Below are 288,358 nucleotides of genomic sequence, written 5' to 3'. Positions count from 1 at the left end.
TTGGAACATAGAGAGCAACAGATGTTTATATGGTTTTTATGTAGGGTAACACTTGGATTTAAATTACCTTCACTATTTGTACATTGAGTTTTCAGTTTACACTTAATCCTAAAAATTCCAAATAAATATTTTTCTGTACAAGTGTTATTTATTTTCACATAAGATTTATCAAGTCTTCTGTGATAATGACAGAGAATTTTTCTGCTATTTGGAAATTTTTAAGGAACATGATTTAAAATACATAGGTTAGTAATTGTATTTTAACCCTTAGTTAACATTTTGGATGTATGAAATCCCCTGATGTGTTGTTCATGAAAACAGGCAAAGCATCTACCTCGTCCTACCACTGCCTGTACCCTGTGACCTAAAACATTTTCTGAAAAAGATACAGTGAAAAAAAAAAAAAGCAGAAATAAACAAAATAGTTGGCATTGACAAAGGCTGGGTTTTGCTTTTCTCCAAAGACTGCAAATCTCTTTACAAATAGCGCTGAAAATCTTGACCTCAAAGCATCTCTCCTTCAGAAGCCAAGCAGAGGTGTTTTTCCATTTGGAAAACATTGGATGTATCTGTCAAATTACTGGAAAAAGTGAACAGATTGTGTTAATTGATGTTGATTCATGTTTGCCTCCACAGACTTTCCAGATCTCTAGGACAAAAGCTACTGGGCAAGTCTGAAGTCTCATCCTTCTTTTTGAAGACCTTCAATGGTCTGATCCCAGTTGTATTCAAGACCAAAACCATCTGTCATTTTGAGACCTGAGATAAAGACTGGCGTTGGTGATTCTGCTCCTCCTGTAGAATTGTCTTTTTAATTTTTGTAATAAGGTTCTTTCTGCTCACTCTAGACACCTCAAGTGTCAGAAAAATGACCATCTTCACCAAGGAAAAATTCTTGTCTCTGGCACTGTTTAAGCAAAAGCTGTTGCTTAAGGGACTAGTGAGAGTATAGTAACCTCCTTGGAGCTTTGTCAGTCCCCTGAACAAATGTGGGATCAATACCCTGCTAAATTATAAATGGCCAAACGGGATTGGTTGCACTTTCTTAAAATATCCCATCAAGTTCATTTCAAACAGTGGTTGAAGTAAATTTGAAGTGTATATGTGGACTTGCTTCAAGTCGTAAGGGACTAACAAAGGAAGGGGATGCTGCCAAAGTCGTCTCATGAGAACAACTTCACATGGGACTCAGCTGGAGGTGGGTGTCTGGCTAAAATTAAGCCAATTCCAAGGGTTAGGTTTAGGATTAAGGATGGCAGAGAAACAAAGCCTAGCATTCCAGTTGGGGTGGGACTGCAGTAAATCTGCCAAAGGAAAGAACAGTCTGCAGAAAGGCTTCTCCCTGCAGAAATTCATCATGTGAGGCAGAGATGGGGACCTTAGGCTTGTACCTTGACCCCTTAAATCAAGGATTATGTTTAGGACTGGGGATGCCAGAGAGACTAAATTCTGGGATCATTTGGATTGAGGATGCCAAAAATATTGTCTGCCAAGGAATTCATGCAGAACTAGACCTAACTTCATGTGGCTCAACCTAAAGTTTAGTCTATGCTAATGCCTAGGAATAGGGTGGTGAACTGAGGAGAGAGAAGGCTTAGGGCTGCAGGTCAGCTCAGTCTGGCTGTAAATGGGTTGATAAAGAAGGGGACAAACTGCCAAAAAAAGTTATCCTCTGGGAACTCCTTCATGCAGGACTTTGCTGTGGGACTTGGGCTAAAGCTCAGCACCCGCACAGGCCTAAGGCTGGGGTTGGGTGAGAGAGTGTAGAGCTGTAGGAGAAGTGGGGATGGAAAGGTGCTGCCAAAGAAATAGGCAGTCCACAAGCAGACTTTTCCCTTTGGAAATTTTGCTTATGGAGAAGGGCTGTGGGGCTTTCCTGGTGGCTCAGCCAATGCCTAGGGTTGCATTTGGGGTTGGTACAGAGGCAGAGCCTAGAGCTGCAGTGGATTGGGACTGCAAAGGGGCTGTCAAAGGAAGGAGCATTCTGGAGAAGGATTACTCCTACAAGAACTTCATATGAGACTTCATGTGGGTTTAACATCTAGAGTTCCGTTGCAACCTATATGATTCTGTGATTATGTATTTACTCTGGGAAACAATGCAAAATGAAAACCAAAAAATCTCTGTGGCTTCAAGTTTCAACACCAGAAAATTCAGGATTATTCTCCCATGGTCTTCTCAACATGAAAGAGTCAGATGCAGCGCTGCATTGGCTGCTCTCCAGTCTAGTTGGGAGGTAAATTGTAATCCTCCTCCTGGAATCCAGCCCTCACCGCCAATGCCCCCGACCCCTCTTCTCCTGAGAGCTGAAGTCAGCCAAGGGGAACCACAAACCCTGCAAGAAACTGTCATTCACAAACCAGCTCTCCCACTTCTATACCTCAACATTTCCCTTGTTTGCTGAATTTCCTTCTCAGCCCAGACAACTCCAGGCTAGACAAGTCTTTGCTGTGGCCAACCCTTGAACCCCTTTGGGTGCAGAGAAGACAAAGAGTATTTCCTGGCTCCAGCTTGCAAACAGCTGAGACTTCATCACACCAAAAATTCAGCTGTTGATGCTGACCATGTGATGCTTCCAGTACATGTGGGAGAGACTGCCTGGGAACTGGGAATGCCATGTCTTGAATGGCTGAGCCACCCCTCCTTGGGAAGGCCCTTTGGGAGTCAGCTGACAGGTAGTTTTGTGGGGCCATTCAAGAAGTCAGTCTGGCAGGTCAGGCCAGTAAAACATTGATTTGTCAGCCAAATGTACTGCTCTCTTTCTGCAAGAATGCTGTGTTAGCCCTTAGAAAACATCTTCTCTCATCAGTTTGCAGCTCTCTGTATAAATCAAGGACTTTGTAGAGATAAGGTCCAGACCAAAGAATAAAATATTTCATTAAGTACTAAAATATTGCATTGAGTACTAAGTGCTACATTTTTAAGTGTTGACCATTTCAAGGGCCAATTTAAACAAGACAGGATTAAGCTGAGCTGTTTACCTTCCTAACATTGCTCACTATAGCATAATAAATGATGGGGATGTAAGCCAAGGAAGGCGACTACAAGAATGTTTTGTTTAGACTACTACAATAGCCAATTCAACATCATGAGAGGAATGCAGGATGTTAGGAGTGATCTGAACTAGCAGAGCTACCATAAAAGTGATGAGTTACTGAAATGTCTGAAGACATTGAAGTTGTGCTCCAGATTTGCCCAGAATCTCTATATTATATAAAAGTTTTAGGACTGGGGAAGAGATTATCTTCATCTCTCTTTTACTCTAGTTTTTACAACATTTGTTTTACATGGCTATTTACTTCACTGTTTCCAGTTTTACCAGTGGCTAAGTGCTTTCTGAGAAGCTTCATTCTCCATACCACTGTTTTTCTTTCTGTAAAACAGCAACAGAGCTTCCTTCTTTGTCCCTGGAGCTCCCAGCTCTCTAATGTCTCTAGAGAGCGTTCATTATATTCTTGTTTTATTGGCAGCAGGACCAGCAACTTCAGAAGCACAGAGAACAAAGCAAATTTAGCTTATGAAGACACTCCTATCCAATACAGTGAGAAAAATTCTCCAAGATTCATTTTGCTGCAGGCCTAAGGAGGCTGCTTGTGACTGGGAAGGTGGGATGAGAAAAGGAGAGGCACCCTTTTGCTGCACAAAGAAGTGCACCCTTTTACCAGAACCTGCCTACCTCCTTCATCGTGTCAGATCACTTTCATACTATGTTCAAGCTCTTTCTTACTCTTTGATATGATAAATAATTGACAAAACAGAATTTTCTTCCTATTTCTGATTTTTTCCCCTATTTTTAACTACTACTCTGAAAGCAGGAATGGGGCAGGGGGAGTGGCGGGGGGGTGAAAATTAGAACTATACCACTTAACAGAGGTTTGATATAACTCTGTGTATTAAAAATTGAGAGTGTTTGGTCATAGTTGGTAAAAAAATATCAATGCTAGTTCAAATAACCTATGTCCAAAAGAAGGAGAAGAAATTTGAAATACTTGCATTTGAAATACTGAGGCAATTTGTAGATGAGGATTTACCAAGACAAAGTATTAGAAAACACTTTATTCTGATTACTATTAAGTATAAACTTCTCCCAGGTTATGTCTTTATACTGTATGCATTCTTCACTGTCTGCACTAATTCTGGCTAAAAAATGATGATGGCTTGGCTAAAATGAGTATGAAAAGATTGCTTATTTACACAGAACAGTTTTGAAGACCAAAGTAGTTTAGGTGTAATCCTTGAAAATCTATTATTTCTTTAGAATATCACTGAGCATTTCAGCTAAATATACTGCAATATCTTTTGGGGGGAGAGAGGAGAAATACCAGAGGCACTGAAGACTTTCAATGAGACTGAGATTCTGAAGAAAATAAAGGCCAGGTCTTTAAAAATATTTGGTACTTTCCATTAATTTCTCTAATAACGTGGGTTAGAAGAATTTTTGAAATTGAGATACAAGGATAATCAAAAATTTTATACATGACATCAAAATCTTCCTTGGAACTCTTTTTGAGGGGTCAAAGCAGTCACAGAAGAGAAAACCAGTGAATTCACAAATCTCTGGTTGCATATTCTTATTGGTAATACTGCAGGAGAGACCTGCACAGTGGTAATTTTCCTCTTTGCTTCATTTAGGATTTCTTGTAAAGCTTGTTTTCAATCATGCCTGCAAATGGAAAATAAAATAGTTATTGTGGTTAAAGATTTATTTAGAGGTTAAAAAGTTGGTTTAATGGTATTTCAGGATTTTGGTAACCTTTTCTCATGTTTCACTTTTTCACCACAGATGTAACCAATTTATCCCTTTTCTACTTCTCAGACTAAAACCCAACCACCAACAAAAAAAAAGTTTAAAAAATCATGTTTATTGTGCTGAACAACCTTTTAAAAGTGTCACTGATTACTTACCACTTCTTAAGTAAAATAAAATTAGAATAACTTTTCTTATGGTATGATTGTTTTTTATGTCCATGGAAACTATGGAACCATGAGGAGTTTCACCCTTGGCTGAGAGCTTGATCTTTACAAAGAGCCATTTTCTGCTTTTGTGGGGATGTGTGTGTTGATAAATCTCTGAGAAGGTCATACAAGAAACATATTGGATATGCATTTTTATGCTGCCTTAAATGATTAAAAAATCAGACAAATTTGCATAATGTTTGGAAGTATTGTTTTAAAGTCTCCTGTGATCTCTTTGTCGTGACTAAATTCTAAGTGTTCTGATTTGAGTTTAGAAGGCTTTCTGTATGGCATTAATTATCATTCAACTTCATAAAATGTTCCAGGGTTTATCTTCTGCACTGATGACAGAAATCTGACATGTCATACAAAGCTGGGCTAATAACAGCTTTTGAATTTATTAGACAAGCAGTACCACTGCAAGTACTGGACAATTTGAAATGGTGACTCAAATCAGCTTGCTCTGAGCCCTTTGAAATGAACAAGCAGAGTGTTTCATCAGGACTCCTAAGGAGTTCTCTGTCCTTATCATAAATATTCATCTGTTCTAAGAGGCATTTTTGAAGTGCTTTTAAACCATGTTTAGTATTCTAATAAAGGATACTCAGATAAGGTTCACACTGTGTTGTGCTGCTGCTCCAGGAACCCATTGGAAGAGTGGGAGTCAATTCAAAGAAGAGTTCACAGTTTAAATAGGCTAGAATAAAACAAGAAGATAAAAAGTGGGTACATGGGGACATTAATTTGGTTGATCTCCATCAGACATAGCTGGGAATACAATTCAGGCCAGGACTTGCTCTGAAACAAGACCATGTGTTTGTGAACCTTAAGAATCTGAAATTAAGAAGGAACAACACAGTTCTGTGAGACATATCTTGACTTATTCCATTAGTTTGAGTGAATATAAATGGCAACTTATATTCAGGCTATTCCTCTTTGTTTAAAGACTGTGTAGCATTACACCATTTTTGTTTTCTTCAACAGTGTAATGGCAGAAAACTGTGTGCAAAAGAGTTTTTTTCATTCCTTTCATGTTTGAAAGGTAAAAGGTTCAGTTAGTGAAGGTTAGTGCTTTCTCCAAGCCTGAGGTCTCAGTAACATTTTTCTATCCTAAAATTATTGTCCTAGTCTTTTAATCATTTTGGTATCTGTTAAGAATACTTGGCTAGCACCATTTGTTTGTGGAAGTAGTGAAGAGCCTGCTCCCATAGACTGGTTTAATGTCTTTGCTACTTTGAGGGGCCTTCAAGAAACTTAAATTTAGTTACATATGTAGTACTTGTATATAATGCAGAGAAAATATTACAGTCTTATTTTTCTCAGCCTGGTGGATTAATATCACTTAGGAATACTTCATCCTACAATAGCCTTCTCCCTCTGGGCTGCAGCTGAGCTGAAATTACTGGGACTGATTCAGCCTGAAATGGTGACTTTGCCCACTGAAGAATTTAACACACATGAGAAGAGCTGCAGCATTTAACTGAGCAACAGTCTGGGCCAGAGAATGCAGGAAGTTTTGATACCATGAAGGTCTCTAAATTTGTACATGTCCATAGGTAATGTTCATTCCTGTCCTGTAAGCTGGCATACTCTCCACTCCCCTGGTGTGGACTCAGGGGAGATCAGGTATGTAGCAATTCCAGTCTTTCTTGACAACAGTGGAAGTATTTTAACTCCAAAAGAAAGTTCAGGTGTTGTGCAGGATCTTACACAAGTTTGCAGCCTAAGATAGGAGCCCAGTGCAAATAATATATCCATCCTGCTGTTGGTTCATACTCTGTTACAAGTCAGACACAAATATGGATTTTATTTCAGAATCAAGAAAATGGAACAGGGAAGACATTGTTCGGAAAATAATTACAAACAAAAGGAGGCCTGGCTTTTGCAGAAGAAAAACACATTTGTGTTTGAATTAATGATTTCTTGAGTTAAGAGTGTATTTCTTACAGCCAAGATATAGAAGACTTGGATTTTTTTCTATTTAAGTGCCAATTCCTGAGGATGGCTGTAAGCTGCTGTAACTTGCACAGATAACTTTTAGTAAATGACGTCTTTGCCCTCATAAAACAGTTTTTTATCTCTTGTAAATCTTATTCTCTCTCTCTCTTCCTTATCTTGTGGTTTTCTCATTTACCACCCATGACTTTTGCAATTCAACAGTTTTTAGTGTGTCAGATTAATATAAAAATGCAGAGTTTTTAGTGGATTTCTAATTCTACTCCAGCTGCATCTGGTTTTATGCTGTGCTTACATACTTTGTTACCTGAGTACTAGTGCATGTCTATCCCAATCAATGATCTTGCAAAAGTGTTAAGACCTTTACCTCTCCTCATTAAAGTCTAGAGTTTACCTTTTTTCCATTTGTCTTCTGTTTTCAAACTTCAGTTTGCTGAAGAGGACTTCCATTTCAAATGAAAGAGGATGCTCCTGGGTATACATTTGACTGCAAGAGCTGTGGTGTTTGTGGGAGGAATTTTATAAATCTGGATGGAAACATGAGATTTGGCAGCACTGATCACAGGCAAAAACGATCCCTAAAGTAAAGAACTAAATGCTGGTTAGCTGTGTCTCCACTCCCTCTACTTTTCTTTTGCTTTTCTGAAACTGTCTAGACACTTACTGGAAGAAACTCTCATGGGGCAAATAAACTGTAAGTTCAGTGAACTATGGTGGGAAATTAATTTGGAATTCATCAGTAGAAATGCTGGTGTATTTCCATGAGAAACCTGGCTGTAAGAGTTAGTAATTTAATAAGTAAATCATCACATTACCATGTGGTTTGCATCAACCTAACCGACGTAGCACAAATTTGAAAGCCTCTAGTTTAGTTGTTGATAAATTATAAATCAATTGTTGGTAGGCATCGTTGTGAAAGTAATTGTTACAGAATTAAGAAAATCAATAATGGTTTATGCTACTCACAGGATAAAAGGCTGCCTTTGTGGAATCAATTACTCTATGGCATTTGCTATTCTCATGTATGGAAGTATTTTAAAATACAGATGTTTAATAGAACAAGAACCTCTATGTCCAGTTGCCATATTTACTTCATGAAAGAGAAGAGAGCTGAAAAATTGCATAAGCTAGAGCTGGTTTCTGTATTCCTGGGGATACTTTAATTGATGCCAAATATTGATTGGATAATAGAAAGCAGAATTCTTCCTGCAGCCCTAAAGGATCCTTGGGACTTCTCTTTGTTTCATTTTAGGCTTGTTTCCTTTCACATCAGCCATGAACATGGACATTGAACCTTTTATTGCCTTCTTTTCCTTGCATCCTACCTGATGGTCCAGAAGTGGTTGGCTGCTTTTCTACCATCCACTCACACTGCTCTTTGCCTATAGTGATTTTATGCTTTTAGATATCAACTAGAAATGGATCCATTATTGATTTCAAGTAACTGTCCTTTTACAGCATCATGTGCACCTTGACACAGGAGAAAGAAGAATGTACTGCAGGAAAAAAGGTGTTTTCTGGAACAAATCACAAGGTATTTCTAGGATAGGATAAAAATCCTGAATACTTTAATTCCTCATGAATATGTAATCTCATGAAGCAAATGAAATTACACCAAACATTGACAATTGTGAGAACACAGTAAATGTGGGGTTTTTTGTTTGTCCTCATGTAAGAATGATTTGATATTGCTTTGATGAAAAAAGGGAGAAACAGAAAAACATGGTGTAACGTGACTCCTTCCAGGTGCCGGAGTCATGGGGTAGCAAATTTTGTTTCTGTATGATACTGTGTGATTTATACCTTTGAAATTTCCATTATAATGGATTATCCGTTGGCCATGAACACTGTAGTCTTTCTAACTTATTCCTACTGAGTGATAAATCTACTCATAAATTTCTGAGAGAGATTTTTGCTTGACTCTTTCTATGCCTGACAGCAGCTACAATGTCCAGTCTTCAGAAACCTTAGGCAAATAACATTCAGCTGTTTTGAAGGCAAAAATTTGAGGCAAAGTTAGAGTTTTCATGTACTCCCAGTGACACTTCTGTGCTTTTGTAACTCGCACAGCTGCTGTTATAAATTTTGAAGTAGGATTGTTTCATCGTTCTCAAACTGGAGTGAAAAACAAACTGAAATTCAGAAATGTGGGTTCATTATTTCAAAAGCTGACATTTGCAAATGCACAATAGAATGTCCTTTCTCTTCTTTCTGTCTGGTTAAAAGAATAATTTAAGGTCTTACATCAACAAATAGTGTAGTAATTAAGACCATCTGAGGTATACAGGCAGATTCAAGTAGTGTTTCCTCAAGACTTTAATTCAGCATTCTCAAAGTATGTGCTATAACTTGGGGTATGTTGATTGAAAATGTGTCATTCAAAGGACAGTTTATTTTTAAATTGACATGCTTCATTTTTACTTTTTTTAAGCCAAGTATCTTTTTTCAGTGCTAGAACTCAAGAAAACCAAATGCAGTTATAGGGATTAATGCTGTGACACTGAAGTACAGCATACATATTCAGAAATAAAGTACATGTATTCAGTTTATCTTAGTTCCCTTCCACAATTAATTATGATAAACACATATGTTCTGGCTGTTTAAAGTCATTCTACAAATCTATTTCAGAAGTTTATTGAGATTATTTTCCAGAGTGTATATATACAAATATATCTTAATTTGAAAAGAGCTAGATAAATATATGAAGCAATTAACCTCTTTTCAATTAACCTACTTTCATTGTTTTGTCTATGTGGAAACATGAAGTTTAATTGGTGTATCTGCTTCTTTGTTTAATCTCATTGCTTTTCTTGGTAATGTGTATCTTGCCAGTATCAGCAGAAGAAAATTTTTCTAAAACTACAAAAATCAGAAAAGAGCCCAAGCATATACTTTACCAAAACAAAAAAAAGTTGCCTCATCTTTCATAATAGATAAAATTTACATTGCTTATGTGTCCTTAGGTTTTATTTCTCAAATAGCTCAGAAGCATGAAAATACTTTGTGTGGATCTTGTGTTTTTCTTAAAAGTTAGAGAACATAGCTTTTAAAACTACCTTTTTTACAAGATGCAGCCAACATCTGAACACTCTGGAATCAGGTCTGTCTATCAGAAAAGTTTTCTGCCATCCACTACTATATAGATTTTTATATATCCATTTTCACTAATAAATCTCAGCCTTAGCTGTTTTTAGGTACTTATAAAAATAGCATGGAGTTTGGTAATACTAACTTTTCGCTTCTCCATGTAGAATGGAGTCATTATAATATTTGGAATCCCCTCTGACTGCATGGTTTGACACTGCTTGACATTAATGTTTTGTTTCAGCACAGTAACATTATAAAACTGAAGCCAAGACCAGTAATACCATTTCTCCAGACCTCTTTTAAAATCAACCGTATTTGGGATTATTTTTCTGTCATAAAAATGTTTTACATTAATTTTGCTTTCCTGTCTTCCGTGCCACTCTGTATGGATGCCCTCGATATGTGCCAGTCTTCTGCTGTGAAAAAAATTAAAATCTAAGATAGATCAGGTGGTGTATAAGAAGGGACTTTTTCATTTTAGGTTTACCACTATCACCAGGAAAGACAATATCGTTATGGAGACAGCTGAAGGGCAAGCTGACAACAGGATAGCAGTGATCACTCTCTAAGGTTTGGGAATGCTGTGGGTAAGAATATATTGTCACCCACAGCCAGCCTTGATTCAAAGCACTCCAGCTAAATATCAGTTCTTGTAAGAGCATTACTTATCTGTCCTTGTAAGGACATTGTAACAGCCTCACCTGTGGTGTTTATTCCTCCTTTGGTAGTTCCATTTAGGATCATGGTGCTTTTATGCTAAATGTGGTTGGTGTACACATGAAAGCTGAACTAACCAGTGCTAGTAGCCCACCCTTCACTGGTGAGACAGGGCCTGAACAAGACTGATCCTTTATCCAAACCTATTGCTCTCCTGCTTAGAATTTCCTTGAAAAGTTGGATGCAAAATTCATTCATTTAAGAAAAAAAAATGGGGTGCATAAAATACATCCAGCTCAGAACAGGGCCCCTGCTGAGCAGTGGCATTAAAGTGTAGTGTTTGCTTCATTTTACATTGATAATTTTATTTGAAATGTTTTTGTCAATTTTATTTTTTACTGTATTGCAGGGGTAATTTATGGGTCTTCAGAATTTTCTTTATTTTTCTTGTGTTACCACCAATTGTTTCTTTACTTTTGGGGATCTCACTCAAAATCTGTGTTAATAGACACATGCTAATCACTTCTAGCCCTCACTGAAAGAAATTGCAAATAACACATGCTCAATACCTGCCTGATACCTATCTCAGTTTGAACAAGGAAGAGGGGAACAACTGCTGGTGGCCAGGAATTAAAACTCTCCCAAGGAAAATAATAGCTTGGTTGCTGGTTTTACAGGGCATAAACTTTTTCTCATACTTCCTTTCATCTTCCTCTTGCAGACTGCGTTGTGTGTATGTCAAATGCTGCTCTTGGCCTCATGTCTGAGAAATCTGCTGCTTCTGACGTGTTTTCCCCAGGGAATTGCAAATGTTTGTGCTTGTCCTTTGGCAGCCCATGATCAGAATATCTTAATTGCCTCCTAACAGCTTTAAAATGGGACTGACTAGAGATGTCCCTTGCCTTTGCTTGGCTTCCTTCTCCTGGAAGACAGTCTGAGTATTTTTGAGGTGCATTGGAAGTGACTTCCCCAGTCCTGCAGAGTTCTATGTTTTGCTCATTGCTAAGGGCTATCCAAAGATTAATTCAAGTATAGAAGTTCCCCATTGGAGATCTTATTGAGAATTAAAAAAAAACCAATAATAATTATTCTCTTCTTTAATAATGCTGTATTAGTTTGAGTCTGGGCAGGGAGTCTTGGCAGATAAGCCAAGGTGTCAGAATAAGCAACCCTGTCAGAATTCCCTGCCTGGATGTTTGTATGCAGTGATTATACAAATTAGGCTACTACCACCATTCAGAGACTGGAAATTATTACTCAATGGGAGAAAAACAAGAATGCTATTTAGAATGACTGTGACAATTCTCCTCCTTGCCTAATAAACCTTAATTTGAAAGACAGCATCAACATTGCCATTACCTGCTCTGGGTGCATGTCAAGCAATTCTGACAGGAGAACTCATTGTAACTGGCAGTCAGTTGATTAGTTCAGAGTTTTCTTGGAGTTTAGTTTTTTTATTTAATAGGGCTGATATGATAAAGTTCTGTGGTTGAGAAGGCTGTTTTGTCATCCAGGAAAGATTTCAATAGTTACAGGCTGCACCAGGGGTGGAAAGGTCTTTATTAAACTGCTTCTGTCTAGCCAAACTTGAAAATGAGACATGTTTGCTCACAGACTGAAGTTTATCAGACAGAAAGAGTAATTAAATTTGAACTGTGTCAGCCAGCTACCTCGAAATGAAGAGAAGTCAATGTGTGTTGCTCCAAGGAGAAAGCAGGAAATGATTAGTTAACATTATACTCGGTGTCCAAGAGAATTGCTTCACACTGCTTGCTTGAATTTGTTGCTACGGGAGGAAAAAGATCTAAACAAAGGATCTCTCATCCTTCTCTTAATGTTTAAAACTTCTTGAGTTCAAGATTCCCTTTGGGAAATAGAAGAAACCAGATACTACTGAACCATAATATTTTAAGGATTGACAGAAGGACTGTTAGGTGGATGAGGAATTGGTGGGATTGTTGCATCCAGAGGGACAACTGCTCACAGTCCTGATCAGGGACATCAGTGAGAAGTGCTGTCCCTCAGGGGTCCTTAATGGGGCCAGTGCTATTTAATGTCCTCATTAAAGACATAGACAGAGGGATTGAGTGCAATCTCATCAAATTTCCTATGAAGACAGGCTCAGAGAAATGGGATTGTCAGCCTGGAGAAAGGAAGGCTCCAGAGAGACCTTGTAGTGGCCTTCCAGTACTTAAAGGGGCCTTATAAGAAAGATGGGGAGACCCACTTGGGCCTCAAAGAGTAGGGTCTGTTGCAGTAGGACAAAGGGGAAATTATTGTAAAATAAAGATTTAGACTAGACAAAAGGAAGACATTTTTTACAATGAATATGGTGAAATACTCGCACATGTTGCCTAGAGGGGTGGCAGATGCTCCATCCCTGGAAACATTCAAGGTCAGGCTGGATGGGGTTCTGAACAAACCATATCTGATTGAAGATGTCCCTGCTCATTGCAGGGGTTTGTACAACACAAACTTTTAAGGTCCCTTTCAATCCAAACCACTCTGTGATTCTATGGGCTTTCAGTAACTGAGTGCAACCAATGAGACTCAGTTAAAATACACTTACAAAAAAAACCTGCTGATTTTATTTTAATTTAGAAACTGTTTAACAAGAGGAGATCACAAAAGATTTGCATTTAAATCTTGGCTTGCAGTTTAATCTGGAAGTCCCTGCATGAATCATTTGTGGAATGTCACACAGCACAAAGTACGTGGTCCTTTGATGAGAAAACAAATGACATAATACTTTACTGTTAAAATTTGGTTTAGGTGAAGCCGGCAAAGGTGGCTGTCATTGAAGTTATAAAATACATTCCTTTATGAGACCTTTTCTATGCTAGTGTATAATTTGAAAAGCATAGACCTGATTTCTCCATGGCTATCATCAGTCTTAAGCTGATTTTCTGGGGAAAGTTTCAGTAGACAATGAACAAATTCGAGGCAAAACACAGTCTACACAATTTTTTTTTTTTTTTTTAATCTTATAACCATCTGATAAAGGTAGTTAAAGAAGCTGGAGAGCCTGGAGTCAGGAATCTGTGTAAATCTGACTGTATCACCATCCACTCTGAAAATTTCCTATGTAGTCTCTATGAGAGTTTGGCAGCAACAGTCCCTGAAGATTCCATCTGTGCTGCCCATACTCTCGAGCCCAGGGGATCTGGGCTGAATAGGGGTTTTCTTTATGTTTGACATCCAAATCTCCCTGTGGCTCCTGTGGTTTATCTGTTCTTCCTTCCCAGCATCTTTGTGGCTCTATTTTATTTGTACTGGACCACGGTCACTCATGTTAAGAAAGGCAGATGAGAAGGATTTGCATCAGTGAAGGTGGATATTCATGGCACTTTGGATATCAGGTTTTACTTACAGTGATACAAGGGTAGAAGTCTGGAGTTTTTTGGAGGTAAAACCAGCAGGATTTGGAAATGATCCAAATGTGGGATTTCGAGGAAAGAAGAAATAAAAAGAAAAAAGCAACCACAAAGCTTAAAGAAAAAAGTGAATTTTTGAGTGATAAGAGTAAAGAGGATGGGCTGGATTCATTTTTCGTTGTGTTTGAAGGTGTGGTGTCACAACAGAGCAAAAGGATGGAAGAGCCCAACTGAGAGGGGACAATTAGAGCTTGAAAGAAGGAGAAAATTCTTAAGTCATTGAAGGTAAAAACACTCTTTTCAGTTTGCTGGCCTTCCAGCCCCAGAGACAAGGTACTGCACGGAGCCCCACTTTAAAGAGATTGCTGTGCTTTGTACAAATGCTTGGCTAGATAAAGCAAGCAGCTTGCAGACCCGTGGGATTCGTTGTCAAAAACTGTACGCCTTTTATTTCCACAATATGGATTTTAAAGGGAAACTGAACAGGTAGTTGGAAGAGATACCTATGGGGGTAACTGAGAAGGAAAGCCACAGGAAGCTTGGAAAATGCCCTAAAAGGCTTCTGCTTGGAGGTTGAGAGGTTATACTGGGTGAGGTGGACTCTTGGCCTGCCATTCATATACTCTTAGGATGACATTTTTTTTTTTGGAGCCCATGTTTTGTCCTTGCACAGTGTTATGGTTCAGGAGCTTTAGGGAGGAAGGGAGAAGGTGATTTTAAAGAGCAGGAAGAGCTCAGCTGAGATATTTAACAGGATTGAAAGGGCTTCCAGGGAGCTGCTTGCTGACCCCTGGGTTACCTTCCTGTACTGTCTGGCACCTCTCTGTTGCACTTATATTTGCTGAGTGCAACTGGTTGGATTGCTTATTTATTCACCTCTATAACTTTCCATGTAGCATAGAAATCACCCTACATCATATTATCTTACAAGTCATGCCCCCAAAGTATACATTAACTCTTTAATTTTAGAAGATAAGTTTTCTCTCTGAAAATTAAAGTGTTTTTCCAGCTATTTCACTGACTCAGAACAAAAAATTCTGTGTATTGTTTAGATGTAATTAGCTGCAATAAATTACTGAAAAACAGCACAGTTTGTGGATTTGTTTTGTAAAAAGACTGTTATAATTTGATGTTAGATGACAATACTAATAATTTGGAAAATAATTTTGTTTATTCTCTCTTTTTGTAACAGTATCTCACTTTAAAATCATTTTATATTTATAATTTTTTTATTATGTTTTTACTTCTTGACAATGTGGTAAGAGGTAGAAAGAGGCCAACTGCAGGACAAGAATAGGTTGTTCCTCCAGCTCCCTTTTTCCTTGCAAAGAAAAAGGCAGGAGACAGGTAAAGAAGTGACCTGGTGCTACATATTGTAAGTGATGGCACAGAGAAGAAGCTGTTGCTGTAGTTAACCCAGCAAAACACAGATGAAGTTCAGCCAAAAGCAGATTGCTAGTGGTCCTAAAATCAATAAAGCTTTTGTTTTCACTATTTTTGGTCACCCCAAGTTAAATCACTGATATAAAATCTGCTTTCCTAATAGTTAGCATCACTCTGGCCAAAAATCAATTAGACTTATCACAGGTATGGTGAAACATTTCTCTCACAACTACAACAGGTGTTCTGTATATTAGTTGTCTCCAAAAATTAGGCCTCCAAAAATTTTGCCCAGGATAAATAATAATTTAACCAGACTAATGGTATCTCTTAATTAAAATGTATGTGACATATTTAAGAATGGAATACCTGAAAGTAAATATGGTAAGGAATTTTATTTAGGTCTTCTTAATTACTGCATCTGAAAAGAAAAAAAAATCACTAATGTTCATTTCTCTCTTTTAATTATATGTAATTTGTAAATTTAATTTTTTTACACTTTTAATTTAAATCTCAACTATTTACTTACATACCTGTAATTCAGAATGCTATTTTAAGTGTTATGACTGATTTTCAAATTGTTATGAAGAGAGAAATTAAAAGGGATGTGCTCAATTGAACTTCCATTTATTTTTCTTAGATGAAATTTGAAACAGGAGATAGTCCCAGAAAACATTTTACCCTGGATTCCTTTTGGCTGTGAACTACAGATGAATCAGAATTCATGGTGACTGGTGGAACAAAACATTCACAAGTAGTTTAGTTATCTTCTCCACTTTCACTTGTTTAGATTATGTCTGAGAAATTAATTCCTCAGAGATGACAGTCCATGTGATTTTATTCAAAATATGCAAAGTAATGCAGTTTCCAGGCCAGCAGAGTGAGCACAGTAAGTATTTTACAGCTTTCAGTTTAAAGGCTATTGAGGTATATACAAGTGTTTCAAAGAGAATCCATTTGGCAAAAATTAAACTCTCCAAGCAAAGGTGTTCCTAGATGGCCATTTCTTAATGTCCCCTCAACCCCTTTTTATTTTTCCCCACTGAGAACCATTTGATTTAGTATCAGATTCTTCCTCATGCTCCTGCCTTCCCCAGCTCAGCTGAAGGCACTGCCTGGGAGGTAACTGCTGTCACCTGGGCTCAGGATGCACCCTGGGAAAAGCACGAAATTTCCCTTCCCTCCCCTCCTGCAAGGACAGAAGCAACAAGGTGCAACCTTTCTTAAGCTATCTGATTTTTCTCCATGGTATGTAATATTTATAATTTGTTTTGTTATTTTTGGGTTGTTTTATTGTTGTTTTTTTTTTTGTATGTTTCTGAAAATCTGGGTTTAATTCTTCAATTTTTTGGCCTTTTCTGCCTGTTCTTGTTTTGGTGGGCAATGTATTGAAAGGGAATAGAAGTGTATGAAAATGGTCTGCTCAAGTCCCATCATGTTGTTGGCCTCCAGGAGAAACAAAATCTCTTTGCACTTTTTGCAACTTGGTTGATTTTACTGCTGGTGTGTTTAAAAGTGTCCTTGACATTAGACACAGGACAGCTTTCTGGAGGACAGAAAGTAAAGGGATAATGTCCAGTTCTCTGAACAATGTCCATCTTCTGCTAGAACCTGAGAATTTAGAACAGAGGATTAGAAGGAATCTCATTTTCAGTGGTGTTGCCAATTGGGGTAAGAAACTCACCATTTTTAATTAGAAAGGAGAGAAAAGAGGCTATGTAGCTAAAGAGAGAAAGGAGTAGCATTAGAAAAATAAATTTAGAGTGAATTTTCTTTCAAGCCTTTCTAAATAAAGTGAGCTTTCCTGTACATGCAAATAGAGAAATGTATTTGTGTTGGATGATGATGGAAGGGTTTATAACAGTACTGTTTCTGCAATTGATTTTCCATCAGAAACATGGAGGTGTGTTGAGTTAATTAGTAGTTTAGTGTTTTGAGGGCAAAAAAATAATTAGCTGCTGAAGTGCTGGTTTTCATGTATACTGAGTATGGATTTGCTCCATGTAAATAGACACACTCATGTGTTTTTCATATGTGAGCTCTGGCCTTCATCATCTTAGAAATATGTCTGAAAATATTGCTGAATTTCGTGCAATTGGAAAGAACAAAGCAGTAGGGACAATAATTTCATGCTTTGTACAGAATAAACAAAAAAACCCAGAACTTTCCAGGCAAGGGGCGGGGGAGTGTGTCAAATTAATCTATAAAAGTCAGACAAAAGGACTTTGCTTGGAAAAGAAATGCAGAATGGTTTTAATTAACATTTTGCTTCAGGTCATGCCATGTTCTTTCAATTAGGACTTTGGTGTAAGAAGGACTGTCTCGTCCTGAACTGTCTTTACTTCTTTCAAGAGAAAGATTTGGTCATTTTCCAGAGATGGGGGAATGGGATACTTCCAGTTATCTTTAGTTTGGGACGAGTATGGATTGTGATTATTTTTCAGTTTTGAATATAATTGAGAAGAGTTGAGATCAAGCATGTTTAAGTGTCATTCTAAACTCTTCATTTTTTCTTTCAGTTCAGCTCTCTTTCTTCAGGACATTTTTCCATTGCAAAACTGACAGACTTCATGCTGTAGTCACTGTTCTTCTCTAATGCTCTATATATCTATTTAATATTTTGTCTGCAGCATTTAGCTACAATGGGAATAGGTTTCTGTGTGTTGCCTTTCAGTGTTATGTGTAAAAGCATCTGTATGTTAGAGTTTTAGGGTTTGTAACGATGTCACTCCTTTTTCATTGTAACAAGTCCTTTTTTTTTAACAATCATGTGTTTCCTCTGTCTGTGCATGTGCCCTGCAGTGGGCCCCTTTTGTTTGCAACCTCCTAGTTCTGCCTAGAAAGAAGTACTGAGGTAAACAGGATGGCTTGCTGAGGGAAGAGTTTTGTGCTAATTTCCCATTTCCTCCAAGGTAAATCCCACTTCCAGCTGATACGCACAGAATGAGCACCGCAGTTCCCAACATGCCTGATGAAACCAAAGCTATACAAGCAAGAAGGATAAAATAATATGTTTCAGACTCTAAAGCAGACTGACAGAAGAACTGTGGTAATCTTATTCGTGAATATTTCCCATGTCAAACACTCTTAACAAAAGATGCTCCACGCTGCCAACCATTGGGAATTGCCATCCATTGTTTAAAGTAGTAAGACCCATTTTTGAGGAAAAGAGCATCTACATCAGGATAATGCTGCATGAGTTTGGTCATTAGGTCATATAAATATCAACCTAGGTCTTTCATTATGTGAGGTACAATTCATAGTCATGCCTTCCTTTGCATGGAATTTTGCACTAATGGAATAGCACAGATGTTACTACAATTATACTCTAAACTGTAGATCAGCAGCAGTGGGGAATATTTTTTTTCTTAGTACTTGATTTGCAAACCAAAAGTTCAGAAGTTCCAAATTCAGACTTGCCCTTGCTATATTATTGGGCAACTCTACACAGTCCTACTCTCCCTATGAAAAAACATATTGCAAAGAAAATTTATGCATATGCATAGGTCCTCTAATCAGAAAGGATCATAGCATCTTGATATAATGACATATAGGTAATTGTAAATCTGTATTTCCCAGTGTCTGGTTTAACCCAGGCAGTGAAAATTACTTTTAATAGTTCTCTTAGAGCTGCTTTTATTTTAGAATAGGGGAAAGAGGAAAAAAAAAGGAAAAAGAAAATTTCTTTGGCATTCTTGAGTGCAGCATGCTGCAGCTGCTGCCCCAGAAGTGGTGTGAGTCAAACGCCTTCCCATTGTAAGGGCCATTTTTTCTTTTGAGATATTGCCAGTATTTTTCTGGGGAATGGATGTGGCAGGGGAAAGTTTTTTGGACACATCACTCACTTCCAAAAAGAGGGACTTCTGTGTATCCTTTGCAGAAAATTTCAAGTATTTAATTAAAATAATGTTGGACATTCTCAGGCAAAGGTCAGAGGAAGTTTTAAGACTGAAAAATCTAGCTTAAATATAGGACTGTGCTATGAGATCCCAAAATAAGTGAAAAAACCCCAATTAGTAGTGTTATACAATAGAATGTACTTTTGAATGCACTGGTTTGGGGTTTGGTGCTGGCCAAAAGCTTGCTAAATACTTTAACTTATTAACAATAGAAAGTGAAGAAAGTTTGGGTTTGGTGGAAAGGGTATTATATACAAAAATATAAACAATATTAGCTCTTGCAGCCAATCAGCATCAGCTCTTGGGGTCTGACATAATCTCACAGGCATGTCATAACACTTCACACTGTTACATTTACAGATCAACATACTGAGGGCAAAAGAGTTCAGGTTTTTTGGAAACAGATGTCCCTGTTATTCACAATATTGAACAGGAATGGTCAGAGCCTACTCAATAGTCGTGTTGCTGTGTTCCCTTAAACTGTGGTTATTTCATTTAAATAGTAATGGACACAATTACTATGTTGTTCTTTGGGTACTTGGCCATTTACAGGCATTTGCACTTCTAAGCTGGATCCTGTTTCTTTTTTACCATTCAGCTATAGATTACTTAATTGTAAATGAGACTCAGAGATGAAATCAATTTGTTGAAAATATTTTGTATTTTCTAGCTGTTAGGAAGTGCAGTATATTTTTGGTTTATATTTTTGGTCATGTTTTAGCTCATAGGCTGAGACAAGTGTATTGAATTCATTCCAAAAATGAGGATTGTCAATTGCAGTGTCATGGCTTCAAATCTGTATGGATTTGCTTCCAGCTTGCAGATGCCTTGCAACCCATTGCATGCCTGAGTTTTTCAGTGCTGAAGGAGCTATCATTAGGTGCACAAAGCTTTGAGTATTATGTGTGCTTTTCTAAACAGGCCAGGTGCATGTGAGTCCCTGTGTCTCTAGGGGGGAACTTGTTAGAATCCCTTTAACCCTTCTGTTAAGACTGGGAGATGGCAATTGCATGTAGATCTCTGGCATTATTGTGGCTGGAAAAGGAGAAGGTAGAAGACAAGTGTGTGCTTAACTGCAGACCCAAACACAGGCAGTGGAGAGGGTGAGGAGAGCTGCCAAGGGGATGCTTTCCTGGTGCCCTGCAGGAGCCTCAAGATCCAGCCCAAAGAGTGCGAGGCAGCGGAGTTGAAATTGCTGGAAAGAGGTTGGATCAGGCCCCTCTCTGAGAACCAGCTCTCTTCAGAGAGCTGAGGGGAGAGATGGCAAGCAGAGCTTGACCCAAACAAATCCCAGTCCCAGCTTTGGGACAGCTTGGCCCCTGCTGATCAGGGAGGCTGATCCCTGGAGATGCTGGCACTGCATAAGAACACTTTGAACTGAACTCAGCACAGAGAATCTGCACAGCTCTAATTGAAACAGCCTTTTGTTGTGATGAAAAGAAAACTGCAGAAGGGATGGTAAATGATGAATCCTTTCCTTTTATTTGGAGCCCACAATTGGTCTGCTAGTATTATACAGAGAACGTTCTGCACTCCAACTCCATTTGAAATTTAGTCAAGCATCACAGTAAATGATGTAACTCACTGCTGGGAGCTTCTCCAGACTTCTACAGTTTTACTTGCTTGTTAGTAAGGCATGTTTCACAGTGCAAACACTTTTATTCCATTTTTAATATTTCTTTCTTTTATTTTTTTAATTTACATATTCTACATTTGCTTTTCTCAAATATTTCCTACTTAGGTTTTTGCTTAAAGCAATTGTAATCAAATGATTGATTTAATTTATATCCTTTAAATCATGGACTAGGATCTTTTTGACATGTAATAATGTTGCACATTCATTAAACCCACAGCTCTTCATCTTTAATAATTGCTTCCAGACTCTTTGGAAATAAATAAAGGCTGGACTCTTCCATTTGATGCATTACTATATCCTTTATCATGAGCTGTAACTCCTACTATTCTTTCTAGTCTTCTGCTTATATAGTTTTAAATACTTTTGGATCTCAAGTCTTACAACACAGTAAATTAGCTCAAGGGTATACAACTGAACTTTTTCCTTGTGAAGACATTCAGTCAGATGTGTTTCTAAAGAAATTTAAGATCATTTGTGGCTTTTGAAAGCAATTAGGAAACTATGAACTGCTTTTCTCCTTCAAGTTGCAAATGAACATTCAGACACATATGCTTGTTTCCCCTGTGTGTAAGGGACATGCTTACAGGTTTTACGGAAAAAAAGATTGGATGCATTAGAAACACTTGAGAAAATCTGTTCCAAATTTCTCCTCTGTTGCTGCAGTTTTCTACAATACCAGTTAGAGGTTTTTTTTTTTTTTTTTTTTTTGCTGAGCCAAACCCATGGTTTGAGTTAACTGGAATTTAGGGGCAGATTTAACTGGTTCTTTTCTTTACCCGCTACATCCAGCTTAACCAAGAGGCCTGTGAACTCCAAAGGGGACACTCCATGGCCTGTTTACCTTTACAGGAGATCAGCCTTTAAGTTCTAGCTTTTCTTGAGCACTGTGTGAATATAAAACTAGCCTGAAGTCACTGCTGATCATGTTTTGTGTGTGTGTGTGTGCAAGCTGGTCCCAGCAGCTAAACTTACATAAATAATCAGCTATAAGAATAATGGTCTGCCTTACCCAGTCTCCCAGCTCCAAAGATTTTCCAGAGCTTTGCTGATACTTTTCAGCCTCCCTGTATCTTGAAGACACCAAATAAGAAATAATGGGGCTGCAGCAGGCAAATATGGAGATAAAAAGCCAAGGGTTATATAGTTAAGGTGCAATATTTTGCAATGTATTGAGATCTGAGAAGTGTTGGCATCCCTGCAGATCCTCTTGAGCACAACAGAACCCAGTCTGAGTGTGATACACTGTCTTTGCAAGCTTCCTAAATTCCACAACTATTATGACAGATATACAAATATTTGCAGTAGGGAGGATTTTCAGGAATATCTTTAATTTCCATTAGATTTCAGGTTTTAATGTTTAATATGCTCTTGCCAGAAATTATGTACTTGGTTTGGAATTAATTTTTAATCATCTGATAAGAATTTTAAAAAATCCACCTGGAACTCAGAGATTTCAAATGTAGACTGTCAACTTGACCCACAAAAGTTCTGTTCATAAGTACATGATCATGCAGATGATGTGTTGTGGCACAAAATGTTGGCTTCCATATGCAAGAAGTCTTTGTTGTAATGCTGAAGTCTGTGTGGTTTTTACATTGTTTGAGCTACTAAGAGAATGGAGAGGATCAGATCCCATGGGAGGATCCTTGCAGCTGGCTGATAGATATGATTTGTGACTTCTGGGAAGACTCATGTCAGAAAAAGGAAGATTCTTGCTACAGGTGTTTCTTGGTGGTGTGCTAATGCAGGACCGATGTTTGTATACAGATGAGTGTCTGAGTTCCTGTGTTGTTCCTTTTGTCTGAAAAGGACTGGTTTGTGGGAATATTATTCTGTTGTGGCAAAAAGGGACTTTTTTTGCTGGGTCCCATCAGCAAGCATAGACCACACAAGGCAGGAGAGCTATCTCAGTTGTGTTAAGTGTGGTAGCATCTTGGCTAGAATGTCTCAGGTTTCTGGGTTTGCAACTCGAGCAGAAGTTGGCCCATTGAAGATGAAAGATGATGTTCCAGATGAAGACAACAAAAATGGTCCTAAATCTAGAAACCATGAGCTCTAAAAAAAAAAAAGTCAAAGTCTACTGCTTAGTCTAGAGAATTCTGAGGCCACTGCTGTAGTCATTGTCTAGTAAAAGGTCACTGCAATCACAGATGGTATCTTTTCCCTCACATTTGGGTGGAGTAGGAGGACAGTAAGTGCTGTGAGCTGAAACTGCAAAAAAGACAGCTGAATTAGGCTTTCAGAAACCTAACAGGAAGGTGACTCACTGGAGCCCTGCAAACTGTCTGCCATGGGAAGGGCTTCTGAGAACAAATTAAGCAGGAAAGACATAGGTATAGCTGTTGTCCATATGGTGAACTTGTGTCAAAGAAACAGGCCAGATGATGGTTTAGAAGCTCTTTTTAACCCCATCGTTTCTTGGAGGACCTGACTTTACTAAATGTCAATATTCTCTTTCTTTGAAGAACTTCAGAAGCCATCTGGACACAACCCTGAGTGAAGTGCTCTAGGGAAGTCTACTTGAGCAGGGAGGTTGGACTAGGTGACCTCCAGGGGTCCCTTCCAGCCTTGCCCATAGCAGGTAGTTTTCCAGCATGGCACAGACTGAACACTGACCTTTGCTGTTGGCAATTTGGTGTGTTTTACAGCCTGGAGCTTTCCAGGAAAATGTATCTGCTTATTAGCCAGCAGCTGGCACTGCTTCCTTCCTGGCTTCTGAGGGAGATGCTGCTGACCAAAGGCAACAGGAGGTTCTCTGATTCCCTGCTTTGAGCAGCCATAACACTCCAGGCTTCAAAGGGGAAGGAAGCTGGAACACTCTGTATTCAGATATTAAATATTGCTGTCTAATAAAAATTGAATGGAAACACATTTCAGAGAGCCAGACTCTTCCATTGGAAGAAGTGGTTATCAGACCATCAGTTTGGTGCTTGCCCAGTTAACGTATGCCTGCTTTAGCTTATCTGAATTTAAGTCTTCTCAGAGAACACTGCTTCTCTCTCAACCTTTTTAGTATTACTGCTCTTTTCTTCCCAAATAAGGAAGCTTTAACCACAGAGTGTGCCTGCCAAACTTTAGCTTTTTGGAGCTGCAAATCTGAAGCAGGATGCTATCTAGTTTTATGAGGTCTTTCTGTTATTTCTATAATCCTCAGCTAGCCAAGAACCCCTCATTTATCCTCCTGTTCTAATCCTCCTGTGTAAACAAAAGGCAGACACAGTCTCAGTTCCAACTCAGCTAAAAATCGAGGCAACTCAATGTGTAAGTATGACTTATAGAGGTACCTATTTTCCAGAAATATTTATGTAACTTCAAAGGAATTGTTTGAGAAACACCTGAAAAATGTTACTTTCTCAAATTAATTTGAATTTGTGTTGAAGGAGAGTGCAGAGGCCTCACTTACAATTAGGGTTTAATTATGCCAGATGTTGCTGAGCAGTGCCTATGGTGAAGAATTTGTTTGCTTTTAAAACAGATGAAGGTTTGTCAATGAAATTTGGAGCATAATAGTGAAATAATGGGATTATGTACATAAACACTTGAAGTCATATTGGTAAAATCTGTAAGATTTAAAAGGAAGAAACAAAAATAAACAAAAGCCGCCACATAAAAATGTTGACATTACTAAATCTCTGATTTGTTTGTTGTGGCCTAGCCTAACATAAGAGGCATCCCAGCATTAATCCCTGCTATGAGCACATGGGCAGTTTAAAACTCCTATTTTCAAGCAAAAACCTCTGTGTGATATTCTAAAGGCTCATGCTTTCCATAGTTTATCAGTTTGTTTAAATGTAGGGCTTTTAAAAATGTGTTTAACGACTTTATGATGCGAATTACAAAGCCTTTAGTTACTCCGAGATTATTGTTAAGTCCAAAATTCTTGGTTCTTCCTCCAACTCTCAAATGTTGCAGATACTGGAGTGGAAATCTGACCAAGTCAGAAGTTAAATTTCCATTAACTTCATGGGGGATTTTCCTCAACAGTATTCAGAGTTACAGAAGTCCCACTGAGATTTTTGTTGTTGTGTGAGAAAATAAGGCTTCCTTTTTTGCAATTAACCTGTCTATGAAGTACCAAGGGAATCACAAAGCCCACTGTGAGGCAGGTTATCATTTGTCTGTTGTCCATTAGATTTGGTTACAAATTGTGTTAAGAACATGACAAAATTCTTCTTATCTCTTGATTGCACATTGGTAGTGCACTGCTGTGGTTTCCCCAGTTCCCTGGGTGAATTTAAAGTTACATTTCCTTTTCTCTGCATTTAATATAGTAGAAGGGTACAGTTGGTTTTGTTTTGCTTTAATCTGCAAGTGACATTCCTACTGATTTAAAATCATTGATATTGCAAGGCACCTTGTTACCATGGATTTGTAAATGAACAGTAGATATAACCTCATAAAACCAAACAGAAAAGTTGTGTGAAAAATGTAAAGCAATATAGTACATGAAGGAGCATCCTGGGAAAAAAGCATAAAAATAACTGAAAATAAGTCTTATTTATAAGACTGATTCTTATATAGAGAAAACAACTTGGAGATAAATGATATTTTAATTCTTTCAAAGCAGGCCAAATAGAACACCATCTCAATAGTAAAATTACACAAAATCAAGTGAAATATGAGAAACTTGGGAACATTTGGTGGCATAATATTTGTCAGCAATCAGTAAACCCATTTAGTACTCTGTCTTTTGAAGAGGTTCCAGAAGCTGCACAATTTCCATAGTTTCTGAAATCTTAGGGATAAATATTTTCATTGGATCTGTTGTCTACTCTTCAGAAAGACTTAAATGAGTAACAGTTCAGACTTGAATACATTTATTTACTAGCCTTTCTTCATAACGGCAAAGAATCAAATCTTTGCCTGAAGTAAAGCACTTCTGCCTTGCAACAACATTCATCCTATGCCAGTTAATGCCAGCAAAGGATTTCAAAGTGTATGGATATTAAAATGTATTACAAATATAAAAATCATTTTAAAACGTGGTCTGACAATAATGGCAGACTGGGGTCCACAAAAAGATTTTAAATTGATTTGAGATAGTTTGCATTCAGAAAATAGCAGATAATGCACAGATCCTACCTAAAAACCGAAAGCAAAACAAAATGAGAGCCAAAAACCATCAAAACAAAGAAACACAAGAAAAGGCAAAGAAATGGGTTGATAAATCCGCTGAATAAATCACTAGTGAAAGAATGTGCCTTTTGAGAGCTGGACTAATTGCATACATTCCTCAAGCAAAATGGAACCTGACTGTGAAAATGTGAAGATTGACAAAAATCAGGACAAAATGAATCCAAAATATCAATAAACCTATTAAGAGCCATGTGAGAAACTAATCAATAGGGCGGGCAGTAGGGCACAGCTGCTGAACAGTCCACTTTAATGCCATCAATAACCCATGGGGACAAGTCAGCCTGTTGGTTTGGGAGCATGAAAGAAAAAGGTTTAGAGGAAAGAGAAGGGAAAAAAGAAAGAAAGTAAATTCAGTGTTTATGGGGAAAGCTTGCAAGAATTTAATTTATGTATGATTTAAGAAAACTATCTAGTGTTGATTTGAGAGAAGTTTATCATCTGCACTGGAATTGAGAAGGGAACGATGATAATCTCAAGGTAGATTGTTCTAAAGTCAAATGGCTGAGTTCTACTCCTCTTCAGTTTCAGTGGCCAAAGTCCAAAAACTGCAGTTAAAGAAGAAATGGATCAACATTTGGCTCTGCAGTACTCCTTAGCTTTTTTCCTTTTTTTTTCTGATTGTTTGTTAATTTAATTGTCATGCAGCAATATTGTGGGTTTCTCTTCACTAAAGCTCCCTTGGCAAATTCTGTGTGTCAGAATACAGCGTTGCATTTATTTTAAAATCTTAGTGGAAATATTTTTGAGGCTAATACACTGATGGAGACTGGGGGCAGCTTGTCAAATAACACTAAAGTTGTTAATAAAATGGGCTTCAAAAACATGGTGTGTTTCAAATATGTCTCTCTCTATCCTGGTAGTTTCGATCACTGCCAGATGCTTTGCTCCAGAAGCATTTTTTTTTTTTTTTGTAGCTCTATAGGAACACAACCCAAACCTTCCCTCTGCCTGTGAGTTCTGGCAATCCTGAACAGCAGTTCCATTACTGTTCCAAGATACAAAGACTTCCCTGTGCAAACTGTAGATTTAGGAGTGGCTGCCATGCATCTTTACAATTTTCTTTAGTTCTGATATTCCAACATCAAAACCATGAAAGGATAGAGGTTTTGACTCTTTGTGAAGTAAGGAGGGAGGTCAACAAAACATCTATCTTGCACTTCCAGAGGATGGACTTTGGCCTGTTTAGGCCCCTGGTTTGGAAGGTTGCTTGGGAAGCAACAACAAATGGCTATAACAAAAGGCTGGACAAATTTTAAGAAAGAAATCTTAAAGGTGCAGAAGCAGGACATCCCTATGTCATACTTGTTCAGTCTCTACCAAAATTTATTTTAATATAGTTTATTTCAAATTTTAAAAATCTAATCTCTATGAGTATCAGAACAAAGCACTCTGAAAATTAATCTAGGTCATAAAAATAGGATTTTATTTAAATTTATTTTTTAAAACTGCAGTTCTTCTAGCAAAAGAAATAAACTAAAAAAATAACTGCAGTTCTAGCTTAGTTCCTGTTGTGGGCATATATACAAATGTGTGGTGTATATTTTTTTTTAAATTTAAGTTATTGACCTTGGTAACATGATGTCAACAGCTTATAAATCTAGAGGTATGAACGCTTCTGAGTGTGAATCATCGTAGACTTTCAGATAATGTCCCAATTGTGCTTATGTGTCAGAGCATACAGCTCTAAAGAAAATGTGTTTTTGATCTCTCAGGACACTTCTGTTTCAAATGGCTTTGTTTTTGTGACTATTAGTGCAAAATTTACTCTTCTAGGACATCTTTGCTGAAGAGAAAACTGTGTTTGTCTTGTTTGGTCTTTTAAGTTTGGTTTTCAGGGTTCTCTGTTCTGATAAAGTTTCTTTCCCACAACTGGAAGCTGTGAGTCCCACAGGACTTTACAGCAACATCAGCAAAAGCTCAGATTCGATTTCTCATTACCAAAGTACTGCAGTGAGATCTATGTGTCTCGACTCTCCCAAAGAAATTCCTTGTTTAATTCACAGTGATTTTTGACCCACCTCACCACCCAGATTTGTGTGTGTCTCTAACATTAGGAGTATGTGCAAGACCAGCTGAAGGTTAAAGCACTTTGTGCTGACAGGACACCCGGTGTGTCAAACAGCAGCTCTGGCTGCTCCCATCTACAGCCTGCTGGCCAGAGCTGCTAAACATAGCTGGGCTTATCACAGTCCCAGTGAGGGGAAGTGTGGCATTCCTGGGGCAGGGAGCCAGCACTGGGCACTTCAGACGTGCCTTTCGTCACTCTCCTCACCCAGGACAGAAGTGGCATTCCTGGGTCTATCACCCAACATCAATTTTGGACAAGCGCCTGCCATGCTGAGCCCTCGCAGTTGTTTGGCTTGATAGCTGCTGAATTTATTGTGTGCTAATCAGTTTTGTTATGACACTCTGCAGTGAAAGAGGCAAAACAGGGCTGGAATAATGCAGAAATAACTAGAATTAGTGTGTGTGCAGATGGACAGCTCTAGCACTGCGTGTCACTGTGACCCGTTTCCACTTGGTGAAGCTAAAATGACTTTGAAACAGAAGGTCCTGCAGCATGTTAAAACCAAAAATAAACCTGTGGAGAGCCTGGAGATTTGAAGGATGGTCATTATCTCTGTTTCCTAATTAAAATTGAAAAATGAATTAATTAAAAAAAAGAATTTGAAGGTGATTAGGATTGTAACAGAATTGGTGCCTTGTGGCTGATACAGACTCTGAATGCCAAACCAAAAGTGCAGCTAATGTATGACTACTTTATGTGCTTTTTTTTTTTTTAGCATTAGCAAACTTGTACACACAAGGAGTTCTGCATCTCCCTTTCCATTTGTGCAGTGCTGAATTTGCACTTCCTAAAGGCACAGATGATGTAAATGGCAATGGCCATTCTTGTCTGGGACAGGTACTGAGTGAACCCCCAGCCCGAGTGCTTCAGATGCAGATGCCCCTCACAAAGGCTGCTGTGTAACTTGTAGGGCAGTGGAGTAAGTGCAGGACTGTGACAGGGGTTTCACAGATAGTTTGAACAAAACCTATGCATATCACACTTGACCCTTTCAATTTTAATATTGAAACTTAATGACAAGAAAAAACTATCCCATTACATATAAATATATATTTAGGGTGCTTCCTGCTTTTCCTGGGTTTATAAATAGCATAAAAAGCAAGCTAGATGAAAAGCAGGAACATGTATATTTGAATCCCTGTTCTCTGAAAACAGCACATCACCCAGCAAATACTATTTTCAAGAAATTAACTTCCCATCTGTACTATTGTGGTACTTCTAATACATCTCTGCTAGAACCCAGATACTTAAAATTCTAAAAATTGCAAATTTTTAAAAAATCTGATAAGCAGGAATTTATATGGCTTTCTTCTAGAAGTAGTTAGTACTTAGGGATAAAAATGTGGATAAAGCTCCCTCTATTATAGTCCCACATTCTCCTGAGAGAATTTAGGCCATAGAAGAAAATAGAAAAACAGAAGATTAATCAATATCTAAATTTGACTTGACTCTGTTCTGCTTCTCAGCAGACAGGAACTGCTGTGGGGAGGTGACAGTCCTCTCCTGGGAAAGGGACTTGGCTGCCTCTCCTGCAGGGGCTGGCTCCTCTCTAGCCACAGGAGAGGTCCTGGTGCCAGCTACAGAGGTCACTGCTCATTTGCCCTCTCTCTTGAAATGGAAAAAAGGAAACATTGCCAAAGAAGAGGGGAAAAAAATGCAATGGAGAGGAGGCAGTGTAAGGCCAAAGGCAGAAGTGTGGGTTGTTGTGGGTGTGCTGGAGAGGAAATGGCTGGAAAAGAAATGTGGCAAATTGAGACCTGGACTGAACATCCTGGGGCAGGATGGATGGACAGGCAGGACAAACCACCCTTTTAAAGGGAAATATCAGATGGGGCAGAGAGCAGAAAAAGGGAGAGAATACAAGAGCAATGAAAGGCAATACAAAGGCAATGGAAATCTTTTATTCTTTAATGATTTCCCTGTATTGTATCACAATGTAAACAGCACAGCCAGAGAGGGAATACAACATTGTTTCAGTGTCTCTCAGTACAATTTGGTATCCTCAGGCTGTTAAAGCCATGATAGGAGAAGCTAAATTGAAATTAAACTGCAAAATGTCTGTTGTTTTTTGATGGGAAAAAAAAAAAAAAGGAACCTAAATGTATATTCAGTGTTTAATGAATCTCAAGGAATTGGTTTTTGAGGTGGTAAGACTGTGTGTTCTGGGAAAGCCATTAACAAAGCCTCTGGTGTCTGGCTTTGACAAGGAAAGATGGGTTGCTCTGCAGAAGCAAAGAAGTGGATTAGAAAGAAATTGGAGAGATAAAAATGAGTGGAGTGAGATGGACAGGTGAATAGTGGGGATCTGCCCAAACACCATTACCAAGTTCTATTCTATAAAATCACTCTTTGCCACCTTTACTCTGAATATGAAGAATAAAATCCCAGCATCTTGTTATTGTCTACCCATGGCCTGCCCCTGAGGTCCTCTGGATGGGCAAGTTCTGTGAACATCAGTGCTGTGAGCAGGATGAGCTTGTTAGTATGGCTGGGTGCTGTTTTGGGATTGGTTGGGACCCCATGTAGGCATTGCCTGTTGGCTCTGGAAGAAATCAGTGTGACCAGCTCAGATGTGATCTTCTTACATTGCACGTCCCTCAGGACCTGCTCATGTGTCCCAAATCCTATCTGTAGTATATTCGACTGGACTCAAATGTACTGGCATGGAGCTGAGGCATTAGCAATATCCAGAGATATTGATAGAAATAGCATGGATGGAGGGACAAATTGCATTATTTTTATTCAGTCTTTAGTGACTTCTGATAAAGTGTCTTCCCATGGCACAAAAATTAACATTTTTAGCTACTATTTGTGAACTTGTTTTCACTGAAATGAAACCTCTAGAGAGACTTCAGGTTGGAGTAGTTTTATTCTGGGTTTATGAGAGTGAGGAAATACTTTTAGACTGGAGTACTAATTTTTTTTTCCAGATCTATGTGAACTGAGAAATTGAGGAAAAAAACAAGGTTTTGACTTTGCCATTCTGAAACTAAAGCAATGAACTTGAGGGGGAGCAGCTATTGTCAAGCTGGTTGTTTTTCCTGTCTTTCTATAATCCTGTCAGTTCTGCCGGTGTGGCTGCGCTGTGAACCAAGTCAGGGAAAAGAACTCATCTTAAAGTAAGATTTATAAAGGAGCGGAAAGGAGGAGATGTTATGTATTTTTACTGAGCCAGATCAGCTCTCCAAACCAGCTGATAAAATGCCCACCCTAAAAACACCCAGTTTTGACTGGTGGTTTTGAAGGACAGCTGGGAGGAGGAGAAAGTGGGATGGACATGGCAAGAGCCTCTCCAGCTGATATTGCTGGCTAGGAGATGTCTCATTGAACTTGGCCTCAACTCAGATACATTTCTTTCAAGGCAAGAGTGGCTTATAAAGTACTTGGGTCCATCTGGTTCCCAGCTCTCCTTCCTGCTCCCAGACTGTCCCTGGCATCGATGCTTGTGAAGCCACATGTTATACAGATGTGAATTGACTGAAAAATACTCTTTGTGTAAGGATGAATATGTGTGAGTTCTAGACAATGGAGAGAAATACAAGCTTACCTTTCTCAGGGCTCACACAGACACATCTGTACTAGAGACAGCTAAAAACTGATGATACAAACTCTCCCTACTGCTTCTGTCACCCAGCCTGGAGGATCACGTTTGCACTATGAATGTACCCAGAGGGATACAGAAGGAAGAACTGCAGAACAAGTAGTAGAAGTGGAGGTTTCCTGTCCCGTAGAAATCTCTCAAAATTGGTTAGTCAGCCCTTGCTGTGCAAGGATCAGAAAGGTGACCTCTGAGAGAGCCCTGAAGATAAGATGTCGCTGTGCCACTCCTTGTGTCCACTCGGGGACTCCTGGCTTGCTCCGGCACAGCGGACAGCAGGGGACACTCTCCCGTGCCTCGGGAGGTCGGGAGGGCAGCTAAGGCTTTTGGCCTTGTGGGGTGAGATGGTTTAACGATGGTGGAAGTAAGGAGTAGACTCCAGTAAGGGGTAAAGTCCAGATTTATTAAGGAGATCTCCGGGGAGATCCGCAACCCAGGGGAACCAACCGATCAAAGCCTCGGACTGGGCTGTGCAGCGCAATATAAACGGGGGGTGGAAACATGGGGGGAGATCACCCACCCACCCATGGGAATGTTCGGGGCAGTGGAAGGTGGGGAGACGGACACATGGGGAATTCAATAGGGGAGGTGGGAAGGTGGGACCCCTGGCCCCTGTCCAATCATTCAACGCCCTTTGTGGAAGGTTCTGGATGAGTGGGATGGGGAGTTGAGTGATGGACAAGGCACCAGGGAGGGGACAGGGGAATGATCCAGCAAACTGGGGGGAGATTGACATCAGGGAAGGATGAGGGGATTGACATACAAGGAAAGGGGTAGTTCAGGGTAAAACCATGGGGGAAATGGCAGGTAAAGGGATGAACCATAACAGAACTAGTACAAAACATGAAACTTAAAAACAAATACAACAATAAGAGGTAGAATACAAGGTGTCTGAGACTTGAGATGAGCAGGAACACCATCCTGATGTAGATGGATCCTAGTGACAATATTTACTACAGAAATGTTCCATAGCAAGGAGGACTCAAGAACTTGCTTTCTGTAGCAACTTGTCACTGCAGCAGGCCTCAGAAAATGACCACATGAAATTAACCTTCAGAGTGAAAAAATGAATGAGACTAGACTGTGTATTTTGAAATCCAATGTTAGTAGGATATGTTCTTTAAACCAGTAATTATATGGATGAGAGGGAATTTTTATCTCTGCTCCTGTGCACTGTCTTGTGTTAATATAAAGAATTTGAAATAAAATCAAATCTAGGTATAAAAGGACTGCTCTTTGGAGAGACCCAAAAAATCTATGAAGGATTGAAACTTGCATGGTTCTCCAAGCCTACAACTGCAGATTTATCAGCTGTGATGTGATGTTTACTTAGTGTGTTTTATTGCTAACCAACCATTGTGCGCTGGAAAATGAGACCATTATCAGCCCAGCCACTGGACAAATATCAGCCATATGAATGGGTGGGAATGTATCTTGTGTTGAAAGTTGCCTGTTGGTCGTGAAGCCTTGATGATGCCTGTCTGCAGGGGGAAGGAAAGGAAGGCATGCTCCCTCCTTAGGAAGCAAGTGCTTGGCATGGCTTATTAACTTGACTGTAAAAGGGTGCTACTTGCTGTTTAGTGCTCCTGAGACTTACCATGGGATCTTAAAAAGCCAACAGACTTTTTGTCCCATTTCCCATTTCTGTCTTGTGGAGGATTCTGTCTTGTGAGTATCTTATTTATTAAAAAAAAAAAAAAGTTTTATTTTTCTTGCCCTTCCTAAAAGTGTAGGAGGCTGAAAATCTGAAAATAAGTAATTTTTTTTCTTTTTTTACCAGGGCTCCAAAACCATAACAAGGCTCTGAACTTTTTTTATGCATACATAGCTGAAAAACAGAACCTGAAACATATTTTGCCTTCCAGCCTGCTTAGATCTGTTTTTCTCAGACATTCCCAATTTTCTATACCTTCACAGCTCCAGACAGAATCACTATATTTTTGATCAAGATAACATGAATTTCCTTTGCTGTTCCTTAAACAGACTTCTACAGACTCAAACTCTTACAGTACTGGAGTGTTGAGGTGGGAGGTAACAGGGCTGTGTCTGGGACAGAGGAGGAAGCTGTCTGTGCTTTGAGCAAACCAGAAATGTTCTGGATGAAGTTAGCACAGTACTGAGCCCTAGCAAGCAGCTTCTAGAGGCAGGATGAGATTATATGAACTTGTAGCACGTCCATGTAATCTGCAGAATTCTTCCAAAGATGGGAGCAGGAACAATATAGACAATATAGACAAGGTTTTTCTTCCGAAATGAGGCTGTGAGCTGCAGAAGTAACACGCTGGTAATTTTTTTAATGCACCCTTACGGCTTTCTTCCATTACTAGAATGAACTTTATTTGCTGGAGGCTAAATCTGGATTATGCTTCCTGTTCAGACCTTAATGGAACTAATTATGCCAAACTAATTATCTTCATGCAATGCACTTTAAATATCCAAAACTACAAATTGAGTAAATGTGTCCACAAAAAAAAATTCTGTCAGGATTCTCTATCAATATCTTTCCTCAGGCATACCTTAATACTCATTCTGGGGAGTAAAATGGATGTCTTTAAAAGCTTGATATTCACTCAGTTCCTACTAATCCATAATTGACATCATATTGCTGAAGTCATTTTTGAGGAGGCTGTTTAAAAAACAGAACAAAGCAGAGAATAAAATTAATTCAGTGCTTTCCTGTACTTCCAGAGACATGGCTCTCAGCCATGGCTCTGCAAAAAAAGTGTGACTAAAGGTAAGGAATTAGAGGGTCAGAGAATGTTCAGAAGCAGGATGAATAGAAAGGTGGAACTTGGTCTAAAGACTTGGAACAAAATCGGAGGATAATTTTGGCAGAATCACATAGTCAAGATTAATATTCCTAGGAAGGCTTGTGCGGCTTTCTTTTTTATGGTAGTAAGAATGGAGTACAGCCTCCTATGAACATCTTGGAGACATCTTCAGAGATGAAAGCAATAAAGAAAAGAGAATCTCTTCTGAAAGAATAAAATCTTAAAAATCAGAAAATGTCCTGAACAGGAAAGCTGTTCATATACAATGGTTCTGTTCATGGCAGAAACCTCATCATGACCTTTTAGAGTTTCAGGGCAAAATTTGCCGTGTGATTGACTTGGACACCTTTTCTCTGATTTTTGACATTCCTGATAGTTTACAATATCAAACCAAATTGAAAGCAGAGTTTTCTCTTAGCTGTGGAGATTCCAGTGTCTAATTCTGTTTTAAGTATTCAAAGATGCTAAATAACTTCACAATTTCTGAAGGACATATTTTCCTGACTTTAATCAGCCATAAAATTTGATCCCCACTCTATTTCAAAAAGTCTATGAGTAGATGCCAAAAAGTCTGTGAGTAGATGCAAACTGAGATTGATGTGTTCTCTTCTACCTTGCTTGGAAAGATGTAGTTTTTTTTGGAGGAGGATATTAAGTATGTAAATGGATCTTATAACACTCTAGATGATAAATATTTCTCTGGAAAAAGTGTCAAAATTCTTAGAAATAACAGCTAATGTTAGAGGATGTTTCCTGTATGTCCCTCCTACTGCTTACTCATCCCAGCACAGACATTGCTGTCTTACAGTTATCCACTTTACACTGACGAAGATCCCTTTCTATGGAAAAATCTCTTAAAACCATCCCAAACATTCCTGTGAGATCACTAAAACTTACTTTGAACTTAATAGACAAGGTGCTGCAGTTCATAAGGTCTTAATAAAACGTTTGAAGTATTTGCCTATCTCAGACATGAGAGTTAAGTCTTGCAGCTTCACAAGGACACTCCCTTGATCAAAGTTAGGCAGGGGGCTTTAAATACTCTTACTGGGCTGTGTCTCTAGTAAACCATGTTCCAGCTGCTGTCTCTCACTTATGAGACTCAGTAACATTCTTCTGCCTTTAGGAGCATACTTAAGAGAGAAAAATGAGCTGTTTAAAAAAGGTTTTAAATTAGGATGTCAGGTGGGTTGGTTTTTTGGTGTTTTTTTGGGGTGTTTCTTTCTGAGATAAGGTAGCATCATCCTTTATCTGATCTGGCTAGGCATGAACTTCAAAGCTCTGTCAAGATAAGGAATGTGATACCCAGATTATACCAAGAGAATGTTTGCAATAAACCAAATTATTCAGTGCAGTCACTTGATCACATTGATACAATCTATGTCTGCTAACCAACCCTCTGCACAGCACCCTGCTGGTTCTCATCTCCTACAGCACATGCTGCTATTGCTCGGACATGATAACTTGCTTTTTTCCAGTTAAGAAAAAAAAAAAGGTGATTTTGATTGGTTAAGTTAATTCCATCAGCTTTGCATTCCTGTTTCCATTTTGGAACACATTTAGGGTTTTCCTTTAGACTTTCAGGAAAAAACCCCTTTTTTGGTATTCTAGGGGATGGGGCCAATGTTGCCCTTTACTGCTGTCTTCTGCTACCTAATGAGGAGCTATAGACAAGGCAGCACAGGCTCTTGCTGATGTTCACAGGGACAGACCAAGCAAAATTAAAATGCCACATCAAGAAAAACTCTCATTGTGCTCTCTTTCTTAACAGATAAAGCAAGTCTTTACTGTCAAATGAGTCCTTCTGCTTCCAGAAGGGTTTGCCCTGTAACTGTAATTTGTAGTCTAGAAGTTATGAATGCATGTTGGAATATATAAGTCTAACTGTTGTATATCAGGAAGAAAAATCTAAGTCTGCTTTTTAATCTAACCTGCATGAATAACACCGAGGGCAGGGCAGCGTGTCTAAAGGAGACTGTGCAGTTAAATCCTCAATGTCCTGTGTGTGACTGATTAATTTAAAATTGTTTTTCATCACCCTGAAAACTGGCCTGGTCTGTTCTGGCATGAAGAGGGAAAACAGCTCAAATTCAAAAGATAAGTCAGTTGTTAAATGGTCGGTGTGGGGACTGTGGCTTTGACTCTGAACATAAACAAGCTTTTTCCTCATTCCTTAATGCTGCAAGGGCAGTGTAGCTGTTCTAAATGGGAACCATGTGGATGAGGTTAAGGAGGGGACTTCTAATCTGACAGACTGATTTGTAGGTATGTGATGATGTCTGATGTCAGCCAGAATTGCCCATAGGTATTGCAGGGTGAGGATGGTTGAGTTTCATTTTTTTTTCCCCTTTCTCCAAGCCTGAGAGCGCTGCTTGTGTTGTTGCTTTTTGTACAAAATTATGCAGACCAAAAGGGCTCTTTTCACTATTCTGTGTGAGAATACCTGGAAAAATCTTGGTGTACTCTTTGCGTTATGCTAGCAATAGACTTCTGTGAAGTTCTTTGGCATCAAGAAAATTGGGGCTGGCAGTTTTGGCTCAGTGCTTAGAAGATAAATTCCTGAAGTTGCATACCTAGACTTCCCTTGTGTTTGCCTTGATTAACAGGCTATACATAGCATTAACCAGTGCAAAGAAATCTAAAACTTGGTTCTTGCAAGTGTCTTATTTATGACTTCAAAAATTCTCCTAAACAAGAACCAAAATGGGCAGGTTAGTTGGTGACTCACAGATTCAAGCAGTGCTGCACTTAAGGGGGGATCAGCAAAGCACTCCTGCATGTAAGAGACAAAATATGAGGAGTGTGGTTATTCCTCCTTGCATTTTAAGGACATTGAAGGGAATAAAATTGACTCCTAGGTGAAATGTAATCTGGAAGTATTTATTTTCACTGGCTCTCAACTCACTTTGACTGCCAACTATAGAAGGTCAATTGATTTCTTCTCTTCAAAGTTTTTAGTCAGCTGCTTGAAAGGACAAGTTTTGGAAATCTTAACACCACCAAAGGGGATTCACTTCCTGGCTCCTCGAGAAGAAAATATCAACAGTGGTAGAAGTGTTACCGTGGAACTGCAGCTTTCCCAGGCAGAGTTCCTGGTGAGATGGTGGCCTTAACTCATAGGGTAACTCATGAGAATTCCTAGCAGTGCTCCACTGCACAAATACAGTGTTGTATTTCTATCATTCTGCTTGCTACAGTGACGTTAAAGGACACAGTTCTGGAAGTTTGAGTCCACACAACTGCATATATAATATTATCCTAAATTTGAATATGTACCTAATGACCAGGTAGGTTGTCAGGTTACTAATGGCCACTTGGACATCTAACTGCACCACAGAAATCCTGGAAAACCAGAAGCACAACCTCGGAATGCCCAAATTGCAGGGCTTAGTGGGATTTTTTTTCAGGACATTTTGAACTTGGAGGGTTCCAATATCCCTCTTTAAAGGACTACATTCATGTAGTGGTGTGGGGGGAGCCAATCACAGAAAAACATAGTTGACTGATTATTAAAATCACAGATGTCTGAAATCATGAACAGGTCAGCAGCACTCATGACATCCCTCAAACATTTTGAGTAAAAGGAGAATGAGTTATTTACCCCAAAAGTAAAACACAGAGGTTTCAAAGATCAACTCAAAATCTCCAAACTCTTAAGGTTTGTTTTCTTTTCTTAGTAAAAAGTATTGTGAGAGGCCCATGTAGGTGGAAGTGATATATTAACACTCAGAGCTATGAGTTATGCAACACTTCTTACTTTTAGCAGCATTTGCTGCACTTATTGGTTGTTTATATTGTGATAAGGCCTAGAGACAACATGTATTAGACTCATGAAAGTGTGTCCCCACCCTTAGGATGAGGAAGGAACGAGAAATAGCAGATGTCCAAGACAAATACTTGTGTCAGAATAAGTCAGAATAAAATTACCATGATATACAGCGTCTTACCTGTCAGGCTGAAACACAACAGCTTGTCCCTTGTCATGTAATAGTTCTGGTTAATTCTGTCCCTGATGGAAGCTGTGAGAAGGCTTTTGAGAGAAAATACAAGCCACTTTGCAACACTGGCTCCAGTAGAAGTGCCATGACAGAAATCATGGTCCTGCTTCTCAGGTGAATGTAGAAATGTGTGAACCCTGACAGCCTCTGGCAGGTGTCACAGCAGAACTTGTCACCTGTGGCTTAAAGGAAAATTCCCTTGTGTTGGTCTAGACTGCCTCTAGGAATGGATAAGCCAAACTGGCTTTCAAAAAAAGGTTTTACTAATGACATTTTCTACCCACTTGAAGCGGATGTCCCCTGAGTACAGTTTATGTTCACAGCTTAGTTCAGTACAGATACACAAAAGGAGAGAAAACAGGCCAATAGGGTCATAATCAATTCTTGCTCTTCTCATGTAAGAGGAAAGTACAAAGGAATACCTACAGAGGAAGATGAAGTAAAAATGTTCTGTTGATTAAGTTTTTCTGTGGTTTGGTTGTGGTTCTTTGCTTCTTGCTGAAGTTAACAGATCTTTTCCTCATGTAGCGCTGCTAATCACCTAGAAATGGTACTTTCAAAGGCTGTTTTTTTCTTTTTAAATTCAGTTTGTTCTGTTTAAATGAGCTACTGACTCAATCCTCTTTTGTCCTTCGAACATATCAACTGATGATATTGAGGAAAGGCAAAATTGTTCTATATTTTTATTCCTAAACATTAGTGTCAAAAGTGAAATTCAAGCTGAAAAGAGAAATAAATACTCGTCTCCCAACTTCTCTTCAATGAGACCAAGATATGTGAACTGAGTTATCAAAGGGCTGAGATAGGCAAGTCTCGTGCATTATGTCCTGCAGGATACGCTGCAAATTGAAATATAGAATGGGCTTACTTGTGATTTTTGCTTTGTTTGAACAGTTGAGGCTTACTCCTTCTTCAAGTCTTGAGATCAACATCTCTCTATGAATGTGGTATTTGGTTGTTCAGTCTATCAAAGAAGACTGGGTTTATGTTGCCTCTTTTTTTTTCTATTATGTTGAAATTAGAATCATCCTATGGGGAAAATTGCAAATTGAAAAGTGCAGGAATAGAATATTTATATATTCAATGCACTGGTGTTTCCCTGAGGGCTGATTAAGGTAGGTGGTCTAATAGATGTACTAATGTGACTGGGTAGCCTGCATTAAATGCATACTTAACTGTGTGATTAAAGAAGGACTTCAGTTTAGTTTCATTCTTAAAAAAAAAAAAAAAAATGGTGGTATCTTACTACTTTTTGCCCATTTCTTTAGTTAGGCTTCTTGGAAAGAACAATCTTTTTCTGTCAAAGTAAATAAGAACTGTCAAATGAGAACTTTGATAGCAGTTGTGATAAAAGGTAAGGTCCACTACAAACTGAACTGAATTTAGGATGGCCAGAGAATAGCACTAAGCATTCTCCTGCTCCCCAGGTTAAAGCCACTCTTACAGACACTGTGGTGTGATGTCTGCCTGACATCCATGTCAGAATAAGCACAAGGCTACAGGTGCCCCATGTGTCTTCTGAATTCTGTGACTCATCTTCAGAGGCACTTTCTAGAGAGTGCTTGGAACTCCTTTGGACTGAGGGCAACTCTGGCTTTGCATCTCCAGCTTTTGGGGGCAGCTTTCTCACCACCCACCTGTTCTCTAAGTGATGCTCTGGCCCTTCCCAGGATTAATGTGATCGTGTTGATGTCTGGTTTAGCTGTGGCCTGTGCACAGGGAGTGGTGCAGCCTGTTGAGGATTCAAGCACCATTCTGCCTCCACATCTTGACTGCTGTGCGCACCAAACTTTTTGGTTGGATGTTACTGGGATTGTGCATACGTGGGCAGAAACAGAAATTGTCTGCTGCTGTCAAGCTCTCATAGTGACAATAACCCATCACATGCATGTTTATGTCTGTGCAATGATTGTAATCCCAGTGTGGATGTCCAGAGCAAACAAAGGTGGGTTTGGTCCTAACTGCACAGCACAAACTGTTTGGGTCAATTATTTGTGTACAATATAGATTTATTCACTTACCCAATGCCATTAGCTGAGTATTATGCAGTTAGATTTTCCTGGCAAGTGACTAAGTGGTTTTCATTAGCATAAACGCCCAGCTTTTTGCATTTGTGTCAGAGACTTGTCATGAGACTGCTTATATGGTAGCTCAGGCTCTCTCACAGATTACTTATTCCCTTTTCCCACCTCTCCAATATGCTGTTAAATGACAATATTTTAATGCAGTTGCTCCATGTGCTTGCTTGCTTTGATTCTCTCCATCAGCAGTTTTAATTTTTGAAATTATGATCATTTTCTCTGTGATAAAGTTTCAGAAGTGAGCCTTAAGGAACTGAGAAAATAGTTTTGTTTTTTTTTCTGTTAGCTGAAAGCTGCCTAGTGTTTTCTTAAAGCGAACTGTACCTATTCATATAAATAACACCAGGGACTGAGTGAGGGAACAGCTCACAATTTGTATTGTACCTATTGTATTTCATTTATATAACTACCACAAGTCTTTCTGTTGGTATAAGCAACACATTTCCTTCAAAACATTGTTTGCTGAGTCTGAGCTGTAAATTATTTATGAATATTATTCCTGGCAAAATACCTAGGCAATCATATGGGATGCTGCATCAGGAGCAAGATACCAAATTATGCAATAAGTAGGACAGTGAAGATTACAGTATAAAGAAGAGATGACTTCACAATGTACTTCTGTTATATTTGTCAATATTAAACAAGTCAAGTAAACTGGAAGATCTTTGTGGTGGATAGTCAAAGGAAAGTATTGCAGTAATACAAAATACTATTAAGAAAAGTACTGACAATGTTGTTTAGTCTGTCCAAGGTATAGCCCATCCTCAGAGTATTTGTTTCATGGAGATTTGCATCCTCTCTGTAGATTAGCCAGAGAGAGAAATAAACTTTTTGTGACACATGTTTAAGCCAGATCCCTCAACCACTTACCCAGTAGAAATGTCTTTGCCTCTGCTGACCACCCCATGGAGCTCATAGCTCACAGCAAACATTCCATGTGCAGTCCCATAACCTCCTGCTGACATAAACAAAAGTGCCACTATTGGGCAAAAATGCCAAAGCATACCCTCACTGACTGAATATTTATAGAATAATGCTATTGAAAGAATAAATAAAGAAATTTAGAAAGTGAAATAAAAATCTTTTTGGAGGAATTTTTAATAATATGTATTGATATTTGGCAACAATTTGGAAAACATACCATGCAGCTCCGTGAGGGCTTGCTCATGGAGGTAAAACTATTAATGTAGTTCCCCAAAATTGCCAGTGGACCTGTTCATGTGGGCACCCACCCTCTGCTGTCCACTGAAATCCTGGCAAGAGCATGGGCCTTTACTTTAGACAGTGTTTTTTTTAGCAGCAGAAGTTGGTAGGGCACATTCCCATGTTGGTGTACACTGGGAATGATGACAGATGCAATCTGCATCACGTTATTCTATTTATTCTTGCTTTCAAACCAGAAAAGTGAGTGTCTGTCTGCTAATGCTGCTGCTCACAGCTGGGCAACAGGAAGAGCCCTTCTGAAGGTGAAGAAGAGCTATAAACTGGGAAAACTGTTACTGAAATTACATTTTTTTAGATTTTTTTAAAGGGACACATGTCGGGTTCCCTTTCTTTGTATACATTTCTAAGCAAGTATAGATATATGTATATTTTTTTTCACTACTGAGGATATAATTTGAATATTGAAAATGTCAGCCTAAATTTATCTACAAATTTAGTAGCTGAACTTTATAGCCTATTAAAGGGACTTCATGAGAGCATTTGAAAGTGGGATCAGGAATAAAACAACACTTGTCAAAATGAACAAAAATACATTTTGTTGCATAATAGTCTGTTTTGTTAGTTTGTTGGGTTTTTTTCCTATAAATATTTGCTCACTGAAGTGTTGATTTACAAAATTTCTGTGGCTCACAAAAGGACATAAAATCTGTGTCCAGTAGAGGATTTTCTGAAGTAATATACTGTTCTGAACAATTTAGAGACATCTGTTTCTAATCTCAAAAAGCAATTGCAGAATGACCCAAGGCTTTCAAACATTAATTTTCAATAGGTTGCATATTTTTTTCCTTCTATTGATTCGTAAGTGATGGACCTTTTCTGCCACAAAACATGCATAAATTAAAATGCACGTGTAAAAACATGCTTACACTGTATGATGTATGCATTAGTGCTTTTGGAAACAAGGCATTCTTTTCCTGGAGTCAAATTTCTGAGGCTTGCCCCTTGACATGAGCAGTTCACTTCCTGCTTGCCAGTTCTCAGCATAAAGCTGGGGTTGGATTTTTTTTTTTTCTATTATTTCAAATGAACCATAAGAAAATTGATACCATGTGATGTAAAAACTTCTCAGCATGGTAAATGTAATTCTTTCTTTTGAGCTGAAAAGGACTGAAGTTAACATTTGTTTCAGATTTCCTGCAATACCATCACTGCTGTGTAATAGCTGAAATGGTTCCATCCATCCCATTATGAAGATACTTTACTTCTTGACAAGAAGACATTAAGTACAAGGCAAATTGGGGGTAGGGAGAATCAAAACTGTGTGAATTGTTTAACCTTCCACCATGGTTCAACAAAGTTTAAAAAAAAAAAAAAAAGCCTTTGGCAAACTGCCTAGATTTTGTAAGGCCACTCACACTTTGTGAGCCCCCAAAGATCACAGTGTTTCTGGCTCAAGGCTGAAATCCCATTGAGCCAGGCCTGAAAAAAGCCTTTCAACCGTGTTGAATAAACACTTCAAGAAACAGCCATTTATCATGACGCTCTTAAATGTTGGATGGGAGCTGACTGCCACATCTTGGACAAAGATGAACAGTAAGCACGAATACGTTGTTTGACATGAAACACTTTCAGAAGGCATGGCTGCACTTGGTGCAAGGGGGAGCAGGGTGCTTGCTGTTTCTGTTGAGACTGTGGACAAGGAAAAAGGAGCAAAATGATGAATTTGCCAACAGAACACTTATACTCCTTGAAACTCCACTGCATAAATCATCTTGAAAAAAATTGAAGCAAAAGCTTCTCCCTATAACAAGAGTCCTGATTTCTGACACCCAATTTTCTACTTAGGAGCCTAGAAGAAATCATGTCTCCAAGAAAAATACTTCATTCTGAAAAATTTGGACTACTGATGAATTTAATGTGGGGACCAGCTAAGAATGCAATTGGTGGTCTTATAACCATTTGTGTGTGTATGTTTGCTGGTTTTGTAATGGTTTGGGTTTTATTTGTTTGGGTTTTTTTCTTTTGGTGGGAGAGTTTGGGGGTTTTTTTTGGTTTTTTGTTTTTGTTTTGTTTTGGTTTTTTTTTTTTTTTTTTTTGTTTGTTGATGAAATGCTGGCAAACTCAGGAGTAAGCATTTTCGGTGTACCCAGTCCTGTGGGCTCAGGCACCATCCAGAAGATCTTCTCAACCTATGCAAGAGTTTACAGTCCTTTTGCTCACTATGATGTCTTCAGACCACTCTAGTTTTATTTTAGCTGATTAATTTATAAACTAGAAAAAAGGTTTATGCCATATTCAGTGCTTGAGGGCAACTAGGGACAATGAAGACTGCTCAAAATCTCATCATCAAATGACTGTTTTGATATTAGTGCAATTAATTTACCTAGTACACTTCAAGATATGGAGAAATGGGTGTTCATCAAGTTACCCAAGCTGCAGTGACATCTCAGACTCATGTGTGCAGTGACATAAGTAAAAACAAGCTTAAAACTCCTGCTATTTTTTCCTGTTGGGGAAGATATTTGACTGATTACATGAACAGAAGTTGTCACTCCTTACTTTTACATGACACTCAAAATTAGTCCAGTATACTTAAATACCTAGCCTTGGATTGCATTTAGTAGTGAGCCTTACCTCACATTTAGTGGGATCCCTATCCTGGCTTTACTTTTTATATAGTAATTTTAGAAATGGTTTGATTTTCTGTGCTATCAATCTCTCTTTAATTAGAAATACACCACATTTTCCAGATAAGAACTTTGTGTCCTATTAAAATCAAGAAGCGTAGAGATTTATTACCTTCAACTTTAAAAAAGTTTGTTTAGATTTCAGGTTAATATTTGAGATAGGGTTGAACATAAGGTAACTAAAATATTATGGACACATTCCTTTATATCTTGCCCAAGGAATACAAAGTTGTAACACTGGAGCACATAGTAAAGAACAAAGAGAGAAGGGATGAGAGTCTTCTGCTTGGAAATGGAAGCACCTCCTTAAATGTTTCATTAATATGATGACTTATTTTCAGTTTTATTGTAAGCTCAGATTTATTGACAGACTTATTGTAACTGGGAATAAAATTGTCAGAGTTGCTCCTGTAGCATCAGTAAAAGGTATTTAGTTACATTGCCAGGCAGTTTCAAAAACAATTTGGTCAGTTTAAGTTCAAACAGCCAATGGTATCAACATTAAAGGGAAAATCCCCAATGAAATGAACATTAGAAGCTTACAAAACTTCAAATTTTATTCATGACATTGAAATTATGCTGATGATATATATATAGTGGAGTGTGGTATTTGATGTTGTAACATCTACATGGCTTAGTACCACAATTATTTGCTCTTCAGACTCAGCAAAACATTCCTGAATCCTGCTGCTGTACCACTACAAGACACACCTTGTCATGCGTTTCTACTTAGAATCTGTGTCACTGGACAAATGTTTGTTATTAGCAAAAGTTTCTACAAAGGAGTTTCACCATACATTTTTTGGTTCATTTCAATTTAACAACAGTTTTGTATTTTGCCCAAAGGCTAGAAAGCTAAGTTTGTGTCAGAGACTTCTACTTCAGCTATCGTAGTTCAAAATGAACACTTTGTTTTAAAAAGAGCTTGGAAGAATTATTTCAAAAAAAGGAAAAGTAACATTTAAAAAAATAACTCTCATAAACAAATATTTGATTTATACTGTAAAACAGGTATTCAGTTTCACAGCAAATAGCTGAAGATGGGCTTGTGATAAAGTGCATTGTTTTTACAGTAAGTTGTTATGGTGGTCATAGCAACATCAAAGTTCTTTGCTAGATTTTAACTTTTTTTTTTGTGGACTGCAACCCAAGTTGTTTGTTTGGTTTTATTTATCCATGGATAAGCTCTGTATCTGTGATTGCAGGGAATAATTCTGACACCCAATAGCATCACAGGAAAATACCAAACTGGTCATACATTAGAAGTGTTGTCAAAGATATGCTGAGTCAGACACTTAGGGTTTGCAGTTAGATTGAATGTTTTGTCTGTAAACAAATACTGGAGTGTCTCAACCTCATACTTAAGTAGTGACAAAACTGACTTAGAGTGTGCAACCTTTTCCTGTTTAAGTGATATGGATTAAAACTCCTGATAGGTGTGCACAGAGGACACAACCAGTTTACAACATGTCACTAAGTTTTGATCACTAGGGATTTAACATATGTGCATAGTTTAAGTTCAGGGCAGGCAAGGTAATTAATTTGTGGATGTTAATGTAACTGATGCAATCTGGAAGGCCTTTGTCCTCATTCCCATAACAATCTCTGACACTTTTTGAGATTTTCTGCTTTTGGACTAAAGCTTCTCATGTTTCATTTGAACTCTGATTTTTGGATGGAGAAAATGGAGCAAAGGGAATGTAAGTGGGCTAAGATGTTGATGTTCCTCCCACACATCCCTTCTTTTTAATGCATGTGTAGGAGGGACGAAGAAAAAGCTATAATTTCCTTTACTTGCTACAGCTTTCATTTCCTTTCCCAATGTGGAGGCAGAGACTGTAAGAAATAAAAAATTCTCTGGACTGTTTGTTGGAATTTCTTGTTGAAATTTTAGTGTTTGCGTTTTTCTTCCACAGGAGATTTTGCAAACTTGCCTTATAGAAAACACATGCCTAAATCAATTCCTCATTAGTCATCAGTCTCATTCAAGGATGTGTGCTTAATTCTAGGAACATACTTAAACATTGTGCTGAAAGTTTGTTGAATTGCAAGTTGTGTGAATTTTGATATAAGACTCAGTCTGTGCTTGGGTGGGCAGGCAATTTTATTAAGACATCATTTGCCTAAAGACAGAGGAAAAAAAAAATAAAATATTTACTGTAAAATGGACTAAAAGTAGACCTCATGAGATCACAGGCAAGGCAGGCTCTGCTGTGGCATTCCTGAAAACACTTCCCTCATCTTTTCTTGAAGGCTTCTGATGCCAGAGATTTGATGACATTTTAGGTAATCTCTTCCAGGCCTCCACTAATCATGCCATTAAAAAGGTGTGTTGTTTTCTTTTTTTCCCCTATATGCCTCTGTAAGTTCACGATTTCTTTTCTGTCTGCCATGGGCACAGTCAACAAATTAATCAATTTATTCCTTGCAGCAGCTTGTCTGCTGTTGAAGATTGTTATCTTGTCTTTGCTAAGATACAGAATCATTATTCAAAGATTTTCCAGGTGGTATTTTCAGCTGTTCCCAGAGTTTTACAGTCTCCTCTTAACTTCCATCTTTAGTTCTTCAGGAAGGATGATGGCCCTCTTCCAGGCAAGTAAATAAAGGAAATGGATCAAAAAGTACTTTCAATAAGAGAGTAGAGCAATCTAAGAAGACACCCGCCATCCAAATAGGTATGGCAGCCTGCCATATGGCAGTCAAGTATGCCAGGGGAGGAATTTCAGGTCCTAACCCTGGGATTAGACCACTGAAGAGGCCTCAGAGAGAAAAAGTAAGGTCTATAACAAAGGTCAGTTAAGTCAGAATTGAGTTGTATGGAAAATCTTGTAGGACTTCAGCAATTACAGCTATTTCTTTTAGAAAATAAGTAAGCTATATAGTAGAAAAATTAGCCTGAACATGTTTTTTTCTTTTTAGTAGAGGGACTCAAAACACCCAAACCACTGCAGGACACTGAATTTTTTTGCAAAGCTCCATTGGCAGGTAAAGGCACATGCATGCAAGCATGTTGTAGTTAAAATGACTCCCTTCTGTTGAATTTTTAGTGTTAAAAGTGTTACATTCTTCAGGATAGTAACACTTCTTTTACTCATCTGGCAAGATACTACAGCACATACATAATTCCAACCTCATGGCTAGTCCAGTTAAGTCAGTACATCTGTTCATGGTCTGTTTTTTGTCAAAAAAACAAAAAAAAAACCCCAAACCTAGCAGGTTTCTTCTTAGGAATGAAAAAAATAATTTAAGAAGATGATAACCTTCTTTAAATACACCTCCATGTCTTCTCTGTAGAGAAAAAGCACTCATCAGTCAGGAGTCTTTCTAGAGGGCCCTCTAGGAGCTTATTCTTGTTCCTTAGTTATTTAATATTTAAAAGCAACTAAAAGATAAGAAGTAAAATAATGGGAACTTATAAGTAAGGAAATGGATCAGGAAACGGGAACAGGAAATTATTGGGATCATCTTGGTCTGAGCAACCAAAAGATATTTCATAAAACGAACCAGATATTTAGGAGCTAAGATTGTTGGCTGAATTTGTGTGAAAATTCTCCTCACAAGAAGTTCCAGGAGTACTTAGAACAAATGTGCATAATAAGCAGTAGAAATTCTTGTAAGAACAAAGTGATAAATGTAACTGTGCTTGGTGCTAGTTCAGCCACAATTGGAACACTGTGTTATAAGTTACGATACTGGAAGCCAAACTCCAGGAAGTATTTCCATAAACTAAACATGGCTCAGGGAGAAAACACCAAGGTAACTTGACAGATTCTTGTGGCTTGAGAAAGGTGTTGGATGGTAAGTAGTCACATTTACTCCAGTCCTGTGGAACAGGACTAGACAGTCAGGGGCTCTGTTATTTATATGATATATATCTCCTGTCATTTTTTTCTCTCACTTGTTGTGCTAGATTTGATCCTACAAGGTGGTTTGGTTAGTTTTTTAAGGGATCCAGAAAAAGGTTGTCCTTGAAAGATAGTTCCTCCTTTTCTTGAACTTTTCCAGTTGTGGAACATCCCCGAGCTTGCCTTTGACACCAGTCCTTGAGTTGTCACTCAATCCTGGCTTGTTTTGTCCTGCCTTCGTGCTCCTTGTGGAGAATTGAAAAATATCCACAGAAAATTGTCTTAGCCTTCCCTGGCTTGCATGTATTCTTCATCTGCTTTCATTGCTTTGTTTCATTACCCAACCCAGGTTTTTCCCTTTAAGTGGTTAGGGATTTTTGCTTCAGTTCATCATTGTTTTCATTATTACAACCCCCCTTTTTTTTTTTTTTATTTAGCAATTTCCAGCTTTGCTCTTTTTTTGGATAATTTGTCTCTGTCCTTGTATCACCCTATTCCTTTAGTACATATAGTTCTTCTCTGTTCCTAGAACTTACTAGAAGTTATGTCCTGTCATCCAAGTTTTGGTTTATTAGGATAAACAAATTAATTTAATCTCCTTCATTAGGTTTATCTTGGTAGGATGGATGAAATGGGTTTATCAGATCAGCTATCAAAGACTTACTTGTACAGAAACATTCTGCTGTCACATATAAAAACACTAGTCCTAAAAGAAAGCATAAAATATATCAAGAGTTATTCCACACTGGAAATCCAGTGTGTTCATTGACAATATTACTGAGAAGCACCTTGCTACTAGGGGGAGAAAAATTCCTTGCCTGCAGTTAATCTGTAAAACATGTGAAATGCATGGTCCTATATTAACATATGATCTCTCTGAATTTATTGGAGAGGGATTAAGCAACCGTTTTTTAAAAAAATAAATTTGCCATCAAAAAGGGCATTTTATTACCAAATGGTAAATGGTTGTAGCTGTTAAGTTCCTCCTAATTGTGGGAAGAATAGTAAAAGAAGTGGTATTTTTCATTAGACTACCCTTTCTTTCTCTTTAAATTCTCAGGCTCATTGGGGGAAATTAATGTTTTCATTTCCAGGAATTCTTGCTCCAGATTTCTCTCGTGTATTTGGAACTGACTTAAGACCAACAGAAGTCAGAAACAACAGCCCAATGCAAGTCTGTCATTCTTCAAGTGAAATTGTTTTTGAAAGTGTATTATCTGGGGCCCTAATTGATTAGGCAGCTGGAGGAAGGAACAGTGGAGTAAAAAAAATTAGTTCTTGCTGTAGACAGTATTAGACCTGTCTCACTTCAAGAGCAGGTCAGCCCAGCTGGGGAAGGAATTCTTGCTTGACTCAATTCCCTTGACCACAGGGTAATCCATTAAACCACTGCTGGCCATTCCCTCTCAATACTCAAGCCCTTCCTTGGCAATGTCCATGTTCACTGGCACTGGGTCTGTTCCCATGTGGATGTTTTAAAACTTTCACTCTGATGTATATCTGTGAAAGTGTGGGATCTTACATGAGAGTGTAAATCCTAGGATAAACTGTGATGCAGAAGAGAGTATTATTGAATGCATAGCTAGAATTAAAGTATTTCTGTAATTCAAAGAAAAAATAAGGTTTAAGCCCTTCTTTTCCTTTTTTACTGAGATGTATATACAGCCCCATAAAGTATGTGAGACAAAGTTTCTGTTCAATCAGTAGTTTCCACTGCAATCTGTAGGAACTTTTGTTGATTTACTCAAAATAAAAATGCTTATTTAACCTTAAAAATATCAAGAACAGCAACTCATGACTTGTCTGTTTTTACTGGAGATTCCTCTGGATGACTGGAAAAAGTTGTTCTGAGTTAAAAAAAGAATAACATGGAGAGAAAGCCAAGCTAATGCCAAAGGACATTTTAAAACTGTTGAGGACAGATGTTTTGTGTGTTCTCTGGGTCACTTTGGGGAAAAATATGCTGCTGTGACTCCTTAGAAACTGAGTTGATACTGACAATCTGGTTTAATTCTTCATAAATAGAAAAGCATCATATCAGTTACTAGTAGCAGTGCATTTAAAATTTATCTATTTAGTTGTGATTAATTACATCATTAGTTTAGTCAAGATTTAGTTAAACTGTGGGCAATCAGAAATAAAAAAGACAAAAATGGAAAGCAAAAATAATCCCTATAAACTGGGCCTTATTAAACTGGATGAAAAAAAAATCAATGAGTACTTAGAACTTTTTCACCAGGACAGACAAGTGCCTGTGAAAACGTTCAAAACATCACCTTTAAGGTTGTTTGGTTAGGCTCTGCTCTGGCATGGGTTGGACAGGGAGTGAGAGGTGTGAGTGAAGATTATGACTGGAACAGAGAGAATCTTGAGGCTGCTCCACAAAGAGCCCTGTATTTTAATCATGTACTGAAATGGGTAATTGTCAGCCTCCAAAGCAGTGTAGGTTTAGGAAAGTGCAAAGTGTGCTGCCTTCAAGGACAACAAGCATTGTAATGTCCCGATGTGCTGTTCAATATAATTCCCAATACCTACTTTTTAAGAACTTCCCAAGACATTTCCGGTCTTTCTGGGTTCCGCTGAATCATCTATGAATGACATGAAAGTGGCAAATCAACTAAGGCATGGAAGAGTAACATAAGCGTCATAGCACTAGGAAGAAATCAGCAAGATCTTTGCGTGGAAAAAGAGAGGAAACGGTTCTCCTTAAATCTGGTACTACACACTGGGCAAAGTGAGGGGTCTGTCACTGAAGATTTCAGGTTATTTAGCAGCTCAGAGGACAATTGGCTTAAGTTCCTCAAGGAGCACCCTGTGGAGAACCAAAAATATTTTTTGCTAGTTGTGGCACCTGGAGAGCACTGATGGGTTGTCATGGGTCTTACATGGGAAATGTGGCTTGGAGCTGGGCAAAGAGGACAGCCTTCAGAAAGCTTTCTCTGATCCCAACAAACCTACTGGGCCACTGCACCCATTGGGAATTGGGATCTGCTGGAGCTCATTAACTCATTCCCTGAGCTGAGATTGGTGCTGACAAAGGGATTCTGTCTGCCCTGTAGTGTCTGCGTAGGTTATACACAAATGGGGACATTGCCTCTCTGTATGGGCTTTGCATATGGAAGAAGCATGTGGTGCTGGGCAGGGCCATCCTGAGGCAACTCTTTAATGCTCAGGAACTGTCAGTATGTGGCCTGAAAAGTGGTGTCTTTAGTGCCTAGAAAGCAAGTACATAAGCCCAAAACCTGACTAAAGATACATCACAGTGGGGTGTTGATTCTCTCAGATAGCATCAGCTCTTCTGCATCCTACTGCTACATCCTGAAACATTCAATCTTTCTAAAACTCCTCCTAATGTTAGTCTTTCCATACCTGTGTGAAAACACTCTCTTGCTAAAAGTTCTTGGAAGGCAGAATGAAGAAATTAGCTAAATGTTTTCTGACTGATCTTCTAGCAATGTGGACATGCATCTGCTGCAATTACACCTTCTAGACCAAGTGCACATCTGATCAAAACTCAGAAGGGAAACAAAGGTGCAGCTCCTTTTCCAAGGTAATGGGCATCCCATTCACCAGGGGGAAGGAGACATTGAAGCAAGTGCTTTCTTATTATTGATGCAAATTTGACACTTTGAACAACAATGCAAGAAGACAGAAGAACCCAAACAAACTCAGAGTAACCCTGTCAGAACAGAAGGTGCAATTCATTCCCTACAATTAAATGTATTGTTTAGTGATTTATTGAACCTTCAAGTTTTCCTCTTTAGCCTGAGAAGTCCTGAATCTCCTATGTAATGATAGGGTATAACCTAAACATCATGGCTGCAAAAAGCACCAGCACCATCTGTAGGGTTGCCTACCTTGACTTAACCAATTCTTTCCATTTTCCTCAGAGAAATGACTCTTACACATCATCTTCAAACTGAGGCAAAGCACTTTCCAGACTGCTGTTGACTCCTGCAGTATGATCTCCACAGTTAAATATCTTCTACTGTAGACAAGAGTACAGACAATACCGACTTTGCCTTAGAATAAAGGATCCAAGGAGAGTTGTTGACTTATTGACTTTATAGTATAGGGCACAGTTACCACATTTGTTCTTTGATCTGACACTCCAGATATCAACCTCTACCAAGAAGAGAAATAACTGTAAGAAGCTGATATTTATTGTGGTACTCTGCCCAGTCAAAGCCACAGACTACTTTGTCATGGAACAAAGACCCCTGCTAAAGAAAATCACTCATTTCTACTACATGAAATAGTAGCTTCCTCTGAAATAACCAGGTCCAAGTGCTAGATGAACAGTACTGAGATGAGGTAGCAGGCAGTGCCATACATGAAGGAATACCCTTCTTTCTCCATGCAGTGCCTGTGATGTGGGGATGCCCTTTGGAAAGCCTAATAGGAGTTTCCTGCTGACACTGCAAAGCAGCTTTCCCACCAGGTGACATTTGAACACCCACAAATATTTACAGCTGTGGCAATGCTGTGGATTTCCCTTAAACTCCAGGAAAAACACCTTGACAGTGGTTTATTTGCGTAACTTGAGAATGTAATTTCAAAGGGAGAAGACAGCTCACAGCTGTGTATTCTTACCCTCACCTGTGCCTAGCACAGAGCGCCTGGTCTGTGCACCAGTGCATATAAATAGAGGCCTGTTATCCCAAAGCATGGCAAACACTCCAGTGATATCAGTACTGCTGTGGCTTTACCCCTTAGCATGCAGCTCAGTTCCTTTTATTAATAACCAGACATTGTGCTTAACCATTTCACTTGCAGTGTTGCACAGCTCTCCTTTAAGGGACCATCTACGTGTTTTCATAGCAGTTTTACAGCCTTGATTCAGAGCTGGTGATAAATAAAGCCGTTCCCAAACTTAGAAATGCCGAGAGCCAAGAATCACAGTTTCTCAAATCTCCAAAATAAATAAGTCATGTGTCAAACTTGCCTATCCATTGGCAAGGGAGTGCCATGAACACTAATGTCTGATTGTTGATAAGGGAATGTGGATGTTGTGAAGTGTTGACTGATATAGCACTCTAGGGAATGGAAAAGAGAAAGTGGTGGAAGATGCAAAAATGTGTCAGCTGATATCTCAGTAGGGCATTTTTTTTTCTGGTTCGGTGAGGATACTGTCCTGATGGGTTGCAGAGGAGAATAACTCTCTAACTTCCAGAAAAGTCAGTTCTAGGAGTTTTATTCTAGTGGTTTTGTGGTGATGCACAGTCTGACTAAAGTGAACAAGGTTTTTTTAACTGCATATCAGGGCTGGTACCCTTGGCTTTTGTTTCTGTATTTATGGATCCTTTTCATCTTTGATGAATTACGACCTTTGTTATCTTGATTAGAACACGTAATGTATCTTAATTAGAACATGTCCAATAGCTCATGTAACAGAAATTATACTTTGGCTTGTTCTTTACTCTGTTTACTTGTCTGTAAATGAGGGCCATTGGATTCAAAAGGAGACTTTTCCATCTTTTTTGTTTTGTTATGAGTACCTCCCATGCATCTTGAGGCTTCTATTTTCTTTTTGGTACTTTCTCCCTAGAACTGTACTTCTTGTTCTGATAGGATGTGTCAGTCACTCATCCTGTTGCCTGCAAATCAGCCAGGATCATTTCCAGTAACAGAGGCCAGTGTCATGATGCACTAGCACTGGTATCCGACAACTATAAATAGATTCTTCCACAGACCTCAGAAGGACAAATAGACATTCAGAGTTGCTGCAGTCATATAGGAGAAGAATAATAGCTCTAAAAACTAATGCCAGGACCCAATGTTTGGTTATTCAGAGGGCTGCTTTTTCTCCCAAAGGACTTGGCTTGAGTAACTCTTTAGATGTTTTTTAATTATTCTTTTTTTTTAAATTTAAGTTTTATTTTATTTGCTTTCTTCTGGCACATGGACAAACTGCTGCTACCCAGCATGTGCTGTAATGTTGTTATTAGTTTTTAGGAGGAAAAGGAAAGGTTTCACTGTTACAGTTATTTCTGGTTTTCATATGTCCTTTTCACAGCTTCTGTCTCCACATCTGCACAGAAGTGTGATGTGTGTGCAAGAAGGTTCCCTGTGTGCTGTGTGTAAGAAATCTGCTACTTGAATCAAGCAAGAATCATTTCAGTCAGGGGCACCCAGCAAGTATTTCAAAATGCTTCATCTGGGCTCCTTGAGTGCAGGAATCTTTGGCAGCACATTAAAGACACATGTACTCTTTTCAGGAAAAGCAGTTGTGTAGTCAGAAAACCACTACTTGCTGTGATATACATGCTAAGCCTAATCCCCCTCCTTGCCATCTTCTAGGATACAGCAAGTCAGGTACATGTCTGTAAAAATTTCACTAATTTTTTTTTTTTTTTTAAAGATTTAACAGACAACTTCTGGTGAATCTTGACATGGTATCTTAAACTGTCTCCTCAACCTGCAGTTCACTGCTGTGTCTCTGCTGGAGGTTTCTATCTCTAAGCTGAATCAAGGAAGTGCTTGGAGTCTCAGCTATTGTAATGTGAAGTATTTTAGCTTTAAACAGGAAAAGGTGTGTATTCCCTTCTTGTAAATCAAATTTGGGGTTTGGAAAGCAAGCTGGGGCTGGTAGAGATGTGTGGCTACAGCTTAAACCATCACAGCTCTATTTGCCTTTTGCTAAAGCCTGTGACAGGATAAGCCTCCTAACCTTTGTTCTGGTACAAAACCAAAAAAGAAGCAGAAGCCTCACTGGCTGTATGGATTACAACTAAACACAGGACTTACAGAAGTTTAGTTTTGGCTAAAGAAACTTCCTGTGTCACACTTCTGGAGGAATTGATCCCATGTGCTCATGGAGGCATTATATTGGGCAAATCCTCAAAAGGTTTTTGTCATGTACTTAATGTTTCCTATTTTTCAAGGACAGTTCCAGCAACTGAAATTTTGTTCCTTTTTAGAAATTTTGGGTCGACTTACATGGGTGTAATGAAACATCTGGGCTGTAAAATAGATAATATTTAATTTTATTTCCTTGTGCAGCCTGTATAAATTCTGGACTAGAACAAAAAGTGACCACATTTTGCCTGTGTTTGCTCAGCACTCCCATTTGTAAGGCTCTTGTTTCAACTGATTATGACGTGCCAGCTTTAAACCATTTGGCCTTGGCATTTCCATGGCATGTTTTCCCAGTAAGTGTCACTATTAGGCTGAATGAAGCTTTCCAGAAACAGCAAAAATGATTCAGCTTTCTATGACAGAAAGGTGGAAAAATACATTTTGCCAATGTGGCCAGAAAATAACTCATAGTCTCTTCATTAAGTGGTTCTTGATATTTTTTTATTTATTTATCTGACACATTAGGTGTACTGAGGATTTTTTGTTTTGCTTTGTTTTGTTTTCTGAAAAAGCAACTAGCTGTGTATCCTGACTGGAGCCTTTTTAGAGTTTGTCATATTAAATTGGCATCTATGGGCAAAAGAGAGGATACTTTGAAATGCCTGAGGGATGAGATATTACCCTGAGGGACCTGGACAAGCTCAAGAAGAGATCCCATGGGAAACTTGTGAGGTTCAACAAGGTCAAGAGCAAGATGCTGCACCTGAATTGGGACAACCCCTGGTCTTAATATAGGGGGATGAAGGGATTGAGAGCATCCCTGCAGCGAAGGACTTGGGGATGCTGGTGGATGAGAGGTTAGACATGAGCCAGGAACATGAACTGCAGCCCAGAAAGCCAATTTTAACATTAAGGGAAAGAAAAAAAAAAAAAAAAAAAAAAAAAAAAAAAAAAAAAAGGCATGGCCAGCAGGTCAAGGGAGGTGAGTCTGCCTCTCTGCTCTGGAGAGATCCTACCTGCAGTACTGCACCCAGCTCTGGGGTCCCCAGCACGGGAAGGACATGGACCTGCTAGAATGGGTGTGGAGGAGACCATGGAGATGATAAGAGGACTGGAGCACCTCTCATATAAGGACACCTGAGAGCGCTGGGGTTGTTCAGCATGGAGAAGGCTCCATGCTCTGTAAAGGAGACCTTATAACACCTACAATACCTAAAGGATCTACAAGACAGCTGGGGATGGACTGTGTAGCAGGGCCTGTTGGGATGGGACAGGGGACAATAGTTCTGAGTTGAAGGAGGATCGATTTAGACTAGATATGAGGAGGAGGAGGGGTGATGAAACTCTGTAACATGCCATGTGAGGTGGCAGATGCCCCATCCCTGGAAACATTAAATGCCAGATGGGACAGAGCTCGGAGTGATCTGATCTAATTGAAGATGTCCCCCTGCTCATTGCAGGGGATTGGACTGGATGAGTTTCAAATGTCTTTTCCATCCCAGCAGCCTCTGACTGTGACATCTCTGGGCGTCTCTGCCTGCCCGTGAGGCGCTGTCCCCGGGGACACAGATCTCCCTGAGGGACACAGATTTCCCGGGGGACACAGATCTTCCTGAGGGACACAGATCTCCCTGAGGGACACAGATCTCCCCGGGGACACAGATCTCCCTGAGGGACACAGATCTCCCCGGGGGACACAGATCTCCCTGGGGGACACAGATCTCCCTGGGGGACACAGATCTCCCTGAGGGACACAGATCTCCCCGGGGACACAGATCTCCCTGAGGGACACAGATTTCCCGGGGGACACAGATCTCCCTGGGGGACACAGATCTCCCCGAGGGACACAGATTTCCCTGAGGGACACAGATCTTCCCGGGGGACACAGATCTCCCTGGGGACACAGATCTCCCTGAGGGACACAGATCTCCCTGAGGGACACAGATTTCCCTGAGGGACACATATCTTCCCAGGGGACAGAGATCTCCCCGAGGGACACAGATCTCCCTGAGGGACACAGATCTCCCTGAGGGACACAGATCTCCCTGGGGACACAGATCTCCCTGGGGGACACAGATCTCCCCGGGGACACAGATCTTCCTGGGGGACACAGATCTCCCTGAGGGACACAGATCTCCCTGGGGAACACAGATCTCCCTGAGGAACACAGATCTCCCTGACGGACACAGATCTCCCCGGGGGACACAGATCTCCCTGAGGGACACAGATCTCCCTGAGGGACACAGATCTCCCCTGGGGGACACAGATCTCCCTGAGGGACACAGATTTCCCGGGGGACACAGATCTCCCTGAGGGACACAGATCTCCCTGAGGGACACAGATTTCCCGGGGGACACAGATTTCCCTGAGGGACACAGATCTCCCTGAGGGACACAGATCTCCCTGAGGGACACAGATCTCCCTGGATCGCCGCTTCCCGCGGCGGGCCCGGCGTGTGAGGCGCCCCGTGCCGCCGCTAGATGTCGCCGTTGCTCTTCGCCGGCTTCTCGGCGCCCACAGAGCGAATTTCCAGCGAGCCGGGGGTATTCCATGGAATCACGGGGTCTTCATGCCTGGGAAAGGACCTGTGAGCCCGCCGAGTCCAGTCGTTCACCCAGCACAGCCAGGTTCATCACTAAACCGTGTCCCCAAGTGCCGCGTCTATGTGTCTTTTAAATACCTTTAGCGGTGGTGACCCAAACAGCCTGCCCCAATGCCTGACCCCTTCAGTGAAGACATTTTTTCCAAATATCCAAACTTAAACCTGCCCTGGTACATCTTGACTCCATTTCCTCGTCTTGTTGCTTGTCATCTTGAAGAGAGCCGCCGCCTCCCGGCTACAGCCCCTTTTCAGGGAGGTGTGGAGAGCAGGAAGGTCTCTGAGCCTCCTTTTCTCCAGGCTGAGCTGCCCCAGCTCCCTCAGCCGCTGTTCACAGCATTTACTCTCCAGGCCCTTCCCCAGCTCAGCCGCCCTTCTCTGGAGTCACTCCAGCACCTCAATGTCCTTCCCGTAGTGAGGGGCGCAGAGCCGAACCCAGGATTTGAGGTGCAGCCCCACCTGTTCCAAGCACAAGGGATGGTCATGGCCCTGGTCCTGCTGGCCACAAAACACACCCGAGGAGCGAAGGTCTCCCACAGGCTCCAGGCGTGTCTGACACAAGCACCCGTGCATGGGGTATTTTTCCCAGAAGTGCAACTTTGTTTGGTTTTATCTAGAATTGTAATGATTTGGGGGTCGTGCTTCTTCCTATGGATTAAACATAAAAAAATCCACATCTTCCACGAGGTTCATTATGGCTGAAAAACACAAGTGGAAGTAGTGGACTTGCTTGATTCTGTTCTTACTGGAATGAATAGTGATTGTCTCAGTGCCAGAAAATTAGTCAATATCACATAATTAAGTTTATCTTTGACAGATCTTTATGCTGCCATTTGTTCTAAAGTAACACGTCAGGTTACAGTTCCCAAACTAGTACAGAATCATAGAATTGTTTGGGCTGGAAGCAATTTTTAAAGATGATCTAATCCATACCCCCTGCCATAAGCAGGAAAAATGGGTTACACTTTAATTCAAATTTTGAGCCTTCATCTCTCCTATAAATTCTGAATACTACTTTGATGAGTTTATAGCATGTGGCATTCAAAATCTGGATTAAAAAATAATTATTAAAGCTGAAAAATCAAGGAGGGTTGTTGAATTTAACATTGTCTGTGCATCCCATATTTTCTCCTTTGTACAAAAATAGAAATTACAGTGTCTGTGTATACAAACACACACTGTTTATTTTTGTCATGCCAGTGTATTTTCATCTTCACCAGGGATGGTCAGCATTCAATGCCTTTTTTTAATCTTCATTGAAAAATATGAAACATGAGATTTGTATTCTATGATGCTGACTGAATTAGTAATTTATTGCAGACACTTCTGTAATACTTCACAATATCCATACAAAAATCAAGCAGTGTTACAGGGCAACATGGACAGTATTGTGAGACAGAGTTTAAAATTATCAAACAGCTGTTAATTCTGGTGATCATAGTGAGATGTCTTTAAAAAGCTTTTCAAAGCATTCTGCATTTTAATGCTATATTAGGTATTCAGAAAACTACTATAATAAATGAAATTTTGGCTGAAACTGTGAGTACTCAGCAAACCTGGCCAGATGTTTCACATGTGATGTGTAAAAACTTAATTTGTGGTCATCAGGTTAGTTAATGTTTCTGCTTAGTTCTGTCTTGTGTTATGTACAGAAGCAGATATGGAATCTCATTTTTTTAGGCAGCATTCAACTGTCTTGACCCTAAGAACAGACTTTTTTATTTTTGCTATAGTGATCTCCTGTTTTGTCACCCATTCTGCATTATTAAACAAACAAACAAACAACAGCAGCAGAAAAAAAAAAAAACAGAAAAAGAAATGAGACAAAATTATAAGGACAGTAGCATTTGTCACCCCTGTAAAGCAATGTGCATCACATGAAGCATGCACCAAAGAGAGCACATGAAAAAAAGAGCAGGCATTTTTAATCTTGATACTGCTTATCTTAATACATTCTTTACTTGCAAGCATAATATTGTTTTTAATATTTCGTGTAATTCCCTAGGTTTTTAGAAAAAAGTGAAAACATTAAACTAGATTTTGTGGAATCATAACACCCCCACAGGGGTCATCAGCAAGATGGCAATCTCTGGATGCATCTGACAGCCATCTGCTACTTGAGCTAACAGTGTCACTGACAGCAGTAGCTGGGAGTTATTTTTATGCTGCCTGTCAGTAGAAAGGAAGAAAGGGTGTGCATCCTGTGCATGCCCTAACCTCTTGTCAGGTGTGGAGAAATTTTCCCATCCAGGTTTCTGGGAAGGAAATCTTGGCTGGTGGACTGGATCCTCAAAGACTGAACCTTTCTGTCTGACTGCTCCTCCTTTCCCTGTTTCAGCCTTCTATCTCATCCTCTTCCCTGCAACTGTATTTTGTCCCAGTATTCTTCCCTGAGTCCTTCTTTTCATTTCTCTTTATCATTTGTAGCTACCTCAGTGCTCTCTCTGGTTTCCTGGCTCACTTTTGTTTCAGCTCTTGCTGTCTTCTGAGCCCAGCTCTCTCCAGCATTAGATTAGCCTATATCCCTCCCAAACCTGCAAGTTTCCTGTTACCTCCTGATTACTCCTGATGTCAGGCTCTTTCCCCAGCTGATAGCACACTTGCCCTGTGCTTGCTGTTTTAATTTCATTTCCTCTAGCTCCAGTATCAGTTTCTCTCACCCCATCCTGCATAACAGGGTCCATTCTAAGTCTTGGACCATAGGGCATTTTCCTGAATAGGGCATTCCCTGCAAGCCAAGTTATTTTTCAGCCTGTGCTTAAGTTAATTTTTTTTCTTCAAATCTGAAAAACTTTACATCCATTCTTCAATGTATTCTTTCCTATAAGCAGTTCTCACAGCAGACACCTTCAGAGCTGTTTGAGTGAGAAGGAAGCATAGTCGAGGACTGACTTAGATATTGTCTCAAATTTTGTAGTTAAATCAGCTTGGTCATATTAAAAGGAGACAGAAAGGGGACAGCACATCTTCCAGCTCCTTCCCTTCAGTGCTAGGTGTCACAGTAAGGCCAGAGGGGATGATCAGATCATCTTGTTTAACTCTCACATGCTGCTAGCCTCTATATTTCACTCCCTTCATATATATTGAAGCTGATATATTGAGTTTGGACATTCAGATGATCAGAGTTCCTTAAACAAGGATTGGAAAGCCTGAGGATAAACACACTGGCTTGTCTGAGAAACCGTGTGAATCACTGCCTTTGCAACGTGGATGGTGTTTTTCTGGGAGCTGACATGATGGCAGTGTGTAATACAGTCATGAGTAGATTAAGCAGGTGATGTCATAGCATGTATCTGATGCTTTCTGTTACATTTCTTGTTGCAGGGCTTTTTTCCACTATTTTCTTCTATTTTCTTCCACTTCATCAAAAATATAAAACATGAAAATTCTACTAATACTTTGAGTAGTTGTGCAGTTTTCTTTTTTAATACAAGCAGAAGTGAGGAGCAAAATTTATTCTCATTAAGCTGAATTTTATTTGATCCTCTCCTAAGTAGAGTGCCATTTAAATACTCCATTATAAACCTGCAGAAAGCAAATAATGCCACTGAGGGCATTCTCTGAAAATGCATGAAGGTTGAGGATTGTGATTTGGTTAAACTTAATTTACTCGGTTTATGTCAACTTATCTCAACACTGAGAATATGGGTATTTTACTTGGAAGAGCCTTATAATATTTAGACATTGATGAATGAGGTAAGTTAATCTAAAGAACTCTGATTTTTATGGTTTTATGCATCTAGAACAGCAGTCTAACAGATTTCCAGAATTTGTGTTCTCTTAAAGCTGTATCATGCTAAATTTAAAAACAATTTCATGAGTTCTGAGTGCATTAGTACACACCATTATCAGTTCAGGATCTGGGATGTTCAAGTACTTTTTGCCTTTGAAATACCTTTACATTTATGAACTCTCTCAGAAACTTTTATTTTGAAAAAACCTCTTCTGAAACAACTTTCAAATAAAGAAGAAACACACAGAAGTTTGCTGTCTTTGTAAGAACAACAAAATTTGCATCCAAATCCTAAGTAGGCCCAGCACATTAAATGGACAGAGGAAGGTGATGACTGTGTTTGAGTTAATATTATTATTTCTCTTTTGAAAGAACAATTGGAGACCCCATTTCTGATCGGCTGCCCCAGTGAGTGTTACCTATCCACAGAACAGCCCCAGGTATGCAGAAGGTCAGACAAGAAGGTGTTCTAGTCCCACCTGGCCTCAGCCTATGAATAATAGAAGTCTTTTGCTGCCCAGTGTTCGCAATGAATAGACCTGGCTGATGGTGAGGAAACATGGAGAGGCCCTGAATTCCCACTTAATGGCTGATAATAGAGACTGATAGGCAACTTGCCTATCAGAGACTTGTCTCCACCTGTAAAGGATGCACCAAGTCCCAGCCTTTGGACTCATGTAAATGAGTCCTGCTGGAGCAGGACTTTGCAATTAACTTCTTCTCTAAGCCCTTAATGAGGGTGGGAAACAGCTTCATGCTAAGCAACTGTATTCATAAATGCATTTAGCAAACCAAATAAGCAAACTTCAGCAGTGATGGTTTCAAGTGTAAATTCTCATCAGGGACTCACTCCTCACAGAAGTTCCTGCCCTTTGGATTGCCTTGGTTCAAATTTTAAATCTTTGCAGCATCCTTAAGGATTCTCACTATGTATGAAGTTGGGGTTTCTCTGCCCATCCCAGCTCCTGTGCTCAGCTTTCTGTATTTCTCTGCAAAATACATGAGAGTGGGTAGAAGATGCTGCTTCAGCTGCTCAGTGGTTCTGATATTTGCCCAGGAAAGCTGGGGTGTGGTCTGACTAAATGTGTCCTGTGTCCCTGAAGAATGCTCTAGTTGCCAAGCTCTCGCTGTCTGGGTTAGGACTGTGCTCACTTCCCTTTATTTGCCACAAAATTCAATGGGGTTCCTGCTTATTATGCTGGGCTGTTTTGAATTCTCCATTCAGAGACTCTACATTTCTCCACACATCAGCTTTAGAAACACAGCAGCACTTCACAGGGAGGACCACGTAACCCAGTATTTGTGTCTTGTGCAAAAAATTTTCCATGCCTCAGGTTTCAAAATGTGAACTGGAAACAATGCACATTATGCAAGGGAAGGCAGAGAAGAGGAATGTTTATTATTTTCCCACACATATGCAAATCTAGAAAAAAAACATCTGGAGAAATGAGTGCTGTTGAAATAACTGTGCTAATACAAAATGGTTTTAGGTATTCCATGTTCTTTTTCTGTTGCAGAGGAAGAGAGTTGCTGCTTTTTTCTTGTTTCAAACCCTAATCTTATGTGATGCAAATCTAATTCAGGCTTTACAGCAAAGATTTCTGATGTAGTGAGAAGTGAAAATGATGGTGAAATTTTCCAATATTTCCTCATTTGCTTTCTCTGGATCTAATTGCATTTCTTACTGCTTGAGTTGTGTGCAGACTCTACAGCTGGTTTTCTTCCTGTGTAGTTGTGATCTCTTTAATGTTTATTTTTGAAGTCCCTGGGAATACTGCAAAGGGGACAAAAGTTGAGATGCAGTTACAAGGGGCTGTTTAGGGCTATAATTTCTTGTCAAAACTCTGCATGTTCCAGACCACAGAAGTAATCAGGAGAAAAACTTTCACAGTTTTTCTTGAAATGTATTTTCTCTCACATTTAAACCATGGAAAAATGGCTTTGTGTCACAGCAGCAATGGAGTCACTAGCAGGAATTCGAATGACCAAATGCCCTAATTTTCACATTTGAGTATTCTGGGTTTGGGTTCTTTTTGTAGGGTTTTAGGTTTTGTTTGGAGTTTTTCTGGTTTGCTCTCAGCCAAAATGCAGGGCATGGACAAAGCTGAAGTAAAATGAACATTTTTGTTTGAGAAAAATTTGAAGAGTTGTTTTGGACAAACAAAAATGGCTTTATTTTCTCTGCCTGTGTTCTCAACAGACATTGGTCTTAATGGATAATAGTTTGAAAATTTTGAATTTTTCGTGTAATCAGAGGCAAATAAGCATTGATTCCAGGTGTGTTTTCCCTACTTTGTTTCAGCGGAAGCATTGAGGCTGTTTTATGTTATTATCAGGGAGGTCTGCACCTATAAACTGATTGCAAGCTGCATTAGAGATGTAGATAAAAACAAGAGTAGTTTGAAGAAAACAGACATGCAGCTACATTATGTAGAGGCCCATATAATACATGTGTTTTACAGGTTTGATATTTTAACTCCTGCTTAAGACACATGTGAGTCAATCATTGCAAAGCTGGCACTAGTTTTGGAGCAGCAATTTAAGGTTCACAGACTGTTGTTCTTAACTCTTCTGGAGTGCCTTTGGGAAAATTCTGTGTATAATTCAACTGACTTTTGTGTAGCTTCAGTTGGACTTAGTCCGTGCAAAGTTTATCCATGTGCTTGGATGTACAGGGAAATGCAAGTGGGAGATTAGCATTCAATTAACACATTAAAAATACCAACCAAAAACACTTCTTCATTGAAATAGTGCTCTATTTATTTTAACTGGATAATTTTGCTTTTAGAAACTTGGATGAAATTCAGCCCCATGACAGTTTGAGGGGTATTAATAGTTTTTAAAGTTGTGTGATGTTAAGTTTTTTCAAGATTGCCTGGTTCTTAAAATGTTTAAAGAAAAAAAAAAAGGTACAGAACCATTGAGAGGGAAAAAAAAAAAAAAAAAAAAAAAAAAAGGAATCTATTATTTAAGGAAGAAATACAGCCAGTGTGATAAAAGTGTCTTCCCACGTCTTGTGGCCAGGTGCTGCGTGCATATAAATGTTTCACGTTAAGCTTTAAGATCAAGGAAGAGTCTGTGGGGAACCTTGTTTCCTGGAGATCTGCTTGCTGGAGTAGCTCCCAAGTACTGACTTCCCATTTTTTATTTGGTTATTAAGGATGAAAGGCAACATCGTTTTCTGGAACAGCGTTCCTTGCATGCCATTATCTTTGTCCACAGCTATGAAACATTCATTTCTATAGGTTCATGTGGATGCTTAGCCTCACTCAGCTTAGCCACTGTGACTCCTTCTTTATGTAAGTTTAATTCAAAGGATCACCTTTATGTCGTCCTGTAGACTGAACAAAAGATAGATGGTTTCATTAGTTGAGAAACTCTCTTTTTTACATACAGCTGAGTATTATAGGTGTCCAGCCTATGTAATTCAGGGCACTCTCTGGTACTGCTGAAAAGGAAACTTTGAAATTCTAACTTTCTGCCATGATTCGCTCTGGGCAATGTGTGTGTTTGTACAGCCTTACACATGCAAATTGCCAGTATGAAGTTTTGCATGCTCCAAATATGTACAGAACCAGGAGGAAATATGTGATTGCAACCCATTTGTACTCAGTTTGCATCAGCATATTGTCCCTAGGATTAGAAATTTCAGCACTTATCTATTTATCACAGTGGCTCTGCATAAATATCCTTTCCAAAAAGACTTTTTTTTTTTTTTTAAAAAGACTGGCATCATTAACAGATATTTAAAATATAACAAGCTTAGCAATTTTTTTTTTTTTTTTTGCTTGGGTAAAAATCCTGGTTTAACTACTCTATTTTTAAAATTTAGCTAATTATTATATTTCTAGTAAATGCTATGAACATTAATGTTTCTGAAGTTAAAACCAGGCACTTGCCTGTCACTTGCCTCATCAAAAAAATCATCTTTAAAAAAATTCTAATAAAAATTTTAAGCTAAGAAATTTCTGCAAAATATTATTACCCATATAAATGTCAGAATCATGCTCAATCAAATGTAGCATGCTGCTGTAAGATGGGAAATGATAATCATTATACAGAGGTAACAAGGAAAGCACAACAGGTACAGAAATTTGGAGTGAAAGAAAACCCTTCAAAATTAGCAAAATTTGGTAGTTTGCCAAGGCTAAGGGGAGTAAGAATAAGTTATTTGGGGTTTTTCAGGGACGGAGGATCCAACCTATAGATATTTCTTCTACTCTGACCTGTGTGCTTCTGTCTCACTCTTTAATGTAATTGAAGGTACTGAAAACAGGTGTCAGGGAGTTGCTTGGGGAAAAGCTAATAATGGCAATCCACTGTCTGGAGAATTTATACTTGTGCATTTTCTCTAACATGACACTCTTATCAGATATAAACTTAACAAGGACTGATCTATATTCTGTTCTCTTCAGACGGTGTTACTGAATCCATTTCCTGATGGCTCTGGGGAAGAGTAATTGTGTTGCTCAAAACCAGGCACGTGGTTAGTATTGTACAGAAAAAGAAGTACATTTTTGCCTGGACCCAAGTTTTCTTTGTGGAACCAAGGAGCCCGTACAGCTATATATTTTTGTATATGTCTATATATATAGCACTCAAACTTCTTAATCCTTCTGACACAGACATCCAAGTGCTGCCAGCTTTGAGTTTAGTTTAGAGGATAAACACAGATAAAAGCACAGTAAGCAGAGATCTTGGCAGAGGAAGGAGACAGACACTCTGCATGGTCCATTGCCAGCAGCTTTTTATTGCAATAAGTACTTCAGCCTGAATACTGTTTTTAGAATAGTTCAGTCAAGTTTCTGAAACCAGTGTAGGAGTAAGAGCTCAAAGATTTCTCACAGATTTCTCAGACCTGGAAGGGAATACCAGGGAAGGGAACTCCACCTTCCCCATCTGAACAGAAATGAACACTTATGCTTATGCTCCTAATTTGAAAATACCTCTAAGGATGTGTTTGAATACACTGGGGAATACATATAGTTTTGTGAATACCTTCACTGAGAAAAATTATGCATCCTAAGGGTTGTGTTATCAAAGGAGCTTGAATTGAAGTCTCCAGTATCCTCTGCTTTGATATATCTTTGGATGGCATGTGAGTATCAGTAAAGGTAGCAGGAATAAATGTTTTCCTAACTTTCCCATAAAGCATGGCAGTACAGTTTCTGAGCACTTTAAACTAAAATGCCTCTTTTAGTTTAAAGAGGCATTAGCATAGGGGCCTATGATACACATTCAACTTTGCTCTCTGCCTCAGACACTGTGTTTTGGTGCAGTAAGCATTTTTTAAAAATTTAAACACTTGCCATATGTGGTTCATGGCCTGACATAAACTGAATATTTGGTAGCGAATTCTGATCTTGGATTAAGTAATATGACTCTCTGTGACTGCAGGGCAACTGAATTGGGGAACAATGTGAAGGCTATTTCCTTGTTTTACACCTTTATATTTTTCCTTCCCTCCATGCACTGTCATTCTAATTTCCTACATTTATTCTGGTTTGTTTGGAGGTTTTTCTTGGTTGGTTGGTTGGTTGGTTGACTGTGTTTTTTCCTTCAGGAAGCTTTTTGATTCACTGTCGGTGTTTAATATTTTCCTTTTTTCCCCAGACTTCTGTTAAATTTAACAGATGCTTTTTATTAATGCTTTTATTTCTAGTATTTCCATTTTATTACTGTACACTTTCCCTCTTTTTATTGTTTCTAATCCTGTGATTTTGCTTCTGTCTTCTTGTCTATCCCATATTCTGTCATCTAACCTTTATTTTCCTTCTCTACTTCTTAAATTTCTTAATTTATCTATAATTGTTCCCATAGTATGCTGTGATTTTTTTTTGTTCCCCCCAAATATGGAATAGTTATATTTCTGGTTTTTATTCATTCAAGCCTGAAAAATAATTTTATTTTAATTTTTAGGCTCAGCTAATCCTGCTCAACTTTCACATTATAGAGGGACAAGGTGGAGTCTTGTACTTCTGTGAAAAGATGTACAGTTTGCTGGCATTTGCCCACTATGAGGAATAAGGATGTGCACTCTAAAAATAAAAAAGTGAAGAAAAATCCAAAGTGAAGGATCCTGGAGGAGCCCCTTGAGAGCTGAAAACCACCCTTTCCTGATGTGAAAGACGGTTCATTTACACTGCTTCTCGCGGGTCAGCAGTGCTGGAAGGTAAAGCTTTTTTTATCAATAACATTTGTTTGGTTGTTGTTAATTTGGCAATGCTTTGGTCTGTTTGTAACTATGAATTTCAAAGACGTGTTCTGGGAGGGAAAGGGAAGTTTTAAAAGTAGCATTGGAAAGTGTACCCTGAGATAGCCAGAGCCTGGATTCAGCTGGGTGCACCCTCGTGCTTTCCCTGCAAATGGAAGTGCCTGGTCATTAACACAGTGAGTCACAGTAATGTGTTATGATCTGATCTGGCATTTATAAGGAAATAGAGTGGCTGGCCTTGGATACCTCTCCTCCAGGTCATTTGTCCTAGTGATAAAGAGAGTGCTTGCTCCCCAGAGGAAGCAAAGCTGCCCATTATGTCAGCTCACACCCTGGAAAAGGCCACTGATTCCAATGCCTCTGTTTGAGATGTGCTCTCTAAACGGGGTCAGTGTTATAACTGGGAGGGGGAAGCAGCTTCAGCTGTGAGTAAGTGCTCAGAGAAATGGTATAACTGACTCTGCCACAGATGAATAAAGAATGTAGGCAGGCGGGATTGTTTTATATTCACTTAAAAAAATACATATATAATGATTTGGTTTTTGGATCATTGATTTATATGTCAGACAGATGAAAAGCAAAATTTCGATGATGCCTTTATCATTATTCTGACAAGGACTGCTTTTAAGTTAAAGAGTGATAAAGAATGCCAACTTTTGACATTACTAGAACAGCCCTATCAGCTTTAATTTTCTTTTGTTTTCTTCATGTCAAAGAAAGGCCATTAGAGATAAATTATGATCTCAAACTGGTTAATCTAGTGATGTGCATTTTTTTTCCATAAATTACCCCAGCCACCTTCTAAAGTATTATATAATCTCAACGAGAAACGAGGTACAGAAAGTAGAAATCTCAAATATCGAAAGTCATCCGTCTTTAGGCCAGGGGTTCTGAAACTCTGGGAGAGCTGCCCACAGCTGAGGCTCTGTGTCACACTGCACAGACGGATGTGTGGAGCCGTCTGTTCTGCCTGCCTGTACTTTTGTGTGAGCGGCGTTCGTGGCATGCCAGGGACCGCTAGAGTGTGCTCAGTTACAGCTCTGATCAGGAGCACACACCGTGCAGCACGGGGAGGGTTCAGGGATGCTGAAAGTTTATTTTTTATAACACATTAGGGAACTAGTACTCTTGTCATTATAGATCAAAGTTAATTGACCTCACGGCATTAGCATCAGTGTACTTAAAGTACAGACTTTATACATAAAACTGGAGAGTCTCATTTTGACCAGTCTGTGTGTCTACACTGGTTTCACATTTCAGGTGAGGAGTAGCTGTGCAGATTTCATGCAAAAGTTTGTTCTTTTGCATCACATTTGGGCTTTGAGTTCCAAAGCTGTAGTTTCCCCCTTTTTATTTATTTTTCTTTATTTTTCTTCTTTCTACTGATTTACCAGTTTGATGAGTGTCCAGCCATAGTGTTTTCTATAAAACATTATTGACAGCTAATAATAATTTGCACCTCTTTAGCCAGGCATAGTCTGTGTTTTCAAAGCCTTTATAAGCATTACCTGAATCGAGCATTAGCCAATCAAGAAGGCAAATATTATTCATATATTTTGACAAGTAAACCAAGCTAGAAAACAAAATCAGATCATTTCCTTGAGACCACAAGACTGTGCAAAAGCCAAGACAACAACATGTATCTTTTGGCATCTATTCCTGTGCTCAACCATAAAAAGCTTGGGTTTTTCCAAATATGTGTATGATTAGTGTTATGGTTAACATTCTTTTGGAATAGATAATATGACTTCTTTATATCTGTACTAGAAGTTTTCAAGTGTAATTTATCATCCTGAGTAGGTTATAATAGGACTGACACAAAAAGAGAGTACACTAAAAAAAAATCTTTCTTGCAGCCTAGCTATATGCTAGCACAGATACATAAGGCATTATGTGAATTTTAAGAGAGAAATAAAGAACTGGCTAGAGAAGATACGGGGAAAATCAGCAGAAAATATAGAAAATTACAGGGGGAAAAAGGGAGGAAAAAATATAAAGAAATATGAGTAAGGTTGGATTTATTTATACCCAGGGCTAAATTATATATTATAGATACAATATGCAGCATATAATAATTAGATTTTATTTACTAAAATAAGGACATAGAGCCTAGAATCACCCAGATTTGAAACAGAAATAAAAATCATGTTTTATATCAGAGTATGTCGACTCTGCTGTCAGTCTACCCTGTTTTACTGCATAATGGTAATGGAATGGAAATATTCTGTATGTTTCACTATCATGATGTGATGTGATATATCAGTGTGTGTCATAGCATGTCATATTATATATATGTTATAAGAATTGAAATATTTGGAGAGAAAATTAATTGAGCCATGAGTAGCAGCATACCTGTAGAAGGACAGAGGCTCAGAATAACAATGCCATGCAGAGAGTTATTATAAATATAATCACCCTATATTTTAGCTTGTAGACTGTGTTTGCAGTATCCTCTTTCAAGACTTTGGGATCACAGAATAACTTTCAGTGTTTAGTCACTTTCTGCACCAGTGATTCCATCTGATGGGGATTCAATTGATTTTTCACATCTCAGCATAAGAAGGCCCAGACTGTGCCCTCTTGCCTGTGAGTGTTTGGTGGCACCAGCAGTAAGGGATGTCAGGAAAAATGCTTTTAGGAAAAGAGCAAAGAAGATGCAAATACCACAGAGGTTTTTTTTTTTTCAGGTTTCATGGAGCTGCAGACATCTTTTATCTGAGCAGTTCAAAATGTGGATTTTACACAGAAAGAACTTTGCCTGGTTAAAATCTTGACTTTTTACTTAAAACATTAAGCAAAAGTATGGTACTGTTGCTTAATTGAAGCTGCATTCATTTCCCTTTACAGCTGCAGTTAATACTCAATCCTTAAGCATGAAATTAATTAATATTATTTTCTTAATCCTGTTAAAAGATACTCCTGGGAAGGATATCTCTCCTGTGAAGAGCAGAAGGTTAGAGACAGATGTGGGAGCAAAGCAGTTGATGCTATGTTGGGTGAGATTTTACTCTGGCTTGCCATTCAGAGAGTTAGGCTGCACAGGACTTGCATGTGGCCTTGCTGTTTCAAGGAGAGAATTTGAGACTGAAATACTGTTTTACATGTGTGCCAGGTGACACACCCTGACTTCATACCCATAGGGGCTCTCTCAGAATGAATCTGTGAGTAAGGGCAGAATTAATTGTTATTGCAATTACTCAAAGACAGTAGTAAGAACTTGTTTGCCACTGAAAGTATGAGTTTAAAATTTTATCCTTTATTTTCTCTTAAGGGTTTTCAAATGATATTGTAAATCCTAGTCAAGGGAAAACAGTTTAGTGGACTGCAAGCTTTGATAAACCATAAGCAAGAAGAGAAGCTACCACTATTGATATTGCATATTATTTCTATAATATTTTGCAACAAGATCTTCATCTTGGTCTTTTTCACTCTGCTGGATGTGTCCTCAAGTTTCCAGCACAACTGTAAATATTCTTAAGGAAGGATCAGCACTTCAGCAACTCTCTGGCTTCTGTGGTATAAGCACAGTTTCTTCTACCCTGGTTCTTGTCTATAATGTGCTCTTTCTGCATGTCTGAAAGAATAGTGGATTAAAGTGAACTAGAACTATAAAACATGCTTTGTAAATAGCATCATTTCAGCAATGCTGCTCATAATGTTAAAGTACAGGATTAGGGGTTTGTTTTTCTTTGTTTTGTTTGGGTGTTTGGGGGTTGTTTTTTACGAAAAGGATGAGCTTCTGAAATGATCATGCAAATATAATAGATATTCCAGCACATCTATCCTTCCTGAGCTCCTGTTTCTCTGAGATCCATATAAAATTTGACTGTTTTTTTTCCCTTTATTTTCTACCCTTAAATATTGTAAATCAAACACTCAACAGATTCAAAACATATCAGTCCTTTGAATCTTCCTGGAAGACTCCCTACTGTGCTCTCTGAATTTTTAAGCCTGTCAGCCTCTCATATGACAAGCATGTTTTCTTCCAATGGACACGTGCACAGCACAGTCTGTCGGATTTTCCCCAGCGCTGTCGCTCACCACGAACTTCAGCTTTGCTCACATCAACTTCTTTTTGAACACTGGGAGTGTTCAGGTCTTTCTCAATGAGTCCAGGAACCATAATTTCTGCACTGGAAGAATAAATGAAGATTTCTGCAGCCCTTTGGTTAATCTTTGCTCACATTCAGCTTTGCTTTTGGGCTGGAGTCACCAAGGCAGGCAGTGTGTTTTTTGTTTTAGCCTAGCTCTGCGTGCTTCCTCTAGTGATCCAGCCATGTCAAACACTTCCTTCTGAGGGGGGAGAGCTGGAATTTCCCAGGTGCCTCACAAAACATTTAATGAAGAGTGTAGCACAACCATTTCATTACAACATATTGTGTACTTTTGCCTTTAATAACTGCATTCCTCATCTAAGATGTCTCTGTAGCTCTCAAAAATGAATTACAGTGGTATTATTTTTCTCAGAATATATTTTTCCATGACAAGAATAGCACTTTCCTAAACTATTGTATTTATTAGCAACCTGTTACCCTCTGACACTACTGTCATTTTCATCCACTTGATAAAGTGAGTATCATTTAAAATCTCTTTAAAAATTATTAAACCAGTTCTAGTGGTTTCCGTTCTTTATTTATCTTTTTTTTTTTTCTTCAAATTCTGATTGGATGGCAGTCAAAAAATCAGATTAGCTTGAGGGTGACATAATTTACTGTGGTGGTACAGAGGAATCACACTGTCTGGAGAAGAACAGGCTGAATTAGAAGGTGTTGTCCACCTCCAAGCCAAAGTATGAAGCTTTGTTCTGCTCTACTGCTTCAGCTTCAGGAAGTGCTGCTGCTTTTCCTTCTTTGCTCCTTCATTGCTTTGGCCCATTCCTTTCATCTACTGCCCTTTTCTGGCCACTAAAGACATCAAGTTATAGATCAAGATTGTATATAGATGGGGAAGAAAAATTTGTTAATTAATTAACTTTGTTCATGGCTAACGAATTTTACCCTGTTAGAGGGATATTGTCAAATCACAGAATGGTTTGGAACAGATCTTAGAGATCATCCAGTTCCACCCCCCGCCCTGCTGTGGGCAGGGACATCTTTCACTTGCTCAGAGCCCCATCCAGCCTGGTTTTGAACACTTCCAGGACTGGGGATCCACAGTTTGTCTGGGCAGCCTGTTTCAGTGCCTCACCACCCTCACAGTACAGAATTTCTTCCTAGTATTTGATCTAGACCTACACCCTTTCAGTGAAGCCCATGTCCCTTGTCCTGCCACTACCTGCTCTTGTGAATAGTCCCTCTCTATCTTTCTTGTAGACTCCTAATGATGGCATCAGGGAATTTATCTTTTAAAAGAGAAAACAAAACATTAAAAACCCCCTGATTAATACATTTCCTTTCTGTACCTTACAGTATCTCTGCCATAAGTAATCATTCCTAATTTAATAAGCAAGTTTTTAAAAACAGTTAAATAGTTACTGGTGGACAGAGCTGTGAATTAGTTACCACTGGCACCTCCTAGCTAGGCTGTGGAATTAAAGGCAAAGAGATTGAACTGCCTTTTGATCCGAAAGTCATCCTTCTGAAATATGCTCTTACATCTTTGGAGAAATCGTGTGTGACCTAGTTGCAGTGGACAGGGGTAGGATGCAAACTACTTCCAAAGAGGTCCTTTCAGTTCAATCCCCTGTAATGAGTGTCATTATGAAAAGCCTCACCCACTGTGGGACTCAAAGGAGTTAGAAGAGTTGTGATCAAAATAATTTCATTTCCCTTATAGTTGCACAAAATTCTCAGAAAAAACTGTTTAGTTTTTTAAACTCTGGCTTTATTGCCCAATCTTAATTCTGTCCTTGGAGCAGCAACCAGCAATTCTACATTGAAAACAATCTGTAGCAAAAGCAATCTGCAATTAGCCTGATAGCAAATTTTGTCCATTGCTATTGTACCTCAATATTTTCATACTTTCTGCTGATGTATCTCTCAGTTAATTCCTGCAATTGAAGAAAAAAACCCCAAACTTAGATTATTTCCTATAATTAAGAATCAAGGAATTATGTCAATCAAATAGAGAAAGAAAGAAATCAAGCAAGCAAGCTGTGTAGACAGTTTCCCAATGCAAGTCAGAGACAAGGGGGATGTGAAAGCACTGGAGCATTCCAAGTCTACCAAAAAATATGAACTTGCTGGGTGGATGGTGCACATCAGCTAGAAATTAGCATCTCTAGAGACAAATAGGCAGGAACTGCAGGAAACAGCAGCTTTTTCACTTGCAGGGATGGTGGTAACAAAGCAGAAAGAGATTTCTATAAATCATAAATAATATGATAATATCTGAGAGATCTGTGCATATTTCTAACCATTTGTTTGCATGCTTTGTAAAAACTGAAACCAAACCAAAAATAACCCAGTTCCTGAATATGAAATAGAACCAGTCCAGCAAACAAGAAAATTGCTGAAATCTGTCTGAAGGTTGTGGGCTTCAGCAAGGGGCTGATGGAAAGGAAACCTGATCCAGAAGGAAGGCTTAGTAGGAGTATCAAAATGGATCTCAACACTTCTCTATAACCATGACACAGCTATTCAAAGATGCTTTCTTTTTATTTCTTTTTATTTTTTTCCAAAATGGAGTTGTATCTTTATTTTCCCTTTCCCTATGTTAAATTCCTCCCTTTCCCTCAGTGAAGGACTTTCTTCACACTACTTTTGATCCGATCAGCACTTCAATGGTTTTTAATCTGTATTTAGCATCCCGAAGGCTTTGCCAAAAGTGCTTGACACTCCTCAGCAAATCGTACAGTATCTAATACTGAATCTTCCCCCCTCACGTGTGACCTGAGTCCAGAGAAGCTCTAGTGGAAACTAGAGAATATGAAGCCAATGTTTCCATATATTTCAAGTAAGATAAAGGTAAATTTCCATTTTAATGTAAATGTAACCTTGCCCTTCGCCCCTCCCCCCGAACCCTGAAACCAGCAAAGAATAAAATAACAGAGGAGTTGATCTGAAGAGTTACATCAGTCAAATGGTTCTCCAAAGCAAGGGAGCAGCTCAAATACAATTTTAGCACCTCTGCCTTTCAGAACTCAGTTGGATGTAATGTCTACATCAAGGAACTGACAGAATGAAGCTAACTGGTGTGAAAAAAATCCACTCCTTCTGAAGAAGCTTCTAAATACCAGTTGTCTAAATCTATTGATAAGCAGGGATGCATTATTAATGAAGCCTGCAGCCTGCCTAGTGCTGCTCAGATGGTTCAAGCATTTAGTAGGAAATATTTCTGTGAAGTGCTGCACGGAATAATGACAGTGTCTGTCTTAAATCGAACAAATGACTGTAGCAAGCTCTGGGGAGGCTCAGAGCAAGCAGATGCTTTCCAAGTGAAAGGCAGTAGGGTACCACCTGCTGTAGGCAGGCAGGCAGGAACAGTCCACTAAATATTGACTTGTTAATAATTCAAAACAATAGGAACCCCTAGCTCTTCATGGATGGCACTGCCCCTTCATCATGTGGCTTTTCATCACCCTAATGAGCTACTTGAAGAATCAGACACTGAAATGTCTTGCAGATATTCCCCAAAGGCTGGGATTCAAGCTGCCATAATTCTGAATAAGAAGTTTTTGGCAGTACACAAAATCAAAGAATTTTAAGAATGGCAGGATCGGTGCTTTAGCTAAATATTGCTGCTTGCTGTATAGTGACTCAGTCTGCGGCTTGTACAGCTCCTGGGGCAGAATGTCTGCCTTTTGTGCCTTAGCCACATTTCTGTGGCTAAGAATAATTGACATTCCAGTTTATTAAGGGTGGTGTATCGATAGTTTTATTTGCAACAAAGAAAATCTACAAGAGATTACTTGCAACAGGGATTCTCAGTCAATACTCTCTAAAAATGTATTAGTATGTGTTTGAGACCCTCCACAATTCCCACCTTCATCATGGATGTAAAAGAAGCATTTTCAAATGAAGACTCTTCAACTGAAATATTTGAAATTGAATAACCCGTTAAAAATTAATAACCCCTCAAAAGTCAGCAAAGCTCCTTTGCAGACGTTGTGGGCTTCTTGGTTTGCTATCGACAGCAGATTGTTCTGCTGTAGCACTGCAGTTTATGATGAAATGCAGGAGCTCCTGTGTTTGTAGCACATATCCTGCTGATTGGTGCTGTTGCTTCTCTTCAAGACGCAACATTAAAGTAATCTTCCCATTCATTCCCTGGTTTTGAATCAAGATGTTTTTCTCCCTTAAATATGTAATTTTTTTTTTTAATTTTGAAATTATTTTTCTTATTTGCACAATTTTCCCATCTGTCAGAGGGAAAATTAGCTACCTCACTTAGCTACCTGACTCTTTGCAAACTTCACTGGATATTTTGCTGCATTAACCAAGCTAAGCTTCACTTCATGAACAGTTTTAATAATTCCAAGTTAGATATGGTAGGCTCTTCCATGAAGCAAGTGATTATCTATGAGGAACTTAACCCTGAGAAAATTAAAATTGCATCACATTCACTAGTGTTGCTATGGTGTGCTTCCTCTGTGTCACAGCCAGTGAAAATATCTTGTGGCTTTCCAGCACTGAGCACAAAGCTTTAGTTGGAAGTGCCAGGAGTGTGTGTGTCTTTCTCTGCTGCACTGCCGAGCTTCTGCTTATGGCTTCCCATTTTTTTGGTTGTCTTTATGCATTCATAAAGTTCAGATTTTCCAGGACATAGAAAATTATCTGGACTCCCTTGTGCAGCTGCCATTGCCACACTGAGGGAAATATTACTCTTCCTTCTGCCCCAGAAATGCAATTGCTTCTGCTACACAAAACTCCTGCACTTTGTATGCAAAGGAAAAGCAATATGAGCTTTTACTGAAGATGGGGTTTTTTTTGTTGCTTAGACAAAAACCTGTTTTACAATAGATCAGTTGTCTGATCAGACATTATTGCTAGAGAGTATAATTTCTTCTGCAGCTTAAAAATCTCTTTCTCCTGCTTGCTAGTTTTGGGATAAACTTGAAATGCCAGAGCATTGGCCTGCTGGAGTGTCCTAGATGTCTGTTTCTCAATTTTGCTTAGTGGAGATTACTGGTACTTCTAAAAATGGTGCATATTCCTTGTGACTTCAGATAAGATAAAAAAATGTCAAAACTTCCCATGAACAGATACATGTAAAACCAAAACCAGATATGTATTTGCATTATGTAGGTATCTGCAAAACTTGAAGATACTGGCAGATGAGAATAGTAATTCTTATATATTTGCTTGCATGTTCATTTTGCATGCAGAATATGGGGAGTCTGATTCAAATCTTTTGGAGGTGGCCACAGGTGCTAATATTTTGTAATTTGATTTTTTAAAATTTTTTTTAAAAATCTGCGAAAACCAAGTATTTAAAAGCCAACATCAGGGTTTAGACTACAAGGGAATACAACCAGGTAACAGTAGGTCACAGACCCATGTAAGAAAGGGAGTTAGCTGGTGTCTTTCTCAGAGCTCATTTTCTTTGTGGGAACAGCTATTGCCTTCCTGTCCTTTCTCCTCAAACTTGAGCCAACAGATAGGAATTAAAGCCCATTAGTAGGCTGCAATATACCTAATTTTTATCCCAACCTCTTTCTCCCCTCCTGGCAAGAAGAGAAGCTGTATTTGTCATAATGGCAAGGATAAATAATCATGTTGGTTCCATGGACAATTTGAACATTTAGTGTTCAAACAGAGAGATAAAATAGTTTAGAATAGAATGTTTTTACTTTATGCTAATAAATCCACATGGATAAAACACAGGTGAGGAGCTGTATGGCCAACCCTCATTTGTGGTGAACCACCTGGCACCTGCACAGAGCTGTCTGGATACATCCTGCCTTTGCAGACAGGAAAGCAAAGGAAAAAATGGCAAGAAATTTTCAAGTCAGAGACTGAAAATTTCGTCCCCAATTTTATTTTCAAATAGATGTTACTTTCAAGGTATATGACTACAAAGTGGCACCTACATGTTTTTCTTGCCTACAATGTTATTACTAAACATTGATCACCTTTCTGCTTTCTAAATTAAGTGGTGGGATAAATAGCAATCTGGTTTTCTCAAAATATTGCTATGTGTTGTCACATCCTGAGATGTCAACAGAATATGTGACACTGTGGAGGAGCTCTGTGCATGCAGTTTGCATGTTTCAATATGCTGCACGAGTAGGAGCAATAAATTGCCGAATTCCTCACCAACACTGCCAAGCAGACAGGATTTAAGGAGGAGAACATAATAGTGTGATTCAGGAGTGCCTTTGATCATTGGAAGCTTAAGCTTTTGAAATATCTTGCAACTGGCTAGCTTAGATTGAAATTTTTAAAGGCTGCAAGGATCTCAAAGCCTTCAAAGGTGTGCTTTCTGTCAAAAATGGCTGTGATTGCTCTGCTGTGGGAGGCTTTGCTAACAGGAGAAATGCTTGCCTGTTACGTCAACATTAGCACGCCTGAATGTCAGAGAAGTGCTGTCAGTAAATGAGTTTTAATGGCCATTGAGCTCTGTAGCCCTTCCAGGGCCCCACCAGTGCAGCCACCAGACAATATGTTGGGGTAGATGCTACAAGGGTCTGGGAGAAAGCACAGTTGGCAGACAGGACTCTGGCCAGCACTGAATATCTGTTTGGAATCAGAAATTCCATAGGCTGCACCATAATTAAGTCTGAACTAGATATTTCTTAAAATGTTTCCCTGTGTCCTTAACCAAGCAGAAAGTAAAGCCTTCATTTTCCAATTGCTTTAGTATGATCAGAAACAACATTCCAAAAATCTCTACCAAAACATCAGAGGAATCCCAACACACTCTTTGCAAAAGGCTGAAAAGGGAACAGAGTAAAATATGCCTTTTTATTAATTCAAACTTCTTCTGTGATTAAAATTGTAACTAGTTTTCCTCTACAAAACCAATTTTGCTTCATCTGCTGTTACTCATGTGAGTGCTCCTTTGACAGAGGAGAAAAAAACTGGTGGGAGTTCTGCATTGTGGCAGCAGTGCATGAGATTGCATCTCCTTGGTGACACTTGCTGACCTGTTGGAGAGTACAGTTGCTGCAACATTTTAAAAGTCTCTATCCTGCCCTTCCTCACATCCCTGCTGATTTTATTACTTTTGTTTCTCTCTGAAGAGAGACTATTGCTACAGAATGCAGTAGGTTAGGAACGTGTCTATTCAGTGCCACCTCTTAATTTGATCTAATTTTTCTTTAATTATCTGGACTCGCCATCTCCAAGACCAAGAATGTCCTCAGAATTTATGCTATTAGACATGCAAACAACTGTGCTGACCTCTCAAATAGGTTAACTAATAGGCTTTTAAATGGAAAAGACTGAGCTGTTCCACTACCATAGCTGGAAGTAACAGCTCACCCTGTTGCTAATCTGCCTGTGTTCTGATGCTACTGCTGATTCATTCTTATGGTCTTGGTCCCTTCCTCTCTTCCTCTCTCAGCCTTCAAGGTTTAGGGCCTCATTTAAATTATTTCCATGGACTGAATTGTATAAGCTAAAATGTACAGTAAGACAAAAATGTGATTTGCTGGCTGAAGAAATTAATCACTAGGAGTGTAATACAGTCCTGCTGTAAGAACTCATTGGGAGGGTGTTTTGAAAGGATGCTCTGGAAGAGCTACCTGTCCTCCTTTTTAAGGAGAACAAAATGTCTCCTGACCAATGGTTGCTCTCCTGACCAATGTGGATAAAACCACGTGGATGGAAAGTTACAGTCTCAATTAAGTTAGAATATTTGTGTTCAAATTCACTTTTTTCCATATTTGTTAAACAGTAATAGTTCTTGGATCTCTTCTTTATTCTGGTAAGCAAAATGAAGCAAGGAAGTTATGTGGACTAAAATTGTTGGTACCTAGATGTTCTGTGTAAGAACCTTTACAGGAACGAGGCTCTTACCTTGTGCAGCTTTGCAAGAGTATAATGTGAGAAAAACATGCCAGACACTACTTGCACCCATAAGGAAACAGACCTTCAGAGTCTTTCAGCCTTAATTTGCTGACCAGCAGAAGTATATGGATGTAAAGAGAGCAGGAAGCCATTTCCACACAGGTTTTTGTCAAGGGAGCAAGAGTGGAGGGCGTGATGCAGTATAAACATCATACAGAATACATTAGCTCTGACTATAGATAAATGGATTTTATCATCAGTGGTGTTACAGCAGTAATGGCCTAAAGACAGAAATAAGGCAAGGCTTTAGGAAAAAGAAATCTTCCATTAGGTGTCTATACAGAGCAGCTTTCAGGTGCATGGATCTCTTCCTCATTCTTCTATAACAAGGCACAACCATTATCCACTGCAGCAAGCGCTGGAGCCCTGAGAGCTGCTGGCTAGTGAGGAACATCCTCCTCTAGTGAGGCCACCTTTCATCCACAAAGAGGAGGAAACAGCAAATAGACAGGATCAGGAGTCTTCCATGCAATAGGAAACTAAAGCTCTTGGAAAGCTGATAAATGCCAGGATGTAAACTTTATTAAAAATCATTTACATTTAAAACATTTTTAAAATCCTAGGAGATTTTTGTTTACAGTGGTGATGTAGTTTAGTGTAATTGGTTATTCTATCACCTCAAAGTCATGTTGTTTTGGTTTGAGAAATGCTGTTTCCTGCTCGAGAAAATGACTGCTCTCTTTTCCAATCATGAGAAAGTTGCTGCCTTACTGACACCTCCCCCCTCTGGCTTTTCACCAGATTGGTTGCAAGCTACCTTATAATGCAGTGGGAAACTTGCTGGCACACAAAACACCTGGAGTGCTCTTTTCATGATACAAGAGGGAAAATATTCTGAACCCATTATCAATCTTGTTATATTAGACCTGAGATCACATTATGTTAATTCTCTCTGTTTCATTTTCTTTTTTTTTTTTTTTTTTTTTTTTAGCTTTTGCTAAAAAATCACTTGATTGCAAGTTTCAGAAGTGGCTGAATGCTTCTTTCACTGAACTGATCTTTCCAAATGATCTATTTTAATGCTATTCTTCCTTTCCTTAGCAACATTCACTATTTGATATGACCTTTAATAATATGCTGAGAAAGAAAGTTTTAATAACAAGGCAGTTGGTCAGTGAGAACATGGCCATGGTATTTAACCTGGTTTCATGTTCTAAAATATTCTCACCAGAAAAAGTAACCTTATTCCTTTTTTTCCAATTTTCCTTTTAAAGAACTGCTACATTTTTAAGTACATCTTAAATAAGTTTGTAGTTTTTGGCATCTTAAGGTGCCAGAGCAGAGAAATGAACCATAAATGAGAAACATCAAAAGTATCTTAGAATTTTTTTAATATTAAAGCGATGAATCACAGACCAAATTAACAAGTAAAGGAATCCGGCTATAATGAAATCTTTTTTTCTAACATAACACTTCATTATAAAGGGAGTTTTTCTATAATAGTAGCAAGTGTAATTACATTTTTATATATAATTAGGACATTATTATCATTTCACCATATCAAAGTTCATTATAAGACATCTCCAATGCATTTTTCATAGAGCAAAAATAAAAAGAGAACAGGGGTCCTTCAATTAAAGTGGTATAAGGACATCCACAGAGACTGAGGAAAGCTGATCAAACAGCTTAGCCCAAAAGGGACCAGGTGGAAACTCAATGCTGCTCTGGCACAGGGAAGTGTTTTTAACATATCCTGCTTGTTATTAATTATACTCTTCACCCCTCTCATCTACCACTACATTGTTTGAGAGACAATTTTTTTTCTAAAGTTGTAAACCAACTTTATATCCATATGGAAGATATGAAATACCATATTCATGTATTCTGTGAATCTGAGTCTTGAGATCTCCTCTACCATCTTGTGCATGTGGCTGTTATGCCCAGGAAGGTACATCTCTGTCACCAGAAGGACATGCAGCTGGAATGCATGGGAGGTGATTCATTTTCTAGATTAGTTTCAAAGTGTTTAGGTTCTCTTTATTTTCTAATTTGAAAAATAATTGGACTCCTTCCTCTTTCAAAAATCCCTGTCTTCCTGAGTAAGTGAGGATTAAGGAGCTGGCACAAGAACAGTCAAATATCATGTTGGTTATTATATTGTATATTCCTCAAACACTGACAAAACTATTTGATTATGCCCTGCTTACTTTCCCACTCCTGTAGGATTTGGTTTGTTGATCACCCCATAGACACAAATCCCCATATGTTTTTCCAATCAACATAAGCTGTGTGTTCTCTTCCACCTTCAAAATGCATGTTAAATTTCTCTGGCAGAGCTGTGGGCTGGACAGTGTTTAATTTTGAATTAGCATTGGGCTGAGGGTATTATATGCCATTTACCTGTTGGTCTAGAAGCAGGAGATAGGTTGGTTAAATCACAAATAGAGTGGGAAATGTAGTGTTTCTAGTCTTGTTTCAAGCAATACATTTCAGACCTGCATTTTGGAGAATATTTCCTGTTCATTTCTGGATCTGGCAGAGGCTGGAGGTGAAACCCCATCCCACAGTGCCAACAGCCCTGACTGCCCACAGCCCTTCTGCTCACCTACCCCAAGCTGGCAGGGAAATGCACCAGTCCTGCAGGGCTGAGAACAAGCTCAATCCTTTAGAGCAGCAGTATAACACAGGTATAGCATCCCTAAATTGAAACAAATGGATATTCTTGCATTTCATTTCTTCACTTTTTGACTTTTTCCTTTCTTTTCTCTCCTTGCAACTTCTATTAATTGTTTCCATTTAGTTTGGGATTATCTCCTGTTAGCTTGTTTTCCTCTTCTCACTTCCTCTGGACTTAAAACCCTTCTACACAACCATCTATAACCAGCTATATTATCCCCATGACTTTGCCACATATCATCAGGATTTTTGTCCTGTCAGGACAAAGTTAAATTAGTTCAACTGTTAAAAAATGGGATTGCATTTTTAGGGATCTGCCAGTTCTCTCCCGAAAGGAGAAAAGACTGAGACGGTAAGAAAGGGATGACAAAATCTGCGACCACTGATGTAGACATGTAGACAACTTCTTTAAGCAACCACAGGTCCCCACTAACATCACAGTTGTCTTTCAGGCTCTCTGTAATAGCATAAATGACTTTTGAAACAGGTCTAGAAGGAAAAGAATGTGGGGCCTCAGCTTCAGGTTATGTTGCCTCTTTTAGTCTCTGACACAAGGGCCTCTGTGAAGCTTTTAATTCCTGCTGCTATTTCAAAAATACAGAAAGACTCCCTTCCTCATCTACCAAATCAGCAAAAACACAAGCATGAAAACATTGGCTGCTATGTAGTGCCATGTTTGGTGGGTTTGGATGATTTAGGAAATTAAAAACCAGTGAACTAAATAGACTGTATTTACTGAGGGACTTCTTTTAACTGCTCAAAAGAAGGAAAACTGTCACTTCATCTTAGCAGTACCTAGTAAAAATCAGGTGAATTACGATTTTTAATGCATCATAGCATATAGAGAGTCAGATGTTATGTAAATTTCCTATTTTATTAATCACATGGAGCTCAATTGCTTCCTTGTACTCACAGCCAGGAAAAAAAATGGTAATGTGGAAAACTCCCAAGCTTCCTAAACTGCTGCTCTGCCTTTTCTCCACAGCACTCTTTGTCTTGTAGAGTGACTTCATTCTTTGAAAAAATAAATTAATACTTTTTAGAAAAAAAAAAAAAGACGTAAAAATTATTTTGTAAAGAGCAAAAATATGTTGAACCAGCCATGAGAGGGAGAAGATTAAACTTCTTATCATTATATTCTTTTATTTCTGAGGGAGTAAGGCAACAGCTGATGTTTATGATGAGACTATGAAGTGTTTGCAACTGAATGTTATGAGGCTCTGCTGCAGCCTGGGCAGCCGAAGCCAAATAATCCCATTACTGTAATGCTGGTCCTCACTGCAGGGCCCACTGCCCCAGGTTCATCAAAGCACTGGCCATGGCTACAGGATTTCAGCTTGGAGTGATCCATGCCTGGAAAGCCCAGAGAATGAACAAAGTAGGCTCTTGTCTGTTTGAGAGACTGTAGATATCCCCATACCCACTCACCACTGCAGAGCCTGACTTTCACAGTATTTATGCAGCAGCCATTTGGCCTTTGGCCTTTCCTGTAAAAGGTGGGGTTTTTTTTGGTTTTTTTTTTTTTTTTTGCACTCACATAGATACCTGGTAGCAGCCCTGTGAATTTCTGGTGCAGGAGTGCTGAGCTAGAGGAAATCAAATCTCAAAGACCTCAGTAAGATGCTGAGAGTCCAGTTTCTTGCACTGAAACTTTTAACACTTGGACTTCTCCCTGATATAATTTGAGTTTAGTTTTCTGATACAATGAGCAGTGACACAACTCTTCTTAGCTGCAGCTGGGAGAGGCCAATATCTTATAGACAAAGAAGGAGCAGAGGAGGAGAACAGAAAGAGAAAATATGGACCTGGGCATCCAAAATGCAAGGGGCCTAAAATGAAGACCTAAAAAAATGTTTAGGCAAAACTTCTGTCTTGGTTTTTCCTCTCTGTAAAGCAAGAATATTAACAGCTAGATCCCTCAAAAACTGATTTTAGGAATTTTAGTATTTTTTCAAGTCCTGAAGAAGTCTCATCTCATTAATTAAGTTCCTGGGAAGAAAATTAGTTTAGTGTTAACACGATTCTGTCTGCCTTTCTTTTTTTAGAGAGTTATTCCTGTCCCTAGTAAAGCTTCCATATTGCACTTGAAATGTGGCAGGTAGGAAAACAGCATTAAATATTGCTTGTGGGAGTTTCTCACACACAAATATTAACACATCTCTCTGCAAACATAGGCAGGTATCCATTACTTTAGTTATACTTACGTGATATTCTGGAATTTTTCTTTATGACTAGGAGTGTTAGAAGAATTTGATTTCAGCAAAAGTGTAATTCTGTTGAGCTTGATGAACTTTTAATGAGCCTTAATTGGGAGATACAGGCTTCTAGTTGTTCCTATAGCCACAATTCCTCAGGAGCTACTCTGTGCAGGGAGGGTAGGATGGCTATGAGAAAGGAGCAGCATAGAGCACCCACCATTGTTTTGACCACTAGTTCAACCTTATTTCTCTCATCAGTTTCAGTCAATTAAATTTCCATTGCATTTTTTTTTGCTGGTATTGATCTTTAAACAGTCTGAAGATCATCGTAAGTGACTTCTGTTTCTTGGAGGAGAGAAGATACCTTTTTAAATCATTAAGGCCAGATATCCCTACTATTAGTATTTTCCTTTCCTGGGAACACATTTCAGTCTGAACTGATTCTTTTAAAGTTGACAATAATGTGTTTCTAGTGATTGTTTCTCTTTGGGTGCCCTCTTCTTTCTCTTGCTGCCCCATACAGCCAATCCACCAGTGCCCAGCAAGTGAGGCATTTCTCAGAAGATTCCCAAACATGCTACAAATGCACTGGCAATGAATCCTCACCCTGGTTTTGACCAGCTGAATCACTATTCAAGTGCAGGGTATACATTACCTCAATTATTGTAATACGACATTTCCTCAGTTATTATATATGACAAACAATCCATAAAACAAACGCTGAAGAAATACAATTGGTCAAAGTGAAATACTCACCTTGGAATAAACTGAGATATTACTGACAGGTACTCCAAGGACTGTAATGTCCATCAGTTGTACTGAATTAAATACAACGAGTACTGGAACTAAATAAAATGATTGTACTAGAACTAAATAAAACTAACTAAATTCAATGATTCACCTGATGCACTACATTTTATCAGTGTAAGCAAGTGGAAAAACTCAGTGAGGAAACACAGCCCTTGATTTGGATAAGCAGCATGATAAGCAGTATCTGGTGAAAAAATGACAAAATCCATTTGCATAGAGAAATTCATTTAAATAGGATGATACTGAGATAAGCTGAGTAACAGATGCCTGCAACTGAGGAAATCATATCTGAATTGACTGGAACAGCACAGACTGTCTCACAACCAGGAAATTTTGTATTAAGCAAGCAACTGTTTACCTTAATCACCACACTGCAAATGGAAGACTGAGAGACAATGTGGATTAAATTTTCTGTAGAAGAATATTAATGCTGTCAGTCAAATGTGCTAAGAAGGTTCCTTGAGATAAATATCCTGGTGATCAGCATGCTCAGGTGTAGAAATTTGAACTTAGCACAAACTCAAGGTAGTTCATGCCTGCCACATCCTTATCCTTTTGCTTCTATGAGCAAGCTAAGGAAGCATAACTAAAGTAAGGAAAAAACAAGAGAAGCAATGACTGCCAGCAGTGTTATACAAGGGTCACTTGCTCTCTGTTATGAGTCTTCCCTAAACCTGGAAAGGCTAAAGGGACATGACAGCCACCTGTACCTGAAGTATGCCTTCCTCCTAATGAGGAAGAGGCTTTTAATATCCATAAGTTTTCTGAACGGAATTGTTGCCAAGCATTTAAGGTGTCAGTGGAACAAAGATGCAATGTGGACACAACTGCTTCATCTGGGTGCATGCTGTGTGTCACCCTGGAGCGGGTGACTGGCTGTTCCGTGCACAAATGCAGGATTCAGAAGGTAGGGACAGACAAAAGATGTGATGCCAACAAGAAAGTGTCTGGAACAATGCTGCTCTAAAAAGGACACCAGGCAGCTTTCATATAAACACTGCTGTTATCAACAGCATGCAAATTATGAAAGTAATGAATTGGCTTTTTTGATACAAAATTTGGTCAGTTCAGTTGTGCCATTTGATAATCGCAACTTAGTTTGAAAATAAGTAAAAACCAGTAGGAGGTGACATCAAAATGTTTTCAATGCATGCAGCTGAAATATCTAGGTTATCTCTAACTTTATGCCCCAATTTAGATTAATTGAACAAGGTAAAGATTATGGTAGAACCTTGAAAACAGCAGAGTTACAATATTGTAGTAAAATATGTCCAAAATGTTCAACCTGCAAGAAATATAAAAGATGTGCAAAGTCTCCAAATCTATCAACAGACAGTTTCAAAAGCAGCTGGAAACATCCAAAGATGAGAACAAGAAACAACAAAATATTTGTTGATCTGTCAGTCTGGCCAATCATCAGGAGCAAAGGACCCCATGTTCACAGTGAGTTCAAAGAATAAGAATTATCCTGGTAACTCTTTCTAATACCCAGGCCATTGAAAACCTCATCTCTGAAAAACAAAACCAGCTTTCAGAATTGTGAGTACTCTGGAGTCAGCACATGCTGGCCAGACATTACCCAGGTTAGCAGTGATATGACAAGGGAGTTTTCCCATTTTTCCCATTACCAAAGCAAAAGCTGTCAAATCTGTTTTTCTTTCAGGTGTCCAGTGCATAAGACAAATATCAGAGCAGAAAAAAAAAAAAAAAATAAAATCAGGCACAAAGTGTGTGAAGTGTTGTATCTAAAAAGGAGGTCTGGACAGATTATTCCACTGTCTCTCTGCAGCCTTGCCTTCCGTAAGAAATGTTTGGTTCTCCACAGTAAAACTGTTTGTGTATATTTTATTGTAACTGTAGATTTGTAATTATCATCATCCATGGAGCCAAGCTGACATCTCCTAATTACATTTTTCCCCCCAGTTATCTGAACAAGTGTGGCAGTGCTGTTTAGATTAGGTTAGCTATGTTTCACCAGGATATTTTAGAACAATGTGATTATGCATAGTTGCACCTAGCTACTACTATCATGACAAGTACAGAAGTTAAATTATGAAGCAAACGTAAGCTTTGAAGAAATTTTTATTTAATCTGTATTCCCCTGTTTCATCTGCTCATCCATCCAGCACAATCTGCATCATTATTAACCACACCATATTTCTAAAAAAGGAGTATAAAAAGTAAGACATCTGTGTTATAGCATTAATATATTCAAAGGTTTTTACTTTCATCTTCGAGGCATTAACACTGTGTAAGTGCAATGTAGGCGCAACTTACAGCATCGATGAGATACCACGAGAAAAACGTACTAAGTATCAAAAAAGAAGGAAAAGAAGATACAAGCAGACTGAGTATTATGTAAAAAGAGGACTTTTATTCGTAAATAGAGCACTTTCGCCTATTGCTCCTATATACATTTATTTCTAATTGCTACCACAATTTTTAAGGCACTGAGGCAAGCCTCCAGCAGTGTGCTGAAGGTGTGTTTGTGCTGTTATGCCCTCTGGCTTTGCTGCCAGCCTATTCCCTTAGATCAGAGCCAGAAGGCAGACTGTTTTCGAATACCGATCACCTCACCCGGACCTAATCCTTTGAGTTCTCTTTGGCATCTATTCCTTCTGCCAGTTTCCTCTTCTGTTCCTCTCTTTTCTTCTGAAGTTGACAACAAAGACATCCTCAGGGCCCTCCTTGATGTAAGACCACTCTTGATGTTGTTACAGTGTGTTTTTTTTTTTTTTTGTACCCTAAAGTTGTGCTACTTTTATATTCAGCTAGCACAATATTTGCACACCAGAAGATAAAGAAAATGAGAATATGTTACACAGAATGATAGTTTCTTTTTTATTTGTACACCTTGGTCCTTTCAGTGGAAACCTTTTTTTATTCTTTTTCTGTCATTCATCTACATACCTGATCAAGAACCTAAAGGTATCTTTTTACAGGCTGTGCTGCTTATATACCTTAAATTGGCCTGACCTGCCACTTTTAATTTTAAAAAGATGGCTGCATGGGATGTGGATGAATATGGAATTTCTATGAAGCACAAAACTTTTGAACGGTTCCTGTCCTCTGTGATAGTGAGTTTTAAAAGGGAAATCTCCAAAGAGCTAATTAGTAGACAAGTAGAGCTCAGGCTGAACAAAGCTGAAAAGATAGCAGATAACTAAAAGGACCTGGCCATAGCTGACAAAAATCAAAGCACTGACAGAGAGCTGGCAGTAACCTTGGGCTGCTAACTGACAGGGACAATAAAAAAAGCCTCTGAGTGTGGCAGAGAGTGACAGCCACAACCAGAGGCTCTCTGAAGAGCCTGAAACCTCCACCAAAACGAAGATATAATCTTCTGCCTGGCAGCACCATACATTTTCCCTCCCATTCCATATTGGGGAAATCGGAGCTCGTCTAAATAATTCTGCTGCATGAATGTGAGTCAAGAATGGAAACATCCAAGACTGGTGTGCAAAGTTTAGTGGCAAACCTATGGTCTGAGGGGACAAGTCTGCAAAAAATGTAAGTTTGATTGGGGGACAATGAAGATTTCTTTGCTTACTCTGACACTTTTGCTAGAGCAGCCACAGAGTTGCTCGTTTCTTACTCTCTGTAAACCTTCATGAGATAAACATTTAGCACAAGCTTTGAAAGAAATTTAGTCACCATATGCTCCCTGAAATGTAATATAAAATGGAAAACAAAACTAGCTTCTCTGCAGCTGGTAGGGCAGGGGAAATGCTCATTGCTGCATTGTGTTCATAGAGGAAAATGTGCTTGATCGGATTCTAGAATTCACTTAATAAATGGTGGCAATGCTTTGTATTTGTATGCCCTCATTGACTGTAAATGTCTGCACACTGTGATCAACAACCTTGGAAAACCTGTTCAGTAAATGATCCCTCACAATCTGAGATATTGAGGAAGGGCACACATTGGACCAGCAACCATGCAAACAAATAGTTGTACAAAAAAGCCATGGAGGTCATTTCAAGAGACAGAAGAGATGGTAACTGCAGGGCAACTAAGGCTGCAGAGGGCAGAGAGCATTTGTTGCTTCTCAGCATATTAATTTTAAGACAGAGATTTAACTTCCTTTTCATATCTTGGTGTTCTAGCTGAAACCAATTGGTCTTTCATAGAGTGAAACAATGACAGACCATTTTCAAAAGTGGCCAGTTCCTTTTATCCTAAGAGCTACAGTGAGTGTACTAGATATCAACAATCCCTCTGCATCGTAGAAAATTGTAACACAATTGGGAAATTTCTTTTGTTTTTTGGAAGAGATGGAGTTGATCTTGACATTAAAGAAGCACTGAACTTTTCTTTATGGACTCCAGAAAATCTTGACAGCTCTTAACAGTCCTTGGTTTTCCCAGTCCTAAACCCATCACTGTGGCCCACTCTCTTAGATATGTGTGTTTAACTTCATCTTTCAGCTAAAGGCTCAGTTATGAAATGTTATGCTTGTATTTGAAGCATTAAAGAAGGCTTAGAAGTATCTAAGTATCTACCTGCCCCAGATAAGCATGAAAAACTCATATACCTCAGTATTATTGTTTTAATTTGTTTAAAAGCTTGAAAACATCTCAGTCCTTTTTTTCAAAATTAAGACTGCAGTTTAGTAGTTTCCATCTGTCTGCAAACCAAAGCAAATCCAAAATCTTATAGAAATTGGCTTTCAGCTTCTCAGCCTCATAAAAGAGATAACCTTTTTACTTCATTTATACCTGTAATTTCACAACTTCAAGACTGGGAAATTCTTTTATTTAGAATTGTTGAATGTTATCATTTTTGTAAATTTCACTCATCCTCCTTGTCATCTATTTTCATTGTCCATTTCATAAGACCGAAATAGCCTTTGACTATGCTTCATTTCTCCTTATTCTAAACCATGTTCTTCCCTCTTAGTCTTTGGCCTGACCTGTCCCTGTAAGATTCCTTTTTCCCTTCTTTCATGCTACATGTCTTACAGTCTCTTTTCAAGCCTTTGAGTTCTATTTCATGGCTCCCACTTTCTTCTCTGCAGGTGTTCCTCATTCCTTGCCTACATATATTTCACTTGCATCTCCTGCACAGGATACCTTTTCCTTGCCTTTCCCTCAGAAAATGACTTTACTCTTCCAAGTATTTATTCTTTATTCATTTTTAGACACAACTTTGCAAACACATATGAACCAGAATGGCAAGGAAGGGCCAGCAGCAATATGGCCATCTCCTTCCTTTCTCAAACTGCAGTGCTTTCCTCTGTTTTACTGCACTGGCAACTGCCCTCCCCTTACAAAAATGTTCACAGCTTCATCCTCTGTTCTTACACTGATACAGCTGAAGAAAAAAGCTTTTACAGTCTGGTTTTGTTAATCTTCCTGCTTTAATTCCTCACTGGCTAAAGGGCTGGTACAGGTTAACATGCTAACACATATATATACTAAAACCCTTGTAAATTGCTTTTGTAAGGCAACACTGCACTGCATTACACTCAATGCATTCAAAATGAATACAGTTTGTAAAGGGTGACATTCATTTCTGGTAGCAACTGAAACAAAATTGGGCCAGTTTAACTGAGATTGACATTAATGTATCACTGAGCAGTTAGTTATATCACGTGAATTAGATATTACAAATTCAAGAATCATTTGTTATGCTTTTAATACAAATGTTCCTGACATAAGTGAGATAGAGATAAATAGCCACTCACAAAGATGTCATTTGGTCTCTTGGGTCTATATTGATGATTCCTGCTGAGAAACTGTACCAGCAGTTTGCCATGCAATAATATGTGGAACAGGCGTCCATGGTTTTTGTAGGGGTCTTTTATTATTGGTTCCTCTCTTTTTAGTATTGATTTTCATGAGTTTGTGTGTGTTTGTGTTTTGGCAGAAGGAACTCCATGGAGAAACTTTGGAGTCTCCTCCATTTACCTAGCATTAAAAGAAATGTTATAATGTAATGATGAGTTCTACTCTTCTGGTTCTTCCAGTGGCAGAAGACTAGCTCTAATGAGGTTTTATTTTGGGTGTTAACTCAGATAAATATCTACCTCCCTTTTCTCAGAATTACCTTGCACAGCCCTTCTGGATGTCAGTATATTCACTATTCCAGTAATTACCTTTAAACTGTGGATACCTAAAAAAGTTAATGTTTATTATTTGCATGTCACATTTTATTTTTGTAGATAGCTTCATGTATTGCTATGTATTATTACATTAGGTTGAATGGTTCAAAATCTTTTCTCCCTGAGGTTTGTGGGAAATTAGGAGGAAATTCAGAAACGCTACCTTCTTGTTCTGCTTTTAGGCAGAAATTCAGAAACGACAAAATTTTCTCTTGGGTAAACATTTAAGTGTCTTCTCATTCACCAAATGCTGACAGTAACCTGTGCTTAAGCTATGTAATCTTTCTCAAGTACAGCTTGGTGACTCTGGATCTTGTGGGCAGCACTTGTGTCCAGGAGCACTCCTGGTGCCTAGAGGCAGCAGGCAGGGGCTGCTTGTCCACCGGTGCAGATAACACCAGCAGCTGTTCTTGCCGCACATGGGCTTCGTTTCCCTAAACAAAAGTATCCACTACTCAAAAGATGCTCGCTGAACATTGTGCCCATTTAGAAACATCCAAGTGGAGATGTGTGTTAGAGATCAGCTCTTTTTATTTCTTGCATCCTTCCTGGCACGATGTGAGTCCTCCTGTCAGGATGTGAGTCCTGTCAGGCTGCCTTTTGCCCGGGTCTGCGGAGTGGCAGTGTGGCCTCTCCGAGGCTCTCTGTGCACACAGAGCCCGTTGCACTGATGAATAACTCGATGCTGCTGTGAGCCATGGAGGACTTGAGGCCTCATGGGCTTCATTTGACTCTTCTGCAACTACTTCTACATTCCAGTGATGTAAATAAAAGCGCCCCTCTTACAGCAGCGAGAAGCTTGAAGTGCCTTTTCTTTTCATATGTACATTCCTTGAATGCTGCCTGAAATGACCAAGAGCAGAATGTAAAATAAATGAAAGCTGAAGTTCTTTCTGCCAATGCAATCCCAAATCATCTGTTATGGCAGGACTGAATATTTACCAAAGAGACATAGTTACAAAATTAAATTGAGTGCCGCCATCACAGCCTCACAGAGAAAATGTGGAGAAATTTAAAAATCTCTTTTCTCCCAGTCATACTACACAGCACATCCTTCTTTAGTTTTTCCTTTATACACATACTAAAGCTATCAGACACTGCATGCATACTTTGGTCCACCATGCAGAGATTTCCCAGGGCTATCTTTAAGCAGCACCAACAAGGGATTATTTTGTTTATATCTGGTTTGTGAGAACTGTGCCTAAAAAATGAATACAAAGTTTTCTCTTATTGTTATAATTTTGAGTTAGTTATTGTGGCATGAGTCAAATAGGTTCTTTTTCAGTCTTTTCACTGAAAGAATTCCCTTTCTTCCTTATAAAAAAATTTATTTAAATAAAAATCTTTTATTTAAATGAAAATCAATAAAATCCATGTTGCAGCTATTGCTGTTAAGTGCATTTTAGGGAGACTTTAATGGTTGCTAGAATTTTGCTTTTTATTATGAGGAAATGGCTTCTGGTAAAATACACCTGATGGAAAAAACATATTTTTGTTTGAAATCTATGCAAAATATTAATTTCCCTATTTTTTTATGGAGTAATAGTAATATTTGGAGCCAAGAGTGCTTTCTTCCTTCATTCATTTGGCAAAGATAAACAAAAATTCTCCTTTTGGAGATTCATCTCCATGCTGGTTTGCATTCAAGCTGAGCTAAATCTGATGCCTCTTCATGTCACACAGGATGTGTGTACCTGCTTGCTGGCAATCCTGGTGGGATTGCTCACAGGGAAGCTTGCAATTGCTTCCAGATTGTTGCCAAACACAGGAGTTTTATGGTTCGAGTTACTGATTAAAGGTCACTTCTCTATTTGTATTCTACTTTGACACTTCAGGTGAGATGAAATTCTTGAATTATAAAGATATTTAGGCTGCTATGAATTGTGCTGAGCAGTGAGAGCTCAGAGTTCAGCTCCCTGGTGACTGAAAAAAACCCAGATTGTTCCCCTAGAAGCTTCAAGGGCTGATTTTTAGAAGAGACTTTGTTGAGACCAAAACCTGCAGTTTTGGAGCAGCTTTTTAATTGACAGTGGCTCCACTAGTCTAATGTATTTTAATACCATACATGATTTTCATCTCATAAGCATATTTTATAAATCAAAAGGGAGATGTTCTGTTGTATTTAAAGCTGTTAAAAAGAATATTAACATTATTTAAAAGAACCAAATAACATATGAGGATAAGTATTAAATAAAAATGGGATTACAAAATAACCTCTTCACATTAAAAATGTTACTAATTCATGTGAAAAAATGTTAATTGCAATTAAGTGTAAACTACAATTAAGTATCAACATTCCTTATTCTTGTCTGTTCACTGACAGCAGTAGAATGATTCCTGAACTGGATCTGGCCTAGTGACACTCCCCTACCTGTGCCTGAGGATTTAAAATGATGCTTCTGATCTCAGGTCACCACAGCCTCATGGGGCACTGGGCTGAATTACTCTGGGACTATCAGAGCTCTCACTCTGCGGGATGATAGCTCCTTCCTCCTTGCCTTCCCCCAAGATCCATCAGATGAAAAGTGATGGGAGGTAACATGTAACTTAGGCAAAAATATCTTCAAATCATATAATTTAAATTCATTTTGTGAGTTTTTATTTTCATTTTTCATTTTCATTCAATTTCTTAAATATTACCTAATCACAAGTTTCTATATTTCATCTGAGGGGCAGAGCTGGGTGTGCACATCCAAATAGCTGTCAGATTTGCCCGAATTCCAGTGAACACATTGGTTGTCAATAGAACTATTCACCAACAAACCTGCACTTTAGCTTAACTGAAGCCCCAGTTGTCTTCCCTTTCTTTCCCCAAATTACCTTACATGTATAAAAAACCCATGGGGGAAGTCTCACACACTAATTCAGGGAAATGCTTGCTTTACTCCAGTACAAGGGAGACAAAAATACACTCTGAAGAGTCTAAGTCTACACTTGGTTGGTATTATGGCTTTTGGATGCACAAACCAGGTGTGTTAACTTGACTCTGTTGCTGTGTAATGCTAAAACATCGTGTTGATTCTGCATAGCAGTTCTCAGTGTGCGCAGTCTTCTGGCACTGAGCACCAGTAAAATCTGTAAGTACCTCATAAATCAGATAGAAAAAGCAAACAGTTAAGTACCAAAGCTGCATAGCAGTATACATGGCTTTTAGAAGTTATTTATTGTCTCTCTTTCTAACTATAAAGAGCATGCTAAGGGCATTTGATTTTAGTTACCTGTTGCTAACTGCTCCATTTTAGTGGGAAAAAAAAGAAACCTGCTGCAGCTTTTTCATAATTTTGCAGGTCTACAAAGACAAGAAAACAACATATTTAGATTGAGCAGAAGCAGTAGAGAGGAACATGGGAATTGCAGTTCACTTTTTCTCTATGTTTTTATTAACATCTATTATAAGGGTGATATATTTTTATATTCTGATCCTTGTGATCTTCAAAGTCAAGCTTTCAGTAGTTATAGGCCTACGAAGATGTTTAAAAAAAGACACAGGGTTGGCAGTTTGGTTTTTTTCCAGTTGCAAAGTGGCTGCTCTGTTTCAATTAGGCTAACTCAAAGAGTAACGTGAATTAAATCTGGAAAGGCATCCCAACTAGGTAGAACACTTCTCAATCTTTAAGAGTGTATGAATTATGATAGCCTTTGGCTAATCATTTTGCAAGATTTATAGCCATTGCATATTCAGTTGCTGACTGTCAACCTTGTCAGGGCATACAAAGCCCAACATGATGAAAGAATCTACTGCTGCCAGTGGCTTTTCTCCACTACCCTCAAGAACACATCTCACAGTGAGAAGTCAGAAAAACACAGAAGAGCTCAGGCACCAAAAATGCTTTGAGTGAAAGTTGTTTGCATTTTTCTAAGAACCAGCCCAAAGATCTACTCCAAGTGACCCTGTCTGACAATTCAAACATCTTGGATGATACAGAAATCACACAATATCAAATCCAGATCATCAAGAGTTGATGGGTTCGTTCTCATCACAGGTGTGTTACAGTGCTCCTCTACTTCTCAGTAGAGATACAAGAGAATTCAGCCCAAAAGTCGTGGCCAAATATTGACTCAAACATTCTGCCCTCCACTGAGACAATAATGGTGATGTCCCCTTGATCTGAAAGATACCTTTCACAAAAAAAAAAAGTGGTGAAACTTACTTTTCACCAAGTTTCTTTATGTTTACCACAGGCAATGCATCAGCAGTTTAACGGTCAGTAGGAAAACCTGGATAATAATTTAAATACTTGAGTCAAAAACAGGTCTCTTACAAAGCTGTAAAATTTTCCTGGGAGGACAAACATGCCAGTGAACTAATAAAAGAAATATACAAACATGTAAATATATGTAAGCTGTAATCATTATGGCAACACTTTAATTCCCTAAAATTATGACTTTGCAGTCAGGTTATGCTTGTGTAGATTTAGCTTGATTATTTTGTTTGGTTTTTAATGACTACCTGCTTGTTATTTTAATTAGTCACAATCTCCACTAGTGATTCACTAACAGCACTAGACAAGAGAAGCTTCTTTATACCCACAAATAATCCAAGAACAATTGCTTCACAGCCATCAAACATTATTTATTCATCTCCATCCTTCCAATAGATCTACAAACCCTTAGTGATAGTTGCAAAGAGGCTGTAAAAGCAGAGACACAATGGCATCTGCCACTCTCAAAGCTGTTGAGTTGAAAATTTCTCTTCCATCAGTCTGTATGTATTCCAGAAGCAGTCTCCCCAAAAGTCAACCCCAATACAGATACCCCAAACATGCAATTTGAAGGAGACTTTTAAGAAATAAACCAAGAAGTGTAAAATTAAAATAAGACAGATTGTTCTTTTCATCTTCACAATGGTATAAGCATTATTAATTCCATAGCCAAGTTTGTCTCTGGTCAATAATTTTGTGTGATATGTTGTTTAAACCTCCTATCAAGATTGGGGAATTCAACCTTTCTCATAGTCCTATCATAACTCCTCAGTATGAGGTGGAGTAAATAGTCTTCTACTTCAATTCTTTATCAATAAATGGGAATAGTGCATTTCACAGCAAACAGATGTGAGTGAAAATATATTGGTAAGCCCGACAGAAGCTCAAAGCAGGTGCTTTAAAAAACATCTCACTTCTTTGCTGGTGTTGATCATTCTGGGAAAGGGTAAATAAATGGTTTGGGTTTTTTTTTTAAACTTTTTGAGAGAGTTTTAGAAAAATGTGAACTGGGGGCTGGGGAATGTCTAAGCTGCAAGTGAGACTTATAAAAACAATAATTATTAAAGAGTGAATGGTAAATATAATTGCTTAAAGGAAACAGAGGCCAGCTGCTTTCCTAAAATTAATCTGTGCTTTTTAATATCAACTACACATTGTTCTAACCTATCTGAATTCAGATTAGCTCATCTATAAGAGAAGGTTTCACTTACTAGAAGGCTGTTGCAATTAAACCTGCAATGGATAAGCAATTTTTAAAGATAGTAAATGACACCCTTTCCTTGATACTGCTGCAAGCAATTCCTGCTGGTGAAAAGGGATGTATGCTCCTTGGAATTACTTTTGGAGAAATAAATTATTCTTATGAAACAGTGAAAATAAATGCAGTCTGAGGCATACTGAGCATTGGACAATTGTATCCCAAAGACTGCAGATAGAAACACTGACAGAAAGTTTTGAAGATAAAGCAATTGCCTTTTAAAGATTCACTTAAGTGTTGATAAAAATAAAATGGCGTATCTGAATAACACAGTTAATGCAACTAAACATTACAGACATGGATATAGTCACTCTTGGCACTGCTTTATTAGCAATACCTGAACAAGAGAAAGGAAAATTTTACAGGCTTTTGGAAAAAGATCAGCTCAGTATAATGGACATGAGTCTAATGGAGATGTCAGGGTTTCAGAGCTATTTTCAGAAAGGAAGACTATTAAAACTGTTTTTACCAATAACATCAGATGATGTCATTGTAAACCAGACAGATTATTTGCACATATACCAATAATGCATTGACTAGGAAGTGACCAAAACAGAATGAGGGCAGTTGGGTATTTCTTGTCTTGGATACTGCAGAGATGTTTGTGTGTGTGTTATTTATAAACAAATATATTCAAAATACTTACTTCAAATGGCCAAGCCTAGATTTTTCAAGCACAACAAGGCCAGGTGTATCAACACAGGAGAAGGAAGAAAAAAATTATAAAAATAAGTAGATTAAATTAATTGCTCCTTTCACAGAGATTAATATGTTCGGTCTAGCCTGGTGGCCTTTTTCATCCACTGAAAGGTGTTGCCTAGACTTGGGATTCCTTGGGATTCAGGCATAACTGATTCAAGTTAGAATAGTAACATCTATTTCTCTGAAGGGTTCTTATGTATTTAAAAATAAAATGAGAATTCTTATCCAAGTCCTACAGATGAGGAAACTAAGACACTGAATGTTATGTGATTAGAGTAAGTTTGTCCAGCAAGTTAAGGGACAGGGTCCACCAAACCTCGTGCCATTGCCCCTGCATCATGTTGATGTCCCTTAGGCAAGGACTGCATATATGAGGTGACAAATGCCATGTTTTTTTTAATATATGGCATTAGCTGCTTAACAGAAATACTGATTTATGTTTTGGACACTTAGAACAAAAGTGAGCACAAGGGCTCACTGACTCAAGTGAGTCAAAGTCAAGCTATATAATAATAAAGAATTTATCTATAACATATCAAAAGCTGTCTGGACCTCAGCTCTCAGCAATTTGCTGTGGGGAAAGATATTTGAGGTTATCAGTTGTCTCTTGCTTGGTTATGTGCCTTCACTTCTCATCCTCCATTTCAACCCTAGTTCCATCTAAAACCTGCTGCCTGTGCCTTTATTACACTTCTCTGCACCAGATTCACAGCTCTGAGGCTCCACAGCACTCGCTTACTGAATGACATAGCTCAGTGGTACAAAGGAAGTATTTTTGGGGAACAGAGATGGGAGGCATAGAGCTTAATCCAGCTTCCAACCCTGTCTCTCCATTCTCCCACGCTGCATTGCCAACCCACAGCTCTGCCTGTGCATGTGGTTTGGAAAGGCAGTCACAATGCCATAAGGGGTGCCATGGCTGCTCATTCTCTCTTCCTCACCCTTAAACACTCATCTATGACAGAATTAAGGAAGACTTAGATAGAATTGATTGTACTCTTGTTCTCTTCCCATGCACCCTAGTAGGACAAGAAGTTGTATGTGCGAATGTTTCATTTAAAATGTGAAATTTCCATGTGCTTTCTAGTCCTTTTGGATTTCATTGCACTACATCTGAAGGCTTATTTGAATGTGACCCAGCATACATACTTCAGTGATCTCAGACCAGGCAAAATATTGCCAAGTAATTTTTGATCATAAGTGACCAGATAAAGAACATTATGTTCAACAAGTTTGTGTGGTTATCACCTGAAAAAATGTGCTGCGGAAAAAGAGCTTAGGAATTCAGCAGCACAGTGGATGAAACTGGAAATTCCTCTAAGATTTTCATTGTTTTCAAACTAAGCAACTCTTTGAGCAGACATGAAATTATTCATTTGCAGTCCCCAAATTCCCACAAAATGATCCCCTTTCCACTCTCCATTTGGATGACAGTGCAGGGCAGAAGAAACAAGACTGTTTGCCTGATGGGCTATATGTTTTTATTCACACATATCCAGAAATAATGGAACAAGTCCCTCAAACTTTCAAAAAATAATTTTCATCCAACAGAGACCTAAACTATGAGAAATTTCACCCAGCAACCAGAAGTTTTCAGAAAGTTATATGCTGAAAATGGGGATAGCTTGGCAAACGTCACACAGCCTGAGCTGTAGTAGTCATTTTCTCTCCTACTGTAATATGTAGCCGTATAATTTATTCATGTTCCAAAATACATTAGGTAAAAGGAATGAATTCCTAGTGCTGGTAGACTTAACTCAAATCCTCTAAAAGTCAATACAGTTTCTCATGTGTAAGATTAAAATGAGGGGGGGGTTCCTCAATTAATTGTTTTCCAGTTGCACTAAATGAGTAAGATTCCATTTTGGTTGGAAATACAAAGTGCTTGTCAAAATGCCACTTCCTACTGAATTTCAGCTTCCTGCCCTGGGAAAACAATCCTTAATAGCTTCCCCTTCCCTCCATTGACTAGCTCTCTTCATATTTTCTCTGCTTTTTGAAAAAAATTACAGCAATCCTTAAGAATAGAAATGCTTGCCTGCAAAGTATATTGTTTTAATTTTATTCCTTAGAGAGGAGAGCTCTTTAGAAATTAAAACATACTCTTTTCTAGCTATTGAGCTACAGTGCCTCCTTCTGCTTTTTTTTGATCATCTCCACTTTTCATGCTGGAGTTCCTTTTGTTGTTCATTTCACAGAATTCCATGGCTTGAATTTTTGTTGGTTTACTTTTTTACATAGAAATTAGATTTTTTTCCCCCCTGTATAAAAATCCATTTACATAGGATCAGAATCAGGGCAGGGTATGTATTTAATTACCCATTAATGTCTTATCCTTAGAACATTAATGGGTAAAGACAAAGTTTATTTTCACCAGGAAAAAAGTTAAGCCCCTAATGTATTTAAATCGTTTTGAGTTAATAGGCAGCATTCACTGCAAAGTTTGTTTTTGTATTACCTTTTTTTCTTGAAACCATCAGAAATTTCTGTTTTACAGTAAGGATTGCAGTGTGTTCTAAGCAGGCCAGGACTTCCAAAGCATTATTTAAATGCCTCAGCTGAATACCAGCATTCTTTCATCCTATTTCACACACTGAAGTACCAAAAGGGTAAATAACTTGCAATATCATTTTTGACTGACTTGACTTTGAAAAAGGCACAACCCACACAAACAACTGAGTAGTTGTTAGGTGCTTAACTGGATCTCTAAATGATCCCATATGCTAGTCAGCTAATGCTGATAATGATTATAAACATCTCAGTTCATCATATTAATGAGTTATAGCCAATAGAAAAGGACAAAATATATAACTTTTCCACAAACTTAGTTAAATGTCAAGGTTTTTAAAGGCCTAGTTAGCAAGTATATTAGATGAGATATGTCAGTTTTCCAATTTACGACTCTGACTTGTCTCTTGTGATTCCTTATAGCCTCTAGCCATTCTCCTCTTACCTGAGGCATTCTCTGGCAAAAACCTGATGCTTCCAGTCATTCTGCATTCTTGTGTTCCTTCAAAAATAATTGGACAGGCACCTCTCCATAAACAATCATCATTAGTCACATAAGGTACACAGATAAGAATACCATACAAATAAGTTTCAATAGAGTGTCTTGAGCTAAATAATAATACTAATTTGGCCAGCATGCTAAAAATGTGATTGACAGGGAGTTAATGCACTTAACACTTTTTCAGCAGGCTGTTAAAATTAGTTCCTTGATGCTCAAAAAGTCCTGCTCCCAGAAAAGTGACACCGACATTGACCAGTGAGTTTGTTGCTGTTCAGTAACCTGCTCCATTTCCAGACTATATGATTAAAGTCATTATGGGAACTGTCAAGAGGAGGGAAAAAAATGAAAACTGTCATAAGAAGCAACTGTTGGAAATCTCGGGATTTTTTTTTAATAATGCTAAACTATTTTAAAATATTTTCTGTAATATTAATATCACAATATCCAGCCATATAATAAGGATCCATGTAATAAAATAAATCCTTTGAGGTTATACATAAAAATGCCATATATGAGCACCTTTATTACATAAAGATATATACATATATACATTATATATAGTAGGAACAAAATCAGTCATAAATGTCCTTTAACATGAAAGGAGTGAATTAGCTAAAAAAAAGAAGAGGATTCTTATTTAAAAATTTATTATTAGAATTAAATCCTCTAAATTAAATAAATGAAATTGAGAGTGGTAGGAGGAAAAAAAGGATTCATAATTGAAAAAAATTTGTTTTTTAAAAAAAAGCCTGTCGACAATGTATTGCTTTCTAACATCAATCCTACAGAGCCAATAAGATGCCTCCTGAGAATGCACTAAATTAGAAAGTTTAAAATGTCCTAATTTCAACTTTCAACTTTTGTAAATTTATTTTAATATTTGACGCAATTATATATGAATAATTTTACAGAATATTTTATGCTATTAAATACCCACTACGTTCTGTTTTTGCCAAGCCACCAATTGCACTGTAAATTGTTATTTATGTAGAGATTGCAATATGTCATGTGTTGCTCAGACACAGATTATAGTATTTGTCTTGGCTTGAAAATTGATTTAACAAATTCACAAATACTTAAAGTGTTTAAAGATCAGGAGGTTTTCCATTTCAACATAAAGATCTGACCCTTTACTTACTTACATTTAAAATATTTTTATAGATCCAAGAGGGTGCTTAGGATGATAGTGTCTTTTATACAATAATATCAACACTATAATTATCTTATATTTATTTTTCTTTTCTCACCTGCTATGCCTAGGTTTTGACATTAAGAATATTGCTTTTGATATTTTCAGCATTAAAAACCACTTTATGCTTTGGTTCCATTTTACTCCCAGTCAGAAAGATCAGAAAAAGCTCAAGTCACACAGTGAGAAACTTTATCCACTGAATGAGACATTATCCATTCCACCAGACTACAAATCAAAGAGTATCTCTTAGGCTGCTTAAAAATTCATTTTAAAATCTGATCCTGATTGTACTTTTATGGTAATTTCATACCATCAATCATCCTTTTACCTTTAGTCTCTAGGTCCACTGCTTTCCCCATAGATCTCATTCTCTCTACCTCATTATAATTCTTTAGGTGAGAAAACAGGGTAAGAAACCTTAACAGAAAATGAGAGAAAGATGTAAATTTCTTGAGAAAAGTCAGGTTCACTAAGAAGCACAGCTAATGATATGTTCTGATCTAGGAGATTTTTTTTAAATTAAAAGATGGAGGGGGATAGAATAGAGTGAAAAACACATTTGCCATGCAAATAATATGTTTGTAATCTGCATTCTAACTCAACAATATCATTTGTACAACCAAGCTGTCAAAATATCTTCTTAGATGGAGTTCCTTAAAAAAAAAAAAAAGAAAAATAAAAAAAAGAAAAATAATAAAGATTTTTGGATCTCCACAGAACTTTTCCTAATTAAGTGTGGAACTTCCTAGAATTCTGTACTTTCCATTACCAATGAGGCTGAGCCATCTTTGCTAATACTGTAGATTATGTGAATTACAGTAATTAGGAAATTGAACTGAGGAGTGCTAGAAACATACCGATCAAAACTCCTCTCTTACACCTAAAATTTAAGCTACAAAATTATGTAAAATGAACATGAAACCTTGTTGCTACGTTCAGTAGTGGTGGTGCCTTCATCAGGCTGATCACAGGAAGGGAAAGCTGCTCTGTGTTGTTCCACCAGTTCTTTGTGGCAGATACAATTCTTGGAAATCGTCAAAATCTGATCTATTTGCGGTGGCTTCTACAAGAGCTGTACTTTCCCAGAAGTCAGTATTATAGTTTCACTCCTTTCATTTGAATCCTGGCCATAATGAAAACCCTTTTTTACAGCATTGGGAGATATGAGAAATAATGAAACCACTGTTCAAGACATCTGGGCTGGAAGAAAAACTATTGTTAATCACAAGGGAAAAGAAGGATTTTTCCAGTACTTTGGGCTCATCCATGTTACAGCTCCTAATGTCTTTAACAAAATGTAGCCATAAACCACTGAATTCTGGTAATAGCAATAAGCCTTCCAAAATGGTTTGTTACCAGCAGTTAGTGACCAGTTTCTTAGTTAATGGCCTGAGGGGAAAGGCTTTAAAAAAGCTGTATGCACTGTTTCCTCTCAGGCAATTTAACTGGCTGCATTAAACTGTGTTTTCATTGAGCTTCCTAACATTTGTACTCTGATAAAATTCTAGTCAGGGAAGGGAATGAGGTGGTGGTGGAGTATGTCATCACTCTACTTTGTAAGAGAAACACTAAAAAAAGAAGCTATCTATTGTCTTCCTAATCTGAATAATGTTAGTTCTGATGGTAATAATAAATGTTAAAGTCTTTAAATATCATGTAAAATTAAGAGTAATTAACAACTTTATCTGAAGAAAGATGAAAGGGTCTTCAGCTTTATGGTGTGATGCAATGCCCTTGAAACAATCAGGGAATACAACAAAAAAACATTATGTGCTTTCATGCAAAATCTGAAATGCTCATTTATTTTCTTAAACCAAGTAAAAATACTGCTTTATTTGGAGGTGTATTACACTCTAGCATGATACTTGATAATATTAAAAAGTTAATAAAACATGAGTATAGGAGGGCACATAAAGCAATTAATATACAGTTTTCATTTATATTTTGCTGAGTTAATACATTGTTTCATAAAGTGTTTTCAACTATGTCACTGACGTACTGACTTACAAAAGTGGGAATTTTTTTTAAATATACATGCTTTATCCATACTTTATAAAAAACATTTTCAGTAGATGAAAATATTGTACAGCACAGTGCTCTATTAAAAGGTAAAACAGGAATATTCCTTCACTATTTTAGTTGAGTAACAAGCTGTAAGTCAGTCAAATCCATAAACAACCCTATGCTGATTCCTCTGCCTGCTTCACAACTCACTGGGCTTAAATGGCATCTCTTCGTTTTTTGCTCACATGGGTAAAAAAACTCATTAATCTGAAAGTTTTTCCCAAGTATGGCAATAAAGTCAAAGGAATGATTGGCATTACACAGAACACTCTGTAACATACACACAGGAATATAGGCTCTCGTTAGGCACAGCATATTAAAAAAAAAAAATCCAAAACAAAATACTGTACATCTTTGCTTGTGCTATATAGGATGCAGGAAAGGCAGGGAAAAGAACCACATGTAGGGAAATGGGGGTGAATGGAGAGAATTTGAAGGTTCTGGAATCCCAGCAGGAATAGAAGGAACTAACTCTGGGGAGCTCTGACAACCTGCCTTACTGCTTTGGGGAAGGGCTGTAGATAGCAGAATCCCAAGGGAAGCTGCTTTTGTGCAGGACACTGAAGTAAGGGTTTGTTGGGACAGAATTATTCAGTTTGTGCATGGCCAGTGCGACGCCCTTGAGCAGCTGGTGCCATTACCCAGCCACATCATATGTGGTTAAGACTTAGTGAAACTGGCTTTTTCATGAATCTTGTTTTTATCAAAGTGATGCCGGAGCATTTTTTGCTGTCAGATCCCAGTTCAAGTCTCTCTACCACCCACCATAGAAAGAATCCTATTCCTAGTAATTTGGGATATACCATAGCTATTATAAGGACTAGACTAAATTCACAAAATTATCAGTGGTTTTAAACACCATTCTTGTGCTAAGGTGGGCTCATTTTAACTGTGTCATCTAACTAGAAAGTCAACTGAATTATGGAGAGTAGAATGAAGTATACCACAGCCGAATATTTAGAAATAAAGAGACATGGTGCTCATTGGAAACACACCACTCATGCAGTTATATCACTCATAGAGCATCTTAAGTAAATAAATAGTGGTAATAAACAGCATTAAAAATTACCACATTGGAACAATTAGTAGCAACCCTGGAATTTTAACAGGGTTACTGGAAATGGGAAAGGGACAAAAAACTAGCAAGTGGAGAGACAGGCTTATGATTTGAGAGCAGAGACAAAGGTCATCTTGGGAAGGAAGGGCTGAATACACTTGGGAAAGTGTAATAAAGAAAAATACTTATTTTAAAGAGCAGACAGAATGTCATGTTTACAATTTACAATTACGAGCTGGAACATTGTTCTTTAATAACAAAAGAGTAACTGCCCTTTTTTTGTCGTTTTCTGTGTGTGTGATATATAAAGGGAGCTTGAAAATCTTTTGGTTTTGGGGGTTTTCATGGCCTTCTTAATCCTCAAAATATCAGATGTTAACTATAATTTTGCTGGAGGACGATTTTGCATTTTTGCATTTTTCCTGTACTTTAATTGAACTGATAAGAGAGAAGGGACTGAACATTTAATAATACATTCTTCCTTCAAAAAATTAATGAAACAAGAGTATGAAACATTAATGGAATTACTTCATATTAAACTATCCAGAGAAAGTGCTAAACATAAAGGGCCTCATCATTAAGGTGACGGTGTAGGTTAAGTGCTCTGTTTGCATGGATGGGGATTGGAGGAATCTGGGCTCCCCTGGACATTGTTTCATCTCTCGTCCCTACAAGGGGCTGAGCTGTTACATCCACTTGTCTGAGGCCAGGCAAGGTTTCAAAACATCAAACTGAAGACTAGTTCCTTTGAGCTGAGGGACACCTCAATTCAAAAGCTGAGCAGAGGAAGGAAAAGAGAGTGGATTACAAACAAGAGAAAGAGATGAGAGAGAAGAAAGGGACTTTCTTGGCATCAGAGCTGACTTGGTGCTGTCTGATTTGAATATTTTGAAAGCAGAATTACTTCAATTTGGATCACCTCTGTTAAAAATAAAACAGTTGGTGTTCATGTTGAGTACAAAGACACCCAGAAGCTGGGGCATTTCTCTTTTGGCTGTAGAAATCCTAGAGCCATTGTAAAATCCTGATTCTGCTATGACATGGAATGCAGCAGCATTCATTTCATACTGAGCTGACAACAGAAGACATGAAATGTTCCTGTCTCTGAGAGCCTCCACAGAAGGAGTTGGACTGGCAATAGCAACTTGATTTCTAGACAATTTTCTTACACTGATAATGAAGCAACAGCTGATGATGGAAGTTGGAATTTGAAGAAATTGCAGCTGGTGGCTTTTTTGCTTAACAGTATTGTGGTAATTTACAAACTGCCAGGTACAAAACTAACCATTTTAAGGTTACTTCTTCAGAGCATTTTGTCATTAGGATGACTATATTCACTTCCAGTTGTTTTGCAGGAAGTTGTTAGCTCAGGAAGACTGGCAGACAAGTGCCCTGCTGATGCCAAAGCAATGATTCTTTGCTTACTTAGTTTGTTCCTGTCATTCTCCAAAGAACTCTCAACTTGTTTCACTTCTCAATGTTTTATTTAAATCTCAGTGAGATAATGGATCATGGGAAAATACCTCCTACTCCATGGCTGAGCCTGCTTTCAAATCTGCAGGCTCAAACAGAATTGCATAGTGTTATGTGACCCTTTGCACTGCCTGCTCTGTCAAAGCTTTGGCCACATCCTGCCCAAGGGGTCAGTGATGAAGAGATCTCTGCTATGATTTCTGGATTAGAAATGGTGTGAAAATACAGCTCTTCCATTAAAAAAAAAATGAAACAGAGAAACACACAAGTTGGTTTTGTTTAAAATCTTTTTCTACTTTACTCCTCATGCTAATACATTTGTGACAAATATTATTTTCCCAGATGACATTTGTACAGTCGGTCTATAGGAAATGTCAGCCAGAGAAAAAAAAATCTCGCATTAATCTGCATTCTGAAAGACTCCTCATTATTTCGTATCCAAACTAGGAGCTTACTAAATAACAAAATAGAATGCAAATAATTAAATAATACAATTAAGCTCATATAAAGTTAGAGCCATCCAGAAATAGCAGGGAAATATTGCACAGCATATTTATAGGTGTATATATGATTTATAACTGAAAAAATGATGGGGTATTGATTTTATGCACACTTTATATCTTATCACTCAAATCATGTAGTTAAAAAATATCTAAATTAAGGTTGTACTGTGCTATGGAACAACGTACAGTGATGAAATCAATGGAATCTGTCAGGGGTCATCATCATGAATCCTTTCAAAAGAAATTTCTGTATGGGAACTGCAACAGGGACAAAAAGAAAAGTTCAAAAATATCATCAATGTGTGAGATTTAAAAAAATGAATGAGTGTAATTTCTCCATCTTTTTGGCAGATTAGATTACACCTAATGTCTGCAAGAAATTAGTTCCCAAATTTTTGTTCTGAAAAGTGGGACAATGAGCAATCATTCCTTGATGATTTTCTTCATACTAGTAATGATTATAGCAGCTTCCAGTTGCTCCTCTTTTATCAACTGTTTCTAGTTTATGTCAGCCTTTCTCTTACAGAAACTCTTCCCTACCCTCAATTTTCTCGATGATTATGCACAGATCCAAGGATGGACCCTCAGGGGGAATGTCATGGAGAACAGGGGAACTCTATACACAGTCCTAGTCCCCTAAGAAATGAGGAATGCCCACTATGCCTGTCCAGTCCAGCCTTGCCTTAGGAATATAAAACTGTTCAGTTTCATAAATGTACTGGTCCAGAAACTGAGGCACAGTCTGACACATTACAGAGTCTTTGCACTATTTTCTTTAACAAGACAAATTGCTGTAATTAAAGGGATTTTTCTTCATATTTTATTTTAACAAGGAAGGTTCAGAAAGTTCCTGATACCAAAATCAAAAAGGGTCCTACGGCAAGAAGAAACATTCTTTTGACTATCTTAAAAACAATCCAATTTAAGCTTAGAGCAGAGAACAGAAGACACTTGGTTCAAGAGGTTAAACTCATCCCCCTGGGACAAGGAGATGTGTGACCTGTGTGGCCACGTAGAGGGAAGAGTCTTACAGTTTGGAAACTAGAAAAAAAGTAATTGCACAGCAGCTATTGAGAGCATAATAAGTAATTTTGTGTAAATAATTTCAAATAGATTAGAAAACATCTGCATGTGGACAAGTGGCATTCATCTAAATATTAGAGGCCCTTTCTTGAGTCAAGTTCTGAAGTTCATGCAGTCGTAAAACACCAAGAAATTAGTCTGAGGTAAAAGCCTTTCATATAGCTGAGAATTTAAAATTAATTATTTTAAAGTTAATAAAACCAGTCAAACTTAAAATCAGATAATTTTATATTTAATCCTTAGTCTATTGAGCAACTCAATACAATTGCAGGAATTAGTAACAGAGAGAATAGCTAAGGAAGGAGAAATCAGCTCTTTTGCTAACATGCTACAGATGATGAGAAATAGTCTTAATTTTAAATAATTTGAAGGATGTTTGACACTACAGTAGGGAGCAATCAAGTAATAAGACACAATTTTCTCTGCCTTCCAAAGGGTCCCTCTTTATCTTCAGTATCCTGCTCAGATTCAGTAGTCAGATCTGACTACTGCATCCTATTTTCAACCAATCCCTTACACCCTGTTAAGTCTTCAGCCTCCTGAGAGTATTTTTATTGTAGCCTAAATTTAAGGACCTTAGACAGAGCATTTGGGAAGTTGTATTAAATTGTAATTTGTTTCTTCCTAATTTGTTATATTGTTGACATGCCAAAAGGAAGTTGGAATTTGCTTACAGGCATTTATAAAGTGAATTATCTTTTAAATATACAAATAGGTACCACTAGCAGTGAAAACCTCTCACTTATGTACCAAATCACGAGCAACACGCCCAGGACATTTTAGGCATCTCAGGAAAGTGCTTCAAAAGTCTCTGTTCTACAAAGACTATGAGAGTCTGACATAAGGAGTGATCTCTGCTGAGAAGAGCAGCAAAAGCGCTGCTCGTAATCGTGAGGGCAACTTTGCTCACAAACACAAGTAAAGCAGAAGGCACTGAAGTTACTCACATGGAGTTGCAAAGGTCCAGGTGTGCGTGTGATGCACACCCCCAGTAGCTCCCCTGCTCCACAGCCATGGCAGCAATGTCAATAACAGACAGCCCGTCCTCTGTGTCTGAGAATCCACAGAAGAGAATGCTCTGAAGAGTCTTGACAAGCAGTGCCCGGGGACTTACTTTGCTTTCAAGAGGCTGACTGCATTCTTTGTGCATTTGGCAGCATCACTAAAAAAAAAAAAAAAAAAAAAAAAAAAAGAAAAAAAAAAAAAAAGAAATGAAAAAAAGTGAAAAAAAAAAGGCATTCTTGGATCTCAGTTTTGTTTTCTATTGTTGAAAATTATTTCTGAAACCAAAAGAATACAGCCTTGCATCTGCTAGACCAGAACTACAATGTTAAAAAGATCAAAAACTTACTTGGGCTGGTAAACTGAGCAAGCAGTATGGGAGTTAAAGAGAAAACATCTATAGAAATGATACTTTTAGACACTAGATTTTTGAGAGAGGGCATGTCTTAGTGTAAAAGAAATTTAACATACTTTTCCATTGAGTTTTAAAATAAATTTTAAATTCTCTGTGCATATTTTGGGGTAAATTCAAAATTTAACTCAAATTTGAAAAGCATAGATAGCTTGTTTCTATGCTATGTCTCCCCCCTCCTTGTTTTTCTTTTTATCTGTTTCTCCTGTTGACAAAAAATCAACAACTTTCAGTATCAAAAAATCAACAACTTTTAGTGTCACAAATGTGACCTTGATCACCCTTTCTTCTGTTAAATCTTCAGAACCTTCTTGTCACAGCCAGCCATACTTTTCCAGAATAATACTAAACAGCTTGAGAATTTATTCAGTCTTCAGTTCTAACTATATCTTTTTCTGTTTCCTCTGATCAATCTGTCTTGAGTGCTGCATTACCCTGGTGTATTGTTTTCTTTCCTGCCCATATTTCTGAACAAGTCTATTTAGATAGTCTGTTTCATCAATTTTAACATCAAACTCTATCATTACCTGTTTTGCCTTAAAAAAAAAATAAACTTTGTGGAATCCCATAACATCCTAACTTCTGAGCAGCTGTCTACCTAGTAAATTAAAGACACAACTTCCTTATCATGTGTTGGCACCCCTGGTTAGCTAAACCCGGCTGGCTCTGGAAACAATAGCCCAACAAAGCAGGGTGCAGCACGAGCCTTGCAAGGCAGGAGTGCAGAGGATCCTTTTCCCAGGATCCTTGGAAACACTGCACTTGGCTGTGCAAAGCCAGCACAGCCCTTGATCTGACCACAGAAAATAAGGAACTGCTCTTTCATGAGGGTCTTATTCAGTGTTCTAGACTGGAATCTTCTTTCTTCCAAATTGTATTTAATTCATGCACTGTCTCTGCTACTGCAGATCCCACCTACTGTCCTGAAACAGAAGCACGAGCTGTGAGTGTGGTCAAATACTTTGTTAATAATTTTTTTATCCCAAAATAACACAGTGCAGTATCAATTTTTTTTTTTTTACTAAAACATTTTCTGCACTGTTTAAGTAATAGCATTTATTTAGCCTCATAAGAGGATAAATACACCTGCCAAATCATGCAGAAACAGATGTCCTCTCTTTATAACTTTTCTCTCACCTATACAAAAGCATATGACATCTTAGTGAAGAATGACCACACAGTCTTCCCTGTCTGGATATTTCCTTCTCACTCTTCTATCTACTGGTTTACACTTGGAAATAGTTCTATGTAGTCTTTACCCCTTTTCAAAGCCAGACACTGTTCTATGGTTGAGTACTAAACTTTTTCCTTTTTTTCTTTTTTTTTTCTAGTTGACTATTTGTTGCTGCATTTTAACCTGCTATTCAAATCTGGAATGCAATACATTGATGAGCTGCTAGACTTAATACATGCATATAAAACCACATATATATTTATATATGCTAATCCATTTAGAACACCCCTTACTTAGGAAATGTATTATTAATTATGATCTCAATAACAGCAAAACAACTAAAAATCAATGCACTATGAATAATTCTGAAAATAAAGATATTCTATTCCCTAAAAATATTTGTTAACAGGTATGAACTCCGAAACATCTGTTTTCCTGACTTTCCTTATTTAGAGAATAATTCTGAAAATCAGATTAGTTTCATTTTTTTTCTATTTCTATCACATGATACAATAAGTGAAAGGAGGTCATAGGCCATGTTCTCAGCTTGTGAAAAATGGCATGGCTAAATGAGACATCCTTTATGCTAGCTGAGAATCTAGCCCCACATTTTTAAACGCTACTCATTTACTATTTAAAACATATTTTTAATTTAAGAGAAATGAAGAGATCCAATGAAATTTGGTATATATACACAGGAAGCTGTGAAGCATACCACCTGTAATTACAAAACTGAAGGTCAGATTAATACTTAATATTAGTTTTTGCTAGGATAATTTATGTTCCTTCTAGACAAAAGAAACACAAATGATTTCTTATCTGCACTTTAGAATGGAGCTGGGTCCAATGCTACATGGGAGTTATTTTTTGCAGTGGAATTTTTAAAAGAAAGTATGTAGGGAATTCACTGAACAGGAGATGCTGCCATGTTGTGTTGAAGGCTGAAACAGTCAAGCTAAGAAGAAGCTATGTGTAGAGTTCATAAAGTAGTGGTAAGGGGACAAATCACATGTAATACGTTTAAAAAATGTCTTGGCAATTGGGAATAAATGAGTCAAAGCTGAGAGGAAGTTTTAAACAAAGATAAGCATCCAAATATGCAGAGATGAAAATCACACTGAAGGCTGGACTGATTTCAGTGACACAAAATGTAAAACTGCAGAACACAAAATAACCTATTTAAGGACTAATATGGAGAATGTTTATGCAAGACCAAGTTAAATTTCTGAGCAGGTTCAATTTTCAGAATTACTGTTAATTAGATATCTGCAGCCCACAGAAGGAAGTTGCAGTACATGGGAATGAAAAGTTTTAGGGACAACTTCAGAGCCATGAAGTCCTGGGCATGTTACACAAGAGCACAAGTTCCATCCACACAGAACAGGATTCTAACTGGGATGTCATTCAAGATCTTGGACTAAAAGGGTTCTATTAGTGTCACATTATTACATTTTTCTAAGTCACCTTCAGCTTAGCTAATCTCATCCCTGGCACAAAGAGACTATGTCTGCATTTGCTATCTTGTCCCATTTCCTCTGATGCTCCTGCAGTTAATACCACAAGGTATGAGTTTTGTAGGGCTTGCTTTATCCCTGGCAAAACAGATCTGAAGAACTGGGCTGAGCAGCCACTGCTTTTCAGCTTCAAATCTGGCTACTGGGTTTGTGTGTTTTGCTGGAATGTTTTTTATCAGTGTCATAATTTTAAAATTATAAATCTAATTCCCCTACCAGCCATAACTGATCATATTCTACAGCAAATAACTTATATGGGAGCACAAAGTTTTTTGCCACACCAAAATTTTATGGGGATTCTTAAACATAAATCCTCTGTTCTCCTATAAGTCTACCTGCTCTGCTGGAATTTCCTTCTCAGAAAAAATTCTGTTTTCCAGCATCAGTCAGTCCTTTATCTCAGCTCTGGCAATCCTGTACAGAAAAGGTCAGCTCCAAGCAACACTACTGTGTGTCATTCTCTTGACCTAGTACTGGATCTCTCTTCTCATCTCTGCTGGATGCAGCAGTGCTGGTTTCTCTTCTTTCAGAAGTGGCTTAGGAAGAGCACTCTTCTCCATTTCAGAGTCTGCTGCTTTCCTCCCTTTTTATTTAGGAGAGAATAAAGCACAAAGATCAGCACCTCCTTCTAACAGGCACCAATTCCCTGACACCCAAACAAAAAAATCAAAGCCACCACTATTGACGTGTTTTTTGCAACTGAGATAATATGCTAAAAGGGTACTTTATGTTCCCCTCCTTAAGAGAAATGCCAGATAAAACTGTTACTCTGTTTAAATGGTGCCTGACTGAAGATCTTTAACATGTGGAGCAGAAAAAGCAGTAAGAAAATAGTTCCTTTATCAGAACATTCCCACCTGGCAGTTCAAACCAATCCTACCAAAACTAGCTGAGAGTGGAAAGTCTGTTTACATGTTATATCTGCCCTGAACATCTCATTTACCCTTCATAACTGCCAGGCCCTGTACTTGGCAACTCTGAGATGGGTCCACTGCATATCCAGTTGTATCTACCTGCATTTTCACTCTCCTTTTCTCACACAATACCCAGCCTGCCAGTGTTTTTCCTCTCTTTTCTCTCCAGAGGTTTATTCAACAGGTTTCTAGTAACTTACACTTTTCCACTAATATTATTTTTCTTTTTCACATTCTAACTAATATCTTTAAACCTTTCATCCTCCTCCATACTTCCTGATGTTTCTTCACTAACCATATTTCTTTGAATATGAATTTCTATGAATTTCTTCTTTCCTGTCAGCAGTTTGTTCTCCTTCTCCTTCTCCTTCTCTTTCAATGTTTTTTCTCAATGTCAATCTTTATTTCAATCTTTATCTTTTTCTGAAAAGTCATCCTGAGTTTCCACATACATCCTTTTCCAAAAGATTTTAATTCTTAAAGTGATATCCTTGGTCCTCGTAATGGTAAGTCTCAGGTCAGCTCAAAACAATGATGGATGAATGTCTACACATTCACACTAAAATACAATTTGTTACAATGGATCTTCTCATGGTTTTCAGTCCCTTCTTGCTTTAAAAGTTCCTTTACTGTATTTAACTGCATCACCGTGGAGAGGCTTAGCATGAACTGACAACAGTGGATGTAAAGGCAAATTATGAAGTGTACCAGCAATGGTTTCACATCTTACACAGCCCTGTCCAAGATTATTTTACACAAAGCAATCTGGGCATTTTCTCCCCACTAATAACTAGCAGCATCTGACCTGTATAATTAGAGAACCATATAACCACTTTAAATTTCACCACTTAACATTTAATTTACTGGCCATGAGTATCTATTTTGTTTTTTAAGATTAGATGAGTCAGTTTTAGAGTTGGTGGTTTTGTAATACAACAAAATTCTAGTCAAAATAAGCACAGAACAAGGTAAAGACACTGCATCGTAGAAGAAGGAGCCTTCTACTTCAATGAATAATTCATTTGTGAGCCATGGAGGCCATGAAAATCTGAGAACAATACATAAACATAATCTGCAGCACAAAGCTTGGGAGTGCTAAGTAGGGGTTACTCACTTGAGCCCAAAGACAGTGATAACAGTTTGGTTCTGGCTGCCCTGCTGAAAACTCCAGGACTATGTTAATATAATAAAAGCTGTGATCAGATCCCTTCAACCTCAGGTGCAAAGAAAACGCTGCAGCAGAAAAGCAGCTGTCAATTGTTTCTAAAATAACCGAAGAAAAGAAGAACATGTTGCTAATCCAAGCTGATGAGAAGAATGTAGAAAATTAAGAGACCTTTACTCCAAAAAGATCTTCAGTGGCTGCAGGCAATGAGTGTAGGAAATTTACTGTGGGCTATAATAATTGCTGCCTGCCCTGGGAAACAGCATCAAGGCCAGAGCAGTCATGGCTCCATGCAAGCACATCCTCTAATTATTGAAAAACCTGTGTGGAGTCTCAATGTTAATCAGTCTCTCAGAGACTTCAGCTTTATGTAGTTAGTGCAGATTTATGGCATTTTTCTTTTCTTGTTATTAAAACTGATATTTCACAAGGAAGAAACTATCTCCAGACAACTGTTAAAATGCAAAGTTTCAGCCATAAAAGAGAACTGCAGAATTATTCTGAGACTGTTCCACAGAGAACCCAAACAAGAAGGCTAAGAAACAAAACATCAAAGACACATGGAAAAATGTAAAAAGATGAGACTTTAAAATATTAACTAAAGATGCAACAGTTGGCCTATAGATTCAAGAGGTTATAGTGTAATTAATTAAGTGCTTGTTACAATTAGGGAAATAAACAGCACATATGCTAATGCAACATGAATAATACATAACGATAAAAAAGTAAAACAAATTGAGAGGTTTGCACAGTCACATTACCAGAGTCATTTGCATTATTGTATCAACAATGTTCTTAAAAAACAAACACAGAACGTCAAAAATCTGTTGCAAGGCTAGAGTTTGCTTCCTTTTATGAGTGCTGCAGTAAGAGTATAATGTACAAATTCTGATTATTCCACTGAGATGATTTTATAATATATTTTGGTCCCTAATGCTGAAGCAACTTTGAAACATTTTACACAGTGGTCTTGGACAAATAATATGTTTAATCAATATTTCAGATTTTCTACCAGCTGGGTCTGCAGATTTCTGGAAAATAAAGTGGGAAAAGTTGTGTGTCTCAAGATCTTTTCTCTTACTCTTGCATATTACATCAATCCCTACTTTCCAGAAGCACCTGCCACTTCATAAATAGATGAACCCTGGGAGAGTTCACAGAAAAGAAACGATAAAAATTGCGAACTTCTATGTCACTGACAGGATTTGAGAAGGGCTTGGGGGTGGGGAGGGCAATAGACATGTTATTCACACGTCATTTGGTTGTCATCGTTCTTAAAAATATGAAATAATAGATCTGATTTGTCTAGAGATTTTAATTTGCTGGTGATGTCTCACTGTGTTCTGTGGCCTAAATTAGCATCAAAATAATCTTTCTGGAAAGATGTGCATAAATACTGCATAAAAATTTACCGTAGATTGTAGTTATAACCCAAAAGTGGTACATTTATTCTGTCTAGAAAAAGACTGTACAAGATACCCAATTATCTATATGGGAACAGGAAGTTCAAAAGATGTAACTGGAATAAGCAGTGGGACTGCCTGAATCAGAGCACAAGACTGGAATCAGAAAAGGAGATGCAAACTGACACCTGACATCAGCTCTTTATTCCACTTAAGATGCTAATACTTGAAAAGAAAATAAGGACGAAAATATCACGGCCATATGTGCAGGAAAGATGCAGAATCATTTGAAGTACAAAAAATGTTATGCAAAAGCAAGCAATGTGTTCAAGAATTCTCTTATCAGTATAGAAAGCTCTTAGATGTACAGACATCTGGGACATTATTTTAGACTAACTTGCAGCTGTAACCTTAACTATGGTTGTATGATAACTTAAATCATGCCATGCACTCAAAAGTGAATCACAGCTGCAGATTTTACTGCCTGATTTACTCTGAAGGTGCCACGAGTTACAACAGTGAAAACACATTAAAGCATTCGAGTGTTTTATCTTCTGTAAAGATTATGACCTAGTCCTCCTACTCACCACCAGAATAAATATTTCTCATTTCAAGACTGATCTTGAACAAACACCAGCTAATCCTGGGAGGGAAAACATGCAGTGGGATCAGTATTATATTTCCAGAATGACATTTGAAAAATGTATTCCCAGGTGAAGCTGGCTGTTACCAATGCAACAAATACTGCAATAATTGTGGCAATAGCAAATAGAAATAACAGGGGCAGAGTGGAAAGCTGTGTGTGCCACTGTGCTTGTGAGCCAGGCTGTGCTGGCTTTGGCAGAAGCAGAGTTTATGTTCTTCCCAGTGGCTGCTATGGATCTGTGCTTTGGATTTGTGCTGAACACGGGGTTAATAATGTGGAGATGTTTTCTACTGCCACGCTGGCAAGGAGGTGTGGGAAGGTGGGAAGAGACACAGCCAGGACAGGTGACCCCAGCTGACCAAAGAGATGTTCCAGACCATGTGACATCATGCTCAGTATATAAACTGGGAGTGAAAAATGAGAAAGAGGGGGATGTTTGAAGTGATGATGTTTGTTTTCCCAGGTCACCTGTGACGGGTCCCTTTTCTCCTGGAGATGACTGAACCTGCCTGTCCATGGAAAGCAGGAAATTAATTCCTTGGTTTGCTCTTTGCTTTTTGTGGGTTTTGCTTTCCCTGTTAAACTGTCTTTATCTCAACCCATGAGTTTTCCAGCTTTTACCGTTCCAGTTCTCTCCCCAGTCCTGCTGGTGGGGGAGTGAGCAAGGGGATGCCTGAGACTGGGTTGCTGGCTGGGGTTAAACAATGACACAAGCAAAAGTAGTTAGACCAATGATTACTAATTACAAATTATAACTCAGATTTCTATCAAAGAATAAAGCCACTCGGTAATACACAAAGTGTTGCATTTAGCACTTTAGATCCACATATTCTTACTGGTAAAGTTCTGTTTTGCAGGCATTAGCTACCACTTTCTGCCTTAGTAATAAGATTCACATTAAGAAAAATCTGATGTCTTCCTCATCATTTTATAATAACAACATGCTGAAATTCAACTGCATGCAGATTATATAGACAGGGAAGTCTAGATTTTCTCACACTTGTTTCTCTATCTGCATAATTGTATCCTTGCACTTTATTATTTACCTGTTTACCTTACAGCACATTAATTTTAAAACATGAATAACTGAGTTTTACTGGGTGAGATATGAAGTACCACCTTTATAAAATACCGTATTCTACAGTAATTACTGCAAACGGCAGTATTGCTCTTATTACTTAGAGTGTCTGAAATCATTGCTACAGAAATACTGTATATTTTTAAAGGAGGAGAAATGCTTTGTGTAGGTACATAGAATTTTCAATCCCAAAACTTTTTTAACCCACAGGAAAATTAGCAATAGTTAATCGATTTTACTTTCAAATGATACATACTATTATCAGGTATATTTATCCTCTGCTTCAATTTTTATGCAAACATAAAAAATATAGCACATCTATTTATTCAACAATACATTACTGTCAATTACTGAAAATACAGCTGGCAGCTTTGAAGATATAAACAGAAAGTAAATTTTTCTGAAGAAGTGCTTCACTGCTTTTCTAACCTGACAGTTATTGGCCTTATAATAATGAGAGATTATATCACTATTTAAAATAAGTACAAAATTTTTTGGATAAGAAACTGTTTGAATAGAATCTTTTAAGACAGTGTCAGATTCGATTAGACCTTCTTCACTTACAAATGAAACAGATACAGATAGACTTAAAAATTTTAAATCAAAATTGTTCCATTAAGTGATCAGTGACCGTATAAGAACAGATGTGAGATTTTAATTTTATTTCTTTATTTAATGGATCTTCCTTCATTTTATTTTATAAACCATCTAAAATTTTATGTTGATATCCTACCTTTGCCACTACTTTTACTAGACATTGTACGTGGTGTCATGATGTGTCTTCATGTATGTAAATAAGTGATCTGAGATGAATGTTTCTTCACTAAATCTTTCCTTGGAAGAATAAAATATGTAATTTTTGCTTACCTTCCTCAAGGATATGACTGTGTCATAAGCTGTATGACCTGCTTTTCTGGGCATGCTAGCCAGTATTTCTGTATGTTGTGCTGCCCTGTTTGCCTACTCCCTATCTGTATGGACATGGAATTTTGTCCCTCTTCAAAAGACACTGTAAAAATACTGAGAAAAATATAGTAAGAAAAAGGCAGCAAAAACAAAGGACTACACTTTAAGGGAGAAGGTCCATGTTGCTATGAGTTCTAGAAAAACGAAAATTTAGCTGTAATGAGGGAAAGGAACACCAATATTTGAAGGAAAACACAAGGCACAAGGAAGAATCACCAGCTCTTCAGAAACAAGCCAGGCAGCTGTCTGTATCTCACACCATTTTTTCAGCCCTTTATATTGTTAAAATCAAGGTAGGATCTCTATAATGCCTGTATTTCATACACTTCAGTCACCATATTTCTCTGCTATGAAAATTTAAGAACATTTGCCAATTATTTTGCAACTGAGAAAAGAAAGAAATTCCTGATGGCTCCTGGGGAGCTTGTCTCTGTAAAGTCTTTTCTGGTTGGACAGCAGGGACACAGCTCTCAGAGGAGTGTGCAGCACAGAGAAACTGCACACTAAGGCTGAGTGCAGAGGCCAAAAGGCAGTGCCTGAACTCTGCTCAGGCTGAAGAGGGCAAGGATTCACTATGAGACCTTGAGGAGAGTTCAGAGGTAAAGTTCACAGGGTGGACAAGAAGGCAGCTGTTAAAATTACAAAATTAGATGATTATAAAATTACAATGTAGGTCCTTATAAACCTATATTATGCAAGATTCTTAACCCTGACTTTATGTAAATTGTTATGGCAGATAAGAGTGATTCTCCAAAGCAGAAGTATCTTGGCTGAATCCTCCATACTGGGCTCTGGAGACAGAAATTCCTCTCAACAAATCCAACACAAAGGACAGATGGATGCTGACATTACAGTGTATCATTCAGGAGGAATTAATGTTGAATTTCATTATGGATATTAGTTTCCAATCTTTCTAGCAGTAGACTCAAATTATTATCTTTACTATTGCCATAATTCATCTCCCAGCTGGGCCATATTACTAAAATACAATTTCAGTTCAGCTTGTTCCCATGTACTTAGCTCAAACTGTTTAAATAACATTGTTCAAAGAAATGATCATTAATCACACTGTAAGAACATCTATCTGGCAACACTTAAGACAAAGCTGAAACTGATGTTGTTACAACATAAAGGTAATGGGTTGTTATAGAATATAGAACCACAGAATGTTAAGGCTTGGATTAAAGATCACCTAGTTCCATGCCATGGCCATGGGCTGGGACGTCTTGCACTAGACCAGGTTGCCCAAGGCCTTATCCAGCCTGGTCTTGAACACTTCCAGGGATGGGGCATTCACAGCTTCTCTGGGCAACCTGTGTCAGTGTATCACTACCCTCACAGTAAAGAATTTCTTTCTAGGATCTAACTTAAATTTCCTTAAATTTTCTAAATTTCCTACCACTGCATTTCCTACCAAAGAGTCCCTCTCTGGCTTCCCTGTAGCCCTGCTGTAGCCTGAAAAGTTGCTACAAGGTCTCCACACAACCTTCTCTTCTGCAGACTGAACAGCCCAAATTTTCTCAGCCTGTCTTCACAGGAGAGGTGCTCCAGCCCTCTTATCAACTTCATGTCCTTCCTCTGGACTTACTCCAATAGTTCCGTGTCCTTCTTATGTTAGCAGGACCAGAACTGTGCTCAGTACTCCAGGTTATGAAGGTTTTAAGTTCACGATCAAGTCCCAAGAAAAGCCACCTTTAGCATCATCCTTCCTGGAGCTGAGAGATTTAAAAGTCAGAGCACCTGTTAATTTGTGGAAAAAGATGGTCAGGATGGAGCAAGATAGACAACATGCCCGAATTCTCTGCATCTGAGGAAACGGGTGTAAAAATGCTACACAGATGTGTACTACAATTACAATAGTGTGAAGCTTGTCCATGGAAGAATGCCAAAACCATCTGTTTTCAATAAACATGCTCTCCCAAAGCCTAATTCATGAGAAACTGACACAAACGTCTGTTTCACATTTAGGAGAGAATGTGACTCAACAGTTTGGGCCTTGCGGCCACCACAAAACACAGGCATTTACGTCAAAGCCTACTGCACGTAGCTCCAAGTTCTGCTCCTAACGTAGTGATAATGCTTTCCTCAGGATTTATGGCCCTCAGCTGTCATTTCCAGCTGCTGTCTTCTGCTTTACACTCCAAAAGATTTTACTTTGACCAGATAATACCAGCAAAATAAGGGTAAGGTTATACTGGACCAGTATTAACTTGAGTTACACTTGGACATCCCTGCAAACTGAGGGACAATAAGTATCGCCTTCATCTGTGAACACTTTGTTTTGAGGCAGATCCATAAAGAATGAGTGAAGCCAGTGGCTTTTGCTGAGAAACTCCTGCTTCCCTGTTCTGGACATCTTGCAGGCAGCTAAAAATCTTCCTCTTCTTTGCATGGTAGTGAAGAAAAACAAGCAAAAGTTTCTGATTCCAGTAAAGTGTCATTCCAACAGCAGCACTTCACTGAATTCTCTGGCTTTATCAGTTCAGTTATTATTTTCGTATTATCTTGTAATTTAGATACAATTATTGTAGATTCTTCAGCCTATGTTAGATATTCTCTGTACTCCCCAGAGTTTTTGTATCCTGTTTTATACTTCTTCTCTTGTTTTTATCTGTTGTCACCTATTGTGCCTCAGTATTTTACTCTCGGGTACTTCAATTATATATGAATGTGATGTGCTTCACAGCAGCTACTTTCCATTTGCCATCTAAATACCTTTGTAGATGAATGTAGTAACCTACATTTAACTTCACAGGCAGTTGTGCAAACCTACTGCATTTCAGCTTTTGGGTTTGGTGTGGTTATTTTGTCTGCTTGCTTTTATTTGATAATTGATTCCTAGATGTTTTGGGGTTTTTTTATCCTCCGCTTTCCAAATCAAAAATAAAATGGGAAGAGAGAAAAAAAGCCAACTGTTTAGGCAAGTCATTGAGCATATTCCTAAACCTGAAGGGAAAGAGGCTAGCTTGGGATGTTAGAAGGCTCAGCTCTTAAGGTTTAATCATATTGGCTTCCTTGGTGTTGGTCATTTACTTAAGTTCAGCAATTTTTTAAGAAAAGTTCTATTACAGGACAAGGTAGCTTGTCTGGTTTCAATGTCTTAACAGAAGTAGTAATTATTTGCAAAGCATTGGTAATACCTCACCCGACTGATTTTCAGAAGTGCTTTTATCTCACAATTAAGCAGAATCTGTTTTCCCTGTACTCCTACAAATAAGACACTTTGAAAACAGAGAGGCAAGATCCCTGCTCTAGTATTGCCTACAGAGACAAAAGCCAGCTAAAGAAGGTGGCAGGCATATGAGCTGGCATTAACATTTATAGGAATATCCTTTTACTTATTTCCAGAAAATACCAGCAATCCCTGAGACACAAATCGTTGTTTGATGCTTTCGTAATTTTTAAATGTAAATATAAACACACTGAAGGAAAATCACATATACCTCACATCACAGTTCCCTTAAACACTAATGCTCCTTAAACACTATGACAGAATAGTGAAATAGAATTTACTATCAAGCTCTAATAACTTTGAGGTTGGGTTCTAAGTCTTATTAATTATATGAAATAAAAATCAGTACACTACATTATATGAGCCATTTTTATTTTTATCAGGGTTGTGTTTTTTTTTTTCCCTTGGCTACTTGTAAGATATCTTTGCCTCAGTCTATAATATTTACAAAATGTTCCGGGTAGAAAACATATGCTGAAAAAAAAAATTACCTGCCCACAAAGCTTATGGCTGACCACAAATGTTTTAAGGGTGTTCTCAGTTCTTAAAGTCACTTCACAGAGCAGATAATGATCTTCTCAAACTCACAAAAAGTAGGGTGCTTTTGTGGAAAACTGAATTTTAGACTAATGTAACAGTTCCTTAAGCAGTCCTCTTACTGCTTGAATCTAAAAACACATTTAATATAATATGCCAGTATTCAGGAAAACATATAAAACAATAAGCATATATTCTTGCAGGAAAAAAAAAACAACCCAGTGCTAGAAGAACAGAAAATAGCTGCATTGGACAAAAATAATGCAAAAGAGAAGCCTTCCATTTATAGCAATAATACATCTTATTTGTTTGGATTTTTGCTTTTCTGAATCCCATAAGGACCTAACATATCTTTTAGACTATTTTGAAATAATTTTAAAAGTAAATAATTTGGTAGGAATTTTTAAATCAATTGTTAACCCATGATTTGAGTGGCAGTCTGACTAATCAGGAAAACAGCATGAACAAATGGTAAGTAAATACAAATCAAAACACATCAAGAAATAAATGTCTGAAAAAAAAACCCCAGCAATGCTCTAGGGAATTCTCTGACTTCAAATGCTTTGCAAATACAGATTGAACTTTAGGTATGTTGTTATTGGTTAAACAATTTTTAATGAAATATACAGACCTATGTGCTCTTAAATGGATAATTTATGTGCAATGTTATTGTCTCCCAAGGTTTAATTAAATGTTTGCCTTGTGGCTAATCAGCTACAATTAATAAATGAAGCCTATATTCATGTCACTGATAGGGAATGTTAAAATGGCCTCCATTGTAATTTCAGTATCACTTTTGTGTCTGGTTGATAACAACATTCTAATGTATGAGAAACTTCCACAAAATAATTTGGTAGGAACACAATGACAAAGTTCCACTAGTATAATGGACAGGTTTATCACAATGCCAAATTTCAAGTTTGGAGGTAAGTACAAAGTGGTACTGGATGTGGAAGTGTATGCATACAAAGTGCTTTTCACCCCCAAAGTTTCCAAAATTCAATTTATACACCTATTCTACCAAAAAAAGGAGCAACATTTCTTAGCCTTATGGATAGGAAGGAGTTTGCACAGTGGAGTATAAACATCCATTAATCACCTGACCTACTGAGCCCAAAGGATGTGAATGATCTCTGGCATGACACACCTAAATGTTGCCTTAGACTATGTAAGAACAACACATTATTTTCCTTGACATGACCTTTCCATGCCTTTTCACTCCTGCTACTTTAAGTTATAAACCTGTATAGGTAAACCTTCAAAATGTAGGTGAGCCTCTACTGGGCACTCTCCCATCTGAACACTGATCCTATAAATCGTGGGCTAATAGAACAGGCCAAAGGCAATGCTGGCTGTCACTGACAGTGTTCCAGAAGTCATCTAGAAAGAGAATTTTACATCTGCTAACCTCAAAAGACATCTGTTCTCTGTGGTTAGCATGTTGTTTGTTATTTGTTATTTATCATTTACACTGCACTAGTGCACACAGGTCTCAGGGCTGGGCTCCATCACATAAAGTGATCTGTTGCCTGTATCAGTGTTTTAGATGTTGCCTGTAATAATAATTGTTGTTGCCTGTATCAGTGTTTTAGATGAGATGCAATCAGTGGGTGTGAACAGAACTAGAAAATTATAATGAAAGAAGAGTTTAATAGCAATTAAGTGCAAACAATCTTCAGGGACCAAGTGCAAAACTTCGAAGTTTCAGCTTATTGGGGAAAAAAATAATTTATCTGCCAGCTGAATATGAGCATCTCTTGCTGGCAGTCTTTCTTATTATCTCAAATCATTTTTTTTCACCAATTTAAGCATAATTTATCATACAAGGAACAGAACTGTACAGGATAATTCTACTGTCATCACTTAAGTCATTCATTTTGATTGTACCTCCCTTGATTTAGTTAGAGTCTCATTCAGCTATACAAGCCATACCACGTACAGCATCATGAAATTCACTCAGAGGAGTGTGAAAGACTGTAAATACTGCTGTCTTCCATTAGGATAAAGAAAGGCATAATTAATTGCTGTACAGTAAGAATATTGGCTGCATATTTTGTCTCAGGAAATGAAAACTTATTTAAGAATAAGTTATTTCTCTTGGGGTTGTAAAGACATCTTTATCTGTACATCACTGTTCTTTTACCCAGGCTTCCATTTATTACAGAATGAAGACTACACAAATTAATGCATTAGAACTATTTAGCTCAGTTTTTCATGGAACAGCTTGTCCCTACATACACCAGAATAAACAGATAATCACCGACTGAATGTTGAAAATACAGTGTAGTTTTCTAAATGTGATTACAGTGGCTTTTTCTCTGTTACTAATATCAGCTCTACACATAAAACATTTTTAAATGCTCTATAGGATAAACAGTCATAACCTAATTCTGATTACAATTTCCCATTCAATCATGAAGGAGACCTTCAAACTCACTTGCCTGAGGCACTGAGAAGCTCCAGGTCTTTGACGCTCATGAAAGAAAGATAACAATCACTCTTCAGGGGAGAGAGATTTTATTATACATACCCCGTGGGTTTTTTTTATCCTTTATCAAACTGCACCTTTGTGGGCCTTTAATTTCTTAATGGGTTGTTTATCCTTTCCCCCATAATTCATGATGATAAGCTAGATGTCACAGAGATATTGTTATGGTGATGAAAAAGTTATTCTGATGAGCTGAGTCAGTGATGTAGTTTGATTAACTTTTTATATAAATCTTTCTAGACAGCTTTCAAAAGAAGGCCAAACAAGTCAGTTGACATTGTAACAAATGTTTCAGTAGGTGAAAATCCATCTGATGCAAACCTATAAAAATACCTGAAATAAGTAAACAGAATCAGGAGGAGATATTGATGGCATAAATTTCATTTTATCTTAACATATAAAGTGCATGCTGGGGCACTTTTGTCTGTAATGCATGTAGAATATAGACCTTACAGTGGCATGATATAAAGACTTAAGAGCATGACTTTTGCAAAGCTGTATTATTTGCAATTCCAACATTCACAATTAAGTTTATTAGGTGCTCTCAGGGAAAAACCAAGAAAATCTATGTACACTGATTGCTACCTGGTAGCACGCTCAGTGTTGCCCTCCTCCAGTTCCCTGGTTTTGTATTTTTAACAGTTTGGCCGTTTCTCCTTTTTTTTCTTCATACTTTTCACTGTGATGCCTTAGTTTTCACCAAGCCTCTCCCTCCTCCCTCCTTTCTAAAGCAAAGGACTGGAGACACTTCAGGTTTGAGGCATTTTTGTGTAGTGGACAGGTGGATAAGTAACAGGAAAATCAGAACTACCAAGGACCAAAGATGAACAGGTAGGCAGGAATCAAAACACTTATTTTTTTAATGAGCAGCATTCAGGTATTCAGGAGTATCCAGATGTGTCCTGGTAAGTTTTGGGCATTGCCACATTTAAGCACAGCAATTCATTTTCCATGTAACCATTAAAGGTGCACAACATATTTCCTAAGGGTACCAGCTACTCATAGTGATCAATACATTGCACTCTTTGACTCTCTAGGTTACATTTTTGAATATGCCGATGTCTGAAATCAATTTTTTTTCAAACAAATTAATTCTTCACACGTTTTTTGCAAAGAACATCTGCTATAAAATATCGTCATTCCATGGACATTATTATTGCTTACAGAACTGGGAGAAAACCTACTCTAATGATAGGAACAAAAAAGCGTTAGCAACTGAATTTTTTTTCTATGGACTGACATCCTTTCTCTTCAGGACTTGGAGGCCAAACATTTCTAGGCAAATTAAACTGGTGCTAGAACACAGTATTGTAATAGGAGTTGGTTTCATCCTTAACCACAGAAAGGCTACTGCCTCCTTATATTACTATAGAGATGTAGACTGCCTTTGATTCTCTGCTAAAGAGTGTTCTCTCTAACTTACATATTGTTGGGCATGCAGGATCCTTTGAACGCATCTCCATAAAAAAAAATTTTACTTTGCTTCCAAGTAAAATGAATTATATATGTTTAACACAGGAGATGTAGCCATGGTGTAAATGTCTGCTTGTGAAGTATTTCAGATATCATTCCAGAATATTAAGAATAATTTCAAATCTGCTGGTTTATCTTTTCAGTTTTTACAGGTTTTCTTTGTAAGTTTATGTACAGGATACAAATAATTGTGTCATTGAAGTGTTTAATCCAAAAAGCCAAATGATAGTAAGTAAAATGCTTTACTGAAGTCAAATTAAATTACATCAATAAGCAAAACCTGCAGCCTCATTAAGACAGCAAAGTCTGATTGCCAGGCTCTATTTTTCTGCCAGGATATAAAGATTTTTTTTTAGCAGGAGCCCACGGTAATTGGAAATGTCTTTCTTCCTTGAAATTATTTGTTAACTGAGTTAACAATATTGTCTATTCTGTATTTTGCCTGATCAATGTCACATTGGTAAACTTCTATTATCCCATTTATTCTTTTACAGTATTAGAACAATACTAGCTTCACCCTCCTTTAAAAAGTCTTAGTGTTTCAAGAACTTCTGAATATGAACATTGATAGACTTGTTCATTCCAAAAGCTTTAATGGCAGTTTTCTTTCAGTAACTGAACCATTCTCCCTCATCTTTGAATAGAAAACAACTGTTCAACATATTTAACAACATATTTACATCAGCTGCTGTCTTCCCAAAAGACAGAAAAAGTATGTGTATCTTTAACATTTGAAGTTTATTACTGATTAAGGTTTAAGCTCTTGTGTTTGGGTCTTAATAGGGTCTTCTTACTATTCAGATCATTTTCTCTATTCTACAGCTGCAAAACCCCTGCAATTTCCTCATTTTACCTCAGTTGACCATATGTATATTTCCCTCATAACCTTTTACTTGCCACAGCAATTTTCTACAATTCCTACCTTTCGGTGTACACGAATGACACCACATTATTTCTCCAGCTTTGCAGATGTTTGCCTTGTAAACCACCCTGGCTTTTCAGCAAACATATATTTTAGTTGTGGCATTCTGGCTGAGTGGGTGTCTGCACTACCACCCTTAAACCACTTCCAATTACTATTCTCCACTTCGGATTAAATTTCTTCTCCCAACAGACTTACCTTATAATAATATTCACCTTTATAAAATTAGCACTTCCAAAGGATTAAGTATATGTATTATTGGCTGGGACTTAATTCTGTTTGCACATATCAAATGTGATCAAATCATTATCAGTTATTCCTAAGCTATGGCTAATTTTTAGTTCTGTGATCAATTCCTTTTCATCTGACAAGACGAGGTCTAATATAGAATTCCTCTGTGTTGGATGCAACATTTTTTGAGTTAGGAAATTGACATTTTAAATATTTTGAAATTCCAAGTACATTTTAACACTGGCAGCATGAGACTTTCAGCATATGTCACTCAGACTGAAATTCACTCAGTGCAGCAGTGCTTTCCCTATGTGTTGTAGGTGGGTAAGGCATAGGTCATGCTGTTCTCTAGTGTGGTTTGATATCAGCTAAGTACCCTGTCAGCTTCTGACTTATCCACTTGAACATTGACCCATAAACATGCAAGATCCTTTGTTTCCGATTGCCATCAACTCAGAAACAGGTAATGCCATTTTTTAAGTGCTTTCTGTCCACTTGATCCTTCCAAAATAGATTATAGCAATTGATTCTGACATTCCTGTTTTCCGAACAGTTGTAGCAATAAAAACTAGGTCAAATCTGTGCTAAAAAAAAATAATCTCCTGCCAGTGTCAAGTTTCCAACACAAAAAGAGAAGTCACTGAAAAATCTCTGCTATTTATATTCTGTAACATCCCAATTGAGTTTCTCTTATAGTTTTCATTTGCACTTAGCAAAAGCTCATTGATTCCTTCTCAATATTTCCATTTCTGACCAGAAATGCTGACCTGCCCAAGCAGGCCAGCCCCTTAGAACAGCTCCTTTGTGACAGTAAATTAAGCAGCAAACCCTCACCAACAGAAAGTGAGGACATTTTCCACAAACAAAATGCCTTCATGTTGTCACTTACTCAGAGATTCAGTCTAATGTGTTTTTCTACTTTGCTCTTTCCCTTATTCAGAAGTCCTGAAGGACTTCAGGAAGGTTCAGAGGTCCTGAAAGAATGGAGGTCAACAAAGATGATTCAGGGACTGGAACTTACAAGGGTCTTACAAGTAAAGGCTGAGGGAGATGAGCCTGTTCAGGCTTGAGACGACTGGGAGGGGACCTCATGAAGGTCTGTCAGTATCTGCAGGAGGGATACCAAGAGGATGGACCAGGCTATGCTTCATGCTCTGCTGAGCAATAGGACAAGAGGCAACAGAAGAAACTGATGCACAGGAAGTTCCACCTGAATATGAGGAAGAACTTCTTTACTGTGCAGTGACCACACACTGAAACTGATAGTCCAAAGAGATTGTGGCCTCCCTCACTGAGATATTCACGGACCATCTGGGCACAATCCAGTGCCATGTGCTCTGGGACAACGCGGCGTAAGCAGGGAGCTCGGACCAGACGACCCACTGTGGTCCCTTCCAACCCTAACCATTCTGTGATGCTGTGAAAGAAGAAAATCTGATCGCTGCAGGTGACCCTTTAGCACCTGAGAGATTGCCCACAGTTCCTTAGGTGTCCATACGATCCTGGCTCTTTGCTTGCCAGCTTCAGAAACTCGCTCAGCTTTGAGGGACGCTCCCGTTTGAGGCAGCTCGTTCGGAGCTCACCTGAGCTCCTGGAAAGCACACCACCACCTCTGGCCGTGCCTATCTCTCACAGCCGCCGCGCTTCCAGCGACTTAGCCCCGCTCCAGCGCCTCCCCGAGCCCGCCGGGAAAGGGTGGGACGGTCCCTGAGGGCTCCGGGAGCCCGGCCCTCAGCACCGCCCGGCCCCAGCGCCGCCCGCCCCCGTCGCCATGGCGAGGCCGCGGCGTCCCGAGAAGGGCCGAGCCGGCGGAGAGCGCGTCCTGCAGCCGCGCCATGAGCCCAGGTCTGTCCCCCGGGGAGCTCCGGCTGACGGGGGTACATTTTATCGGAACTGGAGCAGGGCCAGGGTGTGTAGCGGGACAGGTGAAGGCACACGCTGAGGTGTCCCTGGGCGGTGGTTGGTGACAGCCAGGCAGCAGCGGATGACGGCAGAATTCCCAGAGCCGCAGGGACGGAGGGCATTGAGAATACGGGTCCGGCTGAGGCCGTGACCTTGTCCGGGTCACTTGGAACAAATGGCCTCTATCACGCTGGCTATAGATTTCAAAAATGTATTGTTAGTTTTTAATTTTTTAATCAATTTACACTATTACTTTCAGTGTAATAAAGCAGCGTGCCAGTAAGTCTGTCCTGTCACATTCTGATGTCCCTTTATCTTATGAGGTGCCAAGCAGCAGCAGATATGCCCATAAAGACAGCCCTGTGGTGTATCCATCCCTGCTTCTTCACCTCCTTCCCAGGGAGGGAAATCCTCAGCCTCCAGTTAATACCTCAGAAAATGTGTAGGAAGAGCAAAGGGGAAGCCAACAGGTTTCCCAAAAGGTGCCAGGAAAGGCACCATTGCTCTCAGCTATCAGCTGGTGTTTTATCTTCAGCTTCAGTGCACCTTGGAACAATTACAGTCCATGGGGAGATTCCCTCCACTGTGGGATTAAGTGAAGCACTTCTTTAGAAACAAACTGCACCACCTCATATTTTGCTGAATTCTGTGGGTGCTTGATTAAGTAAGTGGCTTAGACTTTATAATGAAGGAGCGAGATGTAAAGTGGACTTTAAATGACTAGTAATGAAATTTACATTACTGAAATAGCATGGGTTTCAGAAGGATGTGTTGCTGGTGCCTTCTGTCATGTGGCTGTGGTTGTAATTTACCTGTAAGAATTAGTTACCTTGGAAATGGGGAAATACACCCTCCATTTCACTCTGAAAGCAATCTCCCACATCTAAAGTAGAAGTTCAGTTTGCATTATTATGGAGCACCTTTTTTTTCCTCTCCCAAGCTTTGAGTTTGAAATAGAAGCCAGGGTAGTATTTTAGTCCTTGTGAGGCAGAAACACACTAAGAAAAATGTCTGCATATGTGCCTGATGTGAGACCTGTGTGTCTGGTAGCCTCTTTTCCCATAGATATGATTTCTGTGGGTTGGGAACGTGGAGCGTGTGAGCTAGCAAGGACTTGTCGTGTACTCCAGCCAGGTGCTTTGTGGCAGTCCCCAGATTACAGCTCCCTATCAATAGCTTTCCGTGGCTGCAGTGGCTCTGTGGGGCTACTTCCCCACAGAGCAGCTCAGCTCCTTCCCCCCTTTTCTGCCCCATAGCTCAGCCCCCCTGCCTTGCCAAATTCCTCAGTGTCCACTAAGGCATGACTGTGTTCATTTTCCCACTTAATACCTCACAACAAAGAAGCTTGTAGAAAGCTTTGCAGCTTCTCTGGGCTTCAATATTGTCGTTCCAAAGTCAATTACTATTTCTCACTGAATAGCATCTTCCTAAAAAGAGGTGTTCCTTTCTATGTAGCTTTTGTATACAAACCTGTCATTCTCTGAGAAGTGTAATCTTTTATAGTGATGAATTACCCATATGTATTTTGTTCTATTGATTTTTTTTGTTTTCTAGGACACACTTCTGTTAAATCTTGCTGCCTCTAATTGCAGACCAGTTTATCTATAAATAATATCTATTTTCTTTCTGTAAAAAATGTTATCATTAGTATGAGGCCCCAAAAGAATGACTGAGGAGAAATATCCTATCCTGTCATCCTTTCAAACTATAATTCTCCTTATTAGTCAATTCTAAGTAACACAATTTAAAAAATTATTTCAATATAACCACAGCAAAATACTGCATCAATGAAATGGCTTTTGATCCCAGAAAGGCTTATAAAATATCTGCTAGTCATTTGTTACTGATCATTCAGTAACAAATTGATTCATATCTAATACCTATTTCCCAAAAAATAAATTTCCTTTCACTAAATGTAGCAAATAGTTAAATTCTTTCCCCCCCTCTTATTATATTCTGTTTTTCCATCCCTATTAAAAGTTTATGCCTTCAGGCCTACCAGCAGGGCATGCAATACCTACATTAAACCAAATTTAAAAGTAAGGGTGCTCCTGCTGCTAACGTCCTCAGATCACAGACATGCAAAATGAAGGAACTGGCAGCTGAAACTTTAATGGTAGGAAGTGTAGACTGAATACTTGGGGAAAAAACACAGTAGCTCTATATGACAAAAAAGTCCTATTAGCATTTATGTACTTCAAGATGACAAGCTAGACGATTCTGTGAGGCTTTTGGCTTTTGTTTTAAGTAAAACCCTGTGTTGTAAGTATAGCATTACTTACAATTTTTTCCTTCAAAAGCTTGTTTCTAGTATGATTATGTAGGATTTTGAACATTAACACAGTGCCTGTCATTGCTTTGCACCTTGTATATTCCCTCATCTATCTGTGTTGTGTATTAACTTAAAATATTATCAGTGCTTGGACCTAGATAGCTTGAGGAAGTAAATGAGATGGCTCAGGGGAATCCCATGCAGGTATTGGTACCTGAATCAGCTGTCCCTATGGAAATCAAAAGCACCTCAGTGAAAGAGAAAAACCCATGGAAAGTTAAATAATGACCATTCCTTTGTGTTACGTCCTACTGAAGTAATGCTGCGATTTGTGTGGAACTGGAGTTGGGTTTTAATGCACTGGAAATAACAGAGAGTGGCCTGGGAAGCAGCACAAGAAGGAAAAGAAACGGCATTGCTGTGAAGGGGTTGTTTCAAGTAATGTTGGTTTTGTTTGTTTGTTTTAGTTAAAATGAACGTGTTGCCTCAAGCGGTCCTCCAAAGCCCGGGGGAACATCCCAAGTTCGTAGAGCAGCCTCTTTGCCCCCCATTAGACTTTGCAAGGTAGGTACCTCTTCTCTTTCAAAGCAGCATTTTTGCTGTGAACAGCTTCAATCAGCTGTGCCGAGGTGACAAATTATGTTTGCTCTTTTGCAATATTTAAAACTACGAAAATCATAGGCAAGGAAATTCTCTCTTTGGAAAGTTCGACAATTAAAAGAGAAAAAAAAAAAAAAAAGGTGTCCACTGGATTAAAACAGATTTCTTGTTAACAACTGAGTGATTTAAAATTAAATAGGAGGCAACTTACAGGTGAAGTAGACTCTTTTTGTACACTTTATGAAGTACTGTGAGTCATTATGGAAACACCAGGGAAAAAAGGATAAAGTAGCTTGGAAAAGGCAAGTGACAACGTCTGGAAAAAAAGAAATTGTGTCTTTTAGCAAATGCCATCCTCGTCTCAATTCTGTAAAAGAAACAGTGTCCATTCCAAGTCACAGTTTCTTTTCTTCACATTGATTAATCAATTAATTAATTTCAATGTTTTTAATTCTCATTGCATATAGGAAGTCATAATGATTTTCCTGAGTTGATGGAATTTCCTAGTGTATTTTTTCCTAAGTATTACCTGCCCATGTTTTCTGTGTAACTGCTATGCTAGCATCATCAATAATAACAGCCAGGGTGAGATGAGTACTTGTTATTTTTAGTAAGCTCAACTCTTTATGATGGATGACCATGTTTGTAGTAGCATCAGTCCAATACAGGTTATTACAGAACTTTGTAATACAGTAATTAGTTTGCAAGTTTTTGCTTATGTTTTTTTTTTTCCCTTGGCTGTAGTTTTATTTAAGTTTGTGGGTTTTACCAATCAGAAGTCAGAAATGCATACTTTGGCTATAAGGCAGGTGGCATTTTAAATTGTATATGACTCTAAGGGGTTTCCCCCTGATTTTTTTAAAATTTATTTATTAAGATACCCTTGTAAAGACAATGAAAAGGCATCAGACTTTCCTTTATTTCATTTTGAGATGCCTTTTAACTGCAGTGTGGATTGAATTGCAGCAAGCTGATAAGAATTTGCCTGTTGTAGTTCACTGTTTCAGTTGGGGGTTTTGACTTCCTCTCCCTTCTTCCAAAGATCTTCCTAAATGTTGATTATTCTGGTGTGAAAATTTTGATATTGAATACATATTGGTGTTGATTGTAAGTGAATTTTCATGGCAATATCCGTAAGTTGTACATCAGCAGCAACTCCCGTGGATTGCGTGAAGTGCAGCCTTGAAGCACAGGCCTCTGCTGGTGCCACTCAGCAGCAGCAAATTCTGGAAGAAATTTAAAGGCACTGGTTGTGAGGGATGTTTTCACTGTTACATTGTTTTAAATACAGACATGTCAAAATATCTCTGCTTTGCTTAGCTATTTTGTTTTCATTTAAATGAACTTTGTGAAGTGTCTTCAGTATTCTCAGAGCAATAAGGAATGCGATGCTTATAATAGCTAACGTTATGAAAAGAGTTTACTCTCATCACTGTAATGAAAGACAGCAGTGTAATACAGACAGAGAAAGAGCAAAGTAATGGATTTATGTGGAACACTAATGCTGAATTTCTTTTATCTTTGAGTGATTAACCAGACAATCTTTGTGCTCTTTCTCGGAAGGATAAAAATGAATTCACATTACTTTTATAAAGATAACATCCTCTACAGTTGGGATATCAGATTCTATTTATATACACCTCATGGTCAGTAAGTGCATATTAGCCTTTCCAGGCATCTCGTGTGTATCAGAGTGGAGATGCAAAGATATGGTGGCTGAAGTGAAAGGTGAAATGGTGCACAGTTCATATTTTAAATCTAGATCCACACATCCTGAAATTTGCTCTTTATTTTGATGGCCTTCGGATTATCCCCTCAGTGGAGCACCTTTTGCACTATGCCACTCAAACTGTGGAAAACCAGGAGCAGTATTAAAAGATTGCATTGCACCAAGGAAAACATTTTGAGTTGGATTTGGGAATTGTTTTCTTGATTTGCTTTTGGTTTTAATTTTGAAGAAGCTGAATATGAAATAGATTGGACCACTGTGGTCCGTACTGATAATACAAAAATGTAACAGTTCTGATTTAGGAAACAGTTTAAATATGGATAGCTTAATCAATTATTACTGATTTAGCTAATACACAATTTCTTCTAGTTTAAACAGAAATATCAGATAACCAGATCCCCTGAAAGCTTATATCACCTCTGTTTTCTTTCAGAAATGAACATTTGAACTAGGTACAGACCAAAAAATTAAAAAGATATTTGTATGTGCTTATAGAATGTCTGATATATTACTTTGTCAATATTTCAGTGTTTAGCTGTACTTGGCGATGATAATATATTATACATGCTGCAGAAGTCTATGTTAGCACCTTACAGTGTTTCTTTTAATTTTTTTCATTTAAATTTAGGATTCATTTGATCAAAGACAAAGATGCCATAGATGATTATTTGGCAAAGAATATCAAAGGAGTGTCAACACAAGAAGCTGCTGCGTAAGTTGGGTTTTTCGAGGCATTTTAACATCCATAAGTTTATTGTTTCCTTTGTTTCTAGTCATCATAGTAATTTAAATTTAAAGTTCCCTAGGCCCTACCCTTTTTAGTGGAACTTGGCATTTAAAAATTGAAGTTGATATTAAATAATGATGTTTCATTTCTCCTGATGTTAAATATATCAAGGCATTTATCTCCTTGGTTTTACTAATTTGTATATTTACCAATTAGATCAGATTTGTAACATTATTGTTAAGATTGTGTCAGTAATTATATTGTGCTGCCTTTTTTTTTTCTTTTCCCTTCTCTTTTTTTTCTGAGCCTTTGTGAAATACCTCCTTTGGGGTAGGAGCTGAGTGTACTGACATACACGTTCTTGTAATTTTGAATTACTATTTAGCCAAGCCCAAGTGCTGACTTCTGTGGTGAAGCATTTAGTTATTTAAAAACCCAGTGAATGAAAGAAATCTAGATAACTTTTGATTTCTTACAGCTGAGGTATTTACATTTAGAAGTTACAAGAGACTATGACTGACTTATTCTTCTGCAGTCTTTTAACAGATCTGGGGTTCAGCACCATCAAAATTAATGAAAGAATTCTAACAAACTGGATTGCTGGTTGCTTAAGTGAGCTGATTTATTTATTTCAATATTTAAATAATAAAAGGATGCATATACAAGGGCTCTAGGCACCTTAACAATGAATATTGCAAGATCACCCTTGCAGCATAAAAACATTCTATCAGTCAGACAGGAATTCCACCAGCTAGTTTCTTGCAAAATATGCTTCTTTTCTCCTTCCTAGCCTAAGAATGTGCCTGCAAACCTTCCCTAAAAACTTCCACGTTGAAATCTGGAAAATTACTGCAAGTATCAGACCTCAGGGAGCAAGCACAGAAGTAAGCACCTTCCCTTACTGTGCCCCTGGTTCCACATCACCTGTGGAACTGGCTGCTCTGCTCATTACACTCCAGCAATTGTCAGAGGCTGAGTTTCCTTCCCAGGGAGCTGTTTCAGTCCTCAGCCCCAGTGGATTTCCACACACCATGCCAGGGACACAAGTGTTCTCTCTGAGGTGATTACACAGGAGGTCACTGCTATTTTAGGAAGGCCTTGAGGCTTAAAAGTGCATTTTACAAACAAACAATGCAAAAAAAAAAAAACTCCTAAGTGATGTTTTTATATCCAAACCCTGAGTCTGAACATTGTGGAAAAGGAAACCAGTGAGGACATCCGCAATGAAGAATTTTCTCATCTGTTCTGCAATACCTACCCAAAGTGGAGTTCCCTTTACAGTGTTGTAAGAGGTTGTTTTTTCCAAAGTTACCAAAGCCTCTTAGAAGATTACCATATGTATTCTGGTGTATTTCTATGGAGATTTTTAAAGTACCTACTTTAAAAGGTTACATTCATGTTCTATGCGTTTAATTCTCTTCAAATTTTAGCTTTTGATAATAAAGCAGCAGTTACGAAATTTCTCTCTCTAGGTATAATTTACTAATGCTCTTCTATAACCTTGATAAAATTATTTGAGAGCAAACAAAAGGTAGCAAACTAACTACACAGTTGCATTAGTACTAAGCTAATCTAGTTAGAAAAAACTAAATGCATCAAATATAATGTAAAACAAATTTATTAAGTAAGGCAATGCCATGTCTGTAAATGATCTTACTGAAACCAGCATAATGCTTGGTATGTCTCAGCAGGCAATGGGTATTATTATTTTAAAAATATGAGAGATGGCTTGTAATATACTGTGTAGTTTTTCAATATTGTTTCCATTCCAGAAGCAGATTGTTACACTTCTTTATAAAAGGACTAAACTTCCTTCCTCTAACATATAAATATCTGTACTTTTGTTTAATATGGAGGTTAACTTAATATGCCAGTGATTATTGCATCAAGGCAAATTCTTGTAGCCACACTTCTCCTTGATATTAAACACCCTTTTTTTTAAGTGTACGTTAGGCAAACAACACATTTATTATCTTCTAAATAAAGGAGTGTATAGGTAGTGTCACATTTATGGAAAAAAGCTATATTCTTTAGCATTTTCCCCTAAAATTCTATCCTTCACAATATTTCTTAAAATTGAGATGAACTATTGAAGGAAAAAGGTAGCAGTTATTCTTGTATTGTAAAATATTGTCCTGTGTTCCAAACTTCAGCAAAAGAGAAAAATTCCATTAAGTGTGTTCATGATATAACCTCTTTTTTTTCTGTGGAAAAATGAGGAGATGTTTTTCATTTTTTTTTCTTTGTAATAATTTTTTGTCCCAGGTAGATAGGATAGACAAGGGAGAAAAAATAGTGCTTAAGAAAGGTAGTACTTTAATTATATTGAAACGGGATATTGCTTTGTTTTTTCATTGATTTTGTTTTGCTTCCTTCTCAAAGACTAACTTGAAATAAGAAGTGAATGTGGTGCAAAGATCTAGAAATGGAAAAATAGCAAAAGTTTGTTAATGCAGAATGTGAGTGCTTTCTTGCCACAGAAGCAGGCTTTATGCAGAAATTGGCTGGCTCCTGTGGCATTCAGTGTGCTTTCCTTGATACCTTCTGTTCTTAGTCCTGACTAACCAAGTCATTACCAGCTCAAAATCAAATTGCAGTCAAAATTAAAAATAGTTCATATGACTGAACTAAGAGTCAAGAAGTTCACGATGAACTGTGAAGTAAAGCATTTTTCATTAAGAGATTGATTTCAGGATTGAATCTTCAAATTGGTTTAGAGCCTAAAATGGGACAGAATTTGATATTATCATTCTTGTTTCCTGATCTTTTTGTCAGGGCCAGAAAGATCAACAGTTCTGTCCTCTTCATACAAATGAAAATTGTCTAAAGAGGAGCACGTCATCAAAAAGGAGCTGAAGACTAGAAAGAGAAACTTTGAAATGTATTTGACTAGAGGAATAGCTTTGCTTAGCTGTAACTATAAAAATAATTACATTAGTGATGTTACTACATGTATTTTAAATACATTTGAGTTGGATGATGGAGTTCTATGGTCCTCAAGGCTCTGGTGGTCAAATGAAATCCAAATTGTTATACAGAAATGGTGAAGGTGTACCTAGGTATGCAGAAAATTTGTATTTGCATTTTCTGTCTTGTGAGTGGTGGTTCAGTGTGCTATGGAAAGCTTGCTTGATAAATGTGTGTCAGTAAAGACAGGCTCTGAGATGGATTTTTTCAGGCAGGAGACAACATTCTCTTACATGCATTCTGTCAGATGTTTTTGAGATACAGTGGGCTGTTCTGCTTAGAATTCTCCAATGGCTGGCCCACTTTAGGATTAGCTGAAAGAGAAAAAAGCAAAGGCTTTAATTCTCAGGTGTTCTGTGTCCCCCAGAGCAGTTATCGGCCATCTCTGCCAATACTGGGAAGGTGGATCATTACTACTTTTCAGATTGTTGACTGCAAAATAGCACATAAAATTTCTGGTCTAGCAGTATGAGTGATGGATATAGTGAAGCATAGCTTCTTTAAACTCCCTGCAAAAAGAGCAGAGGGACTTTTACCCAAGTTTAACTGATTTAGGTTAATAACCCCAGCCTTGTGATTAGTTAAGCCCCATCTTTCAGGATCCAGACAAGTGCTTTAGAATAAGGTGAATGAGACTTTTGAAGCACCTGTTTCACTCCATTGCTTATAGAGAGATCATAGGGTGATGAGCTCAGACCTAGACACATAATTTACCACTCAATCCCACAATGGAGAGCTATGGAATTTTGAAAGCTGTAAAAAAGATGAGGTAGAGGTCTTAGAGACTGATTCCTGAGGCAGCATTTTTACAGGAAGCTGTCAGCTGCAGAACAGAAGTAACCTGGCATCCATTTTAAAACTATTGTTGGTGCCATCTGATAAAAGATTATTTTTCCATTCTTCAGTCAGACTGAAAATTATTTACTACCTTCCCCAAGTTTCTGCTCTTTTCAGTGTCAGCATTCAGCTGGGTAGAGTTAAGGAAAAAAGATGTGGGAAAATTTATGAGGGATTAAGTGTTAGAGGAGTTTGTGGAAATCAATTATTTCTTTCCTACATCTGTATGTCTTCTACCAGTGATCCCTGAATACTCAGCCCTCTCTGTCCTCCAGTACTAAAGAGGGTGAAACTTCCTCACCTGACTAGAGGCCAGGATCATCCGGAGAGTTCACTGAGGGGGAAAAATGGGATTTGTGGACTGATGGAGAGGAGAATGAATGAAACCTACTATGAAGGTTTGTTCTGTATTTGCATCATAGCCATGATGGACTAGTAAGCCTTATTTGTTCTTTGTAAACTATTTCAATCATGAGAGTTTCAGTACTCAGGTTTTTATTTATTTGCTTCTTTATCTGTCTGTGTTCTGGTATTTTGCATTGAAGGACAAGTGCTTTAAGGAGGCTGAATACAAATAGCTGATTGGGGATTTGATTAACCCATACTTTTAGTAGCTGTCACCTCTACCACATAAATTAATAAGGTGACTTCTTTGGTTACTCAAAAAATAGATGGGGACCTTTTTTTCATTGACGTCATTATTGCCATGTTGTCTTTTTCACTACCTGAAATTTTTACTGGGTCTTCCCAATTTGAAGGGGCTTGGTCTCAGCATGGGGGTTTTATATTGTAGGGCAGATTGACCATTTCTCTGTTAGTAAGTGAGGCTCTCAAGGAAGAGAAGAGGAGCACCAAGAAAAAGGGTAAGGAAAATATCTTGTTGGTATGGGATTAAGGCAAGGAAGGACGAGGTGCATCTGCTATTACTAGCAAGCTTGCAAAAGGCAATTTGGGATGCAGACAGATAATGTGTAGGAGCAGATTCTGCCTTGTATTTCAGCCCTTGATTGGACAATATTTGGTTCCAGTGATGCACTGCTGTGAGCTGCTTCCATTTCTTCTGTGTACAGCATTGTGGAGACAGAGGGAGGTAGGCAAGCTCAAGGAGATAGCAGCAAACAGAGGAAGAAGTAAACTTCTTTCCCTTTCACGTTCAGTCCTAGCAAGACTTTGCTGTGCTTCCTGCTGTCACTCTTTGGACAGGACCTGTAAGCACCTTATGGCCCTCTTTGTTCACATTACTCTGGTTGAAAACTGGTGGAATGTTGTGTAAACTCATTTACATTTTATGAGGGTATTTCTTCACTTTTAGATACTAAAACTATGGAAGAGGGTAAATCAGAACCAAAGAAATTTATCCTTTCATGGTAAAAGAAATTTTAAATTAAGGCATTCTGTCCCAAACTCCCTGCTGGTTGTGGAAAGGGAGATGGCACAAATCACTTACTGAGCTAGATGATAAATTTTAAATTCCTTTCACAATATTATTTAAATATGTATTTTTTTCAGTCTGAATAATTCCTAACAATCTCACTTGCCATGACCAGGATTCAATGTTTATTAAACAACTTTCAAAAAGAGATTTTAGAACTTAGAGGCACGCATTCTTTTTGGTCAAATGAATGATCTCTGTGAATTTTGGGCCTGATAAGCATATTATTTAGTGTAATTAGGCAGTGATCTGAAGAACAGAACTGTGTAGGAAACGAATGGTTTGCCTTTCCTAAAGAAACTTCTCTATGCATTTGTGTAATGTGGAAGATTTTTCTTGAAAAGGTTAAAAAAAGTTCTAATCAACTTCTGTACATTATGTAGAACTTCATTTTCTAAACTCTGCAAAAGAAAGTTTCATATTTAATGGGAAATCATGAATTATTCCATTTATTATCTACTTCCTCCTTTCAAAGACATGATCTGGATAAAAGGCGGGGTGAATAATTTCAAAAAATACAATACATTTTTAATGGGAAGGTGCAAGCTACAGATTCTCATGACTATTAGCAAGTATAGAGGAAACAGAATTTTACTTGCAAAAACTCATCAAACTCTTGCAAAGATAAAATACATGACATACTTTAATAAAGAAGAACACAGTGAGCTGAAGTTTTTCTTTTTTAATGTAACTTGTTGTTTTTACTAAGTTTGGTCTTACGGTTTTTTTGTGCTTTCATTTCTTAGTAGTTCAACAATATTTACTACTGAAGATAATGTACAAGAAATACACAACTGTATTCTATTTTTAAAACACTCCATAAAGGTGAAGCATCTCTAACACACAAAAAGAGGTTGAGATAAAGATTGTCTAATCTGCCTTGCTACAGTCATGACTTCCTAATAATTTTCACTGTGAATCCCGCATTGTGTAAAATCCTCGCCTTTCCTTTCTTCTCAATCTCTGTGTGGTCTATTTGTCCTTATCCTACTGAGTAAATTCAGCTGGGGACTTGAATAAGAGATCTCCTAAACAAAAGCAAAAGTACTGTGGAAATTGTTCATGTCAATACTGCAATAAATGCGGAGCCTTGTATAGGGTTTTATGAAATTTCGTAACAGCAGCTTGAGAGGATTCAGAAAGCAAATAATTATCTTTATCTGTCCTGCACACTGCAAAAGAAACTTGCAGAGAAATTTAACAACTGCTTTGATACCATGTAAGTCAAATGGAGAGGATTCCAAACTCAAGTGTTTCTAGCTCTCAGACCATCAGGTCAGGTTTGAAATAAAAGAGGGAAGTTGAGAAATACTTCATTTTGATAAATAGTAGCCCATAAAATATGGTTGAAATTGCTTTTGGTTAAGAAAGAAAAGATTAATGAAGATTTATGTTTTTTTCTGATTAGTCTGGAAATAATCACAGGTGTGTGTACTTTTGTAAGATGAACATTTTTATAAGGGTAGAACTTTTATCTTTAGTTTTAGTGTTTTCTTTGCATTTATGTTTAGGGACAGAATGTTTCAAAAGTTCATTGCTAAATTTTTATTTCCATTTTCTGGGTTAATGAGGATTCTTAATTATTACAGTGCTTACATTCATTTTAAAACACTTTTTATGTGTCATCCTTTGATGTTTATAATTGATTAATTTTTCATTTTATGTAGCTTTGAACAAAAGGAAGTGAGTTCAATATATGTGTTCTTTGCGGGATCCTACTGACAGGGTATGCATCTCCCTTTGATTGCATGATTTAGGTTAAAGTATGGTTTGACAACAATCCAGTGACTGAGGCAGCAGATGAAAAACACTGCATTGTTAAAGCTGAAAGTTCTTGTACCTATATATATATATATATATAGTATAAAGTACCTACACCTCTTTTTTTTTATATATGCTTTATTTTCATCTTTCTGTTAATAGTTCTGGATACATAGCTACATAAAGCTTTTCTTGTTTAAAAAATCTGTATGGTTCCAAGTGCTGTTTTTCCCTCCCACTATGTTTACAAATTATTGTGCAATATTTTTTATTTATAATTAGAATACAGAATCCTTTTTATAACATTTTGGGAGTTTGTGGATTTTATTTTTTTTGAATAGGATATTAGCCATTTCAAGTTTGTAATTTGGAATTAAAAAGCACGCACCCCACCCCAATGTAATTTAACACTCAGCCTTAGTAGTAAAATATTCTGAAGTGTAAGCTGTCTATTACTGCTTAATGGCATTTACTGTACTGTCATATCTTTTTTTAATGAGATTACTATAGTCTACAATTTAACATATTACCATGCAGTAAATATTTCATTAAAAGAAAAGTATTTAAACGGACAGTCTTTAAAGCAGGATTAAAGCGGCTGTGCCCTGATGCAGTTAAATACCTTTGTATCTGTAGCAGTACGTGGTACTGAAACGTGCTGAGTGCCTGGGCCATACAAGAGCTTGGCTTACCAAAATACTTGTGTGAATAAAATTTCCCAGAGAACTGGGAGAGCACAGGACTTGGATGTATTTTTGAGTTAGCTGTGTGCTCACCTTTGGTGGGTTGCAGCCCGGGGACGTGGCAGTGTAGACAGCAGCAGTGTGAGTACAGGGGCTGACTCAACCACTGGAACCTGGGTGCTGAAGGCAAATCCTCACCTTCCATATTTGCCAAGTGTTTGCATGAGCACTTTCTGTGTTCAACAATTCCTTGCACAAAATTTAGCTCATTTTGGGCATGGGTCACCAACAGTGTTACAAAACTGTTCTTGGTTTTTGGCTGTCCAGCTATAATTAAATAATAATTCCTCTTTCAATTCCTAGGCAGAGCAGCCTGAATTTATAAATTCTGACAGCCTATTTGGCTTTTTTGTATTTTATGTACTATATTTGTTTTTACTTAATGCATATATTTTTCAAATTTTAGGGAGGAAATTTTGATATTCCTATGTTTATGATGTGGTTTTTTTGCATATAGGTTAAGCAAAAAGTAGCTAAGTATTCACATTCTTTATGTAATTTTAATTTTCTTGTAGATTTATAGACAGGAAATGGGGGGGGAGTGAAATAAATTTGTTTAAATAAACATAAGCAAAAATATCTTTATTATTTTTTCATAATTTTGGGATGCTTATCTAAGGCATTTGTATCAGTCATTGGCTTGCCAACTGCAGAAGAAAATCCCAAGTGGATGAAACCTATTTGAATACAGTTTTTAAACATTATAATAATTGGTAGAGTAATTATTTTACACTGGAAGTACACTTTAATATTTCATATACTATCGTTGTTTAATCCATGCCATTTTGTTTTTTACAAAATGGGATTGCTACAGTACAATACAACTACTTGTATTGTAATCAGCAGCTGGAATTAACTGGAAATACTAATTAAGCCGTACAAAATCAAAATATATGAAACCTAGTATTATATATATAGTAGTCTTCTGGAGTTATTTTGCATGTCTGTAATTGACCTCATCAGACAGGAGGCATAGAGAATTAAGCTCCTGATAAATGATTCTGTTATGCTATACTGACTGTTTTGATTATTTCTAACACCAGTTTCTGCCTCTTGGCCTCTTCATTCCCTTTTACTGTCCTCTCAGTTTAAAGGGTAGAATGCAAATAGCCTTATTGTGAAGGATTTTAAGTTAGAGGGAATGCTGTGAGGTGGTGTGCTGATCTCCCAGCATTGCTTAAGGGTCTTGTAAAAGTGCAAAACTGTAATATAGGAAAGTCCTTGAGACTGGAACAACAGTGTAATTTCATTAATCTCACAGAACATTGCAATTTATTATTCTTCCACTGGTAAAGACAGATTAGAATCAGGTTTCCATGATTTCTCAGCATGACTCGAGATTGTTTTGTAATAGCAATGATAATGCAAAAAGAAATCCATATAAGAAAATAACTGAAGTAGCTGTATGGTTTAGGAAACAATTTAAATGTCTGTAGCAATATCTGAGTACACTTTTAAATTAAGCACAGTGTTAACAGCAGTGTCTTTTCAAGCTCACAGATCCACATTCAGTAAGGAGCTCCTTCTACCCATCCACAGGCACAAAATCGTCACCTGTACCAAGGTGCTGCTAAAATGGCTGCTTTAACTTTTGGTTATTTATTTGGTGCTGAAAACTCCTGTGACACACAACCCTCATCATGACACAGATACTCTCAGAAGCTTCACAGAATTTTTCAGCACTTTCTGATGCAAAACTGCATCACAGTAACTGCTGGTGTAGGACCACATCCACCTGGAGCTCACTGCCCAGCCTGTGTAAATAAACATTTAGCAACATCACGGGGTAGCAGCAAGGACAGAAACGAGTGCACAGACAGAGGATTGGGGGATTCTTAGAATCAGCTGGCTCTGTGTTAAGTGGTGTGGTTATCTGTTGAGTTTCATGGATGAGAAAAGCAAACCAATTCTACTTTAAATTAAAACCCGATTACTTGGTATATTTGTTTCAACCATAAATACATAGAAGTGCTCCAAATTTCATTTTAAAATCGTTTGCTTTAAAAAAAAATCCATCTGAAACCTTTTTCTCTGGCATGATCTCATGATCACGCTAGGGGAGGGAGGACTTTGGGTTTGCAGTCACATCACATTCAGTTTTAAAATGAAACCCGGCTGACCTTACAGAGCTGTCTGCTCACTCTGGTCCGACACTTTCCATGGCTTGCAGGCGACCGTGCGGGCCAGGCCAGCGGCGTGGTGGCCCCTCGCCCTGTGCCCTGTGCCCTGTGCCCCGTGCCGGGGCACGGCCGGGCCCTTTGTTCTGCGCCGGGATCCGCGCATCCTGCCTGCAGTTTCCCACATTTCCAGTAGATGCCCCCAGAGACCATTAAACCCCGGGAGCGGCTCCGCTCCGAGCATAGCAAAGGGCCGGCAGTCTTCTCTCATTTCGCTCCTGGAAGTAACATAATTGTTCAAAGGAAACCTCAAGTCAGCGCGGACGAATGCAGAAAAACAAACTCGCTTGTTTAACAATAAATCATCATTTATTAGGTAGCAAGGTTCTAAAGTGTTTAGTGTAAGGTTGCTTATCAATGTAGAAACATACTACACTAATGCTAACAGTGGGATTTTATAAAATAAATCACAGAATCATAGAAAATCCTGAGTTGAAAGGAACCTTAGGTATGATGTTTTTCTGCTATTGATATTAGAAATGAAGTAATCTTTAGTTAACTCAAAACATGAGTTGTTCTGCTAACCTCAGATTTTACATGCTGCTTGACATCATAAAAAGCAGGATGGAAAGTGTTTTGAGGATTGAGGATTTATAGTTTATTTCACGGTATCATGAAAAGTTTACTGCTCTCACCTACACCACACCTCTTTTCAAAAGAAGTGTTTAATGGGGGGAAAAAGGACCCTGGAATTTTCATTTGGAAACACTTTGATAACTGTAACTATTGTAGATTTCATTGCAGTGTCAAGCTCTTTTATGTGATACAAATACCATTTATCCCCATAATACCATTAATCTCTTGCCCAATTTTACTGTTTGTGTGTGATCAGTCATTTATATCTTATATATTACAGAAACTTAAGGAAACAATAGTATTATTATTGTGTGCTTTGTGCATCAATACTGACATGACTTTTATGCCACTAAATATGAAGGGTTTTACAGTAGATAGCTTCATTGCTTGTGTGCTAAAATCACTCTTCTTTGCCTCAGAAAAATGTGCTCTGCAGAGTAGGATTACCTCAGTATTATTTCAATTTCTCCATTAATTGGGATGGAATTTATTAAAACACTCTTAACACTGTTTTTTAAAAATTACATGTTTTACTATATGCTTTGTTTTCCTGTACTGGTTTGCTAATAATGCTTTCTTGTGGGGAAACTGTGCTTTGACTTCAAGTAAAATACATCAGTCTACAGAAAATAACATGGACACAGTTTTTCTGTTTGTATGAATACCAGTTCTGTGCCCAGTGAGTGTTAAAAATTACCTGAATGACATTTTGGGCAGTGACTGCTGAGATCTTTTAGCAGTACTTCCTTGTTTACTTCCAATACATCTCCTGATCTAATGCATGTACACACACAAACATATATAGATCCCATTGTATAAATAAACAGGCATGTGTGTGCCTGCTGTGCAGATTGTTATTCCACTTCTCTGAGTTATATTACTGTAGGGTTCAGTCCTAGACCTTTGGAAGTTGGTAGGAATTTTTTACCTATGCTCTTCAGCGTTTTTTGAGATTACATAGAATTTTTAAATAGTAAAGAAAAAGGTATTCCATATAAAAAATAGTGAATACATTGCATGGTATTAGCATAGTATCTTTACAGTATTTTGAAGCTATATAATGTACATTTGGTATATGTCAAATATATTCTAGCAAATGAAAACTTAAATGTTTAAACATATTTTTCATATACTTTTATAAGATAAATGATGCAAATTTTTATGGTGCAGAATAGTTATATCTTTTCCCTTACCTGTGTGACAAAATGTGTGATTTTCAATCACAAAAAAAATCCATTTATATATTAAACACAAATTCAGTACTGTCTGGTCTAAATTGTATCAGGATGATTTAATATTTTTATGCTCAGTTCTGCAACTGAAATGTGAAAAGTACATGTGAAGGATTAACATGCATCTGTGTAGTAAGAGATTTTAATTATGTCAAATATGAAATAATGCAGATTGTTTGCTTCCTACATCTTACATTGCTGTCTGTTTTGCTGACATCTAGCTAAGAAGTTTTTCACATCATTTCCATCTTATCAACATTGTTAAAGAATTGCAGTAGCTCTTTTTAAGATCAAATTATTAGTCTCATTGGGCTATTATTATTACACCTGAATTTATTACATACACTATAAATCTCATTTTTCAGAATTCCATTTTTATTTTAAAGCTGAGATAATTTGAATTTAAATGGATTTTAATCTAAAAGGACAGTCTTGAAAACAGTTTGGTAACTTCATGGAATATACAAGATAAAGGTAACACATCTATGTCCTTGCCATTTTACTGGGGTAAAGGTTGGTTTTCCCAGAGTGGACAACTATCCCTGCAAGCCATCTGCACCTTTGTGTTGCAGTCCCATTGGACTCATAGTTTTCTCCAGAATAGGACACAATGTGATTGTTTCATGACATATAAAATAAATATTTTGATCATTTCCATTAAATAATACTTCCAAAGGTGTATTACCACTTGAGAATATTTGATTCCACAACTTTTGGATACATATATCTTATCAGAGTTTATGAAGGCACTAACTTCAATAAAAATTCATCATAGCATCATTTGTTTGTAAATATAGGGAGAAATTATCAAACTTTTGCATCACTAAACCAGCTGAAGTTTTATGCTAAACAGAAGGAAAATAATATCTAATTATTCTGGCATATCATTTGTTTCTGGCACATCATTTGTTTGACATTTTAAACCGAACCATCCTGTCCTACAGCAAAAGTATTTAATGTAGATATATATAAATATACACATATAACATATAGCAATATATATATAACATATAATAACAATGTTATATATAACAACATATATGTTGTTTTGACATGATCCTCAATTTTCCCTGTGCACTGTCTTAAAGCAAACTAAGGTTCATTGTGTTTTCATGGACTAATGTAAACATGAGGGGGGAGTATCCATCAGTCAGCCTTTTCTACCAAATACCAGCTAAAGCATACCAGTGTATTTTTGACCGTGTTTTCAATGTATATATTGGTATTTATTGATCATTGCCATGTTTGCTTCCCTAGGGTATGGCATTTGCAAGCAGATTTTACCAGATCTCTTTTTGAGTGGGGGAAATAATACCCACTCCGTGCTGCTGAACTGCAGAGGTCTCTTCCTGAAAGCTGTATTAGTTATCTGCACTTATTTGGTAAGGTGGAGAAAAGAATACAGGTTTAAAGGCTTAAAATCTCCCTTTCTTATTCCCAGTTACAGGAATTCATACAAGAAGAACATCTGCATAGACATGCTGCGCCGGGGTTATCACAAGTCCTTCACTGAGCTCCTCACTCTGATCCAGAAGTGGAATGCCTTCAGGGAGGCTGCAGGGCCTGGGTCAGCCATATGGCATGAGAAGTCCCTGGAGGAGCAGCCTGATAAGCTGGATCAGCTTTACCACTTCCTGACCGGGGCTGAGGCAGCCCAGCGAGCAGGTAAATGGGGGGATTGTGGGTAGCGGAGCAGCGGGAGCCGCAGCCGCCAGTGCCTGGGGGAAGCTTCCAAATTGTTTCATGTATGAATTTGAAACGCTACTGCATCTTAGCACATTGCAGCCTTAGTCAACTGAGCTGTATTTATAGAATAAATGATTAGGAGCTGCAGATATCAGGAGAGGTTTTCTGAAGGAAGGGGAAAAAAAGGAAAAAAACATGTAGAGTGCATTTTGATAACATCAGAAATGTTTGATGTATTTATAGCTTTGATAACATCTCAATTATTTTCTCATTGTTTCATTATTTATTGTTTTTCTTCCTCTATTGATTTGAGTAGCTTGTTTTTTATTAGAAAAATTTAATAGGTGAAATGCTGTTTTACACAGTAATAGTTTTATAAATCTGTTTTTATTAAATACACTGCTAAATGTGTTTGGATTTGTGACTGACTTAAAAAGGATTGTGAACATGTCAAATGAAATACAGCACACAGATGTAACATGCCACCTGTGAATTACTAGATATTAGTGAAGACATAACTCCAAATTACTGTATTTTCTCTATTGCCTACTATTTACTAAGCATTCATATTTATCATTTTCTTTTACTATAAATAGTAACATAACTTACTCCATCTTTCTCCATTGGAATAATTGCAGGGATGGAGGCAGACAAAGCTCTACCTGCAATCTTGTTTCATAGCTGAGTCGATATCAGTGTAGTTATCTTGTTTCAAGATGCATTTTGATCATTACAAATATGAAAACCTGCAGTTAAGCTTGTGAATTTGGAATCTAAGCTTTTTGACTGAAATTTAGAAACAGGCAACTTCATTTCAAAAAAAGGAACTGTAAAACAAACCCTTTTGGCACTTCAAAAAATGTTAATTTTAAATGTTTATTTGATGCTTGCCATGAAAGCCAAAAGTTCTGTTTCTTTATGTAATTCACTGTGATTCTTGACAGGAAGTCCAGCCAGCCATAATTGGAAGGAATCTTTAGCTTTGCCTGGAGTATGACTAAAACCTGAATTGGCACCCCTGTATCTTGCACAATATGGGAGAGAAGTTTGGGGCTTGGACTGGCCTGGCAGAAGCATTCTGCTAATATCTGAAGGTCAAAAAGTACTAGACATGGCTTATCTCAGTGGGCCACTTGAGGAGAACAGTTTGCCTGCCCTCAGTGCATGATATTTTCCAGTGTTACAGGCTGCTGTGTGACAACAGAGGTGGCAAACATGCTCCCAGAGAGGCAAGGCATTGCCAAATGTGTAGTTCCTCCCCTTCTCTCACTGAACCTGGCATTCCTTGTGTGCTGGGCTCTGTAAGTCTTTCACCTCTCCCAGAGACAGGGTACCACCACCAGCTGCCTGATTGCACCTTGCCTCTAAGAGAGACTATCTCCCAACTTTGCCTGTTGATTAAAATGAAAGAAGGAAAAAATAAAGAGGACTTAAGGGTTGGCAGGCGTTGTTACTGAATTGCTAGATCAGGGCATAGTTTGTTTTGATTTTTTTCACCCGTTTCAATGCAGATCTTTGCACAAATGTCTTGTTTGTATAAAATGAGGTTTGAGTTGCCTGGCACATGAAGGAGTGGATGGTAGTTCCTGTTGCAAGTCTGAGAGCCAGCAGTGCTGTGAAGATTCACATGAATTGTGCAGCTCATCAAACACTAATTCAGTAGTTCTGCTAATCCGGTTACTCTCTGATTCTAATCAAATTGCTGGGGGCTCTGCCTTATGATCTCCTGACGACTCCAGTTGACACCACTTAAGAATCATTCAACAGTTCACCTCAGCTAGAACTTACAGCCACAACAGCAGCTGACCTGCATTTGCTCTTCAGCTGCACAGTTCAAGTTTAAAAGGGTGAATGTAATATTTGGGTCAACAAATGGTGAGAGTTTCATAGCGTGGTGGATGTTGCTAATATTAGGTTGGCTGAAATTTTACCTATCTCAGGTAACAATTGTGCTGAAAAAGAGATAGTAGCTAAAAATGATGACTATAAAAAATCATTACTTGTAAGTTTTTTGATTAATTGAAGCATTCCAAAATGTTGGGGTTTGAACCTGGAGTGGTATGTGGAAAACAAAACACTTACTTTGTCAGTAAATAATTTTCTTATTTGTTATTTAATTTTTCTCATCTCTTATTTTTAGATCATAGGGTATTACTGTCTTAATTTTGACTATAACTTAGAACTTCTAATTTTAGAGTTTTTTGGTACTTACCATAGTGTACAGAGCAAGCTATGTACACATTCAGTTTTCATATTTATTGGTGGAAAATGTTAATATTGGAATGGTTTTTGCAGTCTATAGCTCTAGGACTGTACAATGCTGGATATAAATTATTGGCTGGAACTGAATCAGAGCCATCCACCACAATGCGGGCTGATATCAAAGAGCAATTACTTTCTTGACTTCTGGGTTTGAAAATAGTAACATTTTGTTTACCAGCATTACACTGTACCAACTGATTACCTTTACACACACCAGTAAAGGTTCTCTCTGTTTTCATTTTTAATAGAATACTTTGGTTGAACTTCAAATTATACAAGAGTTGTCTTTTTTTTTTTAATTGCCTATTGCCAGTACTTTACTGTGTGTAAAGAAAACAGCTTTTCTGGCCAACTTAAACTCATTTTTGTTGCATTTTAATATATCCCAAGTATTTAAAAAATAGAGAGGGAACTTTAATCCTTGCAGCTTCTCAGGAAAATGACTGTTGGAGTTATTTTGCCCCGAATTCAGCATAATTCTAAAGGTGCTGGCAGAAATATTGGCAATGCTTGACTATATTTTTATCTTGCCTTCTTTATACAAGTAAAGTAAATGTTTCTGACTTCAAAATTGAGAATTGAGGGAGTTTTAATTATTCTTTGATGTTCCTTTGCCCTGGACTAACCTCTTTTTTTACTAGTTCTAGTTTCAGGAGCTTAGGGGAAAAAATAAGGAGGTAGTTGAGCTGTTTAAATATGTATAGTTGTAGGGCTTTTTACAGAAGAATGCAGGATAAATGCCAGAGTAATGGATCTGCACAGCTCAGCATTTGATGTGTACAGTGATTTCTTGGCACATATATAGAAATACTGGTGTTTCCTTCAAAAGGCAAGCTATATTTTGTATTTATCAGTACTGATAGTACTCTATCAGTATAGACTGAGCTGGTTTGCATGTAGATGTTAAAAGGAATGCAAAGCAAGTTCCAGCTCCAGAACAATTAAAGGAAGAGATGTCCCAGCTGTTAACTCTGCTTTGCCAGAGCAGGAATGCAAAACCAGGGGAAGTGCCACAGTTCAGTGGCTGCAACATGTGTTGGGCACTCGGCACTGTAGTGGCAGATCACTGTGCCAAAGCCAGATGATGGAATCCTTGGATATGACCACGCCTTCAGAAGGGTCAGGCACTGCTTATTAGCTGATTACTGGAGCAGCTGCTGAAAACTGTGAGTTAAAACCTGGGAGCTGCTGCCTTTCTGAGATTCCACCTGCTCCTGGTTCCTGACCCCACTCAACCTTTGTGCTGCGGTGTGTGCTAAATGCTGAATCTGTGTCCATGCTGCACGCTGCTGATCCTTGTTCTAGACAGTACCAGGCACACACAATTAGAAAGAAGTGACAACTTGGCTTTCTTTCCCTCATTTCAGTGTAGAAAAAATTTTTGACAGTATGAATTATCATTAGTTTTTGTTGTAAAAGATGCCTTTTCTTAAAGTATATGAAGAAAGCATGAGTATTTGATGTGCATGAGCTGGAAAATCTTTGTCCAGTATACTCAAGGTTGAAAGCAGAGTTTAGCATTTTACAGTAGAAAGCTTTTCTGTAAGGTTTCACACTTATGCCTTAGGCTTGGGCTAGAAACATTGCAATAACCATATTGCCCATGCTATTTTGAGAAAAAAATATGGAAAAAGTTATGCATTAAAAGAAAAAAAGTATAACAAACCCTCTTTTAATATTTGCTTGGATGAAGCATAGTTTTGTTTGCTTTTGAGGGGCTGGGCAAGGGAACACTGTTTTATTTTCTAAGCAGGTTTGTCACTGCCTATTTAATGTTTTATCATAGGAAAAAATGCAGCAGTTGCTGAAGACCAGTGGAGGATTTTATTATTTTTGTAGTTATCTTACAAAATGTTGAAGTGATTCTGTCCAGGAAAGAAACCCAGCTATCTCAGAATACAGCCACTTGTAGAACTACCATTGACTTCAACAGAAGCAGCACTTCTTAGAAAATTTCTGTAGTATGTTTTTGTTGCAATAGCTTGGAGTTCCCTTTTAGCATTCCAGATTACCAGTTAATTACCTCATATAATTATCATTAGCTGGTTTTATCCTTTACCCAGTAAAATTATACCCTGACCATTTCCTTAGCATTTTTTTTTATAGACTGTGCATTGATGAAGGATTTTCCCTTTGTGTACCTGGCAGTGTTGGGAGTGGTGTGCTCTGTCTACACTCTAGGAAACAGCCTCTGCCTGAAACTTGGTGTCATCATGCTCATGATTCACATTTTCACTTTCTTCATTTGTGTACTTACAGCTAAACATTCAGGCAAAAAGTTTATCCATTTATGAATAAACTCTCTGGAAAAAGGAGTGATGGAGGAGTCTTCTACCTATAGCTATAGAGGCATCCTTTTTCTGAGCAAGCAAAAGGGACTGATCCTTTGCCATGTATAGATCTAGGTGGAAATAACTGATTGCAGCACCATATTCAACAGCAGTTTGTGCTTCTTCTTGGTCCAACATCTTCCATCCTAGATCTTTCTCTGTGTGAATTCTTGACAGCATCAGCTGTCTTGCTACTAAGTCACTGATTTTTCTTTCTGGCAAAAGAAAAAATTAGTCTTCCAGCACTGTGTCTCATTCTGACATAAAAAAATTACTCCTAGTGACTTAATTGATCTTAGGCCACACCTTTATGTGCCTTCAAGAATGAAGGGTCAGTTATAATCCAGTCATACACACTTTAAACAGCTAACTGGAAGATGAGCGTTAACACCTGTTGAAAAGTTTCCATTGCCTTTGTCTGGTAGGAACAAAGAACTGACTGGTGGCTTTTTGAGTGTGAAATACTGAGTCGTAGCTGGATGTTGAAAAATTTCTTTCTGATACCTGTAGTTTAAAAATCAGTGCAAGTTCTTGTTAATGGAAAATGGAACACCTGCCTCTTTTATTCTTCAAAGGAAACACCAAGCCAAGATCTCTTCCTGATGTTTCCATCTGTTCTCTAAAGACCATTTCTGTACTCCTTTTCCTTTCTTCCACTGCATCCTGTCACAAAGGAGATCATAGAGATACAGCAGCAAGTTGTACTTGAGTCACACTAGGATGGCTTGCTGACTTTCTGTGTGTTTCTTTTCACTCATTTTAGCCCTGTTGGGGTTCTCAAACTGCACCTCACTACCCCTTGCATTGCACTACTTAGTAGTTTTCTAGCTGAGCACAGCAAACATGCAGATATGGATTTGAGTGATCCTCTGTTCCATGCACAGCCTTGCTTGCCAAGGGAGCAGTTCTTGAGAAGAGCCCAGGAACAAAGGTATTGTTCAGTGGGCTGATCAGAGTCTATAGCTTGGGCATGAGAGGAGATGCTACTTGGCAGCTGAGGGGCACCTAAAGAGATCCTGATACTCAGCAGGGAATACCCTGTGTGTTTAATATATGGGGTTTAATGTTTAAGCTCAAGTTGAGGTTTTTTGGGGTTTTTTTAAATCTCTGTTTAACAGAAAGATCTCAGGAAGGTTTGATAGGCCAACTCTCCTTTTGTATATAAACACTCTATTAGGGAGTTGTTTCTCATTTTTTTGATCAACAGATACCTAAAGATGACTTGTCTACATGTGTTTTATAATCAGTTGTAGGGAACTTAGTCTACAAAATCAGAGACTTGGAAGTTTTAATATCTTAACTACTTGGAGATTTTATAGAAGAGAGTATTTACCTATTCCTATATTCCTCTCCTGGGATGTAAATGTTCACTTTCACTAAGTCTGACACACTAGCTTTGCCACTGTCAGAATAACGTTGATTAACTTCTTGATCAGTAACTCAGACTTTGGATCCAAATCTAAATGACTTGTAAAAGTCTGAGGTTTGGGAGTTTGTTTTATGGCCTGCGTGTCCGGTCAGCCACCGTCCAAGACAATGCCAGAGACGGGGTTGTCTTTGTGCACTTCTCATTGTTATGCACCGGCAGGATCATCATCGCAGGGTCACATTAAAGTTCATTCAATCAAAACCCTGGCAGTAGCTGGAGTCTGCCTCAGGTCACTTCCATCCCTTGGGATTTGTAGGGCACTACCTGAAGTTATTTGCATAATTTTATGTCACTTAAGTGTCCTGATACTTTGTAGCAAAGATTTCAGAGGAGCAAATCTGTATCCAGTGTGTCTGTATCCGATGATGATCCAATTATCTCTTCTCTTTTTGGCATATTGCAACTATTTGTATGCATCCTCTGTTATCTTTCAGTTCATTTTCACTTAGCTGTGATCTGTATGTAATGTGTGTTATCTGTATGTTAGTGGTTATAATTAGGTTTTGTATTTCACTGCTCATGTGGTTGTGTGCTTGTAATCACGGGAAGCTCTGCCTCTACTTCTGAGTTAATCTCTAAGAGCATTCCCTTGTGCTGCAAGCATTGTTCAAGTCAGAATGAGAGAAATCTTTGCCAAGAAGTATCTGCTTTTCTTCACTGAGAGGAAAGGAATCTTAGGTAAATCCTATCCATATCTAAATTGGTTAGTTTGGGTGAATCCCAACTGGGCCTTGACTTTATCTTTGTGTGTTGGCCTGGTTTTGGCTAGGATAGAATTCATTTTCTTCTCAGTAGCTGGTACAGTGCAGTGTCTCAGATTTAGTATAATGTTGATATGTGTGATAGATAATGATGTTGTACAGATTTATAAATGTATGTTATATACATATGCAGGCATATATGTATATGTGTGTGTGTGCATGCACATGGTAAATATACGTATATTAAACCCAGCCCAGTTTTGTTATTTCCATTCCAGAATCATTTGAAGATATTTTTATGAGGCTATTTTACCAAAATAGTCATAATTTCTAATGTATAAATATGTTTTATACGATGTAGACTCCAGCATATTCTGAAAAAGAGGTACCCAAGAGGTGATTTTTCAGTCCTGAGGAGAAACAAAAGGCATGAAAACTCACAGCCATGAAGAATATTCAGATTAGGAATACACAAAATTTGTATATTGATAATTATTCCTCTCAAAGCTGAATTTTGAAACTTAAGCTGAAATTTTGGTTTAAAATCTTAGATGCAAATGATGAGATGATAATCTAAATGTAATTTCTGAGCTATTTCTTTTTTGGTGATTTTTAAAGAGACTGTGAATCGCTTATTTCTTGGAAGCGATGTTATCTCTTTTAAAATACTAGAAATAGAAATGTATATAACACACATTGTTTCAAAATCATAATTTTATATATTTTAATGAGAATTGTTAGAAAGGTAGAAATCTGAGGTTAGAACTTCATGGAAGGCAAAATTCTGAGAAAACAAATAAGAAAGCAAAATAATAAATAAAATAACATAGGCAATTAAAAAAGTATTGTTTACCACTAGAGGAATTAATTTTTAAATCAAAAGATAAAGAGTGTTGAAGAATGAGGAAAATTTCGGTTTGATTTTAAAAAACTTTAAGCAGGAAGAATTTAGACAATGTTCTCTGAAATGACCAAGTAGGAGAAAAAAGGAGGAGAAACAAGTAGTAGATGAACATCTTGAAGACTGCAGACATGATTAGGTGGTAGCCCTTTTTCTCAAAAGAATAAAGTCCTTGCTGTGTTGTGCAACACACTAAAGAACTTTATCAAGATATTCTGAAGTCAAATAACAGTCATGACAACAGAGAGAATGAGATATTTCCATTTCTTCAATTAGATCATATGTAATTTGTAATTTTGAGACAGAACATACTAGAGATGAGGCTGACAAATCCCTCGTGTGGTTTAGTGATTAATTTAAAGTACTTGTTCAAGTAATTGTTGCTGTGTGTCCCAAATAGTGCAAGTGACTTGCATAGGTGGTGCAATTTAGAGTCATTAAGCTCATCCTTTTGGAAGTTGAATTTCCCCCAATTCTTCTTGTAGATAACAGAAGAGAATTTACCTGCATCTTTCGATTGAAGTGTTTTGATATGGTTATCATAGTTTTAAAACACTTGGGAAAGATCTGGACTTTGAGATCTTGCCTATGCTGAAAAGATTGATTTTTTCCTAGTTGATTTCTCTGTGGTGCTCCATACCCAGAATTAAGAGGGGTTTTTCTTTTGTCCATTTTCACTCTTTTTGAGTGAAGCTTACAAATTGCAGAGCTCCTGAAAACAAAGCAGTTCTGTTCACACATCCAGCTTAACCGAAAAGTCTCTTACCTGCTGCCAGACCTGTGCTTCTTAACTCCTTCTTTATCCAAATATGTGGAAATTCCTTTTAGAGCTGGCTGTTTGGCTCACATTCATTTAACAGCCACAAACACACTAAGTAGCCCACCAAAACTGCAATGGAATTTTAGCTAATTACTCAATTTCACATGTGGCAGGAGTAGAGTTTGCACAGAAAATTAATTTATATTAGCCATGAAACATATAGGTTCATGCTCTGCTTTATTATCTCATAGATTTTTCAGCATCATATAAGAAATAGATACTTCAAATTCACTTTAGGGAGGAATGGTATGATAATATTTGTCAGGAAAGTTTTAGATTTCTACTCCAAATTAGTAAAGTTTTGGAATAATTCCAGGCTGATATCTTGTGGGGATTTTTTTAAAGGTGCTTTTCCAAGGGAAATAAGTTGTTATTCTATAACTTTAAATTGTGGATAATTTTGTATTGCTACTTAGCTTTAGGACTTGCAGGTTTTTTTGTAAATTTTAGGGATAATGTGTGTTCATTCAGTTGTCTGAGATGATAAAGAATAGAATCCAAACTTCAGGCCATGGAGAAAATCTGTGACTTAGAGTCTCCACTGCTTTCCACATTTGTTCTGAGAAAAATTCCTTGGTGAACTGCGTAGGGGGGGAATCCTATGGAAATAGGTGCAATTTCAGTTCGTCTTTAATTTCTAAGAGTGCTAAGGTACTAAACATGGGAATATGCATGAAAACTCAAAGCCTTTCTTGTAAGTCATATTTTGAACATTTAAAACTATATGAATTAATGTATTGTGTTTGCAGAGTGTTCTTTTTGGTTCTTAATCTCCATCAGCACAGTTGTTACCTTAGAGGTCCAAGGTTTGGAAAGCTCTTGGACCTTTTCAGGGCCCAGAGGCTCAGACAAATGCTTCTCCAGTCTCACTCTGACTTCTCTTTTGACTAGCCAGTGTTTTATCCAGGTTCTGTGTGTTTTTTTGATTTTGCATACAGAAATGAGAACAAAAATATGTTTCCAATTGTGCCTCATTTGTAAGGTTATAATCTTCCTCTTCAATTTCTCTGAGTGAGCACATAGCAGAACTTAATGGCATTTGAATGGCAGAAATATAAATAGCTCTTAATTTTCATTATGATTATTGCTATAATATGCAAAATTTCTGAACACTGATGATAATATGATGTTTTTATTTTGATTTTTGTTTTTAAAGGGCACTATGAGAAGGCATATGATAACCAGCTTAGCTTGGCCTGCTTTTTCAATGACCCTGAGGACAAATGGTTAAGTAACTACTTTTATGAGCAAAGCTATAACACTGCTCAATTAGTAGAAATTGATGGCGGGAAGAGAAAAGCACAAGCATATTTAAACATGGGCCTCATCAAAGAGGAAGAAGGTAAGGCACTGACATCACAAAGCTGCTTTGGATGGCATCTGTAGTTACACAAACTGGGCTGAATTAAAAGAGCTGTGGACATGTAGTTCTGTAATGTCTAATCCTGCTTCCAATTTACACTTAGATAAACATCCTGTATTTTTGTTCTTTTTAAAATGACTTTCTGGTTCTCTTGACCACAAGTGACACCCTCTTTCTTTGTTCCTGACTGTCACATTGGTGTTTGCTTCAGACTTAGACCTCACCACCAGCTCCTTTTCTCCATGTGCATCCTTAAACTTTGAGTCTCTGAAATCAGAAGATATTAGTAGAAATAACTAGAATCATAGAACAGCCCAGGCTCTAAGGGACCTTGACAGATCATCTGATCCAGCCTTTCATGGGAAAGGGAGCCCGAATGAGGTTATTTTAGCACCCTGTCAATTGCATCTTAAAAACCTCCAGTGATGGGGACTCTACCACATCCCTGGGGAGACTGTTGCAATGAACAGTTGTTCTCACTATAAACAATATTGCTTTCTTATATCAAGGTGAACTTGTTTCTGTATTTAAGAGCACATATTACCTTTCATGGCAGAGGGGTTTTTGTGTGCATAGCAGTCTAAGTATAAAAATGGCGTTTTCCTCTGTTTGCCTAAAATCCTTTAGTGATGTGGGAGGGCAAGCAATAAGTAAGCCTCAATTAATTGAATAAAGCCCATCTTCCAGTTCCAATTTGTAAGTGTACTGCATGCCTAACTATTGCTTAAAATATGTGATTTCTGTAGCCACTATGGTTTTGTTTCTAAATTTGATTGTGGGTTGAAACAATTCCAACACTGAACTCAACTTGTGGCTGGTTTCTCGTATAAAGTGGCTTCTCTTAAAAAAAAAAAAAAAAATGACAGAAATTGAAATATTTTGTGGAAATAGGCTAATTCCATTAAATATCTGGTGGAATGGGTGTGTTTTGAAAGATGGCCCCATTTCCCAGCAAGAGCCTGGACATAAAACAAAAAGTCTGCGGCCTTTTTTTTTTATTATTGAAAGGCTGTTGTCTGATTTTTTTTCCTCTTGTTCTCTTACAGCTGACGCATGACACCTTTTTTTTTTATATTTCCTCACATCTTTCCAGACTGATGGTCATCCACACTGTTTTCCTGTGAACTGTTGCCTTATCTTTCTTGCCTGCAGCACCCAGACTTGGATTCAGGTTTAAAATTTAAGCATGTACCAACAAGCAGTAAAATGGAAGGATTACTTTTCCTACACATGGTATCATCCAGTTTCCCAGTTGATAAGATAGCAATTGCTTAAAGCCCAGCCAGTCACAACCAAGTCATTTTCATTTTGAATGAAAAATGCTTAGGTTGGTTATCTGTTATCAGTAGAATAAAATTACTGGATTTTAATTTTTTTGCAACCTTTTTACTTGGTCTTTTAGTTACTAAAAAAATAAAATTTTAAGAAGGTCCAGACAAGCAAACATTTATATCTAGTTGTAACTTCAAAGGCTCATACTGAGTGTGACTCACTGCTGTTACCCAAGCACTGCCTAAAAAAAAAAAAATTTTCTACTTTTATGATGTCTTAAGCAAAAGTTGTTGAATACTTAAATATCTTGAGGCCCATTAAAAAAGCACATAAGTAAAGTTATGAAATAGCCTGAGATGATCAGAGGAACATAAATTTTATTTTCCTGCTGAAGAATATTAGAAACTTTTAGAAGAGAAGTAGAAGAGAAGCTTCTTATTAACCTTATTAACGAGAGATAAAGCAAAGTGGATTTTCAGTGCCCAGGGTAAAGCTCCACTGAATCTGTGGGCTCTGTCTGTTGCAAGTATTTTCTTTCCAGAGAGAGAGGTAAAAAAAATAAAGAAGCTGAGAGAGTAAGCATAGGATTTGCTTTGAGGGACCACAGAAAAAAAAGGACAGCAGATGTATTCCATGCATTTTGTGTTTTCAGGGGTGAAAAATTAATTCAAGGGCAAGTTCTGATTGGAGAAAGTGTAAGAGGAGATGTTGGGTTGGCATTATATAATATTGCATCAGTTTTAATGGTGTTATAAGTAGAATTTTTATTCTGCTATTTTATAATTTTTTGTTCAGTTATTTATAATTTGATAATTAATTTGCGAACCAAATTAGTCAGATTCCCACTTCTCTGGCAATGTATCTACAGGAATAAATATAAACATCTGGTCCCAGTTATTTTCAGTTCTCTTATCCAATAGTGTATTTTTCATTACTCAGGAAAGGAAGCTGTCTGTATATGCTTAGGACTGATTGCTTGGGAGTATAAAGTTAAACATGGACTTGTAAAGATTGCTGTTTGCCTTGGAAGAAAATCAATGAATTTGCTGGGTATTTTTGTGTAATCAAATTTAAAGTTCTTTGACTTTCAGCCTGGTCCCTGTCCTAAAGGCTGGATATAACCTGATGTTCATTAATCTTCAGAGCTAAATATTTGAGGTGTTGGTGGTGTAGACTTCAGTCATGATGTTTGGATGCAGGCCATTAGTAGCTGCCAGTAAGGGAAAGAAAACAATAATAAGTGAGTCGCCTGCTACAGACACAAATAGAATGTTCTGCTTGGAGCAAACATGATTTTAATGGCATTTGTTCACCGAGTGAGATTTTTAACCTCTTCCCTAAAATAATACTCTGCCTGTAAAATAAGGTATGAAGCATTCACTGATTATTGTAGGAGTGTTCAGATTTTGATACTGTTCAATTAGATGTGCAATCCCCTAGTTTGTCTTTCCTCAGAGGACTGATAATAAGTCATTATTTTACTTTAGTTACTCATTATTTTACTTTAGTTACTCATTTATTACTTATTCTCTATATAGCTCTTTAATGTGCTGGTGTCACTTTACAGACACTGAAAATGCAATAACTTAACACATTTTTCTCACTTTAAAACTAGAATTACTTGTTGTCCTGGTAAGCACAGGCTTTATGATAGAATCTGTCTTAAGAAATGTGAGTTCTAAAAAAATACTTTTCTTCCTGTGCTTTCAGTGCATTCTCAGAAGTAATGTCAGTCATTATAAATGTTTTTAATGTTCTGCATATCAGAGGGTAAGATTTATAATCATAGTTTATGATAGATTATATTACTGTGCTTTCTGCTGGTTAATTGTGAACTTGAGGCTTACACTGTTGTATCTTGCAGAAGAAACAGTTGGAGTCCACTGAAAAACATGATGTCTAGTATTTTTCGTACATCATTGCAATATTTGAGTGCTTTCTGTTTAGTACTAAATGCTTACCACCTATCATGCATGAAGTGGTCTCACCTTAAATAGATGCATCCCAAAGTTTAAGGTAACTTATATGAACAAAAAGAGAAGTCTGGGGGAAAAAAAGGAGTTTGTACTTGTAGGAACTCTTTGCTTCAAAACCAGATAAATTTCTATACTATTCAAAAGCATAGCACAACCAGACATCTGAAATTAGGGTAGTTGTCAGTTGCAGTGCTTGGGAATGTTTCTGGATACCTTTAAATAACTGTTTGAGAAAGCATATAAGTATCAAAACAGAGTCCAATTAATAAAACTTTCACAATTAATTACAAATGTGTATCAGTGCCACGCCAGAACCTGGATCTCCCCTGGGTGAGAGCTGTAAGATGTGTGGAAATTATGCCATTATTCTCAAGGCAGTGGTGACTTTGAATTAGTCATCAGATTTATATTCTGCTAGCACATAAAGATCAACAAAAGTGGAGGTAATACTTTATCTGAAGTCTTTACAGGCTGAAAAGATTAAAGCCAGGCAGAACTGGTGAGAGAAAGGGAGCAAGTGCAAAGCAATGTTGGGAATCTCAGAGCTGATTTCCACAATGTACACCTAATCCAGAAACCCAGTTTTGTCTGTGTGTGTGTTTTTTAGATTGCAAGCCTTACAAGACCTCAATAAGGAATTCCTTTAGTCCTTTCTAAAATAACTTAGACATTTCAAAAATCTGCCATATTCTACAAATTAATGAAGGGTTTATAAGTGTTCTGACCTAATCCAGCTCTGCCTTGATTATAAGCAATGTTAAGGTCTGATTGCTTTCAAACAGAGCAATGTTATGCCAGAGTTGATCACTTTGCACCTACCCCAAAAATATTAATTAATTGCACCTGATTTACTTGAAAAGGTGTAATTGTTTTATCTATCTAGAATCATGGATAAAATATGATCTGTTTCATGTGTTGGAATTTGATAGAAACTTTTCTGGTTGAAAGACCTACTGAATGGGAGGGACTTATAAGTGTAATTAATTTGTTAGGGAAAAAAACCATCACAGGATTCTGGCAGATTTTAACAATCAGTTGAGACTGAGGTATAGGATTTTCCCTGTCACTTCGCCATCGTTTGAAATTGAGGTTTTTATCAAGGCATTGCAGAAATTGATGGAAAGGTTCTGGTTGTGTTTAAGTGATGTGTTTAATCACAGAATGGCTGGATTGGAAGGAACCTCTGAAGATCACCTAGCCCAACTGCCCTGCTAAAGTGGTTGCACCTGAAACAAGTTGCACAGGATAGCTTTGAATTATGAAGCTTAGCAATTAATTACTGAATATATTTGCCAAACAACAACTGGTTCATGACATCTTTTGGTTTTGTAACATAAAAAGTCTAAACTGTTTATTTTATTGTTCTTAGTCAAGAAATTCTTACTAAGAATCCATTCTTACTGAGAAATTGTTGATTTTGTATTTTGAATTGTTTATGGCAAGTGCTTTTTAATTGAAAACTGTAATGTATAAATAATTGAGAGAAACTCAGCATAAATTCATGAGTATCTATGCAGAGGAAATATGCACATTTAAGCAGAATTTCCCCAATTGGTTTGCCTTCGGGCAGAAATAATTTATATTCAGATATAAAAAAGAGAATGTTAATATTGCAAAATGAAGTACTAAAAAGGTTTAAAAAGGCAAAAGTTAAAATTGCTTGTGAAATTTCATATGCTTTTGTATGTGCACAATTTGCAACTTTATTTTAATTACATAAAAATATAGTTTCTTTTCAGGAGATTCCTAAGTATAGCCAGAATAAAATTCACCTGTGGGATAGGTGGCCCACATGCACCATCTACATTAATAGAGCTTTATGTCGTTATCTGTGCTGCAAGTCTGCCAAGCCCACTTAAATAGCAAATCCTCCATAGTATAGTGTAGAAATATTCTGCTTTACAATCTGATTGCATCATTGCAAACAGCTGGTAAATAAAACAAACCAGGGGGACAGCATTTGTGAAGAGAGATTAATTTCTTCTTCACTTCCTGTGGAGTGCAGAGCTGTCACTGATAACAGAATTGCTGTGTTTGAACAATCCAGCCCGTCTATTTAACTATGTTACGTTTCCCCCATAAAGCCTATGCCCAGTATCTGAGATCTCCATACCATTGTATCCACTAGGTTAGACACTGGAAGAAGGCAACCCAAAATGAATCCAATCTCTTCATTCAGGAAAACAAAAGCAACTCAATTATCAGCTAAAGGATAGTTTTTTGTATAATTTTGTCTGTGTTGGAGATTCTGTTCTGTAAGCAACTTATCTTGGTACCCAGTTACGTTTGTGATTTTTGATACATGAAGCTTATCATTATCTTGACATTTGTCATTGTGTGGACCAAAAAGAGGAAACATATTTAAAGATATATATTCCTATGTAATTTTTTTTTTATAGGAAGCTTGTGTGCTAGTTAAAACATGACACTGACCTAAAGGAGAGTCATAGTTCTAGAGATTTAGAGATTCTCTATCCTTTCAGACAGGAATCACAGGTTTGTTCTGCATTTATACAGTATCCTTTCCTCTGTGCTTCTACAGCACTTGTACTAGGTGATGTTTGGTGTGTGCTGTGATAAACTAAAGCTGGTTGAGAACATGCTGCTCCCTGGCCAAGTAGAATGCTGCTGTCTCAACATGTATAGCAAGTTCTGCCTGCCTTTCTGTCTGTCTGGAGTTTGGATTAATGTCTATCCTCAAGATACTAATTTTCTGAAAAAGTGGTGGGAACTTACTGTCCTATTGACTTCCTACCAAATTTGGTTGAAACTCACTCCAAAAGTAGTTGAAGAACAGGATGATCATATAGATTTGTTCCCTGTGGAGTCTATCCTAAAAGTGTCTCTTTGTACTGTTCATTATCTGGAGAGAACATACATATTTATATAACAGACAAAATCCAGTAGTAACCAAATACCATTGGTTTATCGTGGTGCATATCCCAAACTATAAACTTCTCAGATTTATTCCTACTTGTGATTATTTTTTTTCCAAACAGCTTATCCGGGAAAAGGCATGCAGGACATGTCCTAGTTTAGACCTAGGAACATACTCACTTGTTTCCAAATCCTTTGTCTTTGACTATATAAATGTGTTCCTAAATTTAAGTTATAAAGAGTCTCCACATCTTTAAAGACAGAAAGAAGCCTTCCATTAATGGGACATGAAATTCTGCATACCCAGTTTGACCATTTAAGGTACTTCTAGTCACTGATTTTCACCATATCAACTGAAGCTAATTCTCCTTTGTTATTCTGCACTTACTCTATCTCATGAAGTGGTTATGCTGTTTTCTGATTGCTTAAGAATTGAATATGTAAGTTGGCTGGAAAAAATTAATTGTAGAGCATAATTTAAAAAATTCAAGCAGCAAATTGCTAGGAGTTACTCTTTGGATATTCTGCTTTTCTGTGTCAGTCAGTAGCAGTCAGAAGCAGACATAAATCTTTCTAGATTCTTGGGAGGACAGACTGAACAGGTTTATTAAGTAATTGAGCTCATCCTCCTGCAAGTGCACAAAGTAGTTCCCCAGCAAATGACATCTTATTATTACAGGGCTGTTACTGGTATTGAACTAACAAGTACTACTATCTTGTTACAGAAATTAGGAATGTTTTCAGCTCAATCTTAAGGTCTAAAAAAGCTTCTGAATATGTAACATGAAAGAAAAAGGGACCTGTTAAGTTCATATTCTTAATAAAATTATTTTTTACTCTTATTTTTAAAAGGTTTTGGTGGGTAATGAAGATATTTTAAATAAGAGAACTCAGGAAGAATTCTGTAGTAATCCTACTTCTGAAAAGAGATCCTGTGAAAATGTAATACTTTCTACATGATTTTACTTCAGTTGATTTAAATCGAGGTTTATTATTAAGCACAGTATAAATTCTTATTACACTAAGAAAAAGTATCTTTCCTTAATCTTTTCATGGTCACTCCCACTTTCCTGGCTTAACTCTTCAAATGGAGAATCTTTTAGTTCTGCTATAACACCTGGGGGCCGGTCTGTATTTTTGCTTTCTAATAAGCTCTTCAGAATATTCACAGCACTGCCCAGGTGCTGATTCTAAGCTCTGTTACTTGCATTGTCATTAAAAGTTTTGACATATGAAAAAAAGATCCTAAATTAGTTTCCCTTACTGTGTGTTCAGTGATTGTAAAGTTCATCTTCAAGTCATAACACTACTGTAAAACAGCTATGGCTTTTTACTTGAACTATGAAAGATGTATCAGGAATATTTTAGAAAAAACACTTGATGTGTGCTTGAATACAATATGTTGCACTCAGGTGAACTGTTTATATAGGAACTTCTGTATGAATCATATTCTAAATGTTTTCGGTATCCAATATTGCTCTGTTTGCTTTATGTGCATGTTCATAAGACTATGACATTTAATGAAGAGGTCTTTTTAAAGTATTGATAGCCATGAGTAAATTATACTGTGTTTGATCTGTGTTAAAGATTCAAAGTCCAAGATATTTGAATAGAACTTAGAATAAAAATGTAATTAGGTTACATCCCTAAAGTCTGATATATCTTTAAACAAGACTCCAAATGAAACTTTATTAAAACTTCAAATGAATTATTTCTTTGCTTTTCTAAATTCTTTTTCCCTCTCTTCTCTTTCATGTCTATTACTGACATTGCTGCTTGTATTTTACCTGTCTTTTCCAGGGTATTTTAATTATTTACTGCTTAATGACTAGTACTGAGATGAAGCTGCCCTCTCACTCACAGGGTTTTTTTTTTTTTTCTTTGCTTCAAAGCTTTGAGAAGTCTTGGAATACTGTAGCTGGACCAGAAGTTGGCATCATAAACTTTCCTGGAGGCAGTATTTCCTTTCAGTAATTGATAAAGGAGGCTGTTTCTAGAGGTGCCTTTCCAGTGTCACTGAGAGCTGCCAGGGTTGCATGTCCTCAGCCATTACCAATAATCTGGAGAAGCCATAGGTAAAGCAAACATGAAGCTGTTAATAAAAATATGTCGTGCTCTTCAGAGAATCCTTCAGGTTGGCTAAGATCTTAGCAGGTCATTAATCCAACTGCACTTCTGAAGTAAATCATCTGTACCACAGAACAGCTCCAGTGCTGAAGTGCTGCATCTGAGAATAAATTTATTATTGGAAGCTATGGAAAGTAAGGGGAACTGGGTGGAATCTGAATAAAATGTAAACACTGGAAAAGAAAAGTATTTAAACCAAGACAAGCATTTGACATGACTTAGCAAAAAAGTCATTTAGTGAAACTAATCTGCTTCAGTGTCTATTTAAAAATAATGATCATAATAATCATTGAGGTTAAATACCAATATAACTTGTTTTCATTATTTCTATTGCACTTTAAAAACTCCTAAGCCCTGAAAAACAGAATTGCAAAGGATGTACCATTCATCCCTGAGTTTTCTGCTCCCTTCCCTTTCTGCATTTAGATATCCTCCCATAGACATTGAAATATTTGTGAAACCTGAAATGGGAGCATCCCACTGAGTATGGGCCTGCTCTCATCCAGAGCCTGGAGCCTTACACTGTGAGCTTCCTGAATGCATTTTGCATCTTGGGTAGCCTTTGCATATTGAAAGCACTTTGATGCTCTGCAAGCATGAAAGAAGGCTTGAATAATACTGTGAAGCAAGAATTACATTCTCTCTAAAATGGGTGTGTGATCATTCAGCTAATGTTCAACATTGTTTCAAATGTTGTCCTCCACATTAAAATGGATATATATCAAAAAGTGTTCATTTATATATAATCAAAAAAATCAGAAGGCGGCATGTGACAAATACTGCTTTCATAAAATGTGTTAACCTAAAATGATAAAGGAATTTTAATTGTAAACCAGAATTTTGCATGTTGGTTCATTTGAATGTGAATGTAAGACAGACAAGTTAGTGGAATTTTCATCTGGGACCCGTTTGGTTGTCATTTCTCTTCCCCTTGCTGGTCCACAGTACACCATTCCCAAAGCAGCTGTCATTTCAGCTGCCTGTGGGAAAACTCTCCTGTTTGCCACTCAGAAGTGCTGGCAGCAGAAAGGGAAGGGATTAGAGAGCAGCCAGGCAGCCAGAAAAACCAGCAGTATCCCTACCTTGTGAGGTGTCTCTGGGAGAGCCCTTTAAGTAAGCCCTTTTTAGAACAGGTTTTATATCCCAGTGTGCTGGTGGTGCGATACAGAATCTGTGAACTGTCCTGCTGTGGGTTCTACAGTCTGCACTGCCCTCTAGGTTTGTGTAGGTGTATTTTGAGTGCTTGAGCTTTAAGGCAAGTAATATAGGTCCTCAGAGGGCAAGACTACATATGCTCTAATGCTTACTGGATTACTACAGTTATGATTTTCTTTTCAGACAACACACATTTGTTTAAGTAATGTAAACAGAAATAATGTATCATCCTCTAAGGTGCAGTACCTAAGAGTAGCCTGGCAATCCTTCACCCAGAGAAGGGAAGATAAAATGCTGTCCTTTTGTACTGCAGTCAGTCCACCAGTGCTACATCTCAGGCTGCGTGAAGCTCAACTTTCCTTTTCTCTCTTCCTTTCTCCTTTGTGTCCTCAAGTGCTCTACTTCTCAGGCATGGCTTCAGCCTGCCTTAGGCAGCTTGGATTCCAGGTAAAATCTACTGGTGTTTTGTCGAACTGGAGGAATGGTTAGAATACCCCATGATGAGCCAGCATGTTCATTGCAATATTCTTATGAACTGCCTACGTCATTTTGCTAAAGCTCATTTTGCTAAAGCTCTTAAAGGTGGAATCTTAAAAAAAAAATCAGCTTCTCTAAAATAAATTCATATAAGGTTTTACCCATTATCTTAAAAATACTCGCTTTGATTATTGGCTGATGATGGGTTTTATTTGAGATGGATGTTAGAGAGTTACGAAACCACGAAATTTTATCTTAAATCCCTTCTGCAATTTTTTTTTTCTTGTTTTTTCAGCTGGCACATGAATTCAGGTTATTACATGTAAGAGCTGTCCCAGTGGCTTCTTTACAGTTCATTTTATCTCAGGAGTCCAAGGCGGTTCCACTGAATGAAAGATGTTTGCTGAATGAGAGCCTTGTTTTATATTTCTTCTGAACCCACCTCTCTTAAACACTTTTGTAACAATCTCTGTGGCAGACTTAAGTTATTTCAGCGTGAGTAGCGCTGTCATAATTAAACATAGAAACTGAGCCTAATACAAGTAGTTCAAGCAGTTAGACTGAAATGTAAGCATTTATCTTTTGAAAGATAATAGCATTTTTGGTTTTCATTACCATTAACTGATGCTTCAACCAGTTTTTGTGTTCTCATTGTATTGTGAAATAACTGATGCAAAAGATGCTCTAGATTAAAGTATACTATAATATACTCAAAGTTTATTTTACCTTTAAGTTGTTTTAATCTACAGTGGAATATTTTCTGAAGCCCTCAAAAACTGTTTCCAATTTAGAATTAAATGTGCTTCCTGCTTCTAGTGGTGCTGCTGAGGCAGGTTACCTAACAGGCCTGTCACTTTTCTTGCGCAGTTGTTTCTGTGGCATTATTTTCATTGGCAAATACACGAGCTGATAGAAAAGGAAATCATTAGGTGCTCTCAGTATAGCTGAGGCATGGAGCTAGAGCAGGTCAGTCACTGCATTTTGCAGATTGTGACATTTTAAATTACCTGTACACTACTGGAAGCAATCTGTGGACCTAATTAACATCTCACCTAATTAGAGTCAGGAATATATGTAGAGAATTCTAGGTACTTTTCACTGCCTTTATTTGTTAAATACCACATTATTCAAATTTGAGTCTCTAATTTCAGTATTGAAAACTTCAGGTTTGTGTGCTGTTTTCTTAAGTGGGAGTAACTTTTTTTTTTCTCCTTCAAGTAATCAATGCACTGCTGAATGAGTTCATTTTAATGCACTCAATCATGCCTCTAATGTTTGTAGCTTACGGGCGCAAGCATCAGTAATGCAGGAATGTTATATGGCTTTAGTTTGGGCCATTTCATAAAATATTCATGGAATCAAAAATGTGCATCAAAATAGCGGCTGGGAGAATTACATTTATGTGCCTGCTTTTATGGCAGCTTCACATTTAAACCCATTTGTGTTAATATCTAGTCAATCTTTCTACTTAAAAAAAAGGCAAAATAGTAGTCTCCATATATACCCCTTTTGGTCTGATATCTCTTTTAATATAAGAAACCTGTATTTTTTGATTGGGTTTTAAGAAGGAGAATTATAAATTAACTTTTAGATTATCTAAAAGCATTTGTCTTCCATATTTACAAAATTGCATTGAATTATTTTGCTTAAATGGTTTTAATTTGAAACAATTCACTGAAAACTGTAGCACAAATCTGCCAGAATGTCTTTTATTCATATATAATTGTTTAAAACTGGTTTTCTACTCCCAGAATTATATTGTGACAATGTTAGCCTCCCATATTTAAGATTAAGCTGTTGCTGATGGAATTTCCTTTGTTATGCCCTGAATTATATTAAACTAAAAAATTATAAAAGTGTAAAATTTTGGTAGTGGTAGTACATATGTTGTAAGAGTTACCATTCTGGTTTTTGATTCCTTTTATAAGAAGAGAAGAGAGACATCAGAGATTCTCCAACTCCATTTGGTATCCACTGAGATAAATTCTTCATGGCAGTGTGAAAATAAATATGCAATTGCTATTAATGTTGCCAACTGAAAATAGCTTTACTGCTTTGTGTAACATTCTCCAAATAGATTTTTCAGACATGGATTTCCTAGAAACACCTTCTTGATTTTCTCTTTGAATTCCTAGAACGATAAAAAATACATTTCTGCAAGCTGTTTCAAGTGATTTTCTTACTCCATTGTTTTTTCTTCTCATTTTGCTTTTCTTGGTCTTTTTTTTTTTTTTTCAGTTCATAATAAAAGTAATTTAAAACTCTGCCTTGTCACTGCCTAAGTGAGATATAAATGCTCTTATTCTTAAAAATGTTCTGCATTTGGCTAATTGCTTTCTTTTAATGTTTTTTCAAGATTTTCAGATGGTGTTCTATGTATGTCTGCAGCCAACACTTGCAGCAGTTCAGTGTTTAAAAATTAGAATGCACTGGCCTGATCAGTTCCAGCTGAACTGATTCATGACAGGGACTAAACTCACCAGCCCCCAAAAATACAATTTTCCCACAACATTTGAGTTTCACACAAGCATTATGGGTTAAATAAATAGGCTGATGTGTCATTTACCAGTGGCAACAAAGGATTTCAGTGTATTTTCATGGAAGAATGAATTCCAAAGCCTAAAATGTTTTACCTTCCATGAATTAGAGAAGTCTCCAAATAGCTCTTTTTATTTGAAAGCGTCTTCAATAAGGAAATTCCCAGCCATGTAAGGGCTTTCATGTCAGGAATGCCATCTCTTCCTTGTTTAGGAAACAAGCAGGTATTTTGGCTTTCTGTGCATCACTTTCCTTTTGGCATTTCTGTGAGCAGATTGTTTTACATTTTACTGTGTAATCTGTCTTGCTAATTCAGTGAAGCCAAATGTAATATAGATCCGTTTGAATATTATGAAAAAAATCATATTACTTTATAATTTTGAAGCTTGGTGTAGACTGGTTGCTTCCAAAGAGGTTTCACTAAGATCTGGCATAAGTAGTGTTGGGTCACAGCTCTTAGGGTTAGGTCCTGAGAACTATGGGGGCATGGAATGTATGAGTTCCATTTCTAGTCTCACAGAAACTTTCTCAAGGGGATGCTGCACGAGGGGGAGCTTGGGTAGGAATCACCACACCTGATAGTTCTAACAACTTGAACAGGAGTCCTTAAGATTGCAAGTTTTATTTACCTAAACAATGCGTACTGTGAAGTGATCATGTTACAGAGTCAAGAGAAACTCAGATACTGTTCAGCTTCATGGTGATACCACTAGTTAGTTTGCTGCTCCCAGTCTTACTGAAAGTTTTTGAGTAACACATGAATCGAATTCTAGTAAAGGATCCATTACACGTGTAGTTTATCCCAATGACTCAAATGTATGATAATACCCTTTAAAAACAATAATCTATTAATAGAATTTGGGGAAAATTCCAAGGAAGAGTGTGTGAGCTTATGAGAAACCAAATGAACAAAATGCTGGCTCTACCTATTAATGTTAAATTTTATCTCTACTCTAAATCATTTGTCACAAACCCAACATGAGCTTCTTCAATATCTTAAATCTGCCTTTAGCAACTTGGATAACTGGAATTCTGTGCCCTAAGAAGTTAGCTGAACTGGATAGACAAAAAATCAAATCAGAAGCCTCTTGAGAATGGACAAGGGTTTTCATCTGGCTTTAGCAAATCTGCATGCCTATTTTCTGTTACATCTACTGTCAGGGACTCTGTAAACAACTTGCACTGGTTGTGATCATTTTCCTTTGCCTTTCTATTTGTGCAGTCTGATGTCAAGCATGTGATATTTTGGAAAGAATGTATAGAACTTTTCCTGTTTTCCCAGTGTTTTGGGCCATCTCTCCAATACCTGTCCCTAGGTAGAATGGAATTGAATAAAGCTTGCTGACTCCCCTTTCACCTGGCACTGCACTCTTCAGCACCTGTAGTGTCCTCTGGGATTCTTACATGAATTTTAGGCTGTAGAGCCATAAAATTATTTGTCTATGATACTCATTTAATTCCTTGCATCTTTGAAAGAGGAGTTTCTTGTGCTTGTCAGTTTTAGTTGAACTTGTTTTAATCATCAGAGAAACTTAATTTGAAAATAAATTTAATTCTAATAAAGATGAGTTATGTTTTATATTGCAAAGTTGAAAGCATGGTTATAAAGGGGTAACATATGCAAAAGACAATTCTAAATTGAGTTAATAAGAGAAATCTGTCATAGCTGTTCTCCTGCCTCTAGGTTGGCTAGAGGCCTGGGGAGATGACCTCATTTTCTCAAGGAATGCTTAAAGAAGATCCTCCTCCAAGCTTTTCTCCTTTCCTTTCTTATGACTGGGAAAGAACTTTTCTCCTTCCTTGTTCTTTTTGCAGTTTGAATTCAGCACTGTAAAAAAAGACTGCAAAACAGCAATAGTTCCTTGTGAATCACATCTCAGAAGAGGTGCAAACTGCAAATATATGAATGAACCTATTCTATGTTTTTTTTCAGCTGTTAATAGAAATACAGTTGATATATTGATGATCTATGGAACAAGATTCCTCCACCACACACAAACATATGAAGGCAGGGTGACATTCACCGTTCTCCCTGCTACAGGATAGTCTTTGCTGAACAAGATATTGTGACCAGAATGCTTTCTTTAAAATTATCTTTACTGTAAATAGTCTTATCTTACCTGCTTCCCAGCAATACCCATTATGTATGAGAAAAAGGTTTTCTGTTCTTTCCAAGAGCTTTGAATTTTCATTGTCCAGCAGGTATGGAAATCTAGATTGAATTTTACGCACAGAAGTAAATCCAGCTGAAGGTAGAGAAAAAACTACTTGAATGTGAAAATTAATTGAATTCTATCTTCAAACTTTCCTTTGCCTTAAAGATGTTTGAGTAACTTACATTTGAAGACCTTGGAGTATATTACTTCAGGCTCAATAATTAATCTATTGATGGTTAATGCTCTTACTAGATAAACTCACCAGACTTGACCTTGCAATAACTGTTGAATTAATTACTTTGCATGATAATTCTTTTTTTCATTGATTAATTTGTTTGAATGAAGGTTTTTCATTTTTCCCCACAGTTCTGATACCTTTATCCCCCACACTTCAAATCTTTCACCACAGGTTTTCATTATGGGAAAAGAAACCTGAGGAATTATTTCAGTTGTGATTATTTATGCATAGATGTGATTTTGATGTATGAGAACCACAAAGGCTTTATGAATCTAGAATAAATTTATTTTCTAGAAGATCCTGACTTTGCATCCCTTTAACATTGGAAATTTACAAAGGAAAGCTAATTAAAAATGTGATAAATTTAAATAAAAACATTACTGGGTACTGTGAAATTTGATCATATTTTCCAGCAATCTGTGGGTTATGTATTGAAGAGTCTTGAAAAATCTGTGGGATGTTTGGCTGCAACTTATTTATAATGATAAAATTATTATAGACTACAAACTTTAACAATTTTTGATGATGCACTGATTTTAATTATGAATGACGTTTTTCAGGTCATGTCATGGAAGCTGCTGAGCATTTTGAAACATTTTATCAGCTAACAGAGGGCTCATCATGGAAGGATGAGACAGGCCGCACCTACACTTCACTGGCATGTCAGCATCTCTGGAGAATTTATACATTGCTAGCAGACAAAATGCTGGAAAATAAAGAACACCAAGAGGCCATCAAAATGCTAATAAAAGCTTTAAAAATGGCAAAAGAAGGTAGGTGGAAAACAATGCTTTCCCATTCCTTCATTCCATGATTTTGATCATGGGCCATAATTTTCCCAAGAGTAAAGTAGAAAGTGTCAAGGTTTTGAATGGGTGATTATTTCCTATGAAACTCAAAGACAAATCTATCAATTTCACTATGTTATCAATAACACTTGCAGATCTCAGTGAAGCAGAAATATCTTCTTGCTGACTACAAAGAAACTTTTAGGTTCCTCAAAGCTTTATCTCCAAAAAAAAAAAACCCTGACAACCTTGTGGGAACAACAATACAAAACTGTAAACCCATAATCAGAAAGTGAAGTCACTGATGGAAGCTGAGGTCATTGATTTTGATTGGCTCGTCACTGTTGATTTGGGAGTTTTGCTGGAAAAGTTACCTTTTCACTTTACATAGTCACTTTATACTTGAAAAAAAACAGGTTTTTATCATAAGCAAACAAAATTTTCTACCTAAATATGCATAAATGCTATTAAACCTAACATAAAAAAATTACAGAATCGCAGAACAGCAGAGGTAGGAAGAGAAACCTCTGGAGCTCATAAGGTTGTCCTGAGCAGGCTGCTCAGGCTACATCCGGTCAAGTTTTAGTATTTCCACAAGTAAAGTCACCATAATCACTCTGGAAAGAATTACCACTGTTCAAAGACCCTCACAATGAAGAAGGCTTTTGTTTAAATACATATTAATTCAATATTTGTCAGCAGATCCATTAGAGGTTTTTAAATTTAATAATGTATGCCAAACATATAATCTGTGACCAAGTCTTTGACTAGTAGTTGGAATAGATAAACTGTCAAAAATGGCAAAAAATGAAAATATTTTCCAAATTTAAAAGTAAGTTCTGCGGCAAATTACATTGTGACTGTATAGGTCATAATACAAGCTTGTAGTGTTTCCTACAGCTATCGTCTATAATATATGCTTAAATTATAGCAACACTTAAACTCTAAATATTAGGTGTAGTAACTAAAAGGACTGCTGTGAAATTACATATGAATGTCTTCTTAATGCTAGTGAAAACTGCTGGATATTAAGTGATTGTCAAAATGGATCTTACGTCTTTCCAAAACTTATTTTGACCAGGCAGGTGTTCTGGTTCCCTGTTTTCAAATTTCAAATCAGCGCATATCACTATGCACAATATATGAGCTGTTGTTCTCTTTAAATTTAAGCTTTAGGAACTTCTTTCTGAGGAGTTCTATAGTCCTCATTCCGGAGCCAGACTGGCTACTGGATGTTATCTGTAATGTCCATCCTGTCCTTCTGGACCATCATCTGTGTTTATGCACTTGAGGAATTAGGATTAGATATTACCTGCTTTGGACTGTCAAACCCTCTTAAGCAAGGAAGAATGTTCTTTATGTCTGTAGCAACTTTTAATTTACTATTCTGTGAAACTGTAGTTCTGTATCCTCTTGTCTTATTATGCCTGTTAAGGGATATTGAATATTGGAAAAGACCATCAGGTTTTTTAGTTACAGGCTTTTAATAATTGGGAGTAACATATTAAGTGCTATAGATAGAGCACTGCTATGGCCTCACCAATTATTATCATTCAGAGAGTTTCAGAACTAGGTGTAGGCTTCTGTGTGTTTGGACAGAAAATTCTACAACTGTAAGCAGACAATCTCCCTTTTCATTGCAACTGTATTTATTTATGTGTTTTGCAAAATACCTTGATATGCATTTATTCTTCAGGTTGATTTTTCACTATTTATTGTGTTGGAGCAGATGGATATTGAGCAACAGAAAAATTGGATTTTTGGCTATTTTTCATATAATTTCATCTACAGGGTTTTTTGTGGCTGCTCATGTTCTGGAGGGAAATTTTTGAATATAATGTGATTCTTTAAGAACTACATAATTAGTTTATACTTATTTTGGTATCAAATAGATTATTTTTTCTTGAAGGATCCATGCAAAAGAGCCAGCAAGCAGTGTTTGTTAGACTGGTATCAGTGAAATAAAACCTGGCATGGAAAGGTGGGATGCACCTTAGCAACAGCCTGTCCAGAATTTTCTTTAAGTACTGCTTGCAAGTATAAGTTATCTTTTTTTTAGCTATCTTACCCTACAGTAGCTAGTAAAACAGACAGGAAAATAAGAAAATTGGTCAACTAGTGGTTCTCTCTTGGTTTTTCACCAAGATTCACATTAGCAAAATGTGTGGGTCAAGATACATTTTGTGTTTATATATTAAGGTTTATTACCTATTTCTACCCACTTTTATTTTATATTGAGTATATATAGAGAGACTAGGATAATTTTCTAATGTGAAGACACTAGGACCATGATTAAACGATAATGTCAGAGAACCTTACACATGTTAACTTGATTGTACTTTATTACTGGAAGATATTTTCTCTGACTTTGATGAACTTCCTTGGTGAACTCCATAGACTTTATTTTTAATTACTACTGTATGTTTTCAGAAAGAGCAACATGGTGGGGGTAAGGAAAGGGAAGAATTTACTGCAGTATTTTAACATCTATATCGTATTTAAGAACCTGCAAGAACTGTCTATACCAATGTCATTTTGTTCAGATCCTGCTGGTAACTCTTCCTTTTACCCTTCCTTTAGGAGGTGATATAAGGACGCACGGAGAAGCAGCCTATTGCTTAAGTCTAGCATATCATTTTTCTGGAGAACATGAGACAGCATTAACAGTAAGTTTATTCTTTGAGACTTGGAGAGACTTGGCTCATGGACCTTTCATAACTTTATGTAGTTTTGTAGGCAGGGATCCATGTGGCTCAAGCATTTGTGGTTATAATAAATTCCAGAACTTATTGATTCCAGGTTTTCCTGCTTGGATCTGTAGAATTGACAGTTCGGGTTATATGTGACTAGCCTTCCTTTTCTTGTATATATGTGAATATCAAATAGTCTCTATTTATTTAGGTTTTTAAAACACCAGTTTTGCAAATTAGTTTGGTACAGTGTATTTGTGAGAAACAATGAAAAATATATCGGTTCACACACTGAGATTGTTTAAACATCAGTAATTGAGAAGAAATATTAATTGCTTTTGAAAAGCTGTAATGCTGATGCAATTCCTGCTGTGGATACTTGAGTTCAAACTCCTCTTCTGATGTTTCCCTTGAGCCTTAATAATTCCAAGACAGTGGGAGCTCTGCATGTGGAATTCTAATCTAGAAGGTGGGTTTCCCTGCTTCCTCATAGGTCAGTGTGAGAGGAAATATAAGCAGCAACTTGATTCTTTTGTGCCAGTCATCAGTCACAGTCCTCCATGATCCTCTTAGAAATGTTCTGTGGGAAATAAATTTGAATATTTTGTTCATGATTATTGCAATTAATTTCTCTTTCTGTTTATTCTTGTAACTGCAGAATGACTCAGTATTCTATTAATGAACTTGTTTTATAGAGGTCATTCATTGTGGGTATTTGTTGTGATGGTTTTTGTTTTGTTTGTTTTTCTCAGAAGCAGACCAATAGAAGTCCCAGAATTAATTCAGCATGTGTATCAATATTACTTGCTTGGCTCTTGCAGTGCAGGAGGTGTTCTAGATTTCTGTCTGATTTCATTTTTGTTATGACTTTTTTAGAAGTTATTGACCACCGTTATACATTATTCTTCAGTGCTGAAAGTCCCATCTTCTGCATAAATCAATTGAATCCTGGAAAGGGGGAGCCTGTTCTCAGTGAATTGCAGTTAAACCTGTAGCTGAATGTAAAAATATTTAAAAACAAAAAAGCTCCAAATACTTTTATAAAATTGTATCTAATAGTTAAAACAGCAACGAGAATATGATATTTGATCTTTTACAAGAAGGCAGTGTGATATAGAACAGAATTTTTTGTACTTCAGTTTATCTGCAATTGTTTTTTGCCTGACAAGTATGCTGGCATTCTTACCTGAGCAACTTTCCTCAAACTCTCAGAAACTTAATTTAACTTTTCATTTCATATAATATACATAATATACTGTGTGAATTCTGAAGAGCAGCAAGATAAACAAATGTGCTAAATGAAGCAGCCTGCATCTTAATTTCTCCAGAATGTACAAAGGCTCAAACTACCCTTGAAAATGTCAAAAATATTAGTCTGAAACCCTGAATTTTTTAATGTACTGCTACTCATTTAAAATATGTAACCAATAGGTAGTACCTAATGTTTTCAGTCCTACAAAAACACCTGACAGTTAAGGAAAGCAATGTGCAAGGGCAAGAAGGTCTCTGTAGTACAAAAACAAGTTATATATTATGTTAAAAGCATAAAATGTTATTTTAACAGTAATGGAAATACCAATACTTTTTAGTGGTAATAATACAGTGGAATTTTCTAATATAATGGCATTGCCAATAATATTACATGAACAACTTTTAAAGTACTTTTGTTCAAAAAATGCACTGTGTTCTCTGGGATGAAGAAAAAGGGGTACAGTTTTAGCTCCTTTTGTCCTTTGCAGAGATCAATATAGGAAGCACTAAAATATCCACGGTTGACAGTACTGTTGAGCAGAAGTTGTCTTCACTCTCCAGTTGGAAATCATTGCCTAAATTTTCCCTTCTGTTCTCGGTTTAATGGTCTCTGTATCCAAGGGGAGCTCAGATGCTTACAGAGATGAAATCATTGCCTCCTGTTCCCAGGGGCCCACTGGTTATCATTACACATAACATGCAGACAATACTGCTAGGAGCCAGTTTGCCTCATGGTAATATGTAGTTCATCACCAGCTTCTGTAGCATGCTAAAGAGGTCTTGCCACACAGCTTGGGACTATTCGGATGTAGACTCAGGGGTCTCAGCAGTTATTTCCCTGCTTTGCATCAGTTTTCATCTTCTTTATCCCTTTGTGCCATGGTCCACCTCAGGCAGTCTCCTTCTAGGGGAATCTGAAAGGAGCAGCTGTTACAGGCACCATTTCCTCCAATTGTTGCCACTTGGTTCCTTTTGCTCTTTAGCCTCCCTCCCCCAACATGCACACACAGGATCATGCATATGAACTTGTTTCTCTCTCATTCATGTCTTCTACCAGGGCAGAGAAGCATATGTTCAAAATAGTCATTATCTGATGCAGTAATTAAAGACTGAAATGATTAAGCTGCAGCCTATTCTATAAAAAAATGCAGTCACTTTGTATCAAATGGGCTGGTTTTGTTAGAGAAAGTTTTTTATTTGCTAGGGACTTGGTGTTTAACATTATTTGATTTGGTGTATAATCTGTATAAATAAGTTTAATTTGATTTGACATACAAGATTGATTTCAGTGAAGCTACTCATGTAAAAATATAAGTGTGTGCAAGTTTAAAAGCCTGAGAACTAATTACGTTCAATAACAGTGGGGTATGCTCATAATATTTTTCATATCTGGTTTCTGATTTTATAATCAAACCTAATGGTTTTACAACAAAATATTAATAGTTTGCATTATATAGATTTCATCTTAAACATTATAGATTTTGTCATGGAGAGTTCTCCATCTAGGCTAATTTTAAAGTACAAGTTACTTGTTTTGTTCTCAGACTCATTATGCAAGCAGAGTATTAAGTGAAATATTTCTGTGTCATTAGAAATCTTGCATAAAGTATTACAATCTAATGTTTGATGTGGATTTTTTTTTTCCTTAGACTGGGCTTTCAAGAATTCTTCGAAGTATAGTGTACAGTGGAGTTTTTCTTTTTCAATTACAGTTGCGTCCCAAATCATTAGGAAAAATCCAGCCCGAACCTCCTGTTAGGGTTTTTCCTAAGTGTTCCTTTATTTTGGATATTGAATCCTATGCTTCAGATATGTTACACATTTAAATAATAGAGACAGTGTTCATGAGTACTGAGACTCATGCCAAACTAAATGTGGTAATTTATGACATAATGCTGTCTGCATGAATTGTCAGAATTACGATACACAAGCCACAGGCATAAAATTATCAAGAAAATTTATGAACTTGCAAAGACATCTTCACGTTCAAAATGACCCTGTTACAGCAATCCGAGGTGATTGATGGCCATAAACTTAATTTCTGAAAAAGTCTGCGTCAAAACAACTGGGAATTTTGTCTCTTCTCATGTAGCTGGGGAGAATATGAGTGAGGTACAGATATTCTGAATTTGGTATGTACAGTATATTTTATCTGATTACATCTGCTATATCTCATTATATGGATTGTCCCCATATGGATGGATGGATGGGTGGATTTGGTAAATCAAGGAGGATCTTAGCAAGTAAAAGAATTCCAAAAAGTAGAGTGGATGTTATTCTCTTTTCTCTCAATTATTGAGTAAGGTTGTTGAGAAGAATGAGCATATGAAGTTAGAAGGCTGAACTTCAAGTCAGTGGTGTCTGAATAGACCACTGAGTTTGAGTTTAAGCTTTCATTATTGTTACCTCCAAAAAAACCCCTCTTCAGTGGGGACTCACAATACACATCCAAAGATACTCTTCAATGGAAATTATTTCGAACTTCCTTCTTTTAAATCAGACATATTGTCCTTTATTAATGCCTAAGTGATCTTTAGCCATTAGTAATGAAGTGTAACATTTTCAGCTTAGCAAATGTCATCACATGCTTGGAAAAACATGTTAGCATACCAGTTTAAGAAGTCTCATCATTCCTAGAGGCTCCACTTTCATTGAAGTGATTTTTAAACTGTTTTTAAAACTGTATTCATATAGGAATTTAGTGGTTTTCATAGCAGAGGAATAAAACCCCAAAACTTTGAACCTTCTTAGAAGGTAGGCACTTCTGATTGATCTTGACACTGACAATAGATTATGTACAAAGAAAGGAGTGGCCCAATTTTGAAACTGGTTAAATTTCATGTTTCTGAAGGGTCCCACTGCTGCTAGACACTGGTGAAGATAATACAAACAAAATTATGTGAGAGGATTAATATTGGGAGTGAACTTTGTCATGACAAAATATGCTGACTCAAATGCTGAGGGAATTAAGAAATTAAAAATTACTTGTGTTGACAATACTAAAGAAGACCTAGAACTTCAGGAAAGAGATGAATGTCTGATCATTCAACTAATTTTTTTATTGCTAATTTAGCACTTAATTCTTAAAGTAAAGGACAATTCTAACTTTTTATTTGGGCATGAAAGTTAACTGTCTCTTAGTGAAGGAAGGAGTTCTTTTGTTGGTTTAAGGTAAATAAGATTTTTCCTATCATAACCACTTTCTTGAAAACCTGCAGGGAAAAGGGTTCTGATTATGAGAAGCAGCAATGCTACTTTCCTTCAACACTTTTCTGTACACCACACAGTTTGGCACCTTGGTGTTATGGTGTCCACTACAATTGCCTTGAAACATGGTGTCATTTTCCTTTTCAGTCTATGGTTCAGATTGCATTTTGCTTGGTTAATGGCAGGACAAAAACTCCCTACTGTAATGCGGATTTTTGTCAAAATAAATGTGCCACAAGAACATCCTCTGCAAGAAAACACTCTTAAATGCAGTCCTGCTGCAGAATTACAGTGGTCTAGTTATACAAAAATTATAGAGCAGAAGAAACAAAAAATATTAAATACATTAAAAAATCTATTACCTGATGATAAGAAAAGTAACAATTCCATGTTTTCCCACAGCAACAATGAATGTTCTAGCAACTTGTTGATATTGACCCTACTCCTCATAAGTCCCGTGTCCCATAAGAATGGCTACCAAAACACCATGAAGGGTTGGATTTCCATCTCATCCATTACCATTTTCAATTTATTCATTCATACGCCCCAAAAGAGTAGGACTATTGCAGTGAGTTGAAAGTTTGAGTGCTCAATCCATTAGATAAATATTTTCGGAATGTTAGAATTGTCTGACCAGTGGTGTTCTCAAGAATCTGAATACAAGTTGGTGAGAAAAAGTTTAAAACCTCAGTTTTAAATAGGGCTATGCCTGGATGACATTGTTTTGTTTATTTCTACTTCTGAAACGTATGAAAGTTTCTTCATTTATATATATTTATATGATTATGTAGCGTTACTTAAAATATATATATTAAACATCCTGCATTTAGAAGTTCTGCTATTTAACATATCAAATGTGGTTTCCCAAAATTCAAAATCTCTTTTTGGTAATATTTTGACTCTACTTCAAAATGATAAATTGTAATATTTTATCATTATTTATTTATTATTTTATTATTGTCTTACACACATGCAGGCACTTAAGACACACTTTCTGTATGAGTAAGGAAAAGGACTGGAGGGGAGTTCAGTGCAGCACTAGTTAAAGTATATTTACATCGTAATAGAGGTTCTATGATCAAGAGAATTGTTTGTATAACTCTGAATTATTTCTGAGAAATTGTTCCTAACTGTTATGCTTGAACTCAAAAGAAGCAAACTGCCCTTACTGGGGGTTTGCTCAGCTTTAATATCTTGAAAAGTTGAGGACAAAGCCATAAAAATTCCTTAAACTGCTCTACTAGGGAATAAGAATATCTTTACATCTGGTTTTCAGAAGGCATGGTGGGTAGAGCACTTGGCAATCACAGAGCCTCAGCTCAGGTCTCACCTTGTTGGTGTTGCTGCTGGGTAGGAGCAGCCTTTGCATGCTCCTCTGCTGCTTTGTCCAATGCAGGTGGCTCTTCCTTGTGCTTTCCCAGGCAGGTTGGCAACCAGACTGGGGACACAGCTAGACAGGGTCTGCTTCTGGAAAAGAAGGTTACAGTTAGCTTGTCCTGACTGAGATTTCTGAAACTCCAGTCACTGTCTTCTGTCAGTTACAGGATGTGATTTAGGCATTTTCTCTGGAATCTATTGGAATGTTTTTAGAGTAGCTAATAAAATATGCTTCTTTATTTCGTGTTCTCTGTTTTTCCTTTTTTTTTTTTTTTAAGCACCTGCCAATGTAAAATTTCCCCTCATTTCAGTCCCACATTGGCTTTCTAGCTTAGGTGTGCTATACCTCAGACCCTAAATGCTGTACATAATTGAGGGAAAGGTATAGCTACAGCATGTCTAAATCCATAGTTTGTTATCTGATAACAGTAACATACAAGATCTTAGGAACTGCCAGCCCATTAGTGCACTTCCATTAGTGAAACTGCACATTCTATACCCAGGGCTGTAGCAAATGGCTGAGGAACTGCAAGAGAAATTTTCTAATTTTGTTAGATAATCTACTTAGAGAAGTCAGACTCTTAATGCGTTGTGATAAAGGAAACATTTGTACCCACACTGTACAAATTCAGGAATTTCAGTACTTAAATGCAAATGTATTCATAATCTGGGAGGTTTTGTTTTCCATTGTATAGTTAATTCTAATGAACAGATTGTAAAAAAAAAAAAAATCCGTAAAGTAAGGCTTTTAAAATTAGATTGGTTTCTCAAATTGGTACAGTTAAAGCTACAGCAATTCACTTATTAAATATGTGTTTAAATTTCAGTTCAGTTATTCTCAATGACTTTGGGGGGACAAGTCATATGTTCAGGTATTAACAAATGCTTAACAACTTTGCTTGATCAGAACCATCGATAGCTAAATTGGAGAGTAGGTCTTGATTCAGGCATTAGATCTTGAAGAATTTAAAATTTATCATTTGATAGATAAATAACCTGAGCAGTTAAAACAGTGAGGCGTGTCTGTGTAAAACTGAGAGCTTGGTGCCTCTTTGCTAGAAGCAATTTGTTTTGCTGTTTTGCTTTCAGCTTATGTATTATTTCAGAGCTGATCAAAAGAATTGGTAGCAAAGTGTGAAATAAATTGTACTTTGAAAGAAATCGATTTCACATTCCTTGGTGCTTTAAATGATTTTAGTAATATTAATATTTAAAATATTTCTGTCTGAAATCTTTTTATTACTGAATATACCAGTAAAGGTCCCCATTTCATTCAGCTGTTTTTCATATTAGTATATTACACAGTAAACATTGTAGAAATACTATAACACTGAAATGGATGCAAAAGATCTCAAGTGTCTATTGGCATCTAAATGACTCAAGTTTTATTCATTCAATAAGAACAGTCTGCTAATCCTTTTACTGCATTACATGGTTAAAACTTGAAGAATATGAGATTTTCAGCTGAACAAGATCACTTCCTGAACTTCTATATTAGTTTGCAAAAAAGTACCCACTGTGTTATCTAATTTAAATTGATTTTATACTTTCCTAGTTTATCTCTGCAGTTTTTACCATTGTTATGCAAATTTAACTGTTTGCTTGTTTTTATGCTTCCTTCCTTGCTTTTATCTAGAAAAACTTCTTTGTTAAAACTTGTTATTTGTTAAAAATATCTGTTCAAGATATTAGTAAGTATGAAGCAGAATATTTATGGGTGTTTTGTCTAAGAAGTAATGGGCATTTAAGCATGCAGGTATATATATTATGATGCTATTGTCTTAGCAGGCTGCAGTGATCTGACAGCCAGGTACATTCACGTAGACAGAACAATCTTATAAAAGCAGTCCAGACATCTGGGTCACAGTCCTGCTATACAAAAACATTTCTTAACAATTCACATTATTACACTTACCCCAATTTCCAGTCCTGTCCACCCTTTTCTCCTTGTTTCTTCCCCCTGTTCTGCCTTTGTCTTTTATGTACTTGCAGAATCTCACTTTTCCTTTACAAGTCACCTCCATCTGCTTATGTGTCAGAGTGGCCCTGGTGCCACACATCACATAGAGGAATTCTCAAGATGAAGGGCTGTATTCACATCACTACTTCTGTCTCAGCACTGTTTCATGCTTGTCACTGCTCAGCACTCAGCGCCACACTGCCTTGTTTTGTCAATAACCATTTATTTGTTGCTGGAATAGTAGCAACCATTACATCTGACCTCCCTGTTTCATCAATTATGAATAGATTATTGGATGTGAACATCTGCAAAAGCTTGCTGTTGAACTTACCTCCTGGCTGGGATTAGATAAAGTATTAAACTGTTGTTTATTGTCAGGCCAAAACTCTACTGGGAAGCCAGGGAATTCCAGGACTAGCAGACTCCCATCAACAAGCACCAAAAATTGTTTAGTATTGCCACTGTTTCCCATAAGATCGTAGCCATTTATTATTTACACTTATTACTAGTTGTTATAACATACTTGATAAAAGCTCTTGGCAGGCACAGTGTTTCCAGCTATTGTCACATCTGTCAGGATGGAAAAGATACATAAACTGTTTCTTCCTCTTATATTGCTGTTAAAGGGTAACAGATGAAGCTTCTTCACTCCAGACTGTTAAGCCATGCTTTATTTTGAAGGAATATGTCAACAATGGCTGGCTTGGAAAACATTACGTTCCTGTCCTAAATATGGATTGCAGTAACCTTTACTAGGGCAATGTCTTTTGCAGTGGATATTTCAAATTGTACAATAATAGTGAATGAAAATACTTGGATTTGATGTAGGCATAGTTTTTTGCTCTGAAGGACCTGGGTGACTTTTTGAATTTTTTTCAAATATGAATGAATAAGAAAACCCTTTATTAGGTATAGGAAATAATAAAATTATTACTTCCTTCCTGCAAAGTTGTTGTTTAAAGAGTCAGACTTAATATAATTATTGGTGGCACAGAAGTCCAGAATTAAGGACAATAAGACAGAAACAAAAATTAACCTTTATTCAATCATCTGTACATTTCATCTCTTTTAGCTTTCTGTGCAGCAAAATGAAGCATACAGGGTGAACTCCTGACCTCGTGGAAGCCAATAGAAGTTTGAAATTACTCTAGGGAAAGGAACCTTTTCAATTAGTTACTTGTATTTACATATCATCCATTCAGAATCAAAGCAAAATGTACATGCCTTGAGTATTATATGAAGCAGGCAAGACTTGATACAGGCAAAGAGCCTTAGGTCTGATATTGATAGACTGTTAAGGAAGGAGTGAGCTGTTTGTCTTCCTCCCTTAATCCTTCAAGCAGATGCACACACAAGTAACCTGAAGCATGTATTGCTGAGTGTTTGTAGAGCATGAGGGTAAACACTGCACTTGATAGCCCAGTAGATCACGGGGAGGAGGAGTGTGATCTGCATTAGTTACCCACAGGGAGAGTGGAGCCAAGCAGCACCTCAGTGATAGCCATGTCCTAGCTCTGGAAAGTCTTCAGCAAGGGTGTTCCCCTTTGACATTTGACTTGGACAGACTTCTGGGTAGATTAACATTCAAAGGACTGAGTTGGTGAATTTTAGTTATGAGTAAAGAAGAAGTAACAGTTTAGTCAAATCAAGGAGTGCTGTCTCTTTCCTGGGTGTGGCACCCAGTTTCTGTATCCTGGACTGCTAGCATGCAGATGGAATATGTGCAGCTTCTACCCTGGATGCTCACAATGCCTGAACACATTTAGCATTGCACAAACTGTGGCCTGCCATTCAGTTGATACTGGTGTGTAATATTCCTGGGATCAGTGAGCTCTGCGCATTGTGATCAACACATTTCATGAACAATACCCTTTTCTTTTGCTGTCCAACCTCTCCCAAGCTGTGTTTTGGAAAAAAAATAAGAATACATCTGGGTTTGTATTGTGAAACTTTTCTTTGATCTTACTCAGCATGGCCACAGGTGTGTAACCACTCAAACTATGGTAATAAAGACTGCACTTTTTTTGTAATTTTTAATTATGCATTTCTGTGGCAGCTACTGGTCAGAGCTCACTGAACTGCAGAGTGCCTATGCATACAATTCTATTGTCTCTTATTTTCACTGGACTATATCAAAGTGATTATTTTGTATCCATCAGAACTATGTGTTTTTTTTCTGAAAGTATTTAAGAGGTACAAAGTAGTATAAGTCCTGTAGTCTCACTCTACTGCGTTGTCTGTCTACCAACACCTATTGTTGGCTTCAGAAAAATACTGTCAGATGCTGCTAGCCAGGCTGGGCCTTAGCCTGCCACTGCAGTGCCTGTCAGGAATCATTAGCTACTGATCTCTTTGACTAATGGTCCAGTTGATTGTCTGATTCATGTTCAAGATCTGTAAATGAGGCAGAAGCATCTTTCCTGCTCACCAGCTGTGAAATGGCTAAACACAGCTAGATTTGCAGAAATCAAAATAAATGTATTTCCAATAAAGTTTGGCAACAATATCAAATCTAAAGCTGAAAGCAGAACTACGGTTTTGTGTTTTTTAAAGTTACAGTATTATAAATCAATGTTATCTCATCATGTGCTTGTCAGAGAAATGTATTTTACCAAAACAGTGAAATGCTGGTAGTAGCATTAATCTTGTGTTGAGTTGGATAGATGTTCTTTATTCGACATAAATTCATACTTTCGATATTTTCTCTTTTGTCCATTATCCCCAGATGTACCAGTGTTCAGCAGAGTCTCTGTGCCTTTATCTGAGTCCTGTGTATGCTAATGGGGTGTGTATGCATGTTTTTGTGTACATATAAAAGAATTACAGGTGTGACAACAATAAAAAATAAAGGATGGGATTTTGGATGGAGGGGGTTCTTGGGGGAGGAGCTCCTGTATCTCTTTTATATTAATGGAATAAGCCCTGGAGGGTCAGCCTGGCATAATGCCGAGATAACTGAGAAGTAAATCTGGGCCTGAGAGCTCACTAAAATTTTTCTTGGAAAAGTAGGTTAATATGAAATACACCACTAGCTAGAGAATTAGTGTGAGAGCCATACCACAAACAGGCTCTAGTTTGTGGATTTTAACAGAGCTTAATACTTTATTTTTACACTGTAATTGTAGACACAACAGACTTACAAAGACACTGAAAGAGAGTTGATTTTTGTGAATGGATCCTCCTACAGGAGCTATCCTGTTACATGGAAGACAAAGTTGAAGTCCAACTTCAACTTCTACCTTCTCACATCCTGCAAAAAGGAGGAAAAGTGATTGAACCCCACTGTTCATTTCTGTATTGGACTTTGACTTTCATGTTATTTGGATTTTTTAAGCTAGTGTTTCTACAAACCCACAGAAGTAAAATTTTTGAGATAGTCAATGTGCTTAGTCACATTGATCCAAAAACGAATCTGTGACCAGAATCAGTGTGTTTTTTATAATTGTTATGTTGTTAAGTTTAGGTTACATTTTTATACAGAGGTAGAAAGAACTGTATATTATTCTAATCTGTTCAACCTCATATATAACAGTCTTTTCCCACTAATTGCTAGGAGTATCAAACTGTCTTTGAAACAATGTGGAAATTTTATAATTTTATAATGGAGTCTAGCATGATCAAGATAAATCTACTGTAATAGCTTCCTTCCTCAGAACTCTTTGTACATGGCTAATTCTAAAAAACAAACAAACAAAATATAAAGGAAAAAAACCAGACATTTTACCCCTTCAGTAACTCTAAATATCTGGAAACTTAGTCTAACTTTTGAAAAGGAAGTATAGCTAAATGTGTGTAATACCCAAACTGGTTTTAATATACATTAGCAGTATAGATTCTTACATAGTCCCATTCAATATCTATTTACACATTGTTGTACATTTTTATTAATGAATATATGAATTAATGAATCATTAGCAAGGAAATTACCAAGATGACATTTTCAAACACAATATTTGCTATAAAATAATGTAGCAGAAGCATCTTACCTTAATAAGATAGATTTTCTTTTGCTATCTGATTTTTTCCCATCCAGTAAAACTGCACATTTGTGTAGGAGTTTTCAACAGTAATTATTAATTATTCCACCTCTTCCTTGGATGTCATTTTCCCCTGCGCAGAATGGCCAATATGTGTATATATATTAAAAATACCATTTTGTGGCTACGCTTCTGTCTAAAGGCAAACTTCTCATTGGGTACCTATAAATTCCATTAGATCCAAATGGTAACCAATGTTCTCAATATTTATCTACTTCCCAGAGAACTGATAGATGACTGGCAGAGCCCTTCCCACTCAATACTCTCTGCCACATGCATATCTTTTCCTATGTGGTATCCACAGAAAGCCAGTTAGATGGATTGGTTTTTCCTATCTCATAAAAATAATCAGGAGGGTTTTCCTGTTCATTTGTTGGTTTTAGGCTTTTTACAGATTCTGGCAGGCATCACTGTGTTGATTCCATTTGATTTTTCAGCATGTGAATTTTATAATAATTTTCTTGTTTTATTTGAAAAATTTAAAATGTGCTGTAATTTCAAGAGACTCTGGGTGAAATCCTGTAATGCTAATGTGTTTAACCATCATTTTAACTTGTTCTACCTTTTCCTTTTTCTCTATCCTGAAATGTTTCTGGCCTGAAATGTTTCTATCCTGAATGTTGAAGGTTGGGCATACATCACAGAAGAGGAGAACCCTCTTCACTTCTTTCACATAAAGGGATACTGGGCAGTTGTGGCATCCAGAGGTGCACAGCTCCTTTCCATCAAGCCCCTGTGTCCCTTTCTGTGTCCCCATGTGTTACCTGAAGCTGGAGGAGTCATTTGAAATACAGACATAAAGAGTACATTTTCTATGGTAATTTATCAAGATTTCCTCCCTTTCATGGAGATGATTTAATTAAAGTACTTCCCTCCTTATTTAGAATGAAATATCTGATTTGTGTAGAGTAGTAGTAACCTGGGACCAAAATGAGCACTTTTCATCAATATGAATGAGGGGCTTTATTTATTTACTTCCTTCTTTCTTGCAGCTGTTGCAGCAATGCAATGAACCAACTTTTTACTTCAGCTATGCTTTGTATGATTTTTCCTTGGGTTTATCTGTACTTTGCCGGCTTTTTGATGTCTTTAGTAGAAAAAAAATGTACAGTAGCCAAAGCCTTAGGTTTCTAAGTAACCTTTCTGTGCCAGATAGTAATGACTGCAGGACCTGTATCCAAGTTTAATATTGTAGAGGCCAGTTTAAAGTAGGAGCTATTTCAGTCCAGCACATAACATTTGTGACACCTCCTGACACTCTAATAGCAGGTTTTCTAATATGGGCACGATTATTACAACAAATGCTGTAGGTCCCCTGAGTTAAATGCAATACCAAGAATTATTTCTCAGACACCTGTGTGTTTCTGCTATCATCCTGGATTATTAGAAGGATGTACTGCAGGCACTGACAACATCTTGTATGTATTCAGTTTAGGGAGGCTTCTGACTTGATGTGACAACTTTCTAATTGAGGTGCCTTTGTACTGTTTCTGTCACACCTAATGCATTGATAACTCAATTGGCAGTGACCTGCAAGGATAGGATGCAACATTAGAACACTACTGAGAAGTACTTGAGGGATGATAAATAGGGCAGTGCACATTAATAAATGCTACTTTTGGTGTACACAGAGCTTGTGTAGCTAAAGAATAAGAGCCATGTCCAGGGATGCTGATGCATGTAGTAAAACTATTTCAAGAACCAGGAAATCTGAGTGGTGGAAACAGCAATGGAAATGGTGTCACACACAACATTAGCACACACAGGTTGTCTTCTCCTGAACCTTGCACTTTGCCAGTGACAGGGATGCACTCTGAGTAGAAAATGCCAATTTTTTACCTCAGTATAAATAGACATCCTGAGGCATGCAGGATACTGTCATATGTCCCTGGGCATCTCCCATCCTCCTTCCGAACTGGTAAATGACATTCACTACTCCTTTCTTGGAAATGTGCAAAAAGGATTTCCATAGAGAGTCTTTGGAGATTTCCTGTTTTCTCATGTGTGTAATAGATTGGGTCAAGCAACAAAGAAGAGGGATGAAAGAATAAGATTTAATTTTATATGCACTCTCCTGTCATCGCCATTGAAAAAAAAAATGGATGAAAAGAGAAATTCTGCAATACAGGTGATGTCAGTGTTAAATTAAATTAAAATCATAAGATTTTATGCAGCAGCTGTAAGCCTTCAGTATGGCAGGGTTCATAATAATAGATTCCAAGCTAATATTAACAAACTTCTCATGTGTGAATAATTAATCAGAAAAATAGCAGCATTATCTACAGTACTTTTAGCTAACATAGATTAAACGTATAACCTGTCATTTATTCAGTTTTGGGACATCTGAATTCTACTAAGATAAGCTGTGACAGATTAGAGAAAGAAAAATAATACTGACTTGTATTTCAGCATATCATTCTAAAACAGTATGGATGCAAAGGACACCATCTTAAGTATTGGTTATCAGAAACTCATAAAAGCACAGGCTCTTAAAATCTTTTAAATCATGGATAAGGAAATTTATACTGCAAATCAGGGAGTACCTCTTTGGTTTTCTGCAAGTTGCCAAAATACAGAGATATAATTGCAAATTACATTTTTTGATTTGTAATTATTGAGTAGTTTCAAACAATTATAAATGACTTTAATTTTATGTTCTGTGTGGGCAGAGAGATTAAGAGGGGAAGAAAAAGTGGAAATCCCTGTTGGGGTATTTACTGGTTTTATCTTCCTGTTTCACAGGTTTTGAACACCTCTGTAGAAATCTTCACAACTCTTTGTGATTCTTCTGGCCTGGGCAGAGCATATGCAGCTGTAGCCAAGATCCTGGCAAGGTAGGTTAGTACATCCTTGTCTGACTGTCAGTGCAGATTCACTCAGCTGTGAAAGACTTAAATTGTTAGAGGTCTGTCGCTTTCCATTACTGACTGCTTAAATTTTAAGCAGTGCCCTTCTTGCAGTAAGTGACCCTTTCATCAAAAGTTATTTTAAACTGTTACACATTTTTTAAAGTGTATGGCTCTAGTTTTTCTTTGCCTGTAAACTATAACATGTCCTTTTTCTTCCACATTTTGAGGGCTTTTTAAGTGTTGGGGGTTTTTTTGGTTGGTTTTTTTTTTTTTTTTTTTTTTGGTTTGTAGAGGACCTTACCTTACTGGAAAATAGAATCCTATTTTCTAGGTTAAGAAATAAAGAAAATCTGGAAGAATGTAGCAAGCTTCAGTAGATGTCTCAGTGTAATATTTTCTGAACTGTAAGTTTCCATTTATTGCACTCACTTCTTCTGTGGAGGCCTTTCTGGTTGGTGCGTGTGTAACTAGGTACTAATTTGTTGCAAATACGATGCTTGTGTTCAATATTTTTATTTCAGCATCTGGCATTAAAATCTTCCTCCAGGTGAATTAGTTTAGGTACAAATAATTTTGACATAAAGTCACCTAATGAAATTGTCATATGAGATAAGGGAAAAAAGAGATTAAAGTGATGGTTGTAGCTCATTCTTGATTTATCCTATGTTTGAAGACCTCAGTGCATATGATGCATGATAGAGCTTGGCAATTGTTTCTGGAGAGGGTCTTGTCACCCGGTTTATTTCAGTGTGCAGAGCAAATTCTCCTCTTTGAGTCAGATCCCTTGTCTCTTGGCCTTATCCAAGCACGTAGGGATCAGCCACAGCCATAGTCTTCTTCAGCTCTCTGATGCATAATTCATGTCTACATGTATTTTGAGCATCCTAAATGAGGACATGGGAAAAGATATTCAAAAAGACACAAAACAGACTAAGAATACCAGGTCCCAGTTTTAAAACTCTCTTAAAGCCCAACCAAGAAAGATTTAGTAGCTAAATCACCAGCTGTTACAATGAGTGGCTTTGCAATGAGTACACAGTTTTCTGAGCTCCCAGTAGCATTCATGAGCTCCTTGTATTCTCAAAAAGCAGCAGTCTGGGTAGAGGCCTGGGTTGAGATAGTCAAGAGAACATCCCTGGTAAACCATGTATGTTAATTTCCTTTCTGTGATTTAGCATTCTGGAATGAGGGTACATACATTTATTTACTCAGAAGTTTCAGATTTTGAGATCTTTGTGAAGTTAGTTTGCTAAACCCTTTATCTGAAAGATCATGCCAATGCAATTCTTCTCTTAAAAGCAGACCTAAAGATGGAGTGGGTAGTGATTTTCTTCTGTATAAAATCTGTATTCCACACCTTTAGGGAGCATTCTTGAACTATCTAGGAATGGACAATCTCACTGCTATCTAGTTGTTGCAATTTGAAAAAGAAGGAAAATAGGAGATGAGGAGCAGTGGGAGCAGATACTAAGAGCAGTGAGACTCCTCAGTTTAGTATTGAAGGAATTCTCCTGGAAGAGGAATATTCTGATTAATTTAGGTGAAGGAGTAGTTCAATCTCATGTGTAGGATCAGAGATTTAATCTATTGAAGAATAGATTAGAGAATAGGTTGGGTCTTCTTGGTGAAGACTCAACCATAAACCCTTTCTCTGGAAAATGACTGTTGTTTTACTTTTTGTAAAACCCATCTGGTAGTTATGCCATGAGAGCATTTACCAAATTAAACACCTTACATATATACCTGCTCTGAAGGTCTTTGGGTATGTGATAGGCATTAATTGTTGAACCCTGTGCAATGTCATGATGGTTCTCAAACTTTCAGTTGTTTGAGAAACTTACATGTGGAAAAGACTGGGCACCTATAGAATGATAGAATCATAAAATAGTTTGGGTTGGAAGGGATCTTTACAGGTCAGCTAGTCCACCACCTGCAGTGAGTAGGGACATCTTCAACTAGATCAAGTTGCTCAAAGCTCCATTCTGGCTGGCCTTGAATATTTCCAGGGATGGGGCACCAACCACCTCTCTGGGCAACCAGTTCCAGTGTTTTGCCACTCTTGTTGTAAAACATTTCTTCCATACATGTAATCTAAATCGAACCTCCTTCAGTTTAGAGCCCTTGCCCCTTGGCCTGTTGCAGCAGGCCCAACATTTGCTCAACAATTTGTCCCCGTCTTTATTATAAGCTCACATGAGATACTGTAAGGTCTCCCTGGCAACTTCCCCAGGCTGAACAGCCCCAGCTCTCTCAGCCTGTCTTCATAGGAGAGGTGCTCCAGCCCTCTGAGCATCTTGGTGGCCTCCTCTGCATCCAACAGGTCCATATCCATCCTGTGCTGAGGATGCCAGAGCTGGACACAGAACACTTTGGATAAATGCACCATTTGGATAAATGCACCATTTGGATAAATGCTGGTGACAGAATCCCCATATTCAGTTTGTTCAATTTTCCTTTACTTGTATTTTTACCTGATCTAGGCTAGATTTGTGTAAATAATTTTAAATTTGATGGATAGCATCTTCACTGGAAGATGACCGTTTCCCAAAAATAATGCATTACAACCATGATGTCTGTGAGAATTTGCACTTATTTCCTCATGACAGATTGGAGAAAGTTCCTGAGCCCTCCTGAATGGCTCAGAACCTGTCTATGGCTTTGGAATATTTGGTGAAATCTTTGCTGCAGATGCTTCCAGAGACTATGGGAAAGTGAAAATCTCTATCATGTGCATTTAGTCATGTCATTTTCCAGGGGAAAGAATCTGACATAATAGCATCATGTTCTTGACTTATTCTGCTAGTGTCCACCATGGTAATGACTTCTTGTGGACACATGATTTATACATCCAATTCCATCACATGAGCAATCCTATAAAAGGTGCATATTTTCATAAAAGTCTAATAGGGGTAAAAATCTCATAGGGCATTTTAGCATGAAACTGGAAAATGAGTTGCTGTAGATGTGTAATCTCTTCTGCTGAAGTCATCATAACTGTTCTGTGGGATCATGAATGACTATATCTTTAGGAAATTGCATTTTATGCATTTAGGAAGGTGATGTCTAAGGAGATAGAAAGTATATGGCTGTATAAAATAACATGTAGATTTTTGAAGGAACTATAAAATATTAGCCCTTTGAGTAGGAAAGACCTGTTTATCATGTTATCAGGTCTTGTGCAGGATAAAGTGTTTCAGTAATCTTTCTAGCACTAGCATACTTTTAAATATCTCAAGCTGTAGTGCTTTTTAAAAGTACTTCCTTTGAAAAATTGTTAAACTGTACCAACCAATTTCTAGCTGGCATAAGTGAAGTCCTAACAGTGAGAAATATCTTTCTGATATGTATCAAATTGATTCCTGTTTTTCTCAAAGAGGTTATATGCCCTAGCAATTTTCATATTTTCTATATGTGGAACAGAAGTTTTGATGTGAAAAATAAAAAATGGACAAAAATACATCAAAACATTTCTATTAATTCATGAAATTAAGAAAACCTTTTTACATTTTCTCCTGTCACTGATTCCATTTGCTTTATTACTTTCAGCCTCTAGCCCACAAACTTGGTGGTACAATCAACAAACCCCTTAGTGGCTGTTTCATCTCTGCTCTATTTGATTTCTCCACTCTGAGTAAATGATTAAGTTTTCATGCATTGGTTCAACCAAAATCTATGTTCACTCAACCACATCCTTTATTGATTACTTCTACTGCAAACAGTAGGCCAAGTGTGATATACATAATTGGACAGTTGTCAGGGGATGTGGGTGTTAACAGTCCTGTTTTCCCAATTGGAAACTGGAATCACCTTGATACACAAATATTCTGCACTGTTTCATTCTCATTCCTTGGACCAAGGAGTCCTTTTCCTCAGAATATATGTTTTTAACTCTCAAAGGTCTGGTTGAATGGATTTAATGATTATACCATATAATATGCTCTTCAAGTTGCACCTGTGCACTGCATATAGAAAACTAGAAAAACTGGAATTAATATTTGTCTAACACTTTAACCTTGTCCTTTAACTTATATAAATCATATGCTGTATTTCTGTAGGGAAACATTTGATTTTCTTTTCTTTGGAAAAAAAAAAAAACAGGTTAAAAAAAAATGTGTTTCTAATTCTAAAATTTAGAAGCCTTTTGACATTTGGTAAATGTTTACAGTCCGGTATGTTTTGTATTCTCATGGTAATAAAATATTTAACTTAGGAAAGTTTAGTAAATCCAAGTCTGCTAATTGACCTCTAAGCTTTACAGTAGCATATGCTTGAGCATTTCAAGAATCTTAGTTTGCAGTGATTTTGCAGTGATCCTTTTGTAGTAATCTTGCCCTCTCAGTCACATACAGATAATCACTGCAATATTTTAAATTTGCAGTTAAGCTTTGCTGTTTCCTGTTTCATGGCAGGCTGTTATAATTACTCCAACAGCATAAAAGAGGGAAATTCCGAGTTCTGCCAGATTTTGAAAGCACATATCCCTAATATAATTAATAATAAAAACTGTATTGTAAATAAATGCCAGGCCATCATTTGCTGCAGGAATATAACTTGAAGGTAGTTTAAGATGGTGAGAAAATAAATCACAATTCTTTATCGCTTACATAAACTCCTATTTTTGTGAATTTCTTAATTAAGACTGGATTTTCTGTCTTGCTTGGTGCCTTGACATTTAGCATGCTACTCTCCTATATTAGTGACTCAAGTTCATGGCTAATATTGAGGTCAGCTGGAATAACACTCTGGCCTTAAAGGAAAAAAGGGCACCGAGCCTTATTCACAAGCAAGCTCAGATGTCTGTCTTATATCTTGCAATCACACTGCTGAGGTCTTATATTGTTAGTATGACTGGCTTTATTAAAAATAAAAAAGGAAATCTGCAAATGTTATTGTCAAAGTACGTTAGCCAATTTTCAAGTTAGATGCAGCTGTGACCTCAGGTTGCTCTGAGCTCACTGGGATATGGGGGTGGCACCTGCAATCCACAGTTTATAGGTTTGCCTGTGTGACCCTGGCCACCTTTGATCCACCCAGCCAAAGGGCAGTATTGTGTTCCAGGGAAAGGCTGTCACCCCAGAACTGACACAGAACAGCACTTTTATGGAGCTGCTGCTGCACCACCAGGTTCTAGAGCAGCTCTGAATGACAGAAAGCCTTACTGAAAAAAACACCTTCATACCTCCTTTCTCTATTTCGTCAGGATGTGAGGACCAGCTGAATTGAAAATATTATCAGCAGCTCAGAAGAAAAAAAAAAAATAATGGAAGGTACAAAAGCCCTGTTAAATCATCCACCTGTGTTTTCATTCTTGGCCTTAATATATGGCAAAATATTCTGAAAGAAAGTTTTGTTCTATTTTACTGAAAGGATCCAATTTTGCCCTCAGACATTCTGTGTGGAGTAGTCTCACTGGGCTCAGCACAGGTAGTGCTGGAGGCCATTTGGAAATAAAATCCAGTCATGGATGAGTCATCACAAAGTAAAGTTGCTTCAGAACAAGGGGGCAGATCTTCAGCATTTGAAGAAGCCATCTGAGTAAATATTTCATTTTGTCCCTGTCCTTTGCTTCAGTCAGGGAAAATCAAATGAGTCTGTGAAGTACTTGGGAGAGTTTATGAAGGATGCTGAGAGCGCTAATCTAAGCCAAAGCCTGGTGGATGCAAATGTCCTACTTGGAAAAGTTCACAATGAACGAGTAAGTACTGTTTGTAGTAATGATCTCAAACAACTTGATTTACTTCTTGGTAAAATCTGGTTTTGCCTATGAGATAACACAGGAGGATTTGGTCCAGGTGTTGCATCTTGCAGGAGTTACCCAGGGAGAAGTCACTGCATGACTAAATGAAATGTGCCTTAATTTTCTGAGAAAGGTAAAAATTTCACATCATATTTAACACAGAGTTTTGTTCTAAAATAGATGAATAAAAAACTCCAAATTCAGATCAGGACAAACTTTAGGTGTTGTGAAAAATGTGCATCCCGATCACCATTGGGGCCATATATGCCCATAAAAAGTCATCGGTTAATGCAAATGAAATTTTATTGCACTATACATGAATGTATACTGCATTGCATACTAATGGGCTGTTTATAATCTTAGCCACATTTCTTCTCTACATTCTCTCAGCCAAATTTATGAAATGGGTTCTAGCAGCAAGTAGTTTGTCAATGGTCTGTTAGCAGTGGAAGGACTTTGTCTTGTCTCTGTTTGCACTGCAGTGACACTTGGGTTTTGAAATCAAAAGGGTTAAAGACATTGCTGCAAACGTGAAAGATTCATGCTTTAACACCTATTTTAGAGCTGAATTGCTACACAAAATTATTTAGATACAATAAGTAATAAAAAGAATTTGTTCTGTATACTGGATAATATGGAACTTAGGAAATACTTTCTCTACAAATAAAATAAAAATAGAAATACCCTTTCTATCTTCTGTTGCATATTTTTTTGTCATAAGTTCTGTGTGTAATATACTGAACAGAGTACTTTCCCCTTTTCACTTACACTATCCCTAAATACCCCCTTTCTTTTTTTCCTGGGCTCCTCTTACAGAGAACTCCCACTACCAAAATTCCTGTCCTGTTTGTCTTGGTTTTATTTCATAAGCAGTAATAATTTTTTTTACTCTATAATCTCTAAATTAACCTGAGAGTTTTCTGTTTACATGTAATCTTAATATAAATGTGGACTTTCCCATTGAAAACTAAGTTTTTAGGTCTTTGACAACTTGATGAAGTAACTGTAAAATGGGTCTGAAACTTAGAAGGGTCATATGACACCGTGCTGAATTATTCTCCTCCAAATCTGAAAAATAATTAAATAAATTCTGTTTAACTACTTCTGTATTTCACTCCTTCTTCCACCATTACTAATGATCAGTTCAATAGAACTGGTATTTTAATAACTTGTCTCTATTTGATTATTCTTCAGATACTCTTTCTCAGTTCAGAATTTTCTGCCTTGAGCTGAGGCAGTGGTGTAGAAGGGCACAAGTGCAGTAACTTAATCTTATTAATGTATATAAAATATTTCGTTTAAACATGAATTTAAAAATCTTGAAGTTTGCAATTCCCTGTTTTCTATATCATTTTTTTCTGCAAGGTCAGCAGTGTTTACCAAAACTGAGTGTGAATTTACATTTCCTCTTTTGGATCGCAGCCTGCTGGTGTCAGCTGTCATCACCAGTATTTTCTAAGTTAAGTCATTATTAGGGTATTTTTATTCAACTCTGTACATCCCCCAGTGATAAAATTTGCAGTAGTACTGTCCATCAAATTAAAGATATTTCTGCTTATATCCAGATCTATCCATGGGGACCTTTAGTAAACCAGGGATGTAACTCTTCCTGTTCTCCCAAACACAAATCACTTTACCAAATTCACTTTGCTCTGTCCATACTGTTGCTGTATCTTTCCAGTTCTCTCATCTCACTATTCCCTCACCAGCACTGTCTTTCTTTAATGCTGTACACACAGTTTGCTTTCTAGTCACAATTGTTTTACCCAGATGTTTCTTGTTTCCTTAAATGCCTGGGTTTGTGTTATGCAGTAGTAGGTCTCATTTCCCCAGTTTGATAAGCAGGTTGCTTACTTAATATGTACACTCTGAAGTTTGCATGATACACTCTGTCATTTCTCATTTCACTTTTTCTGAGTTTCTTAGTCTGATTTGCTACATTCCTCACACTAATTGCATCACTTAACCTGCTATAGTTCTCATGAGTATGGTAAGTAGGTGTTTCTGCTTTTTATTATATCACAACTTATCATTCTTTATTCATTGCCGTGTCCTCATAAGCCTAATTCTGCTCTTCTGCTGTATTAAACAAAGCTGAAAGACTACCAGAATTGCTATGACTCTTTTTTTTCCTTTTTTTAATTATACACACATTTTAGCAGTTATAGGAATTTTCATCCCAAAAAGTGGTATCAAGTGAAACAGGTACCAGTTGGAGTCTTTCCTCCCAGTCTCCGTACAGAAGGGAATGTCAATCTTATTAAATCAAGGTGAGAGTGAAAGGATAAGACAGCTCAGAAAATGTTTTCAGTCAGGAAGTTTCTGCCATCAGAGCAGCAGAATTCCACACCAATGGTAGGATGGAGAAATAAGTTATTTGAGTTTTCTATTCAACAACAGTTGAGCTGCATTTCTCCTACTGTTTCTCTTTTTGTGATTAGGAATAACCCTGGGGTTTTGTATACCCTTTTCTTCCCCCATAAATGAGTAAGTTTTAATTTCTGTTCTTTTCTGTGCTTTAAGTCTATCACTTCATTATCCTCTGTTTTTCCATTTTTAGGATTTATTTTTTAAGATTTAATACTACCATAAATTAGGACCTTTTCTCCCACAGATATGTTGAATGCAAGGAAACAATACTTCCTAAGCGGCCTGGCTGCAATCTTTATTAACACTTAGCATTGATACACTTCGATTTGTATGCTCAAAATGCTACAGAAATAACTAAAAAACTATTCAATTCAAAGATATGACCAGTGTTATCTGGATTTTAGAGGTTAGAAAACAGCAAGGGAGAGTGATTTGCTTAATGCCCTGCCCTGAGTCACTCCATGGGCTGCCACATCTCTGAGGCGTCAGAGGAGCCCTGATGTCAAGATAAAATACCCGTGACTACAAGTAGCTTTTAACATTATTTTCTTTTTTTTTTCTCTTGTTTACTAGGGGAACTATAACAAAGCTCTGGAATATTTCATTCAGGCCTCTGAGGCAGCAAAAGCTTTGAACAATTTGCCCTTGGTGGCTGAAACAGAGAGTTACTGTGGCATCGCCAAGGCTCATCAGCTGATGGTGGCGTTCAACAGCCACGTAGCAGCAGCAGCCGATCCCCTCAGCCTGCAGTGCCTGCTGGCATGGAAGCAAAACAGAAGTGACATGTGCACTGACCCTCTTCCAGCCGGTAAGGCAGTGCTTATGAAACACATTAGTGCTGCATTGTCCTCAACACTTAAGTCATTTTTCTTGTAGAGTTTTATTAAATTATTTCCTGGGTTTAATCCTTGTACTGAACGGGGGTTGGGCTTTACTCCTTTGTGCACTTGTTTTAGAGGCTGAATTAAACAAGTTAAAATACAATATAACAGGGAGAAATGGATAGTAGCAGTTGCTCTGGATGGTAACTTAGATTTTTTTCAGTGCTGTTTGCCAGAACACCATATTTAAATGTTTTAGTCAAAACATAATTGTTTTAATCTTTGAAGAAAATAATAATGATCTCCATTTGTGGTACACTTTCCAAGTGCATCCAAAAATAAGATCCCTGTTGCTAAAAGTGAGAAGTAATTTCTGCTTGACATAGTTCTGAATCCAGAAAAACATGCTGCTTTTATTTTTGGTATCCTTGTGCTTGTCATTAGAGAGAAAGGGAAAAAATAAAAGCGAGTCTGCTTACTTTACTATGTTTCCTTATCTCAGAAAGAGCAGAGGAGGACTTTTTGTGGAGTAGCTCCCCTCTTTCTTCATGGGTTAAATTTTCTTTGCTCTTTTTCCCTTGTACAATACATTAATACAAGACAAACTGAATTATGCATTATCTCCAAGTACTGATAGCAGTAAACTGTATTGTACTGAGGAAGGGGGAGGTATACATCTACTCTACCTTAAAACTTCCTGCTCTGCATTCCTGTGAAGAGTGTGAATCTGGACTGCAGTGGAAATAAATGACAACTGGGGCAGTCACAATATGGAGCTTCAAGGTTACATTGTTATTCCCTCAATTGTCCTACTCCTAAAGACAAAGAACTGCCTGGCTGCTGCTTTCTTGTGAATCTCACCCTCTCTTAGAAGTGGAAAATTAAGTATAACTTCAGTGGTGACTTTTGTATATAAAATAAGTGGTAATTGAAGATATTAGCAGTTTAAGAGAAGCCAGGATGCCAGAGGCAACACTGGGAGATACTGAGAATTATGGAACAAGGGCATTCATTTGGAGACTGAAGAGATAAATTAGATAGCATTCTGCTTAAAGTTCTAGTGATGGTAACTCTTCTTCAATGGCTATACATACCTACATTTGTGATTTGTGTCTCAATAAGTGAACATCTAGCACACTGACAGGTTTTGTTGGCTATCAGAGTTATTTGGGTGTATGTCTCCTGTCTAGACCTGTAGTGCAAATGCTGAGAATTCCAACAGAGATGGTCAAAAAAAGAATTTATAAAAGAATTTTATATACATTTCATATAAGAATCACTAACTGTAGCTCATAAAAATAGGATGAAAACAAAAATCAACAATGGCAACAGCAAATAAAAAAAAACCACAGGAACCTCAAAGACATAGAATGAAGTTTGTATCTCCAATATCAAAAATTGAACAAAATAGTTCAGTTCTTGCACCTAAAGGGGATTTCTGTTCAACTTCTATACATGGCTTTTTCCAGTCAGTTGTGAAACTCATTTATATCCTGAACTGATATGTGCCCCTTTAAGCTCGAGAATCCTGCTCCTCTTTAACAGTACTTCAGGGATAAACAGAGTATGATTAGAAAAGCCCTTTATGTCCTGGCAAGCATGGTACCACAAACAAGTTTTGCCTGCTGAGATTCTCTTCCTTCTGTATTTCTGCCTAGTTTACCCTCTGTTACTTTCAGTATTGCAGTTTTCATTTCAGTTCCAGTTCACTCCAGGAACCCTGTGGCTACTGCATATTTAGCAGCTCTTCCAGTTCAATATCATTCTTCTCATTAGTGCTCCAAGCTTGCTCTCATGATACCCAGATTACATCCAGGAAAACATAGTGTCACACTGTCAGCACAATCTGTAACATTTCTCATGTTTCATGTGCCAAATCTCTCGTTAGTACTGGCATTACATTTTTAATATCTTTGTCTGGCAAAACATGACCTGGCACTAATTCAAGATTAGGATTTGCTGGCTTTGAGTTTCAGGTACAGCCTTTATTCTACCTTCCAGGAGAATGTCTGTGCATCCTATGATGAACTCATCACTTAGGAAATTCCTGCTGTGATAATAGAGCAGTATTTCTAGCTCTTTCAAACAGCTGATAATCTACTAGATTTTTCTCAGTCTTTTTGAGGATAGAACAGAGAAAGACAAGATACAATGGTAGTTCTTAATCTGCGGGGAAATTTTATGAAAGGAAGAAAGGCAGTAAGTTTTTATTTCTGACTGAAAAATTTTTCTGTATCAAAAAAATAAGAGTAGTTTCTGTATTCGTAGGCAAAAGAAATACTTAAGCTAGTGGAGGAACAATTACATTTAAATTCAAGTACTGCATATCACCTTATGTCTTTCAACCAAGACTTATTTTCTAAATCAATCATTTCAATAACCAGGCAGGAAGAACCATTAATTACTCAATTTACCTCAACATTTATTAATAAAATAGATGTTTTGACTAGAGTTGTCATGGACAAAAGGGATGGGATTGTGGGAAAATCAGGTTTAAAAATGCAAAGGAGAATGTGTTTTTATCTGCTGCGTTTGACTCAGCCACCTGACTTCACTTACAGGAGAGTTATTTATATCATTGTGAGATGCCACTGCAACAACAAATATGGTTTTATTGGGTTTTTTTTATGTTTAGTAAAATGGATAAAAAACATTAACAGCAGAATCAGTAGGCAAAAAGGATTGTGACTCCACATAAAATCCTAAAAAGGAGCCTACAGCCTAACATTGTCTGATGAGAAAACATTTCACAGGTCTTTCAATAAATAATCACCTGACTTGCTGCCTTCTAGAGGAAAGAAGAATAATTAAAGGTGCTGAAGGCAGGAAAATTTTGAATCAGATTTTGCATGTTGATTACATGAAATGCTGACCAGAAATTGTTTTCTGTGAGTCTGGCAACTCTCAGTGCAGGTTTTTGCGTCTGGTAGGGCTGTGCTTCAGCAAGAGGAAATTATGCTTGAAATTATCTGAACACTTTTAAGAGTAGACTTAATATGCATTGTTCTCCTCACCCTACAAAGTCTTCAGTTGCTTTCTTGAGCAATAGTATGTGCTTTTGACAACAATTTGGATTTACATTCCTTTACTTTAGACAACTTGGCAAAATTGACACATTTACCATAGATTTCCTGTGTTTATTTTATTGGAGTTTATTTATGATAGCTTTACGTACTGCATATTGTCATCAATTCTGAAGTCTTACGATCAATGGAATTATCTGGTACCATCAACTTCAGCATGATCAGGACTATTTCTAGTATTGCACACCTGAGCAGCCTTCTATATAATTTTAAATGCATGCACCAGCTAAACCTATAGTTTGGAAAATATAATCCAATGAGCTTTTGTTCTTACTCCCTCACTATTCTTCCTCCAGCCTCCTCTCATGGATGTAAGGAATGGTACATTCCATTGTGTGACTGTGTCCTTTTGTGTTGTGTAAAAAATTACACTTTCATCCTACTGATTCATTTTTGAAAGCTCTTTAAGATGTTTTATAGTCATTTTTCTGTAAAAGATGTGGCTAGCACAAAATTTCTAATGTTTTGGAAAACAGTGATCTGACCAGGTGCATTTTTGATTGAACATGTGTGTAACTTTGTATTTGTTAATAAAAGGATTATCCATAAAGGATGGGAGAGTCAGAAGTGAGATAAGAGATCAAGGATTATACTAAACAAATTCAGTTAACATTTCTCTACTGTAACTTACCAGAGCTGTGTAATTTGTGGGCCATTTTGGTAATCATGTCCAACAGCAGAACAGACTGCTTCATAATGTGATAAACTGATTTTTTTTTTACTATCTCTTTTGTCTAAAGTACACTAATTCCAGGAAAATTCCTAATGTTACCTCCTCCCTCTCAGCAGTCAGTGCACTGTCTGTTCATCTGCAGATAGGGAGAAACTGAAAGGATTTTACAGACAGATTTTGGAGTTTCTCAGAAAATGCAGCTGAACATGTAGTAAGGAATTATGCAGACTATTGTTCATTACATACAGTGTGTATATGACAGACATTATTGTTCACACTGGCAAATAAGAACTATGACTTTAAATTATATAAAGGAGGTGTGTGACCAAGTACAGACTCCAAGGCTGTCCCTGTGCCAGAGGCACAAAGGCTCACTTCTTAATAAGCCTGTTTTGAAAGTAGTTCAAATGCTTCAGTCCCCTACTGAAATTCACAGGATGACTTCTGTACGTTTTTCTGGGGTTTCTCAAACAGAATCCTTTTTTCCCTCTGGAAAAACACAGTGGCTAAAAATTCTGAAATATATATACGTTTAGGAAAATTAAAAGTTGAGAGATGATTCTGACTTTTTTTTCTTTAAAATTTGGTAAACTTCTGCTGCCTCTTCTTTATTCACATCACCTTGCACTCATCACTTTCTACATTTTATCTTGTCTCACCTTTAGCTTTTAAAAATATCAGTCATTTTTTATATTAATGCTAGATACACTCTTAAAATATTCTTACCTAAGTCTTAATACAGTCTTAACTAAGTGTTGAAATAAACCATGCTTGTGTATAGATGTTGATGGCTTGGAACAGGTGTGTTTCTGTAAATCAGCTTATGTGGTTCATATATGTTATTTATTATTGGTTGGAATTTGTTTTTTAAGTATGTGTTAAGCGTGCTTAGAGATACACTGATATTTTTAGCAAGTGAGACTGATTACTGCTTGGACTACAGAAAGAATCAAGTGTGAAGAGAAGAGCTCAGGGTGGCAGGGAGGCTTTTCAGCACATTGTGGTCAGTGGCTGGATGCACCAGATTCTCAGTGAAGAGCCTGAGAACATGGTATAAACATCTGTGTCAGTTTTGCCAGGAGTGCTGTAGCTTGTTCTATTTTCTGTTGATGGCTGAAGTTTGAAGATTGAAAAGAGAGGAGTGCTGATATTCAGTGTTGTCATGCTTTGTACAAATGCAATATCCAGGGGGCTTTACTGTGATTTCTTTTAAATATCAACATAAATAATTGGGAATTGCTAGACAGGATCAGATCTAGGTCAGGTGTGTGCATTGCCTGTACCATATTTAAGAGGAGGGTTCATGGAACATTTTCATGTTTAACCATGGATTAATGTGTTAGAAGTTTCTTCATAGTCTTTGCTGAGAGCTGGCAGGTTTTTTATGACTTAAGTGGTGTTATAGGTTAAAAAAACTCCCTATCACCCTGACTGTGATTGTAAGTGTTCTTGTAATCAATCGTTATATAAAAACATTTTACCCAGAGGAGAATTTGGATCTTATCTAGGCTTTTTGCCATCTGATCTTTCATTCGGAACTATCTAAATCTTGCCACACATTTCCTTTAGACACATCCTGTGCTAAATATTGTTGGCAGCCAGCTATGTTTTCTCAGACAAGCTCCCAAGATCAGCAGAAAATAGTTTCCTAAATAAGGTGAATTGTTCTTTCTTGTGGAAAAAAAAAAGTTGGAAGTGATGTTCAAACTGCAGTCTATTGTCAGACCCTTTAGTGTAGCTTTATGCACTGAACTAGCATCATTTTGTGCATTGCACTGTCAGTACTTCTACATAAGTGGAGTGCCTTTCCAGTTTAAAAAGTGAAAATTCTCAGAGCAGAAGTTCAGTCCTCCTTGATTTTATAGAATGGTGCAAAAGAAATTGAATCTCTTGCCCAGCCTTGTAAGGCCGCTTCTGGAGAAATCCTTGATTTGAGGCACCTAGAAGTTTTTGGTTTGACTGCAGCATTGATGAAGGGAAGTGTTTCATTTTCACAAAATGAAACAGCTGGCAGGAGTTGTGGTCTGGCAGTGCCCTGATAGTGGCAGGGCCAAAGTAGGAATAGCCAGTTAGAAAACTTCTGAAGTGGCCCTAGGGCCTCTCCACGAGCCCTTCCTTTCCTTTGCTGCATACACAAGCAGAGGTGTATCTAGTGGGTTTATGCTCAGAAAGGAGAATGGATCCTCATAAAGAGACAGAGATAAGATTTTTGTGGGTTTGTTTATTATTGAGATGGTTTTTGTCATTTAGACTTCGTAAAAAATCTTTTATTGGTGCTGTCTGAAACATGCCAACCAGTCTAGACCTCAGGCCAACATGAAAACAGCTCTCTGGTACAAACCCTTCCTTACCCAAAGCTCTCCAGCAATCTTTGGACACAGAAAATCAAAGCCAAGACAAAGAAACTGTTCAGTGTATATGTTCTGTAAGAGAGCCCTTAGGTCATCTCAGGAGTCACAGGCAGTGTATCAAACAGCTTCCTTCTCCTGGGTTTCCCAAGCCAGCTTTCTTTTCTGCATCCTTCAGAGGTTTTTTTCTGAGACCCTTTTCCCTGCCTAGATACATCCTTTTATGTTCCTATTATAAGTAACAAATTGCTGTTTTTATTAAGACTCTGTGGTCTGAAAATAGTCAAGATTTAAAGGATTTACATTTAGAATAAGCCAGTCTATTTTGAAAAATGAAGTGCTTTACTTCCACAATTTTATATATTTATGAAACCATATTTCTTTTGCCCAAAAATCTACCTCTCTTTATTCTTTTCTGTAATCACTAGAGATATTTTGTGATTCTTTGAACTGTTTTTGAAACATTTATTATTTTTTTGTTTCTCTTCATTCATTGTCTGTTCTCTTGTGTTTTCTTTCCTGTTCTTCACTTTTATACTACAAATTATTCTTTCTCCTTTTTTGGCCCTACACCTTCACTCCAAATTCTGATTTTATGTATGTTTATACCAATGTTTAAGGAGTGTAAGTCAGTTACCTCTATACCCAGTAGCTGCCATCTCAACTTACATCTTCTAAGGTATATCTTTTGTGCTTGTATTAGAAGCAATAGGATGGTTTTGAGAGTTTTTTCAGTGTTTTTCTGCTGTTTCCACACTGTTCTTCATGCTCAGTACTTTTATTACATTGGGATCAGAGAATGAAGTGGATAGAATCACACTTCCTATTGAGTATCTTGACAAGTTGGTTAATAGAAAATTGTGAAGTATCAAAATGGCCTTTAAATAGATCTTAATCACCTGTGGGAATGGATTGATGAAGTTTAAGTACAAACAGGGTGATTAATTAGCTTGAAGATCCAAATGCATGCTTAAGTAGATGACCATGCCTCCAGGCTCATCCACTTGTTCCTACTCACCCAGTTAAGCATTCAATATTATCTATAATACAGAATATTCCCATGGAAGGCCTCACACAGGTCTTGCCATAGAACCAAGTAATTATTCAGTATTTTTCATGGTGTGTCATACAGGTATATCATTGCGAACATGGAGCTATTATCCTACAATATTGACATTAATAAGTATTCCTTAGAGTAATTGATATGGAGAGAGTGATTTTAAATTGTTCTTATTCAAAGTTTGTTTTTTTTTTTCCGTGTTTGCTACAGTGGTTTAATATAGTTCCTTTTTCTTAAATTTCTGGCATATTTTTAATTTTGGGGATGTTGAGCTGCTACAGATATTAGTCAAACATAATGTAGCTGGTGTCAGCTCCTGTGGGGAATTAATCTTCCACAGCAGTTTTTGAAATGGGAGCTGCAAGTGCCCAGCACCCCTCATAAGGAAATCTTACTTTTATTCTTCTGCTAATGCCAAGGTCTATGAAGGCCAATACTCAAGCCCTGTCTTTCTTGTGAAGGTGGGTTTCACTGTCTGGTATTTATAGGTCACATGAGCAGAGACGTGGAGCTGCCTGACTGGGTCTGTGCATCCCAGCTGGGCATCTTTTAGCACCGTGCATTTCCCTCATTGCTGATAGAAAACTGAAGCTGAAAAGTGGAGGATGCCTGTGCTCTAGAGTAGTCTTGCTCAGGTCATGTTGTGCACGTAAAGAATTTGACAAATAGGAACTTCAGACCATACCCAGGTGTCAAGGAAAACCAGTTTTTAGGAACCAGGAGGGGAGAGGGACGTGTGCTGCACACTATCCACTGACTTCTTATCCTGGGTGCAGCACTTGCATCCCTCTGTTTACCTCACACTTCAGGCTCCTGCTGGAAAATGTCACTTCAGGGTGTTATAGAGCCAAGTTCTGTGACTCCAGAACCTTTCAATCTGCCAAACGGTGCCTTCAAACGTGAAATTCTCCAAGAGTGAGCTTGTTCTCACTGGTACGCCTTTAGCTCAGTTCTGAGAATAGTATTAAATCAAATTAAATTTCATTTTGTTGCTATTCATACAAGAATATGCACTTATGCTTCAGTAAGAGAATTGAAATGAAACACTGACATTTTCAAACATTAAGAAATCAACTGTATATTGAAGGATAACTAGATTTCTGTTCTTGTCATCTCTTCTAGATCTTGAAAAGGCTCATTGTTCATAGAAGGAAAAATAATACTTCAGTTGCTGTTTTTGAAATGTCAGTAATGACTGCAACAAGTTAACTGTGGTTACCAAAAACAGATAGCTCAGGCTAATGACACAGAATTTGATTTAGATACATTTAATTTTGGTTTAGTTCAAAATAAAATATTTATTTCTTTCACATACTTTGGTACGTTTTTAATGATTGTACTGCAATCCATTAACTATTTGGAAGATGGATGTGCATTTTAAATACCGACGTAAATAATTGGGAATTGCTAGACAGGATCAGATCTAGGTCAGGTGTGTGGATTGCCTGTACCATATTTAAGAGCAGGATTTATGGAACATTTTCATGTTTAACTGATGGACTCATTGGAGGACATGAACATATACAAGTGTACCTACAGAGAGGGAAACTGTATGGCAAAGAGAGGAGAATATTGCATATATGTTAAAAATTGTGGACCAAATACTGCTTTTTTTAAGCCCATAAAATCTTACTGTTTTGAGGAGGGTGGCACAACTGTAACTATAAGTCGATTTTGCCCCTTTGAAATGCATTATCAAAAACTTCAAGACAAGCAGAGGTTCAAATAATTGGGGGAGTTGCTAGGTAAGATATTTATGCTGGAGAACAAAACCTAAATAAGAAGGAGGTTCTGCGCTATTCTAATAACTGGATTTTAGTACCTTATATTTTGTATTTCTAAAGAATATTTTTGCTGGGAAATGCTGAAAAATATGTTACTAATCATAGTTGTAGTATATTTAAGGAACAATCATGCAACTAAAATGTGGAAGATACAGGAGTCCTAGTACGTCGTAGGAAAATATGGGGTTAAAGTGGACTATATTTTAAGCAGTGTTCAGTTGACTTGCTGTGTGGGGAGAGACTGAGCAGTCCTGGCTAATGACTTGTAGGTACTGAATCCTCAGGTCTCTCAGGTGGTTTCACTCGACCAGTTTCAGCAGGATGATGAAAAGGTTGAGATAAAATAAACTGACAGTTGCTACTCATCGCAGGCAGCAAGCTGTACCCTGGCAGATGAGACCCTGGGAGCCCTCTTTTTTAAACAAAGGCTTTCACTGCAGTGAGCAATGAACTCCACACAAAAAAGGAAAAGGAGAGAGAGATTGGCAGCTGGTGACCGACAGGAGGAGGGAAGGGAGGGAAACTGAGAAACACAGCAATTGTTGGCTAATTAGAAGCCATTCCCACCTACTTAATACCAACCCATTAAGCAGAAAACACTTTTCATCTTACTCTCGCTGCTACACATGACATTATACTCCAATCAATACCCTCCCACTGGCTGCCCCACTGCCCACAAATGAATACATTGCAGTTCAAGAATGCAGTAATTGAGTTGGGGCAGTGAAACTACAGCTCACAGTCAAGATCTTTCTCTGAAGATACGAATGTAATGTTTGTTGCTTGGATAAAGAAATCAAATCCCTGTATTGACAGCTGTCAACAATTGGCAAATGGATGAAGTCAGCAATGGATCCATTTTGTATTGAAGTGACAATATGAGTTTATTTTCAAAGTGGGTTTTTTTTTTCCTCATTTGAATAAGAAATCTAAAGGGTTTGCACCCAGATGTATAGATTTTTAAGGGCATTTTGAACTCTCTCCTTCAGATATACGTACAAAATGTGTAGATATACACATCATTATGTGTATGCAACAATACATCTCATATTTACAGCTGCTGGATTTTTATTTATTTTTAGTTTTGTAGGCTACATTTACTCAGGCTACTTTTTAATTTAATTTCATTAGGTGTCCCTATGATTTTCAGGCATCATCTTAAAATTACAATTTGGTCCACAATAGTATCTTGTGCAGTAGATCTAGACCTTACATTTCAATTGTTAGAACCTTGTATTTAAGTTCTACATTTAGATTCTTGCAACATGTCTCTTTCAAATTAAATCCCTTGTTCCCTGAACCATCTGGAATTGGTAATACTATGCACAATCTGCAGCATAAAGTAATACTGGACAAACTGCAGTATAAGTCTTTTTTCATATCAGTTATGTTACCACAGAATCAAAAGAGCAGGACACGTACTCTCCTCCTTGGCTGGACTGAAGACATCAATGTGAGTCTTTTGGAACTGCTAGAAGGAGGTTCCAATATAAGACATGACATCTCTCCATCCCTTTCAATTCCAGAGAGAATTGAGTATCAGTTCAGGAACTAAGATTCCTTACAGTGCAAGTTTGAAAATATTTTTGGATGCAGATAAATTGTGTGCTGTGACATCTGATATTTGCAGAAAGAGGCAGCCATCACTACTGATGCTATTCTTTGTCATAGTGCTACTGTGGCATTTTCAGCATGGCATTTCTTCAGATGCTGTTTACTCAAGTGCTTCTTACCTGCATAATCATAGAACATGCTGTTATCTTGCCAGGCTGAGCCTTGAACCCTCGAGTCAGATTTTATGTACGTGAAATAACCTACTGGCTCTCACCATTTAACAGCCTGTCTATATCCAAGAAAGCTGAGTGGAGTCAGTAAGGCTGACACAACAACAAATGCTTTGCATCTTTTGAAATTGGAAGCCAAATAACAACAAACTGCTACTTTGTTGCTTCTTTCCAGTTGTATTGTAATATTTTAAGCTTATTAGTTAAATTATCATCGATGTTAACTCACATCTGATTTGCTTTCCAGTATTGTAAAGCACCTCTCAGTCACGTTATTTGGTATAGTCCCTGGGCTTCTTTTGATATATGTTAATGGCACCATTAAAAAGAGATTTGTCCTCAATTTTATTGTCCTCTATAAAGGAGACAGAGGTTTTCTTTACTTAGAGATACTTAGATAGAACAATCAAACCTACACATAGTTTCCATATAGATATAATCTGCTATTTAAAATAATCTGGTTCTAACATTTGTCTCTGTAAACTCTGGGACTTTGGTTCCTTTCAACACAGAAGTGTACAAGTTCAGTCTTACTTTGACTAGATGCCAGTTAGAAGGATCAGAGGCAGGCTAGGGAAAAAGCAGAGAGCAGTTGGCAATCTTTGTGTTTCTCAGTGCCAAAGCCTGTGGGGTTAATTTGAAGATGCCCAAATCACCGTGGCAGCATCATCTCCATTCTTTTCCAGAACTGTGGAATTTAATGAGCCAGGACTATAAGCATAGGATCATAGAAAAATAGTAGTGGAAAGGATTTTAGGAAGTCATCTTCTTTAGCCCCTATACAGCAGCAATGATACAAAGTATTTTTGTAATTTCCAAGAGAAGTTTGTCTTGTCTGTTCTTAGAAAAATCTGGCAATTGATTTTCCACAGCATACACAAGCATTTGTTCTAAAGGATAAAATTATGCAGAAAAAAGGAATAAACCAGGAAATTTTTCACTTGTCTAAAATTGTCTGTAATTGAAACTCTGTGTCTGTTCTTCAAATTCATCTTTTCCATATTTGCAGTAAAATCACAGACAGGAATTATCTGGCACATACTGGTGTTTACAATAAAATTTTCTAGTGATGTCTGAAGAGGATGGTTATAAGGATTACTTAGTCTAAGTATAAATTATATATCATGGAATGTAGTTCTTCCTTATGAGCACGACTGATGGAAGGAGGTAGAGAGCGAATGCAAGGGTGCTGTTTTCCTTTTCTTTATTTTCCAGTTCTAGTGCCCAGTAGGACTAGTCCATATCACTCAGCTGAGCACAGTGGGTTGGTATCCACTCCAAAAGGGCAGAAAGAACCAGGGCTTCACACCCAAGAAATAAACCAGTGCAGGGGGAAGGGTTGCTATGTATTCTTAAATGATCTCTCTAAGTGCTGTGAAGCTTTGTTATTCAAAGTCTCCTACATAATTCAGGACTCTTCTCCTGACACAAGTTTCTGAAGCAGGAAAGCAGCAAGATTTCTCCATTCATTTTACCAAGTTAATCCACTCATACTTCAACTCTTCCTAGAGATGCAACTGATCTTAAATAAAATACTTTAGATCCTTATTTATGATTGAGAATTGTTTTTCTATAAGCACAAATAGGAGAACTGAACAGACTCTTTATCCATTCAAGATTGGATGTTTTGATACTTCAAAAACCCAGACCAATTTTTCTCTAGTTTCAGAGTTCACTATTTCAATCCATATCCTCAAAAAATAAAATTACAGTACTACTGTGTGCCTTCACAACTTTGGATTCTCATAAAGCTCTACTGAGTCCTGTTTGCCAGCCTTCTGCAATGAAAAATCAAAATATTTACAAGCCAGATAGCTCACCTTTTGAGCCCTTGTCAAATGCTTTTATTCCCTTCTCATTCATTCTTTTTTTTTTCCATTCCATAGCAACTTAATTAAGAGTTTGGGTTTTTTTCTTATCTTGGAATCTGTTTTAAAACTATCTGCCATAGCTTCCTTGCTCCAGTTTCTCAACACACATTCATTTCTAAATGTTGCTCCTTTTTCTATCCTAAGATCTAACAATAGCTGCCTTCATTAGTAAAAGTTTCCTACAGAGACACTTCAACCTAAGTTAGAAGCTGGAAAGGCTCTTGTTTGCTTAGGATTCATTCATGGAAAAGAAAATCTGAGGCTGTGTTTGTCTTTTGTAGAAGTTATAACTAAGGGAAGAGAGTACAAAAAGCATCAATCTTCAACTAGATCAAATGATCAATAAAACCCACTCAAATTGCAGCCAGCAAACATTCTGCTCAAGGAGACTCTGCTTTAGAAAAATGACTTCATCATAGCTGAACAGAAAGTGTATCCTGTGGAAATAGTTACGGCCAGGCAGTGAGCTGATCTTCCATACATTTTTTCACTCCATGTGAAATAGAGGTGTGTTTGACTTTCTTCTACCAATTTCAGTTGTCTCACTGTGCTCTGAAATCTCCAGATTGATTAATGGAGCTTCTCTGGAGAAAAAGGATGTTTCTCTCCCGTACTTACACATACACTGTGCACTGCAGAGGCACACACTGATTTGGTTGTTATATTGTGTTTGGGGACGTTTGTTCTTAAGGGAAAAAAAGAAGAAAATTGTCAGACTTAAAATGAAATATGATCTCCATCATTGATTTCCATAAACTTGTTCAAGTTTTCATAACCATTGAGTCTCCAATGCCTTTCTATCTGTAAACATTTTCAAGTATTTGTCTCTGAGGATGCATGTGTGGGACCTGCTTGTGTCTGACACAAAGAGTCTCAGTGAAGGGGAAAACTTTTTTTCCCCTTGACCTGTGAGACCTGTGTACACAGAACTTTGTGGTCTAGATATTAAGGAGGCTGTTGAATTTCGTTTTACTAGACTGAGGTTTCCCATGTGCCTGAGAATCTCAGTTTCCATGGATAAAGCAAGGGCTTAAGAGCTTTTGAAGTAATCATTACTTAGAAGACTGAAGGATTGTGCTCTTACAGCACCTCTTACCTTGTTTTCCTGGAAGCAGATGAAAAAAGTTTTCCTCCATCAGTGCTGTTTTAATTGTGATTCTGACGTGTCTGCAGCTGATCAGTTTGGTTGCTGCAGGAGTTAGCTCAAACTTTATTTAATATTTTAAATAATAATTTTGACTTTAAAAGGTATTATTCACAGACACACTCCCCAGTAAATTCATTTTTTCTTTTGTTTATTAATCCTAGCTATTCATAGATCTTTCCTTATTCCAAAGTTGTCTCCACTGGCTGATTTTGGTGGAGTGCTCTACCCTGCACCTCCTGACTGCAGGAAATACATATAACACACCACATCTCTGTATGGTGTGCTTCTCTGTATTGGCACAGTGTGAGACAGAAGTGAGCAACACTCCCCTGTTGCAAAGTCACTCTTTATCCTTGTTTTCCTGTCATGTGAGCAGCACTGTAAGCAGAAATACTTGATACTACAAAGCACCTTCCTTAAATCAGTTTTAACTGAAACTGCAGCCACTAATGGTAATTTTTTATGTATTGCATGTCACTACAAGGAAACTGAGAGTGTTTCTGAACCTTCAACAGCAATCTCTCTGTAACTGGGAGATTCTTTTCAATTTAACCTTTAGGTAATTCAGAATTTCATGGCTTTATTATGCTCACTAGGGGGATAATTGCTGTTATCATTTAACTGCATTTACACACAAAATCCTGACACAAGCTCAGTCTTATTTACAACAATGCAGTCATACACATATGGAATTGCCGACTTTTACCTAAAAATTTGGTCTGTCTTGATGACCAGAGGAAACCATGAAACAATTTAACATGTACTTACAACCAATCCATGGTATCCTTTTGAAAAATCACAATTTTTATTAATCATTATGAAAAGTAAGATCTTTAATAGAAAATTGTTTCTTAATGAACAGAGTTCTGTGTTGGAGAGCAAAGTGTAAGAGATTTAACACAATCGTATTGTTCTGAGGGGAATTTTAGTTCTTTTAGTTGAATTCTTGAAGTAATTTATATAGGAAAAAATAGCTTAATACTGTTCTTGCCCCCAATTAAAAGAAATTGGTATTCTTTCAAACAGGTGCTTGATTTAGCAGGATGTGAAATATGAGAAAAGAAGCAATAATTTCATTGTAAGCTGAAGAAAAAGGTCTACAAGCATGAGCCTTTACAAGTAGCTTTGTCTTACTTAGATGACATTTACAGAACAGTTAATTTCCATTCAGCAGTGGCTCTCCATCATTTAATTGGAGATATTCTATATTAAGAAATTGTCTTTCAGTAAGAGCCACAGATTATTGCTTTCAGCTCTGCGGTCCTCAGCACAGAGAAGGTATGGACCTGTTGGAGAGAGTCCAGAGCATAGTCACAAACCATGACCAGAGGGCTGGGGCACTTCTCATGAGGAAGGGCTGAGAGAACTGGGTTTGCTCAGCCTGGAAAAGAGAAGGCTCCTGAGACCTCATTGCAGTCTTTCAGCACTTGAAGAGAACCTCTAAGAAAGGCAGGGACAAACTGTTCAGCAGGACCTGCTGTGATGAGTGGCAGTGGTTTTAAATGGAAATAGCATAGACTTAGACTGGATATAAATAAAAAGGCTTTTACAATAAAAGTGGTGAAACTCTGGGACAGGTTACCCAGAGAGGTAGTGGATGCCCCATTCCTGGAAACAGTCAAGGTCAGGTTGGATGGGCCTCTGAGCAACTTGATCTGGTTGAAGAAATCCCTGCTCATTGGCCTGGATGACCTTTAAAGGTCTCTTCCAACCCAAACCACTGTGTGGCTCTGATTATTGAATTTAGTACGTACCCCTTTTCTGTGAAACTGAGGGACCGTGTCTTTTGACTGCACTTCACTTCCTTACGTTTCCTTGAAGTTGTGATGAGCTTCATGATGTAGTCCAGCCTGAGCAAGGCATGGCCCTTTTACTGTAGGCAGGACTAAAAAGAAAATCTCATTCTTCAATTAATTTCCTCCCCTCTGCAGTCCTGGACAGCAATGCCATGCAGGGTGCACTCACAAAAGAGCACTCCTTCCCTTCTAGCATTTTACATGGAGACACCAAGGCAAAGCTGATATTTTTAACACCTTCTGATGACTGACTGTGGTCATTTTGTTTGCAAGAGGTGACGTGGGGCCGAGAGAGCCCCCGGGAGCGGGCAGGGGAGCGTGGGTGCGTGCGCGGGGCCGGGGCTTGTGTTTAGCCTCTAGAGGGTGCGCTTTGATCCTTCTTGATCACACAACAATTTGCTGTGACAAAAGCGACGAGCGGGTGAGTGCAGCCGTTTATGCATCAGCAGCAGCATCACCCAGCAGCACACGCTGCCGAGGCGAGGCTCCCAGCTTATGTAATAAAACAGCTCTGTGTGCCCGGCAGAGATGGAACCTGCCTCTTTTTTTGTCACTGAATGGGGCGTTAGGTATTCAATCAGCATTCAGATTTATGCTTCAGATGCTCATGAAAGAGGATGCTCTCCTTGGCGTGCCTGTCAGCAGTGATGCTTGTGCACAGGTTTTTGTATTTTTGGACGTTTCTTCTGAAAATATTAACAGAAGCATCCTGCCACATAAACAGATCTGGGGAGATCTGAAGAGTTAAGTGATTTGCAATATAAGGTTTTATTTTACCCACTGACTTCCTCATAAATCTTTTTTTTTTTTTCCTTGCTTTAATGTGAAAGGTGTCTTCAGGAACATAGCTTATCATCTTCCTGTGATATATGTGAGCTTTAAAATGTAGTCTAAATTTGCTAGGAGAAAATAATATTCAGGACCCAGTAATATAGTTGGATTCAAGACAAAATAAAAGGCTTATATTGCTACATTTGATTCAAAACAATGGCTTAATTGGCCAGGAAAATGCAGTTATCAGATGATAAAGATATGAAGTCAAGGGCAAGATATGCCTGAAAACAAGCTTTTTCCTGCCTAAAATTAGGCAAAGTTAATAGGTTAAATTTTGTTTATTGAATAAGAGAACCCAAAGTTGATTGATATAGTAATTTCAGTGTTTGCTATGGCAAATATTTAGCTCATTATCAGTTTTAATAGCATTTTGCAGAATAAGCCTTTTCTTGACATGCAGAAAATACTATTAAATTTCCCTGCATAGATACATTGTTATGACATGCAATAACTACTTGAATATAAAGGGGATTAATAATTTAAAAGGTGTTAACAAATTAGGGCCATCATTAAAAATAGACTTTGAACCATTTTGTAGAAAAATCAGATTGAGGTAATGCTCTGCTCTTATGATAAAGAATTACAGCATTAATTCTGCAAAGTGAACTTATTGCTCCTATTCGTCTCCAAAACCCTGGAGCATTAAAAGACAGGAAGAATGAAATGATCACTGCGTTTTTTCAGGCACAACAGCTCTAATATTTCCATCACAGTTTCACAGCTCAGCTTGCATGGTTGTGCTGGAGGAAAAACCCATAAACGTCATGCTTCCCTTTGTTTTGTTTTTGCTGGTCTTATGGAATCGGGTCGAATTTTTTCAGACAGTTTATATTAATATACTGGGAATTTTGCTTGTACAGCATCTGTGCAGAGTATAAAGCAAACATTTCTTCTGTATAGAAGCTGTTCTTTTCTTGGTTTCTGAATCTAATCCCTATGTTCCTTTTGCATTTTGTTTTTTCCTTTCTTGCAACAATTGATGACCAGAGGCATTTCAAGGATGAATTCTTGTTGCTTTGCAAATTATTAATTTGTTTTCTTTCCAACTTGAGATAAACAGAAATAAGATGCCTTTTGAAGCCTTTTCTTCATTGTTTCATATTACATCTATGAAACACGCAGAAAAATTAACCTCTTTTTTTTTTTTTGTGCAACTGTATTAGGAAATACATTTGTGATTCTTACTCATGTGAGTAATCCCGTATAGTTTCACTGCAGTGAGGGTCAGGTGTGGACCCTTATTTTAGAAATAACTTAGTCAAAAGATTTAAATAATTTTTAAAAGGCTAACCTTTAATTAGTGCTCATTTGCTTGTTGTTTACTTTCAGATGCAAGTTGGAAAAGAAAAAAAAATTTATGGGATTTAAGTAATAAATTTCAAATTTGAAGGACAGAGATACCAGGAGTTCTTAGGCCCCCAAAGGAAGCAAAACATTGTTCTTCCCCTCTCTCTTATTCTCACTTGCCATGGCAGTCATCTCCTTTCATAATATTTCCCTCTCATCCCCCTTCCTGAGTTTTCCCTCCCCTTCCCCTTGCACTTTCTGAGACCACAGAACCCAGATGGTGCCCTCACTGTTGCCAGACCCTGGGGGAACTGCTTCTGTTATACCCACCTCTCAGTAGCTGTACTAAGAAGCATGCCAAAAGTCCGGTGCTGAGATATGTTTAATTTTGATATTATTTCCTTTCCAGTGAATTTGTTTGTCAGCACCAATTTTTATCCCTAAGCTCAAGTCTCTGATATTGGCAGTGGTGCAACACTGAGTTTAAATAAAACAATGAGTTTCTAGACATCTGGTTGTGATTTTAGCAGAGTCAGATGTTGTTAAAGCACCAATCAATAAATGGTTAAAGCATTGTTTATATAGCACCTCTATTCCTGCTAATACTGAAAAATTCATAACATCAGGACATTTTTCAGGCAGACATGTGTGTTTTGGGGCATTCAAAGGTACATCTCCTTTTATATACCAATATAACAGTGTTTGGGATTTTTTCAATTGCACAGAATGAAGAAATGGGTGGAGAGAGTAGCATATGTGGCAGAGAAGAAAAGATTCATGTTCTGATAAAATATAAAATAAGAGTAGCTGTGCTAGAGATACAGTTAGCAAGGGCCATCAATGATAACAAACTCTTAGCATGTTATTAGCCCGTGGAAAATCAAGGACAGTATTAATCTGCTCTATGATAGAGGGAAGAAACTCTTAATAGATGACCTAGGGGAGGCCAGTGTGCTTTAATGCCTTTTTGGCTTTAGTCTTCACTGAAAAGGTCAGCTGGGATCATGCGACAAACAGAGTTTATGAATGCCACTAGAAAAAAAAATCATCAAGATCCTAGGCTAGAACAGGAGAAAGTAGGCTAGAGAGTACTTAGAGAAGATAGATCTTCAAATCAGATGGGCTGTAGAAACTTGATCCTACAACCCTTAAAGAACTGTCTGGAACAATCTTGAAGTCATTAGCCATTTCTGAAAACTGATGGAATTCAAGTCAGGTTCTAGAGTAGTAGAAAAAGGCAAACCTGATGCCTATTTTTAGAAAGGGAAGAAGGAGGAGCCACCATGGAATTTCAGATAGATCAACTTAAGATCCAGTCTTGGAAAAATTCCAGAACCTACAACCAGATGTTTAATAGGTATCTAGAAGGAAAAAAGGAAATCTGCAACAGCCAAAATGTGTTTGCTAATGCTAATTGTGTCAAGCCAAAATAATTACCAAGCAACACGACTTCCAGGTAAAGAAGTTAAAATAAGGAGAATATATCTGATATAATCTGTCTGGAGCTTTTAATGTAGTGTTATATGCAACATTTATAAGCAAGAAAGGAAGCCTGAACTTCATGAATCTACTATCAAATGGGTGAATAATGATTATTAAAAAAACCTCTGACAAAGAAAAGCTATCTGTGGCTGTTGTTAGAAATGGAAAGCTGTTTAGCTTGCTATTCTACAAGGATCTGAGTCTGTACTAGGTTGTATTTCCATTCCTTATCTGGAGACTGGAATAGTAAATATGCTTTACCTCGGAAGAGAACACAAACTAGAGAAGGAACATAAGCATTCTGTTCATGGTGGTGCAATTCTAAAGGATCTTGGCAAATTGAGAAACACATGTAATGTTTTTAACCTTATGTGTGTGTTTGTGTGAGTATCGATAATCAGGAGTAATCAAAGGCAGAATTACAAAAAAGGAGCAAGTACCAGTTCTGTAGAGGGTGGGAAAAAATCAGGCATAGCAGTAAATCATAAGCTGAACTTGAATGAACAGTGTTAAGCTTTTGTGAAATCCTGGGGTATTAAAAAATTATGACTCCTCTAGTAATCCTTCCGCTCTACTCAGCACCAGTAAGGTCTCAGCTTAGTATCATAGCAGTGCTGAATTTAATGCTTTATGGAGTATACAGAACAGCTGGAAAAGGTGCAGGAAGGATAAAAAGGAACTAAAAATCATGACCAAAAGAAAATACTGATTTAATGGTAGATTTGAGCATCTGTATCTATAGAAGAGACTCAGGGTAGAACAAAATCACAGGTCTGAACTTCGCAGAATTTGAATAGGGACATAAAATAATTCATGATTTTTCTCTTTGTCCATGATAGGTTGAACTAAAAGTAGTGGACTGAAAAATTGCAGGATGTTGCTGATTAGCCACTGGGAAAAACTTTATAACATTGTAGGAACTTTTTTCCCAGTGGTTTATGAGTTGTCATTATGATGAGAGTGATTTATATGTGTATTTGACATTCATATCAGAGTACAGGCAGATGCTGTAATTCAGGAGATAAGCCTATGAAATGCCCGTGACAGGATCTCACAGCCTAGAAAAGATAAAAAGGAATGATTTTCTGTGAACAAAAAACTGCATTTTATTTGGCAATAAAGACTCATTTGCTAAAAAAGGGTGGGTAATAAATTTCATTTCTGTGTGTCTCAGCTTGCCCATCTGTGAAGTCAGCTTTAAAATGTTGATATTTTTTGTAAAACAGTTTTCCAAAATATTTCTTGGCTTAAGGATATTGAAAGATATTCCTTACCTACTCAGTTCATCCCCTCATCCTTTCCTTTCTGGATATTTTCCAGCTCTTTCATCTATTCTTATCCATGCTCTTCTCCTCTGCAAGAATCATTCCAAGGCTACCAAAGCATCAAATTTTTCCATCCCATTGATTCTGATGGCAACAATATTCATTTTTGCTGGTTGTTGGAAAACCTGGAATCAGTTTCCTATTCAGGTTTAATGTGAGGGAGGGCCATGAAGACTGAGAGTGAAATCCACTTACTGGGGCAAAGTATTGCGCAGTTTTGACACTTCCCTCTTCCATTGCCTGTTTCTTCTCTCTCTGGCTAAAATAACAGACCAGCATTTTTCACCTCCACTTTCCAGCCCGGGACCATTTCATCTCTTCCCATTATTGGAGTCTTAGAACCTCTGGTAATTAACATTCAAAGATGAGCACATGCTGCAAGTGAAATGCCTGTTTCCCCACTACCTGGGGTCAGCCAAGAGATCCATTTTCTCATTCAACATTTTGTGTGCACTCACAAGATTTTTTCTCTTGCTGCCAAGTCTTCCAATATAGTATGATGTTCATTAAATTTTATCTTTTCAATTTAAAAATGTTTCCATGTAAACTCAAGGTTAGCCATAGGTAGCTAAAAAGTAAGATGAATTTAACAGAAATTCTATTGGGTCTGTAGTGTTTTCTTCCTCTACTCAATATTAAGGAATCTATAACCCACGAAAGGGCTTTTCAAGGGAAACTGAGCAAATAGAAAATTGGGGCATAAGGTGTATATTGTAACATATTAAATATTTGAGTATTTTTCCATGCCTTTTGGCCTCTAGAAATTACAAATATTTATAGATTTGAAATTCAGTCAACTATTTGAAAAACGAAATGTGTGCAATGCCTTATGGTTAAACTAGATCTATAATTTCAGCAGTTTCCAACAAGCATTTAAATTATTTGCTTACATTTTGGAGGAAGAAGAGAAAGAGTAAAGGGCTACAGATTGATGGGAGTTTTTTCAGAATCTGACTTAATAAATGTGACAATCAAATATGAGGATTTTTGGAAAGAGAGATAAGCGATGCTAGCCTGAAGGCTGAACTTAATGTCAAAGAGGGTGCTCATGCAAAGCAAAACAGTGTATCTAGTAAACTAGAGAAATATCATCTTTGGAGGAAAAAATCTCTAAAGATTTTATGCCACTTCTAACAGGCAACAACAAAAAAGCCCTAGCTGTACCTCAGGATATGATCAGTCTTTTTGAACTGGATTTGTTCAGTGCTTTTTTGTTCTTCAGTGCTGTCTGCAAGCATTCCCTGTCTCAGTCATAAGGCTCAGAGTTTGGCAGTTTTATTTCTTTGTTATATTTTCATCATGTGAGATAAAAAGTCACGGATGAGTGATATAATGGAAACAAATGTTACCTGTGTCTGAGCAGGAGAAAAAAGCCCTCAGTAGCATTGAATCCATGCTCTTATTCTTTTATAAAATTGTTTGAAATTTTTTGAAAATGATAGGTGATTTTTTTCCCTTCTCTGCTCAGCCAAACTGCCTCTCTACCAGAAGGGGAGTTCAGTAACCACCTTAGGAAAATCATTTCTCAGGATAGCTGAGGTTGAGATTGTTGTAGGCATGATCTGTTCAGACTCTGTAGGAGGGGATGAAGGCTGCATCACTCTCGAGTAGCCCCTGGAGGTTAGCTCAGAGCAGCAGTACAGCTTTGGAGGGAGCTGTCAGCCCTCTGGGCTACAGGGATGTGCTCTTTTTAATAAGTACATTGCACAAGACAGTACCTATGAGGTAAAGGGCATTAAAGGGCATTTTTTCACAAGAAAGTATTTTTGAAAATAATGATTAATAAGTCCAAAGCTGCACAATTAATTTGTGAAAAATATAGTGTGTTCAAAATATCAAGCAGTCCTAGATGTTTTACATGTGAATAGAGCCTAAACAAAATACATTCTACAGAGGGGAAGTTTGATTCATCCCTTGCTCAGAGATTTTACTTTAAGCTGTATTTGTTTTCCCCAGTTGTGAAGAAGGGGATTAGTAATATGAAGATAATTTAATTCTGTAGTGTCTCTTCAGGTAAACAATATTTAATTTGATTTGTCAGCATATTAATTTCTGTGGTGGAGGAACTGGGAGAATGCCTTGTTTAAAAATAGAGAATAATAGTAGGTATACATTGGCTAGATATCACAATGCCATGTATCTTCAGATCAATTGCTTTTCAGAATGTGGAATGCAGCAGATTTTGATGGTATTGTATGTAATTTATACTTTCTTTTGTTTTTTTAGTACATGATTATGTCAAACTCTTCATATATGTAATGGTTTTTTTTAAATTTAGCTTAAACTCATTTAGTTACTGAAAGGTTAGTCTCTTTTCTTGGACACATATTAGGTAAACACATCAAAAAGTTGTTCAAAAATTAAAATAGAGCATAGTATTAGCAACACATATGAGCAAAACTCACATGTTCACGACCAGCAATTGAGTGAGCTAAATCAGACAATACTTTAAATATGAAATGACATGACAAAGAGTCCCTTGGATTTTCTTTTACATAAGTTTCATTAATATAAAATCTTGAAGTCTGCTGTTAATAGACACGATTCACTGACTTGCTCACTGAATTTGAGCAGTCGTAATCAAAACATCACTGATGAACTGGTCTCAAATGAAACTGCAAGATTGCCTAGTTTTTTATTTCCAAAGAAATGCATGTGTGCCAGAAATGAAGGATGAGGTTCTGGTTGTCCTAGAGTTATTACGAGTGGGAAATTATATGGACATATATGGTAGTGATGAACAGAGATCAGAGAGACCGGAACATCAAGGGGAAGGAGAAATGGGAATTAAGAGATCAAAGACTGTAGAGGAACTGGAGGGAGAGTTGGCTTTGTCTTCACTGCCAAAAAAGGTGTGTTTTTTGTGTGAAAAAACTAACAGTAGCTGTAGTTACCTTGCTGTGGAAGACAACAAAAGCCTTGTAGCTTTTCCTGTGATCTGGTTGAACAAGTTCAACTGCAGAAGTGAACTGTAACACCTCTGTCCTTTGTACCCATTTTACTTAACACTAAGGTAATTTTTAATGAATGAACAGGGAAAAAATTACTCTGTCTTTGCTTTATTTCATTGAACACTATTCAGAGAGGAAAAGCATAACAATAAAGAGCAGCCTAAATTGGACAGAAGTCTGATTTTCATAGTAAGCAACATTTGTCACCACAAGAAGGACTCAGACTACCAGAAAAGCACATGGAGAGTAATGTCTAGAGAGGATAAGGCACTGAGGGTGTGCACTATGAGATAGGAATTTATTTCACTCCATGCCACTGATTTGCTTTGCAAATGGTGACTCACCTTTTCTCTCTGATGCATCTTTTTCTCTTGTTTCTTAAATTATCGCAGAAAAGCACAGGTATTCATTAATTCTCCTCTTAATCTTTCAGGGAAGAGATCACTGAAACATAAGGTCACATCTCTTTAATACTGGCTATTTATAATTAGGCAGTGAAAACCATACCTAAATATTTAAAGCAGTTTGAGATGTTGATTACCCAGAACTCCCAATAGAAATATACACTTTATTTATAAGAAGCCTAGGGAGAGAAGGAAATGTGTGTGATTTTTGGAGGTTTTGAAAGTGTATGTTAAAAAATTGCCAGAACAAAATGATCCAGGTACAGCTAATTCTGATTCTGAAGAGCAGTATTATTCCAGGACCATTCTTTATTATCTTGCACTTCTTGGATTTCAGTCAAAGATGTGGAATTAAATGCTTAAATGGAGCAATCCAGTTTTAAAGACATTTTCCATAAATTATAAGCTTTTCATATACTTTCTCATATAAAATTAATTGAGACTTTTAGGAAACCTGTCTACAATTTCCTGCACCTCCTCAGCAGCAGACAAGACTTTGACAGAAAGCTTTGTCTAAAGAAAAACCTGTGAGAGCACAGCTATGCTGGGTCATATCCTAAGTTTCCTTTATCATAGAAGTTTCTGTGGAAAGAATTTGCACAATAAGAATACTTTCATGACAGTAAATCCACCAGAAGTAGAATTTATCATGCTTGAGTTATGTTGGAAGCAGTTGTTTCCATTTGGGGGAGTATTTCAGCTCTGTTAAATTTTCATTTACAAATGTATACTGGAAGGCAACGTATCTACCACCACAGAATATAGTGTATCATTCTCATTTTTAGTACCCAAAAATGATTAAGATAAAAATATTCTTATCCCTAATGTTAAAAAGCAATAGTAATACAGCTAAGCTGTAATAACTTTGTCTTCTGTTCTTCGGGATAGACCTCCAAGTAGCATCCTTGTGAATTCACAGCAAAATAATAAGTTTTTTAATAGAGTAAATTTTCCTCTAGGATTATGTGCTTATGTCTACTGCCTACCTTATCAAGGGACTTGATTCTTTGTTTAGTATAAGTAGCATTGGGATCACAATAAAAGAGAAGGCTGGTCTCCTTTGCTGTCTGCAGACTAGATTGCCTTAAGAGACATTGAGACCAGTAGAGAAAAAAGAAATTACACTGATCCAATAGATATACTGCTGAGAGGTTTCTATTATATTCTTACCTCAGACATTGTACCACCATTAAATTCACACTTTCAGGCCCTGGGAATCAGGTCAGCATGACAGAGAAGTTTGGCTAAAATGAATCTGCTATATTAGTTTTTGTGAAAATGATTAAGCTCCGCAGGTTCAAGATCAGGACTATTTTTCAAGCAGTCATTGTTTCAAAGCTAGGCAAATAAACCCTGATAGAAAAGAGAAAATCATAGGGAGTCAGACCAAGATGAAATTGAGTATCAGAGTAAACAAACTACCTGAATACATGATCTCGAGTCAGAAAACAACACAGTAATTCATTTGGCACAGTTAAAAATCAGCTGGCAGGCATTTTTTTAAAGTTTTTTAAGTAGACTGCCCATCAAATAAGCATAATTATAATCAAAATTCTTACAACGTTCTCAAAATTCCTAAAGGCAATCAGCTCCACTCAAATTAGTAACTTGGATAAATCACCATTAATTAGCTAATATAAGCCAGCAGGTGGTTTTGAGCCCAGAGAGATTCCCTGGTTATTTAAATTATGTATACTATACTACACCAAAGATAGAATAAGTGAAAGGGGAACAACAGGCACAAGTCTGCTAAAAAAAAAAAACAACAACAAAAACACACTGTAGGGAGGATGCTTAGCTAAGGTCTTCTCCAACTCCTACACCCTACCCAAAGCAATACAAGATGTCTTTGACCCTCAGCTCAGATAGTGTCATTTAGGAATGGTCTGTATGGTTCCTACTTCAGCTGTGAAATATATGCAGGAAACTAAATCTGCAGTGGAGGCTTGCTTGGAAAGGTTAATTCTGAAGAATTTGTGATTACTAAAAGGACAGAGAGAGCAGTGACTCTGGTTTAGAGAAATGCACCACTGAAACAACAGGGATAGCCTTGTCACACACACATTCATCCCAAAAACAGCGGGAGACTTTTTTTTGTAAGCTTAGTAGGTATTCCCTATGAATAAACAAAATTACATAATTTTAAAATATTAATTTCCAAGCCTTCTGTGACCAATGCTGTTGTGGTCAGTTGTGGGCAATAACTGTTAGGAACCGAACCAAACATTTTCATATTAGTATGTCAGAAGAAAATCAGATTTTTTTTAAAATACTGGTACCAATAGCATCACAAAGTCCAGAGATTCTTTGAGAAATCTGGCTCAAACCCTCCTACAAAACTGTTGCCTTTCAATAACTCCTACTTGCATGGTGTGTTATCCTAAAAATCTCAGGGACTGCCATAAAATTCTGTCATAGTTTACTGCCATGCATATGCTTGGTGGTCATGCAAAATCAAGGCTTAACCATATTTTAGAGTCTCTGATTGAAGAAAATGACATAGTGTAGGAAGAAACAGCAAGATCAATCCAGATATTTGTATTTGTCCCACTGAAAGTCTGGACTGGACAGTGATACAGTAACAATACTTTAAAGGATTAAAACCCTTGCCAACTTTTACTGAATGATCTACAGGTCTGGTAGTAATATTTAATCCCAAAGCATGCTCTGGGATCACCTGTGCCTTTCACATCAATCGGTTCAGTGTAATGCTCTGTTTACAAAGAACTGAGATTGTGTATCACGTTCCTGCCTCTGTGTCTGGCAGATATTCTATGTTGCTGATATTTTCTTCAGGCTGGGTGATGTATTTTGATGAACTTCTTTTCATACATTTTTGCAGGTTTCTGGTCTATCCTACTTTCTTTCAATGTAAACGATAATTGTATTATAAACCTGTTATCCAAGTTACAGTAAATTGAGTCTGTTCAATATGACAAATAGCAGAAGGTTTTTCATTGCCATATTACAACCCAAATCCTAAAGATTTTTTTTTTTCTAAGCAGAGAAAACATGAAGCCTGTACCTACCTAAGCCTTCCCACCTCAGCAATAAACACATAGGAATTGAGCTTATTCCCACATCAGTGGGGAGTCAAGGGAGTTCCTGAGTTACTTGAAAAAGCCTTAAAACATGTTAGCAAATTATGCAAAAGTGGTAACAACCATAGCTAATTGTGTAGGTAAAATTAATTCCACGTGTACACAAAAGTAATATCACCAGTTTTTAAAAAATGTGTCTTGCATTTTGTTTTAAACTACCTTAAAAATTCTGTTTTTCTGGGCACAGTACAGAAGTATACAGCTGTTCAGGGGAAAAAATGCTGCAGACTTGTTGTTCAACACATGCAACACTGCCCTTTGATATCTTTTTTTGGACTTTGTAATAATGCTGTAACTACCACTGTTCCCAAATATTTTATTTATAAAAACTGTCCTCCCACAGGGCAGCTGCAGATGATCTGCAAGCTGAAGACCAGCCTGCAAACTCCTCTCGCTCTAGGAAACAGTGCTTCTATTTGTAAATATCACTGCTTGCCTTGGGATTTTTAACAACTGGTGTGCTCCCAGTTTCAGTATATACAGCACAAGATCCAGCTCTTGGGTAAAGAGTGGAGGTGACAGTTTAGCATCCAGTCTTTCCATGGCAATGCTGATATGTTCTATTGTTGCTAAAACCATAGAAAAACAGTCTGAGTGCCTTTACGTTAGCACCGCAGGCAGAATTGGTGTTATTCTCACAAGAAAAAATAGTCATCATATCTTAGAGGGATCAGCACTCACAAACCATCACTTGTTAGTAGCTTTTGAATGAAAATCAAATAGGTATTGATGTTCAGAAAATGTCAAATTTGATAGAATGAGGTTTAGCCACCAAAAAGATGAAACTGAGAGAATTGGTAATGTTTACCAACATTAGTTGGTAATGTTTCCTACCTGGAACAATTGGAAGAGTTTCTCTGTAGGTTTTTTATGCTAACCCTTCTCTAATCTCCACGATTAAAGATCATGCTTTTCTAATACTAACATGATATGTGGAAAAAAGACTGTAGTAAGCTGAATCAAAGACCTGTTAAGTCTGGTGTCTGTCTAGCAGTGGTTAATAGATTAAGGAAAAATATAAAACCAGGAAATTTGGAAGAAAGACCTCTGTGTGGTATTCTCTCCATACCTTCAGGAAGAAGTCAGGAACTTCTTGAAGAAGTTGAATCTAGATCCCATTATATTTATTTAATAAATTTAATAGGCTTTTCTGTATTTGTCCATGAACTTATCCAGTGCATTTCTGTTACATAACTGGCAGCCAAGGCACCCCATTGAATTTGGCAGCTAAAATGCAGCTTCCTTAGATCTACCCTTAGCCCATTTTTTGGAGCTTCAGTTGTTACCCCTCAACTTTGCTCTGTAAGAAAGTTAAGTTATCGTTTCTCACTCTTTTTCTGGCACTCATGAAAATAGATACATCTCTTTATATCCTGCTATCAGTCATCTTTCTATCAAGCTGAAGCTTCTTATCTCCCTTTGCATCAAAGACATTTTACATACATGCATCAGTTTGCATGTATCAACACTGAATTTTATCTGATGCTTTATTGCCCAGTCATAAACTCTTTTTGAAGTTCTTTAAACTTTTGATTGTGATCACCTAGTATAACTTCTTTTGTCAGCAGTAGGTTCTGTCACTTTGCTGTTTATTAACATTTAGAGTTGTTGGGTTTTTAAATGTTTACAGAACAAATTCTGTCATAGATCCTTGTTGAATTCACTAATGATGTTTCTCCATAATGAAAATCAATCCATCTATTTTTATCTTTATCTTCTGCCTTTTACTAGTTGTTAATCCAGGGAAGATATCTGAAGCATTCTGGGAATCTAATCAACCAGGTAATAGTCATCCAGATCTCTTGTATTCCTCAAAAGAAATCAGGAGACCTCTACCAAAGTGATCTTTATTTCTTTTCTTCATTATAACATTTTAATTTACTTATCTATCATTGTATCCTTTATTAGAATTGTAGCTAATTTGCCTGGTATGAAAGTCAGATTTTTAGTGGTCTCTACTCCCATGACACATTCTTGATTTTAATTAATGTCTTGTTTAGCACTTCATGTCACTCTTGTACTGAGGCTCATTTAAGCAATACCTTTGTACATGTCCTTTAAACCTCTTGAGCAAATACTACTTTCTTGCCTGATTGATTTCTCAGCTTGTTCTAATCCTACTCTAACAGTGTTTCGGTTTGAGACTGTTCCTCTCTTATCTGGAAAATAAAAATGCTGATCTCTGCTGGAGGTCCTCCTTAGTGACCACCATCCCAAGAATACATTTCTGCTGTTATTCCATGAGTTCTCGTTCAGCATTTGTATGTGTGTGTGTTTGTTTTTCTGGGGGGAAAAAAAAAAGAAATATGTAATTGTGCTTTTCCCCACTATTTTGTTCTTAGGGACACAAATAGAAATAGGAGAACAATGCAGTCTGTGGAGATGTGATGCTTGATATCAGTGCTCTGTTATTTTTGTGTGGTCATCATAAAATAAACCACTGGGTTAAGTTGTACTTTTATGTCCATACCCTGAAACTTCCAGCTGTTGTATTTTTAAAAATTCTCTCTGGTATCCTGGCACCATGAAAGTTCACATTGAGTTCAGTTTAAAGCCAGGCAGTCATCAGCTGTTCCTAGGTGCAGTGAGGAGATTGAGTTGATGTTTGTGTGCTACAGCGAGAGCAACTTTCTGTGTCAGTGGCAAATGAGTAGGATAGAGTGATTGCAAAACAGCTGCATCCTCCTGGGCTATCCAGAGGAATTTCTGACAGGCCTGTCAACCTACAGAGGCCCTGATTCTGCTTTTAATTGAGAGCTATATATTAGAGGCATCTGTACCTTCCTTCTTGCATTTTCAAAGTTCAGTCCCCTGAATTCAGCTTCCCCAGTAATCAGTGTCAGAATACAACATCATGTGGTTACTAAACTTTTTGTCACTTACTGGCTTTCCCTGTATTGTCTTGTTCATCAGTTTTTTGGAAAAAAAGAATCTGTATTGTTAATGACCATTTCCACTCTTTTCTCCTTCATCATCTTTTTACATTTTTGCAGTCTTCAGGGGTTTCTTTCATCTTTTCTCTGCAATGCTTTCCTGATAGGGACTTCATTCCTTTTTCTCTCCTCCCAGCACTGGTTAAATGATCAGAGATGAAGTTTGATTTGATAATGAAGTGCTGTTATTTGAATGTAGAGATAACATCCTAATTGAAATAGGAGTGGAAAAAGGGGCTTATTCAAGGATATTGCTTTAACTTGTCTGCAGAATCAGGCAGATAACGACTGCATTAGATATTGGAAGAGCATTCAAACTTCTTTGGGGAAACAAATGGAGGGAATAGTACAGTGAAAGTGTCCTGTAAGGCTTTGGCTACTTGAGAGAAAGGGAGAGACAGAAATAGTTTGGAATGCATGAATGTGGTGAAAAAGTAGAAAGCACTAGAACTCAAAGGAAAGAGTTGTATCTTCTGAAAGTTTTGCCTGGTAGCCCAAAAAGTAGGGGCAGGGATTTGAAAGAAACAAAAAAATTCAGTTTGTGATCTCTTGCGGCTCATTTTTGCCTGGTCTTTAGTTTGTACAGGAGTCCTGAAAGGTTCTAGGCTTGCTGTCTTGTTTTGGAAATTTCAGAAGATGCAATGTGTGCTCTGTGATGTCTTGTGTGAGCTTTTCAAAATTAGTTTCAAAGCTAGCATATTACATTTTTGCCAAGTCATATTTTCTCACAAGTGTATGATGTATACTTGAATTAAGATGTCATGATTTATTTAAATGGCTGCAAAAAAAATTACAAAAAAATCCTGTCCTTTTTTCAACAAGTCAACATGTCCTTTTAACCCTTTGTTTCACAGTGTCCTAAGACATCTGTTTTTCCTATTTGCTTTCTGTATATAGTGAAGACCTACATTTATTTTTAAAAATACATAAAAGTACGTAGGTATAAATATAAACTTTGATTGATATTATATCCCACGTGGTTAATTAAGTGACTTGGGAAGTTTTACAAAGTCAGGATTTAGTCCAGACCTGAACCAGTAATTTGGCTTGTATTAGGTTGTTTGTTTATGCTTACTTTTGCTGAATAGGTATGTCCTTAGAAAATACATTATACACAAAACGATCAATTAGCAGTCTTACTAAATTTAGTTGTCCATTAACAAATCCAGAACTCTTCAAAATAAATCTCTTGTTTCATAATTTAAACTTCTCTGTTAAAACTACTTTTAAGATGCCAGTAGCTGTTGTCTGTATTGAATTGTAAATCATTTGTGTGTGAGATTAAATTTCAGATGAAGTTATAAAAAATATTTTGTTTTGCTAAAGCATTACTTAAAAGCTCATGGGGAGCTGTGTTGTAACTATTTCTAGCTGTGACATGTTGTTCCTATAAAATCAGAAAATAAATTTCATACTAAAATTGCCTTTTCACATAATTGTTAATGGTGAAGCTACTTTGCCATTACAAATAATATTTTGAATGTAAATATATAAAGGAAATGTGTATTTGAGATGTCTATACTTTTATATAGGTGAACTTAGTGATCTCTAAACTAGCAATATCCTAGACGACAGAGTGATTCCTCTTTCTGAATGCCATCGTATACCAACTCTTGAAAGAAAAGTACAAATAATGGATGCAAGATTGAGATCTTAAGTGTCTGCAAAAAAGTAGAAGAGAATATTCCTTTTTTTTGAAGTGGTGTCATTTCTTGCCTCTGCACTCAGGAAGGAGTAAAACCATACAGAACTAAATACCATCACAATGGTCTGATTAGTTTGCATATGGATAAGGTGCAAAAATTAACACTTAGATTTGGTTTAGTATTTCAAAACTAGTCTGAAAGTTATTTTATTAGCACGTTAAACAATTATATTAACAAATAACACTACTGGTAAACAAACATGCAGTTTGAAGTTCTTACCCAGAAGCAGAACACACAAAAACTGAATTCTCTCTTCTTTCAAGTAAGCAAACTTGCACATGGATTCAAAATGTTTCATTTGATTACTATTAAAATTGAAGTCAATGACTAAAAAGGGGATCTAGATCAAACATGCACTGCAGCTTACCCTAAAAGAAAAAATATTGGGCTAATGAAAGCAACCTATAGAGAATGGAAATAACAGGCATGTGCTGGCATATTAGGGGTGTCTCTTCATAGATGTGCAAGTTTTATTTCACATTGTCCTCACCCTTCTCAATAAGAATGACTGATAGTTTCACTTTGTGATTTCCCAGCTTTTAAGAGTCTATTTTTATTTATTTTTTATGACCAACCTTGCACTTGTTAAATGTAATTTTTGCTTTATGTAACATAGAAAAAGGCACATCTGCAGTATGCTGTCCCATGAATTAACAAGAATGACTGGACATAAGACAAGAAATCCTTTAAAAACATATGTTCACATTAAATATCTGGGCTAGCTCAGTAAAGGAGGTCTTATGGGGTCATTTTTGATGCAGTGCAAGTAAACCATTTCTGCTCTTCTGAAATAGTTTCTTTCAGGTTTATATTGAGCTTGTATAACGGCACATTACATAAATAAGGGCTTAGTTTGTACATTAGTCTTTTACATCTTGGATTCTTACTAAATCCTTGTTTTTACTAACTTGATGCTTAAGAGATATTGATTTCTGCTACGCATGCCTATGGTGTTTATTTTGATATGTCTGGGATTAAAAACTAAATTAACACGCATAATCAGTTTTCTTAGAATTAAAAAGGCTGCTTTGGTACCTTTGGTTAAATTCTTCTGAAGAAAAAGGAGAGCAGAAGAGATGTGATAAAAAAGGGATCAATTTATTCAATCACTGGGTATAAAAACATTAGCCCTGGGAAAGGCCCTTCCTCTAAGAGCTTTAGCTGCCCAGTCTCACTTGTGTGGCGCAAAATAATTTGCATTTTTAGAGAAAATTCACGTCTTCTGCGAGCTCTAGTGAAACATGAATAAATTGCTTTCTTTTCCTCTTTTTCTGATTTTATAAAGCTGAATCCATTAGGGGCTGAGTCAAACTGTAATGAAAGAAAGGCAACAACTGAGATGATGGAAACCCTGGATTAGATTTCTTAGTAGTCCAAGCCCAGCTGTCATGGCCTACGTGTCAAGTTAGTACTCTTTGGGGAGGCCTGGCAGTACATGTGAATATATTTTTTTTTAACTACTGTGTTACAACAGGTCTCTAAAGCAGCTAGGAATTAAACAGAGATGCAGAGATTAAGAATTAAATGGAGCCACAGCAAGCATTCCACCAGGGAGACTTGCAGTGGGGCAAGTAAACCTTCCCAGGGCTGTTGCCCCACTGCCATGCCTGGCAGGCTCACCTGTGACCTGGAGACTCTGAAACCTCCAAGTGGGGCTGTCTTATTCCAATTTATAGCACTGAATTTTGTCTATTACACCATGTGAGCTTTGCTATGAGGTGGGACTGTGGTTTGATCAGAACATACAGATCCCAGCATGGATTTTAAGCCAGTTACTGTTTTTATTAGGAAGACCTGGTGTCAAAGTACCATTCATCTCAGTACAGACTGATGTTAAATTATTAAATTACTGGTACCCAGAGTCTTCTACCTAGTGCTTGGAATTTATCCAGCTTCTAAAGAGGCTCTCACATCCTCCCATGAAGGGGCATGATGGCACAGTCAAGGGTCCCCCAGTCTGTAATAGATTCAGACACCTGAAGTCATTTCAAGTTCACCATTCACTTTGTGAACTTGGGGAAATCGTGATATTTTCAAATCTAATATAATCTCATAATAGATTTCCTCAGTTGTGGGAACAGTTTATAAAAAAATTAAATCTGCCAGAATCCCTATCAGACTTGTGCCCTGGGGGAAAATTCCTTCCTTATTTCTCAGCTGGTGGCTTTGCATGATTTCTCTCATCTTAGGAAAACATTTCAAAACAGCAGCAGCTGGTGTCTGCCTGCACTTCCACTGGTGCCTTTGTGAGGACAGAACTGAACAGCAATACCTGAATAACCCTGTTTCCTTTTCTCCCCTTGCATTGTGGTTGTGGAAAAGATCCAAAAGAAGCCAGGTCACCCATTGCTGCTCTCCTTCCCTTGCACCTGGAAGTCCATGCCTCCCCTCAGCTCCATCAAGTGGACCTCCTCAGTGTGTACCTCCACACTGGGGGTACCTGCTGGTGACTCTTATCACTGTGGTCAAGGAGTGGAGTGGGAGAGTGACATTTTTTACTTAATGGAGACATTTTGCTTTCCTGCTGCATGCTTCTAATCTCTGCTGTTCCTTGAGCAAAACAGTGTGACTGGTATGGCATAAATCAAAGTGAATTTAAAATTTCTGAAGTCAAATGTTTTCTAAAAAGATCTGTTTTGAAGCAATTTGGCAAAGCTGACATAACCATGCTAACTTCAGTGAACCTGCATTGGCTGTGTCAGTTGAGAATTGGGCCCATACTAGCCAGAGCATTTATTTTTAAATTCTAGCTTCTGCTGGCTTTTTCTTAAAAGTCTCTGTAGTTCTATAACTTTCTAAAGTAGCTCACAAGTCTTGTGCTTCTGCTAATAAAACAGAAAATCCATTTCCATTTCTCAGTGTAATCTTTTTTTCATGTGAATCTATTTCTCATCAAAAGAAGCGAGTGACTGGCGTGAAAGCTGGAGCTCTCTACTTAGCTGTAAAGACAAGTCTTGGTCTTTCAAGTTGTCACACATTGTCTGGGAGAACATGGCCATAAATTCAAAAACTAGGAGGGAGAAACTAAACACCCTGTGTTGCTGTGGCCAGCAAAAGTATTGTTCCCAATGCCTGGTGAAGAGAATTAGGTCCGATTTCTGATTCTATGTTCTCAATCTGTTGGTAAAATCAGCAACAAAAGCTGAGACAAAGAAGATTCTCCCAAATGCCCGTGGGAGAGGTATGTCCTATAGCAAACCAGTGTCAGCACATGTCACTGCAAGGACCCTGCATACACCAGGACCTTAATTTCCAGCAGCTATTTTTGTTGGTTATTTTTTAAAGATAAGTTAGGAGCACTTTTCTTCAGTCTTAGAGGGGAGTAATATTCTCCCCAGACAAGCTCAGTCACAAGAAAGTTGATACTTCCATAAGGGATTCCATACCTTCTTTTTAAAGAACATCATCTTCCAGACCCTTCCCTACATCTCCTCATGCAGAAAGGATGCATTCATGCCTGGGGTGCATTAGAAGATGTAAACCTAAGTCAGGTAAGGAGAAAAAAAATCTCCATGGCATTCCTTTTTTTTCTTGTAGCAGGTGCATTGATGGGATTTCTCTGCTTCATTGGCTTCTGCTTCTGTAGCCAGATGATACCTTTGGCTAAGCTCATGGAAGACAGTTTCCCAGGCAAAAAAAACCCTGCATTATAGAGACCTCAGATGACAAACAGTTTGCAAGCCACCAGGCAGAGTCATCACTGGAGATGCTGAAAGTCTCAGCCATTAAAAAGTGCTCTTACAAGTGTAATTATAGAAGAGCAGGTAAACTTAAAACAGCAGAGCCAAACCAAAGCATAAAGAATGAGAGCTGCAGAACAATAAACTCTCAACAAAATTACACAGGACACTCATGTCAAAATACAGAGATAAAGCAGAAAGAACTAAAATCAGAGATTTTTAAGTCAGAGCAGTCTGATACTGTATTTGAACTTCGGTATGATGATGGCATACAGTTAAGCAAGAGGACGTGTTTAAGTAATCTGTGTTTCCCAGCTCTCCTCCCCTGGGACAACTTTAAGGAACCTGAATTTCAGAGAAAGGAGTGCTTACCACTCTGTGACAGCCAGGTCCTTTGAAGACACATCAAGCTGCATATTCAGAAATAAATATTACACACTGCCAGTGAGTAGCTCTTCTGCTCAGTGTTTTGCTCAGTGGGTAGAAGATGGTGTTCACAAAGGCAGGTATGAACTGTCCTGCTATGCTGTCTTGCAGGTTTTAATTGTGCCTTTATACCAAGTACTTCACAGACAAAATGCACTATGTCTGACTAAAGAAAAAAGGATGAGGTTCTATGTGTAGTCATACACGAAAGTTGCACAAGTAAATTCAAAAAGTAGATTCTTCAGCAGATTGTTTAAATTTACAGTACAAGGACTGTAGTGAATTGGCAGAAGACAGCAAGAATTTTTCAGTGTAGTGGCTATGTTATGAATTGGTGTCAGAGTTGTCACTGTGCCTGAAATCTGTTTTCACAGCTACTGTACTTTATTTATTTACTGAGCACCCAATATACCTGGCTTTGCTTTTTTTTTTTTTAAGTGATGTAGCCATGATAATTCTGCACACAAATTAGAAATAAATATGCTGCTTCTGTTATGATCAATATGTTGTCAGAAACATCAGCCCACTTACTGCTTCTTTGAGAGTAGATTTCATTCATAACTCTAAAGATGTGTGTTAAAACTTTGATGCAGTATCATTGAGATAGACACATTTCTCTAAAAGTCTATAGGAATGCCTCCAAAAATATTGGCAGATGTTCTTTGAGACAATAAACTACCCCTTCTGTGGGCAAGGTAAGGCTTTCCTTTCATATGGATTTCTGAGTAGATTTCAGGCTCAGTCTTTAGTGATAGGCAAAGATAGAGGTATTAGAAGTGTTTTTATACTTCATGTGTGTTCTCTCCTCACCAGCTCCTCAGGTTGGCCAAGAGCGAGTTTGGCTTCTACCACAAGAGTAAGCAGACACCCTTTGCTCAGAAGTTTGCTTTATCAGCAGGTTCCCCCAGGACTTGTCCTGTCTTTAGGAGACAGCAAGTAGGTTGCAATTGTGATCATTCTGCATCTGGGTGGGGGCTGAAATAAAAGAAACCCTTCTCTAGGCCATTTGGGAATTCTACTTTGCACTGTGGAAACTTTGATTAACCGGCTGGGCAGATGCTCACCTGCTTTGTGCTGCTGGAAAATTTTGCCTTTGACTGAGAATATTTCAAGGCACTAAATGGCAAATACAAATTCAAACTAGACACAAGATGCTTTACTGAAATTTTAGGTTAATAGTTTGGATTTAATGTAAAATTTGTTGACAGTAAAGGTAAAACTATAAGCTAAAAACTGGCAGCAATTTTGTTTAAGTTTCTTCATGTTTGAAGTGATCTTCTTGATGATTGTTTTCCAAAGCTGATTTTTCTGTGTCACCAATATTTGTCTAGAATTTTTGTGATCTCTAACTTCCAGATACACAAAAGACATGGTGTCATATTTTGGCCTTAAGAAAATCCCTGGTTTTCTATCTACAGTCGACAATTTGTCCTGATAGACCTGTTATTTAAAATTGATATTCAACAAATGGTTTGTGCAAAAGATGTCACAGATGAATGTATAACAATGCACAGAACTGAAATATGTAAGATCAAGAGAGAATGTGGGTAAGTAAACAACGGAAGTTATTAGTCAGGGAAAAATTCATATTCCTGTTAGGTTTTCTCACCCAAACCAGAAAAACCTTGCACTTTCCTTATAGTGCCATAGTCTGCATATGCTCTTCAAAAGCTTGTAAAATAAATTCTGCTTCTCATTCATAAACTTGCCCATCTGTGAAGCCTTTATTCAGGGAAATCTACCTTCTCAAGTGCTTGCTGTAGTTCATTAAAGGCTCCCATTTGTACTCATAAAGACTCATTCATTGCCTTGAATAATATATATGGTGTGCTGAAAGAGAACCAACTCTTGCTTTTACAATCTAAATTAAACAACTTTGTCTAATAAAAGAAGCACTGTCTCACTTCCACTAGGCCATAAGCCCTAAGGGTCTTGTATTTGCGTGTTTATTATTTATTTATTTTTGCCAAGTTGTTCTTCAAGGATCTGAAAGCTGAGAGAACCAAGCCACTTAAATTGTTTCTTTCTCTGCCTGCTTAGAAAGACAGAGGCAAGCACAGGCACAACTGTACTGAAGCAAATACTCACCCATAAACTTATTCTAAAATGCAATTGGATGATCTTTTTGCCTTTTTCTCGGTCCCACCTTCTAACCTTCCTCATCTTGAGAGTCCATCTCTGTTCTGTGTGGCTTTTCCAAATGCCCATGATTAATTACTGCTGTGATTCATTAGCCTGCATTGTTGGCAATGTTTCCCCAATGGGAGCATTTGCTATCTAGGGATAGTCCATGATTGCTCTGCCTCCTGGAACAGTAAGATGCTTTCAATCTAATGCGCTGTCCATGTTTTAGCATAAAATAATATTAAGGCATCCACATAATGGAACCGTCTGAAGATCCATTTTATTAAGCACTGGAAGAAAATGTGTGTGTGTGTTTGCATGTGCAAGGGAAGCATAATCAGTAAACCTATTTCACCAGAAACATTGTTTCCATGAGGGTTTCACGTAAAGACACAGCTATTTTGAGGTGTAGTTCTTTGGCTGTGAGCATGAAAAAATACTCCATAGCCAATATCTTAACCTGGTGCAATTAACTTACTCAAATTATATACAGCCTATTCGAAGAAGGAAAAATGGGAAACAGAGATAGGTTTATTGTACTTATTCCATTTTGTGGGTATTTATTTTAAATGCAATCTACCTTCAAGTACAGAGCTGTACTGCTCTTAAAAGATTGCTGCTTCAAGTTGCTCCACATACCTTAACATAGCATGGACCCTTTTTACATTATATGATCAACTTTTTGACAGTGCAGGGCCAGCACAGCTAATGGAATAATAGCCTGCAGGGTCCAGCTAAATGATATACGAATATAATCAACCTTTGTGATGACTATTCAAAAGTAATCCCTTTAGCTTTCAACTGCAACATATATTTCAACCAGGCAAAGCCATATGAAGAAAATCTCTGCAGACTCCACTGATACAATATGGCCTTCATATCCCCACAGTGTGTTTGCTACTCACAGTGAGTTTTAAATTTAAGGTAATGGCTACTGTATATTCATGTGAGCATAGAACAATACCTTTGATTTGTTGGAGAAATGTTACATTAGCTATCAAGGGCCCTATTCAGTAAACTTTGACACAACCCTTATATATGGTTTGCTGCTTATTCTAAATGGAATATGCCTGATAGAAATGGTTTGCATGCCCAAATTGTACAAATTCATTAATCTTTATATTAATAAAGCCTCCAAGTACAACTGCCTCCATTCCAAGCGAACCAAGTCAGGAAACATGGTTAAACAGGTAGGCCCAACATGCTTCTAAAAGGCTTTGCATCAATTTTCATTTATCAAGACATAGGAAGATCATCTTCAAGTATGGGATAAGCATGTTGTTGGTAGTCATATTCGTTTCTGCTCTATCTCTGTTCCTACACCACTACATCATTCTTCAGGTTACATTACTCAAAGCAGCTGTGTGACCTTTAAAAATTCAAGTAAATTTTAAAATACAATAATGGGCTCTATCTCATCAGCTGTGTATCACCAGCATGGTAATACATTGAGGTAGTCTTGCTTTCTCTCCCTTTTGTGACAAAAAAAAAAAATGCAGTATTGGCTAGTGGTGGATCTGAATACGTGGAAGTAATTCTGTTAAAAGAAAAAAGGTGTAATGAAAATATTGTGTTGCCCTATATTACTCCTTTTGTATGTATACTATAGTCAGAGTTCAGTCTCATCAGCAGGAGTTGCAAATAGGGCCTTATTTGTGTACAGGCACTTGAATCCATGTGAGAACATAGCAGCATGTTACGTGTTACCATATCTTGTTTGAGGGGATGTGTTGGAGGATTCTGCTCAAGCAGGTGAGCTGTAGTGGAGGAGTAGGAGAGCCTGTGGGCTTTCCCTCTATTTGTTTGCCATGGCACTTTTTGAGCCCACAGGATCCTGCAGCAGGGAGTTCCAGTGATGAGGTGGCAGTGCACAAAGAACCCTTGCTTTGTATCCAAGCCCACCACCTCCCACTTTCAGTAGATCCTACCACATTTTTTTTAATTTGGAAAACACAGTGAAAAATGTTTTCTGAGTCACCTTGTGCTTGCTACGCTCACTCTTACTTTTGTCATCTTTTCAAAAAATTTTCACTTTTTTTTTCAAACTAGTTTCAGCTGAAACTACATACCTGAAACAATAAACCTCTTATGACTTCATCACTTAATGGAGCTTTCAGTGGAATTCTTGTTTAATAAAGTCTATCAGTCTTTGAATAATGCAAACCTTGGATTTGAATGGATTCCCATCACATGGGCATGCAGTCTCGGGTGTTGTCTGTTTCATTTTCTTTACAATCTTTTGAGAGAACGGTGCCTAAAATTTGTGTCCTCTCTGGAGTTAGTTGTAGCTTCAGTCTTTGTGGGTGTGGCCTTCTTTCATTTGTATGGCTTTTCACTAATCATATAATGTAAAGGAGTTGCAGCTCTGCATTGTTTTCTCCCAAAAACATCATGAAATAATGAGATTTTTAGAAGTGTAGCATTGTGTAGATAGACACACGGAAACAGAAGGAACAGAGATACCAATTCTAGCTGCACTGAAAATCTGACCAGACAATTTTAATTCTATTTTATCAACAGCAGTGGTAATCTGTCTGGGACATTCCTATTATGATTAATCACATTTACATTCTATTAATACATATTAATGTTATCTCCACATTTTGCACAATAAAATGGAAGGAGAATGCTTGATGGTGTGATCTGTGATGGTATATATGTATTACCATTATGAATATGAGATGCTTTTATTGTTTCCAAATAGCATAGGCCAAACAAATGCCAAGAAAACATTTATGGCTCAGTATTCCATCAGTTATCCTTGATATGCTTAATATGTGCTGGGAGGGCAAAGCTGTTAATCAGCCAATAATAGCTTGGTGCCCAAGTGTGAAGGCAAAAGGCTGAAAGGTGCATGAGAAAAGCAATTTCTGCTGTAACTCCCCATCTGTCACGTGCACATCCCCACTGTCTCTTGCACGTGTCAGTGTCTGTAGCTGTCAGAGACACACTTTTCTATGTGTTTGCCTGGAAACACAGATGTTGCTGTACCCAGCTACGTTTTGGGCTTGAGTCACCCACTTTGCACCACTTTTCCACCAAAGTGCATCCACTGGAAAGAGCGGTAACACTGCACTGGTGTGAAACTGGGGTGGGACAGCTCGGTTCTGGCCCCTGTGAGCACTGCCTGGGGCTCTGGGCTGCTTGCCACTGGCTGAGTTTCTAAACCAAACCGAGCTGTGCAGGTTTTATTAGATTTTTTTCATTTAAGACTTGGTCTGCTAGGAAAGGAATTCCCATTCATTTACTTTAGGCCTGGTTTCAGAACGTGTCACCTGAAATAACTACATTGTTAAATACAGAGTAAACCACTAACACACACACTGCCCTCATACAAAATGAGACTCCATATGGGAATGCTAATTCTCAGATATTCTTCATAGATTTACTTATCCTGTTCTTACTTGCATACAACTATGGATAAAGTCCTATTTAGCAACTATACTTAATAAAAGCCCGTGAATTGACAAAACATAAATTTTATTGAGTCATGAGTTGTCTAGTAGTTTTAATCTGTTCCAGCCATTGCACCAGCAGAGACACTGGTTCAAACATTATTTTTAACCCTCACCAGAATGGGATGATTTATTCTGGCCATGAGTTAAATTATGATGCCAAACAAACACTGTTGGTATTGCTGTGACTGAAAGCTAAAGTTCAGTTTTAGGCATCACTGTACAAAGAGGTAGTGACAAATTGAGGAGGATCCAGTTAAGAAAACATGAGTTCGTTTCAAATATTGAAGAGACTGTGTTTGCTTAGCCTCCAAAAAAGAAGATTAGAGAAAGGAAAATAGTCTCTCAAGCTATAAGGAGTTACTCTGAAAGAGGGCTGTTCCATTGCTCTTTGTGTCTGCAAAAGGTAAAAGAGAAAAATCAGTTTAATTTGCAATAAATATTTATCTTAAGTATTAGGGAAGAAATGGAGCAATAAGGCTGTGAAGCACTGAAACAGAGAGGTTAGGGATGTTGTGAAACAGCCTTCATCAGAAGCTTTGGAGAATAGATGTCAGGGATGGACTAGATATATATGTGTGCTTTCTTCATTTGAGGAGGTGAAGCAGATCAGTGGTTCCCAAAATAAGGAACAATGCCCCGGGGATGTTGTAGGTGGAACGAGGCAGAGGGAGGTGTGTTGCTGGAGAGTCCCTGGGAATGGAGCAGAAAGTGCAGCCAGGAGGTGGGAGTTTGGTGTGGAAACGGAGTGAGGAGGGAATGAAACAGCATCACTGGAGCAAATGAACTCTGTGGCTGTCAAGAACTGCAGTCAAGCCATGGCCTCCCAGCCACCTGTTCCCTGATTACATCCCATGAGGAAGACCCCACTGAGAGGTCGCAGCCTTCTCTTGCTTCCTGCACTGCTCAGTTCCTCCCCTGCATGGTGTTCTCCTGCCTGCCATCTTTCAGTGCTGTCTTGGCCATCATCTTCTCCCAAATGTATCTCCCTTGTTGGCTCCTCAGCTGGTCCTACCCAGACCTGTCCTGTTGGAGAACTGCTGCACAGGAGTGCAAGAAATGAGACCAGAAACCCCTGTCAATCCTGTGTTTCTAGGATTATATCTTATGTGACTCACCTCTGTGTTTTTTAGATTTCCTTTTCTTGTGACTTTTTTCCGTAGGTCATATTTTTCAATTGAACCATTTAGGCCTTTTAACCATTAAAACTGTTGTTAGTCTAAAACACTCATGCACTTTTTTTTTTTTTTAATAACAGAACCTGGCAAAGAGACAAGTGTCTCAAAGCCTCTGTGAGCCTCTGTCCAAGACACCAGTTCAAGACCTTCCTGGTACAGTATTTGCTCTTAATCCGCAGACTTTATACCAATCTGCTGATTTTTACAAAATGTCATTGCTGTCAATACTTAACCTGATTTTGACAGGCAATTACACATTGTCTCTGTATTACTATGTCTAAATAATTATATTTTTCCTGCTCATAAATGAATGAATTCACACTTCCCTCAGTTTTTTTACACATATTCCTAGTTTTAGAATGTAATTGCCTTTGACTGTGTAATTACTTTTAATTTACAGAAATAAACCTTTGAGACAGAATCAAATCTGATTAATTAGATGCCAACCCCAAATATAAAACTTGTAGATATTGATGTATATACATAAACTTCTGCCATTTTCGTATTTTTCTATTTGCTGTTTTTTGTTCTAGAGGATGCCTGCTTATTGACGGAGAAGCTGATGTATAATGAGTACTAGAAAATCCTTGAAGAGTGGTGCAACAAAGTAGGAATTTCAGCAAAGGTTTTGTCATTAAAATGCTATTATCAAAAAAAGCATCTGTAATTTAAATAAATTTTTTAAAAAGACAAAGAGTAGTAGAATAGAAAGTTTTTACTTTGTGCACCCATTTCTTAATGTCTTCCAAAGTGTCAAAATCCTCCTGTTAAGATATTAAACATGAATGGGAATCCAAGATGCTCAATGCCTTGTAAGACCAGGCTCCAAATGTGTCTGGAGAGTTTTCTGTAAATCCCAGATTGTGGTCCCTTTCAGAAAAACTTATTCATAGAGCTACCAGTGATTTTAGCATGTGTGAATTGGTTGGGGTTCAGCTGTAGCTGAAACAGAATAGATCCAGCCTGGGTGGCACACTATGGTGTAATTTTCATCCAATCTATATCATAGGTTGGACTCAAAACACAACCAGGTTTATTTAAAATCCATCTGGATGCAATCCAGTGCCATGTACTGTGGGATAACCCTGCCTGGAGGTGGGACCAGAGGTGGTCCCTCCCAGCCCGATCCATTCTGTGACTCTGCGCTTCGCACCATCAGGTAAACTAAAATTCTGCTTAGGTTCTTTCTGGTAAATAATCTGAAGCACTGATTTTGGAGTCTGTGTAAAAAAATTGTGTCCCATTTTGAGCTGATGAAACTCCTGACAGTGGGTCTCCACATGACCCACTGACATCTGTAGTCTTCACAGTCCTCAGAGGACTCGGAGTCCTCAGAGCCTGCTGCTATCGCTATTGGCATTAGGAAGAGTTAGAGGACAGAAGATGGAAGTTATACTTTTGCAAAATACACATAAAAATGGGATTTGGAACCTTTGAACTTTATTTGGGAAAATTGGTGATTTATAATTTCACATATTAGAAAATCCCTTCTTTTAAACTAAAGAAAGAAAGCTTTATCACTCCCAACAGCCTACCATTCCTTTCTCTAAATGGAGGTTTCCAGACTCAGAGTTTGTAGCGAGGTCCATTAGACCTATAATCAGGTTTTATGATGGTGTTTGAGCAAACATTAGCTTTTGCCATAGTAATAACTCAATTCAGTTTTCTTCAGGATTGTAATCTGAGTATTTGGTTGACATGTGACAATAGGGTTTCTCCCTGTTAAAGAATAGTAAAAATGTATCATTAACCAGCTCTTATTAGACTATTTTTGATCCAGAATGCTGTATACATGCAATTTAAATACAAATAGCTAAATATTTTTTATTCTTTTCTTTATAGATCTTTATTGTCTGAACACCATGCTTGTTATAACAATGTTAATTTAGAAGGCTTTTGCAAGGCTGGAAAGTTGTATAGAAATATTCCCACATGCAATTATGCACACACATAGGCAACAAATCTCTTTGCTCAGTGTTAAAATGAGGTAAACATTTTATGGAAACCAGAAAGAGAAACAGAGCTACGAATTAAATATAAACATCTGTATTGTTTACCCCTTAAGTTTTCCCTTTATATTTTAATAGTATTGATATGAAATAAGAAGAACATTCTAAAACCAGCACAATTTTTCAAATAATATCTTAAAATCCTGTTAACCTACAAGCTCTTCTAATCTTTGTAAGTATAGCATGACTGCTAATTTTAGATATTTGGAATTTCTTTTATCAAAATATTGTCAAAAGAAATGACATCATTGAATTTGGCCTTCATAGTAAAAAAAAAAAAAAAGGATATAAAATAACATAAACTATGCCAACATTCTAGAAAAGACAATTATCAATTTATCAAGGACAAGTTTCTAAATTCTTAATGGATTTTAACCCCATGTACCTTTCTGCAGGAACTGAACATTCTGTTTTTGTGTCTCCAAAGTTATTGTGTAGTTATGTTAAATAGCATCCATGATTTTCACTATTTTTTGCCAATCTGTACTCGTTACTACATGATAACTCTGACATGCTTGTGAAAAATGGTCATGAATTAATCCCCTAGAGCATTAACTCTCCCATACTTTTTAACATTTTTCATCATGCAGCTTTTAATAAAAATAAGGGAAAATTTATCATCCTTTAGCAATGTGAGTTGTGTTCTTGAAAGTCAGGAAGCTTTGGGAGCAAATTGTGTTTGTTGTGCTAAATATACCTGTCTCCCATCCCAGGAACAATTTGTCCAATGAGTAACTCTCAGTCTGGCAGAATGCAGGTGTTGTTCAGCCCCTTGCAGACCTTTTCAGTGGGAAAACAAAGGCTCTTCCCCCTTCAAATTAATGGGGCCATGAGGTTAGGCAGGACGTTGTTCCCTGCATCATTGTTTGGACAGGATCCTGGAATAAAGCTCTCAGCCGCTGGGAGCAGTCAGAGCTCCATGGTGAGCACCTCACACACCCCAGCTGAAAGCACAGTGCTTACTCTACTTGGCTGAAGTATGCACCCAGTGCTGCTGCAGAAGAAAAGTCACCACTCTGAATTAGCAGTGCTCTACAGCATCACTTCCCTTTGCTGATCTCTTGGCAGACACAGTCTTGCTCATAAGATCTGCGGGGATCAGAGCTCACACTGGAGTAGTGGAGCTTCTGTCTTTTGTCTCTTTTCCATGAGAGGTGCTTTAATTCCTTTAAGGAGCTCCCCTTATGGAACACAGGTATTCTCCACCCTGACTCCTTCTTTATCCCTCCTCCAAGTTTTACCAGAAAGCACCTGATCGTCTGACCCTTAATTTGCAATCAGGAAGGAGGACTCATGAGAGAGTATGGATTGCAGGTTACAACTTTTACTGTGCTCTCAGAAATCACAGGCAGAGTTGACTTTAATTACGAAAGCAAGCAGATCAATTTAGCTTGTAATGCCAGTCCATTTCAAACCAGAGACTTGTCAAACATATTATAACAGATGAATATCTGAATAGTTCTGAAGTGTAATGTCTCTAAAATCTACATTTTGTGGGTACGTAGGATATGTTAGGCTGGCAATTAAGGTTGCTTTTTGAGTAGGGCTTTAGTAGCTTTCACTGTGGATGTATCCAATGGTACTGACTAACACTTTGTAGCAGAGAGGAAGGTTTTACTTCAGAAAGAATTCTGTTTATAATTATGAAAACCATGTTTTCTGATCATTAATAGGGTGTATCTTGTTAATTATGATGATGTATAAGGTATTTCACCTGTGATGCCATTTAGAAAATTAATGTTTGAGTCACAGAAAGGTCATTGCCATTCTGGAAGGAATCCATTCATCTCTAAATAGGCCATCTGAATATAGACTAAGAAATACCCTATATATAATTACCTGGAAATAGATGGAATAAATAAGATTGATGATAGGTATTACTAAAGCCACATGTTAGTTTCCTGTTAGGAAAAAGTAGATTGTAACTGAAAGAAGCAATAATATACATGTAAAGATGAAGAAATCGGTTAAAACCTTGAGTATTTCTGTGAGGTTCAGCTGTTACTCATGAGGTAAGAATTCAGCCCTCAGAAGTGGTGTGCATCAAGGACTTTATCCTGAGATTCAGGCAGGTATTTCTGAAGACAGCTCCTACAAAGAAGATAATGAGGACTTTTTTTTTTTTTTTTTTTTTTTTTTTTTTTAACAAACCTGTGTCTTGTTTGACATCGTAACTTCATAATACCTTCATAATTTGCCACACAAATGCTTACAAGTAGATGGAATGTGTGTGCTGTCTTTGAAGATAAATGGGTATTTCCGTATTTCCATGTGTGAGCCCTCTTTTGACACAGGCCTGGAGTCTCCAGGAGCTGGGGAGGATCCTGGGGGAGGACAAGTCTCAAGTAGTCCCAGCAGCTGCTCATTCTGCAGCTCAGTTCTGCAGCTTGGTCTCCTGCAGCATGAGAGATGTGGGACAGAAAACCAGTGCACAGCAGATTTTCAGTAGCACATGGATGAGCCAGAGACTGGGAACTTGAGCATCCTAGGAGGAGTGTCTGGGAGTAGCAGTAGCTCCTGACTCCAACTCAGCTCCAAACCCAGCTAGGATTGAGATCTACAGCAGACAGACAGATGAGAGGTAGCCCTTGTCTCTGGAGGCAGCTTTTGTAACTGGCACATCCAGCCCCTCATTTGGGACATACTTATCCATACACAGAGGTAAATCAGCTTTGAAAAGCTGCTGCCGCCCTGCACTGAGCTGTTCTATCCCTGGCAACATTGCTCCTGGTCTTCCTGGACTGTCAGAAAACATTGTCCCATCTGGCCACAAGTTCACAGTTTACAATTGTAGTGACTTAAATCTGGACTTAACCATAGCAATGCCTTTAAAAACATATTCAAAGAGCCCTCCCTGAAGCCCAGTGGTCACTGCTGTTCTTTGTTGCTTGCTTTCATAGGGACTGTCTGCCTCCCAGCTCCTCAGTGTCACTTGGCTGAGGAAATTAGACACTCTCTTTCCACACAAGTACCAGGAAAAAAATGTTTTCTTGGCACTGATGGCTGCCTGCAGTACAGATTAAACCAAAATTTATTTAGGATAAGGGAAATTCAGGATTACCTGCTTTCCCCCTCCTGGTTGCTTCTCTCTCACAGCAACCTCTTTAACTTTTAACTTTTACATTCTGAATTGCAATGAGCTTTCACATCTGCTGAGCCTTGATACTCTCAGAGGAGCTCTGTGATATTAGAATATTTTGATTAATTAGGCCTTTGCTTTTACTTTGCCTCTACAAACCTCTGTTCTTGGAGGGCAACATCACCGACACATTCAGGCTCTGCACTGCTTTTGGCAGAAACATGAACACCTGCTCAAGACTGCATTTCCACACACACACACCAGACCACCTTGAAGCAGGTGATGTTTAATCAGTGTCCCTAGGTGGGGTCACTCATATAAGTAATATTCTAGGGTTTTTATCTCCTTCTTCCTGACTAGAAAATTCAGGATAGTGGAACCTAGAAAATAACTTTATGAAACTATCTATGCCACAAAACTTCATAGTCTACACAAAGTAAATAAAAAACCAAGCTGTAAAGGTGAGGAAAGATTAAAAAAAAAATAAACTAATATATTTGCGAGAAGTATGCTTGCCTTAGTCACCCTCTCTGTTTCTCCCACATCCCACATCCCACTGTGGGGAGCTGGGACATTTCCATCAGTGAGACAATGTGCTTTCCCTTGAAAGCTGCTGGGTTTAATCTCACCATCAGATGCTGTGATTCATTTCTGCAGTCCCTGTTGTACATTTCTTAATATCAGACAAGAGTGAAATATCTTCAGGACTGTGAGACTGAAGTTAACTATTTTTTCAAAGGAAAAAGGTGCTGGAAATATATAGTGGTCTTCATCAGCTGAAAGAGTCTGTGGAACCAAACCCAGACTCATGAGCCTGTTGTGGTGTTGAGTACATGAGCCAGGAAGAGGCTTTTGCACCTCTAAAATGGAGTGAGTTTGGTTCAGTCTAGTCTCAGGCGTAGGTCAGAGCTGTGTTCAAGGAAGACAAGAGGAGGCTCTTCTACTTTTTCCTCTGATTTCTGAGCCCTTGAAGACCATTCCAGGTGTGTGCTAAAGCTCCTTCCTGTGACAGCTCTCCTGTAACAGAAGGATAGGTCAGCTTTTGACTTCTGCAGCAAAGGCTTCAATGTCTTCACAGGTATTGCAAGCAGAAGTAAAAACCTGCTTGTGGTAGCCCCAAATTATGGGTCACCATACTTTTCCTGGTCACTGTACTGGGGCCTTCTGAATTTCTACCTGGAAATCATCTTCAACACCAATGAAGCGCAAGTGTTCATAACAGCGCTATGAGCTGAAAAGGTTTATTTCATAGTTTGACATGGTCCTGCCATCTGTAGCTGGTTTTTTGCCTCCCTGCATGATGATCAGTCATGTGGGGTAAGTACATGTTTTGTCTGGTTTGCCATGGCCAGTCCTTGGTTAGGAGCTTGATCCTCTTTTTTCACCGTTTTCCACATACAGCATTGCATCATTAAAAAGAAATAAATCTTTTTTCAGGTAAGTGGATATTCATAGCAGAACTAAGTCAGAATCTCAGCTAAAAGGCTCTGGGTTGACACACAAATACAAATTACAGTAAATCTGATCTTGTTGGGTCTACTGTATCCTTTCCCCATTTACTCTTTCTTCCCCACTTTTCCTTAGACCCATTTTTTTCCTTCTTCACCTTCATTCAAAGTCTCCCCTCTGTCTCCACAATTCCAATGCTTCACAGCCTTCCTTCATTTTATCCTTGCTGCTGAATGAATATGATGATACAGATGAGGAGTAAAAATGAGGAGCTCTTTCAAATTAAGCTTTGCTGCAAACATCTTACTGTAAAAATTCCATTACAGCCTCAAGAGAAACAAAGGTACTTAAGCCTGGAATGTCACTGATCTCTGGACACCAGCCTGCTGCTAAATGCCTTCCAGGCTCTGCCATTCCACAACTTGATTGGACCTCCCACAACTTCCCCTTCAGGCCTGTCTGTGGACTGGGCAGGCCTGTGTATTGGAACAGCCCCAACTGGCAATGCTTTTACCCAGGATCATCCACAACTGCTTTGCCATTAATTCCCTCTGTCTTGGAAGCACCCTGATGTCTCCTTAATAAGGCTTAGCATTATTTATAGCGATTTACAGGTGTGCTGTTTAAAGATGGAACTGTAAATCACCTCAGATGTTGTTCTATGATGAAGTGCCTCTACATTATTTAACAAATTGTCCCAACACGACTGAACGACACACGATGGAAAAACTTGCCACAGAAATGTAATATTGAAATGAACACATAAATAATGTGTATTAAGTTAAAATTTGTAATTGCAGTTTTTATTCTTCTGGCAGTTTTGTACTCCAGGAGGATTTTCAGCTTCAGAAAAGTGGGGTACTTCTAACCAGGGGGTGTCAGCAGGGCCATACAATGACTTATATATGTGACACTGTCATGCAGCTGTCTTTGCAGAGGTGTTTGGCAGAAAAAAATACCAGGTTGTACGTGTGCATCTTAGTTACAGCTCACTGCCTAGGGTGTAAGGTAGCAAGCAATGTTGTTTTACAGTATCAGAGTGATTCTGCCTCGGCAGAAAGAAGACTGAGGTTTGATGAAATGCCAGCCAAAAATGCCTACAGGTACCTCAAAATAAAGAACTACATGTGTTCTGAGATGTTGGTTTATCGTATTTGCCCATAATCTGAGCACAGTGCTTTCCCAGATCAAGGCAAGCCAGGCAATTTTGAAGTGAGAGGAAAGGTGGAGCAACATCTTCTTCCTAGAAAGCCTAGACTGAAAATGAACTGCATTCAGTGTTACATTTCTCCTGTAATTGCAGGTGGTTTTCCTCCTTTGGATGTAAGGTACCATTATGTGAGAAAAGCTTCTGATTTTTCTCTATTCAATCAGGGATAGTTCAAAGATTGTAATGCCTAAAACATGCACATGGTTTAGACCTCACTGAGATCTGACACAAAACCCAAGGAAGCAGCCCATCCACCTGGTGATTTCCTCTGGGCAAGAAGACTTGGCTCACAAACTCCCATAGGGTCAAAGAAGGGAAGTGATCTGGAGGGGTGAGGGGAGAGTTGGTGTCAGCCCTCCCCAGGAATTCAGTTTGGAGGTGTATGAGTCAGAGAGTCTTTTCCAAAGTTGAGAAACAAACAGCCCCGGAAATTCCTCTGTTGCTTTTGAAGGAGTTACTTTTTTTTTTTTTTTTCATTTAACCTTTTGGGTTTTCCCAGTTACATTTTTAACATGTCAGGGCTCTCTTAAAGTGAAGTCCAAGACCTTCTGAAACTGTTGCTGAGGATGTTTAAAATGTTTCTGCAGAAACGAGTTGTCCTGCTTCCCTGTGGGCAACAGGGCTGTTTGTGTTTACATGTGTCCATGGACAGGAGGACCCACATAATAAATGCCCGCCTCAGTCATCAGAGCTGCACTCTGGCTGCTGCTGCACTGGGAGGATGAGGATTGTTGGACCAGAAGCTGTCTGGGAGGCAGGAAAGGGTGAAGGAGGTGCCCCAAGTGCTGAAATATCCACAGGAACAGCATCTCTTCCTCAGGTGGCTCTGTCATGGATGGGACCATGGCTTCCTGGTTCCCCCTTCCCTTCGTGGGGGAACCACACTCCACATGGCTGTCCCTATCTGTTTGTACCTCCCCAGCCTCAAACCAGTTTTAAAAGTGTTTTAAGCCCACTTCAGGCCAAGGGAACAGATGGGGAAGGGGTTTAGCTGTGGATATATCCCCACAGGTTTTGTGCAGTGGAGTGGACAACAGAGGTGACAGAACCCATGTGTGTCCCACACAAGGGAGAAGGCAGGAAATCACATGTACTGAAATCCCCAGGCAAGATACTTTATTTATGCTCCATCCTCTGATGTCAGCCAGAGTTTGTGCCTTATTTGACACCAGCATTAAGGCCCAAATTCAGGGAAGTCAGATTTTACCTCCCCTCCACAGTACACCAGAGGCTGGGCTTTAAAAAAAAACTGCTTCTGAGAGAAAAAGGGTATTTCATGGAGTATCTCATACTGCCAGCGTCCTGGGAGTGAGATGTTGAAGGGAGGAACTGGTTCAGTTTTTTGGAGGTATTGTCAGATGGGGCAGGGTTGGTCCCAGGTCTAAGAGGCTTCTTAGGACTTGGGAAACTTCTTTCCATTCCCTCATCCATCCTGAACTTCTCTGTATTCCTCTGCTGTAAGGTTGGATAGCAGCACATCCCTACTTCCTGGGAATGTTGTGGGGATCAGTATGCTGCTATCAGGGAGAGGTAAAAGCACTGAGTTGCCATAATGACCCTGAAAGAATTGTAAAACTGTAGAAAAATGCATCCTTATAAAACTAAAACACAGTCCATTGGAATGCAGCTTTAAATGCACTGTCACTCACCCCCAGCCTGTTTTTTTCCTTTTCCTGCATGAGCTCTTCCACGCTTTGCCACTGCTCCTGCCATTGGAGCCTGTGACATGTATAAAACAGGACTCTTGGAGCACATGCTGGAGTTTGGACCATGTGTTTTCCTTCAGAGAGCTCCACTGCCTCAACACCTTGCCAATGCTCTGTTTTGCAGAAATAAATAAATAAAGGAGCGAACGAAAATGTCATATACATAAATATGCCACAATAAGTTTAGTCTCTGGATCAAAGTGCTGAAAACGACACAGCTTTGAAACAGAAAGGTAGGAATCAAAATTACACATCCCCACGCATCAGCCCGGGTGCCAGCTGTTTAACTGAGCCGTGCGTGCTGTGGCTGATTAAATGAAAACATTTTAACAGCTGTCTAAAAGAAGGAAAACCCTCTCCCCACCTTCCCAGGGCTGCCTTGTGCTCCATCCCCATGGGCTGCCTGGGAGAGCAGCCCTGTGGCCCATCCCATGCCTGTCCCATCCCTGTTCATCAGCACATGTGTGGGGCCACTGGGATGCAGGGCTGCTCTGGGATCATCCAAAGGACAGGTAGGATGGTCCTTGGAGAGGTCAGAACCTCACCGAGTCCTGGTGCCATTGCCTGGCAAACCTGCATGGGGGCAAGAGCCCAGCAGCTGTCTGGCTCTAATCCAGACTATTCCACGAGCTGCAAGTGCTGCTGCCTGGGGCAGGGAGACAAAGCAGCTCAGCTTGGTGGGGGAAGCAGCTCTGGTCTTCATATCCAGGCCAAACACAGCCTGACCTCCCCGACAGGGAAGAAAGAGGCTTTACAGAAGAGAGAAAGCTTTAGGTAAGTGGTGGGTGGTCTGTGGGGGCTGCATCCCTGCCAGTCTGCAGAACCAGCTGGGAGCAGTTCTCCAGCCTGGGGCCAAGCAGCACTGTGTGTCGGCTGATTCCCTTCCTCTGTTCCCCTGCCTCCCCAAAACAGCGTGGGCACCACTGAACAGCCTGCTTGGAGCAGACCCTGTCCCCAGCCCGTGGCAGTCATCGCTTGGGCAGGTGTTCATCGGCTCCAGCCAGCACAGCCGAGGCAGAGCTGTCTGTGCCAGCCTGGTGCCCTGCCCTGCTTCGTTCCCTGCTGCAGGCACAGCCAGGAGATGCTGACCTGTGGTGCTATCCCAGTCTCCAGCGGGGATGAACTGGGTGGCCTCCAAGGATCCCATGCCCTTGGCTTCACCAGGAGGGTGGTGAGACACTTTTCGTAGTAGAAATTTGGGAGGATTAGTATCAAGCACCAGATGTGTCCATTCACAGTCATTTTTAAAGATGCTGCATTTTAAGAGTCTATTCTTAAAGAATCTGTATTTCTAAAAGGAAGAGCAATCAGGAAAGAAATTTTGCAACTCAGGATGTAAAAACTATTTCAAAAGGTGACACCTTTTGCTTTTTTTTATCTAACATCTGCTGTATGTTTGTGTGTACCTGCGGGTGGAGGCTTTTATTATGCCGAGGTTTGCGCAAGCGCTGCTCATCACACCTTTCTTTGGCCCAGAGACCTCCCTGCTGCTGCCCAGCGGACATTGCCACACGTGTCACTGCCAGAAACCCCCCCACAAGCATGTCCAGGGTAAGAACAGGACATGATTCATCTGCTGCTGCACATCCACAAGTTCTGCCCACAAAATATGGCAAGAAACTGAACTGCCTTTTGCTTTTGTAAAAGCTGCAACCACTGCTGCTATAAAATGTTGGCGTGGTCATAACATGAGTGTCTTCCATGGGTTTCCCTCCCCATCTGGCATGGGTAAGTCTGTGTTTGACATCCTGGTTTGGAATGGCTTTGTTCAATACAGACAAAGCTATCTCCCTGTAATTGTCCTCCCTAAAAAATGAGCATTCTCAAAGTTTATCCCGCCTGCTTCCATGGTTTTCCCTCCAAAATAATGTGGTGCCACAGGCAAGAGAAAAGATATGAGTGAGTGAAAGGATGGGTAAGAAAGGGCTTCCCATCACACAGCGAGCCTTTCTCAAATCCAGCAGGCCACCCACGTGTGCCCACACACACCCTGAGAGGACTCTGTCCCCAAATGCCACACACAGACGGACACAGCGAGCAGAGGCCAGCCAGGGCCGTGTGCCACTGTGCTGCAGCTCCTGTGTGCTCCTGGTGACAATCACTAAGGGCACATCTGCAGGGACAACTCATCAGTCACCCTCGGGCCACCTGGTGGCTCTTTGTGCCTCATGCTTTGGCCCACCCACGGTGGCGGTTTCGCTCGCTGCCTTGAGGGTATTTTTCTCTTCCTCTGCCCAGAGAGCTTTGGGGACCAATACAGAAGTGGTGGCTCTAGGACAGGTCATCTCCAGGCTCTAGGACTAGGAAACCTCACCTTTGCATGCTAGAGCATGCAAAGTGCAGAAGATATGCCCAGCTGGTCAGGAGTGGCCATCTGACATGCGAGAGCCAGGGCTGGGTGCACCCCACCCTGCCCTGATGGGGAGCACCCCTGGGCTCACTGCCCGAAAGCTGAGCAGGGCTGGATCACACATGTGGCTGTTTACACATCACACTTCTAGGAAAAATACCTGGGGCGTCCGCGTGTCCCTGGGACCGTGGGGTGAAGGAGACACCCCTTTGGCAGAAGCCTGTGTGAAAGGCCACTTGGAGCCCCTGCTGCCGGGCTGCAGCGGGGTTTGAAAGGCTGCTGATACCTGCAGCAGTCCCCCCACCGCAGCCCCTCCGCCCTGCACGCCCTGGGTTGCGGGCCCAAGGGGACTCTCCCATGCGTGGCGAGTCCCTCCTGAATTGCCGGTGCCCTCCGGCCGCTGGGGCAGCGAGCAGCCCGCACAGAGCCTCGGGGCGGGCACTGCGGGGCTCCTTTCCTCATGCCCGGGGGGCAGCGGCCCTGTCGCACGCCTGTCACCGCCGCCTCCCCCCCGTTATTTACATCCGTCTTTAGCACTCTAATTACCCGCTTTATTGCTTTCGCCCGGGGGAAGCCCGGGGACGGCGGCGCAGGGGAGGACCCTCCTCTCCAGCCCCCGCACTGCCCGGGGGAGGGGGGACACAGAGTTCAGCCGGGGTTGCCCCCACAAGCACCTGGTTTCGGCAGGATTTGGGGCGGGAAGGGGCCGAGCCTGGTCCCGGAGCCCCCCGAGGGGGTCCAGAGGGCGCTGCCCCACAGCTCGCCCTCGAGGGGCGGCTTCAGCGTGCTGCACAAACGCGATCTCCTCCAGCGGAGAGGAAAAAAAAAAAAAATAGGCGACAGGATAGATGGATTTTCAGATAAGCAGCGGAGGTAATTTATTGGCCTTTATGCTCTTCCGATGGAGTGGGGGAGAGGCGGCGGAGTCACGTCTGCACATCATTAACACGGTTTACTCCGCCTCGGCCCAGAGAGGCTCCCCCGGCCCCGCCGCGGAGCGGGCCCCGGGCCGGGCCCGGCGCCGCCGTGAGGGGCGACTGTGAGGGGCCACCGCGCCGGGGGTGCTGCTCCCCCGGCCCCCGGGACAGCCCCAGCCTCTCCCCGCTCATCCAGGTTGTCCGCGGCGCACTCGCTCCTCCAAACTCATCTAAATTACATCAATAACAGAGCGCACTCTTTAATGAGCTCTCAACTTTAAAGACTTGAAGGATATTAACAAGCCGCTTGACAAATGGTGCTTAGAAGCACATTAAAGACGCTGCTAATGGAGCGCATAATGACGGCTAATTTTCGATCAGATATAAATTAGAGCCCCAACAGTTATTTGCCTTAAGGACTTTATGTAAATTATCTTGTTCTGTATAAACGGGGAGGCGAGCCCAGCCCAGCCCCGCCGCGCCGCCGAGCGATGCCGCAGCCCGACGGGGCGCGCAGCCCCCGGCCCCAGCGCCGCGCAAACTCCGCGGGGCTGCGCGGGGCGCCGCGCCCGCACCGCCACCTGCGCACAGCGGCACGGCTCCGCCTGCCCCAGGGCCGCCCGGGTTCCCCGTGGCGGGGGAAGGAGGAGGAGGAGGCCGAAGGCTCGTCCCCACTGGAGCTGGTGGCGGGTTCAGAGGGCGGCTGTGCCGCTGCGGGAGACAGTGCCCAGCGCCCGCGGGCGTCCAGACCAACCCGGTCGGGCAGTGAGAGACCCCGCGGAGAGCTGGGCAGAGGCGGGGGCCCATCTGCGGAACCGGATCCCGCACACACACACGCTCCCGGGGTGTCCCAGCTGCCGCCCAGCGCGCTGCGAGCGCCTCTGTTTTCTCTCTGTTGTTTTCGTTCGAGGGTCGTGGCCAGTCTGGGGACAGGGTTTTGGTCGGTTTCTTTCTGTTTCTTGCTCTTAATTTTTTTTTTTTTCTTGTTTTTGTCAACAAGTGCCAGCTGAAGGCCCGGCCCCGGGCCAGGGAAGGCGTGACCTACCCCGCGCAGCGGCCGCGGCTCCTGCCCGCCCACCCCCGGCCCTGCCCGGCCTCCGGGATGCTCCTGCACGGAGGAGCCGTGTCAGCAGGTCAGCAACTCCCCCGCCCTGGGAAGGGGGTCCCGGCTGTCTGGGGGAACTCGCGGATTTTCCTGGGGGATTTTTCTGGCTGGTGGGCTGTGATTCTTTTTCTATCCTCCACCCGCCGCCCCGCTGACTTGCGGGTTGTCCTCGTCTTCCCTCCAAGCCCCTCCTTTACCTTTGCGGGGCGCGCTGAGCCGCAGCCGCGGGGCAGGTTCCCCTCCTGCGCCGCCGGGCTCCCTCCTCCCGGAGGGCTCGGGGGTCTCACCTGCCAAAATAACAACAACCATAAAGGAGGGAGGGGAACGTTGTCCCCCCATCCTCCCCACCCCGGTCACCTCGCGGGATCACAAACCGGGCTGTCCTGGGAGTGGGCGCTGATGGGGTTTCCTCCGAGAGAGCATTTGGGAAAGGGAAACGACGACCCGCCCCCGTCCTCAGCGGGGCAGCGCCCGGCGGGCCGGGGCGGGAAGGGGCGCGGGAGTTCCGCGGGCGCGGAGGGCCCCGCTGGAGGCCATACTCACCCAGGCGGCCCCGGGGCTGCCCCTCCTGCTCCGCGCTCGCCGCCCCGATCCATCGATTTGTTCCTGGAAAAACGCGGCGCATTCTTATAGCAGCTACGAGCAATTAATATTGCATTAACCCTATTAAAAAAAAAAAAAAAAAAAAAAAAAAAAAAAAAAAAAAAAAAAAGAGGAAAAGAAAGGGGAAAACCCGCACCCCGGCAAAGCCATTTATTATTAACGCGAGGGTAATTGGAGACCCGAGACGCGGATGTGTGCGTGTCGTGGGGCAAGGCAGGCAAACACAGGCGTGACCGTGTGGCGGGAAGGAAGGGGAGCCGAGGGTGGCTAATATTTAATTTCAGGTCTGTGGTTTTCTAATTCGAGATTAAAAGCAGTCACGTCTTTGAAGCCAGACACTTGGTGTAAATGTACAGTTAAAATATTCTATTCCACAGTCCCCAGACAGGGCTCTGCTACTCCCAGGCTTCATTAAATTTTAATTATCATCCCAGACTGGAGCAAGGAAAGAGGGGGAAGACTGTCCACCTAATTGCAATTGATAAAGGCAGAGAAGCCGAGATATTTTTCCTCGCCGTGCACGCACAGCGGTTGTTTTTGTTGTTGTTGTTGTTTTATTGTGGGCAAAGCCCGTCGAGAGCAGCGTGAGCATCTCCGCCTATAGATCTGCTGTTTACAAAAGATGCACGTGAAGGAAAGCCGGGAAGTGATGCTGTAGATGGTTGTTGGGGGAGAAGGGGGGGCTCCTGGAGGATCTGGCGAAAGATCAACGGAAGAGACGAGGACCCTCATTAGAGCTCGTCGGCTTATTGTCTCCCAAAACAAAGCACGCTGGTGCCTCAGCCCTGCACGGCCCGGGCAGCGGAGGGGCTGCCCTGGCGCCCGGCCCGGTTCTCCCGGATCCCGGGCACCTCTGCACCCCCACACAGCCCTCAGCCCCCCGGCTCTTCCGTGCCTTTTCGTTTGTTAATCATCTGCAAGTGCAGGAGCGGCAGGTACTGGGAGAAGTCGGTTAATTGCCCCAGGTTTTTAATTTGGCAAACTAGAGAGCGATCTATCTGCAGGTAGTAAAAGGTAAAAAATAAAACCCACCGCGTTTGCTTTCTAAGCAGCTTCCTATTATCACATCGCCACTTAATTTTATTTCCATTCTCTCCAAGTTAAATAGAAAGCCGAGCTCACAGGGGAGCTGCCATGTGCCTACAGACTGGGGATGTCAAGCAGAGAGACTCACAGTGCAAAGTTAATTTCAATTCCCGAGGAGGATTTCACATTCTCGCTCGCTCTGACCCACAGTAATTAGCTGAGATAACTAATGATTACTTACTTATTCCTTGTAATTATCTGGATTTAATAATTCGCTGTGTAATTTATTAATTCGCCCGTAATAGCCTTTAAGTGAATGGCTCATTTAAGAGGGCGCAGCGGCGGTTCAGGGGCTGTTCGCCGCTCTCCGCCTTCGCCTGTTCACGGTCTGGGGGGGCTCTGCTGCTTTCGGGGGCCGCCCGGGCCCTGCCCCAGCCGGGCTGCCTAACTCTGCTCCCCTGACGGCCGCTTCCCTGCTTCCTCCTGCCCTCCCTCACCTTTTAGAACGAGCCCCGCGCCCGCGGAGGTTGCGCGGCAGCCCAACCCACGGGGCAGGGGACAGGGGGGCACTTCCCGCGTGGGGGGGGCGGTCCCGGCGGGGTGCGTGGGACAGCGCCACCCCCTCCCAAAAAGTTGCGAGCCCCGGCCGCGGATGGAGGAGCAGGCAACCCCCCACCCCTGCGCGCCCGCGGGGCTGAGCCGTGACGCTGCGGGGGCCACGACGGTAACGACAGCGACAAGGGCTGGCAGGGCCGGCGGAGGGCGCGGGTGCGGACACCGGCGGGGACACGCGCCTGTGCCCGCCGGACCGCGGGACACCAGGCCCTGCCTCCGCGCCCGCGGAGCCGCCGGCACCCTCGGCGTGCCCGGGCGGCTTTGAAGCTGCAGCTGGAGCTGGTGGCTGGGCGGAAATATGAATATTTAATCGCGTTTCGTGTATGATCTCCCTCCCCCCACCACTCGCCCGCCGCCGTCGGTTTTTTTTTTTTTCTCCCCCGGCTTTTGTGAGAGCCGCGCGGGGAAACTACTTTTCCCTTTTCAGATCTGGGGGTTATTTTCGCGCCTTAGCCTGCGAGGCACCCTCGGGTTCCCCTTGCCGGGGGACGGGACACAGCAGCTCGGGGAGCGGGGACACCCCACAGCCCCGTGTCCCCGCTCCCCGCGCACAGGCTCGGCCGCGCACACGCCGAGCCGCGGGCGCGGAGCTGTCCCTGGTGCTGCTGCCGCTGCCCGGCGCTCCCCGCGCCGCTCCCCCCTGCCCGGAGGCGGCGCGGAGCTCGGGCAGAGGCCGGCGGTGGAAAAACAAGAAGCAGCAAACGCGCTTTGCCAATGAAACGTAAAAATCCTGTTTTCTTTTTTTTTAATGAAAGACGATTTTAACAACATTTAAAAATAACTTAGTACATTACTAGAATAAATAAACCTCCTATTAACAAAACAAAATCAACAAAAAAAAAAAAAAAAACCAAAAACCAACGAAATCGCGTCATGTACAGAACTTAAGACTTCAAACAGTCTCGGATAGAATAGCGATACAGCGAAATCTGTAAGAATATATCTATATGTGCGTCAACGCCAATGAAATATTTACAATACATACAGGTACCCAACCGAGTACCCTCAGTTTATTGTTGTTGTTCCAAAAAGAAGTGTACCAAATCGGTTGTGAATTTACAAGCAGTGCAGCCTCGCTCGCTCGCTCGCTCCCCTTCCCTACAAATTTTAATTTGGCTTTTCTACAAACAGACTTCCAAAAAGGGACTTTCCTCCGTGGAAAAGTATTGCAATTAAAGGTAATAAATAACCGAACAAACAAACAAACAAATAAATAAATAAATAAGCAATCGGATAATTAAATAAATAACCGAATCGGTCTGAATACCGTCGCGATACACCTTTGAAATCGAGAAAGACGGATATTGTGCTGGCAAGAAACCCGAAGCGACGATCCCAACCCCCCCTCCCACCCCACCCCCCCCCCCCCCAGCGCTGTCACCTACGCGGCCACGTCCTTTCTCACTTCGGGAGCAGCGTGTGGTGGGGACAATATGGGAATCCCCATTAAATATGTAACGCGGTAAACAAATACCTCGGACAGTGAATCAGGCTACACAAATAATGTAGGACATCTACTATAGGGTGCCGACGCCGTACGAATAAGAATACTCGCCAGAGAAATACCTTAGGTTCAGGTGACAATTTACAAATGGCCAAAAGGGACATTCAGAAGAAGAAAAGCTCACGTTCATAAATCCTACCAACACAAAATATTTGATTCTCACTAACAATTTTTTTTTTTACTTTTATCAAGACTTAGATTAAAGAGGTGTAATTAATTAGAATGAGCACAAAATGAAGTTGCTAGAGAGATAAATTAATAATTTACAAGGGGTTGTTTGGCAGTAATCTAATAATAGCTTTTGAAGACCAGTGAACACAGCAGGATCAGCTCTTTCCCTAAGCGTTATAACTTCAGAGAAGGAAAAGGATAATAACCACAGTAAAAATATATATATATTTATATATTTATAATACGCAGTGTAAATGCAGAAAAACCTGCCATCTGTTTTTTTTTAAATCATTATTATTATTATTATTATTATTATTTAAATCAAAATACTTTTGAGACGTCTCTCGCTGTGCGAAGCCTCAACTCTAGATTCAAGTTTGGGTCCCGACAAAGCCATGACATCGTGGCCACCCCGCTGCCACCCGGGCGAGGTCTGTTAGCAATAAAAACCAGCGGTACTTGCCGGGGCGGGTCCGGGCGCGGCTCCGCGGGGAAGTTCCCCCCGAAAGTTGGGCGCGGGGCGGGCGGCGGGGTGGGCTGGGGTTGTTTGGGGTTGTTTTCCTCCTTTCCTTTTTGTTGTTCTCGTTGTTTATCGGATTTTCTGTCGGTGACGGTGGCGCTGATGCTGTCGGTGCTGCTCCGCGGCCGGCTCAGATGCCCGCCGAGTACTTCATGCGCTTCTGCTTCTGGCGCTGGTTGCAGAACCAGACACGGACCACGTTCTTCTTGAGGTCCAGCTTCTCGGCGATGGCGGCGATCTTCTCGGAGGAGGGCCGGGGCTGCAGGGCGAAATAGGCCTCCAGCGAGCGCTTCTCGGGGGCGGCGATGGAGGTCCGCTTGCGCTTCTTCTCCGCGCCGCTGAAGAGCTCGGGCTTGGCCAGTTTCTCGCGGTGGGACTTCTCGGCCTCCTCCAGCCACGCCTGCAGGATGGGTTTGAGGGCGATCATGTTGTTGTGGGAGAGGGTGAGGGACTCGAAGCGGCAGATGGTGCTCTGGCTGAGGGAGCCCACCCCCGGGATCTTCAGGTTGGCCAGCGCCGAGCCCACGTCGGCCTGGGTCACCCCCAGCTTGATGCGGCGCTGCTTGAAGCGCTCGGCAAAGGCCTCCAAGTCGCGGGGGTCGGCGTCCACGTCGCTCATGCAGCCCATGTGGGCCGGCAGCCCGTGGGCGTGGGCCATGCCCAGCGCCGCCGGGTGCATGGGGTTCATGCCGGCCATGTGCGGAGCGTGGCCCGGCGTGGAGACCACGGCGCCGTCGGGGGCCGCCATGGCCCCCAGCGCCAGCCCCGGCGTCAGGTGCTCCAAGAGTTCCCCCTCCAGCGCCTGGTGGGGCTGGTGGTGGTGGTGGTGGTGGTGGTGATGGTGGTGGTGGGTGCCCGACAGGGCGGACGGGTGGGAGATGGGCACGGAGGAGGAGGAGGCGGCCGAGGTGCAGGGGATGGTGTTCATGGTGTGGTACGTGGCGTCCGGCTTGAAGGGGCTGTGGTGCGGCGGGTGGTGGTGGTGGCTCTTGCTCGGGGAGACGATGTCCACCGCTGCCAGGGCTTCGGCGCGGGCCAGCAGGCTCTCGTCCAGACCGCCGAATATATTGCTCTGCAATTGCAAATAGAAGGCACACATAACGCTCAGCAGGGAATTCGCCTCCCCGCGCACTCCGCCGTGCCACTAAAACCTTCCCAGCATGTTAAAAGAGAAATCCTGGAGAAGGGAGGGGGGGTGGGGTGGTGGGGGGGGAGGAGAGGAGAGGAGAGGAGAAGAGGGAGCGAGTGGGGCGAGGGAGCGGGCGCGGCGCGCAGCCGCTCGCAGAGAGGAACCGCGGCGGGCGGGCGGGCGGGCGGACGGACGGACGGACGGACACACGCACCAGCCGCACGCAGCATCCCAGGTCATAAAAATTAATACGAGCGGCAAGAGCCGCCGCATGCATAAGTTGGGCGAGCGCCCGGTGGCGCCGGGTGATTTGCTGCACGGCCATGAAAAAATCATCAGGCGGATCCGGGGGGCCGCCGAGGGGCTCCCCTTAAAGCGGGGCGGCGGGCGGCGGGCACCTACCGGAGGGGCGGGCAGGCAGGCCCGCCGCATCGCCTCCGCGCCGCCGCCGCTGCCGCCGGGGCCGGAGCCCGAGCTGGAGCCGGAGCCGCCGCTGCCGCCGGGGCCGGAGCCGGAGCCGCGTCCGGCGGAGCCGCCGCTGCCGGTGCTGCTGGGGGAGCTGGCGGCGGGAGCGGCGGCACCGGCGGAGGGACAGGGCGAGGCGGTGTGCAGGGCCGAGTACTTGGTTTCGTGGAGGCCGCCGCTGCCGCCGCCGTGGGGGAGGCCGAAAGGCTGCTTGCTGCTCAGAGACATCATCATGGTGCTCGCCGCCGCCGCGGCCCGGCCCGCCGTCAGCCGGTCGCCGGAGGAGGGCAGGGGCGCGGGGCCGGGGGCCCGAACCCCCCGGAAAAGCCACAGGAGCCCCGCGCCCCCACCCCCCGAAAAATTTAAAAAAAAAAAAAAAAAATCCCACTCGCCCCCCAGCCGGCTGCCCGAGCCCCGCCGGGGACGAGAGGGAGAGGCGGCTCCGGCGAGCCGGCGATGCGCGGGGGATGCGCGGGATGCCTCCTGCCCGCCTGCCCGCCCTCCGCCCGGGCGCTCGCCGCTGTCCGCCGCCGCCTCCGCTCCGGCGCCGGCCCTCGCCTCTCGCGAAGTGCCCTCCCCGCCGCCGCGCCGGTGGGTTTTACTCTCTCCCCTCCCTCCCCTCCCCTCTCGCCTGTCACTACAGCCCAACTCCTCGGGAAGGGCCCTCCGCGCCTGCCTCCTCGGCCCCGGCCCCCTCCTCCGCCGCTCCCTGCCCGCCCCCCGCCGCTCCCACGCCCACGCGTGCTCCCACACTCACCGCCGCGCCGCGCCCCGTCGCCTCCCGGAAAGGGGAGGGAAAAAGCCAAAAAGGAAAAAAAAAAAAAAAAAAAAAAAGAAAGGTGGGGGAAGCGACGACCCCACCGCCTCGGATCCACCTTCCATGGAAAGAAAAAATAATTTTTAAAAAGGGGGGGAAAAAGTCCCGTCCGGGCTCACCGTGCACCTACAACCCGAGTGTCCCGCCGCTGCTCTGGCACCGCTCCGGAGGGCGGCCGGGGCGGGGGATGCGCCGGGCGCTGCGCGGGGACAGCGCGGGGAAAGGCCGGGAGCGGCGGCCGGGGGCTGTCCCCGCCGGCGTCCCCCATCGGCGGGGAGCCGGAGGGATCCTCCTGCAAAAGCGCACCGCTATCCCGCCAATTTCCCACGCCTGTCTAATAGGAAAAGAAGAAAAGGGAAAAAAATAATAAAAGAGAGAGAAAAGAAATCGGGGAAAGTCAGTTTTCCTGGAGGTGGTCGGGTTTATTTCCATGAATTTCACTTTGCTGCAGAAAGGTTAAAATAAGTGCTTAGGTGTTTAATTTCTCACATAAACAGCAGACTTGGTAATTTTAAGGGAAATAAAAAAAAATTACATTGTATCAGCTCTCACTGTCGCCAGCTCGGAGAAATGAAATAAATCAAAGTTAAAAGCTTGAGTATCATTTAATTATGGTGTGAATAGCGCTTGGAAAGAAGTAGAACAACATCTCTAAACAAATTATGGCCGGGCCAGGAAGGAATTATTAGATTGAAATTTCATTTAGGCTCGGGAGACACGGCGCTTCAATATGTAATCTGTTATGCCTCATCTGATTTGTATGCTTAATTCAGCTTGACGAATTTATTAGTTTTCATAATAGTAAAAAAATTGAGCAGCACTATGGGCTAATGCATTGTGTGTACTATAAATTGTATGTCACCGTTGAAAGGCTGAAGTCTATAGAAATCTTTTATTAATGACAACATAGGAAAGAGGATTTTCTTGCAAGCCTTTAAGGAGTTCATGCCAAACCTCCGCGCTTCGTGTCTCGGTAGGCTATTAACATATCGTCATACTAATTAGGCTACTTCATGAGTGATATAATTTCAAACTTTAAATTATGTTCTAATTAACAAGGGTTGTCCAATTTGCTTAATCTTCAAAAGGCTTTTGGCTTGTCTAATTAGTCTAAAGCATCGAGCATCTCCAACGCCCAAGAAAGAGCCACTCAATAATATTTCGCGCGTTTTGAGGCGATCGCGGGCCGTGCCCACGCGGGGTGCGGCCCGCCCGTGGCGGGCAGGGCTGGCAGGGAGGCCGCTGTCCCCCGCCTCCCTCCGCCGGGGTCCCCGCAGCGCGCCCGGCCGCTCCTGCGCCCCCGCCTCCGCCTCCCCGGCAGCGGCCGCAGCCCTGCGCGCCTCGGCGCGGGCATGCCGGGAGGTGTGCGGGAGGACGAGGGAATGCTCCCGCTTCCCGGCGAAGAGAAGGAAAAAAAAAAAAAAAAAAAAGAAAAAAAAAAAAAAAAAAAAGAAAGGGAAAGAAGAAGAAGAAGAAGAAGAAAATACCTCGTTGGCAAGGGGAGGTCCGAGGGCAGCCAGCCTGCCGTGTGCGCGGAGCCGGGGAAGGGGCTCTGCCCGCCCGGCTCTCCTGCTCAACTTTGGCGGAGAGAAATGCGAGGAGGAAACCCCCCCCCCGCCCCCGCTATACATTTAACCCCTCCCGCACTGAGTTTAATTACTCGCAATAGTTGTTCTAATATATGCTGTCACACGGGAGAATTGAGAACGCATATCGTTAATATGAATTAATCTTGATTTTAATAGCAACTGACAACCGATCTCCAAAACGCTGAGCGCTCATCGCCGCTCCGAACGGCCGCCACCGGGACGCGGAGCGGCGCGGCCGCATAGCTGGGCCAACTTTCCTCGGTGCCGGGCCCGGGGTGACCCCGGGGGTCCCCGCGGTGGCTCTCCGCGCTGCAGGGACTCGCCGCGGCTCTGGCCCCGCGCAGCGCCGCGCTGCCGCTGTGCCCGCTGCCGGCAGCGCCTCGCCCGCGGCTCCACCGCCCAGTACCTTCCCATTTCCCTCCCTTTTCTTGGTGATTTTTTTTTGTTGTTGTTGTTTATTTGTTTGTGCTTGGGGTATTGGGGTTTTTCCGTGGAGATCCCGCACCCCCCGCCCGCGGAGTCGGTAGGGGCGCCGGGGGGAGCCGCAGCAGCCGCGGAGGCTCCGCCGCCCCCCGGCACCTCGGCGGCCCCGCGGGCCCCGCAGCCGGCTCTGCGCGCCGCTGGGCTGCCTAAATAAAAGGAGAGCCCCCCCTCCAACTTACCCACGCCCACACCCTGACCCACGCAGACATCTGGGGAGAAATCACTGTCGCCTCTCATGTATCCATGTTCTGATTTACGATTAAAATTTAAAGACGCGCATTCATATTTTACCGAACCTAATGCGCCCTATGAATTTTTAATCCATTAAGATGCGGGCTACACTTTGAGCAAACTCTACCTTTGTTTTGAGGGCAGGGCAGCGCCGGTCCCGGCCCTGCCACCCGGTGCCCCACACCGCTCCCGGCCCCCGCCGCCTCCGGGACGCTCTCCCGGGATTCCGGGCACGGGGGGCAACCCGGCCCCGCTGCCGCGGAGGCTCCGCGGGTGCGGACAGATGCACCGGCCCGGGACGCCCCGTTGGGGCATCCCCGCACGCCGGTGGTGCCTCGGCATCCCCGGGTCCCTCAGTGCCTCCAGCCCGGCATCGCCGCCCGCACCGGCCCCTGCTCCCCCTCTCCCAAATCTCCTCTCCCGCTCCGAATCTGCGGCCGCGCCGCCGCCGCGAGCCGAGTCAAGTCACGAAGTCAAACTTCAAGCCCGGAACGATCAATGAAGAGTTTTGCCGTCCGTGGCGCCTCGTGCTTCCTGGCACTAAAATAAATGCAAGAAATCGAAACTTAATTACTTGAAAGAAATCCAGAAATCCCTCTGCATAATTTATCCGGGCATTTTTTCGTGGCGTTTGTGTTGAATGCACGCGTTTGACTCCGCAAGCTCCTCTGCCCAGCGCCGCCCCCCTCGGCAGGAGCGGGGCGCCGGCCGGGCAGGGGGGGCGGACCCCCGGACCCTCGGCTGAGAGGCGAGGAGGGAAGAGAAATCCGCATTTGTGCCCCTCTCTTTTCCGCCGTCCGAGAGCATCTCCTGGGGCGGGGTGGCAAGCGGGAACCTCTCCTCCCTGCCTGCAGGGTCTGAGCCCTGAGCCAGGCACTCCGCGGATATTTTCTGACCAGGAGTGCCTGGCGTAACAAGCTGCGTCTCCTAAGCACGATGGGAAGTGCCAATAAAGTAACTCAGTTATTCTGACAAATTTCCCCCCTATCTTTGATGATTCCCCCCGTGGATCCCATACTCCTTCTCACGGATGGGGTATGACACCTGGAGGCTGGGGGTGGGATGCTGGCTGGCGATGCAGCCACGGCCTCCTCACTTGCCATCCAGCCCGGCTGATGAGAGCCCTGCCTGGTGAGCCTTTCGCTGAATTCATTAGGACTGGAAGTCTGCTGGCTCGGGAGCAAACTTTATCATAGACACCTCATCGAGAACTTGAAGTAATGTTATGAAAGAATGAAAAATACATTTGGGAGCTGCCTGGAAACTGAAGTACATTTTGATTTAACTTACATTAACAGAAACCTAATGTAGAAGTGAAGGGATCTAACAAAACCATTAATAATTTAAAAATAATTACAGATAGTCTATCCTTACTATTCACAACCACTCAACATTTTAGACAAAGAAAGCTGAATATTCTTCGTGGGAGAACGATGTGAGCAGACTGCTAAGCAGGAGCTGTCCAGCTCACACTGCCTCTCCTCTGCTCACACACACTGTACATTCTCCACAGCACCCAGGACACCATTCCAAAACCACTTTTCCAAGAGGGAGGGTGGAGGTGGAGGCAGGCCTGTCTTTCTACAGAATTTTTTGGCATTCATTTTGGCACATTCATTTTGGATTTCAACCCCTCCTCTTTGTTGGGGCTTCTGTTTGAGGTGGGCCCAGTGTGGCAGGGGAGACAAGAACACTCCCACACCTCCTCAGGCTTTCCCAAGGCTCTGCCAGCCCTGGAGACTTCAGGAAAGGCCTTTTTCACCCATAGCCTTGGCTAACACCAGTGGCAATGGTGACTCTCCTGCCCTGTGTCATCTAGCTGGGATCAGCACAACAATCACCTGCTTGGCTTGCCACGGCGCTGTACAAAAGTTATTTTTAATACATTCATTTCAATTCCAGTTTCCATTGGATGCTTTATAGCTCAAGGGTCGTGAGTGTCCTGCAAGGCTGTGATCTTGCCTGTGTTTCTGATGTTTTTTTTTTGTTTGTTTGTTTTTGTTTGTTTGTTTGTTGTTTGTTGTTTTTGTTTTTGTTTTTGTTTTTTGCTGTCCAAACACTGTAAAATTAGAGCAGCTGGATATGCAGCAGACTTCGCTGCTCTTCCTTACAGATCAAGATAAAATTGTAAAGAGGGAAATTCAGACATAAAGTGGCTTCTAAAGGAAAAGAAACACCGGATAATACAAAGCAGATCAATTCAGTTCTAACTCTCACAGGAACACAGGAACCCACCTTACAAACAGTCTCACAGGTGGGAGCTCTCCCTAACCACATTCCCAGCTCCTACTTGTATTGAAAACATTAAGACCTCATGGATCACTAAAAAAAAAATCCTATAAATCACACTGTGAATGTCCTTGGGACTCTACTCCTGCTGATTTAGACAAAACCCTGGTATCTTAGATTAGCCTTCATTAATTATTTTCATTAATTCCCCTTGTTATAGATGTATTATCACAAATCATATTCCAAACACATTCCCTAATTAAGCACGAAATTTCTCTCTCCCTCCCTCCGTATGCCATTTAACTGGAGCAATGAGGACGCGTGCGTTCAGCCTGGTGCCTGGAGGCTGGTGCCAGGCACTCGGTGCAACCAAAGATGGTGCTTGCATTTCAGATATCTTTCAGGGTTTGCTCTAGCTTAGGGGAAATGTTGTGGGTTTTAATTTGATCACCAGCATGGGCGTGTCCTCAGCTTGGAGCTCTTAGCCCTTGTAAATTTTCAGTGTCTTCCATCTACTTCTTCAGTGCCTCCAAGAAAAATATTATTTGCTTTTCTTCCCCTTCTGCCATGCAGTGTTGTTGGCTGATCTCTTTACAGGTCCCCAGGATTCACCAGGCAGCCTTCTCCTTCCGGCCAGGAAGAAAAAACTGTGACAGTTGATACGCCTTGGAAAAGGTGATGAAAACCTCGTGTCTCTGAGCAGGCACAGTTGTGTAACTGGGTTGGTGTTGTACCTCTGAGCCATTAAATAGTGTGTTAAAATATTTCTTTAGGGGATAGGGTCATGTGGCCTGTGGTATTTGGTGTGTGCCACGCCATGCACTGTGCTTTCACAGTCTCTGTAGCTTTAGTGAGCTCTGGCATGGACTCATCCATGAATGTGTGGTGGAAAATGTCTGGGAATTATTCTGTTTTCTCCCTTTGATTCAATGTTCACACAATCAGAGCATGGTGGGACTGGAACCTGACTGGTGGGGAAGCCCCACTAGGACCAGCATCTCCTGGAAGTATCAGATGTGTGCTGGAGCATCCGTCCCTGCAAGGCCAGGCACACTGGGCTCAGACCTAGTCCTTGAAAACTAGGCTTTAATTCCCAGTAGATAAATCTGTGCATAACAGCAATGATAATGTTGGGGGTGTCCACCTTACATGGGGGCACAGACACTCGGCCAAGTTTTATTCAAAGCTAATCACAAATCCTCTTCATTTTATATTGGTTAAAATTCAGTGGAAATGCTTTCCACCTTTTCTACAACCTCTGGGCACACATCAAAGCCCTTCCCTTCCGTTCACACACAGAGCATGGACAGGCATCCACCTGTGCTCCCTATCCCTCTTTATAAATGAAGTATTGTACATTTTGAAGACTGCTAATAAAGTGAAATCAAGTTGTGAAACGCATCTGCAAGCTTGCATCAACATTTCCTGTTGGAAGCAGCGGGTTAGGAGCGTGTTGTCACGTGTCTCCCCCAGCCCTGAGACAGCCATCGAATTCCAGTGAAATCTCTTACAAAGGCAATCAAGACGATCAATGGGAGTTTTGCCAGGAACATCAAAGCTTATTAAATGGTTCTGTGTTAAGAACTGCAAACACACAGACACTCAGGAAAGAAGACAGCTCAGAAAATGGTAGTGTGAAGGTAAAGAAAAATTGAAGAAAGAAAAAAAAAATGATGCCCAGAAAAAAAAAAAAAAAAAAAGCAAGAGATTAATAATTGACAGATGTATGTACAGACAATCCAGAGCAGAGTTTAAAATGCAGACAACTCAGTCTGTAACACAAACTTCTGTAGAGGTGTTTACTCACAAGAGCTTCTATCCATACATCCTGCTTTAAATATTTTGCTGAATTGGAGAGAACTAAATTAATGTTTAACTGCTTTACTGTTTGTTTTGACAGGGGAGACCTGGGACAACCCAAAGATGCTGTCATTTGAAATCTTTCAAATCATTAAGCTGCATGTGTGTGACTCTGTGTCTGTTGCTGTGTCTATATAGAAAATGTAGAATCAAATAGTATTTTTACTTGCTAATCCCTTAGCAGTTCTGTTGCCTGGTAGGTGCCCTGATATGCTGAACTTCCTTGAGTAAAATGCATTTTGCTTTCCTTGTTTAGGGTCAGCATGTTTCCTTGGGTAAGTGAATTTGTTGCTGCACACCCATGAGAGGAGGAAACGCTTGCTAACAGGTCCCAGCATCCCTGTCTTTCCCAGTGACCTGGGCTCCCAGTGCGTTCACCTGCCTTTGAAAATGCTCCTGCTGGCTTCAGACACTCTAGCTCAAAGTAGGCCAAAATGATGTGGAGATTTTTGGCCTTTTTGTGGTCGTTATTTTTGTTTGTTTGTGGTTTTTTTGTTTGTTTGTTTTTTTTTTTCTTGGATAGTTTTTTATTAAGGGAAGAGTTTCCGCTTTTTTTTTTCTTTGATATAATTTTTAATAATGTTCGTGCATATTTCTGAACGAGGAGGTTGGAGCTGAAGAAGCTTTTACAACCATTTGAAGTTGTCTGATATAAGTGCTGACAGCTGTGCGATGGCTTTTAGTGAGGGGGGAGGCACTCGGGAGTGCCCTGCTTGGAGTCGGGCGGGGTCCCGCGGGGGTTTCCAAGGCAGAGTCGGGAGGGGAGGGGATAGGATGGGATGGACGGGATGGACTGCACTGCCCCCACCCCCATCCATATAAACACAGCTGGGGCAAGCAGAAAATTAAACGCAGTTTGTGGTAGTGAGTGGAAAGTTTGGGGCTTTTGGGGGGGGGGGGGTTGTTTTGGTTTTGCTTTGTTTGTTAGAGGTGAGTTCAGGACCAGGATTTCCCCGGCCCTTCCCTTTCTCCCTCCGTGGTCGCAGTGATAGTTTAGGGCCACGGGGGCCAGAGACAGCCAGAGTTAATCTGTGTTCCCATGACCCTGGGGAGCCCTGAAAGTTTGCTCTGGGAAGGGTGACTACTGGAAGTGCTTCCAGAGGGTTGGGCTGGGTGTCCAGGTGTTGGCATCTTTTGGGTGCCTGGCCCTACTGCCTGTTTCTAGAGAATTGGGAAAATTCCTCTCCTCAACCAGAGCCAAAAGCAAATCCTCCTTCAGGTGCCCAGCAGGGTGTTGGGACTCACCTACTGCAAGGATCATGCAAGAAGTAGATCTCAGAATGAAACGGGACTGAGTTCTTCACATCTCTCTAATACCTGGTGCCCTTCCGTGTCCACAGAAGGATGTTTCATGGCATGTCACAGTATTTTGCAGGGCTTGTGTCTAGTGCAAAAGAAGGTTTTTGCTCAAAATACTTAAAAATGGACCAGAAGACCAGAAAAGTTCAGGAAGCTGACAAATAAGGGTTACATGCCTGCAGGTCAAAGCCACTGAAGTGCATCAATTAACAAAGCCCAGCTGCTTTAGATACTAAAAGGTGGTGGTGAGAAAAGCCCAGAACAGGTGGGCAGAAAGAATATCTTCCTGCAGGCAAGTGAGGGAAAGGAAATGATGAAAAGAGTTTTGCTCCATTTGATTCACAGCTGTGCTCCAGCTGTGGGTAGAGCCTGGCTTGGGGAGGGAGGCAGGCAGGGGTGGTTTGGGAGCTGCTGCAGAGGTCAGAGGACTTGCATGGGGTTTGATGTTCAATATTCATACAGCTGTGTTTTAGCAGAGTGAGCTCTCTACACATGGCTGTCGTTTTCAGAATCTTGTAGATAAGCTGTGTCAGCACAGCTTTTATAAATCCCATTTTTACCAAAGATTTATGATGTAGCTGTAAATGTGTGCTCTGGACTGGTATCTTCTATAGAGGGTTTTAGTGAGGAATCTTATTTTTAGAGGGTTAGTGCATTTATTTTCCATGCCTAAGATACATGATGAAAAATGTAATTTATAATGTGGCATAATAAAAATGGATGATGTTGCAGGGGATAGCAGACTTTCTTCTGTACCTGCACAATATATCTTTTTAGTAACATTTTGATAATGATTTTACGTTTGCACTGAGGTGGTGACAGTGGGTCAGGCAACAGAAGTGTCAACCATGACCATAACCAGGACCACTATCCATATATAAAGAAGCTGGTTAAAGGGGGAGAGAGAAGAAACATTAATTCACCAAAGGTACATGACTAGATTTTGCTTTTATTTATTCCACTTTAAGTCAGAAAAAAATCGAGTGAATTGGAAGCTGCATTAATACATGTGTGAGTGCTCCAAACACTTCAGTGTTCTTTAAAAATTCAGCCAGACCTGGGATTAGCTGGGTAGCTTTCTTCTGAGAGCTGAGATGTGCTGCTCTTTGGCAAGACTATCTGTTTTAAAGAGGCAGTCCAATGTTTCATTTGGCTTCAAAACAGGCTGCAATTCACTGTTTGAGTTTGTGTCGTGTTGCCTTACCTGTTGTAAGGTAAGATTTCATTGCAATAATCTACTTTTTTCTTAAATTTATTTTCACAAATTGAGCCGTTCCCTGTAAAATGGTGGAAAACAACAGATCTCTGTATCTGTATGAACACTTGCTGGTTTCCCTTGAACTTGGGGATTTAAGGTGCCACTTGCCTCTGCAGAGCAAAAGGAAATGAAAGATGAAAGCAGGACTGGTGCATTTTTGGTGGGCAAGTCTCCTGCCAAGTCAAAGACCAGCTATCAAATCAGAGTTTGAGCTGAACCTAGAGGAGAGACAAGCTGTACTAGTAGTACTAAAACTAAGGAACTGCCAAGTGGAATTTGCAGTCTTATTTTGGTGGGGAAGTTTGCTTATTTTTTCTTTATTTTTCCCATTAAAGAAATTGGTGACGAGCCAGAGACTACAAAAATTCAGTCCTTGAGTGTATGAACACAGTTGCCTCTTGAAATCATCATCCCTCTATGTTATGCAAGGAGAAATTCCTATGAAAGTTAGCATTTCCCTAGTTTGTTAGTAAATGTATGTATGAATCGGACCTTAAATCCTATACTGGCACCCATCAGAATATTAAGATTTCAGGTTATAGCAGAGCTCAGGTTAGGGCTATAATATCATTTTTCGAAACCTTTCCAGTAGTAAAGAAACCTACGCCCATCTATAACTTAACAAAAAAATTATTTCAGGTTTTGTGATGTCCTTGCCAACTCCTTTCTTCCCCTTCTTTGACAGTTTGTCTAAGTAGGAGCAAGGAAGAGGAAATATCCCCTTTTAGATGAATCAATACCAACAGTTTTGCACAGGCCATAAACGAGAAATGGAGCCCTTATCTGAAAGAGAAGCAACTCTTTCTTTTTTTCTTTTAGATTGCTAAAACTTTGCTGTTCAGAATGTGCTTGAAGTCTACCAGTAATTTGTTTATGTACAAATAAGTTGTTTTTTTTTTTTTTTTTTAATGTGTTCCTGATTGCTATAATCCATCATGAAAAGTGAGAGCAGCATTTCAAAGCAGGTAGAGGATGGTGGGATCACAGGTGATGGCAGTGCAGGATGTGAGAAGGAAGCAGATGCCTTCTGAGGATAACTTTTGTTACTTAGAATGGTCTGTGTTTCATAGGACAAGCAGTAGAGGACAGAGAGCACTTGGTGTGAGAGGATAAAAAGTAAACCACTGCTTCTTCAGGATGAAGGCTTTTGTTCCTCTGGTGTGGTGAGAGTTAGTGCTGTAAGGAGTGAGGTTTTAAAACTTTGTGAATCCTTGACTCTGCAGAAGGAAAATCTTCATTCAGGACTGGTCCAAGGTATGGAATAAGCACATTCAAGAATTGGGGACTGATGCTTACTATCTTCTACCTCAGGTCTCACTCTTCTGACTTGCTGGTACAAAAACCTCATGCTCATCACCAAAACAAAGTGAAATAGGGGAGGCCTATAGAAACATGAAAATCTAAGCAGAAAAAAAAAAATCTAAACATTAAAAAAATACAATCCTGATGAGTGACTGGGATGAGGGTAAGGGAGCAGAGTGACCCCATGGCCACCATTACTTGCACAGCTTAACTTAGCCCCCATAGCAGCACCTGGATGCTCCAGTCCTGAGCACTGACAGCTGGAGAGAAGGGAGAGGTCCCAACAGGCCACGGATACAGGCAGGGGATGAGGGGTGCTTGCTGCTCCTGTGAGCTGCCAGGACCTCCTGAGGAGGCAGAGCTGTCAAGCAGATGAGTTTGCTCTGGATCAGCGTGGTGGTTCTGTTATCATAAACTCAGCTGGTAGCGAGGGAAGTCTGGGTTTGCATAACTGTGAGGGAGAGTCCTGAGAGAAGGTGTTGGGTGTTCAGGCTCAGTCTGTCACACACTCAGACTGTGGGTGGTTGGAGACTGCAATTTTTAGAAGCAATTAACACAAGGAAAAAAATCCCTCTGACTTAGTGAGGTGAAGCAAATATACATTTAAGTGCTATTTCAAAAGGGGTTTTTTGTCTTTCCACTTAGCTAATGCAGTCCAGGAATTTACTTTTTTTTTCTCTCAATTGAATTGAATCAAGATTTTAATCCCATTTATTCCAAGATCATGCCTCAGAAAATCCTAAACAAAAATGCTGTGGCTACTGACTGATAAACAATGGGCTCAGGGTATAGAAACCAGCCACTGATAGCTGTTTTCTGCTTGAAGTTTTTTGCTGGCTCCAAGTTTTGGGAAGTTCAGGCTTCCTAGGCCCAGCTGCCATCCAGCCTGGTAACCACCACAAACTCATTTTTCCTGTTGTTACTCTGTCATGCTCAGTGAGAGTCCAATTGCAAACAGCTGAAATCAGATACTAATTTCCTCTGTGTGGGGCATCCTGTTGGTCTTGGAGTGAATTGAACACAGGAGATTTGGCAGTAGGTGGACTTGATCATTTTGATTTTCATAAGAAGCTGACCAATCAATGTCAGTGGAGGACAACTCCTCTTAATAATTTTAAGTCATCAAGCAGCTGTAGTCATGATGGTGACACATAAGCATGTGGCTGCCTGCTCTTTTTTGTGCAGGAGCGGGTCCTGGCAGAGCCCATCCCTGGCCCCTGGAGCTCAGGGGGATGGTGCTGAGCTGTCAGCTCTTCAGAGTGACTGCTGTCCTCTGGTGCACATTTACGTGCTGAGAAGCACAACAAGTGCTGGCTTCTGGCTGGGGTCTTCAGAGGCCACTGCAACACCAATAAGTAAAAGTTAATTGCAAATTTATTTCCACATAGCAAAAAGGGAAAACCACTTGGGGCCAGTTTCCTTTAAAGAAAAGAAGAGGAAAAGCCTGTTCTACACCCATTTGATTAACCTGTGCTGTTAATCACTGCCAGGTTTATGAACCTCTATTATAAACTTGTTACTCTAAGGGGTTTCAGTTCAGTGATTGAAAAACAGCTTTAGGGCCTGGGTAGGTAAGAGTAGCAAGAAGTACAAGTAGCAGCACTGAGCCTTTGAAGAGATGTATAAATAATTAGCAACATATTTCACGTGGACTCTTTAGTCAAGGTATCCTGTCAGAGCTGGGATTTTATCAGAACATGACAAAAATGTAGAAAGAGCTTTACATTTATTCCAGCATAACAATGTTGATACCTAAAATAATTTGCTGCGTTAGAAGCTATTTTAGGTCACAGGTAACAGCTCTGCACTGCTGAACTGCTCTATCTGCTGAGGCTTCTTCAGAAAGTAGAAGGTGTCTGAAAGGTTCTTTACTCTCTTGTGTCTTTTGAATTTTTAGATCCTTATTTCATGGTTGCGAAACATACAACGTAGGTGAAAACCTGAGCTGCGTCTTAATAAAGCGAAGTGCTGAAAAAATAGTAGCCCAATGCAACTTCAGGAGATGGAGGGTAATACAGCAGGTAAAATAGAAAGCAAAGGTGGGAACGTCTCAAAACCCTCTAGTGGGTGGGGGGTGGGGGGGAACACAAATGAACAACCTCTAGGACACATCCTGCCTTACACATCCCTGCCCACAGCAGCGGGGCTGGAACCAGATGATCTTCAAGGTCACCTTCCAACTCAAACCATTCTATGATTCTGTGATACCCATGTATCTCACTCTAAGGTGACAAAAACTTCCTTCTTATTAGTAAACAATTAGCACAAAGCCTAATGGAAAATACCATAGCTTGATTTAACATCATTCCAGTTGGTTTAAGTTTGCTTTAAGGCTTAAAGCTTTGATTTAAGGTTTATTCTGTTGTTTTGGTTTTTTTTTTTTCCTGCCTACATGGAAAAACAATTTGCTTTTTAGGGCAATTCCTACTGCTCTCCCATTTTCAAACACCAATTCCAATCTCTGGAGAACAGCCCAATCTCCTTGCATATGGCTTTGCTCACTCCTATGTGGAGGAGCTCAGTGCGCTTTAGCGTGAGTTTTGTCCAAGGGAAAATTAATTTAATTCACTCAACATCACCCAGCACCTGCTGGTATGTGTGGGCAATGTGAGCAATCCCTGCACTCAGATGCAGAGGTTATTTTAGCAGAAGTGTGTCGCTCTCTGATACTTTCAGAAGTGCTAATGGGACTTCCATGAAGTCAGGACTTGGAATTTAGAAACTAAATCCAGGATTAACTTCAGTTGTCGAGAGTACCTTCTCTATTAACCTGAATAGAATCAAGATTTCACTTTTCACTTTTTCTACCAAGGTTTCGGTCCAGCTTTGAAGTCTGCAAGAATAAATCAAATTCAAAGAGTGGACTTCATTTTTACCTCCAGTTCAAATGCTTGGGTTGAGTGGTGGTAATCTAAGTGCGAGACAACAGATCAGTGAATTTCTAAGTTGTGGGCATGAGGCATTTTCTGTCCCTTCTACTTGCTTCAGGAATTACACAGACCTGTTTAAATAACAACTACAGTTAGTTTTTAAAATCTCTTTCATGCTTGCGTGCATTTGTGTTTTAAGAGACTAGCACTTAGGCACCAGGCAAAACACCCAGATAGATACAAAGACAGGTTTTCTCCTTAACAAACCTCATCCTTCCCACCCTGCTTTTAACCTGGAAGAAATGCCGTAGAAATCCATGGGCATTACCAAAGCAAAGTGTGCGATGGAAAAAGCAGGTCTGTATTTTTTGGTCTAGCTCCAGTCTTTTCTGCTGTCTGCTGTAAGCTGACATTAACTTGTGTTTTTCATACCTCCAGTCAGACTGACTTATTTGGTAGCCACCTCCACGGTGAGTTTGGGTGTTATTTCCACAGTTGCCCACAGGGCAGGTATTACCCTTGACAAGTGAGTGGAAGCAGTGCCACTCAGCCATTACTTTTTAATCTGCTAACCAGGGAAATGAGCCTTTTAAGTGCCTGACTTGCAGGAGGTCATCATTAGTCTGTCAAGGTATTCCTTTGCTGCCGTCTTCTAGAAATGTATTTGATATGGCAACTCCCAGTTATGCTGTTTTGAGCAGACAAGACATACTGTTTATGAAAATAGACTTCTTAAAAGCAAGCTGTGGTGGTGGGTAAAGGAGGAGAGGTTGTTTATGATATTTAAAGCCAAACGGTTCCTTTGGCAGGAGGTTTTCTGTAACAAGTGAGAACAACAAGAATTAGCTCTCTCAGCACTTCAACAAGCAGAGATTTTTGTCTGTAATGAGAAGAATGAGACTTGTTTGACATAAACTACAAAACAATACAGCAAAGATGAAGAAGGAGGGCAGAAATACATTACTGAAGGTGAGAAGAAACAACTTCACTGCTCTATTGTGAATTCAAGAGTCTTGCTCATTATAATGTATAATTACAGCTGGCATTATTCCAGAGGAGGGGGTTGAAGGAAGGTAGGTCTTACCAACTGTGCTTAATCCTGTTGGGGAACTGACCACAGCAGCATCCCACCTGAGTCTGTGTAATCCAAAAGATTCCTGTTTTATTCTTCTGTACCAGGTCCTTCTTTATGCAGATATGCAAATTCTCTTTGGACTCTTGAGATTTGGAAACTGATTAGAATTTTTATGTTCCTTCGTTAAGGGTAAAAATAGGCTATCCCAAGATAGACAGCCCCCCCCAAATTATACACTGATCTGAGAAAATGGGAATAGCTTACTTTTGCCATTAATTGAATAACTTCTTTCAGCAACCATAGCTTGGTTTTGCCTCTTCTGAAGTCCTTGCTGTCTTTCTGAAATTTTTAGCTGTTTAGTGATAGGTTTGGAGAAAAGGAGGCTCAGGGGAGACCTTACCACTCTCTACACTCCCTGAAAGAACATTGTAGCTGAATAGGGGTCAGTCTCTTCTCTCAGGTAACAAGGGACCAGAGAAAATGGCTTCAGGTTGCACCAGGGGAGGTTTAGGTTGGATATTAGGAAAAATTTCCACTCCAGAAGTGTTGTCAGGTATTGGAACAGGCTGCCCAGGGTATTGGTGGAGTCACCATCCCTGGAGGTGTTTAAAAGGTGTGTAAAGGTGACACTTAGGGACATGTTTTAGTGATGCACCTGTCAGCGCTGGGCCAAGGGTTAGACTCGATCCTAAAGGTATTTTCCAACCTAAATAATTTAGTGATTCTGTGATTCTAAGTCTTATCTGTGGAGCTTTCCTTCTGTTTGGACACAACTGTGTGCTGCTTATTAATATTTCATTTGTGCACATGCATGCTGCTAAGAGTGGTGCTTATCTATGCATAAAAAGGCTATTAATAACTGATCCTGTATGTACCTATTATTTGCCAGCATCTTATTACAGAAGCAATTATTTTTGCCCAATTCCACCCTGATGCTAGAGGCTCCACCTACTTACATTTACATTATCTCCATGCCAGCCCATAATTTTTTGATTATGTGTATGAGAATAGCTAAGGAAATCAAGATGCCTCAGGATCTAAAGGCAACTAAATAATTTTTTTACAGCGTTTAAGAGGAATTATTTGGAACAATTTATTCCTTTTATTTCCTATTGGCAATGCTATTTTCTTCACTAGAAATACCTAGGGAAAGTAAAAATGTGAACATTTGTAGCTGGGAGCTGCCCAGAACTATTTGCATTTCACTGTACTTTACCTACAGTCTTTGGTGTAGACCCTGGTCTATTATGAAGCCATAAAAAGGGTTAATGAGATTGTAATCAAAGATGCAAAACAAGGTTAGGTCTTCTAAGCAAAAAATGAGAAGAAAGTTGAAGTAAAGGTTTATGGGATTATTCCTATTTATAGAGGAGAAAACCATGCATGCCTTGTGTGAGCATCTGCATATATATATTTTTTAAAATGAGGTTATATATGGTCTACTGGACTTTATTTTTTTTATCTATATGATAAAATATTTATTAAAATCGGCAGGAGGAAAATTAAGAGAGTTCTTGCAATTTCAGGTGTATGGTGTCAGTTTGGAAAACAGGGTATATTTTTGTTATTGTTGGATGTTTTTCCCCTTAACATTGGTATGAACTTTAATTAAACCAGGTACCCATATGTTTACATAGAAAGACAAATAGTCTGTTTATTTCAGCAGCTGTTCAACAAGCCACTAGCACAATCAATTAGATTAATCCCAGGAAATAAAACTTGAAATAAAGATGATATCTGAAATCATTTTTATTCATGGTTAGAGACCATGCAGATTCTTTTGACAAGTTGAAAAATCTTATGGGTGATGTTGAAAACTTCAATGTACAAGTGCTAATTCAATTTGAGGGCAAAAAAACCTTGTCTTGATAGAAGGGTTTCTGTAGAGATATTACTAGAATGGCAAACCCCCAAGCAATACAAAGGCAGCCTGAGTATTGTATGCTCATTACCTGAATTTTCAAACACTTAACTACTGTGAGAAGTATGAATATGCAAAGCTTCCAGACTCTGACCAACGTTTTTCTTTTTCCCTTCTGTTCCTGGAATGAAAAAGCCAGTGGTTTATGTCAGTGCATATATCTATAATGGCCATTAGCTCAATTTAAAGTTGCATATGATATAAGGTCACAGGTCTCTAACTCAGCAGAGCATTTAAGTAAATCAGCCTCTTCACCAGCTGCAGCACCTGAAATATGTGTGTGAGTGCTCTGTTGAACTGGGGCTGAAACTTCAGTTCTTGTGTCTTCACAGCTGTTGTGCAGGGGGAGATAAAAGGTGGACCTTGCATAGACAGCACAATATTAAGAATGGATTGAATCACAACTGTGGAGATTTAAAAATGGTAAAATGGGAAGGAATTCTTGACTTTAATGGTGAGGATCCTAAACGCTCTTCTCTAGAAGAAAAGAGAGACTTACACTGAATGTCTTATATGGGGGAATGGTTTGAATAAGAATTGCCATCCCATGTGGAAGACCTCTTGACCTCCGTGAGGATTTCAGGGACTTACTGCCAGGTTGAGTCTGAAGGCTGCAAAGACAGTGTTAATTTGCCTAATTTTAAGTTCTGGGCCAGATCACGCAAGCTCTTGTTTGCATAACTAGTACATTATGAATATTTTGTGGGAGCATTTTATGACAGATAACATATCAGCCCTGATGTTCTAACTGGAAATGAGAAATACCACAAAGTGCACATCACACTTACACTGGCATTGTTGCCTGACCCTTCTTTCTCACGTGAGCAGTGCCGCGAAATATTGATAGACAAAGAATCCCCCTGAGATTTCTGTGCAAGCCTTGGAGTCCTGTGCTTACTGATGAATGCTCAAAGCTTTAATATCTAATCTTGAGCAAGGGTCTGTGTTTTTTCTTAAAAGCTAAAATCATGTTGCTATAAATAAAGGACACTGGACTCTGCAGGTTAAGGCTAACAGGTCAATAACAAATCTGTTTATATGAGATTGTGTCTTAAATATAAGAAAAACATGTTCTAAAAATTAAAAAGCTGAAGAATGGTGCATTAAAAAAAGCAGTTGATGAACAATCAATGCTTTTATTTTTTACAGAATGTGGTTTTATTCTATATAGGCATTAAAGGATTTATTTTGGGCATTTTTTTCCATGATATTTGTAGTCTTTCTCCTCCTTGTTAATTCTTGCTGGTGCTGTTTGTGACTTCTTAGCTGCTTGAGTTCCTTGATCACAGAATAATTTGAGTTGGAAAAGACCTCTAAGATCATCCAGTCCAACTGTTCCCCCAGCAGTGCCAAGCCCACCACTAAACCATGCCCCTAAGTGCCACTTCTACATGTCTTTTATGTACCTTTAGGGATGGTGACTCCACCACTTCCCTGGACAGCCTGTTCCAGTGCTTGGCAACACTTTTGGTGAAGAAATTTTTCCTAATATCCAATCTCAGCCTCCCCTGACACAACCTGAGGCCATTTCCTCTTGTCACTTGGGAGATGAGAGTGACCCCTACCTGACTACAACCTCCTTTCAGGTATCTGTAGAGGGTGGCAAGCAGATAAACATTCTAGGTTATGACAAAAGTTTTGAGGCTCCAAGCAAAGAGCTGAGAGCAGCTGTGTTTTTTCCAGGTTCCCAAAGTCCTGTGGATACTCACATTGATGGGACCCCTTGGAGCATGTGTTAGCACCTTCTGTTCAGTCTGAATGCTCCTGTTGTCTTTTTTGTGGAAACCAAGAGGCCAGTTGAGCACCTTGGGGTTGTGTTTCATTGTGGAGAGAGGTGATGATGTACCCTGGAAGCTGAGAAATGCTTCCTGGTCCTTAGTGTACACAAATTACAGTGGAGGAGCAGAGGGGGAATGTCTGCAGTCTGGAAGTGTGGTTGGGATTTGAAAGGAGACTTGCTAAAAGCACAGCTGCTCGCTCCAGCATCTCCACAGTGAATTTTCTCAATGGGCAATTTTTTTACTGGAATTGTTTATGTCTCCATAACTTTAATCTAAAATGTGAAAATCAGTTCAGGTTTCTGCTTAAATGTTGTTTAAAAATATGTGTCCATCTACTTGCCTACTGTAAATGTACGTATTAACAAGCACATACACATTTACTGAGCTCAATAGATTAGGTTATGAGAAAAGAAGCCTGGTGGCTTTAGAGCACAAAATCATTTGTAAAAAAAGCATCTGGTGAATGAAAAGCATGGGGGAGGAATGGTGTTACTTTTATATGCCCAAGGTTCAGAGCATGCCTCAGTCTTAACTGTGGTGGGCACTGCTAACTACTGACTACTGGGGGATTTAAGGTTTTAGCTGCTGTGTGGCTTCCTAGCTGAGAAATGACAAGTAAAATGAGTAGTAATCAATATGCTGCTGCTTTCTGGAGTTGTATGCGTTTCCTAATAATTAAAATTTCTGCATGGCTGTCATTGCTAAGGATGACCAGAAAAAAAAGGGGCTTGTGAGAATAAATGAAGCATCCCATTGCATCAGACTGTGCTATGTCTGACTTGTGCAAAGTGATTTGGTGTTAACTCTGTAGCTTTCCTTTTGCATAAGGAGGCTGGCTCTGTACTTTGGCATGCTGAATAGAAAATTAAAAATGCAGGCCAGTCTTCAGGAACATTTTACTTACTGTTTTAATAAACTTTTGTTTATGCCTAGAGGTGCCATTAAATTACCAGCCAGACATTAATATACAGTACACAAGGGATCTTGTATATAAGCAATGATTATTACTGCGTGACTCAGATGGAGCTTGCTGTGCACCCAGAGAGCTGCTGGACGGGAGGTGCACAGGGAATACCTGTCTGGAAGGAGAGTGGTGCTGCTTAGGCAGTACTGGATGTGCCAGTGGGTTGGGCACATTTAGAGGAAAGCCGTTTTCCCAGAGCAGGAGCATGACTCAAGGGGACAGTGGTCTGTCATGGTAGAAACACCTCTGCTTTGTTTCACAAAATAACACAAGGCAAGCACACAGTCTGGATGATCCTGAAGCTAAAGGTACTACTAAATTTTAAGCCAACTATTATTCTGGACCCCTTTAAAAAAGGAGTCTTATTCCCCCACCAAGCATCTGCTTCAGCTACTAATTCTGGCTGCACAGGATTGCTGGAAATGGTTAATTCCAAACATGGCTTCCTTTCTATACTACTGTCTCCAGAGTGAGAACAGCACCTACAGAAGAAAAGACTTCAAGAATGAGCTGGAGTTAAATGTGGGCTATGGGCACCACACTGGGCAGCCTCTGAGTAACAGGGTGGCGAGGTAAAATCACGGTCATGTGTCTTGCTGCAGGTCTTGTGATTGCCACAGACAGGTACAACATCAAACACAGGACTGTTGTAAGTTCATCTAGAAGGAAGAAATTCAAAATCCCTCCAGCTCCTGAAAAAATGTATGCCAATTAATTCTGAATTGGGATTTTCCTTTACATTTGATCTATTTAAGAATGCACCACAAGGAAAGCTTCCTATGAGGAAAGCTTAGAAATGCTCTTAGGGAAAAGGCACCATCGTAACTCTCCCACTTCCTAAAGGGATCAGGGTAGAGCTCTGCTTAATGCACATCCTCTAAAGGAAATATAAGGCCCTACCTAATACAGCCTCTTTAGGTTCTGCTGAAAAAAACCCCAACCAGATGATTCCTCCCCATCTCTGCTCTAACTTCCCTACTGCGCTTGCTGACTGACTTGTACCTACTAAAAAAAATAAATTAGTTCCTTCCCTCACTTACTGCAGCTCAAGGCTGTGGCATTAAAGCCACTTACATGGAAGGGAATGGGGAAGATGGGATGAGACCTGTGAAATGAACAATACAAAATTGCCCAAGGATGGCTTGTGTGGCATAAGCTGGATAGATGTCAGGCAGGACATAGTGCTGCTTGGAAGTCTTTGTCAGGCCCTGATTATGTTGTAGGAATATTTTGATTTGGCAAAAGAATAACTCTTTGCTTTCCCTGGGAACGGGAATGAGAAGGCAGAGTGTCCCAGGAGTACACCTAGTCAGTAATGTCCTGGTGCAGGTGTGGGGCAGATGCTGAACACGACAGAGGGGAGGATGAGAGGGTTTAGCAGCTGTGTTTGCTGTGCCAAAAAAAAGCAAGTGGGGGATATTTGAGCCCTGGATATGACGGAGGAGCAAAAGTCCTGCCTCCTGGTTAGTGAGGCAGCAGTAAGGGAAATGAATTCACAGTGGAAGAAGAGCAGCAGGACAGGAGGCTTGGATAGAAATGGCTTTCCCTTCAGGTTCTGTCCCTCATGGTGCTGTTTACCTTGGGATAGTTTGGATCCCAAAGCTCATACTTCAGTGTCACTTTAATCTTCTGCTCCCCTGCAATCCCCTCCTCATTTATTTTGTTTATATTGTTTAAATAAGCAGTTTGGGCTGAACACTTCTGGAATAATAAATGCATCCAAAACTTTTGTCAGATAGTGCTGATTTCAGGATTTGTATCTGATTTACTGCCAAAGAACTGAAGCAGTCATGTTTTCCTTCTATTTGATGGTTGGAGGGGTTGTGTTTGTTTCCATGGTTTTGTTTTTCATTTATGTCATTATTTGCCAGCAAAACACAATCATGTCCTTTGTTTTAGTTCAGCTTTATTTCCTTGTCCTCGTGTTTTAGGCACAAAGTGTCCCAGTTTTTTTAATACTTCATAACTTATTGATGCTGCAGATTGTGGGATGAAGAGTTGTCAGCAACCTCATTTATTATGTATTGACAGGTATAATATCTGATTTGTTATTAAATAGTTTTTAAAGGATTTCTTCCTCTCTGGTTACACTTTTCCTAATTATTTAATCTGTTTCCCCATAGCTTATCTCCCTTCCTGGCTCCACCTTTTTTTTTTTTTTTTTTTCTGCATCTGCTTTATCATTTGACATTTTTTTCACTTAAACATGAACCTGATCAACATCAGATGTATCGTGCCTCATCTATTAATGTGCTCTCATGCACATCTCTAGGAGAGGATGTGTGGGAACATTCCTTTCAGGACTTACATATGCAGCATTTGGAAGCATGCAGTGTTCCTGTGACATCACTTCCTAGTCCATTTAAAATCACGGCCAGATAGGCTGGGACCAAATGAATATACTTGCAAAAAGTGTGGAATTCACTTCAATGGAGGGAAATGATGGCACTGTCAAGTTACGTGTCTGTATGTTTCCTGTGGAATGTACTTTGCTTTTCTCCAGACTGATGGCGTGCTGGGTCCTGGCCTGCAGTGAAGACAGGACACAGCAAGGATCCAAGAGGTGTAACAACAGGTGCCAATATTAAGAGGAAATCAAACTGACAAATCTCAGGAAGTGTAAAGCCTTCTCTGGCATTCTCCCTCAGGGAAGCTGGTGAATTGGACCTGTTTCTTTGAATCTTTAAACTCTTTGGTAATATTAAAATCAAATGGGACAAATACAGGAGACATGAGGCTCTACATTCTTTCCAGCTAAGAGAATACAAAATTTGGAGCATGGGCTGTCTTTCCCCCTGGACATTCTAGAATATTAAGCTGAAGATCCTAATAAGCCAGCTTTCACCTGTCTCTTAAGACAAACCTAGAAACTTCTAGCAGCTGATTTCTCCGATGGCTGCTCCTTCCAAACTCAACCTTCGTGACAGGTTCCTGATTTCAGCACTACAGGGGCTGGTGTGACTGCTCTCCTCTTTCTGCTTTCTGTGATTTACACGCTCTTTCCATTATGAGTGGTTAATTACCTTAAAAGCATTGTAAAACTTTTGCATCTGCACATCTGTGCATCCACACCCAGGAATAAATCCCCTGCTTCTCTCCTGTAAAAAAATGCAGCACAGACTGTTGTATTGAAAATTCTCACGTTGTAGGTATTTTGGTATGATTATTATAATATTAGAAGCTTATTTTTGTAAGCATAAGGAGAAAATTATATGAAGGTATCCCCCTGTTATTTCTGAAGTCTTTTATTTAATAGGTTAAACACAGTTGTTCATTGTGAAATTATTCAGAGAAGCTATTTCCTGTTCTTGCTTTCATTTTTCAGGTTTAAATATGTACAGCTTTTCATGGTTTTAAAAAAAATTTTTTTTTGTCTTCTGTTTTTGAATTGCAGTTGAAGAAGTCCATAATTTGTATCAAGAGCAACAGCTTTATAATGCCAATAGCTTTTCTTTTCCTTTTTAATTTTTTAATGCAACCTTCTGAATACATTATAGCTTTGCTGTCTACTAGGAAACTGTATTTCTGTGAAAAAGTGCTAAACATGAAAGTTTCTCTAAATTTATATGGTCTCTTGGCAGTCTAGGAGGAGAAGTAAGTCAATAGAATATAATGAGTGGAGCATCAGTAAACCAGGTTCTGTTTCTGGTAAGAACAAGCAGGTTCTAGGAAAGGGATCAGCAAAACCCCCACTTGTTGTCTTTTAAATTTTCTTCCTAATGCCTGAGATTATCTCATGAAAATTTCACACTGAGCTCTTAAGTAAAAGAAAAATTACTTATTTGTTGAATAACTAAATATGTAAGAGGACCTTTTATTGCAAGTTAAAAACAAAAAAAGTATTCTGCATTTATGGTCCCTGGGGAGAAAAAGATCATAGCATTATAATAAACCCAAATATTCACAAAACCTTTAATCATCTCATAGCTTCTATTTAGAAAAGCACATTTATATGTGTATTTAAGTCCCATTAAGTACTATTCTAAATTGAACTTGTACATAATTCCTGCTACTGCATTATGTTAAGGGCATTAAGTCCTGCATCTGGCAATACCTAAGCATTTATAGGTATTCAATAATATTCAATAGCGAGAACCAAAATACCCCTTGCAGATGTCTAAAGCAGTATAAGCACCTAGACCAAGGCACAATCAAGACTTGTAAATTCATCTTCCATGAAGAAATCCAGCTACTGGGATCAGTGCAGCAATCTCTTCAATTTTCTCTGAGAAAATCTGAGATCATGCCACTAAGTGCTTGTGAGAAATATAAATGTGTTGTAAACCGCCTCCCATATATTTCCACTTTTTCTCCTCAACTTTCCTATTTATAATTAACACATCTCTTTATCTTGTTCATTCTGAATATCTTTGTTCTTTTCAAGCTAAATTATTTAATACTATCTCTTCGTCTCATTTAAGCTCCCTTTATCTAGTCCCCTCTCCTTTATATTAAAATCTCTCCTGTCTAAACGCATAATCAGATGACATCTGCTACTCAGGAGCATGAAAATCCTTGCACATTCCCTAAAATAACTGTGCACTTATCAGGCAGTGAGGTGTGTGGTGCAGATCAGAGGCTGGGCACACAAAAGGAATAGGCTCAAACCACACAAGAGGTGGTGGTTCAAAATGTGAAGCCCAGAAATGTCCAGTCCACTCCTGTGTCTTTGCAGACATGAAATCCAGTCCCTGCTCACACAAACAGCCCTGGTGGTTTCAGCAGGCTACCTGTGAGCAACAAAGACCTGGTGCCACGTAGCTACACGCGTCACAGAGCTTTTGTATTATGCAGAAGGAAGCACAAGGGCCTTTGGAGGCAGGAAAGCATCTGGAAGCCCCGAGGTATGTTTGCAGTTGAAAAAAAAAATAAATAAAACTTGGTCATGTGAAATTAGAGAGAAGCTAAATTCTTGTTCCTGTACTATGTCTAAGCCACAGCTAAATATACCCTAAAATGTTTTTGTACAATGTAACAGAGAATAAACATGTGCACATTTGCCATGTGCACATTCCAGATCTGTTTGAGTCCTGGTGTTTATTAGAATATATGTATTATCTGTATAGAAACACGAGGAGGAATATGAAATGTTGCAGGAGATAGTTTTGGATGACACTGAATTGTCCCTCTCTAAAACAGAGACCAAATGCCTCCATATGAATGATAAATTCCCTGATAGCAACAGTGATGCTGCCTTGCAGACAGATTTAGGATGTCTGAGTGTCCTACCAATTATAAAATTCACATACAGTGTTTTCTTCCCTTCTGCTCCACTCTGGTGGTACACGGCAGGGCTTACAGAGTCATCTCTTATTCAAAAGCAGGAACAATTTCATCTATTTAATCTGAGAGACATATATGCTTACCACAGTCATAGCAGGACAGCTTTAAAAAAAAAAAACAAACCCACACAGCTTAGAATATTTGTATATGATTTTAAAGATTACAGAAGAAGAGACCCTCGTGAACCTGGGTATTTTGTAACTCAGATGGCAAAAGATGTTTATTACAAACTTCAGATCTCTTGGAAAAAATTTAAAGGCAAAGCATCCACTCAAAGCAAGAAAGCCTCATTAAAGCATATCTTTTTTATTTTGAGTGTAGACAGAAGTTCTGTTATATCTGATAAGCATTTGGTTTTGGGGGCTTTTCTTGCTTGTTTGTTTATGGTTGTTAGTATATACATTTCTTAACTGTTCTAAATGTAATACGCAGTGAGATATCTCATCCTTCTTTAGAGAAGGAGAAACAGGCTTGGAACTGTGCACAGGAAGTGACCCTTTGGAGAGGAAATTGAGAAGCACCTTTTAGAGCCTAGGACTGAACCTGAGGTTTCTAACTTTTGCCTATTAGATCTGCTATGAGCAAATACCTGAAACTTGTTGGCAAAATTAACTGGAATTAACTTGAACACTAAGCAATATTGGAAATTCATTATTAGTATCCACCTGCAAAGAGTGAGGAACAGGATTACTACCATGTACAAAATATGATGCAAAAGCAGGGTGAGACTGCTGTCTTTATTGAATTTTATTGCCAGACTGAGCATCCTCTTTACCTGCCCCTTCTTTGCATCCCTCTGATGCAGGAACTGATACTGCAGCATTTTCATTCACTATGAAATTCAGCTGCTTCTAACTTCTGAGTCCATAACTTTTGACCTAAACAGATTATTTATTATTATATCTTTTCCTGAATTATGCTGGATCTGCTCCTGCCTTCTAGCCCTGCTGGTGCAAGTGTGAGGCCTCGGCATCTTGCAACTCATCAGCCTGGCTGGAACCACTAGGAACAGGGTGAAAAGTCTCCTTCCCATCTCTGTTAGGAGCTCCAGGGCTGTGTACAAATTCACAAGAAAACTACCAGGGAAACCATGGACAGCCTGGTCTCCTGTTGTGTTCAGATCAGAGGGCCTGTGCCCTTGCTGGTGTGCTTTCAGAGCCACACAGGAAAAGATGTGCATGCTCTGATCCATGAACGGTGCAGATGTCCTGGAACTAGGTCCACCTGTGAGTGAGTATCCACAGATTTAATACAGTTTATATGATAAACTTTGTACACCTTCATCTGATTTATCTCTCCTGTGCAGCAATGAAATCCTCCAAGTATTTAAATCCTACAGTCGTTATAATCACTGCTTGCTCTAGATGAACACATTATGCATTTATTTTCTCCCAAAACAGCCAACCCGCAGTGACTGCACAGGGCAAGTGCACTGAGGCTTTGCAATCTGTCTCTCCCTCATGAGAAGGGAGTGAGGATCAACACGCAAACTTTAGTAAAGCGGTGAAATGTACGATCATTTTAAACCTCACATTTTGGATCTGCTTGCGGGTGGGAGAAGGCACGTTCCCTCCCATATCCGAACATTTCGGCTCTGATGTATCCCTGTTTACACAAGTGAACCTCCCAGGACACGCAGGGATATACACACATCTTGGAGATCAGCTGAGCTTTCAGCCATAAACATTTCTTTCCTTGATGCAGAAAGCCCGTGGCCGGGCTATTCCTTGAAGCTTGAAT

General features: G+C 39.0%; 3 protein-coding genes across 11 annotated transcripts; 1 reads left to right on the top strand and 2 right to left on the bottom strand.

Moving 5' to 3' along the window:
- The first annotated feature begins 57,122 nt into the window (after nucleotides 1–57,122).
- Nucleotides 57,123–249,122, top strand: TTC29 (tetratricopeptide repeat domain 29). 8 transcript variants are annotated; one of them, XM_053940817.1, is made up of 15 exons: nucleotides 57,123–57,718; nucleotides 67,343–67,595; nucleotides 131,658–131,754; nucleotides 134,148–134,231; nucleotides 147,413–147,636; nucleotides 157,257–157,442; nucleotides 172,840–173,052; nucleotides 175,648–175,733; nucleotides 190,332–190,423; nucleotides 196,010–196,133; nucleotides 199,119–199,353; nucleotides 235,855–235,977; nucleotides 236,398–236,588; nucleotides 241,879–241,951; nucleotides 242,332–242,758. In XM_053940817.1, the coding sequence occupies exons 3-12, from the start codon at nucleotides 131,663–131,665 to the stop codon at nucleotides 235,899–235,901; spliced, it is 1,383 nt and encodes a 460-aa protein (XP_053796792.1). In that variant the 5' UTR covers nucleotides 57,123–57,718; nucleotides 67,343–67,595; nucleotides 131,658–131,662; the 3' UTR covers nucleotides 235,902–235,977; nucleotides 236,398–236,588; nucleotides 241,879–241,951; nucleotides 242,332–242,758. The 8 variants fall into 8 exon arrangements, with proteins under 8 accessions (XP_053796792.1, XP_053796793.1, XP_053796795.1 ...); XM_053940818.1 differs by lacking the exons at nucleotides 57,123–57,718; nucleotides 67,343–67,595 and adding an exon at nucleotides 128,003–128,463; XM_053940812.1 differs by lacking the exons at nucleotides 57,123–57,718; nucleotides 67,343–67,595 and adding an exon at nucleotides 128,500–128,861 and having other exon boundaries at nucleotides 242,332–242,759.
- Nucleotides 249,123–254,527: 5,405 nt separating this feature from the next.
- On the bottom strand, nucleotides 254,528–259,939 carry LOC128786841 (translation initiation factor IF-2-like). The gene is made up of 6 exons (XM_053940506.1): nucleotides 259,873–259,939; nucleotides 258,730–258,796; nucleotides 257,750–258,153; nucleotides 256,167–256,229; nucleotides 255,821–255,910; nucleotides 254,528–254,748 (listed from the first exon to the last, which is right to left on the bottom strand). The coding sequence occupies exons 1-6, from the start codon at nucleotides 259,937–259,939 to the stop codon at nucleotides 254,528–254,530; spliced, it is 912 nt and encodes a 303-aa protein (XP_053796481.1).
- Nucleotides 259,940–259,979: 40 nt separating this feature from the next.
- Nucleotides 259,980–261,890, bottom strand: POU4F2 (POU class 4 homeobox 2). 2 transcript variants are annotated; one of them, XM_053941102.1, is made up of 3 exons: nucleotides 261,802–261,887; nucleotides 261,598–261,642; nucleotides 259,980–261,144 (listed from the first exon to the last, which is right to left on the bottom strand). In XM_053941102.1, exons 1-3 carry the CDS (start codon nucleotides 261,885–261,887, stop codon nucleotides 260,193–260,195), a joined length of 1,083 nt encoding a protein of 360 aa, XP_053797077.1. In that variant the 3' UTR covers nucleotides 259,980–260,192. The 2 variants fall into 2 exon arrangements, with proteins under 2 accessions (XP_053797077.1, XP_053797076.1); XM_053941101.1 differs by having other exon boundaries at nucleotides 259,980–261,134; nucleotides 261,594–261,890.
- Nucleotides 261,891–288,358: the final 26,468 nt, after the last annotated feature.

This window comes from Vidua chalybeata, chromosome 4 (assembly GCF_026979565.1).
Source record: "Vidua chalybeata isolate OUT-0048 chromosome 4, bVidCha1 merged haplotype, whole genome shotgun sequence".
Lineage (NCBI taxonomy): Eukaryota > Metazoa > Chordata > Aves > Passeriformes > Viduidae > Vidua > Vidua chalybeata.
The sequence above is the reverse complement of the archived record's forward strand: the minus strand, read 5'-3'. Positions and strand labels throughout refer to the sequence as shown.

Excerpts from the sequence above, each read along its gene's own strand:
- TTC29 (XM_053940812.1), top strand. Across the intron at positions 131,755-134,147 it reads CCCCCATTAGACTTTGCAAG|GATTCATTTGATCAAAGACA; the intron begins GTAGGTACCTCT and ends ATTTAAATTTAG. Across the intron at positions 147,637-157,256 it reads TGAGGCAGCCCAGCGAGCAG|GGCACTATGAGAAGGCATAT; the intron begins GTAAATGGGGGG and ends TTGTTTTTAAAG.
- LOC128786841 (XM_053940506.1), bottom strand. The coding sequence starts at position 259,939 with ATGGCTTTGTCGGGACCCAAACTTGAATCTAGAGTTGAGGCTTCGCAC. Across the intron at positions 258,797-259,872 it reads CAGCGAGAGACGTCTCAAAA|ATTTCGCTGTATCGCTATTC; the intron begins GTATTTTGATTT and ends ATATTCTTACAG. Across the intron at positions 255,911-256,166 it reads GCAGCCCCGGGGCCGCCTGG|GTGAGACCCCCGAGCCCTCC; the intron begins GTGAGTATGGCC and ends TTATTTTGGCAG.
- POU4F2 (XM_053941101.1), bottom strand. The coding sequence starts at position 261,890 with ATGATGATGTCTCTGAGCAGCAAGCAGCCTTTCGGCCTCCCCCACGGC. Across the intron at positions 261,135-261,593 it reads CCTGCCTGCCCGCCCCTCCG|AGCAATATATTCGGCGGTCT; the intron begins GTAGGTGCCCGC and ends TTGCAATTGCAG.